Source organism: Anabrus simplex, chromosome 1 (genome assembly GCF_040414725.1).
Source record: "Anabrus simplex isolate iqAnaSimp1 chromosome 1, ASM4041472v1, whole genome shotgun sequence".
Taxonomy (NCBI): domain Eukaryota; kingdom Metazoa; phylum Arthropoda; class Insecta; order Orthoptera; family Tettigoniidae; genus Anabrus; species Anabrus simplex.
In genome coordinates this window covers 481,760,343-482,015,107 of record NC_090265.1, presented here as the reverse complement: position 1 = coordinate 482,015,107, position 254,765 = coordinate 481,760,343, and the positions used below count along the sequence as shown (strand labels likewise).

Sequence of the window (254,765 nt, the reverse complement as noted above, 5' to 3'; positions counted from 1 at the left end):
CAAAAAGCACGTGGCTTTGTTTCCAAACAAGCGCACATAGAATTTTTCAAATTGCCGCCACCACATTTCAAAGGTATCTAGCGAAAGAGTGCAGCACTGAGGTTTGTGACGCAAGATGGCGGATGACAGCTGTCAGAAAAAAGCACGAGAGTTTGTTTCCAAACAAGAGCACGTGGAATTTCCCGCCACCACGAAGAGGGCAGCACTGGCTCAAAGATGGCTGCTGTCACGTAGAATTGTCTGCCACCACAGGTATCTAGCTAAAGAGGGCAGCACGGTGCTCAAAGATGGCTGCTGTCAAAAAGGATTTTTCAAATTATCCGCCACCACATTTCAAAGGTAAGTAGCTAAAGAGGGCAGCACTGTGTTCTATAGATGAAAGATGGCGGATGACAGCTGTCAAAAAAGCACGTGGATTTGTTTATCTCGTGCTAGTGAGGTTAAGTTGGTAGCACTAAGGTTTAGGTCCGCCAAGATGGCAGCACTGCGGATGACAGGTGGCGAATTTACAGCTACTGCGATAAAGAGGGCAGCACGGTGCTCTGTAGTTTAAAGATGGCGGATGACAGCTGTCAAGAAAGCACGTGGATTTGTTTACAAATTCGACAGCTGTCAAAAAAGCACGTGGATTTGTTTATCTCGCGCTAGTGAGGTTAAGTTGGTAGCACTAAGGTTTAGGCCCGCCAAGATGGCAGCACTGCCGATGACAGGTGACGAATTTGCAGCTACTCCGATAAAGAGGGCAGCACGGTGCTCTGTAGTTTAAAGATGGCGGATGACAGCTGTCAAAAAGGCACGTGGCTGTCAAAAAGCACGTGCCTTTGTTTATCTCGCGCTAGTTAGGTTAAGTTGGTACCACTGAGGTTTAAGCCCGTCAAGATGGCAGTACTGAGGTTAGCGATGCGTTGTTGTCTGTCAAAAAGCACGTGGCTGTCAAAAAACACGTGGCTTTGTTTATCTCGCGCTAGTTATGTTAAGTTGGTACCACTGAGGTTTAGGTCCGTCAAGATGGCAGTACTGAGGTTAGCGATGCGTTGTTGTCTGTCAAAAAGCACGTGGCTGTCAAAAAACACGTGGCTTTGTTTACTTCGCGCTAGTTAGGTTAAGTTGGTACCACTGAGGTTTAGGCCCGTCGAGATGGCAGCAGTGAGGTTAGCGATGCGTTGTTGTCGATGACAGCTGTCAAAAAGCACGTGGCTTTGTTTACAAATTCAAATCTCCCGCCAAAATTCAAATTTCCCGCCAAAAATTCAAATTTCCAGCCAGAATTCAAATTTCCCGCGGGAGGAGGCCGCAGAACACGCTTATTATACTACTAATGGCAAGGAGTGGGAAGGAAGCGTCCGTAGCCCTAATTAAGGTACAGTCCCAGCATTTTCTGGTGTAAAAATGGGAAACCAAGGAAAACCATCTTCAGGACTGCCGACAGTGGGGTTCGAACCCACTATCTCCCGAATACTGGATACCGGCAGCACTTACGCGACTGCAGCTATCGAGCTCGGTCAATTATTCCTTGGAAGAAGCCAATATGGAAACAGCTTTATGGGAGAAATGGTACAGCAACCCATTGATGATACAATTGAGAACTTCGTCCGCATGAGTACCCAAGATTTGAAGAACTCGTTTCACTGATCAGTCAAAAATTTGAAAAACAAGACACAACATTCAGAGAAGCTGTAACAGTGAGGGAAAGGTTGGCTGTCACACTGCGTTTCTTAGCAACTGGTGATTCGTACACAAGTTTGCAGTATTTATTTAAAATGTCGAAGTGCACAATATAAAAAATCGTCCCAGAAGTTTGTGATTGAAACACTTCAGGATTATGTGAAGGTAAGGATAATAATTAATCGCATTTAAAACAGTTAATTTAATTTCGTGTGGCTATTTCTAGCCGAGTGCAGCCCTTGTGAGGCAGACTCTCCGATGAGGGTGGGCGGCATCTGCCATGTGTAGGTAACTGCGTGTTATTGTGGTGGAGGATACTGTTATATGTGGTGTGTGAGTTACAGGGATTTTGGGGACACCCAGCCCCCGGGCCATTGGAATTAACCAACGAAGGTTAAAATCCCCGACCCGGCCGGGAATCGAACCCGAGACCCTCTGAACCTCAGGCCAGTACGCTGACCATTCAGCCAACGAGTCGGACGTATAAAACAGTAAATCGATTCGATATTACATATGTATTTTTTAAAAAGTCAAATGAACACATAGGATGTTAATAATTAAAAATTACACAATATTAATTCAATTTAGAAATACATTTCGTATCCAAACCGCACCCATTTAAAAAATAGCGTTTGATATGTTAATTGTTGTGGACCAGTACAAAAAATGGGTGAAAATGTAAAATAAAGATAAAATAATGGAAGAAAAAATAAATCACAAACCAAGTAAAATTAGTCACAAGCACAATAGCCCATCTAAATATGACGAATCCAAATGTTCAGGGCTTGTGCCTTCTGAATGTGGCGTTGTCTGCCCACTAGTGGAAGTTCTTCACATTGACCCAAGAATGCTCCAAAATAGGTACCGGTAGGTTCAAAAAAGTAATGAAATGACACAATTTTGCATTATAAACCACCACTTCTTAGTGCAAGCCTTCGCTTCCTCTACACTACTCTTCTCTATTATCCTAGTATTCACTACCTGATCCAGTGCTCTTATTTTCCTTCGATCTTTCACTTCGATATGATCCCAGTAGCGCTTTCATTTTCGCTCTCACTGTAGAGATAGGAAAGTTTAGTTGAGAACTAATTTCCTTCCACGCATTTTCTCTTTTATTGCGATTGAAATAGTTTTTGTTTTTCGGTTTCCACATAAAATCTCTATTTGTGTAGAGCTCGATGAGCTACAAGCACTGTTCTTGATTCATCCCTCGCGCAACTACGGGGCCCACGTTTACACTGAGAGAAATTCGATGAGCGAAACCCTTTGATGCGCGGACAGAAACAGACTGACCTCCGGCTCGCAGCGAGGGCCCTCACTCCGCATTACTCAGGGGTGAGGGAGCGTTTACAACTGCATGGACTGCACAGTCACACTGAAACCTGCATCCAGTTACGCTATCAGACTGCTATGTTCCCGTACTGCGGGGATTTCCCTCCTACATTACGTTGAAAACTAGTGACGTTTACAGGCGGACCAATGAACTATGTTGCGAGGCCCGCAGGAGAAGGAAGGACAGAGAGAGAAGGCGAGGGATGTGGAATGCATGTCTCCATTGTTTCCATGTATCGGTAGATTGTAATATTAAAAAATTTAGTAGTTGTTATATAAATACACCTATCCGATGGTAGTCAATAAAAATGTAAAGCTACATTCATAAACGTGACGAGAAGAGGGGAACCCAAAGCACGTGAAGGGATCGTACGTTAATAGGTGCTAGAAGAGAACTGTAGTGTCTGAGACAGGCTGGCTAACAGTGAAAAAGAACTGAAGATAAAATCAACACACTAGCGTAACCAAGCATGCTATTGCAATGAAATAAATGTCACCCCCACAGCCCCTCAAAATTCGTCAAAAAATAATGTTCCCCCTAACATTTCCCCTGTCTCTTCTATCCCCCAACTTTCCCTCTGGGACGATTAAATGCCCCTAAATTCAGGGGTAAAACCGCTAAGTTGGCAACACTGAATACAAGACCAACTACAATATCTCAGACCAAGACCAAATACAGTAGAGACAATACGCGACACTCAGCGAGATATCGAGGGACAGTCTCTAGCGGATTGACCTGAGAACTACTGATTCTGTCATAAGAGCACGTGTATTTGTGTGTGAAGTTTTTGGTGTTATTTATGCGTTTCCAGTGAGTTGACATAATTAAATAGTAACGTGTGTCATTCCTTGATATCTCCTCTCAACATGAGGGGAAAGGTATGTGCTGTGTTTGGCTGCAGTAACTATGAAGTAGAGAAGAATGCGCGGTCTTTCTTCCGTTTCCCTCGTGACAAGAAAATGTAAGTAATATTGTGTTTGCATATATATTCTTCCAGTGACAAAGATAATTTTATAGTACTTCATAATCTTATGACCTGTTCGACACATACAGTATTTTAACTGGTCTAAAATATAATACGCCTATTTTATTTTATAGTGCAGCAGTTAACCTTCAATACCGATGTGTTGTTGTAGGTGTGATCTATGGGATTTGAAATGTCACAGAAGTGATTTGGATAAGGTGTACAAGAAACAAGGGACGTTACGCTTATATAAGAATTATAAGATCTGTTCAGATCATTTCCAGGCCAGCGACTTTAAAAATCCTCGACTATACAGCCAAGGGTATGTTACATTTTTACTCTAATTGTACGTAAATATTTCTCAAAGCATCACTATCGACAACATTTTTATACTTTTCTTTCTTTTATCCCTCTTCTCAGATTAAAGCCGGGATTTTATTATTTTCATTCTATTAGTAGGCTTCATGTTAAGAGGAAAATTGTCCGGCTTTTAAATGTTAATTCATTGCATCATGTGTGTAAGGAATATGCCGATGTTTTATTGACAAGTGTCTTAATCTGATGATACAATGTTTTTTTAATGAGAAAAAAGACAAATCTAACCGTAAAAGTTCAGGCAGGAATGCTAAAGCAAAAAAAGTAATGCATAAATGAAAGATCAAGCAATTTCACAGCAGTCCATTTCACATATTGTTTATGTCTAATTTCAGTCTTTAAATAACAACCTTTTAAATAATTCTTCATTCGTTTATCCAGAATTGCTTTAGCAACTTAGAAGTTAATATCTCAATAATAATTTCTTTCTAGACGTAATTTATTTATCCATTTTCGTATATGCATTTCCATTGACATTTGAATTTAGCGCGACTTTTCAGGTCAAGTCACTAGGAGCCCCACCGTCGAATTGTCTCCCATTTTAACAAGGCTAAATCCGTAAGTGTCACATATTGTCTACTGTATTTGCCAAGACCAACTACAATATCTCAGACCCAGAGCCATCTACAGTAACTGTAGTCGGCTATGCTCAGACCTTAACCGACTTATCGAAACTATCCATAATGGTGGCAGCTGGAGTGCTAGCATGCGTTTGTTTTGATTTGTGTAAGCCGTGTTGTTACCAAATATTTACGGAAATTTGAATATTATTAATCGTACATTATATTTATTTATGGTCTTAAGAAGGTTATAGATCCTCTTTGAGTGCCGTAAGAAGCTGTTTGTTCTCAAAGAGCTTATTTATCCCAACAATATCGGTGATGATTAGGTTAATGTTGATTCTCGGGTTCTTCTCTGAAAGTTTTTCTTCTTTTTTAGTTACCTATGCAATATGTTTATAGTTTAATATGTTGTGTGCCTGGATGTAAGTAAGAGCTTCAATGTTCCCGTTTCCAAAAGACCTAGTATTAAGGCAAAATTGGGTTAAGAGCATTCGTAAGGAAAACTTCGAACCGAATCATAGGATTAATAATGTTGTGTGCATTAATCATTGTATCATTTTTGAAATCAAATGTATTGTTAGGGAAGACAATATTACCCATACGTGGTGATCTAATTCGAGTGCCGCGCAAACTTCCGAAGTTTAAACTAATGATGCCTATCCTAGCATTTGCCTTATCTGTCAACGTACCTTACTACAAAGAACGTTAAATCAGTCCCAGAAATCGTGACTAAAACTTATGATTTAGAGACTAAATTAATCTTAAACGGTGGTGCAAGAATGATGTAATTAATTTTCAACGTTTTACAATCAATTTGCGTTAACTAAATCTAACCCCATTTCCCGTGGAGTGAACATGAGAATTATGTATTTTTATATAAAATACAATTATGCCATCAATTCTGGTGAGTTTTAAGCTGACGAGTGCTTTAGATGGTCAAGTGTATCATACAAATATCGCTTGTACCTACTCAACAATACAGGTGGATTTTGGAGGGTTGAAATTTTGTTGGAGAAATTTGTTTGCGTGTTTTACATAATGGGCTGTGGTTAATGGTGGTGTTACATAGTATCTCATGTAAGGTTAATAATGTTCTTTGTTGACATCTATATATCGTAGATTCATATGTGAAGTACCTTTATACTCGGTGTCTGTTTCAACCTGACGTTGATACAATAATTCTCCCTTCGTTATTTTCCCCTCTGAAATTTCATTTAGACTTACAATACGCGATAACGCTACTTTTGGTGTTTAATTATTCATATTTTGAGTTAGTGAATTGCATTTCATGACGTTCAAATTGTGATAATTTCTTTAGGTGACTCAGAATAAACATACATAACCTTTCCCTCAACCTCTCATATCGCACAACAATGTCCGCCATGTTATTTCAGGATTACGGTCTGATGTAATTGTACTATACGCGAACTTTTTCTTGAGCCCTGAGCTCGCTAGTGCTGAATCGGTAGACCTCGGTTATCTTCGACAACCATATTGACAACCTTTGAAACACAAACTATGAATCGCTTATTCATCGCTGTGCGACATCTGGCGTACACTTTACGAACTAGTACTGTTGTTGTTTACATAGCAAAGCCAAACTATATAATTCATGCTAGTAAGATTTAGTCCTCGCCAATACTTGGTTCAAACACCACAAACGACGGCTGTATACGTGGACGAGACCTGGAGACACTGGAAGGTATCAAATAGACTTCATTATGATTAGGCAGAGATTCAGAAACCAGGTGTTGGATTGCAAAACTTTCCCAGGAGCAGACGTGGACTCTGACCACAACTTGTTGGTCATGAAATGCCATCTGAAGTTGAAGAAATTGAAGAAAGGAAAGAATGCAAAAAGATGGGATCTAGACAAGTTGAAAGAAAAGAGTGTGATAGATTGTTTCAAGGAACATGTTGCACAAGGACTAAATGAAAAGGCCGAAGGAAACACAGTAGAGGAAGTGTGGAGAGTCATGAAAAATGAAGTCAGTAGGGCTGCTGAAGAAATGTTAGGAAGGAAGAAAAGATCAACTAAGAATCAGTGGATAACTCAGGAGATACTAGACCTGATTGATGAACGACGAAAATACAAGAATGCTAGAAATGAAGAGGGCAGAAAAGAATACAGGCGATTAAAGAATGAAGTGGATAGAAAGTGCAAGGTAGCTAAGGAAGAATGACTGAAGGAGAAGTGCAAGGATGTCGAAGGCTGTATGGTCCTGGGAAAGGTAGATGCTGCATACAGGAAAATCAAGGAAAACTTTGGAGAAAGGAAATCTAGGTGTATGAATATTAAGAGCTCAGATGGAAAGCCACTTTTAGGGAAAGAAGACAAAGCAGAAAGATGGCAGGAGCATATCCAACAGTTGTATCAAGGTAACGATGTAGATAATTTCGTTCTGGAACATGAAGGGGCTGTTGATGCTGATGAAATGGGAGACCCAATTTTGAGGTCAGAGTTTGACAGAGCTGTGAGTGACCTAAATAGGAACAAGGCACCTGGAATTGATGATATTCCCTCTGAATTACTGACTGCCTTAGGAGAAGCCAGCAGGGTAAGGTTATTTCATTTAGTGTGCAAGATGTATGAGACAGGAGAAGTCCCATCCGATTTTCGGCAGAATGTTGTTATACCTATTCCCAAGAAAGCCGGTGCTGACAGGTGTGAAAACTACCGCACTATTAGTTTAGTATCTCATGCCTGCAAAATTTTAACACGTATTATTTACAGAAGAATGGAAAAACAAGTTGAAGCTGAGTTGGGGGAAGATCAATTTGGCTTCAGAAGAAATGTAGGAACACGTGAAGCAATCCTGACTTTGCGTCTGATCTTAGAGGATCGAATCAAGAAGGACAAGCCCACGTACATGGCATTCGTAGATCTAGAAAAGGCATTCGATAATGTTGATTGGACCAGGCTATTTATGATTCTGAAGATGATAGGGATCAGATACCGGGAACGAAGAATTATCTACAGTCTGTATAAAAATCAGTCTGCAGTGATAAGAATCGAGGGCTTTGAAAAAGAAGCAGCAATCCAGAAAGGAGTGAGGCAAGGCTGCAGTTTGTCCCCTCTCCTTTTCAATGTTTACATAGAACAGGCAGTAAAGGAAATCAAAGAGAAATTTGGAAATGGAATCACAGTCCAAGGAGAGGAAATCAAAACCTTGAGATTTGCGGATGATATTGTTATTTTATCTGAGACTGCAGAAGATCTCGAGAAGTTGCTGAATGGTATGGATGAAGTCTTAGGTAAGGAGTACAAGATGAAAATAAATAAGTCCAAAACAAAAGTAATGGAGTGCAGTCGAACGAAGGCAGGTGATGTAGGAAATATTAGATTAGGAAACGAAGTCTTAAAGGAAGTAGATGAATATTGTTACTTGGGTAGTAAAATAACCAACGATGGCAGAAGTAAGGAGGACATAAAATGCAGACTAGCACAAGCAAGGAAGAGCTTTCTTAAGAAAAGAAATTTGCTCACTTCAAACATTGATATCGGAATTAGAAAGATGTTTTTGAAGACTTTTGTGTGGAGCGTGGCATTGTATGGAAGTGAAACATGGACAATAACTAGCTCAGAAAGAAAGAGAATAGAAGCTTTTGAAATGTGGTGTTACAGAAGAATGCTGAAGGTGAGATGGATAGATCGAATCACGAATGAAGAGATACTGAATCGAATTGGTGAGAGGAGATCGATTTGGCTAAATTTGACGAGAAGAAGAGATAGAATGATAGGACACATCTTAAGACACCGAGGACTAGTTCAGTTGGTTTTTGAAGGAAGTGTAGGTGGCAAGAACGGTAGGGGTAGACCAAGGTATGAATATGACAAACAGATTAGAGCAGATGTAGGATGCAATAGTTACGTAGAAATGAAAAGGTTAGCACAGGATAGGGTGGCATGGAGAGCTGCATCAAACCAGTCTATGGACTGATGACTCCAACAACAGTAAGATTCACATCGATAAAAGTTATATCATGTTAAATAATGTATGTGTGACACAGTTGTTGACGTAAGATAATACACGTTTAGAAAATTCATATCGATCGATCATATTATCGATTCAATTCAGATTTCATTTCCATCCAGTTGGCAGTATAACCGGAACCGGCAATGCTCCCTCCTTACTCCTCACCCCGTAAAAATCGGGCTCAAGAAAAGGTTCGCGTATAATAGTTGGTCTTGGTCAATACAATCAAATACAGTAGAGATAGGACGAATAGAAATTAATAGTGTGACGACTTCCTCTGAATCACATGTTAACAGACACGGTGTACATGTTCTCCGCCACCTGCAACGTTGCTGTCGACTTTTTGTCGACTTAATGTGGAAGTGTGTAAACAGTTTGTGGTCTTTTCCGGTAGTTTTATACGTTCTCCAGTTTTATACGTGCAAAATATCTGGTGTTAACATTTCGTGAACTGAAAAGTGGAAAAGATTAAGCATTTGAGAAGTAGGACGTATATTTTGGCATGTGCTTCAACTTAATAACGCATGCGAATATGCCTACAACTTGCTATATCCAGGATTGCAAGTCGGGTTACGATAAACATTGGAATGAAAAACGGCATTTTTTCACCCCCCAAAGATCCCACTTTATTCTCAAAGTGGTCGAAGCCTATCCCACTTCAAGATCTGCTTTTAAGTGATAGTGCCCTTAACATCATTTTTCAGTCAGATTAGAGCCATGGCAAAAGCTGTTGTGAAAGTCAGTGCCAAAATTGTAAGTACAGCTCAGGAAAAAAATTACAGCTAGCTTACCTCTGATCAGGCACTATTGTCAAGTTGGGAAGATGAACAAATAGTTCATTTCACCAGTTCGAAAATGAATGTTATTCATCACTTCTGTGGGTATTTTGTTAAACATACAAGCAAAGTGAGCGATTTTACAGCATGTATTGGTTCTCTGCAAAAGAATACAGAGGAGTCCGGCTCCATGGCTAAATTGTCGTGCTGACCTTTGGTCACAGGGGTCCCGGGATCGATTCCCGGGAGGGTCGGGAATTTTAACCATATTCGGTTAACTTCGCTGGCACGGAGGCTGGGTGTATGTGTCGTCTTCATCATCATTTCATCCTCATCTCGACGCACAGGTCGCATCTGGCGAGCCAACTTGTCCTCGGACACTCCCGTCGCTAAAAGCCATACCGGTACGCCATTTTATTCAATGCAGAGGAGATGCAGATATTTTGATTTGACGAGGAATTATATTTTGTGTTTTCTCGTGTAGAGGAAGTTGTGAGAAATTTTAGTGTACTAGAAGCATTATGGAGGGAAATATTTCAAGACTGCCGGGATAGTTTACCTCCAATTACTTTTTCTGATGGACTTAGGTGCTGTACTGAACATGCTCAGGACTTGGCACCAAAATTAATTTTCCATTACATACGATACCGATTTTTTTCCGAGTAAAAGAAGTAAGAAATGAAATGCAGGCTCGTAGACCGCAAAACATACACGGAAAATGTCAAATGTGTCCAGTTAACTGACTGACGGGGTGAAGTGCTGGTAAGATTAATTAAGCTGAGCATGTTAACATATAATTTAAGTAGTTATATAGGAATTAAATGTGTATGACATACCGGTACGTAACAATCATGTGGGTGCCTGCAGAGTTATATGTTTATATTACGTAACATGTACACTAACAGTTGAACATAGGTTTTTAAGGTTATAATTGATAATTGCAACTGAGTTTGATTTTGGAGTGAATTAATGAAAGATCACTTAGCTCTATAGACACATGCACGTTTGAGATATTCGTTAACATACTGACGAACCAATTTCAGAAGTAATGTCATTAAATTATTACTAAATGCTAAATATTTCCTATGTAGTTTTCATATATTACTTTCAAACAACGAACACTATATCTTAATTTGAACGAAAACACAGTCGCCCATAAACGCAGTCATCGGTCAGTAAACAGAATGCACAGTCCTGAAACATCACAATAAATAACACGCGGTTTTAAATCATTTATTTAAACGATAAATTCCGAATTAAGTCACATCAAAACTCATTTAGAATCACATGTTCGGAGACAGCTGATCTCCTTCTACCTACACCAGCGCCACGTATTGTAGGAACATATCAACCAGCATAAGTCGTCACACTATGCATTTCTATTCGTCCTGGTAGAGACAATACGCGACACTCAGCGAGATATTGAGGGACATCTATTAGAACTCTCTCTAGTGGATTGACCTGAGAACTACTGATTCTGTCATAAGAGCACGTGTATTTGTGTGTGAAGTTTTTGGTGTTATTTATGCGTTTTCCAGTGAGTTGACATAATTAAATAGTAACGTGTGTCATTCCTTGATATCTCCTCTCAACACGAGGGGAAAGGTATGTGATGTGCTGTGTTTGGCTGCAGTAACTATGAAGTAGAGAAGAATGCGCGGTCTTTCTTCCGTTTCCCTCGTGACAAGAAAATGTAAGTAATATTGTGTTTGCATATATATTCTTCCAGTGACAAAGAGATTTTTATAGTACTTCATAATCTTATGACTGTTCGACACATATTTTAACTGGTTTAAAATATAATACGCATATTTTATTTTATAGTGCAGCAGTTAACCTTCAATACCGATGTGCTGTTGTAGGTGTGATCTGTGGGTTTGATTTAATTCAGGAAAATACATGTGCATATGAGTGTGGCAGGTTGTGTTCAAAGTCACCCCATTTGGAATGCCGTAATGCGTTGTCAAGCACTGAAGAAAATAAGGGTGATTTAAGAAATGTACCGTACATATTTTATTGAAACAATATGATGATACAAATTTGCTTTACCCTAATGTAATGTCATTATGGCAAATATTGCTTATAGGGAAAGTTTGACTGTTTTTGAGGGTAAATTTATAGATTTTCTTTCTGTTAGTAGGCTTTAAGTTAAAAGGAAAATGATCCAGCTCTTAAATGTAAATTCATTGAATCATATGTGTAAGGAATGTGCCGATATTTTTGTTGACACGTGTTTTGATATTATGATACAATGCTTTAAAATGAAAAAAAGAAAAAACTAGCCGTGAACGTTCAGGCAGGAATTCTAAAGCTAAAAAAATAATGCATAAATGTAAGATCAGGCCCTTTCACAGCAGTCCATTTCACATCTTGATTATGTGTCTAATTTTAGTCTTTAAATAATAACCTGTTAAATAATTCTTCATTCATTTATCCAGAATCGCTTTAGCAACTTTGAAGTTAATATCTTAGTAACACTTTCTTTGTAGACGTAATTTATTTATCCATTTCCGTATATACATTTCCATTGATATTTGAATTTACAGTCTAACCTAGTCAGCGTTCGGTGGCAGGCGTATTGTGTGGCGGTGTCAAGAGAGCCGGCGTGGAATGTGAATGGTGGGCAGTAAAGTAATTCGAGAAGGAAGAGGAAGATGATTGGCGTGGATCAATATCGTGTGGCTATTGGAAGATGGCAGATGAAATGGAAAAAGGAGATAGCTAGAAATAAAAGAAGTATAATGGAAACAAGAATGATGGACGAGATGATTTTGGCGGCAATGGTGATTATGATACTGCTAGCTATAGGATGAGCAGAGGTAAACCCCGGCCCGACTTCTAGTGGCAACATGAACTGGGAAGACGTGAAGGTCATTAGAAAAGTGGTAAAAGAAGTGGTGGAAGAAGTATGCCCGTTTGAGCAGAAGAATATGATGAAAGAGCAAATGAAAGAACTTGAGCATATAAGGCGGTGGATACAGGTAAAAACAGACGAGACAATGAGTAGAGTAGAAACCACCCAAGTCAAAAGTAAGGGAGATGGAAGGAGAGGTGGTGAAGTTGCGAGCGGAAATTGAAGACTGTAACCGAGTCTTTAAATAATAACCTGTTAAATAATTCTTCATTCATTTATCCAGAATTGCTTTAGCAACTTTGAAGTTAATATCTTAGTAACACTTTCTTTGTAGACGTAATTTATTTATTCATTTCCGTATATACATTTCCATTGATTTTTGAATTTAGCGCGAATTTTCAGGTCAAGCCACTAGGAGCGCCACAACGACATCAAAAAAAATAGACTGCTAATCTGCTGGCCATCTTTGAATCAACTTGAACCACTGGCGGCCATGACACATGAAGGCAAAACATATGCTTATTTCCTTTGAATCTCCCACAGAGAGGATCTGTAGAAGTTGTGTGATGGAGTACGGTCTTTAAGAAGGCATACAAGGGTAAAATAAAAATAAATAAATAAATAAATAAATAAATAAATAAATAAATAAATAAATAAATAAGTAAATAAATAAATAATTGTAGGCTATGAAGTCAGGCGAGGATTGACCGAGAGAGGTCGGATAGAAATATTAAAGCGGTGTTAAATGCCGTGTGCCCTCCGGAGAGGCCTGGTGCAGGTCTTTTGATTTGACTCCCGTAAGCGACCTGCGCGTCGTGATGAGGATGAAATTATTGTGAAGACGGCACATACACCCAGTCCCCGTGCCAGGGGAATAACCAATTATGGTTAAAATTTCCGACCCTGCCTGGAATCGAACCCGGGACCCCTAAGACCAAACACCAGCACGCTAACCACATTAAAGCGGTGAAGCTGGTAGAATAGTACCGTATGTGGGAGGAATGCTACACTCAGCCAGGGTACTGGTGGTCTCAAGTTTAGAATCTGGGGTTACCCAGCTTAGTGGCCCCTTACGACAGGCTGAGGAAGGCGTAGAGATGTTCTACGCCGCAATCAACGGGTGTATGTACTGGTTGTTGCACAACATTTCTCAAAAGGTAGCCATAAGTAGTAAAATGCATAAAACCTAACAAACTAGACCAAGAAGCAAAATTCAAAAATTATACACTAAAGGTATGTCGTTAAAAGCAGTGGTATCTTTCTCTACGCGTGCGAATACCTCAATGAACTGCTGTACGTGTAACATGTCTTCGTGGAGTAAATGGCTTTATTGTAAGTGTATGATCTTCCTGCATACGTAATTCTTGTTTTAAGGTACCCAAGCAGATGCCTACCATCTTCACTGCGCTTATTTCATTATAGCATTAATGCAACATTAAGAGTGTTTGAAAATGTGTTTATTTTTAAATAAAATTATAATTTGCAATAGCATATAATCTCATCAACTCACTGAATAGGGCTAACTATCAAGACCAAGAAGTGGCAGCCGCCATGACAGTTACAAGCAACAGTTAATTCGCTGTGCTTCAACCAGGGGCGCTGTAACGAGTATGTTTAGCAGTCTATATCTTTCATGTCTTTGGAGCGCCACTTGCGACTTCTCTCCCATCTCAACAAGGCTAAATCCGGAAGTATCGATCCTGCCAACCCACGCTCCCAAGTTGCGAGCCCCCGGGGTCCCATTCAGTCGCCTCTTACGACAGGCAGGGGATATCATGGATTATTCTTCGTCTACGTCCCCCACCCACAGTGTTCACAACCTCCGAACTCGAGTACATACAATAATTTGGTCGACAGTAAATTATATGTTTTATCATCACACTTTATCCAGGCTTTGGACTGGCATAATGACTGCATTAAGATCATGCTGGCGTGTTTAAAATCAGCTGTAACTAAGCTTCGTCAATTATTTTTGGCCGCTTTGTGTAAACATCGTTATAATTTTGTTCCTTTCTACATATCTATTTACATTAGGAATACGTGAAGCAGCAAGAAGATTACGCTAGTTTTTCTATATAAGAAATTGCCTTTAAGGACCTGATGTCGTTGGTTTCTTTATATTTCTGAAGGGTTCTTTCAATCCTGTCATCTTTCTTCATATATATCGTCTTCCTCCTCTTAACTTCAACATAGAGCTCCAGTTTCAGGTACATGCAATTCGTTACTTCTGCTTCCTTTCCAACCAAAGAGTTGACCTTGTGAAGCCATCTCTCAATAGCATTTGTTGCTCGATGTCGCTTTTTGTAACAGCTCCACATAGTGACTAGTATCTCGCTGTTTTCAATCCATAGGTCCACAGAATAGTTAAAGAAGCCAGTAGGTTTCCCTGTAGAAGGAGCCTGAGAATGTATCACCAGCCATCCCTCATTGACTTCATCTGGCTTCAAAAATGCCAGAGCAGCGCACATTCGGATGTGGAAACGTATATCTTCGTTCTCCTTGTAGCCGCTCCTCAGGCCAAATTCCTGCACGTTTCTCCACATACATTGTTTCATGTGAAAAGAACAGCCACTTAACTCTGCTGACGGAAATACTTCTCATGGGGCTGATATCGTAGCTGCCTCGGAGTCAATAGTGATTTTCTTAGGATTCCATTGGGGAACCGCTTCCAAGATAAGATGAAAGAAACGAATATAATTTTCTTTCTTTTTGTTAGTCAGGAACGCAAAGACGACTGGATAAACGTTGCTGTCATCACTCCGGCCTCCAAGGTCTGCACGAATGGTGTATATCTGGGCGAACTGTTTGCTGAAACTCTTGAACGTGTAACTTTTTGATGATAATAATAAATAAAGTCATGAATAAAAATATATAAATAAAATTACTCAAAACTTAATAAAATTAATAAGCATAATTAACCGAAATGTCCGTAGTATGGGCGCCAGAGTTCACCAGAATGGATCCCTCGAATTTAGATAAGAGCATGATAAGCTGTATATCCCAGGGCGTGTACATAATGCTGCGTACTGGTACATCTGCTGTAGGCCTTACATAACCTCCTGAAAACGACTAATTAGGTAGGAACTGCACCTAGGTTCATCAATGACACTGATTCTAAAATAGCTAACTATATTCTTAACAAATTCCGTGCATGAGCACCTCATCAACATACAACATTATACATATAATACACACATAAAATATTGCTGGAAGACTCCATATTTAGAACAACAACAATAATAATGAAAACCGTGGGAAAACGAAAGCGAGAACTAAGCTACCATTTGTAGATAGTCCGATGAACAATGTGCATGTATTGTCCCCGTTGAAATTGGCGATATTACGAATATTTTAACAAGTGGAAAGTGAAAATTTTATTGTCTGCTTGTAACTGCAGCATATCATTTGGGGAGTTGTGGCGAGCTGAGAACGAGTTTTTTTCGTCGTTCAGAGGGGTGACACACCGGCAAGACTGTGCCAAGGTCAGAGCAAACCACGTGACTGCCTTCGCACGCGCGCAACCCAGCTTGTTTCTGGAATAGTCTGAGCCAATTAAATGAGACCATCAGCCAATTACCGTTCTCGCTGAAGATCACACCTCCCTGGCTAATTAGATAAAAGGCCTTGTTTCGAGTAAATCGCTCTCTTAATGCTCTTAATGTTCTTGAAGCTCTTACTCTGAATATCCTTCGTCGTGTTGTGCTGCACCACATTCTCAGACCACGTGGAGAAGTAATTTCAGTTCAAGTCGACGCCGTTCTGCTAGAATTTAGAGAAACCTTTAGTGAATTCTATGGAATAAAGACGCCTAGGAGCCAAGTTAAGTGTGACAGTGTAGACAAGCTATTTATATTCGGCGTGTGCTTGTGCAAAATACTTAATTTTGTCATCTCAGTTACAGCTTGTGACCGGCATTCTACGGAAGTCGTCTTAGAATTGAACATCTCAAGATGGATAATTCCGCAACCACCGACAACATCATTTCATCGAGGGACACCTGTTGCAGAGCCTCCATGGAGCCGTAAAATGTGAGGCGTATCTGGTAATTGGAAGGAGACTGACCGGAGGAGTATGCTGGAATAACTGACTGTCCACGGGAATCGAACCCCATCAAAAACTTGAGTACCTTTTTAATTTAATTTATCTGTCTTACCTTTTGTACAACTAGAGGTCTTTCTTCTTAAGTCGTAGATCTATTAGTTTGTTGTAGTTAGAAATATTTCATTTTTCCACTTCTTAAGGTGTCGTGGTAGACTAGGTACGTGTGAATGAAATTTTGGAATCTATTAGAGTAGACATGTAGGTTGTCTTTGAATGATTTCCCATGCTTAAGGAGCTTGATATTTAATAATCACTGACCACACGATAAATCTACTTTCCTTGTAATGTTGAAAGTTACTGGATGGAAATTTGCGTGTACATTTTGAGTGAATAGGGTCGAACCTAGTGTCTTTCAAGATCACTTGTTGCATTTATGATGAAGTCATCTAATTTTACGATATTCTATGAGGATCAGTAGATGTAATAATCACTTAAATAATAATAATATTAACTAAAGATCGGGTAAAACAGAAGTAAACGCTCGTGAGCCATAAAACTACTGTAGAGTCCTTATATGTGAGATTGAATGTGCTCTGTTCATGAAGGGTCTGGAATATGACCAATCCTGAGGGATACTTGTTGTATAATTGTGCAGTTGATGATTTAATGATGATATTTGACTTATTCTTGTGTATTGGGAGCGCAAGATGGATTATAATTATTGGAGCACGTGTTGCGAGTGTATTTCACAGGTAGGAAATAAAAGTAATACAAGTAAGGCTCACGCTTGCGGTAATTTCAACCTGTAGCCCAAATGATGGTAGTGCTTATGGATTTTACTAGAATCTTCCATTATAATTTCATGAGTTAGATGAACTTACATTGATATGTGAAATGTGTTTCTACCAAGTGATACCCATGACTTCGATCACTAGCCACTATAAATGAAGGATAATTTCAGTACACGGATTATTTCTGCTAGACATTACGCGTCCCGACCACCAATAAAAATAATGAATAAACTTGCCAAAACAGGATTCGATGTAAATAATGTACATAAAACGTGTTTCCCTAGTGTGAATGTGTGTGTGTATGTAAATATGTATATTTCTCTTGTGCCATGTTGGTTTCATTTAATTTTGATCTGGTCACGCACTCGCTGTGACGCAGATTACACTCATCGTTGTGTGTTGCCTTAAGAAATAATTTTCATGCCCTTAAGGGAAAGTTTGATTAAGTTAAGTCGAGGAAGACTAGGAAGAATTTATTTTCTTAATTAGCGAGATTTAAAAGGAAAGATCATCTCGTTACTTTATGAAGGCACTCGATTTGTAAATAAAATTTATTTAACTAGCTCACACGTTGGTAATGTAAATTTCTAAAATTTGAAATATTTTAAGATTAATTTGAATAGAAATGAAATACAAAGATCAGAGGTAGAAATTTGTTAGCCGCATGATTAATTGGAGTTATGGTGAAAATAAGTCATTAATAATTAATTCAAAATAATTATTCTGAAATGCTAATGACGATCATTAGGTAAATAATGCAGTGGAAAATTAATAAGAACACGATCGTGTGACAATGAAACATGGGCTAATTAAAGGATGAGAAATTAATAATAATAATAATAATCAGAATAGTAATTAATTAATTTTGAGAATTTTGAAATCAATTTTCATTTTCTACTGAAGCTCATGTTGGTGTCATTGACTATTATAAAATACTATAAATGACAAATTCAGTTGAGTACATCTTAAAACCACGTGTTGAGACTACTTTGAATTGGTAAAGCTTTGAACACATTTATTGTAAAACCCTCGTTCGCAAGACAGCTGTTAATCAATTTTTTTAAGTTCTATGTTAATTCATTTAATTCTTTCAGTCAAATATTTTGATTTGAAAAGGCAAGAGGCCTAATTTTGTTTGGTTTCATTACAGCACAGTAAGGCTGGAGATTAAGAACACGTGTCACTCTAAATCGAGGAAGAAATGCAATATTATGAAAGTTCTATTTTTGTAAATACATCAGCAAGAGTATTTCATTTGTTTGTTTGCTTATGTGAATAAATGTCAGAGTGTTGTTTTAACATTTCTTTTTATCCTGCTTGGTCATCAATCCCTAACAACCCTTAAATGCCTCTAGAAAGTGATAGCCAACGATCGAACGGTCCACCTTGGGATCTCTCGCTCGATGGCTGGGCTTAGCTCGGGAAAAATGGGGGCAGTATGAAGATAAATACCCTTCACTGTCTCTATATCAATTCGACTTACCGATTCTCATAATCGGCAGTTATCACATCACACAGATACTGTACCTTGTACTACTGTGTTCACATATTTTAACACTTGTTGTAAAGATATATACACACACGTCTGTCGATCCTCAACATAAATTATGGCAAGCCTGAGATAGCTTTCACCAACATATAATGCTAGGCCGCCACAAGTGCTACAATACTTAATGCGCAAGCACTCTCCACAATCAGCCACTTTCCACGAACATAACAGGACGTTTGAAGTCCAGTCCATTGCAGCCGTGTCACTCCAGTGCCGTGTATCAGCACCACTTCCTTCTCGGACAGTGCGTCAGTTGTCGTTCTCTTATACAGTGTCACTGGTTGTAGTTACCTTCCTTCTCGTTCCTTTACAATCACCTCGGTTGCCGCCGTATGATCCACCTTTATAGACATCAACATCCCCCTCCTCCCAGATGATACGTCTGGATTGGTGCTTGCCCACCAATCATGGGTGATCTCTAGTCAAGACCAAGCCCTGAACTACTTCTTCCTCCCAAGACAATAACAAACTCTGGGGTATATTCCATGAGTCACCAAACTTTCCTAATACAACAACAAGCTCATCTCATCAGGCTGGGATATATACATGACTCATGAATTTTCCAACACAAGTACATCACAACAAACACTGGGGTAGCTATATGACGCAACTAAATTACCAGAGTTATTAAAGCAATGTTTCCCACTCGTGCAAAACAAATTACTCATACCTACATATGTGGATATCTTCCAGCTTACCAATATAAATGGCAATATACAAATGAAATACTGTTAATAATAATAATAATAATAATAATAATAATAATAAATCGAATACTGACAATAACATCTCTAACTTCTACATATAATTCGGGGGTGTGATATATGTACTATCACAAACGTGTCATCCATAAAAATTGTGCTCAATGCCTAAGATTTTCTCTACCTTTATCGGCAGTAAATATTATAATTCTTTCTCCCATGGCGTCATCAGCTAAAAGAAACAGGCTGCCATTATTCATCTTTAACGATTAAGAATTATCTGATGGCTTGTTTTTGGCTCTACTTGAAGTCCGCGTGCATGATTTCGTTGCCGACGCATTGTTTCTTGAGCTGGTATATCAGTGACAAAGTCGTAGCCCCTGTTATGCAGACCACCCAACGCCTGCACGTAAATCTGTGATAGTGGAGTCGCTTCTTCTCTTGCTCCCTTCTTTGCCTCTTGAACCTGCTTTTCCACTGTGAAGGCCGCTTCTTCAGGTTGTCCACACTGATGAACGACGGTGTGAATTATCTCTTCGCCTCTTGTCTTCGGCCACCCTTTACACTTGGTCTTCTCCTTCAGACACACCCACGTGACAACAGCAGGTTGACTTTCACTATACGTTCTGTACATATGACCTTTGTAAAGTGCAAAACGATTTCCCTTAGTAGTAACTGTCAACTCCATTACAGCACAACAGTTCTCACACCAGGAAGTTTCGGTATAGAATGGAGTTTGTGGCTGAAGTCCTCTGCTGCAGTACCGAAAATGTCCAGCGACAACTGGGGAATTCCTGTGAGTGGGCACAAGTTTATCTCAGTGACCGCAAATGTCCGGCGACCGCAAATGTCCGTGACCGCAATTGTCCAGCAACCAACACTCACTCCATCTTTGTAGCAAATAGAAAACCTGTTCACTCCCATATCTTCAAAATATGATACTGCCATCTATAGAACAAATATTGTTCTAGGCCGGCGGACGTAGGCCTATAACTTATACATTACTCTCTATGGTCTCTATCATATTTTTACTGTTTTAATTGTAACTAGCTGATGTACCCGTGCTTCGCTACGGGATTCTCAGAAAGACCGACTTTGTGGTTTTCCTATCTGAAGTCAACATAGGTCATTGCAAAAACGTCAGTAGGAAAGTAGCGATTAAATACACACAGCTCCCGTCATTTCTCACTTCACCTACCCACCTTCCTTCTCCCTCACGTCTCCTCGACCCGCTCCCATCTCTTGGCCAGAGAGAAGGCGTAACCCTCTAGCTGGTCCGCCCCACCCTGAAGATGGGGAATGAAAACTTTGGAAATAAAAAAAGTAGCGATTAAAAGCAACGTTATCGTATAAAATACTCGATCAAATGAAAAACCGCACATTTTCTCACTTTTAACGAACAGTACTACGTTGCCGATCTAACAGTCCATAGTTCCAGAGCTGGAATGACCAGGCCGCAGACAGCCGTGAACACTCCTCTGCTATTATTCTATTAAATATGCACACTGCTCATTCCAATCAGTGCCTCAGATTAGGGACTGAATAGATCGATTGCTATGATGAACCAGTGTGTTACGTACCAGTAGTATCAGAAAATTTATGAACCAGAAGAATGGCGGGCTAAAGAAGAAAGTTATCTAAGTCCCCAGCTACTTTCCGCCAATATTCAGGCAGGCTGTTACACTCTGTACGACAGGGCGAGTTGGCCGTATTCCGTGGTTTCCTACTTTCATACCAGGCAAATGATGGGGCTGTGCCTTAATTAACGCCAAGGCCACTTGCTTCCCACTCCTAGGCATTTCCTCTCTCATCGTCGCCATAAGACCTATCTGTGTCGGTGCGACGTAAGGCAAATTTAAAAAAATACTCAGTACGCAGCCGTAATCCTGTCTATCGGAGATGAGTGGCAACAGAAGGCACAAAGCACATCACAACAAACAGACAGACAGACATTACGGAAAATTAAAAAGTGCATATCCTTGTTACTGTGGACACGACTGATTTTTTAAATTCTGAGCAATGTACAGACATAACTCATAAGAAAGACACAGAACAAATATATTTGTTCTGTGTCTTTCTTACTCTAGACATCACATAAACCGTGCTTTCTATATTGTAGGCCTTCACATTTAGTTTTCTTTCGATTCTGTGATATTAGGTCGTCTTATAAAATCATTTATAGCGTAGACTGCAGTTCCTTATTCTCCGACTTTACATACCGATTTTCATTAAATTATGTTTACCCATTTTCTCATGCCTCGGCGCTGATACGGACTTAGCAACAAAAATTCAAATTCGTGCATATCTCTGTGATCATAGCTGTAAGGTAATAATATATAAGACTTAAATGATCGGAAATTTAATACTATATAACTTTAGTTATGTAGTATTTGTCGATGCGACCATTAAAAACATAAATATTTGAGAATTAAATGTTAGGGTTTCCTGTAAACTACTATTTTACTCAGCGTGAATACAATTTTTTATGGCCTAGATTATAGCGACTTATTCCCTGACTTTTCATACCGATTTTCATTAAGATATGACCACTAATAACGTACATATTTGATAATTAAATTTTAGGCCTTCACCTAAACTATCATTTCACTCAGCGTGAATAAAATTATTTATGGTCTAGATTGTAGCGACTTATTCCCCGACTTTGCACAGCGATTTTCAATAAATTCTCTTCGGCCGTTTTCTCGTGATGCGTGTGCAAACGACAGACAGACAGACAGACAGACAGACAGACAGACAGACAGACAGACAGACAGACAGACAGACAGACAGACAGACAGACAGACAGACAGACAGACAGACAGACAGACAGACAGACAGACAGACAGACAGACAGAAATTACAGAAAATTAAAAAGTACATTTCCTGGTTACTGTGGACACGACTAATGCAGAAATACCATCCTTTTTAAATTCTGAGCAATGTACAGACTAAACACTTATTTTCTGTATATATACCTAGCAGGGGCGTATTCTCCTTGAATGCAAGGCATTCATTGCATGCGTTATGATAACACAAAGAACTGTCTGATGTACGATTTTAGGTTGTTTCAAGTCAAATATTAACGATTTCATCTCTCAGAAGTTCAAAAGGTCCGCGCACCTGTACTGGTTCCGTTGCTTGACTACATGTGGTGCTGGTGTAATCTCGCCGTCTACTCCACTCTAGGAAGAAAGAGACAGCGAGTGGAGGAGTTAAAGATGTGAGGCATTCAATCTTAAAATTGCATTCGGTGGCAGACGTAGTTCTGAAACCCTCCGAACGATGTCGCTGCAATTGAAACTTGGTCAGAATTTCTCACCCCATACCCGTGCTACCCTCTGCCATCTGTTAACAACTTGGAGAAAGTCGGCATCTTTACAGCGAACGGGACCCACAGATTACCCCCCAGCGAGAATCCAACGTGACGAAACTGACCAATGCCACTGGGGTGACTTACCTCCAGTGCTTGAGTTGTGGCTAACTAGTGAGTTAATTCATTGTGTTTTCGGTGTTTTATTATATTTTGCGCACATGTGGTATTAACGATGGATGAGTCTAAAACGGATATAATTGTAAATCAGTTTGAAAAGCCATTAGCTGGCCGTTCGTTTGATGAAAAGTTTCAAATAGTTAAAGCCGGGAGACCTCTACCTTCCCTCGGAAATTTCTTCTTCTTCTTCTTCTTCTTCTTCTTCTTCTTCTTCTTAATCTGCTCGGACTCAGCGAGGGATCCCTCCTCTACTGCCTCAAGGGCAGTGTACTTGAGCTTCAGACTCTGGGTCGGGGGATACAACTGGGGAGGATGACCAGTACCTCGCCCAGGCTGCCTCACCTGCTATGCTGAACATGGGCCTTGCGGGGGATGGGAAGATTGGAAGGGATATACAAGGAAGAGGGAAGGAAGCGGCCGTGGCTTGAAGTTAGGTACCATCCCGGCATTTGCCTGGAGGAGAAGTGGGAAACCACGGAAAACCACTTCGAGGATGGCTGAGGTGGGAATCGAACCCACCTCTACTCAGTTGACCTCCCGAGGCTGAGTGGACCCCGTTCCAGCCCTCGTACCACTTTTCAAATTTCGTGGCAGAGCCGGGAATCGAACCCGGGCCTCCGGGGGTGGCAGCTAATCACACTAACCACTACACCACAGAGGCGGACCCTCGTAAATTTAAAAACAGAAAACAAGAATTGTGTACGCACGTTCGATCCAGAAACTTACAGTAAAACTGTTTGACTCGAGTTCACCTACATGCAATTAGGGTGAGTAGAATTGAAATTTACTTAATACATTGTGTTAACTGCATGGTTACTAGTTGCATGCCTCAGTGGAGATTCCAGGATACGCCAATGATACCTAGATTTGTTCTCTGTCTTTCTTACTCTTGACATCACATAATCCGTGCAGGTCCGGAAAAAAGGCATCGGGGTCCGGATCCTGCCGTAATTTTTTAAAGTCATTTGCTAGTTTACTAGGGAACTATTTTACAAGGAAGTTTCAATGTTCATCAACTTTGCTGCTAAAAACGGTGAGATATCACCGAACTGAAATTATTACCCTTGCAGTTTTTTTTTTTTTTTTTTTTTTTTTTTTACTGTTTACCCTCCACAGGGTTGGTTTTCCCCTCGGACTCAGCGGCGGATCCCAACTCTACCGCCTCAAGGGCAGTGTCCTGAAGTGCGAGACTTTAGGGTAGGAGATAAAACTGGGGAGGAGGACAAGTATCTCGCCCAGTAGGCCTTACCTGCTATGCTGAACAGGAGCTTTGTGGGGGGATGGGAAGATTGGAAGGGATAGACAAGGAAGAGGGAAGGAAACGACCGTAGCCTTAAGTTAGATACCATCCCGGCATTTGCCTGGAGGAGAAGTGGGAAACCACGGAAAACTACTTCGAGGATGGCTGGGGTGGGAAGCGAATCCACCTCTACTCAGTTGACCTCCCGAGGCTGAGTGGACGCAGTTCCAGCCTTCGTACCACCTTTCAAATTTTGTGACAGAGCCAGGTTCCGGGACCCCGGAGGTGACAGTTTATCACGCTAACCACTACACCACAGAGGCGGACACGAGTAGATAACAAATGGTAAAATGTAAACCATTGGGTTAAAAAATACTTTATGATTCTTGTTTCTGTATAATGGAGTAGTTCCGCTCCACGCTGAACGCATTCAGACTTCCTAGCCTGAAAATAATGAATGACAGCACATACGAGGTTATTTGATTCCTAATTTTACAAGCAGCGAGACTGGTTTGCTGATTTGTAGTGTTCTTAGAACTTGGCCTTAGGAGACTGGCAAGTGTGAGTCACCGAGTAGTGTTGTCACTAGCCAGTCGCGCGCAGCTCTTCCTCGAGTCAGTGTACTTCAGCCCGAAAGGAAGTGCTTCTGTCTCAGTTGTCCGCAAGATGTGGTGTGCAGTAGTGGTACTGGTTGGCGCCGTCGTCTCGGTTGTTGCTCAAAGTCCCTACTATGAAGTACCAGAAGCTCTCATCCAGCCGCTGAAACCTAAGGGACTCAGGATATCCATACCAGGTATGGCCTGATTCATAGGTCCCTAGGCGGTCGAGTTTCATATAATGCATGCCACTGTTATTACTCCTGATGGGTGAGTGGATAGTTGTTATTCTGTAATGCTAGGTTTGATTCGCTTTTTCTCAAGGACATATTGACATATATGTGTTATTTTACGCAATTTTCATCATGAAACCCGTGTGCTTTCTGGTGTTGAAATGGCTTTGTATGCTGTGCTATTGATATGTTTGTATTATAGTTCATAATTTAATTTCTTGAAGTGCATTACACGTTTCTATAGAAGAAAGGGCGATAAACGCGATGTTTGGCCCTTTAAGTCCGGGGTGAAATAGCTTCTCAAGTGTTCTCACGTAGGTTGGGTGAACAATGAACCACCTCTCAGATCCAGGTAAAAATCCTCGATCTGGCCGTGAATCGAACCCGGGACGTTCGGGTAAAAGTGAGACTCGCTATCCCTACACCGCGGAGCTGGCTGATAAACAATAGTCATCTTAATCTGCAATGTGGTCTCTGAACAAACACAACTGGTGACGGGCACATTGCTCAGATCATTAGTACCGTTACTGAGTCTCGTTACGGATGTTTGGCCAGTGCTGTTGAGGATGATGGAAATGATTCAAACTAAGACAGGAAGCTATAACATGCTATAGGACTGTTGTTAGTTCCGAGGTCGAAGGAAGGTAATTCAACTTCGACAGTATCTTCTGGTAGGATTTTAATCCGTTTAAAGGAAAAGCATATTGTGTTGAGGTTTCCAAGATGGGAAGGGGTGCTGAAGCTGAATAGCCCTTCTCAAATTGCTCACTGGTATTAAACCAAAAAGAGTACTGCGAAAAGGCAGTGTGAGTGACACAACCTAATCTTCCAGACTGCTTTATGCCAATACAGAGCGAAAAGCTGAAGGGTTATAGCGTGCTGCAACGTACTTCTGGATTAGGAAATGAGTAGTTGTGTTGGCACTGGTTGAGTTCGTTTGTCTCGTAGAATGGAACCGGTTTAAGGTAGAATGTACGGTAGTTAATTTATGATGATGATTCCCATGCTGTACCGTACTGTTAACGGTACGACATCTAATCGACCACATCTCACCAGATACTAGAATATAACTTAAAGAGTAGTTATGATGGCTCAATTCTAAAATATTTCTACTTTCTGTAATTTCATCAATCCCCGCCTAAAATTCAAAACCTGTCAAACTAGCAGTGGTCACTCGATCCTAAAATATTTCTATCAGGAATTTCATCAGTCCCCGCCATTAATTCATTTCGTGTGGCCATTACTAGCCAGGTGCAACCGTTGAAAGGTAGATCCTTCAGCGAGTGTGGGTGCCATCTGCTGAATATGTTATTGTGGTAGATAATAGTGTTTCTGTTCTCAGAGCTCTGGGTTCGATTCCAGGCTGGGTCAAGGGATTTTAATCGTAAACGGTTAATTCCGTTGGCTAGGTGTTTGTGCTGCCCCCAACATTCTTGTAACTTATACAACTCCGAGCTGACCATGGGCCCAACTCAACATCCGCCATTTCCACCCTCTTCTTTCACTCCATAATTTACGAAGTTCGTGAGAACGTAATGGTGGTGGTGAATAGCGATTTAAGAGAGAAATGAACGAATTGTCAGCCTCTTGAGCGGAACTGGCAATATGCGGGATAAGATACTTCCTGTGGTGTGGTGGCGATCCGGGGAACACCCAGACTATATATACTAGAACCACAGACATATAGTATACACATGTTCACAAAAAGTGGCTACTGTATTGGAGTGTAACGGTCAGCTAGAAATGTTGCTAAATGCTGTCAGCTTTGGAATGAGTACCTACTAATAAGTAAATCAAAGCGAGTTGGCTGCGTGGCTCGAACCCACCATCTTCCGAATGTAAGCTGACAGCTATGTAGTCCAAACCGCAGAGCCACTTGCTCGATAATATTTAAGAATAAATATTACACAAAACAGGGAGGACGCACTAATGCTCTGAGGAACTATCTCGACAATGTTAATTCTCTGCAAGGACAGGGCCAAAACCTGCCACCTAGTGGTAGATTGTGGGTTCGAGCCTCACCATCGGCAGCCCTGGGGGTGACATGTCCGTGGTTGCGTTGTTATGTGGGAAGGGCAGACAACTGACACGTTATCTGAAGACAGTGATATACAGGGAATTCCAGCGCACGACATAGTAATCAGTTTCTAGGAACTATCAGCCCCTTCCCTTCCAGATTGAAATGAAACGTATCCACGAACATTTTTTTAAAATCAATGTAAGATATTTATGACAATATTGAAGGTTGCAAAGAAAACTGTTGTTTAAGACATCACCGAGAAAAGCTAGGCAAATAGTAAAGGCCTCGAGAGAGGCGGGACACTAGAGTACAAAAATGTTCGAATTCACTAGCATATTATATATAGACCTACCAAATTCTAAAATTCGCGTGACGTAGGACACACAATTCGCTGCTGACATTTATAGAAGTAGGCGAAAGAAGGTCTCTTGCTGGACATTCCCAGTTTGAAAGTCACAAGGTACTTCCTGAACCAGTTCAAACGCCACTATAAAATAACATCGCACATGATTATAAATTATAAGGTTCGTTACTAGGCCGGATGTTGCTCTTAAACTCGCCGTAAGAACCAAAGCCTTGTAGTTCGTACGCGAAGTTACGGCCTACACTTGCTAATCCGATCGATGCCGAGATGTAGTTTTGAAACGGACTTAAGTAGATTTGAGTATGAACTCTCGTCAAAGACGACACTGTCAACGACGAGAAAAAGATGACTGATGCTGCTGTTCAAAGTGTTGCATCTACTACCCACTCTTTCATAATAATAATAATAATAATAATAATAATAATAATAATAATCCGACACCTTGGCTGAATGGTAAGCATACTGCCCTTCGATTCAGAGTATCCCGGGTTTGATTCCCGGCCGGGTCGGAGATTTCAATCTCTTCAAATTCTTCTGGCTCTGGTACTAGGTGTTTTTTGGTCTGTCCCAATACTCTCCTCTTCATATTCAGACAACACAACACCATCCAACCAACCACCACAGAAACACCCGATAGTGATTACACCCCTCTATACAGGGTTGGCGTTATGAAGGGCATCCGGCCGTAAAACAGGGCCAAATTCACTCGTGCGACGCAGTTCTCAACCGCGACCCCATAGGTGTGGAAACAGCGATAAAATAATAATACCGAGCTCGGTAGCTGCAGTCGTTTAAGTGCGGCCAGTATCCAGTATTCGGGAGATAGTAGGTTCTGACCCCACTGTCGGCAGCCCTGAAAAATGGTTTTCCGTGTTTTCCCATTTTCACACCAGGCAAATGCTGGGGCTGTACCTTAATTAAGGCCACGGCCGCTTCCTTCCCATTCCTAGCCCTTTCCTGTTCCATCGTCGCCATAAGACCTATCTGTGTCGGTGCGACGTAAAGCAAAAAAAAAAAAAAAAAAAAAAAAAATTTTAAAAATTCTTCACGGCAATACCAAGTTACTACACCATTCATGTGCATATATCCACGTCAAGAAGCCTCGCTACTATCAGGAAGCGGTTGGCGAATTTGGTAAACGTATTTCCGACACACTGCAACGTTACCAAACTCCAAATTTAGAATATGACTGCACCACCAATGGTGAGATGTCAACAGCGCTTGTACTGTCCTGGATGTGTAAAATACTGGAAACGGAACTAAAGGGATCACTGTTTCTGTTGCTGGATTCGTTGTCAGACTGACAATAGTTTGTCGATCAAAGCGTTCGAATACAAGGATGCAAATCTGCACACAAAACTCATTTCACGTAAAACTACATTCCTGTGAGCCTTTCGCCGACTGTTTCTTTCCAGTACAAAGTACAATATTTGCTTGATGCATGGAAGAGCACATACGTCCTGATGAGAATGATGTCAACCTGCATGACAGTATCTTCATGTTCAAGTTTCATTCTTTTATATGTCCGACTCGTCTGAATGGTCAGCTTACTGGCCTTGGGTTCAGAGGGTCCCGGGTTCGATTTCCGGCCGGGTCGGGAATTTTAACCTGCATTGGTTAATTCCATTGGTCCGGGGCCTGGGTGTCTGTCCTGTCCCCAACATCCCTGCAACTCACACATAACACTATCCTCCACCACAATAACACGGAGTTACCTACACATGGCAGATGCCGCCCACCCTCATAGGAGGATCTGCCTTACAAGGGCTGCACTCGGCTAGAAATAGCCACACGAAATTATTATTCTTTTATATACAATCAGCTGAGTGCATCACAGTACCAGTCTGTACATTGCTATGTGAGGAAGTCTTTGGATACGAGTGAGGACACTCCATTTCAGTTCCGTAATGTGCTGGACGTTAGTTTTGGTGTTCTTGATACAGTACAGCATTGCTGACTGTGATTCCAACGCTCGTAGTGTGAGATGCAGCTTTGTTTGCTGCACTGCGTTCTCACACCAGATTACCACGTTGTCGAATGAAATGTGAACTGCAGGCCTCTATGGCATTCGAAAATTCAAGATGATGTATGTAATCTCAATATTTACATGTCTCATTTTTCACAGGTGCAGTGTGTTTGGTGTGTTAGGTCCACAATTTTATTTAATTTTATAAGTTCCCTAATTATAGGGTTGCCCCATGGACAAAGTATTGGCCTACTTCATTTTCCAACATCCAGCTTATCACTGCTTAAGAGGTTATAAACATTACTGTCTAGTAAATCATATTAGTACGGAATATGAAAATATCTTACATATTAAATAGAAAAAAGGAACCAAGAAGCAAATAGTACGCAACAAACGATACTATTTACTGTATAAATAATTTCTCAAAATTAATAATGAACCGTGGATGGCCGCTACCGCTGCGTTTGTCAACAGCTATTTCTATGCCTAATGAAGTTCAAACTGGTATAAGAATTTAGGAATTTGTCCGGGCTCCTACCAATAACCCTATTTTGCAGTCCGTACTTTCCTTTATAATATGGGACTGTATGTTCATAAATGCTCTTCTTCTCTTAAGTTCACTTCTTCCGTTGACCAGAATGGGATTGAAGTCGGACCCTTTAATGTGTACATCAAGTTCACCGCAGATCGTACAGGACACAAAATTAACGTTTTTTCCCATCACCGTCACTACAGGCTTTAATACCGACCAAATACGACTTTTAAGGTTAGGATCCGGTTCAGAAGCCAAGTTTCTTGATTTTTTCCTTCACGTTTCCTTGCCATGCTTTTTTAAATTTTGGAAACACAGTCCACATTCATTTCCGATAACGATGAAAGGGGGAAGTCAAACAGAAAACGACAGCAAACCTGATCGTCTTCACTCGACTGTAATGTAACTCACTGTGCCGACACGCAGTACAACAGTCAGCCCATAGCGCTACCACAGCGTTGGCCTTGGCTCATCGCGTACGAACAACTTAGCGCTGCCCAGACCGGCCCGTGAGATCAAGTTACGGGCTTCGTATTTCCGAGCCTTTCAAAGCCCATTGCCGTCTATTGCTGAAGCAGCTCATGGGCTGGGCCGCTGTGCAGGACTCTGCTCCGAAGCTCATGATCGTCATTTTTCACTCTCCTTTGATTAGATTAGTTGACATATTGACTAGTTATGGATTCTTAAGGTAATTCTTCAAGAATATGATCTTTTACTAAATTATACAGAGCAGGAGATAGTGGAAAACCTTTCAATACACTACATTTAAATTGTATGAGATCAGTGTTCTGGTTTTGTGTTTCGATTTGCGTACTATTTTTATCTTCTTGTAAATTCATAATGAGATTCATCAATTTATTGAGAAGACCTGTTGAATCGAGAGTCCTCCATAGATAGAGGTGCTAATATCTAAAAATACTACTCAGGCGTCGTGTTTGTTCACTTAAGCGAAACGCAAAGCCACCACTAATATTGACATGTTTAGATGTGTACCTGGCGATTTGTTGAATCCCCTGCTTTTCTGATTTCAACTAGTACACTGAAGAAACCATTGGTCTAGCACTATTTCAATTACTCGTCGAATTATGCTACAGATGGTTATAGGACGGCAGTTAGTTGGGCAATCAGCGTCTCCTTCTTTGTGAATAAGGACTTTCCTGGCTCTTTTCAGAGCGAACGTTACAAAGCCAGTTTGCAGCATTCTAGTACCAAACCGAACCCCATGGCGCAACAGCCCCCGAAGGGCTATGGCGTACCAGGCGACCGCTGCTCAGCCCGAAGGCCTGCAGATTGAGGTGTCGTGTGGTCAGCTTGGCCGTTATTCTCGGCTTTCTACACCGGGGCAGCTATCTGTCAGATAGTTCCTCTATTGTGGTGCTTTTCCTGAGTGGGCCTCGAAACAGCCCTCAGATACAGGTTAAAATCCCTGATATGGCCGGGAATCGAACCCGAGGTGTTGGTGGTGATTGTTTTAAGAGGAAGTACAACTAGGCAACCATCTTCTATGTAACACTAATCAGAGCGAAAACAATGGAAGGAATCGGCCTCGAGTGCTCTAATACAGTCGGGGTCGGAAAAGAACAGGAGTTGACCAAGGGATGTAGGATAGGATAGATGAAGGTGAGGAGTCTGGCACAAGTGGAAACAATGCCAGGACTCAGATAAAGACCCCGTGGTCGCCAACCCACGCTCCATAGTTGAGAGTCCCTGGAGCCCCTTTTAGTCGCTTCTTACGACAGATGATATTCTACCGCCCCCACCCACAGGGGGAATCGAACTCAAGGCCTCTGGGTAAAAGGTAGGTACCCTACCCCCACACCACGGGGCCGGTTATTCTAATTTCAATCAACAAAATAATTTCATAGACAGTTCCGTTATTAATCGTCCGTACAGTGCTGTGATCGGAACCGCGGGCCGTGTGCACCGAAATTCCCTTTATTGCAGCATTTACCTCTTCTTTAGAAATAATGTCATTACACATTTCGTCGACCGCCCTACTTTTAAAGCGTTGCTTCAGAGGTTTCGGGCAAAGTCTACTTGAGAAAGATCTTTCAAGAATATTTTCAACCACACGCTCGCACATATTTCTAAATCGATATCCACGCCAGTGACGACACCATCATAACTTAATCTATAGCAGATTTTAAACAAAGTACTTACAGTTTAATCTGGTGACGCTTCGTGATAGTACAGTCATGGTTTTCATAAAAATTCCACTGGGACGATTTGTTTTTTACTTAAAAAGCCTAATCTAAACTAATCAGCAAAATGTAACTGGTATTTTACCGTCGCTGACGTTTTATAGTTTCACTCGCATACAATGTGTACGTGCATCAACCCAAACGAGGAAAATACTCGTCACGACGTATAACACACGTTATATTAATGAAGAATGGCACAGAGCTCACAAAATCTTCATGTATAATCCAAGAAGAACACTACAAAACTTCACTATATACACCATCACTGACAACCAAATACAATGATTTTTTTTTTTACTTCGCGCTTAAGTCTGTGTTCATACTGGGCAACCTAAATACTTTTTTTTTTGCGGCTATCGGAACACATATTCTACACGTGCCATCAATGAATTGCTCTAAAAAACTGTATACATGCCGGAACCCAAGATTAAAATATATTCTTCTATATTACAATTGATTTCACATACTGGCTCTATTTTTATTAGCAAGACGATGTGCAAGTGGCTATACTGTTAAGATGTTGATATTTTTCTTGCAGTCTCTAGTGTGTGGCGCTGAAGACTTCTAGTGTCAAATATTAAAACTAACATTACCTTTCCTAAGCTAGCTGGCCTGTCGCCGTAAATTGCTGTCGGGGAGTGCTCACAGCTCCGCCTCGCTGTCAGGACAAGGAAGTTCCAAGTGCATGCTTCACTCAAGCGACTTAAATTTCGCTGGGGTAGCTCTCTTTTGCGCCGGCAAGGAAACCCAGCTTCGCTGGAGAAGCTGAACTGCGATAGTGCGAGAGGATTGTCGAGACAGCTGTACTTGGCCTGTCTTAGATGTTCGCAATTTTTTAAACATTATAGAAAGCGCTGGACTCAGGATATTTTATTCATAAGTTCAAGTAACAGACATGAAAGTAGCAAGAATGACTGCAGATACAAACAGGTGGGAACAATGGCAGGATGGTACTAGGAATGAGGAGGTAGAGGCTAATTTAGGAATGAATTCGATGGATGAAGCTGTACGCATAAACCAGCTTCGGTGGTGGGCTCATGTGAGGCGAATGGAGGAGGATAGGTTACCTAGGAGAATAATGGACTCTGTTATGAGGGTAAGAGACCAAGACGACAATGGTTAGTCTCGGTTTGTAATGATTTAAAGATAAGAGGTATAGAACTAAATGAGGCCACAACGCTAGTTGCAAATCGAGGATTGTGGCGACGTTTAGTAAATTCACATAGGCTTGCGGACTGAACGCTGAAAGGCATAAGTCTATAATGAAGTATGTGTGTATGTATGTATGTATAGAAAGCGTTCTAAGGAATAATCAGAAAATGCTGATACAAAGTTCTTTACCCCAGAAGCGCTGGGGTGGATGGGGTTCAGTGCACCCCACTGCATTTTTTAAATGTTTGTAATTGCTGTATTTGCCTGCTGGCTCGAGCGGTAACTTTCTCCCGCCAGGCAAGGGCAGGTGTGTGGCCGGTACACCTAGCATGTCGCGGCCACGGGAGTTGGACCAATACCATGGGAATGTTTGTAGTTGACGCTTCATGCCATGCGGTAAAATTCATCCTGTACGGTAGTTAGTTATACAAAGTGCTGACTTGGAGAATGGATCTGACTGATACCTAGGCGCTGGTTGGCGAAGGGAACCCAGGAAATAGAGAATAAAAATCGCAATTCTGCGAAACAAATCGTGGAAACAGATCCGTACGAGTATCATCCGTATGTTTTTTAAGCTAATGACCGAACTTGATAGCTGCAGTCGTTTAAGTGCGGCCAGTGTCTAGTATTCGGGAGATGGTAGGTTCGAATCCCGCTGTCGGCAGCCCTGAAGATGGTTTTCCGTGGTTTCCCATTTTCACACCAGGCAAATGCTGGGGCTGTACCTTAATTAAGGCCACGGACGCTTCCTTCCCATTCCTAGGCCTTTCCTGTCCCATCGTCGCCATAAGACCTATCTGTGTCGGTGCGACGTAAAGCATAAAAAAAAAAGAAGCTAATGACAATCTGAAGAAAGCTAGATCTTATTTTTATTTGGTTCCTTGTTCATTCAATTTACAAAAAAATGCACTGATCCTGTTTGTGAACTAATGCAAACCATACAATACATAATGATAGTTTTAAACTGATTTCTGCCACGGCACACTACCAGCACCCAAGAAATACTGTGAGAAATTGTCCTTTATTGAAGAACTCGACATATCGAACTCTGTGTAGCTTAGCCCTGGTCTGAAACCTTCATACCCGGCCACTGCCAGGGTCTTCATAATCGAAACCATTTCTGACTCTAACGGTGTAGTCCAGAACACAACAGGCGTTTACAAGTAAACAGCAAGATTTGTTTCCACGTTTAAAGGCTGAAGGAAAACTCGCCATTGTTGTTGTTGTTGTTGTTGTTGTTGTTGTTTAAAATCCCTAGAGTACACTCAACCTATTTCGAGCCTGGATCAAACGATGATTGAATAGTCTGTATTCAGGGCTATTCACCGAAGATGTCCACCTCGAACAACTCGTGAACCGTTAAAGATATTGACATTCTGATTTCACTTTCAGTAATGTTACCAAGGGGCTCTAAAGTGCCCATAAATACACTGTTATAAACACGTTTCGTATTGTACGTTAACGTGTAACGGAAAAATGAACGTGCGACGCCTGCTAAAGGACAACATTATTATAGTTGGGGACAAAACATGACGGCCTCAGTTCCTAGAAGCGAGCTGGAAACCAGTAGTCCATCACACCCTGCACCCTGCTGAGTTAACGAGTTCTAAGTGATCCTTGTTTGTTTTGGAGAGGCTGCCAAACCACTTTCTTCCTCACTCTCTGTAGTATTTACCCTTTCTTCGTGTAGAGTGCAGGAGTCGATTTGGCAACTCTGGCTGCAGTAGAGGTAGTAAATCCTATAAGTCGCTAATAGACACCGAGCTGCCGCTGGAAAGTAGTGGTGTGAGGCGAGGTCGTCATGATTTGTCCCCAATTATATCCTGACATGACATTAAACCACATAGGGTCGAATCAACTAGCTGCGCGGTACGGTCCGCTGTAGCTGTTAGCTGCTTTTGGAGATGGTAGGTTCGAACCCCACCATCGGTATCCCTGAAGTTGGTTTGACATTTACACTCCAGACAAACACGGGGTTGTACTTTGATTAAGGGCATGGTCGCTGATTTCCCAGTCCTAGCGCTTTCCTATCCCATCGTCGCTGAAAACCCACCTGAGTTAGTGCGAACACTAGAGAAAAGAAAACCATACATGTTTGGTGTCAGTAAGGACATCTGGACGTAAAACTGGGCCAAATCCACATGCGTCACACGGGTCGCAACGGCATCCCCTCCAAGTTGTGGGAAAACTAGGAGAGAAAGAAGGAGAAACATTAACCTTTTGCACTCCTATGTCGAGTGCGGTTCGACATTGAAATATTAAACTTGCGCTCCGCTGTCGAGCTCCACTCGACATGACATTATCTCGTACTTTCAGTGCTCGTATGACGACTGTTCCGTATTCTGGTATTGTAGAGCTATCTAACGGTCTCTGAGAGAACACGTTTTCCTATTTACAATAGTTCGCGGGAACTGTGGTAACTTTTTAAGCTCTGTTATTTTCAGATGTTTATGGAAGTTCACAGATATTGTTGTTTGAATGTAAACATGGCTTCTGCTTCGTTTTCACTCACGGAATTGAATATTTGGATTTATTAGTGAATAATGTAAGTGAAAGTGAATAAAGTGATAGTGATAATGAAACCGGAGGTGGTGATGTTCCTCCATACCCATGGCGCGAGTGGAAAGCTGGCGATCCTGATTTACCTGCATTCTCATTCAATGAAACAATTTGTGAATACAAAGCATCAGGAAGGAACAATCTCTCAACACCTTACGGATTTTTCAACTTATTTTTAGTGACGAGTTATTCAAGCAAATTGCCGACGAGACTAACAGATATGCAAAAGGTGGTAGAAATGAAACAGTTTACTACTGCAAAAATGTTCGAGAAAACCCGATCTCCACCCAGAAAACTGTTTTGAAAAGTACCACACACTACGAGTATCATCCGTATGTTTTAAGAAGCTAATGACAATCTGAAGAAAGCTAGATCTTATTTTTTATTTGGTTCCTTGTTCATTCAATTTACAAAAAAATGCACTGATCCTGTTTGTGAACTAACATACCGAACTCTCCGTAGCTTGGCCCTGGTCTGAAACCTTCATACCCGGCCACTGCCAGGGTCTTCATAATCGAAACCATTTCTGACTCTAACGGTGTTGTCCAGAACACAATAGGCGTTTACAAGTAAACAGCAAGATTTGTTTCCACGTTTAAAGGCTGAAGAAAAACTCGCCATTGTTGTTGTTGTTGTTTAAAATCCCTAGAGTACACTCAACCTATTTCGAGCCTGGAACAAACGATGATTGAATAGTCTGTAATATCTTCAGTTTCTGAGATATATGTATCCTCATTAAAGGCATTCAACCCATTTTTCACCCCTTTTCATCCCTCCTATTGGGATTTTCCGAAAACAAAAAATGCGTGTTTATTTTTAATGAAGATACTAAATACCAATTTTTACATCTGTAAACTTTCAAAATTTTGAGATATAGATACACTCATTTTAAAAATTCACCCCCCTTTTCACCCTCCCATTATACTTGCGACCACGTGCGATAACAGGTATAACTTGAAAGAAATGTTCTCTCACCCATGGGTAACTAATGCAGATATCGAGTTCGAATTATTATTATTTTACGATTATTATTATTATTATTATTATTATTATTATTATTATTATTATTATTATTATTATTATTTGTATGCCTATGAAGTGATGTGCATCCATTTAGTAATAGTAGTATTATTACATCATATGTGCATACGATATGATCGCGCTATTTGCGATGGTATGTCTTGAAACATGTGCTATAGATAAATATTCATATGAGTTCAGTAATGTAAATACATGTAAATTAATATTATAATTTATTCTTGCCTGTATATATAAATTGTAATCCATAATTGTGAAACACACTGTAACTTCCACAATAGTAATAGACGAGAACGATTGAGAATGTTCTATACATTATAACTTATGTTTTAGACACTCTAGAATCTTCAAAATATTTTTTCTTGTAACGCATCTTTCTGAAAGCCTGGCCAGTATATATATATATATAAGGAGACGATATTGACGAAAAGTTAGTTATTGGAAGTTAGTTACAGGTTGGAGAGTGATTGGTTGAGTGACATGCGATGGATGCAGTCGCCATATTGAAATTACAGTCAGTTGCTTTATAATGGCGGTTTGTGACGTGAGTGTTTTCTTTTTACAACAGTGATTAAGATTATGGGTTTGTTTAATTTGTAAATACATGTAAATAAAAATAATTGTACCAACTGACAGCATCTCGTGTGAGTCTTTGTGGATATATCATCATTAACCTTTTGAACTCTATTACCCTTAGCGTATGCTTCTTGCTCCACTCCTAATTAATTTCTGCACTATGAACAGCTGTAGGATGTGAACAATGCAAAAGAATCTAACACAAAATATAAGCATGTTACATGAATATATTTACAATTAGGCACACAAAATACGTTAATCCTTGTTGGTGTTTGGGATCTCCTTTAAAAATAAAGAAATACGTATTTTTTTGTTTTTGGAAAATCCAATTAATGGGGGTAATAGGGGGTGAATTTTTAAAATGTCTGTATCTATATCTCAAAACTTTAAAAGTCTGCACATGTAAAAATTGATATTTAGAATCCCCTTTTAATTAAAGGAACACGTATTTTTTTGTGTTCTGTAAATCCCAATAGGAGGGGTGTAAAAGGGTGAATAATGGGTTGAATGCCTTTAATGAGGATACGTATATCTCAGAAACTGAAGATAATTACAGAACTGAAAATTTGTATATGGGATCTTTTTTAAAAGTAAAGAAACACGTGTTTTTTTGTTTTTGGAAAATCCAATTAATGGCGGTTAAACAGGAGTGACAATTTGGGGTGAATTTTTTGAAAGATTATATCTACGGAATACCTGAGAAACTTAAAATGTTACAGACGTAAAAAGTGGTATTTGGAATCTCCTGTAAATGTAAAGAAACATAGGTGATTTGTTTTTGGAAACTCCACTTAAGGGGAACTAAAAAGGGGGTGAAATTTTAAAATGAGAATTTGTACTGTATATCTAAAAAAACTTAACATGTTACAGAAGTGAAAAATGGTATTTTTATCTCTATTAAAAATCAAGAAACGTGTATTTTTAGTTTTCCGAAATACCACTTGGGTGGAAGGGGTGGGGGTGGGGTAAAAGTGTCTGAAAATGGTGTTGAATTATTTTAATTAGGCTACTGATATCTCAAGAATGAAGATGTTACAGACGTGAAATTTAGTATTTGGACTCTGCTTTAAAAGTAAAGAAACACGTATTCTCGGAAAATCCAATGAAGTGGGGGTGGAGGGGGAGGTGAAAGAATTGAAAAATTAATTGGCTTAATTGTATGAGAATACTTTCATCTAATAAAAACTAAAGTTGTTACAGACGTGAAAATTGGTATTTGTATCTCCTTTAAAAACAAAGAAAAACGCATTTTGGGGGAGAAATCATCTTGGGGGGCGGGAGTAAAATGGAGTTGAATTCCTTTCATGAGGACACAGAAATCAAAAACTGAAGAAGTTAGAGTCGTGATAATTGGTATTTAGAAGATCCTTTATTATTAAAGAAACACTTTTTTGCCGGAAAATTCACTTGGGGGGGGGGGGAGTGTGAAAAGGAGTGAAATAAAGTGAATTATTTTTATGGGGATACTTATATCCCAAAGCTGAAGGTAATAGACGTGAACATTGGTGTTTGGAATCTCCGTTAAACATAAAGAAACATGCCTTCTTTTAATTTTTTGTGGTGGTGGGGTGGGGGGATAAATAAACTTGACGGCGGTGGGGTGTAAAAGGTGAGTCCAGTCGATTTTACTGTTCATAATGTACTTATAAGGAGCCTCCGTTGCTCAGGTGGCAGCGCGCCGGCCTCTCACAGCTCGGTTCCGTGGTTCAAATCCCGGTCACTCCACGTGACATTCGTGCTGGACAAAACGGAGGCGAGACAGATTTTCTCCGGATACTCCGGTTTTTCCTGTCATCATTCATTCCAGCACACTGTCCAATATCATTTCATTTCATTTGTCATTCATTATCCATTGCCCCAGAGGAGTGCGACAGGCTTCGGCAGCCGGCACAATTCCAATTGTCGCCGCTAGATGGGGGGCTTTATTCATTCCATTCCTGACCCTGTCGAATGACTGGAAACAGGCTGTAGATTTTCGATGTACTTATTCTGATCATAAACCGATCATTTTTAATCTTTCCTGGGTTCGTTTTCAAAAGCCATCTTTTTCTTCGGAGAACGTTCTTAGATTACAGTAGATTCTCCTGGCATATAAATAAAAATTTAAACACCTTTGAAATAAACGATAGGAATGAGATTGACCATCCAATTGTTCACCTCTATAATAAGGTCAATAATACATGGAAGTATGTCATTCGTATCGCCAGAAATCCCGCACACTTGCCTACGCGCGACAATGGTGCTGGTCACAATGTCAACAATGACAATGGCAGCAGATGTAATTTACCGCCAAGTAGCGGTCTTGCATCTTGCTATGGGGTCCAGAACATCTATAATAATAATAATAATAATAATAATAATAATAATAATAATAATAATAATAATAATAATGTTCTGGACCGTCGCCAAATGTGCGGACCGCGCTGGAAACGGGTCCTGGACGGGTAATGACTAAGAATGCAGTCCGGCCGCGGGTTCAGTACCGCCAAGGCACCCAAGACGAAACCACGCCGGATCTCCTCAAGGATTTGATCCATATTAAAAATGCTTATAGGAAAAGATGGCAAAGATTTAGGGACCCAACTGACCGGGTGGAATACCTGGACCTAGCACGGGAAGTACGAAATCGATTCCTGGAAAGAAAGATTGAAAAATGGGAGGAAACTTGCCGTAATCTATTAGAAAACAAGTCAGATCGCAAAATTTGGCGGATTCTCTCAGAAAACCAGTCAGATCGCGAATTTCGGCTGATTATATATAAAACAATAAGCATTCAATTATAAATTCCAATATAATACCGTAGCGAAGCACGGGTATCTTGCTAGTTCTCACATAAAAGATAACTAAGTATTAGTTATAACTTGGAATTGCTTGCTACATTTCCACTACTGACCGTTATTTCCCGATATTTTTGCGACTATCTGCATGTAGCGCGAATCTAGCTGGGAAATGAAGCACGTTTGAATATGTATTTTCTTGAGAAGTACTCCGATTTTTAAAATAATCACGGCGCTGAATTCTCAATGTTTGTAAGTTTAAGGCTACGTGTAGAAAAGAGCATAGTTTTGTTTAAAATAAAGTGAGTACAATTATCGTAGAAGATCTTACACCTTGGATAAATACTTCAGGTCTGATTAACCCCTTGGTAACACTGCTAAGAGTGAAAGCAGAATGTTCATATCTTCAACAGTTCATGAGTTATGAGTTGGACATCATAGCTGAATAAAGCCCCATTCACAATGCAAACGCAACGTAACGTAAACTTAAAATTAACGTTAACTTAGCAGTTAGCGGACATCTTATCTAATAGAACCATTCACAACGCGCCGACGTAAACTTAACTGCGAGTCCGTAAAATTAAGGGATTGCAAACTCCAAGCTCTTGCGGTTAATTTTATGTTAACTTTAAGAACCAGCCAATCAGAGCAGAGGTAAACATTGTGTGTTGTGCACGATATAATGACTTCTTTCGAAGAAACACTTGTACCGGTACTTCTCTTTCAAAATAATCTTTGTGTGTATGTATGATAGAAGGATAAAGAATTAGAAATACGCTGTACCGAAAAATAATAGGTGGAAATAAATATCTTGTAGCAATGAAATCTGACGGTAAATGGGGGGAGACAAGCTCGCAGCGCTGGCGAACAGGCGAGACAATCCCTGTCATAAATAAAACAGTGTCCCTGTATATTTCTTAACATTATGACGGACTACTAGTTTACGAAAACGATAGCATCCAAACAAATAGATCCAAATATCTCATCGGGGGATGATAGATAGGGTCATAGATGTCGGTAAAGGAACCTTACATTTCTTTTTCTTAGAAAAGGGGAAGCGAATCGTAAGAAAGGCAAACAGTTCAGGTTTCATCCGCATGTCCAAAACGAACTGATGAGGGTCATTTCTTACAGTAGATTACCGAAATCGCCCTGAGATAACCTTCTTTCATTCAAGGGATGAACCCATTTTCTGCACCGTTGTTTAGATCGCCTTTTCAGGTACCGTAGGCCTACACAGCTCCCAGGAGCAAAGCAATAGATGTTTCAAGTAATATGAATTCCGTTACCACGTTGTTTGATTCCATCGAGGTACTGAAATATAAAACTGCAAGATAGCCCAAAACTCGACTTCCGTGCTAAATAACATGGCAGTGCTTTGATTGGTTGCTGTGTACTCTACGTTAATGTTACGTTCCTCCATTGTGAATACCACAAATTTTCCGTTAATTGTACGTTTACGTTACGTCGTTAAGTTTACGCTTACGTTTGCATTGTGAATGAGGCTTAACTCTGTATATTGATGTTCCATCGTCTGTTGTGATTTAGATGTTTCTTGGAATGAGATCTTAGCACAGATAACGCTGCTTCTGCAAATCATATGGCGATACCGGTACTCGCTTTACTGTCATCAGCAGCGTTGCCAACTTATATTTTCAAAATCCGCTAAAATTCCGCCAAGAAATCCGATCTCAAATAATGAGCAATAAAAATGAATAATAATAATAATAATAATAATAGTAATTTAAAAAAGTAAATGTCTGCATTCACCTGATCTGTGAGTTTCACTGGGATTAACCCCTGCCTGCGAGCCGGCGAGCTAAAACTTGTAGACGTTTTACTGCCAGGTGAAAACTAGGAATCACCTAGCTCAAGGGCCTCACACAGAAAAGGCCACTGCATAAAACGGTCTTCCTTCATAGCATAAATATAAATGCTATTCTCTCACAGTTTTATTATCTGTCGTCATTCGTCAAGTAAGAGATAAGTACCCACTCCCCATGCATTCCAAATTTGTTACCATGATCTCATAACATCAGATCCCAATAACATGTTTCCCTCATGTGACTGTTAGCTCCTGACAAGAAATGCGGAATAGCTCGGAGACAGGCTGGAGTACAAATTTGAAAAAAAAAAAAAACGTAAAATGTATAAAACAAATTCCGCTATAATAAATCTCAAATTCCGCTGTCCGCTAAATGATATATTTCCCCGCTGACAGTCTTCTAATTCCGCCAAATTTAGCGGAAAATCCGCTAAGTTGGCAACACTGGTCATCAGAACTATAGAATGGGCATTTCCAATGTTATACGCTACATGCCTGACTTTGAGCGTGTGACATGTGGTATGAGACAAGTAACTATAAAAGGAGCCTGAGGCACCTCCACAATGGCACACCATCAAAAAGTAGAAGGCTAAAGTTTCCGTGATTTTAATTGACCCTGTTGAGCGTACAATTCGACATTGCTGAAAGCACCGCCGTACGGCTATATAGGGCCAACTGCGAGATGTAGAGAGAGAACGCGCATCCGTTGTTTTATTGCAAGCTTACCTCGTGTTCCGTGGCTTGTCAACTAACTGCAGGAGGTGATCCACAAAATATCGAACGAGGTCGGAACATTTCGGAAGACCTCGGGTATTTACTAATGAAATTCTATGTAATAACTCTCATTGTGAGAGATTTCGACACTATCATTGGCGAAGAAAAAATTAAGAATTTTGGGAAACATTTGATGACGCTAACTTCACAGGCTGGAAATGTATTTAATACTGCTCAGAGAGAAATTAGCATGCCTGAAGGCAGAGTGGAGTTACGTGTCAAGGACATACGGTCGAAATACGTGGGAAGCATCGTACACGGAATTAATTAATTAATTACGCCCGTGAAAGAAGCAGGATAAGTCAGCGAACACCAGCATTGTGATTGGAAAAATAGGCGGAATCTCTGGAGTGAGTCTCAAAGAAATCGGTCCAGCGGTCATCAAATGGAGCGATTGTTAATGATAGATAATGCAGTGTACATCGTCTCTAGAGAATGCATAAATACCACGACAAGACAGTCAGCATTCAGTGGTCCGAGAGGACGAACCTACGTCAATATTGATATCGAGCAGAAAACTTCCAAAAGAAAGTGTGGGACATAGTGGGAAATCTCAAAAGCCATTTGTGTTGAGAGACGAAAATTTTACAAAGTAGTAAGGACCTGTTATTTAATTTCGATTTCACGCTTTATCGTAGGCAAGAGACGCAGGTAATATTTCCAGATTCGAGTTCATTTCTGTAGCGAATTTTACTTCATGTGTTAGAATTTCAACGAGAATCAGATTTAAATATCCGGACATTGTGGTAAAGTTTCGATTTTGTCCAGCAGTATGAGTGATGTGTAGATACCATAACGTTGGCTCAACGATAGATTTGAGATTCCGCGTGTATTATAATTATATTTAGAGATGAGTAGACACTGTAACGTTGACTCAATAACAGGATTAGGACGCCGTCTGTACATGGCCAAGTCATAGGTTAGGTATGTTTGCGAATCGACTTGAACGATGTTAGTATCTGCAGTAGTGGATACAGATACACAAGATATTAGCAGGTACTATTTAGGCCATGTTTAGGCATAATCTTTATTAGCTGGAAGGTGCTCCCATAATAGCGTTGCATCAGTAGCTGCATAAATGTAAGGGTTGTCCCACGTAGAAACCTGGCTAATGGAGACTGATCCCTACTACATAGCCGCGCGCGTTCAATTTCGATGAACTGTTTGTTTCTCTTCACTACAAGATTTATTGTTCGAATATTTGGTCTGTTAGGATTTTTGTAGGATTTACACTACGAATGCGGTTTTGATTCGTCAGCTGTTATTATACACTGACTGACAGAGCAAATGCAACACCAAGAAGGAGTGGTTCGAAAGGGATGAAAGTTGGGGAAAAAACAGAGACGGCACGGACGAATAATTGATGTTTATTTCAAACCGATATGCAGGTTACACAATGCGCACGGCATCGACTCCGTAGGATGTATTACCACCGCGAGCGGCGATGCACGCAGAAACACGTCGAGGTACAGAGTCAATACGAGTGCGGATGGTGTCCTGAGGGATGGTTCTCCATTCTCTGTCAACCATTTGCCACAGTTGGTCGTCCGTACGAGGCTGGGGCAGAGTTTGCAAACGGCGTCCAATGAGATCCCACACGTGTTCGATTGGTGAGAGATCCGGAGAGTACGCTGGCCACGGAAGCATCTGTACACCTCGTAGAGCCTGTTGGGAGATGCGAGCAGTGTGTGGGCGGGCATTATCCTGCTGAAACAGAGCATTGGGCAGCCCCTGAAGGTACGGGAGTGCCACCGGCCGCAGCACATGCTGCACGTAGCGGTGGGCATTTAACGTGCCTTGAATACGCACTAGAGGTGACGTGGAATCATACGCAATAGCGCCCCAAACCATGATGCCGCATTGTCTAGCGGTAGGGCGCTCCACAGTTACTGCCGGATTTGACCTTTCTCCACGCCGACGCCACACTCGTCTGCGGCGACTATCACTGACAGAACACAAGCGTGACTCATCGGAGAACACGACGTTCCGCCATTCCCTCATCCAAGTCGCTCTAGCCCGGCACCATGCCAGGCGTGCACGTCTATGCTGTGGAGTCAATGGTAGTCTTCTGGGCGGACGCCGGGAGTGCAGGCCTCCTTCAACCAATCGACGGGAAATTGTTCTGGTCGATATTGGAACAGCCAGGGTGTCTTGCACATGCTGAAGAATGGCGGTTGACGTGGCGTGCGGGGCTGCCACCGCTTGGCGGCGGATGCGCCGATCCTCGCGTGCTGACGTCACTCGGGCTGCGCCTGGACCCCTCGCACGTGCCACATGTCCCTGCGCCAACCATCTTCGCCACAGGCGCTGCACCGTGGATACATCCCTATGGGTATCGGCTGCGATTTGACGAAGCGACCAACCTGCCCTTCTCAGCCCGATCACCATACCCCTCGTAAAGTCGTCTGTCTGCTGGAAATGCCTCCGTTGACGGCGGCCTGGCATTCTTAGCTATACACGTGTCCTGTGGCACACGACAACACGTTCTACAATGACTGTCGGCTGAGAAATCACGGTACGAAGTGGGCCATTCGCCAACACCGTGTCCCATTTATCGTTCGCTACGTGCGCAGCACAGCGGCGCATTTCACATCATGAGCATACCTCAGTGACGTCAGTCTACCCTGCAATTGGCATAAAGTTCTGACCACTCCTTCTTGGTGTTGCATTTGCTCTGTCAGTCAGTGTATTTTATTTTCATTTTTTACGTTATTCGCATTATTTAGGTGAGACGTTGATCTACCGATCACTTGTAGCTTGATTTAATGGGACAAGTGTGGGTAGACAAAATTGTAATTGTAGTCGTAGTTACATAGAACTGGAAAGACTTCATGGTATTTGTTTTATATTACGGACTTGTATTTTAACGAATTTAACGACGTAACTGTTTCATAACCTGAAAGTTGGTTTAGTAAGAAAATTTTTCGAGTGATTTATCACTTTTATTTAACTTCAGTGTTCGGCGTTTCTTCTAAACGCATAATGTTTCCATGCATTTTGCAGTTTTGTTTTTTCAGAACAATGTACCGTAAGATCCTCCCGGATCAAGTGTTATTGGTTCATTCTGAACATCTGTTTGAGGTGATGCATGTTTCAGCATCGGGATTCATCTAAAGTCTAACTTAAGGGTGTCACGAGATGACAATACAGGGTGCAATTTTATTTTTGGCTGTGATAATTGCTATTAACTTGCAATAAACACCATGGTTTTAAGTAATATTTCACAACCTATCCAAAGCAACTGATAGTCAATTTTGTTCGATTAAGGATCCATTCGGGGGATGTTCCAATATCCGAGAGGTTAGTCGACTGACCTTAATTAAATGTAAATATGGAATTCTATTTGTTGAAGGTCAGATTTTCCACGGATCGTGTGTGTTAACTCTGTTATCGTTTGGATCAGTGTTGCCCGATTTTCAGGTTTTCTATTCTTTTTCTAGTTTGGCTATCCGCAAATCTTACGTTGCGTTTTCATTCTTTGGAAGACAATAATATAAGCAATTTCAAGATACTTTTACCACTCACGTTATGCATTGTGACTGCGTTAAAACATGTTGTGACAAATTTAACTGATTTTTCTTGCCTATTAAGTAAATGTAATTATCGTGATTTACATTGAGTAAATATTTTAGTAAGCACACTTTTGCTCCTCATTTGAAGTAGTTATGCTCTCCTTTGAACCCTATCGATTGGTCAATGAAGCGACAGAAAAAAAACAGAAGCGACCCCAGGATCCAAGAATCGACATTGTTCTACCGAAGTAGCCGAGGCAGACGACCAACGATGGAACGGTAAGTTCAAGGATTCACTGTCATGTACGAACCAATCAGGGACGAAGAGGTGAAATGGGGCTTAAAAAGTCAGCTGCCGGTGGCTGAAGAAAGACGCCCAGACCATCAGCCATATCCCTTTCAAATGACCTGTCAGCTCTTATGGAGGCAAAAGATACGTCTTGGTGTCACCAGTGAGGAAGCTGACTGACTGAAGAATCTTGGTTTTCAGCTGTGAGGCTGCTGCATCACAGCCCACTGAATTCTCTCCTTTTCCTTCATTAAACATTTTGTAATTCTTTTTTCTTTCAATTTGACTTTATTTATATGCACTGTACCTATGGTAGTAAGGAAGAACCCAATATGTCAAACAAATATAATTTTCGGTATTAATGCCAGTATGGTAGATTTCGCGACAAAGAGCACGTAGGCCTATAAATATTCCGATATGTTCAGTACATGCAGACATGGACAAAAGTATTCATACCCCTACCCATCCAATACAAAATGCTTTATTGCTGGACCAGTACGGAGTACAGGTCAAAATTACAAACCCAAACGTATACCTTGTACAGCAGTGTACATTAAAAATTACAAAATAAACTGGAACTAAATAACAGTACATAACAAAGCAACAAATGCGTACTCCATGACACTACTTATCTGGACATAAGTATTCATACTTTACGTGTAAAAATGGGGTTGGAACGAGTAAACAGAAACCTGTGTTGTTCCGCGGCATCAGTTGTGTCGTAGATGCAGACAGAGACGGAGTGATCAGCTGGTCAGAGACGGTACTAGTCCAATGGCGAAGAAAACTAGGCAAACGTCTGCTGAAGAGAGACGATTATTCTACGCCTTCACCACCAAGGAAAATCGTATTCCGAGATCGGAAACATAATTAGAAGAAGTAAACCAACTGTGCAAAGCACCATACAAAGATTAAAAGGACAGGATGTTCTTATAAGCAAGAAAAGAAGTGGACGTCCGAAGAAACTGACCACATGAGAAGAAAGATTCATAGTAACCGCAATTAAAAAACAACCACGCATTACATCTTCCACAATAGCATCGCAGCTGGCAGAATATTTCCATCATGCAGTGTCACACAAAACAGTAAGGAGGGTCCTTCAACGTGCTGGGTATCAATCTAGGGCCCCAAGAAAGAAACCGCACATAACGAAAGTGAATCGACGGAAGAGACTACAATTTGTAAAAGAATATGTGGCGAAAGATAATGCTTTTTGGTCGACAGTGATGTTTACAGATGAGAGTAAATTTAATATTTTCCGAAGTGATGGAGGCATTTTAGTGTGGAGACGGCCTAACACAGAGCTCAATGAACAGAACCTCGTTACCACAGTGAAGCACGGTGGGGGTGGTGTTATGGTATGCGGCTCTATGGCTGCTTCAGGTGTCGGGGAGTTGGTATTTACCGAGGGGCTATAGACAGATTTCAATATTTGAACATCCTGAAAGAAAACGTTCGCAAAAGCGCCGAAAAGCTTGGGATTGCTAATGAGTTTTACTTCCAACACGTCAATGACCCCAAACATACGGCGGAAGTAGTTCGTTTGTGGGTACTCTGCAACACGCCGCACACATTAAAAACACCTCCCCAATCGCCGGATACCAACCCCATCGAACATCTATGGAGAGAATTGGAGTCCAGACTAAGAAAACACCCCATTACAAAGTAAAGCACACTTGAAACAGTTACTACAAGAATGGGGGAACATTTCATCTGAACTAACACCAAAACTGGTATTCTCAATGCCCAGCAGGTTCAAAGAAATAATTACCGGGCGAGTTGGCCGTGCGCCTAGAGGCGCGCGGCTGTGAGCTTGCATCCGGGAGATCGTGGGTTCGATCCCACTGTCGGCAGCTCTGAAGATGGTTTGCCGTGGTTTCCCATTTTCACACCAGGCAAATGCTGGGGCTGTACCTTAATTAAGGCCACGGCCGCTTCCTTCCAACTCCTAGGCCTTTCCTATCCCATCGTCGCCATAAGACCTATCTGTGTCGGTGCGACGTAAAGCCCGTAGCAAAAAAGAAGAAAATAAATAATATACAGGAAAGGCAAACAAACGCGCTACTGGTCGAGTTGGTAATATGTTTCTTCATTGACTTGTGAACTCTGTTGATGTTTGGGACATAACTGCATGTATTCAATCATTGAACTACATAATTAATTGATAAGATGTATATATTTAATCACTGATAGGTCATTTTTAAACTAATATGTATATATATATAGGGTTTTAATCATCCATTTCACATCATTTCATTTCTTTGTATCGCGACTATAACGTATTCTGAACGAACCACATATTGGGTAAAGTATTTCAACATCATTCATATTAATAGCTTGCAGTAAATTTTCCAATAGCCGTTGTGAGGTGACCAGAGTCAGCAGGCTAATTTCAGCCCATTTCCAGGAAAAGTACGTCATCAAGGCTACGAGAGACCTTACCCTCTCCACCTTCTGAAGAGACAGTTGAAACATTATGAACGCCGACTTTTCGAAGTTCGCTACCTGACGCTTTGATTTCGCGGGAAAGTTCAGCCTATACGAATGGACGTAATGAAGCAACGTGATTGATTCACAGCAATACATAGGAGAAGGGATGAGACCTCGAATCTTACTGGACCATGTGATATGGCTGATGGAGGGAGACTTTTGAAACTGTATACTTCGAAGACAAGAGCTGGAGAGGACATTCTTACTCTTACTCGTATTCAGATTCACACTGGTACTCGTACTCTTGGAAGACACTCTTACAACGATTCTACGCCTGCACATCGGAGAAGATTTTAACTTAGTTCACTTGGCATCTGAGTAGTATATTACTCCAAAGTTACTCTCATTGGGGCCTGTCATCTCAATGACGAGAGGTAGTCAACGGGAGACCGGTTTTGACTAATATAGCGGAGGAGAGCTTTTATTATGAATTTAGTTACGCTACTGTTCCGTAATACGGAAGAATACAAGTGTATTCTCTCCATGAACATAACCCATGGTGGTTTTGCATTTAAAATTAAGACGCATTACGACTTTATGTAAGGAGTACAGTAGAAAGTGTTAAAGATAGGAAAAGCAAAAGTAGGACTGGAATCCAACAACAGATGACGCAGCCGGTACGAGAGATCCATCATCAATCATTAGCTTCCAGATAAGAGTCTACAAATGGTGAGCTAATGGCATAAATTACTGCAAGTCTACGCGTTACAATTCATGTTCTTAGAGTTCATTTCATTTAATTTTTCTTTTGCTTCCGTAAGTTCAGATTTCGTTAATACGCCGCTACGTCACGTTTTTCATATTAATAAATAGCTGTTTTAATTTGTATTCTCTGAAATTATTATGAATGATCCTTAAATTCCAAGTTAGTGTACTTAATGATTTGTGTTCCGTCACCTCACCCCTGAGAGTTTTTTGAGTCTCATTACGTATTATTATTATTATTATTATTATTATTATTATTATTATTATTATTATTAATTATCAACTTTCGTTTTCAAGCCATAAGCTTGAAGGCTGGCGCCCATGGGATATTGTTTATGGAGAAACAATGAGATATAATTTATTTATATTAATATTAAAGTGACCCGCCACGTTATAATTTTGTCACACAAGTGTGGCCGAGTGGGTACGTCACAACTCTTCTGGGATACGGTATGTGTATGTCCAGACAAGTAGTGTCATGGAGTACGATTTTGTTGCTTTGGTATGTGCTGTTATTTACTTCCAGTTTATTTTGTGCTTTTTAATGTATACTGCTGTACAAGGTATACGTTTGGGTTTGTAATTTTGACCTGTACTCCGAATTGGTCCAGCAATAAAGCATGTTGTTTCGGATGGGTTGGGGTGTGAATACTTTTGTCCATGTCTGTAGATATTGAGGTGACGGAGTGATTTGTTCCCTAAATTGCTGAATAAAGAATAAAACGTGTTCATTCTTTTTTACTACATTCACAAATGTATGCCACATTTGTTTTTAGAGATAATTGAAATACAACATGAATTTCAGTGAGATCGGCAACTTTTGAAAGCACCCCCTGAAAAATCAAGTTCTTTGACATCGGGTTCTGACTTAGTACCACAGATGTGTCATACGCTGAATAAGTAAAACCTGTTATAAAAATTCACATTTTGGTTTTTATTTGAATAGAGTAGCCTTTCTTCTTCCTGGCCTTCTCGCAGTTACGTGGGATCGGCAGTTTGTGTGGAATTACCCCAGTTTTATGGACGAATGCCTTTCCTGACGCCAACCTTATGTAGGATGTGTTATTCTGTTGTGGTTTGTAGTGCGATATTTTGTATATAAATGAAGATATGTATCAATATGAATATAAACACCCAGAAGATTCAATCAGACAAAGTTGAAATAACCAACGCGACCAGGAATCGAACCCGTGTTCCTCTGAATGGAAGGTCACTACGCCGACATTCATCCGAGGAGCCGGGCTAATAGATTACGCTTTCGTGAATCCAAATATATATACAGATATAATATGTGTATGTTCTTGCAGAAAAGTGAATTTGTATGGCTGTTGACACCAATGCCACTCCCTCCTCCCCCCCACTCCCTCGGTCACTTGTCCTGTGCCATATTCAAGGCCACCGTCGAGTCCTTCCTAGCGCTGTTAACGGAGCGGAGGCTCTGGGCGCTTTCAACGGTGCCTCCGGAGAACCTCCGATTGAATGACAAGCGCGTAATTTAACTTGATACGGGAAAATCGAACGCGCATTTTTACAGGAAATTTATAACTTAACGCTATTATTGCGCGAAACTATGCCCCTCCGTTAAGTAAATGCCGTACTTGAATTATCTGGCGGTATTACAGGTACCAAGCTGATAGCTGCGGAACCCAAACCGCGCGGCCTTCTGCTGGGTGAGCGTACGTCTGGTGGAACCGATTCCATAAACTGTTTGGCTCCTGTCCTCATCGTTATTGGACAGAATTATATTCTCTTGCGCTGGTCCCGACTGTCGGCAGTCCTGAGAATGGTTTTCATTAGTTTTCCATTCTCCTGCACTAAGACGAATGCCGTATCAGCTCCTGGTATAGGCAACGGTCGCCAACCCCCACATCTTCACTGAACATCTCCTTCACTGGATAAAATCTCCCTGGCCTGAGAGACTGTTACCGTTAAGGAGGCCCGCCATCTCCATCAGGGACGGAGTGAAAACTTGAGTTGTGGTGGTGGTGGTTAGTAGTAGTAGTTCAGGAGCGTAGTCAAGTGAGGGTTACTGGGGTTTAGAACCCCCCCCCCCCAATGTAATGTTTACAAAATAAACAGAAACTGACAATAAACTAAACAACCATTCGGAGACATAATTGTGGAACCAACAAATCTCTTGAATCTATTTTCTAAGAAGCCTCGAAAGGTGGAATTTAGATTGTAAACTGAACATATCTTACCATTTGCTGTAAAACTGTTGACATTTATCATATTGTTCTTGTTCTGTATTTTAATGTAAGGTTCTGCAGTGTATCGGTACTGCAATCTGAATATCAACATAATTCACTCGTACCAGTGTCCTTGCGTGCGCGCACCACACACGCACAAGCACCTTATTGTGTTCTCTCATTTTGTAGCTACTGTATAACCCTCCCCCATCGGCCGATCCTGGCTACGCTATTCTCTTTCATTGAACAACAACAACAACAACTACTACTACTACTACTACTACTACTACTACTACTACTACTACTACTACTAAACGTTTTCATTCCTTCCCTGAAGGGGAAGGCGGGCCTCTTAGACGGTGACGCCGTCTCTCAGGCCGGGAGATTTGTTACGGTGAAGATGATGTGCGGAGAAGGTGAGGGGGTTGGCGGCCGTGGCCTATACTACGAACTGTCCCGGCATTCGCCTTAGTGCAGGAGAATGGAAAATCACGGAAAACCATTCTCAGGATAGCCGACGGTTGGGGCCAGTCGTGAGGTCTAGCCCTGTCTCGTCTCCCGAATGCAGAGGCGTAGAGCCAAGGTAGAGCCGTGGCCACTTAAAGGATGAAACCCAAGGGCCGAAACCCACTCTGCATCTACAGATCCTTCGTTGAATCTTACGTTCAACCCATACTCTCTTGCGAACAGCTGAAAGTTTCTGGTGTTCTTAACACGTTCAATGCGGATCATGCGCTGGGCGCGTGACGCTACCTTATAAGCAGGTGCGGAGCACGCGCCTAGCGCTTCATGGGACAGTTGCCAATCACAGGTTTCCCGCACGGCCGCATGGTAAGAAAGGCTCTAATTGTCATCCCGCACATCGTGTAAGTCCAGTCTACAAGCAGATTCACCCGTAGCCATATTTGCGCATGCATATTCTGTTTCCCGCGTATTTCCTCTCCACAGTTATCGTCATACGTCATCATTCATTTATGGGATCTTTGAGCAGCAAGACCACTTCAATGCGAGGCAAGACACTGCATTTTCTGTTTATTGTTACTTCAAGAGAATTACGAGTGATTCCGCTTTTCAAATAAATACGGTAAATTCCATTACTGAAATATGTTCAGTATAAGAACTGAACTTGTAATTGTCATTTATTCTTGCATCATATATGTGTATAACACGAACGAAACTTCTAATTGTCCTTTATTCCTGCATCATATTTGTAACTAACTTGAATAACGTGCAGTAATCATTTTTGACAGCGTCGTGATGCATATTTTATCACTTTTTTTTTTTTTTTTTTTTTTTTTTTTTTTTTTTTTTTTTTTTTTTTTTGTAGATGGCCGACAATGTGATTCCTTCAACGTTACGAGACCCAGCCATTTAGCCAAAGTGTTTCATTTCTGTTTGTCAAATTCTGTAATAGAGAAGTGTAAATATGATTATATTTATGTGTGTAACATATTTTATGCATTTGTTTGCTATCCGCGGTAAATTATGCACAGTAATCTACCAACGCGCGTGGCGTATGATCCGTCTGGTGACCAGTATTACTTCTCGATTTCAACTCCCGTGCGGGTTACGCACCAGGCGCGTGAGTGGGATAAATCCACGAGTTCGATAGAACTCGTCCTACCAACGTACAAAACTTCGGTAGTTACAACTTTTAAAGAGTTCCGTACAAATATTTTGTTAAGGTTGGCGGGTATGTCACGCTCTGCTAGTACGCAGTGAACGTGTTAACGGAGCGGAGGTGCACTTTCACTCGGAGTTTCCGATTCAATTGTGCCATGTTTTACAGCGCAGTACTTAGACTTGGCACTCCTCCTTCAGCTCGTATCTAATCATCCTATATTTCTGGTTACGTCTTTTGCGTTTTTGACATATATCCAGAAATTAGAAGCGAATTCAAATGTGAATTGAACCTATTGTATTATGGCATCAACGTAGTGGGAATATTTCAATAATAATAATAATAAAAATTGAATGTAATGCATATTATTGTTAACTTTTCACCTATTAAATGAAACGTTTTAAATCCATAACTGCAGAAGAGAGTTATATATTATACTTCGAAAAGGAAGAGAGAAATAGTATAATAATGAAAATCCACAGCCTGTTTCCAGTCATTAGACCGGGTCAGGAATGGAATGAATGAAGCACCCATCTAGTGGCGAGAATAGGAATTGTGCCGGCTGCCGAAGCCTGTCGCACTCCTTTCGGGCAGTGATAAATGGCTGACAGATGAAATGAAATGATGTTGGAGTGTGTTGCTGGAATGAAAGATGACAGGGAAAATCGGAATTCACGCAGAAAAACCTGTCCCGCCTCCGTTTATCCAGCACAAATCTGACATGGTGTGGCATACCCACTCACATATATATATAAAATAACATGTCCTGACGGACTGACTGATTCATCATCGCCGAGCCAAAACTACTGGACATAATGAAATGAAATTTTGAGGATACATTTATAGTACAATGTAGGTGCTCGCTAAGGGAGGATTTTTTTGGATATTCCATCGCTAAGGGGGTGAAAAGGGAGGTGAAATTTTAAAATGAGTGTGTCTATATCTCAAAACTTTACGGATGTAAGAATTGGTTTTTAGAGTCTCCTTTAAAAATGAAGAAACACGTATTTTTTTGTTTTCGAAAAATCCCAATAGGAAGGGTAAAAAAAGGGTGAAAAAGGGGTTCAATGCCTTTAATGAGGATACTTATATCTCAGAAACTGAAGATATTACAGACCTGAAAATTGGTATTTGGGATCTCATTTAAAAATAAACACATTTTTTGTTTTTGGAAAATCCAATTAATGAGGGAGGGGGGGGGGTGAAAAGGGGGCGAATTTTAAAAATGAGTGTATCTATATCTCAGAACTTTTAAAGTTTACAGATGTAAAAATTGGTATTTAGGATCCCTTTTGAAAATACACATATATTTTTGTTTTTGGAAAATCCCAATAGGAGGGGTAAAAAGGCTGAAAAAGTAGTTGAATGCCTTAAATTAGGATACTTATATCTCAGAAACAGAAAATATTACAGACCTGAAAATTAGTATTTAAAAACTTATAAAATAAAGAGACACGTATTTTTTGTTTTTGGAAAATCCAATTAATGGGGGTTAAACAAGAGTGACAAATTGGGGTGAATTTTTAGAAAGACTGTATCTACAGTATATCCCAGAAACGTAAAATTTTACAGGCGTAAAAACTGGTATTTGGAATCTCCTGTAAAAGTAAAGAAACATAGGTGATTTGTTTTTGGAAACTCCAATTAAAGGGAACTAAAAAGGGGGTGAAATTTTAAAATGAGCATTTATACAGTATATCTCAAAAACTTAACATGTTACCGAATTAAAAATAGTATTTTTATCTCTATTAAAATAAATAAACATGTATTTTTGGTTTTCTGAAAAACCACTTGGGTGGAGGGGTAAGAGTGACTGAAAATTGGGTTGAATTATTTTAATTAAGATACTGATATCTCAAAAGCTGAAGATGTTACAGACGTGAAATTTGGTATTTGGAATCTCCTTTAAAAATAAGGAAATACGTATTTTTTGTTTTCGGAAATCCACCTAAGGGGGGGGGGGAATTAGTTGAATTATTTGTATGATGATACTATTATCTCAAAAACGAAAGATTTTACAGACGTGAAAATTAGTATTTGGAATCTGCTTTAAAATTAAAGAAACACGTATTCTTCGAAAATCCAATTTAATGGTGGGGGGCGGGGGTGAAAGAATTGAAAAATTAATTGAATTAATTGTATGAGGATACTTACACCGAATAAAAAGTAAAATTGTTACAGACGTAAAAATTGGTCTCCTTTGAAAACAAAGAAAATATGCGTTTTTGGGGAGAAATCATCTTGGGGGGCGGGGGTGAAAAGGTGTTGAATTCATTTTATGAGGACGCATTTCTCAAAAACTGAAGGTGTTAGTCATGATAATTGGTATTTAGAAGATACTATACCATTAAAGAAACGAGCATTTTTTGTCGGAAAATACACTTGGGGGTATTGGTGAATTCTTTTTATGTGGATACTTATATCTCAGAACTGAAGGTGACAGACGTTAATATTGTTATTTGGAATCTCCTTTAAACATAAAGAAACACGCCTTTTTTTTTAGGGGGCTGTGATAAATCAACTTAACGGCGGTGGGGTGAAAAAAAGAGTTGGGACCAATTGATTTTACTGTTCATAATGTACTTATTCTGATCATAAACTGATCATTTTAAATCTTTCCTGGGTTCTTTTTCAAGAGCCATCTTTTCCTTTGGAGAACATAAAGTTAGATTACAGCAGATTCTCCTGGCATATAAATAAAAATTTTAACACATCTGAAATAAACTATAGGAATGACATTGACCGTGCAAATGTTCACCTCTATAATAAGGCCAATAATGCACGCATGTATATCATTCGTGTCGCCAGAAATCTCGTGCACTTGCCTACGCGCGACGATGATACTGGTCACATTGTCAGCAATGACAATGCAGCAAATGCAATTTATCGCCAAATAGCGGTCTTGTATCTTGCTTTGGGGTCCATAATAATAATAATAATAATAATAATAATAATAATAATAATAATAATAATATAATGCGCGCAGAAAAACTACGTAAAGCATACCTAATCATCTGGAACTTCTACAATAAGAAATCAATATCCACAAAAGCCAAACTCCGACACTACCACACTGTTGTCCTCCCTGAGGCACTCTACGCAACTGAGACATCAGCACTTACCATTAACATCAAGGACATTGAGAAAATTGAACGACAGGTACTGAGGAAGATATTCGGGCCCAAGTTTCAAGAGGGTAAATGGATTCGAAAAAGCTCGGAAGAACTCTACGCATTAACTGAGCGATTCACTTCAGTCGCACGCAAACGGCGTATGAAATTTTATGGACATTTAGCACGAATGGATGACTCACGACTGACTAAGAAAATATTTCTTATTATCAATGGAAACCGACAAACCAAAGTTTGCTGGCTAGTGGATGCACAAAAGGACCTCGCAGAAGTCGACGTTGATCCAATGGCAACCACAAGGAATACATACAGACAAAAGATCAACAGCCGTAAATTTGCACCCAAGAATCCATCTGAGAAAAGCTTGAAACTCAAAAACTCATGGACACGTTAAAGACGGCAGGCCCATAGTGAAAGGATGAGGAAGTTTTGGGAAGATGATAAGAACAATAAGACGAAGAATACCAGTGCTATTTAATGGTTCCACATGCTCCTTAAGGGGCTAAAGGAATGTATATATATATAAAATATATTAAATAATAATAATGTTCTGGACCGTCGTCAAAATGTGCGGGCCGCGCTGGAAACGGGTCCTGGCCGGGTAATGACAACGAATGCAGTCCAGCCGCGGATTCAGTACCGCCGAGGCACCCAAGATGACACCACGCCGGATCTCCTAAAGGATTTGATCCATATTAAAAATGCGTATAGGAAAAGATGGCAAAGATTTAGGGGCCCAACTGACCGAGTGGAATACCTGGACTTAGCCCGAGAAGTACGAAATCGATTGCTGAAAAGAAAGATTGAAAAATGGGAGGAATTTTGCCATAATCTCTCAGAAAACGAGTCAGGTCGTTTACGGATTCTCTCAGAAGACGAGTCAGATCACGAATTTCGGTGGATTATATATAAAACGTTAAGCATTCAGTTATAAATTTCAGTATAATACCGTAGCGAAGCATTGGTATCTTGCTAGTACAATATAAAGCTGAATTAATTAAAATGAAAGAATGAAAATAATATTCATTAAATAAAATACTCATTCGTCGAACTATGTACTCACACTTTAGTCTTACGTGATTACTTACACATACAATATTTGATGGGCACCAGCTACAACTCAATGCAGCAATAAGAGAATGAGAGTCTTGAATATCTCTAGGGTGTGGAGTAATAAGCTTACTTAGACAACATACCATATAGGTTCTCGGAAAAGGATATTGGCTTTCGGTTTCCTCATTAAATTTGAAGTTATCTAATTCTACCATTGGAATAAAACGATAAATTAATTTGATAGAACAAAATATATTCTTTAAATTATTTCGATAAAAATAGTAAGACTGGCTGCGATGAAACAGATGAGAATATAAAATTACGACATTACAACCGATAGAAACTAAGCATTAATTTGAATTCCTCTTGACCGGACATTTAAAAATTGTACAAGAAATTTATCCCTCACTGTTCACTTGACTGTACCTTCAACACTGAGTGTAATTACGACGTATTCCTTTGAGTTGGTATCTGCTGTAGGTATCTCAAGCCTAATTTGGTGATGTATCCTTTTTGTTTCACTGACGAGATATATCGTGGCTTGAAATTAGATTCACGCTCCGAACATTTAATCCATATAGTGACTGGCAACTAAGTATCCATGTGACTGCTGCTTCTCCATCCAGATGACTAACTACTATCATCTTAGTACAACACTCCTTGGCAAGTGTCTCCATACATATGACTTCATGGCAAGTCTCTCCTTCTATATGACTTCATGGCAAGTCTCTCCGTCCATATCACTGAACAACCAACTGTGGCCTCACTCTTCCAATGACTCCAACTAACAGACCGACTGAGGCCTCTCCATCCATTTGACTGACGCTATAAGACACTGGTCCAGGTATATATACACTTAGCTGACACAGCTACGCAATCTATAACTATAATATTACTATAATATTACTCCCAGCCGGCTCTAAATGTTACATACTATGGTGAAATTGCCTGGGGCACTTTAGGAACTTCCCAAAAAATGAGCTCATCGCTAAATGCACACAATGACAGAGCGATGACACGGCAGTTACGCTAGCAGTATTGCACAATGTCACAAGTTATTTCACACAATACCTCCACATCTGATATCATACAGCAACTCTCACTGTACATGTTTTGAATGTTAATCTACACACACACACACACACACACACACACACACACACATCTATATATATAAAATAAGAGTTTTGTCTGTACATTGCTCAGAATTTGAAAAGAATGGTATTTCTGTATCGGTCATGTCCACAGTAACAAGAAAATGCATTTTTTACTTTTCCGTAACTTCTGTCTGTCTGTCTGTCTGTCTGTCTGTCTGTCTGTCTGTCTGTCTGTCTGTCTGTCTGTCTGTCTGTATGTATGTCTGTATGTATGTATGTATGTATGTATGTATGTATGTATGTATGTACACGCATCACGAGAAAACGGCTGAAGAGAATTTAATGAAAATCGGAATGTAAAGTCGGGTGATGAACCGCTACAATCTAGGCTATAAATTATTTTAATCACGCTGAGTGAAATGGTAGTTTAGGGGAAGGCCTGAAATTTTATTCTCAAATATTTGTTATTAGTGGTCGTGTCTTAATGAAACTCGCTAGACAATGATGGGAAATAATTCGCTACAATATAGGCTATACACGCTGAGAAAAATGGTAGTTTAGGGGAAGGCCTACAATTTAATTGTCAAATATTTATTTTATTAGTGGTCATATCTTCACGAAAATTGGTATGCAAAGTCGGGGAATAAGTCGCTATAATCTAGGCTATCAATAATGTTCTTCGCACTGAGTGAAATGGTAGTTTAGGGGAAGGCCTGAAATTTAATCTATATATATGAACTAAGAGTTTTGTCTGTACATTGCTCAGAATTTGAAAAGGATGGTATTTTTGAATCGGTCATGTCCATAGTAACAAGAAAATGCATTTTTTACTTTGCCATAATTCCTGTCTGCCTCTCTGTCTGTATGTATGTACATGCATCACGAGAAAACGGCTGAAGAGAATTTAATGAAAATCGGAATGTAAAGTCGAGTGATGAACCGCTACAATTTAGGCTATAAATTATTTTAATCACGCTGAGTGAAATGGTAGTTTAAGGGAAGGCCTGAAATTTAATTCTCAAATATTTATGTTATTAGTGGTCGTGTCTTAATGAAAATCGCTAGACAAAGATAGGAAATAATTCGCTACAATATAGGCTATACACGCCGAGAAAAATGGTAGTTTAGGGGAAGGCCTAAAATTTAATTGTCAAATATTTATTTTATTAGTGGTCGTATCTTCACGAAAATTGGTATGCTAAGTCGGGGAATAGGTCGCTATAATCTAGGCTATCAATAATGTTATTCGCACTGAGTGAAACGGTAGTTTAGGGGAAGGCCTGAAATGTAATTCTCAAGTAAGTTATTTGTTATTAGTGGTCGTATCGATAAATACTACATAACTAACATAACTTTAGTTATGTCGTAAGTTAGTAGTAGTTATGTAAGAAGTTATTAAATTTCCGATCACTTATGTCTTATACATTGTTACCGTACCGCATATAATCAGATATATTCATGAATTTGGATTTTTGTTACTAAGTCCATATCAGCGCCGAGTCACGAGAAAATGGGTAAACATAATTTAGTGAAAATCGGTATGTAAAGTCTGAGAATAAGGAACTACAGTCTACGATATAAATAATTTTGTAGGACACCCTAATATCGCAGAGTCGAAAGAAAACTAATGTGAAGGCCTGCAATATAGAAAGCTCATAAACTTTATCAACAATAACATTACATTGACCATTATTTGTTGTGATGTGCTTTTTGTCTTCTGTTTCCTCTCATCCCCGATAGATAGGATTACTGCAGCGTACCGAGGTTTTTTTAATTCTTTTGACGTCGCACCGACACAGGTAGGTCTTATGGCGACGATGGGATAGGAAATGAACAATGGTGTGAAGGAAGCGGCCTTGGCTTTAAGGTACAGCCTGGTGTGACTGGTGTGAAAATGGGAAACCACGGAAAACCATCTTCAGGGTTGCCGGCAGTGGGTTTCGATTCCTCTATCTCCCGGATGCAAGCTCACAGCTGCGCGCCCCTAACCACACGGGCAACTCGCCTGGTCGTACCGACTGTAACAGCCTGCCTGTATATTGGCGGGAAATAGCTGGGGAGTAAGATAACATTCTTCTTTAGCATGCCATTCCTCTGGTTCATACATTTCCTGATATATCTGGTACGTAACACACTGGTTCATCATAGTATTCGAGCTCTTCAATCCCTACATTGAGGCACTGATTGGAATGAGTAGTGTGCATACTTAACGGAATAATGACAGAGGAGTGTTCACGGCAGTCTGCGACCTGGTTATTCCATCTCTGGGACTTTGGACGCTTAGATCGGCACCGTAGTACTGTTCGTTGAAAGTGATAAAGTGTGCGGTTTTTCATTTGATCGAGTATTTTATATAATAACATTGCTTTCAATCGCTACATTGCTACTGACGTTTTTGTAATGACCTATGTTGAATTCAGTTAGTAAACCACCAAGTCAGTCTTTCTGAGAATCGCGTAGCGAAGCACGGGTACATCAGCTAGTATATATATAACGAATTAATTACAATCACGCAAACGATAATCATTACAGAATTGAATTGAATAATAATAATAATAATAATAATACAGATATCATCTTGTAAGGGGATTTGAACCGTTACAATGGAGAGACCGGGATTTGAACCACGGAACCCAGTGGTCAGAGGCCGGCACGCTGCCTCCTGCTGGTTTCACGTCCTTATCGTATAGCGCGGTAAGGAAAGTACGCATTAATGTGACGCAGATGGAGCGAAATAGCTATTTAAAGTAGGAGGACATTTCCTTTCCTCAGTAATGGGAAGTGTTGCTACAGGGAAAACAGCCGCTTGTGAAATACTTGGCAATTTGTGGTTCCTGTATCATCCGATAACACTCTGGAAGTGGCAGACTGCGTGAGTCTGGAAATAAGACTGCGGTTGCCGGGAGAAAACTTTAAATCATTTGCACCTACTAATTGCCTTGACCTAGAAGAGAATACTGTTCATAATGACCAAGAAGGGAAATTACTATCTGAAATAATCAAAGTCTATAATTATAATGAAGAAAACTGCATAAAATTCAAACGTTAGGGAGTATACCATACTTCATAAGGTGTGTGAGATGCGAAGAGAAAGAGAATAGAAGCGAACTTCTGCAACAGTGTCTAAACGTTTCTAACACTCCATTTCAAAAAAATATTTTGTCCTGTAGGAACTATAATTACGATTTCGTGTGGAGCTAGTCTTCCGCCTGTTGCTATCTCTTGATGTATGCTCGTTAATAACTTAATTCAATGTTGGCCAAACTGACGGAAACGAAAAGAATAACTTGTATCTTATATATTTTGACGAGGAACAAAGAGGTTGTGGAATCTATTGCCGGTGTCCAGAGCTGCTTTGTGCTGTGGTCTCAGGCCCCCACAAAGAAATTTACAATTTTGAATTCCACCATTGGTCATAATAAAATTAGCGTAGCATGATTGCTCTAGTTCTGCCTCCCTCGAATGCTCAAGGCCACAGCCGCTTCTTCTTTGTTGGAACATTTTTGCACGTCGCACAACACATAGGCGACTATATGACTGGGAACGGAAGGAAAGGAAGTGGCCTTGGCCTGACACACCTACTGTGAAAGCTGGAAACGGAGGAAGACCACACAGTCTCTCCTTTATGAATGCCGGTCTGAGTGGTTCAGACTGTAGAACACTGATTTTCTCAGCCCAAGTTGACAGGTTCACTCCCAGCTCAGTTCGGTGGGTTTTGAAAATACTCAAGTACGTCAGCCTCGTGTCGACACATTTACCACGGGTAAAAGAACACCTGCGGGACAAAATGTAGACACCTCGGCGTCTCAGAAACCGTAAAAGTAGTTAGTGGAACGTACAACCAGTATTATTATTATTATTATTGTCCGACTCGTTGGCTGAACGGTCAGCATACTGGCCTCCGGTTCAGAGGGTCCCGGGTTCGATTCCCGGCCGGGTCGGGGATTTTAACCTTAATTGGTTAATTCCAATGGCACGGGGGCTGGGTGTATGTGTTGTCTTCATCATCATTTCATCCTCATCACGACGCGCAGGTCGTCTACGGGAGTCAACTCGAAAGACCTGCATCTGGCGAGCCGAACATGTCTTCGGACACTCCCGGCACTAAAAGCCATACGCCATTTCATTTTTCATTATTATTATTATTATTATTATTATTATTATTATTATTATTATTATTATTATTATTATTATTATTAAAGCTTGCTTAAAGGCATAACAGTCTATAATGATAATGTTATTATTATTATTATTATTATTAGGAATATCGACTAGGTGGCTTGTGAGAGATCACGTCGCAACGCTATTGATTTGCACGGGGGGAAAGAAGTGTTCTATAATGTGTTTGATAAGAAGACTCTTTCCCGCTCTTCTTTACAAACTGTTCACCCGTGATAGATGAGGGGAAGGGAACAGAAACCCGTAGTTCCAAAACTTGGTAAATGTGAATATGGCTCGCACGCTGTTAGGTTGTGCATGTATTCGAACGGATTAGGAAAACCCAGGACCTAATGGAGGTAGGGCAGGCATTTGTTATAATTCCCGTAGCTGCAAAAGTGTATAAAAGAACACTCACTTGCGATCTCTACCCTTAAACTGTCTCAAACTTTAGGCAAGAAGTGTTTCTCTAAAAGAGCCTCATGACATCATGTAATTAAGGACATACATAAAGGAACATTGATAACACAGTGGTACTCTTTAAACCGGGCCAGTTGGCCGTGCGGTTAGGAGCGCGCAGCTGTGAGCTCGCTTCCGGGAGATAGTGGGTTCGAACCCCACTGTCGGTTTTCCGTGGTTTCCCATTTTCACACCAGTAAATGCCTGGACTGTACCTTAATTAAGGCCACGGCCGCTTCCTTCCCATTCCTAGGCCTTTCCTGTCCCATCGTCGCCATAAGACCTATCTGTGTCTGTGCGACGTAGAGCAACGAGCAAAAAAGGTACTATTTAACACACAGTTTATTTATTTATCTTATACAAATCGACACAATCTTCATAAATAAAGTTGTAGGAGATCCGCTGTCTGTAATTTCGTTAATTTTGTTAATTTTTCAGATACTTATCCGTGTTAGGTCAACTCAAGACCGTATCACTGGTTTTTAGCTTTCGTGTTTGTTTGTTTGTTTGTTCGTTTGTTTGTTCCACCATCACGGCGAAACGGCTGGATAGATCTCGACCAAACTTCATATTCAGAGTATACTCATACAAGAGCAGGTTATGATATGCATGTGATTTAAAAATCACGGAACAGACGAGGAGTTTATAGGGAGATCAAATGATGGTGGTGGTGGTGATTATTATAGTTTTAAGAGGAAGTGCAACTAGGCAACCGTCTTCTATATAACACTAATCGGAGAGAAAAATGGAAGGGATCCGACACTTCGAAAAATGAAGGTATCGGCCAAAGAAAGACAAGGGCCACGAAGGGCGTGAAAACGAAAGACTCCCTAGGCCTCGAATGCTCTAACACCGTTGGGGTCGGAAAATAACAAGAATTGATCAAGGGAGGTCGGATAGGATAGATGAAAATAAGGAGCCTGGCACGAGTTACTTGATATTTTCTCATACAATATTGATTACCCGTGACTTCTGTAGACTATGTATGAAACGTCCCTTCATTTTGAATAATTTTTATCTTTATAATTTTTGCCTTGCCTCCTTCTCTGCATTGAGTGACAGACATCCACGCAGACCGACAATGAACCTATCGGTTACTATGGCAACATATCTGGCTGTTTGCCAGCAGGGAAGTAACATAATGCCATTTTCGTAATACTTCTTCTAAACTCGCGTTGTTCGTTGGGTAGAAGGCGAAAGAGACGTTAAGCTGCCATTCTGCTGTATATTTGCGGAATACCGTTGGAGGTTACAATCGTCTTCGATTAGCACTAAAGGTGGCTGTTAATATTTCAACAGTGTCGCGGAGTGTAGCCCATTATTTCACACCATAAGGTGGTTTGTGACACTTGCTATGATGTTTACTGTATTTCTCTTCTACTTCAGTAGTCTGCTTTAATTTCTTGCCTTTGCCTTGCCTCCTTAGGCTTATCTAAGACTCCCTGCGACAAAATTCTCCTCTGTTACCGCTTTCTTAAATCCGTAACTCATATAGTCACCATCTAGTGAGATATTTCATCTTTCCAATACATCCACTTGGTATTTACACATTTTTCTATCGGCTGTCCTCAGTTATTATTCTATCTTCAATTAATGTCAGCTTTCTTAACCGTATTATTTTCTTCCTTAATTTCTCCGTATGTATGAGAGTGCTAATTCCGAAATCTGGACACTTTCCTTAGAGGAAAAATTCCAAGATGTTCAAATATGTAACATTTTGGCCCAGAAAAATATCGAAATTTGGAGGCAATTTTAATGACGGTACAATATTTGTTTCGAGGTAATTGCTGGCTAAACGGTAAGTCGTATCACAAAACAGATAGCACAATCGCCGCTCAATTTGGAGAGGTCTACAACTTTGATCCTATGACTTTTTGTCGTATCTCGATACGTTATACAGAGCTGCATTTCTCAACTATAATGAAATCTCCCTAACTCGATTGTGACTGGCATTAGGAAATGTGGCCTGCCATTATGATGAAAACTCTCCAACGAGCACGTTACATCTGTAACAACGTATGGGGCTTCCCCGTGTCATTTCTTGGATAACGTTGAGACGTGCAATTTAATTAAATCTTACTCAGTGCGTGTACAATAATTTACGTAGAAATCCATACAAAACATAGAATACCGCAGCGAAGCACGGGTACATTTGCTAGTAACTAAATAATTTGTTTTACAAAGTAATCCTAGGGTTCCTACCAGTACCAAGAAAAGTTAACGATTGCCATGCAATCCATTTAAATTATTCCTTACTGAGGCAAGGGAATATAAATTATAAATAGCCACTATGTTAACTTTACATGCTTTCCTAATTTATGCGATGTTCTCAAATTGACAAAAACATCGTAATTGCTCCCATAAAGCCGAAAAGTAAACCACTAACCTTGATATCTTAGATTCATTTTACTATATGCTTTACGTCGCACCGACACAGGCAGATATTATGGCGACGATGGGACAGGAAAAGGCTAGGAGTGGGAAGGATGCGGCCGTGGCCTTAATTAAGGTGCAGCCCCAGCATTTTCCTGGTGTGAAAACGGGAAACCACGGAAAACCAGCTTCAGGGCTGGCTACAGTGGGGTTCGAACCCACTATCTCCTGGATGCAAGCTCACAGCTGCGTGCTCCTAACCGTAGGCTAAGTCGCCCGGTGTCTTTGATTTTGTGGTACACTCGTTAAGAGTATATTTTCTATAGTAAGGTGCTTCCCAGCCTTGTCGATACTATCGTAGCAATAGCAATATTAGCGAACAGCTACGAGTGAAGCTAGCGAGAAGGAAATACGAGGTTGTTTTGAGTGTGACCTTGCTGATCAGAACTACTGTCATTACCTGTGCACGTGATCGTTTTGAGGAAATTATCGCATCTGTACGGTGGTCTACGAAAAGCGAGTGCCGGTATTTCATCGTTCAGTTTTAACACGAATAACGACTGTATTGAGCGTTAGAAACAATATCACGCCATAAAAATGATGGCGTAATTTGAATTGCCGGAATTTGATCTGGAATCATCTCTCACAGTTACCACCCAACCTCACCTATAAACTTAGTCTTTGTGACGAAGTCCGTAGTATGGATTAAAGCTAGCATTTATTGTTGAGGAAGTAGTGGTTCTGCAGGCCATGTTGAACCTTGGCCTTTTTAGTCACCTGTCTCCATACATCTCGATATCTTTAATTTATTTCTTAGTCATTTTTAAATAATGTTCTTTCTAATTTTTGGAGGTCGTTTTCCACATCGCCAGTCCTCTTTCCCCTGGGTCTACCCCTTCTCCTTCTTCCGTCAAGATTTCCGATAAATATTCTCTTGACAGTCTGAGTATCAAGCATTCTCTGTACATTATTCCCTGCTTAACTTCCCCACAATGTTTGGCTGCCGAAACGGTTTTTGCATTTCGTATTTGTCCTCATCCTCCAGCCATCTTCATCCGTCACTGCGCCAAATATCTTTTTTAATATCTTCCTCTCCCATCTTAAAAGCTAATCTTCATATCTCGCAGTCATTCCAGCACTCTGAACCATACGTAACTGTAGGTCTCGGTATAATTGTGTATATTTTAATTTGATATTCCTGCTGACATATCAAGATTTAAACATGTTTTGCATGGCATAATACGATCGGTTTCCACTTACTATTCTTTCCTATTTTCTACTGATGTTCTGTTATGTGCAGTTATTTTAAAACTGTTTTTTTTCTTCTTTCTATTCAAACTTCCAGAGTTTTTCTCTTATGACTAGTTATTTTCCATCTTCATATATTTAGTTTTTTGACATTTACTTCTACTCCTAAATCCTTATTTTTTAATTCGATATAAGTCTCTTCAAAGGTTTTGTTTTTCCTTGCAACAACTACTGCATCGTCAAGCATATGCTACCATTTGGACTTGTTGCTATTGTTGTATGTCCGGCGCTCCCTTCTCGCTCCGCCAGCCAGCTACACGCGCGCCAAGTGTCATTCTTCTAGCCTCGACGCGCAGCCCTCAGTGCGCGTGCCTGAACCATCGTGTGTATACTATAAAGAGGAACTCCCAGCCTGTCCAGATGCCCACTTGCCCCGGTGTCCAGCTCCAGAATACACCCTACGTCGAGCACGGAGGCTACTCCTCTTGAAAATGTGCTTCGGCCAGGTGGACTGAATTTCTGGCAGTACGAGGTCTCACCTCTGGTCACCGCTCCTCTTCCGCTGCCCATATCCAATCATACTATTACATACCGTTATATTTCCCTAATTAATGCAAGCTCCCTTGGTTTCGCCAAGTAAGAATTCTTCCAACATTGAACTTGCTTTTATGAACTCAGCAAGAAAGGACTTTCCAAAACTTATGTCAGTACTTCTGATAGTTTTCGACTATCGACTTTTCATATATCAAGGACTATCTTTTCGAGATAGTAGTGGATGTAAATACTGTAAACTTGTATATAGTGTACAGAAGATAGACTCTTTCTCAAGATTCCTAATTCATTTTGCTTCAAGTTAAATTTCATTTTATTTGTATAAATAGTGTATTTTGCATTTGAAGCGAATAATAAAGTTGTGTTTTGTAAATCTCAACCTTGGTTACAACAGCTATATCTGTGTACGGGGCCGACGACCTTAGATGTTAGGCCCCTTTAAACAACAAGCATCATCATCATTATCGAATCTGTGTACTCTTTTCCTCGGTCTGACCGCACACTCTTCGGTGTTTACCATAAAAATTTCAACTTTTCTATATATTTTTAAGTAAGTACTGCGGTGTTGGCGGGGGGCGGGGGGGGGGAGGAGGAGGTAAAAGTCTTCATTTCTTACCCAACCTGGACAGTAAGTATTGTTCCCTCTTGGTTGATGGGCAGTTGGCAAATTACTTTTTCCAGTGCTGAGTTCAATAACAATGTAGAGAACACATATCCTTGTCTCAGCCATTTCTTCACTAATGTCTTATACCTCTTGTTCTATCCTAACTTTACATACTGTGATTTTCATGCTTATTTCTGTCCAATGTCCGTGGCGTTCCAAATTATTCCATAATCTCGTATAGGTCTTTTCAGTTCTCTATTCACTATATTTTAATAACTCTGATTCAATACCATCTTCACCTGGTACTTTATTATTCCTTAATGTTTTGATTGCGTTCCAAACTACTTTTTCCTCATCATATGCCCGTTCAAAATCAATATACAGATGATGATGTTTGTCGTATTCATGAAACTTCTCCAATACTTGTTGCAGCGTAGACATCTGGTCTAATGACGAACGGATTTTTTTGAATCCTGCTTGGTAATTCCCTAATATTCTGTCCATCCACAACTCCAGCCACAAGGCTGAAATCTTTCCAAGCATATTTTTGTCTTCTTTCTTGTGTATGGGCCAAATTATTCCTTCAATCCTTGGCATTTTCTTCTTTGTTCATACGTCAGTTATTGAATCACAGAAGGTCTTTTCAGTTCTCTATTCACCATATTTTAATAACTCTGATTCAATACCATCTTCACCTGGTACTTGATTATTCCTTAATGTTTTAATTGCGTCCCAAACTACTTTCTCCTCATCTCATTCTTTTCTACACTCACACACATCCAATTTTTTCCATTTCTGTCACCCTTGTTTTTATCTATTAAGTAACCCATAAAAGTACTCCTGCCATCTTTCCAACATTTTGTTTTTGTCTCCAATCAGATGTCCTTCCTTATTCTTCAGCAATACAGCTCTTGGTTGAAATTCCCTCTTAAGATCTCTTGTTATTTCATATATTTTTCTCACTTCATTTCTGACCTTCAGTTATTCAATCCAGGTCTTCTGTTCGCCTAAAAGTCTTCCCTATGGTTTGTGCGACGTTAAGCCACTAGCGAATAAATATTCATTCTTGTTAGAAGGATTTTTGCAACGCTGAATCTGTCTACTCTTTTCCTCGGTCTGACCGTACAATCGTTGGTTGTCTACCATAATGCATCTTGAACTTTTTTATACATTTTTTAGTGTGAGACGATGTATCGCTTTTGTGCTCTAAATTAAACATTTCTTTATAAGGAGTGTAATCATCAATCATGGTTAAAATACACCTCTTTCTGCTTGGCGTAGACGTCACCATTGGTCCACACAAATCAGTTTTTGACATATAGCAGACGAATAAGTTTGAGTGGCGTCTTTAAAAGTAGGAAAGATCACAATATGAAGATAAAGTTGGAGTTCAAGAGGACAAATTGGGGCAAATATTCATTTATAGGAAGGGGAGTTAGGGATTGGAATAACTTACCAAGGGAGATGTTCAGTAAATTTCCAATTTCTTTGAAATCATTTAAGAAAAGGCTAGGAAAACAACAGATAGGGAATCTGCCACCTGAGCTACTGCCCTAAATGCAGATCAGTATTGTTTCTTTGATTGATTGATTGATTGATTGATATGTCTTATGGGTGGGGGTCATCTGAAAATTTGCATGACGGAGTTAGTGTGACGGAAGTGTAACCCTGGCAACTGTCTGGAATGTGATGTAAGGTATGGATGGATGGCTAGACAGTGTTACCAAGCAACCGTGCAGGCTATGTCATATGGCTGGTGGCCATTTGAAATTAGCAGCCGTTGATGGATGGCCATGACCGACACACATATTTATGATCATTTGATTTTCGCAAAGGGAGTGGTTTCTTTTAAAAAATCAAATCCAGAGGTGATTTTGTTCTGCTTTTTGATTCATCATTACTTTTATGCAGATATCAAAGGTCTCTCCTTATCCCGCAATCTATAATTTTTATTGTAGTTGCAAGGTCATTATTTTGCAACAACTGAACTGCTTCACAGTCACGATGTCCGAATATTTATGCTACGTATATTGAACATTTTCGGTATCTTGAGATACCACAAAGCTTGTTCCAGGAGACGAAGTTGATAAAATTTCGAAAATTCACCTGCAATGACTAGAACATTATTATTCTGCATTATTTCAGAACATTTGCCTTCAAATTTAACCAGTAAATTATTTTCTGTTAACCTTTTAACTGAAAGTAAACTGTTCTACAATGTACTGTAGGTAGGCTACAAACAAAACATAAACGACTTTTATTTTTCTCATAACATATGTCAACTTATCTGTACCAATTCCTTGTGCTTTGCATACCTGACAGTGGCTAAATGAATGTCTACCTTTATCGACGTGTCTAACTGGTTAAAAAAAATCCTTATTCGTCATATGTCTGGTGGCTCCAGAATCGCCCTGATTGACGTGTTCTTCTTTCCTTTTCAAAGATACTCCCTGCATTATTTTTTATCCTGTCCGGTATGTTTACAAAAGAAACATGTTATGTCTTTGGACGAACTGACGATATCTGGTACCTCCTAAGGGCAGATTGCATTGTTTGATCTATTTGGTCTGAAGACCTACTACGCTTATAGTCGTCAGTGAACTGTTATATATTCCAGCATCAGGTCATCGTTATACGTGCTTTCGGGTTATGGGAAGAGTGTGTATTATGAGTTTAAAGGCATCGATACATCCAAATGATCCATTAACCGCTCACCGAAAGACGTTACCATAATTTATTAACGAAATCAAGCATTTGATCTATATGCTCTTCCATATCACAATATTCTGTTAACCTCAAATTACAAAACCTTCTCAAATATCTTACTTGGGAGTATAGCCTTTTTATTAAGAGCTTACCACATGTCTCGAGCAGTTGTTTTCTCATGGATGTGTGAATTGTTTGTCCTCAACCAGTAATCTAATGATCGCGCTCACTTCTCCATCTTCTTTCTTCCATTCTTCATTTCGATTATCTTCTGAAGACAGTTCGTTAGTAACAACATCCCATACACCTTCTTTCAGCATCAGAAGCTCAACGTTATATCTTCAGACCTCATAATTTTCGTTGGTTAACTTCGTAACTGAGATGTGCATTTCGTCCGACTATGTAACCTCACTTTATTCCATTTTTCAAGGTTCCTGGCCCATAACCTTTTAACTTCGGTATTTAAGAGAGCGGCAGTTGAAGGAGAAATATACACATGATAAATGACTTCAGTCAGACAATTCCATAAAGCCTAACTATATTTTGAAAATACAGCTTGCATAAACGTGACATTCAAACAATGCAAACTGGATAAGGGTCTGGACAGAGATGTTTCGCTTGCCGGACGTCGAACTCGTTGATGTTCGGCGCATTCTACGATTTATGTTGTACGAGTTGGGAGGGGAAAGTGCTAGGAGTGGGAAGGAAGCGACCATAGTCTTGATTAAGATACAGCTCCAGCATTTGCATAGTGTGATAATGGTAAACCACGGAAAACCGTCTGCAGGGCTGTCGACAGGGGGGTTCGAACCCACTATCTCCCGAATGCAAGCTGATAGCTACGTGACCCAAGCCGCGCGGTCACTTCCTCGGTGCGAGTATTTTTTTTTTGCTAGTTTGCTTTACGTCGCACCGACATAGATAGGTCTTATGGCGACGATGGGACAGGAAAGGGCTAGGAGTGGGAATGAAGCGGCCGTGGCCTTAATTAAGGCACAGCCCCAGCATTTGCCTGGTGTGAAAATGGGAAACCACAGAAAACCATCTTCAGGACTGCCGACAGTGGGGTTCAAACCTACTATCTCCCGAATACTGGATACAGGGCACACTTAAGCGAATGCAGCTATCGAGCTCGGTGCGAGTATTTCTAGAGGATAATGATGACACCCCAGTGAGTGGTTCATTTTTAAAGAGAATTAGACATTTGTCTTTAGTTTAGAATTCAGCAGCTTTGGCATCCTACAGATTGTATCTCTTAATATATAAATCTTAACTGAAATGTATCGGGAATTCACGTTGTACATAAATTGTGAAGTTATGAAATTATTGTAGAAACAATGTTTAAATTGAAGTGTTGACTCACAAAGGCAAAGCCTTTTACAAACTAGTTCAAGCTGAAGATGGAAGAAAGTTATTACGTTTGGCGAGTTATTTCGTAGATCTAAAGGCTTTTCCCGTTACCCTTAGGATGTAACCGTTATATTGCATTGAGAAAACTCTGCTCCTAGGATTTCTTCAGATGATATTTAGCTGGTCTCTTAACTACTAAAAATTATGAGTTAATTTGAGTTAAGCATCACTGACTGCCAAAATCTGCAGTACGAGGTGGGAAAGTCGTCGTTACGCGTGCAGTCTAGACTTTGTTGCTTAATGTGACAGTTTTTTCAGAGTAACACATGCACATTCAGATCTGCTTGCTTAAAATTTTAGTTACCTTACATTCTTAACACAGATCTTCTCATTTGAGGAATACCTCCATTAATTTACACATCCTCACGCCGGCCTTTAATTGGAGAATATAAACTATCGGTACTCACCTAACGTTCTAGCATATTTCATATGGATTCACGGAGATGCGGTTCTGTTGTATTTGTTTTCTTTCCTATGAATTAGGGCCATCTGCTAAACGTCTCCAGATCACAACCGTGTCTTCACATATCGTTGGCTGCATATAACAAGACTGTAGGTCCAGAAATTTAAATTTAAATTAGATTTTAGTTCTGTGGTTTGATCTCTTGTTCATAATATCATCCCAAATTGGCAGAGTACAGTTGTGTGGACACATCTGCTGAGCTTAGTAGGTGGCGTGAGATGAAAATCCCAGCGGGGGGTAGCTGAGGCATACGATTGTTGTTATTATTATTATTATTATTATTATTATTATTATTATTATTATTATTATTATTATTATTATTATTATTATTTGAAGCCCTGTTAAGGGGAGGCCAAAGGGAATGTTAATTATTTATTGGCCGTTGAACATAGCAGGCTTTCACCCAGATATATGTTCACCATATCCATAAAAATCCAAATATACTATTCCTCTTACCACCTCCTACTAAATATGATTACTAATTTACATCTAACCCAATACACATAGAACTGATAAAACAGAGAAATGTTTCGCGCCTTATCGGAGACCTTGGCAGAACGGCAACACTGAATATAAAAAAATAATATATAATGCCTTTCGGCGATAAAAAGACAAAAACACATTGACATAAATAAAACACATCGGCACTCTCGGGGGGTACATGACCTCCCCCCATCCTTAGTGTCAGCAACACTTGTCTATTCACTTTCTCCTCACACTCAGACATCTTGGCAAGCAGGCACTGTCCTTGAACCCTGTACAATATGGTTGGACCTGTCTGCTTGCTCTTAGACATCTTCTATACAGTAGTTCCATTTCGCTGCACACACATAACTTCTATAGTCTGCTGAGTTATACAATAACTACTTCCAATTCGAAGTCTCTTAAACCCTGACTCATTATTTAAGAGTAGCATTTAAATCACACTCACCAAGTCGTCTTTTAACATTGTTTTTTTTTAAGATATTTGACCAATTCCTTCTTGTATTTTGCCCACACGTAATTTTTAGCAGCACATAAGTATTTATTTACGTTACCGGTCCTGGTCCATTCATTCACTACCCATTTAGTAATTTTCCGTTCATCCCCCTGCTTAAGTAGGGCTTGTTCCTCTGGATTCAATAATTTATTTCTCACTTTTTCTAAAGCAACACATTCTTTCACGAAGTGCGGGTCATTGGACACTTTCTCGCATAATAAACACCGTGACTTATCTGCCCTTCTGGTCCATCCCTTATTCCTATACATCCCCATTAACCACCATAACGTACCTATTCTTGGTTTGTACAGAATCAGAGGTAAACTACGGTACATACAATATCTTAGCATTGAAGTGTAAGGCAAAGTGGGGAGAAAATAGGCAAATCATTTGTATGGGCTCGAGGGGTGAAGCATGCACTTAATTGCATTTAATAAATTTCCCAACGCAATAAAAGCTAGAAAAACCGACGCAACAAATAAATACTGTAGATGACTGTACAAAATCACAGTATTTATGTTAAAAAAGAAATCACACACGTAGGCTTATCGCATAATTCTCACTCAACACAAGACAATTACGCACTGACTTAAAGCCTAAAACACACACGCAAAAAATAAATACTGTATATAACTTCACTGCAGAAGTGAGCTGCCGGCGGTTCACAGAGTGAGGGACTACACGAGGCTTGTACCAGAGCAACACAGAAGGAAAATGAAGGAAGACAACGAAGCGCTGGCTATTCCCGCCATTGTGCTTCCTCCCTATAATTGTATTTATGAAAAAAAAAATGTTATGCAGTTATTTTAATAACTTACGGACAAAAATGACTCATCCTTTTTATCTATCTTTCATAATACATTGCAAAGTACTGTATAATATCACTTAATCGCGAGTAATTAGGGTTGTGTGAGAGGGGGAGGGTGCTCACTCCTTGTAGGTCCGTAAGAGCAATATTATTTTCCTAACGTGGAATGGGTCATTGGACACTTTCTCGCATAATAAACACCGTGACTTATCTGCCCTTCTGGTCCATCCCTTATTCCTATACATCACAGTATTTATGTTAAAATAATCGCAGTATTCTACAGTATTCTACTAACCGTGTCAAATGGTTTCTCAAAGTCTATTGCAGCTAAGTACACTTTACCCCCTTTCCTATCCAGATATTTTTCTATCATCATCTTGACGGTTGTTATGCTATCTGTTGTTCTGCGTCGTCTCCTGAACCCCCCTTGATAGATTGACAATATCGACTGTCTCTCAGCCCAATCACTTAGCCTGTTTGCCAGTACTCCTTGTAAACCTTACTCAGCGAGTACAGCAGTGTTATTCCTCTATAATTCTTTGGTAGATTTTTGTAGCCTTTCTTTTTGTAAATAGAACATATTACACCAACTTCCCATTCTTTTTCGTAGTTCCCACCTTCGAAAATCCTGTTGAAAAGTTTAACTATACCTTCTACTGTCTGATCGTGTTTACCTATTTCCTTCCAAAGAAACGTTACTTATGCCATTACATCCTCTCGCTGATTTACTCTTAAGATTGCTCAGCACCTTCATCACTTCACCCTCGAGATCTCTTTATCCAATGGGCCGATGACCTTCGATGTTAGGCCCCTTAAAACAACAAGCATCTTTATCCAGTTCCTGAATGTGAACCGCTAGATTTCTCCCTCCTGTCATTTCCATTTCTACCTTTTCCATTTGTCTTAACCTCCTAACAGCTCCCGAAAATTATCAAACCATTGATCGTCCGCTATATTCGGTTTGCCAACCCTTTTCCCTCCCTTGTTAATTTGATTAATTCTGTCCCATACTCTATCCACTTGTATCATTTTGCACTCCTTGTTTATTAGCTCTGTTTGCTCTTTCATTCATATTCTCTTTCTCTCTGCAATTTTTAATTTGTATTTTCTTAGGTTACAGAACGCTATTCTTTCTTGGCACCCTCCCTTCTTCCTAAACTCTTTTAGCGTCACCATCACTAATTTTCTTTTTTCATTACATTCATTGTTGTACCAGCCCTCTTCATTCTTCTTAGACCTGCTAGGGACTCTATTAGCCTTTGCCACCCTTTTAATCGGGTATTCGATTAACTCAAGTGCTCTGTCAGTATTACCTTCTCTCAAGGCCTCTTCCCATCCACACCTAATTACATCCAGCTCCTTCTCTAAAACGGCATTTAGCTCCTGTATTGTCTTTTCCGTCCACCTGCATTTAGTGTAACTAGTGCACTTCCCCATGCATTCCTTTACCTCCTTCCCCTCTATTTTCCCCTCACTTCTTTCTAACATTACCCATACTGGTGCATGATGGGACTGAGCCCAGTCTCCAACCTGCATCTTTTTTATATACTCTAGCACGTCCTCTGTACACAATATTAAATCAATCACACTCCCCCCCCCTGTTCCGTAATGAAAGTTAGCTAGCCCCCCTATCTCCTTCCCACCATCCATTCAAAATATAAAATTGGCCTGTGGCACGTAGCTCCAACAGTTTTGATCCATACCCATTCCTTTCTTTATCTGAACTTCACCTTCTTACCCTCGTCATCATCGCGTCTTATTTACTGTAAATAAGGTACAATTCTCCTATTCTGGCATTCCAATCCCCGAATAACAACAATCCATCTTCATCAAATTTCCCTCTTATGGTATTCGCTTCTATAACTAATTCCTCATAGAAATTTTCGTTCGCGTAGGCAGAGTTCTGTGGGTGGCAATAAGCAAAGTCCAAACATATCTTCCTTTCCCTCCCTTTTTCCTTCTCCCCCACTAAATCTGGCCCAAATTACTTCTTCCATCTGGTTGTCAATCACTTCTACTAGCTCACTAATCTCTGCTTTTATCAACAACGCTATTCCTCCCGGAACTCTCCGTTTTCCGCTCTTTTTCTCCTAGATTTATACTTTACCTTATACCCTTTCCATTTTATCTCTTTCCCAAATTCAAGCCCGGTCTCTAGTAGCGCCACAATGTCAAAGCTTTCTATCGTTTTAATAACTGCCTCGTTACCTAATTGATTTAGTAGCCCTTCAATGTTTATAAACCCTATCTTCCAGTCTAGCTATGACTTCCCCTCCCGTCCCTCCCGGTTATCTCCCTAATTTTTTCTTCTTGTTATTATGGCCCTTTCCTCTTCTATTCCCATTCCATCTTCCTTTTGCCCTTTGGAGCGCAGCCTGTCATCCTTTCCTTCCGCAAGTCTACTTTTCTTACCCCATAAGTCTTTTAGGCTTAAACTTCTCCCTCTATTCAGGGCATCTCGACCTTTTGATTCCTCGCGTGCTCCTTGTTCTTTATTAGACACTTGCATACTTACATTTAAACTTCCCGGATCTTGTGAGTCAACTATCGGCACTTGCTGACTGCCCGTTTCGGCTTCCGCACTGCTTATGGACTGCTCGGTACACTGACCCCTGACGTGCGTTCCTTACTTGCTTTGTTGTCCCGCTCTGCTTCCTCTTCTGTCCTCCTGTCTGCTAGCCGGTTTTCTTCTCGTTTTAGGTTTTCGTCAATCATCTGCAACTTCTCCACCGCCCATCGCCTTACCCACTTTCCGTTTGAAAATATCAACTGCTGTCCCCTGATATGTGCTCTGAGCCCTTGACTTCTTGCTCTAAATAGATGGGCTCTCAAAGTATTTAAGCATGTCTCGTCTCACCTATAATTTCTGGCCTTGAAGATTGTTCGCATTTCTTACGATAATTTCCGCCATGATAGTTGACATCAATTTCACTCTAATAGGCCTGCTCCCCCCTCACTTTTCCAACCCTTTCCACATCGTCGATATCCACTTCACTAAAGTTGGTCTTCATCTTAGTCTGAATTACATCGACCACCTTGTATATGAGTTCAACTTTAGCTTCTTTACCTCTTCCTTCACTCCGTATACAAAAATACATTTCTTTACGCGTTCCTGTCCACTGTTCGCCTCTACTTTCTTCAATTTCGTTACTTCTTCCAGGTGTTTGACTTTTTCCTTCAGTTTCCTGATTTCTTCTTCATTATTTCCCGTCTTTACAGCTACCTCTTCAGTTTTGTCCTATATCCATCTCTCCAGCTCATCGAATTTACTTGACTGGTTCTGGAACATATGCTTTATTTGTTCTGTTGTCTTCACTGACTATTCCTTTAATAACCTCCATGTCGTCCCAACTCATATTGCCGTTAGCATTCGGGCCGGGATTAATTTCCACGCCCCCAATAACTAACAGCGTCGTAACCACCACAGCCACCAGCACCATCTCTCCTATCTTCCATAAGTCACTCTTAGTCACCCTTCTCAGTTTTTCCCATTTTAATTCTCCGTAACCACTTTCCTATCGCTGCTCGGTACTGCTCCACACCAACCATTGTTCTGCACACTCCACTCTGTACAACCGCTTCCTTCGGTAGTTTGAGTTAGACTGTGGCCAAAGGGAATAAAGGAATGGATAACGCAGGCGATGGAAGTATTTTCTGTTGTTGACGGTTAAGGGAGGACGTAGGTAGGGAAAAAAAATAATCATGACCGAAAATAAATAGCTTCCACACTTTTAAATGTATTTAGCTGAAATTTTGTATGTACATTTCCAGAACTATGTCTGATATTGTGGTGAATATTTATGACAAAATGTTGAAAATTTTAAAATTTTAAATACAATGTTTTCACATATTTAGAATGTTACGGTGCACTTTCTTAAGAAAGACTGGGCATTTTTTTCTGATATTTTCATCACACGTTTAGTTAGTCTCAACATAAAAATCCTGTGGAACTGAATTTTTGTATTTCCTAAATTATTTAAATTTAAAAATATATACCGTATTTAATTTTGAAAACATCTGGTTTAAAATAGTCTTGTCAATAACTTAATTTATATATTAAGTCATTAATTGAAAATCTGTTGCACAGAATTGTGCACATCGTCATTCTCAATGAAACTGCCAAATTTTATGGTCCTACATGCAGTAGGTTTTGAGAAATTGCACTTTTAATGTGAAAAAATGTACGTTTAGAGTTTCATCTATTAGCACATGCACAAGTGCCATCATGAATTGCTGCACTGAGTATTTCGATGTATATTGGTTTGAAACCACTACTGTAAGTTTTCTTGTTGTTAATTCCTGGTAAAGTACCCTCACTGATTTTCTCTTTGCGGATGTACTGTTATTAAAAATTAGCGAGACAAATCTTTCACTGTATTTACACGTACAAAACTGAGTATCTTCATTCGTAACATACTATCAGCAATTCTTCCTATATTTACATTAAAAATGACTATAGAATTCAATTACAACTGAAAAATACATATATTATGCAAAATAAATAATATAATCATCTTCATTGTAATCTGGCCATATTAGGAAATTTCAACATACGCAAATCACACAATTATTTAATTTTATTGACGCATTTAAAATTGCAATGCAGCAATGAAACTTTGGAATTATCTTGAAAGTACGTATTTGTTTAAGGCAAGGGAAGAAAATAAGTTGTTTTGTGAAAATTTCACCTACAGCTAACCTTAATTACACAGACACATAACATTTGACCTAGTATGAAGATTCAATTAATTTAAAGATATAATACACATTTAAAATGAGTCCGACTCACTGGTTGAATGGTCAGCGTTGAGGCCTTCGTTTCAGAGGGTCCCGGGTTCGATTCCCGGATGAGTTGGGGATTTTAATCGCATCTGATTAATTCTGGCCCGGGGACTGGGTGTTTGTGTTCGTCCCAACACTCTTCATATTCAGACAACACACTACATTACCAACCACCACAGAAAAACGCAATAGTAATAACATCCCTGCATATATGGTTGACGTCAGGAAGGGCTTCCGGCCGTAAATCAGGGCCAAATCCATATGTGCGACCCAGTTCGCACCCGCGACCCCACAGCTTTGGGAAAAGTGGCGGAAGAAGAAGAAGAAGAAGAAGAAGAAGAATACAATTTAAAAATGAGAGAATAATATTAATACACCGCTTACTGATGGTCTAATTCACCACAGTCTTCACACGGAGTGAGGGCATATAACGATGTTGGTGATTCGTTCCCCGGATGGAGACTCCTTGGTGCTATTCAAAAGGAGTGCCAGCTCCGGGTTCCACCCATCCCTTTCAACTATCATTTATCATGCCATTCATTTCATCTCATTAACGCCTCTGATAAGGTTGACGTCAGGAACAGCATCCGGTCGTAAAAACTCGCTATGAAGATTCATCTCGCTTCATACCCGACCCCGTGGAGACATGGGACAAGGGTTGGACATACACTTACTGATAATAATTATAATTTCGTGTGGCTATTTCTAGCCGAGTGCAGCCCTTGTAAGGAAGACCCTCCGATGAGGGTGGGCGGCATTTGCCATGTGTAGGTAACTGCGTGTCATTGTGGTGGAGAAGAGTGTTATGTGTGGTGTGTGAGTTGCAGGGATGTTGGGGACAGCACAAACACCCAGCCCCCGGGCCATTGGAATTAACTAATGAAGGTTAAAATCCCCGACCCGGCCGGGAATCGAACCCGGGACCCACCAGTACGCTGACCATTCAGCCAACGTGTCGGACATACACTTACTGATGATCTAATATTTTAACCCCTTGCATCTCAAAAGTAACATACTGCTACATACAACCTCGTAACATTTAGCCAGCGATGTGGTTGAGGATCAAACTGTTGGAATGTGGGTCCCGTATAAGTAACACATTTGTAGCTAAAGAAGCAAAACATAAATCTTTTTTTTTAAAATTTTTCTTCCACAATCTGCTTTACGCCGCGCCGTCTTATGACGACGATGGGATAGGAGAGAGCTAGGAGTAAACGACCGTGGCCTTAAGGTACAGTCTTAATTTGCCTGGTAGGAAATAGGAAACCACGGAAAACCATCTTCAGGGCTACCGACAGTGGGATTCGAACTCACTATTTCCCAAATACTTTTCTAGCCGCAAGTTATGAACCACCGGGTGAGTTGACTGTGCGGTTAGGAGCGCGCAGCTGTGAGCTCGCATCTGGGAGATAGTGGGTTCGAACCCCACTGTCAGCAGCCCTGAAGGTGGTTTTCCGTGGTTTCTCATTTTCACACCAGGTAAATGCTGGGGCTGTACCTTCATTAAGGCCACGGCCGCTTCCTTCCCATTCCTAGGCCTTTCCTGTCCCATCGTCGCCATAAGACCTATCTGTGTCGGTGCGACGTAAAGCAAAAAAGGTATGAACTGTCTATTTATTAGTTTTCGCCTGTATAGCTTGAATCAGTAGCGGCGACTGGGAATTAGAAGTGGGGGGAGGGGGCGGGGTGGATGTACAGACAACAAGAAGTACCCGGGTTTGTGGGATATAGCGGGTGGAGTATGGGTACATCAAGACTGAAATCAGAAAAAGCTACAAAATGGTAAGTTCATGGCTCTCTGAGCGAATTTCGACAGAGGTAAAGGTTAACAGTCTATCAGCTTACGTGCGGTAATAATAGTTTTTTTTTTATTCAACCCAATACAGTAAAACTTTCACCAAAGGAACATTGTTACACACATATTGCAATTAAATAGAAGTACGACGTGGATATACAATTAAGTCATTTATAGCCGCGACGAACGACATTTTGTGGAGATAAAATTCAGGAAACTCAATCGTCAAAAGCTACCAGTGTTTCGCCCAGAGTGCGGCATGGGCTCATCAGTTGGATACCGCACCTTTTCCAAGACACTGGCTGGCTAGCACGCCGGTAGCGACACCACTGCAAGCCATATATGTGATAAGCACAATGCAGTGCCGACGTGGATATTTCCGCTAGTAATTTTGCTAATAATAAAATAAAGGAAAGAAGCAGCTGATAAGACAACAGCTCTTGTAAACATTGCTTTTTAAAAATCATTACTATAATTCCTAGTTTCAGCCGGCTAAAATGGAATAAAAACACAGTTTTGGAGCGACTCTCCCCCCCCCCCTCCTTAATCGCCGCAACTCGCTTGAATGACATGAGAAGCGTGTTTAAGGGTAGACAGGCATAAAGTATCACGTCATTATTGAACAAGGTTAACTAGACTCTTCGCTGGATACCACCTGTGTCAAGAGAGACCTAATGTTTATACAGTAGATGATACGCGGCGTCACCGTGATGTTACACTTGTTCTGCAGTCGTAAGACTGAGCGGGTTACATATTTCACCCATTCTATGAGGAAATCTAATTGCATCTGTCTTATATCGTTATAGTACCTTGAGGTTATGCGTGCATAGATTTGGGACTAACTTGAATTAATTACTGCCCCTCTGGACCAGTATCGGTAGACCATTTGAACAAACTCACTTGATTCTTAAATAACCAGTTTAGTCAAAATCAATATTATCGCCCAAAAGATACAGTTGAAGTTGTCCAGGATGGAATTGTAAGGACTGTGACAAGATCCAATCGTTGACAAGGTTCCGTTTAGAAATGATAAACGAAATTTCGATAAATACGTAAACAAATGCCCCAAAATGATATACTTTACGTATCTAAAATACTTCACTTTTCAAGTCAGAGAAGAGGACAATTTGTACACACTACTTTATGCTACCATGCAACTTGATTTCACTAAAAAATTCATTATTAATTGCTATATAGTTTCACGTTTTCCACTATAAGTAAACATTGTCACCGGAATGTCACCAAATTGCAATTAATTTAATAATAATAATAATAATAATAATAATAATAATAATAATAATAATAATAATAATAATAATAATAATAATAATAAACCACTTTTCCCTTCGCGAAAATCAAATGATCATAAATACAGTATGTCTCTCAGTCGTGGCCATCCATCTACGCTGCTAATTTCAGATGACCACTAAGGCGTAAGACAGAGCCTGCACAGTTGCTACGGTTCATTCCACGTTAAGAAAACGTTATGACAACAGGGTTGCCATATCGAACGGCTCTGCGCACACAATCACGGAAAAAAGGCGGCACATAAATCTGTGAAATTCAATCTTTAACTTCAAGGTAAAAAGCGGAATAAACTAAGCTGAAAATTATTATGAACTAAAGGGGACGGGGAGTTTACAGGGGCTATTTTTGGTTTGTACAGAATCAGAGGTAAACTACGGCACATTGTCCGGCTCCATGGCTAAATGGTTAGCGTGCTGGCCTTTGGTCACAGGGGTCCCGGGTCCGATTCCCATCAGGGTCGGGAATTTTAACCATAATTGGTTAATTTCGCTGGCACGGGGGCTGGGTGTATGTGTCGTCTTTATCATCATTTCATCCTCATCACGGCGCGCAGGTCGCCTATGGGTGTCAAATCAAAAGACCTGCTTCTCGCGAGCCGAACTTGTTCTCGGACACTCCCGGCACTAAAATCCATACGCCATTTTATTTTTACGGCACATAAAAGAAGTGTAAGGCAAATCGGCGGAGAAAATAGACGAAGAGTGAAGGATGCATTTAATTGCATTTAATAAATTTTCCCAGACGGGCTGAGTAGTGGCTCAGACTGTTGAGGCGCTGGCCTTCTCACTTCAACTTGGCAGGTTCGATCCGGTGGTATTTGAAACAGCGGCGGCTGGTGCATAAAATCAGTCGTGTGCTGTAACCCATCCCCCCTCCAAAAAAAAAAAAAAAAAATATTGAGAAACATACCGGTATGCGGTTTTCAAGAGCTCTTCACTGAGTTTTCCACACTGAACAAACACGCAAACAACCCCAACACATATAACACATTCCTCATTAAAAAAACTATAAAACTATATAATTAAACACACAATAACACCTGCAATGGCAAAATATTCATGAACTCAAACGCGTAGTGTGAGCGCGCAAAAACAGAACTTCCCAGTGTTACCAAAATCATTGAAATAAAACCGGCAACGTCGCAATGCAAAATTACATGTTATGTTTTTATAATGACATTTATAAACTAGACATTTCATTAAAGAAAATCATAATACCCTGTCCTTATTTTGACAACATAAAAAGTACAATTTTTCATCGATTTACACTTAAGAAAATGGAAATTGCATTGGTCGTTTGTGTTGATTTTCAAGATATGGAACGATGCCATGTAGGTATGTAAACGATCAAAGTTTCAGACCCACTGGATTGTTGCTATAGGTCTCCCCACGTGATTGGTCGCGGAGGAATCAACTCCAGTATACAGACTCTGGTGTAGCGTAGTTGACTTGCAGTCTGTGCAGTGAAGTGTTCCCCGTCAAACATGCCTCGACGACAGAGAAGAGCACGCTATCAACAACTGTCGCCATTTGAGAGGGCTCGGATAATTGGGCTGTGTGAGGCTGGATTATCGCTAAGGACTGTCGCTGCACGTGTTGGCCGACAGGCATCTACGGTACAACGTGTATGGCAGCAGTGGTCAAATGAAGGTACCCACAGTCGTAGACCTGGCACAGGCCCAGCGCGACGGACAACTGTGAGAGAGGATCGCCGCATCATTCGGATGGCCCGGATGGAACCCCGTGCAACAGCAGCGCAAATTCGAGCAGCCGTGGCACCGCACGTAATACAACAAACAGTTGGTAATCGCCTGCGTGTAGCTGGCTTACGAGCCCGTGTCCCTGCAGAAGGTGTTCCATTGACCCCACAACAGCGACATGTAAGGCTGGCCTGGTGTCGAGAAAGATCGACGTGGGTCGACGAATGGCGTAGGGTCGTCTTTAGTGATGAATCGCGCTTCTGTCTTGCCCGCAGTGATCGCCGGAATCGTGTGCGCCGACGTACCGGGGAGAGGAGCCACCCATATCTTATTGTCGAGAGGCATACATGGCCAACACCAAGCATTATGGCCTTGGGAGCTATTGGCTTTAACGTGAAATCACAATTAGTGCTTGTTGAGGGCACTATGACTGCTCGACAGTACGTCGATAGGGTACTCAATCCAGTGGTTGTTCCTATGATGGCGAACATAGCTAATGGGATGTTTCAGCAGGACAATGTCCTGGTTCACACTGCACGCATCTCCAGAGAAGCTCTCCATGACATCACAACCTTAGAATGGCCCGGCTGATCCCCGGACCTCAGTCCTATTGAGAATGTGTGGGACATGATGGGTAGACAACTGGCCAACCGTCCTCAGCCACCCACAACTCTGGAAAAATTGACCCGTGCAGTGCAGCAAGCATAGGCCACAATTCCTCAGAAAGCGATCCAAGGCCTTATTGACTCCATGCCTCGACGAATTCATCAATGTACTGCAGCTCGTGGTGGGCACATCCTCTATTGATTGTTGTCCAAACTTGCGGTCAGAGGGACCTGAAAGTGTAATCATCGAATCACAACCGAACACTCGTCCTGCATGTTCAATTGCAACAATGTAGCACCACTCCTTCTGGGTGTTGCAATTCCCATTTTCTTCAGTGTACAAAGGTGGCTATGGAATAGGCAAGTTGGGAGTATTCTATCGTTTTTGGTATTAAATGACCTGGCGGGAACAGGTCTACAGTATTTTGTTTTCCCGTTTGCTTTGAGCGATCCCCTCTTAAATACTACCGCTGAGGCAAGAGGGTGCCACCTGCCACTTTCTCATTTCGGTCGTAATGCTGCCTCTCTGTGGTCAAAGGAAGAATCGCTGTGAAGTGATGTCTTGTCGATCTTGGCTGTTGTTTCCACAGTCTGTCGGAAAAGTTGGGCACGCATGCGCAAAAGGCAGAGTTCTTGCTTTCTGGCAAAAAGCTTAGAAATTCTCGCTGAGCTGTGATCGCACAGCCCGGCACTGCCATCCGGCGTGGAGCACACAAGTTACCTGGTTGTGAGGGGAGTTGAATAATTTCCTATTCTGTGACTGACGTCTTTTTCAGTGCACTGTATTTGATTGCAGATAATATTTTTAAAGTAATTTATTTTTCAAACAGGCAATGTGCTGCAGCACTTCAGCACATAGGGTACGGCCGCCCCTGATTTGAAGGTGCTCAAATACTTCAGCCTCGTGTCGGTAGATTTACTGGCACGTAAAAGAACTCATGCGGGACTAAATTCTGGCACCTCGGCGTCTGCATATTAATGGGACATTAAGCAGTTATTATTATTATTAATTACATTTCCCCAGGCAACGCGGGGTACTACTGTGTTGTCGTATCACTTAACAAAGGACAATAGTAAACATTAAATGCGGTTTTAAACAAAACAGCAGTAACTAAAATGCGCTTAAGAAAGAACAGCTAAATAACAAAACCAAGTACAAGCAAAACACATGGCAAATTTTTGTATAAGTACAAGTTTTGCCATGACTTATCGCTGCACACCACACCAATAAAATCTTCCGTAACAACTTCTGTACAGTATGAAAATAATATAACACACACAAATACCATGCAATATACAACCAAAGTAAAATACCTGCCATTGGTACTCACCGAACGTTATTACCTTGCCGCTACAGGCTGAAGTCCTCTATCATTCTGAATCGGACGAAGATTCACTTCCGACAGCAATGATGAAGGCTCCATTTCGTCCTGGATCAAATCAGATTTCCACATGTCCGCTTCAGTATCTTTCACGTGTTCACGTAGTTCGCCCAGTTTTCAGTAGACACCTGTAGGAAACCTTTACCGATGATTCTTTACACCTCTCTTATTTTGAAAGTGGTGTTATTCATAGCAACATAGTGCTTCACTTGCGCCCAAACAAGTTCAATAGGGTTCACCTCACAATGGTATAGTGGTAAACGAAGAACCGTGACACCACTTTCTCTTGCCATTTCATCGATTTTGTGGCGATCGTATTTCCATCGCACACTGTTTACGAGGGCCATCAAGTCTGTTTTCATCATGTTCTCATCATACACTACAACACGTTCTCGTAGCCATGACCGCAGGTTCTCTTTCTTCCATGACCTCGAAGGCAGAGCTTCTTTCTTGCGGCTGTAATAGGAGGCATTGTCAAGAACAATGACAGAGTTTGATGGCAGGTTCGGTAGCAGACGTTCTTTAAAATACTCCTCATAACAACCACCGTCCATTTCGTTGTGAGCATCTGCGGTAGGCTATTCTTCTTACACCGAAACACGTACTTCGCCCCTGGCACGAACTCATTCTCGTTACCGGCATGAACTAACGCGAACCGTGGACCACAACCTGTAGGTGACTTAAGACCGCAAGAGAGTCCTAACAGAAAAGCATCCCGTGGAGTTGAAATGGTCTTATCTTTCCATTCTTTCCCAACAGTGCACAGTGGGCCAGGAATCATATCTAGCTGGACAGAAGTCGTTTTTATCTGGAATGCTTTATATTTGACATTTTATTGTTAGACATGTACTGGTACTGTTATATATATACTTGATATATAATATATATTATTTAGATATATGTTCCTTTGATTAGAAAATAGTATCAGTTTTATAGTGACACAATATGTCTATCTTTACTCACTGCTCCTAGAAATCATCCTCGTCATCATCAGCACTCTCATTGTCATCCTCATCCTCTTCGTCCGCATTACGCAAGGTTTGAGTTCTGCCAAAAACTGTCGGTGCCCGTAGCAAATGCCGCACTTCAAATGGCAAAGGCTCGTTCTTTTTATGCAAGAAAGGAAAAGCACTTGTTATTACTGGGTCAGAACTTGACAGAAGCCTGTTATACACATCTTGAATTTTGTATTCTCGAGACAATTTTCTTGCGTGACCCTCCCTGTATCGCCTAATGTGCTTATGTCTTGCCTCCTGTTCTTGTTCACTTAGCATACCTATTGACAGGATGGCCGATTAAATATTTCCTCCAGGTATAAGGATATTGTGGTAGATGGAAGGAAATACCTCGGATATAACTTAAGATACAGACGTGTTATGTCTGCAGCAAAGTTATCAGATTTATCAACATCAACAAGATGTCCAGTTGATATGGCATACATAATCAGAGCAAATCTATTGACTATTTCTTCACTGATTCCGGTAATTCTAGCTGATTTAACTGGATTACGAAAGGACCTTCGAGCAATATTCCCGTCAATGGAATTTCCTATTCCTCCACATTTAGGCTGATCAACAATTAGACCCATTTCAGAGTGAAATCGTGCTGCTATCTGCTGTTTACAAATCCAAATCACACTCTATGTTAATGATTGAGGTTCATTTTGTAGCTGGAGGTTTCACACACGCTTTAAAAAAAGAAAAGTACGAACATTCTTATAAACTTGGAATTTATAATGGAAACAGTGATATATTGTTAAAAAGGTGGGAAATTTTGAACATTTTATTTTAAAATATTAAAATTATTAAAAGTCTGACTTTATTGAAGTTGCTTCTGGTTGCCAGGAAGCATGCCAATACTGGGATATGTACAATCGAATGAATATTAACCTTTTTCCTTTGTTAAGCTGGGCCTCCCCGCTTAACCCTACGAATCTAAAAACTTTGGTGTTCTTACCTTTTACTCATTCATAATTAATAACATAACCAGAGAAAAATTTTGGATATTCAAAATATTTTGGAAATTATGGGATGTTACATATATGTAACACTGGGCATTGAAGGAAGAAGTACATTTTACAATGGACATACCATTTTAGGGTGAGATCTCCTTTCTGGAAACGATTACGAGGTAAAGTTGGATATATTAACTGATTCCACATTTTTAAAAATATTTCTTAAACAATATATTGTATTTACAGATGAGTTGCATGCTGGAAATTTAGTTACAAATAAAAATTTTCTTTTAAATTTACACATGGACCCTCCTGAAACAGTTTCTGTCTTTGTTGAAGCAGATGTATACCTCGCATTTTTCATACAACACATATGAATTGAGCTTAATACATATTTTACAACGTCCTCACACGTCTTTCCAAACAGGCCAGTGTTCATATTTATCCTTTTGGCTACAGTACATAATTCTTATTGCCTAGTGTTACACATGTGTAACGTATACTTCTGCAGCAACTTCTCCGGTATTTCGTATAGATATCCGTTCAAACTATCGCGAAGGTAATAATATACTACATTTTAAAAAAAACACGATAGGCCTGTAAACTTCCATTTAAAAAGAAGTTAAAGAATTACACGGTAATAGTTAACAGTCGTATTGTTATTGATTATTGTCGCTCCTCATATTCAAATATTGCATTGTTGGCTACAGTCGTGAACAAAGGGTGTAGTGTAGTCAAGTAAATAAAAATCAGCTGATCTTGTATTCCATTCATTTGTACTTCTGAGTAGGTAGTTAAAGTATCCGTAATCAATATTTCGCTCCCTCGATCTTTCAGTATTTATGAGCGGTTAGCAAATAATAATAAAGTTCATATATCCCAGAAATTGCAGTTCAAGTCCCTGGAGGAGGAGGAGGAGGAGGAGGAGGAGGAGGAGGAGGAGGAGGAGGAGGAGTAGTTTTGATAGAAATATTTGAGAAATTACTGTAGACAACTTCGTATTTTTCAGTAGGCCTAATTAAAGACACTTTCATTCTCCGTCCCGTGGAGTAGGGAAAAATAATAGTAATCCACCAGCTGTAATAATCACATACCGGTAACCACATTTCAGTAGAATTGTAGTGAAGATAAGGTATAATATATTAGATAGTATCTTGCCAGTTATATTCGTGTTTTTCTTCGTGTGCGGCAATCCTTTCGATACTTAAGCATTTAACCAAACGCAGTGTAGTGTAGATACATTGTAGTATAGATACAGTACATTTAGATAGTGCCGTATCTTGCCTGCTATATTCGTGTGTTATTTTTCGTGTGTATCTATTAGACCGTAATACTAATAATAATTTGTCTAAGCATTTAGCTTCGTTGGTAATCTTTGAGTACAGTAGTTCTTGCAAATTTCATTTCTGTTGTGCTTAGTTTAGTGACATACGGTACGGTACCGGTATCGTAATTAGGATACGTCTGAAAGTAGTTTAAAATTACTGTAGTGTACTGTACAGTAGTATACGAGTAATATCCCATTAGAATTTAGTGTGATTATTTTATTATTGTAAAATATTTGTATAGTACTGGTGTAGTAGAGGTATCCGTAGAAACTCTTACTAAAATACTGTTGTAATTAGAATAGGCTTAATTGCAGTTTGGAATTGTGTAGTTCTTGTGTAGGCTATTATCTTCGATATTCAGTAATTAACAGCAGTTTTTATCCTGTCAGGGGTTGTAGGATAAAAAAATAGAGCACAACTAAGTAGTATTGTTGTGTAGTCGTATATTAATTACCTTATTGTTGTGTACTACCCCAGACAATATATCCCTCCGTTCATTTATTTTTTGCAAATAAGTTATTTTACTTCTTCATTTCATTTTCCCCCCCGTAAAGAATGGCTAAGGAGCGCGAGTGTACTTACTGTGGATGTGGCGAGGCATTGAGGGGTATGAGGGAAGAGTTGGAAAGTTTGAGGGAGATAATTAGGATTCTCACAGAAGACAGGAAGGAAGATAGGACTCTCTCAAACAATGTACAGGTTACAGTAGGTGTACAAGAGGGAAGGGAAGGAAAGGGAGGAGTTATAGAAGACAGGTGGTCTAATGTTCTAAGGGGAAGGAGATTGCAGGCTAAGGGCTCTATTCAGGATCAGAATTCAGGACAGGTGTCTGTACGAAATCGGTACGAGTCACTCCAGGTAGAACAACAGAGGGTAGATGAGGGACAGGGAACTGTTGCTGAGATGTGTGGAAGTAGGAGGAAGGGAAAAGGTAGGAAAGGAAAATGTAGAGTAGAGGATAGGAAAAGGCAGGTGGAACAGGGTCATGGGAAGGAGAAAAGGGAGGAGGAAGTAGCTTCTGCAGATATCAGGAAAGATAGGGCTGACCAGGAGGGGAGGGGATCAAATGAGGTGGGTAGGGTTGAGGCTCTGGTCATGGGGGATTCCATCGTTAGACACGTGGGGAAAGTGTGTGGAGGAAGGGGTACCAGGGTAGAGTGTTATCCAGGAATTAGGTTGAGGCAGATGTTGAGGAAAGTAGAAGAGAGGGAGGAGGGGAAGGAGAAGGTGGTAGTGTTTCACGTTGGTACCAACAATGTAAGGCAAGCTGATATAAGTACCAACATAGTTGGAGATGTGTGGGATCTGGTAAATGCAGCACGGGTGAAGTTTAAGAAAGCGGAGATTGTCATTAGTGGAATACTGTGTAGAAGGGATACTGACTGGAGGGTGATTAGGGATTTAAATGAGACTATGGAGTGGGTATGTGGGAAACTGGAAGTGAAATTTCTAGATCCTAATGGGTGGGTAGGAGATAGGGATCTGCGCTCAGATGGCCTTCATTTAAACCGCAATGGTACGTATAAGTTAGGAAATTTGTTTGGAAGGGTAATAGGGAGGTACATTCAGGGAAACGGGATGGCCTAGGGAGCGGTGATAAGGGAACAGGGAACTGGAAATCAAGTAGGGATGACATAAAATTGTTAGTGTTAAACTGTAGAAGTATTGTAAGGAAAGGAATGGAATTAAGTAATTTAATAGATACGGTATATATTTACCAGATATTGTAATAGGAGTTGAATCATGGCTGAGAAATGATATAATGGATGCAGAAATTTTCTCACGGCACTGGAGTGTGTATCGTAGAGATAGGATAGGAAGGGTGGGAGGGGGAGTGTTCATTCTGGTGAAAGAAGAATTTGTAAGCTACGGAAAAGTTAAAGATGAAACACATGAAATTCTAGGTGTAAGGCTCATTTCTAAAGATAATAGGCAACTTGATATATTTGGAGTGTACAGATCGGGAAAGGGTAGCACTGACGCGGATTCGGAATTATTTGATAGGATAGTCAGCTATGTGGGAAACGACATGGAAAGAAATGTGATTGTAGCGGGAGACCTGAATTTGCCAGATGTCAGTTGGGAAGGAAATGCGAACGACAGGAAGCATGACCAACAAATGGCAAATAAGTTAATATGGGAAGGACAGCTGATTCAGAAAGTGATGGAACCAACCAGAGGGAAAAATATCCTGGATGTGGTGCTGATAAAACCAGATGAGCTCTATAGGAAAACTGAAGTAATAGATGGTATTAGTGATCATGAAGCTGTTTTTGTGGTAGTTAAAAATAAATGTGATAGAAAGGAAGGTCTTAAAAGTAGGACTGTTAGGCAGTACCATATGGCTGATAAAGCAGGCATGAGGCAGTTTTTAAAAAGTAGCTATGATCGGTGGAAAACGGTAAATAAAAATGTAAACAGACTCTGGGATTGGTTTAAAGAAATTGTTGAGGAATGCGAAAACAGGTTTGTACCATTAAGGGTGGTAAGGAATGGTAAAGACCCACCTTATTATAATAGAGAAATAAAGAGACTAAGAAGGAGGTGCAGACTGGAAAGAAATAGAGTTAGAAATGGCTGTGGAAGTAAGGAGAAATTGAAGGAACTTACTAGAAAATTGAATCTAGCAAAGAAGGCAGCTAAGGATAACATGATGGCAGCATAATTGGCAGTCATACGAATTTTAGTGAAAAATGGAAGGGTATGTATAGGTATTTTAAGGCAGAAACAGGTTCCAAGAAGGACATTCCAGGAATAATTAATGAACAAGGGGAGTGTGTATGTGATGATCTTCAAAAGGCAGAAGTATTCAGTCAGCAGTATGTAAAGATTGTTGGTTACAAGGATAATGTCGAGATAGACGAGGAGACTAAGGCCAAAGAAGTAATAAAATTTACGTATGATAACAATGACATTTACAATAAGATACAAAAGTTGAAAACTAGAAAAGCGGCTGGAATTGATCAGATTTCTGGGGATATACTTAAGACAATGGGTTGGGATATAGTACCATATCTGAAGTACTTATTTGATTATTGTTTGGTCGGAGGAGCTATACCAGATGAATGGAGAGTTGCTATAGTAGCCCCTGTGTATAAAGGAAAGGGTGATAGACATAAAGCTGAAAATTACAGGCCAGTAAGTTTGACATGCATTGTATGTAAGCTTTGGGAAGGCATTCTTTCTGATTATATTAGACATGTTTGTGAAATTAATAACTGGTTCGACAGAAAGCAATTCGGTTTTAGGAAGGGTTATTCCACTGAAGCTCAACTTGTAGGATTCCAGCAAGATATAACAGATATCTTGGATTCTGGAGGTCAAATGGACTGTATCGCGAATGACCTGTCTAAAGCATTTGATAGGGTGGATCATGGGAGACTACTGGCAAAAATGAGTGCAATTGGACTAGACAAAAGAGTGACTGAATGGGTTGCTATATTTCTAGAAAATAGATCTCAGAGAATTAGAGTAGGCAAAGCTTTATCTGACCCTGTAATAATTAAGAGGGGAATTCCTCAAGGCTGTATTATTGGACCTTTATGTTTTCTTATATGTATAAATGATATGAGTAAAGGAGTGGAATCGGAGGTAAGGCTTTTTTGCGGATGATGTTATTCTCTATAGAGTGATAAATAAGTTATAAGATTGTGAGCAACTGCAACGTGACCTCAAAAATGTTGTGAGATGGACAGCAGGCAATGGTATGTTGATAAACGGGGTTAAAAGTCAGGTTGTGAGTTTCACAAATAGGAAAAGTCCTCTCACTTTTAATTACTGCGTTGATGGGGTGAAAGTTCCTTTTGGGGATCATTGTAAGTGTCTAGGTGTTAATATAAGGAAAGATCTTCATTGGGGTAATCACATAAATGAGATTTTAAATAAAGGGTACAGATCTCTGCACATGGTTATGAGGGTGTTTAGGGGTTGTAGTAAGGATGTAAAGGTGAGTGCATATAAGTGCATATAAGACCCCAACTAGAATATGGTTCCAGTGTATGGGACCCTCACCAGGATTACCTGATTCAAGAACTGGAAAAAATCCAAAGAAAATCAGCTCGATTTATTCTGGGTGATTTCCGACAAAAGAGTAGCGTTAAAAAAATGTTGCAATGTTTGGGTTGGGAAGAATTGAGGGAAAGAAGAAGAGCTGCTCGACTAAGTGGTATGTTCCGAGCTGTCAGCGGAGAGATGGCGTGGAATGACATTAGTAGACTAATAAGTTTGAATGGCGTTTATAAAAGTAGGAAAGATCACAATATGAAGATAAAGTTGGAATTCAAGAGGACAAACTGGGGCAAATATTATTTATAGGAAGGGGAGTTAGGGATTGGAATAACTTACCAAGGGAGACGTTCAATAAATTTCCAATTTCTTTGAAATCATTTAGGAAAAGGCTAGGAAAGCAACAGATAGGGAATCTGCCACCTGGGCGACTGCCCTAAATGCAGATCAGTATTGATTGATTGATTGATTGATTGAACAAGGCTGTTGGCTAATTTTATTGATTTCATAAGAAAATGTAAGTCCTACATCAACTACTAAGCCTTATAGAACCAGGATTCAAAGTATAATTAACCATACAACTACATTTTTTGAGAAAAATATTAATTGTACCTTACATTTGAAGCCATGCTTTGTTCCCGGGTAAACAACTGAAATGCAATGCTATACTACAAACTGCAGAGTCGTTCAGTTTGAAGGATGGCCACCAGAGAGTGTTCCAAACACTGTTACAGTTGTGTAACCGTTGCCTACGCTATAATACAAGGCCTTGAAATGCAGTCGTGGAAACGGGTTGCTTCCTAGTTCACCATTCAGCCGCTAGGGTCGCGGTCTTGCCCCCTTGTGTTCGCATGGCCGTATATGTCAATAAGTAAAGTATATCCTAAATAAAAAGAACTGAATATTTTTGCGAGTATTGACAGTGCTTTATTTATAGAGCGGTGCTGCATTGGCTTGGATATTGCATTGAAGTTTCAAAACTAACTTTCTGATGGGCTTCTTCTTATGAAGTTTCAAAACTTTCTCTCTACTACTTGAGTGGCTCAAAGCATTGTTGTTTAACAGAGGTCTCAGAAATGTTCATAGTAGAAAAAGAGGTGGTTTGTCGCCTTTACACTTTCCACACTTAATTTCACTGTTGAACATGTCTTTCGAAAAAATAAACGTAGCCTAATTCTCTTCGGGACAAGTACTGCGTAGCGGGAGTGACAAATTCCGTCGTTCACTGCAGAAGTGCCACAGACGATTTTCGGTATCTGAGGGCTCCTCGATCTTGAAAACGAATAAGACACAATGTTGGACTTTGAGTAGCTGGAGAACAGGTATGTTCTAAACAGCCTTTACAGCCTGTTTTTTCTTTTGCCACACGAACCATAATGTCATTGTATTCCGCTTGGCGTCTTAGGTAGCTGAAGAAGAGCTCGATGTCATAGCTCGTTAGGTTCCTCATCAATGCATAATGCAAATGTATACTTATGAGGTATTTTACGCAGGCCACAGTGGACTGGGTAGTCAAGATCTATGCCTGATACATTTCTCTCATGTTTTTTTTTTTTTTTTTTTTTTTTACTTTCTCTGAATGCATTTTAAGTTTGTTAATATGTGACAGGAAATCATTAATTAACCAACTGAGGAGTTCATCTTCAGTACTAAAAGATGCTTTTTTTTTTTTTTTTTTGCTAGTGACTTTACTATCTGCGCACTTTTTAGTGATAGATTTACACCCTAGTGCTGAAGTGGTCGACTTCGGTTATCTTCGAGATTCGTATAGGCAACCTTTGAAACACAAACTAAGAATCGCCTATCATCGCTGTGCGACATCTGGCGTACACTTTAAGTGCTCGTACTGTTGTTGTTTACACAGCAAAGCCAAACTATAGAATTCATGCTAGGAACACGTTTCGCAACGGGAAATGTTATATAGTATTATATATTGTGTGTGTGACAGAGTTGTTTGCTTAAAATAATAAAGGTTTATAAAATTCATATCGATCGATCATATTATCGATTCAATTCAGATTTCATTTCCATTCAGTTGGCAGTATTAACGGAACCCTTCTTACTTCTCCAACGAGTACAAACATCTATCACTAAAAAGTGCGCATACTATACATCGCACCGACACAGACAGGTATTATGGCGACGATGGGATAGGAAAGGCCTAGGAGTTGGAAGGAAGCGGCCGTAGCCTTAATTAAGGTACAGCCCCAGCATTTGCCTGGTGTCAAAATGGGAAACCACGGAAAACCATCTTCAGGGCTGCCGACAGTGGGATTCGAACCCACTATCTTCCGGATGCAAGCTCACAGCCGCGCGCCCCTCACCGCACGACCAACTCGCCCGTTTAAAAGATGCTCGTTTGTTCTCGTTCCTGAATATGTCTCATGTGAGGTGTTGCAGACGTTATGCGCATTGAACCATTTACTAAAATGCTCCATAAAACAAATGGCTTATTTTAAACGGTATTTTATGCTCTCGGGGCAAAACCACCTCCATACTTTACAAGCCAGAGATTGTTTCAGGGGAAAATACAATATTTTTATCTCTTGCTACATTCATTTTCGTGAAATTTGTTGGGCAAATTATTTTCCTTTTTTTTTTTTTTTGCTAGGGGCTTTACGTCGCACCGACCCAGATAGGTCTTATGGCGACGATGGGATAGGAAAGGAGTTGGAAGGAAGCGGCCGTGGCCTTAATTAAGGTACAGCCCCAGCATTTGCCTGGTGTGAAAATGGGAAACCACGGAAAACCATTTTCAGGGCTGCCGAGAGTGGAATTCGAACCTACTATCTCCTCGTTGGTTTTCTAATTTAAGATTTCTGAGTTTGAAGATGCCTCTCAAATGATTACCGGTCACGGTAGCATAGTTTAAAAAATGTCCAGTGACAAATTTTGTGATCGCCCGATTCTTATGACGTAACTCGGATCAAAACTTGGAAACAGAGGCCTACTTCGATCAGCTTGAAGTCGTATCTCATGCGTAATACTTCCTCTGTATAATGTTTCGAACATTGAACATTCACTGGAAACTTGTGAAATGAAATTCCACTACATTTAATTTCTCGTGAATAAACCATGACTGGAACTGTGAATGCTTAACATCAGACAAATATACATTCACAACCAACTCAGTTAATGAACACGTTTAGGCTGATGACACACGGAGCGGTTTTCGCCGAGTCGGCAGCCGAGTCGGCCGCCGCGTCGGCGCATGTTTCTATTGTGTCAGATGGGATGAAACAGACACAGCGGTGCTCGCCGACAGGCGGCAGATTTGCCGACTCGGCCTGTCGTGTAGCTGGCGGTGCAGCGAGCGTTTTGAAGACTTTGTGCGCGCTCTAGCGCCATAGATGTATTACATTCAGCTGAATCACGGCTGACTTGATGCTTCGCTCTAGTCGGGCGAGGCTGAATTTACGCGGCGATTGCATCATTGGTAGGTATCCTTGTATTAGATATCATGAAGTATCTTTGAAATTCAATAATATACACGTAAAAGGACATATAGAGTAAGTAGTCTTTTGGAATAAGAATAAGAACAATCCTTTATTTTTCGGTAATTTTAGCTAGCTTCCTCACCTAACGTCACGCTCACTAACGTGTTTTGTCCACTGCCTGCTCGATACGCACCCGATGACTGCTTATAAGCAGTCATTTTAGATGCAGTTCGAGCAGGCAGTGGTTTCGTCACAGTCGGCAAAAACCGCTCTGTGTATCAATCACAGGCGGCGGCCGACGCGGCTGCTGACTCGGCAAAAACCGCTCCGTGTGTCATCAGCCTAAAGGCGCGAGCCTGGTAGACAGGGGGCAAGATAGCGATCCTAGCGGCCCGGCATTGACCTTCAGTGTAACCACTTCCATAGCGTTTTACGGGCTCTATTTCCAGGCCTTGTATTATAACGTAGGCAACGTGTGTAACAATGGGTATTAGAGGAAAGAAACGATGTATAGGAGAGGCAGAGCTATTACAGCTCAGTGTTACATATCTGTAACACAGGGCACTAGAGGGTTAACTTATAAATTAAGTAGTTATGTAGGAATTAAGTGTGTATGACATACCGGTACGTAACAATCATGTGGGTGCCTGCAGAGTTTGTATTTTTTGTATTACGTAGCATGTACACTAACAGTTGAACGTGTGTTTTTAAGGTTATAATTGATAAATGCAACTGAGTTTGATTTCGTGGTGAATTATTGAAAGATCACTTAGTTCTATAGACACATACACTATTGAGATTTTCGTTAAGATAATGACGAAACAATTTCAGAAGTAATGTCATAAAATCATTACAAAATGTAAAACATTTCCTACGAATTTTTCACATATTACTTTCAAAACAAGGAACGCTGTATCTTAAGTTGAACGAAACACAGATCACACATAAACACAGTCATCGGTCGGTAAACAGAATACACAGTCCTGAAACATCACAATAATGAACACTCAGATTTAAATCATTTATTTAAACGACAAATTCCGAATGAAGTCGCATCAGATCTCATTTAGAATCAGAAAAGTTTTTGTTGAAGGAGTGAATTTTAATGTAATTACTGACTTTGTCCAGACTATGGTTTATGGTAAAGTCTACAATTCTTTGAGTGCAGTGCCAGCACAAAAATGTTATGTATGTGGAGTTACACCTAAAACCATGAACGATATTCGGTTAAGATCAAAAAGAGATAATGTCAATCATTTTGCATTTGGCCTTTCACCCCTGCATGCATACATTAGATTTTTTGAATACATTCTCCATATTGCCTATCGTCTTGATGTAAAAGCATGGCAGATTAGAAAATCCGAAGGCAAAGTCAAAGTTGCTATGAGGAAATGCACATTTCAGTTACGAAGTTAAGCAACGAAAATTATGAGGTCTGAAAATATAACTTTGAGCTTCTGATGCTGAAAGAAGGTGTATGGGATGTTGTTACTAACGAACTGTCTTCAGAATATAATCGTTTACATACCTACATGGCATCGTTCCATATCTTGAAAATCACAAACTATCAATCCCTTCATGGCGTTGCAATTTCCATTTTCTTAAGTGTAATATGCAAGGTTTAAAAATGTTCCACGGGATAGGTACATGTGACTTAATTGACACTGAGTTCAAAGTCTTTTCAAGGATATAGTGTGTTTTAGTTGTGCGGCTTAATATCACATTTCCAAAAGTTGGTGAAGCTAAATCATGGCTACGTCTATCATAGCATGTTCTGAAATGTTCTCCAGGCAACCAGTGTGTCACCTGTACTACTTTAAAGATAAAAAACAGAACAATTACTACTTTCCTCTCATGCTCCACCTACTCTAACCCTGTCACCCGCTTTGTTGGGCTAACCGTAACTTGATCATTTGTCATTTAGAAAAAGAAATGCAGAAAAAGTGAATTATTTCTTAATTGTTTCAGATGAACCTGGTGTGGAGTTATTTGCAATCCATGTGAATGTCAACAAGCCAATGGGGAATCGTGAAGCAGGCCAGATTAACCAAGAGATCCGAAAAGCCAAAAATGGTCGATGGGTAGTTGAAGATCCTAGGGTCAGACTGAAACGTGGAGATAAACTCAATTACTGGTTGTATGTGCAAGCAGATGGTCTTGGATACCCTAAAGATGATCTCACTTACACAGTTACTGGTATGTTCTTATTTTTCAGTACTTTTAGAAGCGTTCTACCCTAGCTTCGCATGGGAGCAAGTTTGAATGTATGGTGATTTCTTCCCTTTGTGTGTACATAGTTCAGTGCAAATTTTCTCCAATGCTCTTCTGGCCGCTTACCTGTTTGCTCACTCCCAACTCCTCGCGCCATATTTAAACCATTCGTGCACTTTTACTGAAGCAAAGATAATTATTTATCTTAATAAGATTGTTGAGGTAAAAAAGTAATATGAGAATTACATTATTTACCTCAAAATATAGTTTATAGTTTTAAGGCTGACATTTTACAGAGAGATATAACATAAAACGGCTTATTGAGGTATATATATATTTTCAAATAGATACCGATACTGTGATGGTATATATTTATCGAAAGCCTGTACTATGTTTATTACAATTCATTAGATTTATGATGTTAACGTGTATACTAATTTAGTGTTGATTCTGAAGGTTTCCGTATTGGATCTTGTATATAATTTATTTTGTACAGTACTGGGAAGTACAGAACTATTTATTTATAGAGCTGTGATAACATTGCAAATTTTGTGTAACGTCTACGTCAACAACTCTGCCAGAGGGATGACGTCAGTATGGTAGTTATGGACAACAGTGTTCGAAGGATAGGTGATAGGGGGAGCGCTTGTCACCTAGTCCCGTCGACTGCCGCTGAGGCGCTTCAAACTGTGGGCCTATGAATGTAAGCAATGCTATGGCATAGATCTTCAATAAAGTACTGCTATCACTCAAGTTTGATTATACTTTTCGCTGTTTGTTTGTTTGTTTGTTTGTTACATAGAGTGACAGTGGCTGCTTTATATTATAATGGGCAGTTTGCCTTATGCTAATCAGCATATAATATGGAAAGTTTCCGCTTTTCTTTGGTTTTAACTCCACAGTAGAGTTTCTCTGTAAAATGGTCTCATGCGTAAGGATGTTCACTAGTGCATTATTCTGGGGATTATTTCTTTGTCTTTAATGCATAGATATATAGAAGCTGGGATACAGTTACTTGACACACTTGTCGACTTGCGCTGTGTATGTTTCGCTTCTAGAAAGTTTCAGTTACAGATAAAAATCTGGTACACGCATTCGCATCTATCGGCTTTCCTCTTGTTTTAAAATGTAATAAACTCGCGTTACAAATTGCATTGTTGTCAGGGTGACAGAGGGTCTCTGTACACACAGAGCGCTCTACACATTTTGAAGAGCCTTTCGTGACAAAACTTCTTACACAAAAAATATACATTCTGCTCCTTCAGGTATACAATAATCATCTTTAACTATTTCATAACAGTTCCATAAATGCTGACTGTATTGTTTATTGTTTAAATTATTTATTGGTGACGAGACTTTATGAGCTCGAGTAACGCATGTAAAGTCGTCGAAAGTAATGTAAGTTTATTTTCCGTATTCGGTTTACATCACATTTCAGACAGTCATTACGGCGACGGTGGGATAGGATAGGATTAGGACTGGATAGGAAACAACCGTAGCCTTGATTGGGGTACAGTCCCAGCATTTTCCTGGTGTGAAAGTAAGGAAACAACCTTAAGGGCTATCAACAGTGGGGCTCTAACCCACTATCTCCTGAATATAAGCTAACAGTTACACGCCATGAACCACGTAGTCAATTCACTCGGTAATGTAAAGAATTATCTTCATTCTGCAGTGTGTCACAATTCCCGAATTTTGGTGGCTTTAAGAGAATGTACACAGAAAGCAATTTACACAACCGTAAGAATGTGAGGAATGTTGAATGGACATTCGGGAAATTAAGTGATGTTATAATTCTGAAAAGCTTTTCTGAAGAATCCTGGTTCAATTTTTCAGATACCGAGCTCGATAGCTGCAGTCGCTTAAGTGCGGCCAGTATCTGGTATTCGGGAGATAGTGGGTTCGAACCCCACTGTCGGCAGCCTTGAAGATGGTTTTCCATGGTTTCCCATTTTCACACCAGGCGAATGCTGTGGATGTACCTTCATTAAGGCCATAGCCGCTTCCTTCCTACGCCTTGCCCCTTCCTGTCCCATCGCCGCCATGAGACCTATCTGTTTTGGTGCGACGTAAAACAACTTTAGAAAGAAACCAAATTGCAGGTAAGTTTAACCCATATTTTCAAAACCGCACCATTCTAGCAAACATTTTAAAATATTTAAAGTTGATTTTAAGGATTTCTACTTTGTTACTACTTAAACTGTTCTCTTTTTTGTTTCAAAACTAATGCAGTCAATTTAATCCTCCTTCAATTGCTTCAAAATCTGTGCACCTGAGTTAAATTTTCTGTTTAGAGTGTCGAAGAAATTGTTTATTTTCAAAGTAAATAAAGCGGTTGTCTCAGTATTCTCTAACAAATAGGCCTCTCGTCTTGAATAAGATGTAGATCTACTGGCAGCTGAATAACAAAATGATTGTAATATGTATATATAGTAATTTCCCGTTTTTCGCCTGGAATTTTAGGATTCACTTGTGCTTATGTGAATTTAGGACATATTCTTTGAAGAGTTGCACGTAAGTACTATGTTAGCAAACTACTTCATATGTTTCCTTCAGTAATTAACTGGTTATTTTTATACGGTTTCGTATTCACTCGAAGCGATAGTGTGTATCAGAAAACACGATTATATTTTTATTATTATCTGATAGACTTGCGAAGGAATTGCCCTATTTAAACATTCCCTCTTCCCTGTTATGCCAAGTTCTTTGAAGATCCTCCGATTTGTTGATGCACCACCAGCAACAGTTCCATTAACACATGCTCCAGATATATTCTTCTTCTTCTTCTTAATATTATTATTGACGTGTCCCATATCACTGTATGATCAGTTCGATGAAATAGAATACAACACAATACAGTTATTATAAATGTGTTAATAATAGTACACTGACACCAGGCAACATGTCAGCCAACCACACTATGTACTGGGAGAAGGAATCACGCTGCACAGGCCCACAGAACGCACTGACCATCTAGTGGATACCACTAAACTACTATAAGTGACATCGGGGCAAGCTTTCAAATAGCTCGGGCAGACCGCATTATCATCTATCCTTCTAACGCCGTGATACCGAAAACAACAAAAAACTAGTTGTGGTTTCTGGAGGGTAACCACGACAAATATCTCTCTCGTGATTGGAGAGCCTCAGCCCAAGCAGCGTAAGGCATGACGAGTTGGAGACATTGGCAGTGATGTGCAGATGCGGGGAAACTGGCAGCGAGCTGCTACACGGGCATCGGGCACATTGCTTTGGCACAGGGGTGTGATGTCACAGTTCGCAGTGTTTTCGTGCACTGTTGCATTCGTGGTTAGTCTCACCCTCAGTTAACATAATGGAGCTTACTGCAGGAGGTTCAAAGCGTAGACTTCCGAATTCATTGTCGTTTCGACATGAATGGAAAATACTGCACTTATTTATGGACGCTCAAGGATTCGCAAAATGTTTGTCATAAAACCTTGAACCAATTGAAGAAATTCAATCTAAAACGATATTATATCGTTCATCATGGTAAGGATTAAGGATCGATATAAGGTAAATATCGTCTAGCACTAATAAAGCGACTAAACGACGAAATGAACAAGAAAGAGGTAGGTATTATATTCATACATTTCAGAGTTTGCAATTAATTTATGCCAGATCATATTAGGGTATTAAATATGGTTAAAAACTGAATACGCACTAACTACCACGATATCACTCTTACGTCGGCTCCATGGCTAAATGGTTAGCGTGCTGGCCTTTGGTCACAGGGTTCCCGGGTTCAGTTCCCGGCAGGGTCGGGAATTTTAACCATAATAGGTTAATTATCTGGCACGGGGACTGGGTGTATGTGTCGTCTTCATCATCATTTCATCCTCATCAAGACGCGCAGATCGCCTACGGGTGTCAGATCAAAAGACCTACATCTGGCAAGCCGAACTTGACCTCAGACACTCCCGGCATTAAAAGCCATACGCCATTTCATTTCATTTCAGCACATTGCTAGATGGTTCGTAAATATGACTAGCAAATGTAGGGGAATTGGTAAAAGATTTCACGATTCCTTAATGAATTTATTCGAAGTTGCATACCTGTATTCAAACGTTTACTGATACTGTTAAACTGATATTCTTCTAAGAAAGCACGTGGCAGTAACGTGAAGTACGATAAAGCTGAACAAAGTGGAGACAATATGGGGTAGATCAGAGAGTTTATTGAACGAGACAGTTCCTGGTCCGAAGTTGTGCATAATTCTCCCTATTTCTCGGTTACATCGTTGTTCATCTGAAACCAGAAGTAGCACTGTAGCTGAAAACTCATTTAAACCAATCGTTGACGATAATCTCCCTTATTATCTGTTCTATCGAAAAGAGTATAATTACTATTTAGTTAAACCATTTAACTGAACTTCAAATGAAACGAGAGCCTGTAAAACAGTCCATTAATTATAACTCCCTTCTTATCCTCCTATCGAAAAGTGCACACGAGAAAAAATTTTTTAGAAATTTATTTCCATTTTCCATTAAGGTTGGTGATGTATATTTTGTGGGAGGGTAAATATCACTATTCCGATTTTCTATAAACCCCCAAATCAATCCAGGATTTAGAAATAATAATGCTATTTGCTTTACGTCCCACTAGGATTTAGAAATAATATTGACCCTATTACCTATCCAAGGACAGATACCGGTATAAAGTTTGCTAGAACTATATAGAGTAGTTTCCCAGTTATAAGAACTAAACAAACGGACCAACAGACAAATTGACGAAAAAGCTAAAAAGAAGTCCGCCCGAAGTTAGACTGACACAGGGTCCGTTAATGATATCTCCCTTATTAATCCTCGTATTGAAATGATGCACATGAGAAAAAAGGTTCAGAAATTGATTTCCATTAAGGCAGGTAGATTTCCATTAAGTCCACACGACACCTCGTAATATGCAGGCCTTCGGGCTGAGCAGCAGTTTCTTGGTAGATCAAGGCCCTTCAGGGCTGTAATACCATGGTGTTAGTTTTAAACAAAATTTCCATTAAGTTTGATTGTGTATATTTTATGGGAGTGCAAAATCACGGTAACAATTTCATATAAATGTCCCAGTCAATTCAGGGATTTAGAAACAATATTGGCCCTACGAAGCTGGCTAGAATAGGAGTGTCAATCGAAATTGTTAATGCCATAAAATAATTCTATTCAGAGGTTAAATGTGGTATTAAATTGAAAGGAAACTTAACATTGGGATAGATATTAACATATTAGTCTAAAGCAGGGGGAATAATTGTAATGTACATTGTCCATACTTTTTACTAACAATATTTTATAAAACAAAGCCAAGGAAATGAGAACATAAGGCCATGTCTTAACAATAAAAAAAAATCCTGCCCTAGTCTTCGCAGACGACATCCTTCGGTCACCTTTTGACATCAGTTGGTATGCAATCAGGCATGACAGAAACATTAAGAAGACGAACGTTATGGTATGAAAAACGGGAAATAAACTCAAGAGAAAAAAGTGGTGGTTAGAATATGTAGAGTTAGAGGTAGTCAAGAAGATAGAATATTTAGGAATAATACTAACATCCAATGGTAAGAGGAAATAACAAATAAAGCGAGAAAAATGAAAGGACTGGCAGCTTTATCTAGCACGAGATGCTGGTGGAGGAAGATGCCTAATATTGAATGTAAGCTGCAGAAAAATATTATAAATTCACTTGTAAAACCCAGAGCATTGTACAGAGCAGAATTATGGGGCATTGAAGAAGGCAGTAAGGAACTAGAGGTAATAGATAGTGAGTTCTGCAAAATAATAATGTGGCTACCAGAATGCACAGCTAACAGTTCTATCAGAATTCTATGAGAAGCTGATATATCTAAAAAGTAACTAAATATTGGTTAAGGTTAAAAAGGGGAAATTTAGCTTACCAACATCACTCATCTACACGATGAGCATTGGGTACGGTAACCAAGGTGAAAATGAGGCTAGATAGAACAGTAATGGCAGACTCCTGGGATAGAGATTCAGAACGAAGAAAAGATATTGGGTAATAAAGTAACTATTACAGCAAAAGATATTGAGAAACAGATGATCCCGTCAGAATGTATAACCAAGAGAACGTAACAGGAATTCTGTGCCATTAGTAAAAATCTGTTCATAAAGAAAGAAGGACTTACAAATACAGAAATAAGAGATATAGTGTGGTGGCTAATGGGTATCTACAAGAATAAGTGTCTAAAGAGAAATTAAGAAAATTGCCTTTTTTATGTGGAGAATAAATGGAGGAGGCAGACTTGTTGAGAGTATGTACGGAAACTGAATCACGTTCAAATATCTGTGTAGTGATTGTAAAGGAAAAATAGAAAGAGAGAAATAATTTTATACAGTTATACAATTGTTAACAAAGAACGTATCACACCGGGTAGGACAGCACAATTCTTCATTGTATTAAAAAGTATGTGGCAAAAGAGAATAAAATAACATATTTTATTGCAGCCAATGGCCAAAAGATAGAGAATAAAAGAAAGGAAGCACAAAGCCAACTTTTAGTATTCCGTCATTATTGTTTTCGGTAAGCTAACTATGTTAATTACACGTGAACTTGCTTAGATTACAATAGATTATAAAATAATCCAGCGTATGTATTGTTGATTTTCCTGGTATAATTATCATACGGAGATTTTGAGAAAAGTTTATTACACACAATGTATTAATAACTGAATGTACTAGCATCACAAATTCAAATTTTTTAGAGAATAGGAACAACGGAGATCGAACGATAGCTGCTACATTCTGACCTATCGCCTTTTTTTGTACGCTGAAACTATCGTAGATATTTTTAGTTATTCTGGAAATTAACCAGTTTGAAGACATTCATTTATGATCTTTGCTACAGGAATAGAGACAGACCTAATGAGTGACTTTAAAAGTTATTGGTAAAGCCACAGTCACCATTGCTCTATGAAGATTTCATATTATTAACAATTCTTCCACTTGTTTATAGTTAACTGTTCTCCATTTAAAACGTAAGTTACATGCGGTCACTTTGAATTTTAAGCTTGCCTTCAATAGCCATACTACTTGATTGTTTAATTTTAGAACGGATGTCTACAACTGAAAGGATGAAGCAATTATTAAACAAATTAGGGTCATTTATAGCCACAGGTTTTGCGTTATAGAGGATGTGACCGCCTTAATTACTATCAAAGTTGCTTTACACGAATAATAAGCATTTTGCATAAATGTAATATTGCAGACAACTTAGCGTCTCTAATGGATGCTAAAAGAATTGTCAAAGGTAAACAGTCGTCAAATTCATAAACAAAGCTTGGTGAAACTGGCCAAGTGCCACTTTATAAGCGTTCCGCATGCAAACATATGCCCATTGTTTGGAATTTATGTAGTGTAAACTTCATGCTCAGCAGCATACCATTTTACCTGATGTTTAGTTTCCTGATGATCAGATTTCTTAGTCCATATAAGGAGAAAATAATAGTTAAATGCTTCAATAACGACACTTGAAAACGCATTATAACATTCTAGAGCTGAATATTATAATTTAGCACAGTTTTTGAAAACAAATTTATTAAATAACTCAAGTACAGTACACCCTCCAGCCTGATTGGATCGAAATGAATGGCGTATGGCTTTTAGTGCCGGGAGTGTCCGAGGACAAGAAGTTCGGCTCGCCAGATGCAGGTCTTTTGATTTGACTCCCGTTGGCGACCTGCGCGTCGTGATGAGGATGAAATGATGATGAAGACGACACATACACCCAGCCCCCGTGCCAGGGAAATTAACCAATTATGGTTAAAAGTCGCGACCCTCCCTGGAATCGAACCCGGGATCCCTGTAACCAAAGGCCAGCACGCCAACCATTTAGCCATGGAGCCGGACGACAAAAGTGTGTCGTCTAACAAAGACCATTATGGTGAATAAATTCCACTTCTCTCTTATCCAACAGCATATCAAAATTATAATCGCTTGGAAATGCTTTTAGTTTTATAATTCTTAAGCACAGATATTTAGATGAAAAATACTTAAACTTATAGTTCTTTCACTCTGATTAACTGTGTTTCCCATACTTATACCGGATTTCTCGCAGTTAATTTTGTTTATATTATTATTATTATTATTATTATTATTATTATTAGTAGTAGTAGTAGTAGTAGTAGTAGTAGTAGTATCCTTATCACGACCGTCGCCATTAGTCATTTTTGTTACCACTTATTGAACCCATAATTCTACGGAGAGAAAAAATTCTTTTTTTCTCAATATTTATTTGATATCAAGAAACTACTTTTATGTTTGAGGGCAGCCATGTTGCGCTCCTAAGAACCCCGATGTCGCGTGGAAAGGATCTCACGGCAAGCTCGTGAAATACCGGGACACTTCGGTGGAACTCGAGTGCCCGACAATTCTTTAAATTCATGGAATTCTATACAACGAGGGATTTTGGCAACACAGTAAATAAAGAAATAAATAAGTAAAATTATTCGTAAACCCTACGTGAAGACAGAGCCCCCAGGGAAAAACATAAATGTAGTTAAGCCTAAGTACATGTTAGCGTCAGATCAGTGAACCAGCTACACGTGCCAAGGTCAGGGGATGAAGAAAACGCGCGAAACGCACGGGCAGAAATAATTTATTTCCCCTGTTGTGAGTGCGGTAAAATTATAAGATTAACATCTAAAATAAGTGCAAGCCTGTCCGGAATTCTGGGACAAGTCTCATCAAAATCGGTTTATAGGACGCAAAATTGGCAGATTACACAATCAAGCTTAATAGTGGGGATAGCGTCCCTTCTGAGATTATAAAAGAAACCCCCCACCGTATATTTTTCAGTGTCGATCTGGAACTTGAAGCCGCGGGAGCTTGTGCCCGTCGTCATTGGAAATTCGCGCCAGATTGATCGACAAATAATTAAATACATGTCCGTGGCTAAGGTCCGCATACTCGGTTAAGAAGAGAAAGTGATTGGAAAAGTTCTGAACGTTTGCCGACGAACTAGGAAAGTGTAGGCTGGTCGAAATATACACAGCAGGTTTTATTTATATCATCTCATGTACGCTTGAAAGTGAAGAGGGTTTGGGGAAGCTATTCAGAGTAGTTCTGCTCCCTTTATCTGTTGAACACCTGTTTATTGGAGTAACGGAGAGAGACAACTCTGGGAACGAGTCAGACAGTCATAGCCGACTGCAGAACGAGGGAAGTCGTGGTGCAAATTACAGAGAAAGTGCCTGATTTATGTGGTAATTTAATATCGTGTGGGAGAAGGGTAGTGTTTGTAAGAGTGAGATTTTGGAAATGAAAATGTTATCTGTGAAAATATACGGCTAAGCACGAGGTCTGCTGGTGACGATGTGACCAGAATGCTGGGAATGGTACCATGTGCAGGTCTGTCTATATTTATATTATGTTGTAGTTAGTTTAAATTGTTCTGTCCCAACAAATTTTCAAGATGATTGTCGGGTTGATATTCGTAATTATCAGGCGAAAGGTGTTGTAATTTTGGGTCAGCGTGTGAAAATTTCAGTGTGTAAATTTCATGTCAAGAACGGTAAAATGCGACGTTTAAATTTTGGCGTTAAATGTTCGATGAGATATTGTCCAAAGCGTGGATTTTTGGAAAGTTATAAGTGTAAATTAGTCGTGGCGAATATCTTAATCTCAAATGTCAGTTGAATACAGAAATGTTTGTCGATAATAATAATAATAATAATAATAATAATAATAATAATAATAATAATGTCTACCGCGGGATAAAGAAATTTTTCTATGTCAAAATTGCATTTAACCAGTATATTTATTTGTTTACAAGGATCGCAGGCATATTTAGATAATTTCGGTGAAATTTGATAGAGTTACCGTTATTAATGGGAAGGAAATTTTGAGACATTGTGTATATCAATGATACGAAAAGTCGCTGTGTGCTCTTGGATTCTCGAGGTCTGAAAGTCGTAATAATAGTAAAGTCAGAGGTGTGTTTAATAATGGTTGTCGTTTTCACCAGGGGATGGAATTATGAAAAAGGGTCGTGGAAATATAAGAAAAAAGGGGATTGAGAGCGACGAATTTATATGTATGTGGAGATGAGAGAGATGGATGAAATGAAGCCTGGATTTTAAGTGATACCGCTGGAATAAAGCGAGGAGAATGAGTTTGAGACAGGCTATATTTTTGAAGAGGAAGTATTTAGGAAACAGGCTGTGTTGAGGCAGGCTGTATTGTTTTCCGCAATCAATCCGAATTTGAGACGACTACTGTGTGAAGCACCGTAAATTTATAGAAAGATCCCAAGTGAAAACGACTGTAGTAAAATGTTTAAATCTTGGTAGTAAACGTCCAGTGATTTTGTTACGTAAAGCCTGTATGAATATTAAAATGATGCGACCTCAAGGATAAAAGAGCACTTTGGACACACGGTTGGTGTTGTATTGAATTTGTTCACTGGATATGTCATTGATATAAAAGTAGTTGGAATTGATGATAGGCGATTTGTGAGTTTCGAATGCGGTAGTGATGATTATTATTTTGTAGGCATCCACTAAATGGTAGACGTGTGTTGGGAATTTTATTTGCTTCCCTAAAACTTCAGTGCACAGGCTGAGATTGCGTTCGAGGTGGAGATTTGTTCGTCACGTATATTTATTTTTGAGTTCACGTATTGTAATGAGGTAGAGACTGTATTTTTCGACTTGCATTCATTTGATAGTAAGAGACGTTGGTTCCGTCGTGCGTTGTTTTGTCTGACCAGATTTAGTATTAAATGTCGGAGTTGTTTGAAATTGCTAGTTCGCCTGATATGTTAAGGGATGCGTGGTACGACCCACTGTGACGCCCGACGATAGATTTAGGACGTCACATGTTATCCTTGGTGTCACTGATGATGAGACGTCCTAGTTCACGCCCGACGGTAGAATTTGGAAGGTATCATGTACATAGTGATTAGTGTTAGGATGTACAGATTTCAAGTGAGCCCGACGATAGGTCTGGGATGGCAGCTGTACACACTCAAGTCTCAGATTAGATGTTTCTTTTGTTTTTTTTGTTGAAGTGGCCTGGACGAAGGTAGCATCTGCAGTATGATATGATTTAGGAAGAGGTTCAATGCGTAGCTCTCCATTGAGATAACGGGACCGCTATCGACGTGTGAGGGTTGTCCAAATGTTGGATATCGGCCCGATATGGATTAAATATTTTACTGTAATTCTCCGCGCGTGTTAAGCTGTAATGACTTCGAGATGTTAATTTATTTTTACGGACTTAATTGTTTTATCGTTTTGACGTCCGTTTCGTTGGATAGTGTGCATATTGACACTCAGTGTATTAGTGTGAGACTTGAGTTGCGAATGCGGTTTCGATTCGTCAGCCAGTGACAATATTTTATTTTCAATCTTGTCGTACTTTCATTTTTATTCATAGTTGAAGTAAGTAAGTAATCATTTTATAAGTAGTGTGTTGGGACAGACAGTAAATAGATAGATCTGTACGGGTAGCATTGTTTTTCAAGGGAAAGAATTCCTTAAAGTTGTAGTAAATTTTAACGTGGACTGGTAATTTTATTAAGCATAACAAACCCATTTCTAACCTGAAAATCGGTTCGATAATAATACTTTTCAAGTGACTTTCCACTTTTTAATTAACTTCAGTGTTTGGCATTTCTTCTAAATGCATGATTAGTAATTGTTTCCTGCATTTCGCAGTTTTGTTCCTTTAGAACGACATAACGTAAGATCCTCAAGGATCCTGTTGTTGTTGGTTCCTTCCGAACAGCTGTTTTGGGTGATGCACATTTAGCATCGGGATTTCCTTATCACTTAAGGGTGTCATGAATGACAAATACATGGTGGAATTTTATTTCAATTGTGAATGATGCTGTTAATTCGTAGTGAACACCATGCTTTCACATAATATTTCGCAACCTATCCAAAGCAACTGATAGTCAGTTTGGTTCGATTAAGGGTCCATTCGGCGGGTGTTCCGTATCCGTGAAGGGTATTCGACTGGTGGATAACCTTAATTGAGAGAAAATCAGGCGTTCTATTTGTTGAAAGTCCGATTTTCCACGGATCGTGTGGATTAACTCTCAGTTCTCGTTTGGAATAATAGGTGCCCGGTTTTCAGGTCTTCCCCTTTTCAGTTTTTCAGTTTCGCTGTCCACTAACATATTAACTTCTCCGAAGCAACTCTTCGATAGTGTAAGAAACAAATTGACGTTATGTAATGTGACTGTGTTTGGAACATTCAAAAATCAATAATTTATATTTTTTATTTTGCAAGAATGCATATTAAACTAATAATGTTATCGTGCTATTTTCAATTTAATAAAAGTTAGTAAGCACATTTTGCTCCTCATTTCAAGTAGTTAGGCTCTCTTCTGAACCCCATCGTTTGGTTAAGATCGTGACCGAATTTATTCCCGCAACGACCCATGATTTAAGAGTTCTAGATTGTGCTACTGTAGCAGCCCTGGCCGACCAACGATGGAATGGTAAGTTCAAGGGTTCATTATTTTTGTTATTATTATTATTATCACCATTATGGTCAACATTATTACACTGAGGAATATCTGCTGGTACAGACATGGAAATAAGCATTAGGTCTTTTGTCTTGTCGGAGAACGAGGTGACAATATTTACGTTTCACAGACAACTTTGTTCCGCGTCTTCAGAATAAAATCTCGTCTGTTCACAAGCAAGACGTCTCTAATAATGGAGTTTTAAATTTAAGAATGCTTTGCCGTTGATCTATAATAAGTGGAACTTTAGTTCATCACTAGATGCTCACTATGCGCTAGTCTTCTGAGCTCCAATAAGATGTTTCTTTTTCAATCGTATGCGCTTGCGAAGTAAAATCTAGACTAAGTGCTATGGTGGTGGGCTATGTACTTTTATAACCTGTATACACATGTTACTGTATTATTTTTACTGCTCGTGTCTTTAATCTCGTTATAGTACCGGTAGGCCCTTTCTTCCGCCTCCTCTCTCTCCGCCTGACTCAAACGCATTTTTCTCGTTTCTTTCTGTACACACTCTTCTTTCCATCTTCAGCTCTGATTTTCTATCCTGTTAGTTTTTCGTTGCACAAACGATGGAACAAGAAACATCCTCATTGGAGTTCGGACGGCTAAAGCACAGTGAGCCATCTAGTGACGAACGAAAGCATCACTTACTATAGAGCAACGGTAAGTCATTTTCAAATTCAGAACATTATTACAGAAGTCTTGCTCGTGAAGAGACGAGATATTCTTCTGAAGACATGGAGCGAAGTTCTCAGCGAAATGTAAATAATTCCACCTTGTTTCCTGGCACAGCAAAAGCCCGAAAGCTTATTATGTCTACAATTACGTACGGTAACAGCATCAATCTAAATATCTATTGGTGCACTTACCCTGGGAGTTCTTTCGGAATTTGGGAGGGGGCGGGTGTGTGTGTGTTTTTCTTCACTTTTCCACCGCTCTGCTTCCTTAAGGCGGGATTCCACTTGGGCAACGTTTGGGCAACGTGAATCATGCGACAGTGACGCATGCTGCGCTACAATTTCTTTGCGACAAGATAGTGAGCAATTGGAAACACTGTGAATTTAATTAAGAATTAACTCAATGCTCCGTAATTGTGGAGTGTAACTTTGTACGATATAAAACAATAGAATTAAGATGGATACGTTGAAATGAATCTCAGAAAAAATATTACTACAATGTCCAGAAAGTGAAGAAGTAAATGAAAAAAAGAATTAAGCTTTCCATAGAAAGCACACACACAAACAAGAAAAAATGAAGATGTAAGCTAGTGGTGCTTCTATGCTAAAAAAAAGTGTTATTCGGGTTAATATACTTACCTTTCTTCCAGACATCGGTGTTCAAAAGGAAAAAACTTCAGCGTCAGTTGATAATGAGTTGATTTACGGTAAGTTTTCCTTCAATGAATAAGTTAACTGCATAAGAACTTTTTAACTAAGCTCACCGGACAAAAAATTAGTCACCCTAGTGCGCACGCACAGATGGATCGTCAAGCCTGCACAGATGGCGCAGCGAATGATTCCCGTGAGTCTCGTGCTGAACCGCATTCGTACTCCCTTTACGTGAGCATAAAGTAGTGCACCGACTACTTCTCCTCTTCAGACTACTCCACGTATTGGAGTCAATTTTATGCATCGTGCAATAAATGTGATGCTATGTATCGGCAGCTACATCTATCCCCATTAATCCGTCAATAATAAATTTTCTTTGCGCCTTCATAATTTTCGATTAGGGTAATAATGTCCTTTCCACGTTTCATTGTAGGCGTCAAATTATTCTCTTATTTGCTACACGATACCTCTCAGGGGTAACTAATATGCATCAAAAATATATATTTTTAACGTGAGATCAACTGGGAACTCGCATATCCTCTTATAGTTTACCAGCAAATCCATTTTTCCTTAAATATAAATAAAAATCATTACTTAAATTCATCCAACCAATAATCCTGCAAGAATTCAATTTAAACTAATCTGCTATAATAATGAAATAAATTGCAATAATCATAATTTAAATTCTTAAATTCTTGTTTTATTCATGATCATGAACTGTCTTGGGATGATTTATTCAATTATTAAAATATCTAAATACATTCGTCGTATCCTCGTTCAAAGAATTAATCAATAAAGTACTTGACTGAAATCAAATCATTATCTCGTTAAAGAAATGCGGTTCTTAATACATAAATGTAAAGAAAATTTTTACGAAGTATCATATATCGTAATTATCAATCTCATTAAGTAACAATCTTGCCGAATATTAATGAAATCAAAGTGACAAGAAAATTTAAAAAATATGAATACAATCAAAAGTATGAATAAAATCAAAAGTGTGAATGAAGTCAAAAGTGCTTATTTATCCTCTCATCAACTCATTAATCTTCTCTTATATCCTTGCTTGATGTCAATTATAACGCTAGCAGAAAAAGCAAAGTTCCAAATGTCATAGCTTCAAATGGCTATTCTTATAATATTCCGATAGATAAAAGATATCAACTAGTTTCACCTGTTACTGGATAAATATATCCGTATTATTTCCTAAAAATCATGTAGGAATCGTCTAATAAATTCTAATCATTATCCTAACAGGTCTTACATCTATCAAGATTCACAATCGCATTTAAATTCAATCACGAAATCACGGAATTTTAGAGAATATCGTTGGTGATAATTATTTACTTTTCAATGGCAGAAACTTAAATTATAAAGATGCTTTCTCCTATCAAAACGTAGCTTCGACATAAATCAAATAGGACTTAGTACAACATGTGAAATTCTCCTAGAAGATATCAGGTTTACACCTTAATATTTGTTATTTGGAAATTTATTTTGATGTCTGTATATAGTTATCAGCCTACGGATTCTGTAACGTATTTTACCATATGAATATCCTATCAACCCAAAACATCCTATGCCACTACTAAAATCATGCCGCAATCATGACAATTATAACCTAGCCTATAGTTAGTATTATGTCGCGTAATTACTACCAATAAATCATAAATACATATATCTCATCATATTCCAATCGTAAACATTATAACTCCACATTAGTCATATCAACAAATATATCCTTCAGAATATTCATACTTATAATCTCATCATTACGTCGTATGTACTCTTAATTACACATATAAATATCAATTATTTCTCCTTTAGCGGAGTATCGTTTCAATATTCCATTATCATATGACAATGATGCATTAATTGGTTTAAATTCCATTCAAATACAAATAATCACTCTTTTCCTGTAAAAGAAATACATGTATGAATGTATCAGGGTCGTATTTACTTACATGCGGTAACGATCTGGCGACAACCAGGTCTTAATATCCTATGAAACCATCTATTTCCACTTCGCATTGCAGCCGGATTAAATTACATTATGTATAGCACTTTTCCTTGGCAATAGTCGAAGTATAGTTTTCAAATCTCTCCACAATTGACTATAAGCATCCCTACATATGAATGTTGATTTACGTAATCGAAGACTACCTACATCCATGGTTTTAAAACAATTATAATAATTTCTTTGCGAGGACACTGCACATTGAAATCACTTCTCGAAGATATAAATGTTGACCTTTTAAAATCAAATTACTAATATCAACGCACTACTTCTTAAAGTTAAATATATATGGTTACTTTCAATAGATAAAACGGTTACGTGAACGCTGGTGATCCACGAAATATCACTGTAATATTTGTCACAAATTGAAGAGAGTACTTGTTTTTACTCAAATAAAGTCTCAAATCCCAGGTAGATTAAGAAATAATACGAAATATTTTATTTTAGAGAATACATACTTTACTGCCTTACAACTATTTCTGCTACGTCGCAGCGCTTCCGTAAGTGTTTTGTTTGTCCAACACTGTCGTCTGTGATGTCTTTGCTCACTGAAGTTCTTTGGTGTCGTTTTATTGATTTTTCTCATTCGATGTAATTTGATGGGCTGTCACTTTAAGAGCACTATAACTGATTCATTAAACGATTTATTGGTCCAGGGATCATGCTATTTTCCTTTTAATATATATATGTATTGGTCCAGGGATCATGCTATTTTGGGTTCAACAAAATACCCGCACTCCCATTCATCGGTGCCAGCCAACGAGCTAGAAAGAGAGCTAGAGCTCGTTGGTGCCAGCCCTGGACCTTAAGAAAAAAACAAACGACGGCGCGAGCAGCGGAATGCAAGACATATGGACAAAGATAACAAAGATCACAGACATAGCACTCCCATTCATCGGTGTCAGCCCTGGACCTCAAGAGAGAAATAAAAAACGGCGCAAGCAGCGGAATGCAACATAATGGACTCCTGTTTACAGCTCGTATGTACGTACTCATATTTCTTGCTAGTAACGACGGTATTTCTTAATCTACCTGGGATTTGAGACTTTATTTCAGTAAATCAATGATTACCTTCCATTTGTGACAAATATTACAGTGATATTTCGTGGATCACCAGCGTTCACGTAACCGATAAAACTACATGGAACTTAGCTTATATCTGCTCGCGCTACTGGACTGGGCTGGATTCCAACTCGATCTTCTTTGGTCCCCTGGCTCGAGGTGATGGCTGCGTCATATTTGGGCAGTGATTACCAGTTTCGGGCTTGCAGAAACAGCTGGTCGGTGTCCATAAGTTGTCAACCCCATCTTCGGCTTAGTTGCTCATCTCGATGCCGTCGTATACATATTTAACATCGTCATTAGTTCCACAATTCAGTTACACAACGAATTCTCCTGTGTCTAATTTCTATTTTCAAGCAGATTATTCCATCAAAATTCAATAAAAATCTCCAGTTATAAGACATGTAAAGTACTTTAGATTTCTAGTTTGACGTAAATGTATTTTGAGTTGGCGATATTTTATTTTCCTCTAAGTAACTCGAGTTAATTTTCAATCCGAGCTTTGGTCTCCGATAACTTAACTCTTCTTCTCCTTTTAGTTTTTACCCTCGATAACCTTAATATTTGAGAATTGGTGTAATATCTTTATAATATTACTCGTTCTTCTAATTATTCATCAAATCTTCTTTCGTAAAACAGCTTCCTCCTTCTTTACGTGTTGAATCTCGCGTGAAAACTTCGTTCTGATGCTCAACGTAAAATGTGATTGTTCACTTTGCCATTTTAACAATTTAAAATATTCTGAATTTTTCTTAATCACGGTCGCGTGGATTCTATAGGTCTGAATGTCTTACTTCCTGACCATGGTTTACTTGATTTGTTAAGTCTGTATTCTTTCCGACACATTCACGGCCTCTTTAATTCTATATGTCTGTATTTTTATTATAACAATCATGGCCTATTTAATTCTGTATGTCTGTACTATATATTCAAGGTCTTCATGCAAAAACATTGGCTGACTCTAATTTTGGAGCCATCCTTGTAAAAATGGTATGACTTAGCACAGTTCCTTTTCTTGCCATCAGTACCTTTCCTGGGTCGGTGGGTCTTTGGTTTGGAAACATTAACATTTCCAGGAATGAAGTCCATCTTTCGTTCATAGATTGATAACTCCCAATACAAATTGCAAATGGTTTCTTGTTATTGTTGGCTGAAATGAATTGTACATTTAAACCAGTGGCGTATCCTGGATTCCCCACGGAGGCATGCAACTAGTAACCATGCAGTAGCACAATGTAATTAGTAAATTCCAATTGTAATCATCCTAATTACACTTAGGTGAAGTCGATCCTGCAATTCTTTTTTCAGAATTCCTTGTTGAAGTCACTGTAGAATTCCTCACGTGTTTTCAACTCAACAAGATTATCCTTGTCTATAGACATCATTCCTAATGCAGAGGGATGACTCTTAGTTTAAGAATTGTGGATGAAGGATTTTATTCGCTTTAGGGCAGAGAAAGAGCGTTCTACAGATGATATAGCGGGAATAGTTGTAACCAATGTGCACAATTTATAAAGCTCAGGAAGACCACTATAGATATCAGTAGTCAATAGGAACTTCCGGATTTAAGCCGCAGTCATATCTTTGAAGTGTTCAGAAGTGAACACTGCCCTCAATTCGGATTTAAGTCGTACTGTATCAAAATATTTCCCATAGAATTCCATCAGTTTACTGAATTGATCTTTAGGAAACTCGCCAGAAGAAAATGAAAATTTCTTCCAATCATTGTGTGGTGCCCCAAACATCGTGTGAAATATTTCAGGTTAGAACTATGGCCTGTAACGTTCAGTTATCTAAGGTTCAATATTGTGCGAAATTCTATCAAGGAATTATCGTTATAACTGATATACCTGCCGCGTGTCAGTACTCCTTCGACACCATTCTCAGCAATATTTTCAGACGCAACGGTGATATAGCCTGGTAATTGGATATATTAACAAATAGATTTTTTTTATTTGGAGTGATTTAAGGAATATGAAAACTGCCCATTTTATTTGATGAAATTGTATCCTGCGTTATAAATGTTTTATTCCAGCTTATATGCCCAAACTTTACTGTTAGATTAGCCTATAAATTGTGTTCAGTCGAATGTAATATTTTTCTCCACATTAACGAAAAGTTGAAATATTAATATGTGTGTTATTTTCTTATTTGTTTATGCAAGAAAGCCAATAATACTGTAAATTGAATATTCCTATTTGCTGAGTTTAAGTGCATGTTGGGTATTTTCCTGAACTTGGGCAGCTGCTAGATTTAGTGTTGCCAACTATCATGAAGTCACTAATTGGGATAAAATGTCAATACATGAAATTTTTGGAACTAGGTCTACATGGGATAATGTTGAAGGATTAAGTGGATGAATAACTACAACATACCTAATTAAAATGAGAAGAATATGCAGCTGAGGTTCCTGTTTACGCAAGGCCTTTTCATGGAATTCATAATTATGTATAACAGGTCTTCCTAACACTTTCAAGAGCGTTTATGGCATCTGTTATGCATCTCTATTTTCACCAAGTTCAGCTGACTAAAAGGACCTTCTACCTTTGAATTTATTAATAGCAACAGCATCTAAATCCAAACATCCTCCACACAGCTTTGGGCTGGCTATCGTCGTTAAGGCCAGTCTTGGAAAATGGAGCAGCTGTATTGGATTCGTCCCGAAGAGAGCTCATCTCGCCAGGGGGTAATCCGTGCTTCGCACTCGACGTTACCTTGGGCATTCCGCCTTTCTTCAAAGCTGTTAGCAGTTGGCCGAGGGTAGCAGGTGAATGGTGACAAAGATTGAAGTGCAGTGACGTCATGCGGAGGGTTTCAGAACTACGTCTGCCACCGAATGCAATTTTAAGATTGAATGCGTTACGTCCGTAACTTCTACATTTGCTCTCTCTTTCTTTCTACGGTAGAGTAGATGGCGAGACTACAGCAGCGTCACACGTAGTCAAGCAACGGAACTAATGCAAGTTGAGCGGAACTTTTAAACTTCTGAGAGATGAAATTAATAACACTTGACTTAAAACAGCCTAAAATCGTACTTCAGACAGTTCTTCGCGCTATCGTAACGCATGCAATGAATGCCTTGCATGCAAGGCAAATACGCCCCTGATTTAAACCTTCACTGAAGGCAATGTACAGGTTGAGGACATTTAGCTTTCTGTAGTTTTCCTTCCTTGTTTAAGTACAGTAAACACTCATCTCTCTTCTTCTTGTTGACTCTGTAGTTCAATTTTTCTTGATTCTGTTTCGTCCACCTCGTCCTTTTCCTTCCACCCTTTCCACATTATTCCCGGGTTTAATTATAAACAATGAAAGCTGAACTCCTGCATACTACCGACCTTAAAAAAGTCGTCCCACCATAATAATCAAAACAATTCCAGCATTATTAGCTATTGATGGAATAATATAAAGTTTTCTAACTGTTTAAGTCTTACATATAATATATGTTAAACCATAAAATAGAAAAAAATCTCATTCCAGGTGACTTAGTGAGTTCTTCTTTATAAAGCCTTTTAAGTATCAGACTTAAGACTAGCTACAAAAACTCACTATGTCATTGGGAATGACTTAGTGAGTTCTTCTTCTCACATTAAAAGTTGCTATTCACTTGGTGAGATTCATAAAAATGGGATTCACTGGTTTCCATGCAACGCAATTACTTAATGAGTTATTCCAGTCTGTGGAATTGACCTCCAGTTTGACAAAAATGTCATTAAGTCAAAACAGCCAAATTTTGACTTAGTGAGTTTCTCCACCAAGCCCACGATATAATCTTTGTCATTATATTACGCTGCATGGCAAACATTGGTGTCGTAACATCTCGTTTCAATATAATCAGGGCAATGAGACATTGATCTTTCAAGCGGACAGTGTACGTCAACATGGGTAGATGTAAGGATGTTTGGCAGTGTCCATGGCCCTATGGTGCGTGAAGTTGCTGGATTTTTTGGTGTTTCGCAGCACAGTGTTCATGTCAACAAGTAGTGGTGTACTAGACGTGGCCACGAAACACGACGTCAGAATTGTGGTCGGACAAATATCCTAACTGAGAGGGACCGGAGACGCGTTTCATGGCTTGTGAATCAAAATCTCTTCCAAACCCAACAGGAATTGCTGCAGTCAGTAAATGACGGACCATCCCAACCTGTTAGCGAGAGAACATTTCGAGAGGAACCGCATGCAATGAACGTTTGGTGGCCATTGCTCAGACAGTGAAGGATAAGAACAACGAAATGATTGATTCTGAAAGCGAGGTTATGGAATACCAAAGAGAAGACGTATCAGAGGGAGAAGACAGTTTGATTCCGAGACAAATAGCGCCATCTGATGGCCACAACCAAGATCGTGCAAGTAACTCCAACTGGCAGCTACTCCCATCTAGCGGCCGCACCCAAGCAGGAGAAGGTAGCTCGACCTCGGAACAAATAGCTTTATCTCCTGGCCACAACCAAGAACCTACAAACAGCAACAACAACCAACTTCACCCATTTGACGGCGAAATGCAAAGCTCGCATTTATTTGAACGGACAACCCTGCTCATTCAGCAAAACAAAGCCGTGAGCAATGAAACTAAGAATCTAGCGGATTTAAAAGAAACCGTAAGATATATGATGGACTTCATAACGAATAAAATAAATATAATTACTGAAGAAAAAATTACGCAGACCCTGAATAGGAATGCAGTGCTTACTCAGAAAGATAATGGAGAACTCCATAACAAAACAGACGGAAGGGATAACGATCATAACTATAGGGGGGAAACAGAATAGACAACAGACTGTAATAAAATAAAAGAAACAAACCATCAGAGGGACAAGGGTTCAAGAAGATGATCTACAAGCTGCTGACAAAATGGCATAGCTTTAGCTAGGCAATCTGAAAGGAAACGCGACAGAAGAGAAGGTTAAGAAGTACCTAGAGAAAATGGAATTAAAGATAATACCCATTGCGAACAACTTCACACGCGAAGTGAAAACAAGGCCTTCAAAATAGGTTTCCCTTTCAAATTCCTTGAAGATACTGTACGACCGGAATTCTGGCCAAATAGAACAATCCTAAGATTTCGTTTTCGGAGAGCAAACCGTGCTGAAGGAGAACTACAATAAATATACACATATGCTCCTATGGAACATTGAAGTCATAAAAGACGCTCTGCCTCTCTTTCCAATAGAGACATTAAGCAACTACAACGCCACTATACTGACAGAAACATTCTTAACACAGGATTTCAACATTCAAGGATATTACGGAATTCATTCATTCGCCCGTCAGACCAAAGGAAGACCAGCCGGAGGGGTCTCCATCTTTCTCAAACCGAACTTAGGGAAAATAAAACAAATAATAAAAGAAGAAAACACAACTATCGTAAAGACCAACCTACTATCAATCATTGGCATGTATGTTCAACCACATATGTCAATAGTGGACACAATCGAAAGAATAACAGAGGCCTTGTCACAAACGCAAACAGATGATAGAGTAATCTTTGCAGGCGACCTAAATGCAAGAATAGACAAACCAACCGTCAGAACAGAATTGATTAAAGAGGCACTGGAAAAAGCCGGCTATGTCCTTGTTAATTGTCCCTACATGAAAACGTACATAGTCTCGAATGGAACCAGTGCCATAGATGCATTCTTTTACCGAGGTACAGTCATTAAAAAATTCAGTCAAAAAGCATTATGGACTTCAGCCATAGCCCCGAATAGGAAACATATACCAATCTCGACAGTCTTTGAAATCACTCACAAAGATCAATTGCCAATACAACCAAGGAAAAAATATCCAGGAAATTAGATCCAGAGAAACTAAGACTAATTAGTGATGAAATAGATAAAGCAAGGCTATTAGTTCAACGACATGAACTAACTGAAGCAGTGGAAATGTGTACAAGAACCCTTCAATCATGCCAAACTCACACAAAAGTAAGGAGATCACAACCATGGTTCAACAAAGACTGTTACAATGAACGGAAAAAGACCCTGGTGGCATTACATCGAGTGAAGAACACATGGAACCCGAGTCACTTGGCCCAATACGCCGAACAAAGAAGGAAATATAAATCACTAATCAAGAAAACAAGAACGGAGTACATTGAGGAAGACGCCAGGAGACGTGCTGCAAACGCCCAAAATGACCCATTCCTTGTGCTTAGGAAACCAAAAACTTCAGCAACAAATAACATCTCAATGGAGTCATTGGAAAACCATTTCAAAAGCATTCTCAACCTCCAACACCGATCAACATCTTTTGAATTAAGTCCAGTAATAATGACGCGAAATCACATCCCCATAACGAGGCAGGAAATATATAATACAATAACAGCAGCAAAAAAATGGAAAGGCCACCGGCCCAGACAGCATCTGCACAGAACATCTGAAAGACTTTCTACCTGCCATGCTAGACTACTGGGTAGAACTATTGAACACATGCATGCACTCTGGGGAAATGCCAGAGCAATGAGATTGTCAACAATCAAAATGACGTTTAAGAAAGGAGAAACTGACAATCCTGATTCATATCGAGGTATAGCACTCGAAACTACATCATTCAAAATCTTAATGAAAATCTTAACAGTGAGGCTTGCAGAAGAAATAGACTCCCAGATACCAGAAAATCAATTCGTCTTCCGAAAGGGAAGAAGCACACTACATGCCGTAAAATACCTAATAGAACAAGTCCAAGATACATTGAGGCATCCAGGAAAGAAATATTTTGTAGTCTTCGTAGACTATCGTAATGCTTTTGACCTGGTTGGTAGAGAAACACTCGTCCGGAAACTCAATTACCTAATAGGGGCTACACATCCGATAACAATCATAATCTCGAATATCCTCAAATATAACTATGTCCAAATATCAGACAACATAACCCTATCCAAAAACGTAACCCAAACAAACTGAGTCCTACAAGGTGACCCAATCAGCCCAATTTTATTCAACATCATGACAGCAGACATCACAGAAATAATCACAGATACCTCAGCATTGCTTATACTTTACGCAGATGATATGGCGATAGGCTCAGAAAACATAGAAGAGCTCCAAGAGTTCTTCAACAGGCTCACATCAGGGGCAAAAAGAAACGGTTTGCAAATAAACCACGACAAAACTAAACAAATGATCGTTGGGAAAGGAGGCAAACATGCACCTAAAAATACAATAACCATGCACAACAAACCTCTAGAAGTAGTGCCGAAATTAAAGTATCTTGGAGTCACCCTCCAAGCTACTCTAACATCCTACAATATCCACGTCAAAGAAAGAGCAGCCGCAGCAATAAGACATCTACAACATTCAACAACATCAATAAATATCATTAGGTACAGCAATGCTACTGTTCAGGACAGCCATATAACCAATAGCAACCTATGGGATTAGGATCACCTGGGAAAACCTCACACTCAGCGACCTGATGACAATAGAAAATGTCAAGGCCCCATATCTCAAGAGAATTTTAGGCATTGGGAAGTCAGCTCCTTCAAGGTTTACATATGTTCTAACCAAAGAGGACTACTTCATTGACGATAACAAAACACAGTTTTGTCTACCAAACACCAAGTCCTACGAGAATGCAAACCAAACTTTAAACGAGAAACGAAATGCTATTTGGTCCGACTTCTACTCCACGGACGCCATAATGACGGAAGAGTGGAAGCAAGCAAATTACGAGCTACGGCACATAATCACACGTTAGGCCACTCACGGATTTCACCACAGATTCTGCCAAACCAAAAACTTCCACCAGCCGAACGAAGACTGTATATGTAACCTGTGCAACGATCATTGTGAAAGATGCCATGCACAAAACTGCAAAATGAGGACAACCTCAATAATAAGAATGGCATTAGCATAATTGACCATCTGTACAAAAATTGTTTTTGCACATTAAGCGCTTTTCATTTAATAATAATAATAATAATAATAATAATAATAATAATAATAATAATAATAAGGCTGCGCTTCTTCAACAGGCTAGAAATCATCGAACGTGGACAGTAGCTGAATGGCGGAACGTAATGTGGTCTGACGAATCACATTTTTGCCCTTTTACCAATGACGCACGTCATCGATTACACCGAAGGCCAAATGAAGCATTTAAATCTTGAATGTGTGCAAGATCAGGTGGTGGCTATGTGCTGTTTTGGGGGTGTTCTTCGTATCATGGATTGTACCCGCTCACTGAGGTGACCACTAACATGAACCAGCATGTTTATTTAAACATTCTGGAAGATCAGGTGTTGTCTTTCAGTTAACATCTGCATGATGAGTGTGCTATTGATAGGCCTATCGCGAATTTTCAAGATATCAACAGCAAAGTTAATCGGGCTGGACGCATATGTAACTGTCTTTATGAACACTGCTTGACCCTTTTACATCTTTATTGGCCTTCAAAATGACCTCACTTGAACCTCATTGAAAATCCGTGGGACATGTTGGAACAGCAGGTAAAACTCCGATAGAATCCTCGACATTCAGTTGTTTTTTTCTGTGGGAAGCCAGAATTTCTTGCTTATAAAAGATTCAATCCCTGTTTCCCCAGATTGGGTGAAGCGCCTTCTTGTAAAAATAACAAGCGTGAACAGCAGTACAAATTTTGCCAACTCCGGCATCCTCATAATATTGGAACTGTATCGTAAAAATGTTCATGAAAATGATGAATACGTATTTTAATACCTTAACGCTGTGCATATCGTTATTAAGGAGTTCCCTTGGTTTGCCACTTTTAATTACCTTTAGTTTTTCTTCATAACAGAATGAACTAAAGTATTATTTCTATAGCTCTGTCGCATGTAGCTACTTCTTCCATTACGAACACTGCCCATGCTACTGTCAGTAATAAGACTAGACCTACTGTCCAGCTGTGGTTCCAAGGTCCAGGATTTCACAAGGCTGCACTTGCATTATCATCAACTCAAACCCTCAGATGGAGTACACATTATGATGTTCACTCACTTTCGATAATCATCAACAATTTAACAAGTACGATTTTTATCCATTTAATGCTAGCATATAGATGTAATACAGGAATCACTACAAACACAACTTATTCTTTTCAAATGGCAAAATACAAAATATTGTTCGCCGCCACATACATTTCAGCAGGTCAATTTTTTAAGCTGATTGCTTCGTTTCCTGCTGTGTTACTGAGGATGTCCAATTCCTTGCAACAAGCCACGATTCTTTACACACCAGTCCGATGCTTAGTATTCAGCACAGAACACACAAGTCACTTATTTCCAGGATGCAGTCGTTTTAACATTGATTTGCAATGATCTGAATTTTCATATTGCGAACATTTCCACGTTTCCTCTGAATCCAAAGATTGATTGGTATTTGAAGCAAATAAAAAATATATTTTCACTGCTAACATACGGTGCCCTGCACCACTGCTTGATACGTCATTATTATTTAAATTTGTTAGAATTCTTAGCTGAGCATCATAAAACATTTATCCCCTCTTGTTGGGGATAATCTCTAAACAATGGAACAGCATGATGGCTTATATTTAAAGAAAATGTAGGTGTCGTACGATATAAACTTCATGATGATCCGTACTGACAAAAATTTACTTTAATAAGGAGTTAAAATGAAGTTCCACCTATTCAATAACATTTAATATGATCTCAAATTACTTATACAATGGGACCGGTTTCGACCCAATTATGGGTCATCTTCAGTCATAGCCTGAAGCTGACAATATATAGTACAAATATAATGATATAACGTTAAAATAACATTAGAATATTATGTATATATTACAAATTACCGTATTATAAATTATTTCGCAAAACTGGCAAAATATATCTTTTTATAATACTATAATTAGTGAATTTAAAGTCCACTAGTCGAATTTTATCATGCGACATCTAAAATGAACATACCTAATAAGTAGCCCCTATGCATATGTTACAATTAAAATATTAAAATTGGACCTGAGCTGCTACACTGGTGTTGAAAGTTAAAGTAACCGTCTTGTTGCTTAGTTGGTAAAGGTCTGCCTTGACGAGTATTGACAACCAACGCATAAATCCGAAGGTTACTGTATGAGAGAGTATTGAACAAGTTTTGGAAGTAGCCAACAAGGGTGCTTCACTCAACATTATAGAAAATTGTTTCATTCACCTGGATCAATATGCAAACTCGAACTTTAAATTAACGAAATATATCGGAAAAATCTAACATCCTATATTATAAAATCATTCCGAATTATAATGAATACAGTTCGGACAAAAATCGAAATCCCCACTCCAAATCCAGTCTCTCGTCGCTCTCTAGGTGGCCTCCCATTCCACCTCATCCATCCACGCCGCCGTAAACCGTAGCTACCCCCTCCCCTCATCACCCCTCTAACAAACAAACCCTTTCGGCCCTTCCGATACACGTCCCTCACCGCTTGATCACTTGATCACTTGTTTGCTCGTGGGTATGTGTGCATAATTTGACATCGTCTCATATAACTTTGATTAACTACTTGTTCCTTTTTATCACGAAGGTTTATTTCGGTTTTCTTTTTTCAGACCTATTTTTTCAGCATGAACCTTACTGACAAATAGAACGCCAATTACAATTTTTGCTAAAGTATTATTGGTTTTGCAAGGTTCCTTCTATCAAATAATTCAATTGTACCATCTCAAGTCTACTCATTTTTTGTATAGTTATTTAAAACATTTATGTTGTATTTGACACAACTTTCACCGATACATGTTACTCAGCAAGGCAGACTTTTACCAGTTAAAAAGGTACTCATCGACACTAGTGTTGACATTTCAGCAAAGTTATTCTATTTTCTTGAAACTGATGTCATGGATTCTAAGGGTATAAACTAGTGGATTTTTGGCATAAAATACTCCAAAATGAATTTCTGTTTTTTTCAAAGAAATTTTGAAAAAATAACAAGCATTTTTGGGACGTAATATCTCTGCTCCTATTCAACATAAAAGGCTCACTTTTGCTTCAGACTGCTTTGCAATACGTTGAGCGTTGTATAGCAGAATTGTTTTCGTAGCTTCCAAAGGGCCAAATTTATTAATGTTTCTCTATAAATTCAATTATTCTCGTACAGAAAAATAATTTAATTGCAGGGGTCCGGACCCTTAATTTCAATGTAATTGTATCATTCTGCTATACAACATAGCTGCATTATTTAGCTACAATTTAGTTTTAAAATGAAGTTAATATCTCTATTCTAAGTGTAGATTTCATTTACCAAAGTAATGACAAATACTGAAAAAAAAAAATGGAACGTCACTTAAAGTTGAGATACACATTTAGAGTAAAGTAGCTTACTTCTATGGTCCTAAGAGCCTCCTGATGCATAGGTGGTGCCTTCTTCTTGGGATTTTAAATCAATCTTGTGCTTCCTCCTCGCCCGTAAGTATCTCCGACGTTGCTTTACTCCGGAGTACACTGCTTCAGAGCCACAGTAAGGTGCTCCTTATCTGTGGCACTTACGACGGACACTGTATACTTGCCTGGATTGATGCCAGCCTTCTTGAGGATGTCCAGTTCTGAAGTACAGCCGTTGTTAAAGTGGCAAATACTGTCCATTACTCCAAGTTGTAAGGTTTTTCTTCCTATGTACACATCCTTAGGGCAACGTTGCCAAATCATGCCGTTGAACGATTAATTGGGATTCTGTGTTTTCCCATGTAAGCATTTTGCCAGCATGTCAGAAGCAGTAAGTTTCTTATATACAGGCTTTATAATGCGTACAATTTCTAATGGCAAACCATGCTTATGTTTATAGGAATCACGCTTACCATTAGCCACTGCCCTCTGAAATGAACATCAGCTTTCTGGACCTTCTGGGCACTTGCCATGAAGATTGAGACTATCACTGGCACTTAGATGAAACAGTGTTGCCCAAATTGCCTTTGACATAGCCTGTATGCCGCTGGTGTTCGACCTCAGTGCAATGCCAAAATAATTTTGCAGTTTATCAATCATTACACCCGTGAGCTTTCCCTTGCCACCAAGCTTCTCCTCAGAAGCTAGTTTTCGAAGTACAGTGCCGAGTCTTTTCTGATAGTGTCCTACACACTCCAGCTTCATTATCCCTTTACCATTATATGGATTCACATCATGGACACTTTTAAAACTTTTAGAATCCTCCTCACCAAGTACTTCAGATATTCCAAATTTCTATTTGCCTTGGAACGAAAGAAGATTCTAGCAGCACCCGCGCTTTCCATACTAGAAGAACCCTCGTAGTTAGCATCACATTTACGTTTGTGTCCCACTTCTCAAGCCTGGAAAGCAGGAGAATGTGTATCCCATTTCATGCGTTTCTTGCAGCCAGCAGAATTTGTTGTTAATAGTTCAGTAATAATTACCTTACCAGTGTCTATTGATATAGCTGTCACCACACCTAAAGACGATGGTAACCCACGACGATGACATGATCCATCAATTGACACCCCACATTTCCCAACAGTGATTGCTCTAACTTTCTGTGCAGCTGACTGCGTACTTTCTTCAGCTACTTCGGTAAGGATGTCACTAAAAAAATTGACATGTCTCTGAAATGAATTTGTGGTCGGTGGTGGGGGTATATTCATTAAATAAGATAATTTTTTGGCATCTGTGTGACCACAATCGATAACACGCATGCTGTACACCAATCTCCTGTTTACATCAGGAACTTGTCCTTTTTCTTTAAAGGAACAAATGTCTCGTGTTTGATAGCCACACATCTTACATGATAAGAATATAGAAATGGCCCAGCCCAATCTCTTATTATCTACTTCGTTTATAACTAAACTACCACATGTCAAACATTAAGGACAAGCTACAAATGAAATCATAGTCTGTAGACATTCTAAATCAAACAGAACGTTCCCAGAACAAAAATTAACATCACTAAATACGTCAGTATTTACAATGTCTGAACTCTAAACCTAACCTATGTGAATCACTTTTTGGCACACGATTATTCACATTATCAGTAGGCTAACACTGTTATTTTGAAATTTCGTAGTAGGTGTCTTAGCGTGTTGATTCCCTTGAAACACGCGTGATTTCCTTCTCTTTTGTGTACGAGACTTGGAGCCCATCTTTTAAAATATAACATGAAGACCACATGTACAAAACAACTATCACTCACATGACCACATGGCAAGGAAAAAAGACGTTCTTCCTTTAGTTAAAGAATACAACATGGTGCTTCCATCTGCTGCCTGCTAGGAAAACTAACTTCTGAGTATGAGAGATAATAAAGCGTTCAAATCGTTATAATACTATAATATTATAGCGTAGGCAACGGTTCAAATACATACATACCACGCTTTAAATGAAATGATATTGAAATATCAAGCCAGAAACGTCCAGTTGTCAAAGTGACACCGGCTGAAACACGTGCGCACCGATCATTTAAATGCACCGGTATTTAAATAAGCTAAATAACAAGAAAACATGTATAAATTATACATTTCTGGAAACTAGATAAAACATACTTTCGTATGGGCCAATAAATTTTTTTCCAAAATATTCTTGAAAATGGCTGTATAGAGGGTCGATGAGTACCTATCCAGTACCATACGCAAACATTAAGAATGTGAGAAAATTACTAAAAACGTTTAAAATGTTCTATTAAATTCCATAAAATGACATAATAATAACGCGAAAAGCGAGAAAATGACCTAAAAATAAAATACCTACTTCGAAAAATAACGAAAAAATGAAAACAATTCTGTAATATGGGGCCATGAACAGGATTTGTATATACGTGGTGAACCATTTAAAAGATGACGTCATCAGAATCCGGGCCCTGGTACTGTTAATGATATCATTTCGTGTGGCTATTTCTAGCCAAGTGCAGCCCTTGTAAGGCAGACCCTCCGATGAGGGAGGGCGGCGTCTGCCATGTGTAGGTAACTGCGTGCTATTGTGGTGGAGGATAGTGTTATGCATGGTGTGTGAGTTGCAGGGATGTTTGGGACAGCACAAACCCCAGCCCCCGAGCCATTGGAATTAACCAATGAAGGTTAAAATCCCCGACCTGGCCGGGAATCGAACCAGGGACCCTCTGAACCGAAGGCCAGTACGCATCAGCCAACGAGTCGGATACTGTTAATGATTAAGAGGGGAGGGAGGTTCCACATGGCAGTATTTTGGACTTCTATGTTTTCATATACATATTATGGGTAAGGAACTAGAAATGCAGATAAGGCTCTTTGTGGAATACAGTATGTTATAGTGTATAGAATAGTAAATGAATTGCAGAATTGTAAGCAACTTCATGGGTACCTAGACAATGTTGTGAGATGGAGACAGTCAGTGGCGTGCAGTGAACACATTCATTACCCCAGCTGCAAAAATGTACAAAGAAAAGCAATCGCAGCCCCACCAGTCTCTCTAACGCCAAAATTACTATTTTATAAACTCACTCGATAACTAAGTGGAAATGTAACAACAAACAGATCAAATAAAGAAAGAAAGAAAGAAAGAAAGTTTAGGTACCCCGGTACAGTATTAAAGAACTTACTTATTATGCCTCACTTGAATAAAAATATTTTCAACCACATACTGTACTTTAAAGTTAAAAATTTCACAATTGTTTCGTACTGAATAGAGAAATGTACTATATTAAATAGAAGGAAGGATCCACCTTTTCAATACCAATACTCTGCAAGTTATTAAGTTGAACCAAATAGAAGTTACAACCTGTTCATTTGGGACCAATTCCAACACATTTGAAGTGTCATCATCAGCCAATTAGCAAGGCAGAGCAATAATTAAATCATAAAGTTCTAAAAACACACAACATAATGATGACAGTCAAAAAGAGTATGTAGAATAATTTACACTATTTCGTGTCAAAGCAATTCCAGTTGATGTTCATAACACAAAGATCACAGTCAAAAGAGTAAAAAGAACACTATTTTGTGCCAAAACAATTCCAGTTGAAGTTCATAAGCAGATCTTGTATAATCTTGTTGTGCTGCATTCACATAAGAAGTGTATGAAGACTTGTATTAAAGGTCAATAACGAGATTAAAGGACTTATTCTAAGATGAAAACTTGAAGGATACGGTAACTCGTTATGAAATTGAACTTGTGAAGTGCAGATGATAGTTTTTAATGCAGCATCTACTCTTAATAACCTCAATAAAATTGATCCGCATATTAAATTCACTCTTGAAACAGAATCAAACAAATCAATTAATTTTCTAGATACCTTCCTCATTATCATATATGATTTATAGAAAACCCACACATGCAGCTAATACCACTATGCTTTCCGCTATCAAAAGATAACTTAAATAAAGAACTAAATATCATCACTCCATCGCCAAATTTAATGGTTATAATAGGTATTTTATTGAACGAATTATTAACAAATTTAAACACCATCCTAATACAACACTCTTAAAAGATAATCCTAAGCCAGCTGCTTATTCCACATTCACATTTAATATAAATGCCTACAGTATTGCTATTGTCTTCAGAAAACACAACACTATGATTCCTTTTCAAACTAATAATACTTACGGTACTTACTTACCCGGCGCTACAGCCCTGTGTGAGCCTTGGCCTCTTCTACGATAGTCCGCCATCTACTTCAATCCTGAGTGGCTGGTCTCCATGGGCAGATGTTCGTTGCCCTGAGGTCGGCTTCAACTTCATCGCTCCATCTATTACGGGGCCTTCTTTGTCACCATCTTTTATCTATTCTGGGTTTAACTACTTTTCTTGGCATTCAATCTTCCTCCATTCTTTTCATATGGCCAAGCTATCACAGTCTCTGTGCCTTAATAAATCTAACTATATCCTCCTGGTCTAATGTGTTCTGTATTTCAGCATTTGTCCTTATCCTCCAACCATTCTGGTCTTGAATTGGGACATATATTCGTCTAATAATCTTTCTTTCAAATATTCTTAATTTATTTGCATCGTCAACTAAAAGGTTCCAGACTTCTGAACCATATGTCACTACAGGTCTAATAAGGGTCTTATATATTTTGAATTTTGTAGGTATAGACAATAGAAGAGATTTAATGTAAGATTTGCATAATAGGCCCTGTTATCAGCTATTATTCTATTATTGTTTGTCAACATGGTTCCCAAATACTCAAAACTTCATACATTCTCAAAACTATGCCCATTTATTGTCAGATTATTTCAACTTCTGCCCTCTATAACAGTCACATGCATATACTTGGATTTAATGTCATTCACCTCCAATCCCATCCGTTTTCCTGTTTCCTCCATTCAAGAAACATTTCCTTCAAATATCTATCATTCCTGGCCATTAACACTACATCATCTGCATACGCACAAATTTGTTTAGATTTATGTACAATATTTCCGGTGTCCATAATTTTTTCAAGGACTTGGTTAATTGCCAGATTAAACAAGGTAGCTGAGAGTGCATCACCTTGTCTGACTCCTGTATTAAGAGCAAATTCATTTCCAATTCTTCCATCCACCATCACCTTTGCCCTTACTTCTCCTAAAGTGATTCTGAACATCCTAATCAGTTTCTGTGGTATGCCTATTGTCTCCATATATTCATACAGCTTATCCTTGTATATACTGTCAAATGCTTGTCTAGAATCTACAAACAACATATGTAGATCTATATTATGCTCATTTTTCCATCGTTTGATGTACCACGAATATTTGATCTACTGTGCTCCTATTTTGCCTGAAGCCACATTATGATTCATCCAATCTCTCTTCAGCATATGGAGTCAGATATTGTAAGAGGATATTTGAAAATTCTTTATAGATTATATTCAGTAAATGTAATTTTCCGTATTTATTTTCCTTCTTATATATCGAGAAAATTATTCATGTATTCCACTCATCAGGTATCCATTCTTCCTCCCAAATCTTAATAATCAGTTCATGTATCTCTTGTACCATTTGTTTGCTACAATTTTTAATCAGTTCATTTGTTATTCCATCTTCTCCTGCTGTTTTATGGTTATTTAATTTTTCAATAGCATTTTCTACATCTTTCAATGTGGGGGCATTTATCCATTGTTCTGGCCCACTCTGCTCCACATGCCTTTCACTTTCTTCCACCTCTTCTCTTTCCTTGTTAAGGAGCTCTCGGAAGTATTCAGTCCATCTTTCACTTATTTCCTCTTAATTCTATAACAGCTTACCTTCTTTATTCTTACAGCCATTCCATCCTGGCTTATACCCTTTCCTGAAATAATTTCATTATAGAATTCCTTTGTCCTCCTCTATAACCTTTGAGTCTCTATACTCTCTAGTTTCTTCTTAATCATCTCTCTTTTCTTCTTCTTACAGATGTTATTAGCTTCACATCTGCATTTCTCATAATTTTCCCTATTTGACCTTGTATCTCTCTAACATTTTTGCTCTTGCTACATTCTTCCTTCCAATCGCTTCCTCACACTCCGTATCAAACCAAATATTTCTTATTTTTAGCTACACCCAGTGTTTCTTGTGCCACATTTTGTATGCTTCTTTGAACTTTTGCTCACCTTTCCTCTATTCCAGATACTTGTCCAATCACCTGTAAAGTATTATTCATTTTTGAATGGAATTCTTGTTTTCCTTCTGGTTGTTGTAGTTTTTCCAAATTCCATTTCCTTCTTTCCGTAGGTTGTCTCCTATGTCCTGTTGCCAATTTTTGTCTCACTATTGGTTTTACTAAATAATGATCAGAATCACAGTTTGGCCCTCTGCATGTCCTTACGTCAATAATGGATGCCGCATGCCTCGTAGTCACTGGTGCATAATCTGTTTTATTTACCACTGTGCTTCCTGGCATCTTCCACGTTCCTTTTTGTATTTTCTTATGATCAAAACAGGTGCTTTTAATTATAAGACCACTTGTAGTTGCAAACTGTCCCAAGTGAAAACCATTCTCATTTTATTCTTCATGTAGTGTATATTTCCCTACTATTGGCCTCATGCACTCTTCCTTTGCCACTTTGGCATTAAAATCTCCTAAATAATAATCATGTCATATCTTGGTCCCTCTTCAATAGTTTGTACTAACTCATCATACAATTGTTCCTTCCTTTCCTCATCTGCATCTTCAATTGGTGCATATGCTGATGTAACAGTTATGTTCCTAAACTTCTCCTTAATCCGAAGGTTACATATCCTATCTGAGATAGGTTCAAATCCTATTACACTCTTCAGTTTCCCATGTACTACAAATCCCGTACAGAACTGTCCTGTTCTTTCTTCCGGCCCACTGTAATAGAGGTTATAATCTTTCTTTTCAATACATCCTTGCCCTTTCCATCTTATTTCCTGGATCGCTACTAAGTCGTATCCAAATCTTTTTGTTTCATTTACTATTTCTTGCATTTTCCCTGGTTTCAACATTGTTCTTACATTCCATGTTGCCATGTTTATATCCGCTTTCCTTACTCGTGTCCTTTTCCTAAGCTTTTGTCGTCTTTGATTTACGCCTGGTTTTCTCGTAGAAGTCATCTGAAAATGCTTTATTTACAAGGTGAGGCCATTAACCCCACGCTCAACCCTATCCACTAGCTGGGGATATTGATTTTGGAGCATCCTGCTCCTAGACGGGTTGTCTTCACCACGGAGGAGTCCCATCTACCCCCGTCTTACGTCCTCAACTAATTAACCCCAGTGAGGATGCGTTGCCTCATCCGCCTTTTCCACCATTCCGAAGGTCTCCTTCTCTGCTGGATCCGCCATTAAGGTCTTCGCCCGTAACCCTGGGCATGAGTTCCACGTTATACCCCGTGGGACTGGGTCCCCACCTGAACTTGGCCATCCTTTTACACCGGCCTACTGGAGTAGAGAATGCCCACCCCACCACAACATGGACATGCCAGGCAGGAGTTACTCAAGTGGAGAATAGGGAAGGTGGTCCTATCTCCCTTGAGTCGGGTTAATGGTTGTATATGCTACCACAACCAAAGGCTCAAACTAATAATAGAAACCTTGAATTATTACATAACTCTAAATCCTTAAATAAAACCAGTGTCTTTTTTAAGTCAGGCATATACCATTTTAAATGCAACAACTGTAACTCTTCTTTCACAGGTCAAACTATAGCAAGAGACTATCCTCATTTTTTCCGTATTGAAAGTCTGTTAAAAGGAGAACAATAAAACTTTGATTTCCACCTATTCAATACATTAAAATACAAAGGTCCAACTAGTCGTAACTTCAAAATTAGATACTTTGAACACATTAATGCAATAAAGTAGAACAGATTTTTGGCCGTGGGGCAACATATACATGACACAAAACTTATTTTCACTACAATAGACCAGGATATCAAAATTCTCAGCACTTTAAATAAAGGCCCTCTCCTAGACATCACTGAAAACTGTTTTATACACCTTGACCAGTTTTTCAATCCAAATCTTAACCTGAATGATATTTCTGAGAAGCCTAACACCATTTTTGATTTTCTCATCTCCATTATAACTAATCTCAAGTCAACAAGTAAGCGATCAATCTTTCACAATTTACACAATACCCTCTCATGCTACTTGCCCCTTCCACAATGCCCGCATGATTCTCCTTAGATTCTCCCCACTCTTTTTTCCTTTCCCTCCCACCCTCTAATAAGCGTTCATTATTCCCCACCCTTTTCTCTATTTATCGTCTCCCATACATTTATCAATCACGACGGTAAGCTGTTTGAGTTGAGCCTCACATTGTAATTCTTTAAAATTTTCTTCCTATTTTTAAATATTTTTATTTGGTCTTATTCTTTTTTCAATGATTCAAATTTCTTTTTAAGATTTATATACACACTATGTATTGTTGAAATTAGGTCTACACTGTATTCCTCTTAGACTTCAATTACATCGCTTTCCACTCTTCGGCCCAAAAAACAAATGCCTACAAGATCTTGCCTAGCAACAACTATACATAACTGCGTATCACAAATTCAATTTCATAATGAGTTATCCTTCAAGTTTTCATCTTACAACAAGTCTTTAACTCATTATTGACCTTTAATACAATGTCTTCATATGTTCTTCATATGTGAATGCAGCACAACAAGATTATACAAGACTGCTTATGAACTTCAACTGGAATTGTTTGGCACGAAATAGTGTTGTTCTTTTTATTATTTTGACTGTGATTATTGTGTTATGAACATCAACTGGAATTGCTTCGACACGAAATAGTGTTAATTATTCTACATACTCTTTTTGACTGTCATCATTATGTTATGTGTTTTTAGAACTTAATGATTTAATTTTTGCTCTGCTTTGCTAATTGGCTGATGATGACACTACAAATGTGTTGAAACCAGTCCCAAATGAACAGGCTGTAACTTCTATTTGGTTCAACTTAATAAGAGTATTGAAAAGGTGGATCCTTCCTTCTATTTAATATTGTATACATACTGTACTCTCACATATTTCCAAATTGGTATTCACGGCAGTGACTGTACCATTATAACTGATTTCATAAAATGGCTATGGTATTTCTATTAGCAGGATTATCTGTAAGTGGCTATACTGTTTTGTATCTGTTTTCCTTGCGGCCTCTTGTGTGTGGCATTGAACACTTTAAGTGTTAGCTATTATTACTATAAACATGTACCCAAGCTAGCTGCTCTGCTGCCGTAAGATGTTGTGTATCTCGAGCGAGGCCAACAGACATCACCCCGCCAACCCAAGAGGAGGCAGCTTGAAACTCGTGCATCAACCAAGCGACTTGAATTTCGCTGAGGTAGGTCTCTTTCACGCCAGTAAAGAAACCCAGCTCGCTGGAGAGATCTGAACTGCGGTTAAGCAAACAGGTTATTGAGACACCTGTACTTGCCTTGACTTAGTTGTTTGCAGTTTTTTTTAGCTTGATAAAGAAACATTCTAAGGAATAATAAGAACATGTAAACACAAAATTCTTTATGCCAGCAGCGTTGGGGTAGCTGGGGTTTAGTGCACGCCACTGAAGGCAGTGCTATGATAAATGGGATGAAAAGTGAGGTTGTAAGTTTCACCAAGAAGAAAAGTCCTCTCAGTTTTAATTACTGTATTGATGGGGTGATAGTACCCCATAGGGATCACTGTTAAGTACATATGTATTAATAAAAGGAATGATCTTCATTCGGGTGATCACATTAACAGGGTTGTAAATAAAGGTTACAGATCTCTTCACATGGTTATGAGGGTATTTATGGGTTGTAGTAAGGATGTAAATGAGAAGGCGTGTAAGTCTCTGGTAAGACCCCAGTTAGAATATGGTTCCAGTGTACAGGACAAACACCAGGACTACTTGATACAAGAACTGGAGAGGATCCAAAGGAAAAAAAGCATGATTTGTTCTTGGAGATTTCCGACAAAAGAGTACCAAAGTGTTCTGAAAATGTTGCTAACTTAGGGCTGGAAAGGCTTACCGTTGACTTACTATTACCTCTTACTATGGAGACACAAAGAAGATGAACTGTTCGACTAAGTGGTATGTTACACTTAACAAATTTCATGCATGTATTTTTACTTCTAAAGAGAGGTGTATTGATTAGGTGGACTAGTGAACTAAATTAATGTTTTTAATTAAATGGTATATTCCAAGCTGTCAGTGGAGAGATGATGTAGAATGACAGTAGTAGAAAAATAAGCTAGAGTGGAACTTTTAAAAGTAGGAAGGATCATAATATGAAGATAAAGTTGTAACTCAAGTGGACAAATTGATGCAAATATTAATTTATAGGACAAGGAGTAAGGAATGGGATAATATATCAGGAGAAATGTTTGATAAATTTCCAAGATCTTTATAAACATCTGAGAAAAGGCTTAGTAAACAATTGACAGAGAATCTGCTATCTGGGCAACAGTCTTAATGCAGATCATTGATGCATGATGACAACCCATTCTTGGCCTGCCCTTTCACTAGACCTAAATGGAGAGACACAGTCAATTGTTGGCTCCAGTCCTGTGGAGAATGTACAAGACATTCAGCAGCATGTGGTAAATTACAATTCCTGTTAACTCTGCAGTTTTTGAGTGGTTTAGACAGGCAGTGATGTGACATCTTGCAGCCTGTATTGAAGCCTACATAGTCAATTTCAAACACCACCTGTAGACATTTCTCCACATTCAGCAAGGCAGCACAAATTTTGAGCAATAACATTATGAACTTGTGCCTCATCCTAATACCCACTGCATTTGTTTGTTGTTATTCGCGGGGGGAGTATGTAGATTTTAGTGTTGATTGATTTAGTGTATGCAATCCTTCTTCATTTTCTTTCTTCTTCTTTTCTTCATGGGGCCTCTAAATATTACTTCCTAATTAGCATCGACCTCTAAGATCTTTTGCTACCATGTTTTTCCTTCATTCCCACTTAGATATGCCTGGTCCCTTCACAAAGCTGCAGGTTATTCTTATTGAGTCGTCTTGGATTTTTTTCTCTCTCTTCACCTGGTAGTCCTAGAGTGGAGAGTCTGATTCTACCCAGCGCCTTACATTCGAAAAGTATATGTTCAGCTGATTCCTCTGTTTCATTGCATTTGTCTCTTGTTACTCCAATTCTATGTAGGTGTTTTTCCAGATGGCAGTGTCCTGTCAACAGTCCTACTACCCATCTTATATTTTCTCTGCTGAGTTTCAACATTTCTTTAGTACTGTATGCTTCTTGTTTAGTCCTTTTATCAGTTCCTTTGCAAGCCTGCATCCTGGACTAATTTTCCAGTTTTCCATTTGTTTCTTTTGTACCAATTTTCCTATGTAGTGCCAGGCTTGTCCATAGGAAATCCTGCATACTGCCTGATAAGGGAACAGGTAAGAAAACTCCCACATGTATGCAATCCTTATTTCTATCCCTGAAAATGTGACCTTGAAGGCTCACAAATGGAAGATGACATTTTAAAGATTAGTGTCTGTTATAGGTACTCACGCAGGTAGTTATAACAAAGTATGTCCCAGAATGGGAATTTGTGCAAAAGTGTTTCGTATGTGTGTTCATTTTCATGTGTTTGTAAATTATGCTTACCGATTTCTACTTTGTTGTTCGTATGGTTTTGAATTTGCATACTTGTCTGTACAGATTTGTTTAATTTAAAAATCTTTGGTGCTTTTTTTTTTTGTGTGTGTGTGTGTGTCATTGGCTCTAGTGATATGTTATCAGCCAACATGCATGAGTGAATATCCTCAATATTTGATGAATTCTCTATCCACTGGTTGGTTTTGTGATGATACCATGGAGATAGTGACAATGGTTGCAAAGGCGATAATAGACAGTATCTACTGCATACCCCTGTTTTGTCTCTGTCTCTGCATGCATCTCCTTCCACTGTCCATTCTGTTCTCACTACTGATCACGTGCTTGCTGTTGTGACAACTAAGGTCGCATGCACAGTTAACCAGTGTGCTTTTTCTTGGATCCGCCTTGTCAATACTTTGCATATATTAGTCTATACTAACACGAGTACAGTGGAGTCTCGCAAATCCGAGGCTCTGTTAAATCTGAGCATTAACTTGAATTTTTCTTTTCGCAAATTTAAAATGAGTTTTCTACAGCATTACATTCCTTGCTTATTCCTGGCATGTCATCTTACTCTTTCTTCCCTCTACTGAGATCACATATGTGTTTGTATTTGAGCCTGAAACTAAAACGTTCTTGAGAAAGAAGGGTCTGCCAATTAAAGCAGATTTTTTTGCTGGACAATGCAGGGTCACATCCAGATGAATAGGAACTAGTATGTGATAGGGTTCCTGCTTTAATTTTGCCTCCTAACTAATAAATTTGATACAACCTATTGATCAGGGCATTTTGGAATGTCTACTAAACAGAAGTATTGGCACTGCGCTTGCTACATTCACCCCTCAAAGCAACAGGATGTGACAAAAACATTACAAACTGCCTCAAACAGATAACCATGAGGAACGTAGTGTATTGGTTAGCAGAATCACGGAACAAAGTGAAGCCAGAGATATTCACAAAATCATGGAAGAAGATTTTAGGAAGTGCTGTGTCTGTTGACAGTAACACCGATGACACCAATGATGATGACCTACCAAAGTTGTCAAACCTAATCTCAGAGATTCCTGGATGTAAAGACGCTAGTGAAATCAACGTTACAGAACAATATGAACTTCAAGACACATCAATTATTGAAATGATGAATGAACCAACAGAAGATAGTGAGGAAGAAGTATTAGTAGAGACTAATAGTGAGGTCCTAACTGTGTTGGAGGCAGCACTACGCTATGTAGAACAACCAGAGGCAACTCCCACAGACACCCTGCTGTGCAAGTGATGGCGTGACATTGCTGCACAGAAATGATGCAGCATTCAGAAACAGAAGTCCATTAAGGACTTGTTTCAAGAAATAACTTTAATCCATGCCGTACATAACATTGTAAGAAATGTCAGTACATGACCTTAGCTTCAATTGTGACCTTTTTTTCTTATTACATTTTTCACGATTTGCCTTTTGTTCTTTTAGTCTGAGTTATTCCAAATCCAAGGTACCTTTTCCCCCAATTATCTTGGATTATAAAGACTCTACTGTACATGTTTTGGGAACATAAATTCTTTTCTTCAGTTCATAATTTAAATTCACTTAGCATTTCTGAACCTATTGGAATAATATCATTCCTATCTACTTGAAATTATCTAAAAACATAACCTTGGATTCCTAAACATAATTAAACTCCATACTGTGTTTATAATCATTCAATTAAAATTACAAATCTAAAAATCACATATGAATCAGTGCACTGTTAGTCATTATTTGTGTGTGTACAGTATATTGCTCATTTAATACAAGAATGTCACAACTCTAAAAACAATTAAAAGTCCATGCAAGAACCAATAAAAATCGTATACATAACTCAAAACAGGCAGTTTTGTAGTTATGATGTTGTATAAAATGGGTGATATGATGTATTAAAACTGCATTCGCCTTCAGCTTAAAACTACCACATCACTTGTCTTGATGCACTTCATAGTCCTTGTCCTTGAAATATGAAGTATGATTGACAAAGCATGTCCAATTTCTGTTAGGGAAATGAATTACAGGCTTTCTCCAACCTATGGATTGCATGATGTAATAATTTGAACTTATCTGTCAGGAGCATTTCCAGTCAGGTTATCAGTCACCATTCTACAAGTTATTTCAGTACACATACTGCTCATCACCTGAATGGTTGTCGATCAATAATTGTATGAGGAGACATTTCTTTTCATTGTATATTTCTTCTCTTCTGTTTTCTTCTAAATTATACATGGTCTTTTAAAGAATATTGTTATTTTCACTATTCTTGATGAGTCATTACTTTTTTATATTTAAAGCTGTACATATGAAGCAAAGATGTCCCATATTGAGGGCTATGAAGTCTTCATCAAAATATCTATGTATGTTCACAGAGTTCTATGATCCAGCAGCACCCATTGAACAGCATGAGCCTCAGGTGACGGAAAGGGTTCAGTCATGTTTACCAACTGTGACTACTGTAAATGGAGGACCTTCATGTGAAGGCAAACTGGTGTTTGAAGATCTTTTTGATAACTTCAATTCTACCACGTGGCAACGAGTAGTTCAGTTTGGTACCCAGCCGGTAAAAGTTCTATGTGTTTAAAAATAATTAATCTAAATAGAGCAGCATCTTTGCTGATATTTTCAATGTACTGTTCTTACACTACCCAGATTATTTTAAAGAAATAGCAAATAATGTGACTGAAAGACATAGAACATAATCGTGTAACCCGTATTGAAAGGCCTTGAAAGCTCATCAGCACCATAATACTTCAGTGCATGGAATATTTGAAATTCATTTCCATGATTTAAAGAAAGTAACATCAAATTACTTTACTTTAACAAGGGTAAAAGCAACTTTTGGAGAAACATAGCTCCAGAAGAAGTATTAAATGTTCACTTGGATTAGCAGACATTTTGTCCATTAATATTTTTCCCCTTTTAATTGCCCACACATGTTTTAAACAATAATTTTTGGCCCACAAACATTTTGCCAACAGATATTTTACCCCCTTTCTTTTCATTGTCCTCAAAATTCTTTACCAGCATATATTTCTGAAAACAGATTGTTTAGCCCTCTTATGATATTGGTAAGTTCATGTTGTTTCTAGGTTCCACATAAGTGCATTGCATTGAATATCATAGTAACATCTTACTTCTAGCAACTGAATTTTCATAAGCTAAATCTTTTGTTACCATTTGCAGTCAAAATTTTTAAGTTGTAGCAAAGAAAGGAAAGAGAAAAGGTAAGGACATTTTAGAACATGCAGATACAGATACCACTACCGTGTGTGTGTGTGTGTGTGTGTGCGTGCGTGCGTGCGTGCGTGTGTGTGTGTGTTTTTTGGTATTCAGCCCGAAGGCTGGTTTGATCCTCTGCAGTTCCAGCAACAGCTGTCATAGATAGCCTAAGTGTCGCTGAAGAGGCATACTAGGGAAATGAGGAGTGATGTAGTTTTCCGTTGCTTTCCTCACTGAGCCAGAAGTTGCTATTACATATCAGCCTGCCAAGCCCACTGAAATGCATGCACCAACCAACCCTATGAGCAATATTTTCACACCATTCATAACAAGGGACTGGCTGCATAAGGAATGGTATTACTAGCTAAGGACGAGACTGAGACAGGTCAATGAAAGTAACAAATTTATTGTAGCCCATTTCAGAAGACATAGTGCACTGTAAACCCTACATCCTACCAGCAAAGGGATGAGAATATTCTCAGTGTATTCACCATGTGAAAGTGCAGATGATGAAGTTGACAAGTTTTATGAAGCATTGTGAAAGACATCGTAGTCAGAGTTCAACAGCAAGGATAGGATAATGGTAATGGGCAATTTCAATGTGAGAATTTGAAATAGAACTGAAGGATGCAAAAGGGTAATTGGTAAATGTGGGGAAGAAATGGAAGCTGATAGGAACAGGAAGCATTTGCTGGACTTCACTGCTAGTATGGGTTTAGCAGTTATGAATACATGGGGCCAATAAAAAATTAAAAAAAATTTAAAAACTCTAAGATATTGGCTGTCGTACATTACAAATTTGAATACAGAAGTAGTAATAAATGTCCTAGAAGTAACAGTACACATGCACAAAGGAGACAACTGTGAAGTAGCTGTTCAAGAAGTGCTCTGGAACGTTACGAGGAAAGCAGAGGAATACTGAAAAGCACCACCTGCATCAGTTCACTGAGAAGAAATAGTCCAGTTTTGGAAGAGGTGATTCAGAGAGATAATTCACCTGATAACCTGCCCCTATTAGGAAATCAAAATTATCAGCCTCCTAATCAGTTTATATGAACAATATTTAATTACTTTTATCTGTTGTTGAGAGGCAAGCAGGGTTTGAGTTATGACTAAAAATAGGAATTTTCGACTATCAGGTGGACTTCTCTTTCTGACTTATAGGAAAAAGAAAATCTTATGCCTGGTACTTCAGGTCAGGGAGTACAAATGGTGTCTAATAATCGCCAATGAAATTTTCAGCATAGAGTCCACTATAGTCTGATGATATCCAGGATTTGTTCATTCTTAAGAAATCCAGTGTCTCCTTAGGAATTGTCCTTTTAGCGCCAATCATACGCCCAATGACTTCCCATTTTCTAATCCCATATTTCTCTCCGAGATCCTCAGTGCATGGTTCATATATGGTATTCTTATTCTTCTTCTCACAAACAATTTTGTTTACAGTCTGCTTTGCATTGCACAGACACGGATAGGTCTTATGGCGATGATGGGATAGGCTAGGAGTGGGAAGGAAGTGACTGTGGCCTTAATTAAGGTACAGCTGTAGCATTTGCTGGTGTGAAAATGGGAAACCATGAAAAACCATCTTCAGGCTACCGACAGTGAGGTTCAAACCCACTTTCTCCTGAATGCAAGCTGATAGATACATGACCCAAATTGCAGATCCATTTACTTGGTCACAAACTAATTGAGGCTGCTGTTAATTTTCCTCAAATCTCATAATGGGATCAATCACCATACTCGTACCTTTGCCCTGTCAGTGACAAAAATCATCAGCTAGTCTTGTTGATCCATTTGTGGAAAGACATCCAACTTTTTCATAGATCTTAGTGTTGCTCTTTACAGAGGCTTCCAGTAATCACTGTGCAAACTATATTGTGCAGATTGATTCTCATCAGTTCTCCCTTACTACAGAACCATAATACCATGAAATAAGGTTTTAAATATATCTCATCTTCTGCAGCAGGATGTATTAAGATCCCTTCCATAGAAAGATTGAACTAGGAAGACATGACAGTTCATTTTAATCCATTATGTACATTGTCTGAGACATACCGCTCTTATTGCTTCCTTTTTTTTCTTTTCTTTTTTTTTTCCATTGGGATGGTAATGTACTTCATGGAGTACTTTTTGGATGAGCTTGGGAAGAGGGTTTTTAAGATGTTCAGCTTGCTCCTTGCTAAGCAGTAAGCATTGAAGACAATGGGTGATTTCAGTACAAAGCTCTCTAGTGGCTTTGATGTATGGGCTTTTCGCACACATTGGTATCTTGCAAATATTTACAGAAGGTCGTTCGGGATCTCTGCGGCAGATGTTTGAAGGGTAATTAGCTTATGAAATCCATGTATCCACCAACAATTAACTCAGTTGGAAAGCCAGCATTTCTAACTGTAGCCCGACAATGTAATTTCCATTGCAGCAGACATTTTTGCAGAGCTAGCATGGCTATCTTAACCCACTCCCCCTGACAGACTTTCCAAAGGCCATTGGTAGTAGGTGGACGTCTATTCCTAAGGCCCTTTTTAGGTATCCAAATGCACAGAATCCATGGGTGACCCATCGGGTGCCTTTACTGGAATGTCAGTAAAAGGAATTGAATGGATTCCAGTTTCAATCTCCATTCTAAGAACAGATGAGTCAAATGAGAGGTGTGGATGGAAACTTTATCTTGATGTACACATACCTGATTTTTTTCCCTCCCATACAGTGCTGAGATATCTGTGTTGTAAATGGGTGTTAAAACCTCTTGCTGATAGTATGTACAGTTCACCTTCACGTTATTAGCAACACAGTGAATGGTTAACTTGCCATTGTAACAGATCATGAAACCCCTTGGATAACTTGGAAAATCAAGCATGGTTTGTTACAGTTGGTCTAAATGTCACCACATTTTTCCATCTATCCCCTGCCAAATACCCCTCATACAGCTTTCTTGCGTTAGTGCGATGTTCTGAAATATGACAAGGCAACAACTTGTGAACTCGGCGCTTATGCCGCTTATCTAATTGCAGGTCCTTGTTGATTATGGTGTTAACTGTTGAAACAGACATCCCCAACTTACGTGCAGTTGTCATTTGTGGGGCAGGATTACCACCTGAGACAAGGACCTTCACTTTCCTTACCACTTCTGGGGCACAGCTGGTGGCTGATCAATCAATCAATCAATCAATCAATCAATCAATCAATCAATCAATCAATCAATCAATCAATCAATCAATCAATCAATCAATCAATCAATCAATCAATCAATCAATCAATCAATCAATCAATCAATCAATCAATCAATCAATCAATCAATCAATCAATCAATCAATCAATCAATCAATCAATCAATCAATCAATCAATCAATCAATCAATCAATCAATCAATCAATCAATCAATCAATCAATCAATCAATCAATCAATCAATCAATCAATCAATCAATCAATCAATCAATCAATCAATCAATCAATCAATCAATCAATCAATCAATCAATCAATCAGCTGTTTTTGTCATAGTTAAAACTAAATGTGATAGGAAGGAAGGTCGTAAGAGTAGGACTAGTAGGCAGTACTATATGGCTGATAAGACAGACATGAGGGAGTTTAAAAAAAGTAATTATGATCAGCAGAAAACTAAAAAAAATGTAAACAGACTGTGGGATGGGTTTAAAGCAATTGTTAAGAAATGGGAAAACAGGTATGTATCCTTTGAAGGTGATAAGGAATGGTAAAGACCCGCTATATTATGACAGAGAAGTAAAGGGACTAAGATGGAGGTGCAGGTTGAAAAGAAATAGAGTTAGAAAGGTTGTGGAAATAAGAAGAAATTGAAGGAACTGAACCCATTCGGTGGGTGATGTGGCAAGATCTACGGCTACAAGTCTCTTGCTCGGCGGGGAACGCGGAAATATCCGCCATTTCAAATTATGTATTTTTCCTCAGTTGCCTGCCTGCAGAGGTTTATTTCTTTTTCAGCAGCATATTCTGGAAGACTCTGCCCTCTGATCTGAATTTTTTCAACTATGTTCTTCCAATACCAGTGTGTCATCCACAAGTTGCATCATAAAGAACGCAACTTATGTCCGGGCAAGAGCGACCTAAAGCCTAATAGCTTTGCGCTGAAGCTTTAGCTCATCGCCTAATCGTCCCTTGAATGCAATAATATTACTGTAGGAGGGATTTCTAGAGATTATAATAATCAAGACTTCTCTGATGACATTTTAGAACTGCGACCTGATTTATTATCCCCAGTCTTGTGATCTTCACGACTGAAGTGTGTGTTTACCGCGAGTTACACAACATTTATTATCGCACGCATGCAGAGACTAGGGTTCTATTTGATTCCTTTTCTTAATTTTTTTTCTCGCTAAAATGTCTAAAAGGAATTACCGGCCCCCACCGTTAGAGGAAGATAATTTACTGGCCATGATAAACGAAATGTTGAAATTTAGTAGGGAGAATAAGTAATCATAGTGAAGTAAGTTCTGCTGAAGGGGAATTCGTAAGTGACAGGAACTTACCTGGAATAAGTACTGCAGGCTTGAATGTACAGGGTTCAGGCCCAGCTGATACAAATGTTCAGTAGTCGCGAAAAAGACAATATGTGTTCGATTCCAGTTCAAGTAGCGATCATGACAGTGACACTGATGACAATAATATTGATTACAATCCAACCAGTGCTAGTTCTTCATCAACTTATACTGAAAATGGACAAAGAAGGTACCGCATTGATCCAAAATTCCATTGTGATGTAAAGGGAGAGTTTTTAGGAAAAACAAAACCGAGCAAAATATTTTTATTATTGTTTTATGACGAGATATGCCAGAACACACCTGAACAGACAAGATGCCCAGCAAGAAATCGCACATAAAACTCAGTTTAATGAGGTGAAACGAAGGAGTCGAAATCAAGACCGGGTCCAAAAAAATAAGGATGAAATAAAGCTTCTTATGCCCATACTGTTGCCGCAAGGGATTGTACAGAAACCTAAATTAGGACACTATATTTCTAGCAATAAATTGTCCACTATGCCTATTTTCTATGCGCTGATAACACAGAAGAAATTTTTTCTCACCGGGCTGAGTGTCCCAGACGGTTGAGATGCTGGCCGGCCTTCTGACCCCAACTTCGCAGGTTCGATTCTGGCTCAGACTGGTGGTATTTGAAGGTGCTCAAATATGTCAGCCTCTTGTCAGTATATTTACTGGCAGAAAAAGAACTCCTGCAGGAATAAATTTCAGCACCTCAGCATTTCTGAAAGCTGTAAAAGTAGTTCGTGGGGCATAAAGCCAATAACATCATTATTATTATTATTATTATTATTATTATTATTATTATTATTATTATTATTATTATTTTCCTCCACAGCATTTTACATATCTCTGACAATGAGGTGAATAATGGACAAATTCCTCCCAAAATGTACAAGATAAATCCGGTATTTCATCATGTGTTGGCAAAATTTTCCGAAGCTTATACCCCTGATGGTAAAGTGTCATTTGATGTGAATCATCCATACATACCAAGAAAACAATCGTATTTCAGAATAGAATCATACCAATTATGCAAAGCCAAGACAGTTTATATAACATGATCCATTTAGGTGTGTATCATAATGAACAGCTGTAAAAGGCATAACACGGTGCAGACTGTAAATACTGTAAATATTACCTGTAGTGCAGAGTAATATAGTCTGTGTGTGTCACTTATGAATTGTAGATATATAAACTTGATCCCTCAAAAGCGCTAACCAACATAACAGAAATTTTGTGTATTATAATTTATTCCATTGTAAATCTTTTATGTACTTGTAAACTTTGTAAAGCTACAATTTACGTGTACAGAAACATTTATTTCCAGGCAGAGATTGTTAGTAAACTGCCTAAAATATTCAGGTAAAAGTTACTCTAATTGTACTACACCCTTTGTTCATGAATGTAGCCAACAATGCAATATTGAAATACGAAGAGCGACAATAATCATAAACAATACAATGATTATTAACTGTCTTGCCAGTGAAATACTGTATATTCTGTTGAAATCCTTTCTTTAAACAAAATTTACAACAGTATCGCATTATTTAAAGAAATTATTACCTCAGTGATAGGTGGAACAGTTGAACTGCTGTTTGAAATACCCTGTCAATTGCCTGCACTAACATAACTGCTGCCAAGTTACGACTCTCTTTAATATCCCCTCTTTGTAAGTATTTTAACAAACCTACTGATATTTTAATAATACTATTGAAAAAGAAAGAGATATTTATTCTTTCACGCAGTCCTAAATTACAGCTTGTAATCTAGCGAACGCCTACGGAACTACTCAGTATGAAAATGGTAAATAAATACCACTAATCACAGTTACTACTACTACTATCTACTTACTACAAACAGGGTAGATCATAGGAGATTACTGGCAAAAATGAGTGCAGCTGGACTCGACAAAAGGGTGACTGAATGGGTGGCAATATATCCAGATAATAGAACTCAGAGAATTAGAGTAGGTGAAGTATTATCTTATCCTGTAACCATTATGAGGGGAATTCCTCAAGGCAGTATTATTGGACCTTTGTTTTCTTATTTTTATATGAGTAAAGAACTGGTATCAGAGGTAAGACCTTTTGTGGATGATGTTATACTGTATAGAGAAATAAATAAGTTACAAGATTGTGAGCAACTGTAGAAAGAAGTCAACAGTGTTGTGAGATGGACAGCATGCAATGAATGGTATGATCATAAACTGGGTTAAAAGTCAGGTTGTGAGTTTTACTAATATGAGAAGTCCTTTCTGGTTTAATTAATTAATAGAAGTAGATGATGGCATTACCAAATCTATTATTTTCGAACAAACAACCGGGGTATTACAGGGAGACCTGTTAAGTCCATTATTATTCATCATTGCGACAGCAGACATAGTAGATTTGGTAAACCAGGAAAGCGTCAAACTATTAATGTACGCCGACGATATGGTCTTAATATCAACGTCAGAGAAGGAACTCCAGGAATCATTCAACCAAATAATGGGCTGGATAAAGAAAAATGAGCTCAAACTGAATGTAGAAAAAACAGTGTCCATGACGTTTAGAAGAGGGGGACCTCATGGAATCTTCTATTGTGAAGACCAAGAACTTAAGTCCGTAAAGCATTTTAAATACTTGGGCGTAATTTTTCAAACCCAAGGTAATGTTTTCACCCTCCATCTCATAGACCGTCTAAATGCATCTATGAAAGCAATATCTGACATTAAGCACCTGAGAAACTTGTCTTTAGAAACGGCCATAAAACTCTTTCATCTAAAAATCAGCCCTATAGCAACATATGGCTTGGAAAACATTTGGGAACATTTGAGTATGAAACAGTTAGATAAAATCGAGAAGTTGAAGGCAATCTACTTGAAACGGGCTCTGTGCCTCTCCAAATATTCTCCTTCCCGGCTCGTGTATGAGCTATCCAGAGAGGGATTTTATGTGGAAGAGTTAAGGTTACAGTTGTTACTTCCAGCAACAACACCCTATATACATCTGCTTCGAGACCTACGATCGAAGAAGGCTGACATCTGGGAAGATTTCTACTCTACCGATGCCATGCTAAATCGCGAGTGGGTTCAAGGTGGATATGAACTGCGACACCTGCTGACAAGGTTCTCCGTTCATGGGTTCCATTATAAACTGTGTAATATTAAGCGTTATCATGAACCAGGTTTGAACTATGTATGTTTAAGATGTGGTGCACACTGTACTAGGTACCATGTTTTAAATTGTAAACAGCGATCAGAATCACTGGTGAAATTTTGCAACGAAGACTAATGTTCTATGTAGTAATTCTTTGCACATTGTGCGCGTTAAATAAATTATAATTACTGTGTTGATGGGCTGAAAGTTCCTTATGGGGATCACTGTAAGTACTGAGCCCTTATTGAAGTGCTCATTTAATTAATCAGTTATTTATTCTAATGTACAGAGAATATTTCATTTTTATCAAGTACTAGTAACTGGCCGGGAACATCTACATTTAGCAGCCCATGTCGGAATTTCTGCAGGGAGCTTGGAGCTCATCAGCTAAGTTTAGAAGGAGGAATTTTGACATGATATACATAAAGCAGAACAAGGAAACAATAGAATTCCAATGGCCAGACCAATGGACAACATTTCGGAGACCCGGCGAGAGGCTACAGGAGCTGGAAATATACGTTTGAAGTAAGCATCGGGCACACGATATGTTGAACCAATGAAATGATAGGGCCACTGTCAATTTGGCTAGGCATTGGTCTATGTTAAGTAATGGCCCCAATCGAGGATACAACGGCATCTTAGAGGACGAATTGATAAAAGCTAGGGCGCGTGGGCTAGCGACCCTATTATTCAGCGAGATTCATGCAGGTAACATCGTGAGAATTTGTTTTCATTTACGTGAGTGATCGTGTGGGGACTTGTAATTTTGTTAGAAGACGCTCAGTCTGCATTTAATCTATTCAAGTTTTCAAATACTGGGAGAATGGCATTTAACTTTCGATTTCCAGAGAGAGTGAACAGTTTTATTTAATCGCCTGTGTAAATAGTTTCCCGCGGGCATAAACTTGACAATTTCCAGTCTGGCATATACATGGGAAATATCTGACCTAGTTACGGTGAGATAAGAGGAGTTGTTCCGCTAGACTGAATGAGAACTGGTTTCACAGTCATTGGAAATTACCCTGGCTGTAGTACTCCAGTAAATGGCAGGTTAATCTTGACCTAGTTCCTACATTGTGAATGAGGGGATGTATTAGACGACATCCAGAAGCAGAGACAGAAAATACAACATCATATTTCTACGCCAGGATGGAGACCAAAGGACTGATCCAAGTATTTTCTGAAGGCATCATCATCATCGATATGGCTGGCTAAAACACGATGGGGGCCAGCTGTTCCTAAGGCGGGTGGCTAAATGCGTCAGTGAGATGAGTACAAAATTTTCAATGTGAATTCTGTATGTGTGCATGTGGTTTAATGCAAAAAGGGGATAGGTTAGTTTTGATATTTAATATCAGTACATTTAGCTTTGGTTTAGAAGAACTGTGTCCTATTTTAAGTAAATGTTAGGAAGCTTGTTAATGTAAATATAATTGTAATGCAAACGTGGACCGTGGACTGCATAAGATCGCAGCTTACTTTCTTACCGAGCTCGATAGCTGCAGTCGCTTAAGTGCGGCCAGTATCCAGTATTCGGGAGATAGTAGGTTCGAACCCCACTGTCGGCAGCCCTGAAAATGGTTTTCCGTGGTTTCCCATTTTCACACCAGGCAAATGCTGGGGCTGTACCTTAATTAAGGCCACGGCCGCTTCCTTCCCACTCCTAGCCCTTTCCTGTCCCATCGTCGCCGTAAGACCTATCTGTGTCGGTGCAACGTAAAACAACTAGCAAAAAAAAAAAAAAAAGAAAATCTTGCATTTTATTCAGATTTATTGGCTGAATGGTTAACATCCTTTTAAGAGTCTGTTTCTTATTTTAGCCTCATTTATTTTGATTTGTTTTGCTGTGATGTTTGAGATGCAATGTAATCTCGGGGCTTAAAGATAAATATAAATAAGGATTCAAATTAAGGTCAGAAAGGACTAGATTAAAGTATTAATGGGAGCTCAAAGTGTACGGAAACATGCCTTTATGTTTTCTGGGATTTGTTGCATGATGTGTGAATGGGAATGTGTGAGGCGGTGGAGTTTGGATCCACAAATTTTGATAGCGTCATCTTCACAACTATTTTGAATATCAAGATGAGCGTAAATTAGTGTTTGATTCACGAGTTCCTCGAACGCAGTTTCGCATTTCAAGTTCCGAATAGTTAAAATAAATTTTTCTGTAAGATTTTATTATTATTATTATTATCAATGCAAGTTTCTTGAGTTGTAAGATTGAGATATTTCTGATGTTCAGACATGTTTGATTGTCTATGTGGCAATTTCCTAGTTTCAGATTATGATATTATTACAGAGTTGGCCACTTTATCATTCAAGATTAGCTTTACGAGCACGAGTGCTTTGATTTGTGACCAGCGCGGTCTTGTTTCTTTTCATGCGAGCGAATGTTAGACTACGTCTTTTTATATTTGTATCAGTTTTTATGCAACTTTAGGACAAGTGATATGGCTTAGTGTGATTTTGTGAGAGGACGCGATCCTCATTTGGAAAGGCCTGCAGTTTCTTGTTTGTGTAACTTGCCTCAGGTAGATTATTGAGCAACATGTCTTAAGGGTTGGACCTTGTGTGTTTTTGATATTTGCTGCCTTATTTTGGGAGACTGAATCTCCGCTGTGTGTTGGCGAGGGTGAGATGTGTGTCTACCGAGGAGAGTTTTATTTTAACGGCCTATACTTCGTGATGATTTATTGGTTTTTGTCCATGTCACTACGTGTTGCAGTAGACAAGATTTTTACATCGCGATGTTTCGTTTGGATTTTCTTTTATGATATTACCGCACTGAGGAATATTTTTGTGTCATGTAATCTATTTCAGGAACCAACGTTGAATTATGCATTGAAAGTTGAAGCCTACTCTGTTATTTTTATGAATTTGTCATGTAATTTATTTCAAGAATCCATGTTGATGAGAGTTGCGTGAAAGCTGCATGCTTTCTTGGTGAACCCTGGAAAATATGACATGTTTTTGTTTCTTTGAATGTGTATATTTGCCTTTTATGTGATTTTATTGTGTGTGGTTCCAACCCACCGTGTTCTGTTGTGCTCATGAGGTCGCTCATGATTGAGGTGTGTATATTTTGGTAGGAGGTTTTACCACTCAGCATGTTATATATTGTACAGTTAGATTCATTTCTGTCTCCCCTTTGCACATTAAATCATGCCTTTCTTAAGGTTAGGGACCCCTGCTGCAATGTCAAGTGTGCAGGAAAGGGGAACGTACTCATCTACAGTTCAAAGTGTTAACAAAAAGTAAAGCCAGGTGTGTGGTGCGAGCATGCAAGCCAATGTGTTAAAATTAATGAAACTTTCAGATTTGATATGATTTGATATGTTAAGTATGTGTGTCAGCATACATTGTATATTTGTAATATAGTTTTGATTCTCAAGATGGACTTTATCAAGCTGAAAGAAAAATTCTGAGTCATGTAAAAATTTTGATCATTTGATACTTTTGCTATTTTTTTCTTCATATTTTTCTTATTTATTTTAATAAACAGTTTTTCCTCCAAAATTTATGTCATGCCTCGCCTTGCTTTATTTATAGCTTTTAATTGACCTCACCGTGTCCATATTTGATATATGATCCCCATCAAAATCCAGGGTGTATATATTTTCAGGGCATTATTTTTATCATAGTCCGAACTGAGCACCACTGGGATCAGCTGACTAGTCTGGGGCAAATTACCTTGATGGTAGAAAGAGGGACAGTTCCTAGATGTTAATATAAGGAAAGATCTTCATTGGAGTAATCACATGCTGTAAAAGGGATTGTAAATAAGGGGTACAGATCTCTGCACATGGTTATGATGGTATTTAGGGGTTGTAGTAAGGATGAAAAGGAGATTTCATATAAGTCTCTGGTAAGACCGCAACTAGAGTTTGGTTCCAGTGTATGGGACCCTCACCAGGATTACTTGATACGAGAACTGGAAAAAATCCAAAGAAAAGCAGCTCTGTTTGTTCAGGGTGATTTCTGACAAAAGAGTAGCGTTACAAAAATATTGCGCCGGGCTGAGTGGCTCAGATGGTTAAGGCACTGGCCTTCTGACCCAACTTGGCAGGTTTGATCCTGGCTCAGTCCGGTGGTATTTGAAGGTGCTCAAATACATCAGCCTTGTGTTAGTAGATTTACTGGCACGTAAGAGAACTCCTGCGGGACTAAATTCCGGCACCTCGGCGTCTCCAAAAACCGTAAGAGAGTAGTTAGTGGGACGTAAAGCAAATAACATTATTGCAAAAATGTTGCAAAGTTTGGGGTGGGAAGACTTGGGAGAAAGGAGATGAGTTGCTCAACTGAATGGTGTGTTCTGAGCTGTCAGTGGGGAGATGGGGTGGAATGACATTAGTGGACATATAAGTTTCAGTGGTGTATTTTAAATGTAGGAAAGATCACAGTATAAAGATAAAGTTTGAATTCATGAGGAAAAATTGGGGCAAATATTTGTTCATAGGAAAAGGAGTTAAGGACTGGAGTAATTTACCAACGGATATGTTCAATACATTTCCAAATTCTTGTAATGAAGAAAAGACTAAAAAAACAGATAGGGAATCTGTCACCTGGACAATTGCCCTAAATGCAGATCAATGGCGATTGATTGACCAGGTGAATTCTGTGCATCATTAAGGCCTTCATTGTGATGGCGATTAATGTAAATATGTTTGTCTCTCATGGTAAAATTCTTGTGAGATAATTTAAGTTCTTCGAGTGTTTGATAATTTCCCATTGAGCCTGAGTGTTCCGTTTCCCATTTTCAGATGTTAGCTTGTCAGTCAAGGTTGGTGTATAAGAATGTAACAAACTTGCAAGGTGATGATATCACAAGGGTCAGACTGCTTGCCAGAAAAGAACACAATTCTCTGAAATATTAATCTATATATATAAAACTAGCAAGATACCCGTGCTTCGCTACGGTATTATACTGAAATTTATCATTGAATGCTTATTTAGATATATAATCCGCCGAAATTCGCGATCTGACTCGTTCTCTGCGAGAATCCACCAAAATTCCCGATCTATTATTTTACGGCACGTTTCCTCCCATTTTAAAATCTTTCTTTCCAGCAATCGATTTCGTACTTCCCGGGTTAGGCTCAGGTATTCCTCCATGTCAGTTGGGTCCGTAAATCTTTGCCATCTTTTCCTATAATATTTTTAATACGGATATAATCCTTCAGGAGGTCCGGCGTGCTGTCATACTGGGTGCCTTGGCGGCACTGAACCCGCGACCGGACTGCATTCTTAGTCATTACCCGTCCAGGAGCCGTTTCCATCGCGGTCCGCAATTTGACGACGGTCCGGATTATTATTATTATTATTATTATTATTATTATTACTATTATGTGTTGCTGGAATGGCTGATGACAGGGAAAACCGGAGTATCCGGAGAAAAACCTGTCCCGCCTCCGTTTTGTCCAGCACGAATGCCACATGGAGTGACCGGGATTTGAACCACGGAACCCAGCTGTGAGAGGCCGGCGCGCTGCCGCCTGAGCAACGGAGGATCCTTATAAGTACATTAATAACAGTAAAATCAATTGGTCTCACCTCCTTCTACACCCAACCGCCGATAAGTTTATTTACAGCCACCACCCCCCCCCCCCCCTGAAAAAGAATTAAAAGGATGCTTGTTTCTTTATGTTTAAGGGAGATTCCAAACACCAATGTTCACGTCTATTACCTTCAGTTTTGAGATATAAGTATCCACATAAAAATAATTTACTTTTTTTCATTTCATTTCACAATAATCTCTCCTCCCCCTAAATGAATTTTCCCGCAAAAAAGTACTTGTTTCTTTAATAGCAAAGGATCTTCTAAATACAAATTATCACGACTCTAACTTCTTCAGTTTTTGATTTATGTGTCCTCATGAAAGGAATTCAACTCCTTTACACTCCCGCCCTCCAAGATGGTTTCCCCACCAAAACGCCTTTTTCTTTGTTTTTAAAGGAGAACCAAATACGAATTTTCACGTCTGTAACAACTTTAGTATTAGATATATGTATTCTCATACAATTAAGTCAACTAATGTTTCAATTCTTCCCCCCCCCCCCTTCATTGGATTTTCCGAGAATACGTGTTTCTTTACTTTTAAAGCAGATTGCAAATATCAAATTTCACGTCTGTAACATCTTCATTTTTGAGATATCAGTAGCCTAATTAAAAGAATTCATCACCATTTTCAGTCACTTTTACCCCCCCCCCCCCCCGCCCTCCACCCAAGTGGTATTTCCGAAAACTAAAAATACACTTTTCTTTATGTTTAATAGAGATAAAAAATGCCATTTTTCACTTCTGTAACATGTTAAGTTTTTTAGATATCCGTAAAAATTCTCATTTTAAAATTTCACCCCTTTTGGGTTCCCCTTAAGTAGAGTTTCCAAAAACAAATAACCTATATTTCTTTACATTTACAGGAGATTTACACCCACTTTTTACGTCTGTAACATTTTACGATTCCAAGATATTCTGTAGATATAGTCTTTCAAAAAATTCACCCCAATTTGTCACTCCTGTTTAACCGCCATTAATTGGCTTTTCCAAAAACTAAAAAATACGTGTTTCTTTATTTTTAAAGGAAATCCCATATGCGAATTATCAGTTCTGTAATATCTTTCGTTTCTGAGATATGTGTATCCTCATTAAAGGCATTCAACCCATTTTTCACCCTTTTACACCCCTCCTATTAGGACTTACTGGAAACAAAAAATACGTGTTCCTATATTTTTAGAGGAGATTCTAACCACCAATTGTTACATCTGTAAATTTTAAAGTTTTAAGATGTAGACACACTCATTTTAAAAAATTCACCCCCGTTTTCACCCCCCAATATTTAGATTTTCCAAAAACGAAAAAATACCTGTTTCTTTACTTTTAAAGTAGATCCAAAATACCAATTTTCAGGTCTGTAATATCTTCAGGTTCTGAAATATAAGTATCCTCATGAAAGGCATTCAACCCATTATTCACCCTTTTACACCCTTCCTATTGGGATTTTCCGAAAACAAAAGAATACGTGTTTCTTTATTTTTAAAGGAGATTCTAAATACCAATTTTTACATCTATAAACTTTAAAAGTTTTGAGATATAGATACACTCATTTTAAAAAAAATCACCCCCTTTTCAACCCCCCCCCCATTAATTGTATTTTCCACAAACAAAAAATACGTGTTTATTTATTTTTAAAGGAGATCCCAAACACCAATTTTCAGGTCTGTAATATCTTCAGGTTCTGAAATATAAGTATACTTATGAAATGTATTCGACCCCTTTTTCAACCTTTTCCACCCTTCCTATTAGGATTTTCCGAAAACAAAATATACGTGTTTCTTTATCTTTAATGGAGATTCTAAATACCAATTTTTACACCTATAACCTTTAAAAGTTTTGAGATATAGATACACTCATTTTAAAATATTACCCCTTTTTTACCCCCCTTAATTGGGTTTTGCAGAAACAAAAAAATACGTGTTTCTTTATTTTTAAAGGAGATCCCAAACACCAATTTTCAGGTCTATAATATCTTCAGTTTCTGAGATATAAGTAGCCTCATTAAAGGCATTCAACCCCTTTTTCACCCCTTTTCACACCTCCTATTGCGATTTTCCGAAAACAAAAAAATACGTGTTTCTTTATTTTTAATGAAGATTCTAAATACCAATTTTTACATCTGCAAACTTTAAAAGTTTGGAGATATAGATTCACTAATTTTAAAAATTCACCCCCTTTTCACCCTCCCATTAATTCGATTTTCCAAAAACAAAAAAATACGTGTTTCTTTATTTTTAAAAGAGATCAAAAGTACCAATATTCAGGTCTGTAATATCTTCAGTTTCTTAGATATAACTACCGGTATCCTGATTAAAGGCATTGAACACATTTTCCCCCATTTTCACCCTTTTTCACCCCTCCTATTGGGATTTTCTGAAAACAAAAAAATACGTGTTTCCTTATTTTCAAAGAAGATTCTAAATACCAATTTTTACATTTGTAAACTTTTAAAGTTTTGAGATATAGGTGCACTCATTTTAAAACTTCACCCCCCCTTTTCACCCCCTTAGCAAACGAATATCCAAAAATCCTCTCTTAGCGAGCACCTACATCTTAATATGAATGTATCCCCAAAATTTCATTTCATTATGTCCAGTAGTTTTGGCTCGGCGATGATGAATCAGTCAGTCAGTCAGGACAAGCTATTTTATATTTATATAGATAAGAGTTTTGTCTGTACATTGCTCAGAATTTGAAAAGAATGGTATTTCTGTATGGAATCATGTCCACAGTAACAAGAAAATGCAGTTTTTACTTTTCCATAATTTCTGTCTGTCTGTCTGTTTCTGTCTGTCTGTTTCTGTCTGTCTGTCTGTCTGTACACGCATCACGAGAAAATGGCTGAAGAGAATTTAATAAAAATAGGTATGTAGAGTCTGGGGGTGAACCGCTACAATCTAGGCTATAAACTATTTTATTCACGCTGAGTGAAATGGTAGTTTAGGGGAAGGCCTAAAATTCAATTCTCAAATATTTATATTATTAGTGGTCATATCGATAAATACTACATAAGTAAAGTTATATAGAATTAAATTTCTGATCATTTACGTCTTATGCATTTTTACCATACTGGCTAAGATATAACAGATATTCATGAATTTGGATTTTTGTTGCTAAGTCCATATCAACGCCAAGCCCCGACAAAATGGGTAAACAGAATTTAATGAAAATCGGTATATAGAGTCGGGGAATAAGAAACTACAGTTTAAGCTATAGGCAATGTTATTCACCCTGGGTGAAATGGTAGTTTAGGGGAAGGCACCTAAAATTTAACTTTTAAATACCTATGTTCTTGGTCCTATGGAAAAGTACTACATAACAAAAGTTATAAAGAATATAATTTCCGATCATTTATGTTTTATTCAGTTTTACCGTACTGACTATGATAAGAGTGGTATTTCAGAACCGGAAGATAATTGATAATGTGAAGGCCTACAATATCGAAAGCGCGTAACATAGATCAACAATAACATTACACCGACCGTTGTTTGTTGTAATGTTCTTTGTCTCTTATGCTGCCGCTCAACTCCGATAGATGGGATTACTGCTGTGTACCGAGTATAACAGCCTAACTGAATATTGGCGGGAAATAGCTGAGGAGTTAGATAACTTTCTTCTTTAGCATGCCAATCCTCTGGTTCATACATTTTCTGATACTGCTGGTACGTAACACACTGGTTCATCATAGTATGCCAGCTATTTGATACCTACTCTGATGTGCTGTTTTGAATGAGCAGTGTGCGCACTTAAGTCAGAGGCTCAGTTAGTAGTAGTAGTAGGAGAAGTAGTATGAACTGGTCTGGAATTACAATTTAGCCCTATTCCATATTATGTATGTTGTATGTTGGGTATTCAGCCCGAAGGCTGGTTTGATCCTCTGCAGCTCCGCCAACAGCTGTCATAAATAGCCTAGGCGTTACTGAAGAGGCGTACTAGGGAAATGAGGAGTGAGGTAGTTTCCCGTTGCTTTCCTCCAAATTATAGTACCACAATTCACTAAATAACTCAAAATTCAACCCTGAAAAGAGCCGTTTCTTAGGAAAAGCTTCACTTTCATTAAATCTACATTAATTTTATTCCAAATTAGCAGCAAAGATGTGGTTTCTTCTCTGGCTTGGAGGAAAAATTGCCTCCACGTCAGACAGTTCTTTCCCCCACCAGTGTAGTGAATTGAGATTTTCCAACTCATCGGGTACTCCCAGGAAACAGATAAGTAAACGGGCATAGTTTTTGCCCTGGGACTATCCACTATTTGAAACCCCCCTCCCCCCGCCGAATAAAGGACGTAGATTGTTCACGGATCACGGATGTCTGCGTTTTGGTCATTCCAGCTCTGTAGCTTTGGACTGTTAGTTCGGCAGCATAGTACTGTTCGTTAAAAGCGAGTAAATGTGTGGTTTTTCATTTGATTGAGTATTTCATATGAAGGCATTGTTTTTAATCGTGTCATTCTTACTGACGTCATTGTAATGACCCATGCTCATTTCAGTTGGGAAAACCACTGAGTGTCTTTCTGAGAATCTATACAGGCAGGTGGAGAGTGAGTGTCTGCCATTATAATGAAAACTCCCCAACCTGATTTGACTGACGGTAGGCAAGCTGGCCTACCATTACAATGAAAATTCCCTAACCCAGTCCTCATATGAGAAAAGATGTTGGTGACTTGCCCGTCGTGCTTCTAGGGCAACTTTAAGAGCTATGCAACTTAATACAATCTTGCTCACAACGTTTACACTACCTAATGTAGAATTCTGTATAAAATTTAGAATTCCGTAGCGAAGCACGGGTATATCAGCTAGTAGGTACTAAGACAAGGGGTCTTGCAATTGCACACACTTTGGCAGATATGGAAATAAGACCTTACAATACCACACTCAATAACAATAGGTTTCTGTTACAATCCAAGCAGATTTGTAATATGGACAGAATGTTGCAACATCTGGAATCGGTGTCATCCATGTTCTATCAGTTGTATACAATATATGGACTGGAGTATGATTACATATTCCTGCTTGCCTATGTGTTTAGCTTACTAGCAGTGTTAAGTACTTTAAAGACTGGGACTGATGAATGAAATTTGCAGCTTCAACCCACCACATTTCTTATCCACTTTGAAATGGCATCAATCAATGTGTGTTTCCTGGAACACATGTCCAGAGCTGCCATTTTACACAAGCTGTTTGGAGGTATGCCATAACTCGAGTTGGGAATTTTGAGTCCTGCACCATCATTCATTTTTGCTATAAAAATGCCCAAATTAGCTTGTCTTGTATACAAAATATAAAATGAAAACTCCTGTGTTTTACTTTTTTAGGTGCACTTTTTTTGCACCTTTTCTTCATGTCAGCACCTTTTCACACTTGTTTAATACTTGTTCGGCTCCTTTGCCACATTTTATTGCTAAGGATATTAAACAAGAAAAACCAAGTGTTTCATCTAAAGCTTGGTTCTATTTGGTTCCTTGATTCACCGCTAGGATTGTAGGCTCCCTATACTGCATGAATCATGAGCTTAAATATGAATCTGGTGATTGTTGAACAATTAGCTTGCCACCCTTTGTCAGCTGTTTATCTGCCGGCCTTGTCAGTGTTACGTAGGTGGCGGTTCGGAATACGCTTTGACTGTTTGTTGCGTCTGCCATGGTCCTATGTTGCCAGTATTAGTATCAGTATCAGATATGCTGAAACAGAAAATGAACACCGAGAAAATATGTGATAATGCTAAACATTTTACTGCAGATGGTCTTCAGAGCAGTGGGTCTGTTCTTAGGTGCTATGTTTGTGACATACCAATAACAATTGATTAAAAAAACACCCAACATAATCATGTTATGCATCATATATCTAGCGCAAAACATGTGAAAAATAAGGAACTACAATGTAGTGTGACAACTATTCATTGGCAAGGCAATGGCTTCTTCAAATTCAAGAACTTTTTATTTTACTGAAACAGCAGACATTTGTGGTGTGTGGTATTCCTCTTTCCAAGCTTAACAACCCTATTATGAAAACGTCTGTTCCAGATGAGAGCACATTATGAAAATCATATCTTCAACCTCTGCATGAAGAAAAATGACAACAGATCAGGCATGTAATAGATAAAAATACAGTATATTTTCTACTTGATGAAACCAGTGACAAGCAAACCAGATATATTCTGTATTTTATCCTAGTCTCCTAAATGGAACAAGTGAAACCCATACCATACCATTGAAAATGTACTTCCTGAAGAATTAAACTAACAATGCCAGTGTGATGCAAAATATTAATGATGCATGTGTTGTATTGTGGTGTGACGGAATAAAATACGATCAAGTGAGGCTAGTACTTACAGATCAAACATTTCATGAGTTATCAGCATTTGCCAACATGAAACTTTAATGTAAAGCACATGACCTGCATTTTATTGAGTTACTGAAACACTACAAGATGAATATTAATATGCAAATACAGTTTTGTCCTGTATTAAGAGGTGACTAAAATTGCTCCTGCTAGGAAACAAACATATGTTGAAAATGCAGGACATCCTCTTCCAACTCCCCAATTCTTACTATTTGAAACCATTTTAAGGTTATATAAAAAAATCTTAAATGAGCTGTTGTGATAGATGTGAAGGAAGCGCTGAAGGGTATTGTAAAGCAGATACTAGAATAGAGCTTATGTTAAGGATGTTGCAATAAACAGGCATTTAATATTGACTGCAAACAAAATATGCACCACTTGTGTCTTGACATTTAACATTTCTTTTCTATGTATAAGTATTTACTTAGTGACCGGAGATGACAACTCACTGAAAATAACATTGAAATGTTAAATGTTATCTGTTTTGACAGTTTTCTGGATGTGTGATTTTAATAACATTGTGTTCTGGAATTTGTTTCAGTTAGATTTTAATACTTGATAACAAGATTGAATTTTGTGTCCGTACATTGTCATTGGTTTTGGTATGTTTATATGAATGCACTTTTTTTTTGAACCTTTTAAACCAAAATTTTGCACCTAAAATTCCTAGCTCTAGTCATTATGCAACATTGTCTTAAGGTTCCATATAGAGAAAAGGCATACAAAATTCTATACAGATGTTACTTGCAATTCTGCTTGTGCCCATTGAAGATGTTGAGAACATTTTTGACATGATGATAGACACCAGTCATGAAAAAATATTTTTAAATTGGCATCTTACATAAAAGTGACGTACATCGGGGGAAACTCACAAGAGGATGCTAGTGAGTTGTACCTACTCAGTATGCACCAGAAGTGTGGAATATTTACAACATCATAGTGAATGGATCATAGCACACCAATAATGTTGCAGAAGATGCTAGTAAGTAATCATGCCTCTCTGTGGAAGTTTATAGATCATATGAAAAAGGGGAAGTGGGAAAATGAAGTAGCCATAACACAATTGTTAAGTAACCCCTAAATAAGAAATACATTAATAACCAGAAAAAAAATAGACAACACTGTTGCAAATTGAGACTTACAAGCAGAAACAAGATATAGTGTTGTATTTCATAGCAATCAGCTGCACAAATGAATGAATGAATGAATAAATGAATAATAAATAAATAAATAAATAAATAAATAAATAAATAAATAAATAAATAAATAAATAAATAAATAAATAAATAAATGTCTGCAATCTAAATGTCTGCAGCCTATATTGACATGGGCAGAATGTCTTTGGTTGAAAGTTCTTGGATAGCATGCCCTGAAACCATACACTTGACATGTGCCTATTTCTAAATACCATTAGATGATCGGTGATTGGTTGGAAGTTTTCTATTTTAATTGAAATGTTGTCACCAGTCAATATGGAACACATTCACTCAGTGCTTGGTGGATGGTATGGGCATGTTCCAAAACCTTACTTTAAGCTTGATAGCATCATTTTTTGTGAAGATCTAGATTCAAAATTCTATACCAGTAATTGGGTTGACTTTTCTGAATATTATATGGCAAATATCTACCTAAACATAAGAGTTTTTACTGCTCTTCAATCAGAATTTTTAAAAATTTGTATTTTTGTGTTGGTCATGTTGAGAATAAGATGGAATGCAAATTATACCTAGATGGAAATGCAAATTATAATGTCTGTTATATATGCACATACAATGTATGTATTCAATGCACATCATGACAAAACAATTGAACAGAATTTAATGACAATCAGTGTTTAAGGTCAGATTATATTAGATATGTTTGCAAAATTAATAACTGGTTTGATAGAAGGCAGTTTGGGTTTAGGAAAGGTTATTCCACTGAAGCCCAACTTGTAGGATTCCAGCAAGATATAGCAGATATCCTGGATTCAGGAGGTCAATTGGACTGTATTGCGATTGACCTGTCTAAGGCATTTGATACTGTAGATCATGGGAGACTACTGGCAAAAATGAGTGCAACAGGACTTGACAAAAGAGTGACTGAATGGGTTGCTCTGTTTCTAGAAAATAGAACTCAGAGAATTAGAGTAGGTGATGCTTTATCTGTCCCTGTAAAAATTAAGAGGGGAATTCCTCAAGGACCAAGCTCGATAGCTGCAGTCGCTTAAGTGCGGCCAGTATCTAGTAATCGGGAGATAGTGGGTTCGAGCCCCACTGTCGGCAGCCCTGAATATGGTTTTCCGTGGTTTCCCATTTTCACACCAGGCAAATGCCGGGGCTGTACCTTAATTAAGGCCACGGCCGCTTCCTTCCACTTCCTAGGCCTTTCCTATCCCATCATCGCCATAAGACATATCTGTGTCGGTGCGACGTAAAGCAAGTAGCAAAAAAAAAAAATTCCTCAAGGTAGTATTACTGGACCTTTATGTTTTCTTATATATATATATATATATATATATATATCAATGGTATGTGTAAAGAAGTTGAATAAGAGATAAGGTTTTTTGCAGAGGATGTTATTCTGTACAGAGTAATAAATAAGTTACAAGATTGTGAGCAACTGCAAAATGACCTCGATAATGTTGTGAGATGCACAGTAAGCAATGGTATGATGATAAACGGGGATAAAAGTCAGGTTGTGAGTTTCACAAATAGGAAAAGTCCTCTCAATTTTAATTACTGCATTGATGCGGTGAACGTTCCCTTTGGGGATCATTGTAAATACCTAGGTATTAAAATAAGGAAAGTTCATTGGGGGTAATCACATAAATGGAATTGTGAATAAAGGGTACAGATCTCTGCACATGGTTATGAGAGTATTTAGGGGTTGTAGTAAGGATGTAAAAGAGAGAGCATATTTATCTCTGGTGAGACCCCAACTAGAGTATGGTTCCAGTGTATGGGACCCTTACCAGGATTACTTGATTCAGGAACTGAAAAAAATCAAAAAAAAAAAAAGAAAAAAAAAGCAGGTTGATTTGTTCTGGACGATTTCCGACAAAATAGTAGCGTTACAAAAATGTTGCAAAGTTTGGGCGGGGAAGACTTGGGGGAAAAGAGACGAGCTGCTCGACTAAGTGGTATGTTCTGAGCTGTCAGTGGAGAGATGGCGTGGGAGGACATCAATAGACGAATAAGTTTGGATGGTGTCTTTAAAAGTAGGAAAGATCACAATATGAAGATAAAGTTGGAATACAAGAGAACAAATTGGGGCAAATATTCGTTTATAGGAAAGGGAATTAGGGATTGGAATAACTTACCAAGGGAGATGTTCAATAAATTTCCAATTTCTTTGCAATCATTTCAGAAAAGGCTTGGAAAACAACAGATAGGGAATCTGCCACCTGGGCGACTGCCCTAAATGCAGATCACGATTGACTGGCTGGCTGACACACACACACACACACACACACACACACACACACACACACACACACACACACACACACACACACACACACACACACTCTCTCTCTCTCTCTCTCTCTCTCACACACTCACACTCACACTCACACTCACACTCTCTCTCTCTCTCTCTCTCTCTCTCACTCTCTCTCTCTCTCTCTCTTCAATCTAGACCATACATTATTTTGTTGATGCCAGGTGAATTTGTGGTTTAGGGGAAGGTCTAAAAATTTTTTTCAAATATCCCCATTAATTCATTGTGTGATGAATAATGAAAATATTTACAATTTTATATTTCTTACTTATTTCCTGTATCCTACCATTTTTAAATGTCAACCTTACCAAAGAATCATTACAGGAGGAATAGAAAATTCTGTTCTTCCATGCCTTACACATTTTTTATTGAAGTAGGTTATTAGTCCCTCTGTCTCAAAGCGAGTCATGAGTGGACTTCTGCACCCTGCACAATCTAGGGAAATTACCTGACTAATAAGTGGAGCAGCCTATCTGAGTACTGGCAATGAAGTGCAGGGGAATTAGAAAACATTCTCTTTTATCGTGCTATTTGTTTGGATTACAGATATCCTGATAACTACTAGTACTTGACAAACTAGTTCATCATAGTGTTTGAACTATTTGATTCATGTGATTGAGGCACTGATAGGAATAGGGAGAATGGAAACAGTGGAAAATAGCAGAGCAATCTTCACCAGTTGACGCTATTGACAGGAGACTTCCATTAGACGCTACCCATTGTAGCAGGCGGTACAAGAGCAGATGAACTGTAAGCTTCACTGAGGAAATACCACTTGTGACCATAGGCTGAGAGGATTTTCTGTACAGGCATGTGCAACTTGGCAATCAGGGAGAAGAGGATTTCAGTGTAACAATACTGAAGAATGAAAATGGAACATTACAGAGCTCCGGTGATAATACCAGCATCATTGGCTCACATAATTCAATCTTGGAATGCCTTAATTAATTGAGTCTTTCCCAAGGAATTCACAATATCCATGGTGCTTGAAATATGTGACTTTGTGCATGAGTTATGTTTGGCTCTGAAATACAAACAGCACTTCTCCTTTCAGCACATGAAATTAACAGGCTCACTGATAATACTTTTGAGGAACCTAAATCCACCAAAACTGTACAAAGTACTCTGCTGAGAGGAGATGATGTTACACAAGAATATCATTGACAGGTTCTGGGAAAGGTGAAACTGTATTTATACTATCTATTGCCCTATTTCCTTGTCGGTCTCCCTTCCAATTTAAGGGACTTCAGTTGCCCATAAGTGTCTGCTTTGTCATGCCCAAAATGTAAGTCACAAGACCAAACACTTGTTACCTCTGGAACAGGACTGAAAAAATCAGGATGTTTGCAGGACCAATGTACAGATGAACAATAAAAAATCATCGCATCTCTGGAAACTTGAAATATAAGAAAGCCCACTTAGGCTATGTTCGGCAACGTACAGTCAGCTGGATGCATTTTGCAATAGGCCCATAATTCTCACTCATTGTGTCAGTCATTTTCACTCTCCACTCTCCCTCCTCCTCCTTATGACGTGTGCTTGCAAACAGCACTATGAAATAATAAGCACATGCCATACTCCTACCTAGTGCAGTAGGTGAACTGTAGGCTACAAATTTCATGCCTGCCATAACAGCTATGTTTTGAATCCTGGTGTGAACATTTTTTCCTTTTGCTTGTTCCGGAATGAATACACCGTGATGACATCAGGCAACAAACGCACCTACATTAGACAAGGTAACTTTCATGCTAAATGCTTCACTCCATCCTGACATGACACATTATTCACATGCATCATGAGAGCAAGCATTGGCTCTCATCCAATGCAGCAATTTTGGCATTCGTGAGGCAGTGATTTGGTGTGGTGTTTCGCCTAGGGCTGCTTAGAGATGGATACAGCAATGGGGGCTCTCAGGGGACATTGGACATCTACTGGACACTGGTTTAAAACAGGTTTCTACTAAGGAAGAAGACAACAGGTTAGCTGAAACTTCACAGGAGAACCCATTCTTAAACTCGGTGGAGCTCATGCAAGAGACCAATTTGTTTTTGGATGTCTATACACACAGTCTGTAAATGATTACAAGAAGGCAGACTCCATTGCAGAAAATCTACCACCAAAGCATTCCAGAAAAAGCAAAAGGAGAAAAAGAGTTCACACCGCGATTGATGGTGGTGGTCGATTGGTGAACCTTTGCCGAGGTAGAGTTAAATCGTAATTGGGATCATGTGATCTTCTCTGATGAGAGTTCCTGCTCTTCGGCAGAGGTTGGGTTTTTTCATGTTTATGGCAACAGTGAACCTGATACAACAAAAGATATAAAGCAGTGTCTTCACGTAGTGGCTGCATATCTGTGTCATGTTGAGGGTGGATATCGTCTGATGGATATCATCAGGTTGATGACCATCTCACATTAAGCCAATATTTGGACATTCTGTAGAATATTATGGTTCAGAGTGTGAGAGAGCGCAACAAGTAAACTCCCCACTCCCCAATAGTGGTCACATTCAGGGCTGGTTTTCTGAATTGCTCAATTGAGTCTTTTGAGCTCTAGATTTTATTCCCATTTGGGCAAGGTGGAAATCTATATATATAAAATATGAGTTTTGTCTGTACATTGCTCAGAATTTAAAAAGGATGGTATTTCTGTATCAGTCGTGTCCATAGTAGCAAGGAAATGCACTTTTTAATTTTGCATAATTTCTGTCTGTCTGTCTGTCTGTCTTAATGAAAATCGGTATTTAAAGTCGGAAAATAAGTCACTACAATCTAGCCCATAAATTATCTTATTCATGCTGAAAGAAATGGTAGCTATGGGGAAAGCCTAAACTTAAATTAATAAGTCGTTACAATCCAGGCCATGAATAATTTTATTCACGCTGAGTGGAATGGTGGTTTAGGGGAAGGCCTAAAATTTAATTCTCTAATATTTGTGTTATTAGTAGTCCTATCGACAAATATTACATTACTAAAGTTATATAGTATTTTTAAATTCCCGATCATTTATGTCTTATACATCTTTACCGTACTGGCTATGATGACAGATATATTCATGAATTTGGATTTTTGTTGCCAAGTCCATATCAGTGCCAAGTCACGAGAAAATGGGTAGACAGAATTTAATAAAAATCGTTATGTAAAATTGGGGAATAACGAACTACAGTCTACGCTATAAATAATTTTATAAGATGCCCTAATATCACAGAGTCGAAAGAAAACTAAATGTGAAGGTCTACAGTACAGAAAGGTCATAATTTTGATCAACAATAACATTACATTGACCATTGTTTGTTGTGATGTGCTTTGTGTCATCTGTTGCCAGTCATGTCCGATAGATGGGATTACTGCTGTATACCGAGTATTTTTTATTTGTTTTACATTGCACTGACACAGATAGGTATTATGGTGAAGATGGGATAGGAAAGGGCTAGGAGTGGAAAAGAAGCACCCCTGGTGTTAATTATGGTACAGTTCAAGCATTTGCTTGGTGTGAAAATGGGAGACCATGGAAAACCATCTTCAGGGCTGTTGACAGTGGTTTTCGAACCCACTACCTCCCAAATGCAAACTTACATCTGCGCGCCACTAACCACACGGTCAACTCACCCGGTCGTACTGAGTATAACAGACTGCCTGAATATTGGCGGGAAGTAGATCGGTTTCATTGTACTGTTCATTAAAAGTGAGAAAATGTGTGGTTTTTCATCTGAGCGAGTATTTTATGTGATAACATTGCTTTTAATCCCTACATTCTTACCGACGTTTTTGTAATGCCCTAAGTTAACAAAGGCAGTCTTTCTTAGAATCCCGTAGCAAAGCACGAGTACATCAGCTAGTAGCATATAAAGGGTTAGATAACTTTCTTCTTAAGCATGCCATTCCTCTGGTTCATAAAATTTCTGATACTACTGGTACTGTAACAGCCTGCCTGTATATTGGCAGGAAGTAGCTGGGGTGTAAGATAACTTTCTTCTTTAGCATGCCATTCCTCTGGTTCATACATTTTCTGATATATCTGGTACGTAACACACTGGTTCATCATAGCATTCGAGCTATCCAATCTCTACCCTGAGGCACTGATAGGAATGAGCAGTGTGTATATTTAACGAAACAATGGCAGAGGAGTGTTCACGGCTGTCTGCGGCCTGGTCATTCCAGCACTGGAACTTTGGACTGTTAGATCGGTTTCGTTGTACTGTTCATTAAAAGTGAGAAAATGTGTGGTTTTTCATCTGAGCGAGTATTTTATGTGATAACATTGCTTTTAATCCCTACATTCTTACTGACGTTTTTGTAATGCCCTAAGTTAACAAAGGCAGTCTTTCTTAGAATCCCGTAGCAAAGCACGAGTACATCAGCTAGTAGCATATAAAGAAACACTGACCTCGCCCTTCCCCTGCATTTGCATCATGCTTTGTGGGGCATTAAGTTGGATGCAGGCAAGGAGATCACCTTAGACGATGAATACTTTAGGAAGCTTGTTGAGACAATGCCATGTCTGCTCCGACAAGTTGTTCAAGCCAGTGGACACTGGATGAGGTATCAAGTCATGTCTAAAATAGTCCTTCCCAGAAAAGCACAATGCCAGATTTTGCAATGAATAGACATACACACGTATTTGGTTAACACAATACTCTAAAACTTAAAGGAAAAGAAAAGAGTAATGTGTAGAGTAGGACACCTACACACTCATTGCAACCATTCAGATTGGTAATGCAAAGACTGTTAGTACAGTGCAGTTATGCAGTAGATTAATGGAGTCCAGTAAAAAAAAAATGTTGATACTAGAATTTGAAACCCAGATCTCCTGGTTGATAACCCTGATGTGTCAATCATTTTACATATTTATTTAATAAATCATTATGGCAGTTTCTCATCCATTTCATTGTAATCTTTTATGTTATTCTGACATGCTGACAGTTGCACTGTGTAGCCTACTGACAGTCATATTTCATCAGGAACCGAGCTCGATAGCTGCAGTCGCTTAAGTGCAGCCAGTATCCAGTAATCGGGAGATAGTGGGTTCGAGCCCCACTGTCGGCAGCCCTGTAGATGATTTTCTGTGGTTTCCCATTTTCACACCAGGCAAATGCCGGGGCTGTACCTTAATTAAGGCCACGGCCGCTTCCTTCCACTTCCTAGACCTTTCCTATCCCATCGTCGCCATAAGACATATGTGTTGGTGCGATGTTAAGCAAAATAGCAAAAAAAAAATTTCATCAGGGGTGTTTCATTTAACAAGTAACTTGCATCACTTTTTGTTGTAGCTGTACTGCCACATTTGAGGATGTTGATACCCAATACAGGACTTTAACATTTTTCATGCATCAATTTGAGTCAGGTCCTCTAATTGTCTTTTTATATATACACCACATGGTGTGGCTCAAAATGTTGTTTATAGAAGGCTCTCCAATAGAAAGATATCCTTTACACTAACAGGGCGAATACCTTGAAGTTACTGGGTAGCACCCAGAATGTATTACACCCCCACGACCGGGCGAGTTGGCCGTGCGCGTAGAGGCGTGCGGCTGTGAGCTTGCATCCGGGAGATAGTAGGTTCGAATCCCACTATCAGCATCCCTGAAGATGGTTTTCCGTGGTTTCCCATTTTCACACCAGGCAAATGCTGGGGCTGTACCTTAATTAAGGCCACGGCCGATTCCTTCAAACTCCTAGGCCTTTCCTATCCCATCGTCGCCATAAGACCTATCTGTGTCGGTGCGACGTAAAGCCCCTAGCAAAAAAACACCCCCACGATACTTCTCTCACTTTTAGGGTAATAGAATTCTATCCCTCTACAAAGAGACTGCCATATTAATACCTTCACTCTAGCCATGATTCAGATTGCTGTTCTCCATATATGTCTCCTTGTCTTCTGCCACCTGTTTAAACTTTTCTTTTTATCGCTTCCTTTTCCATCGTTAAACCAGCTTTTTCTATTCCTATTCTTCCCACATCAAGACTGAAGATCTGTCCAGAGTGGTGTTCACAGTGAATGTATATAACCACCTCATTGATGGAAGCAAGGAAGCAGGAACCAGCCTCTTGAGGACTGAAGAAGAGTGTATCTTGAGATGAGCAGCAGCTCAATGTTGGTGCAGATGTGAAGTTTGTCCTTATTCTTTCATATTTTAATGTTTGTTCTTGTTTACATTTTCTGTTGATCACATTGACCTGTAGTTATGTTTATTCTCTGTATGTGTCCTGGTTTTCATGTTCCATATATAAATAATCAGCTAATATTTGCATCTTTAGAATTGTTCTTAATATTCTTGCAGTTAAGGAATGTAACAGTTCCATCAAGCTTTCCATTGTTCTTCTTCCAGCTATAGTATATGTGTCTGTCTGAAAATGAAGAAAAGGGAAAATTCTGAATAATTTTCTCTGTATATAACAGTTAACATAACCTTGATACACCCCTTTTATCCTGTTTAGTACAATGACTGCCTTATAAATTGTTATATCTCGAAGGTCAAACAGGCAGTGTTTACCATGTTTCTCTGTTCTTTTCTTTATAGGACTTTGAATTTGTGGTTTACACAGATGATCAGAAGAACAGTTATGTTGCAGATGGAAAATTGCACATCAGGCCCACATTACTGGCAGATGATGGCAAAAATATAGAAAGTGATTTTTACACTCTAAATGGGTAAGGATAGCCTTGTATTGATAACATTTTTGAATTAATGTGTGTCACTAAAATTTCAGCTAGAACCACTGTGGTTAGATGCAGAAATTGAACACACATTAATCAAGACACATGTAGTATCTTTCGAATAAAATATTGTCTATAATCTTCTTAAGCCTTTTCTTAAATGACTGCAAAGAAATTGGAAATTTATCGAACATCTCCCTTGGTAAGTTATTCCAATCTCTAACTCCCCTTCCTATATATGAATATTTGGCCCAATTTGTCCTCTTGAATTCCAACTTTATCTTCATATTGGGATCTTTCCTACTTTTAAAGACACCACTCAAACATATTTGTCTACTGATGTCATTCCACGCCATCTCTCTATTGGCACCTCGGAACATACCACTTATTACAAGTTATACATCTCATCGTACTAGACAATAACTTCTTCACTTTCAGTAAGAAAATATATCATTAAAAAGGGTTTTATCAATGGGAGATCCAGCATCAGGCATATTAGCAAGACATCTATCTTGACCACTTAGAATACACAAAAATCAAAACAAAAATACAAGGTCTATGGTTGCACTATGTCGATGACACGTTTATTATCATAGACCAATGGTTCAACAACAGTAAAAATATTTTGTAATACCTCAACTCATTAGATCAAAATATAGAATTTTCTGCAGAAGATGAAATCAATGAGTCCATAAATATTTTAATCATCGCAATCGCACGTAAAGACGATAGATTCAAATATCACATTTATAGGAAGCCAACCTTTTCACCAAGCACCATCAAGAACAACTCATTACATCCCAACACGCAAAAACTGGCAGCTCACTACAGTTTAATACATTGAGTTTCTAAATTCCCGTTGCACCTAAAGACCTCAACAAGGAATTACAATATATAAGGAGCGAAGTGAAGTTCAATGGGGTTAATATGGAAATGGTCAACCAAATAATAAGAAAAATTAGAAATAGACAAATTTCAAAATTAAATCGGGAAAACAAACAAAAAAATCCAAATTTGCCGCATTTACATACAATAATCCCAATATATATCAAGTTTCGAGTCCATTCAAGAAACATAACTTCAAAATTTCATTTAAAACACAAAACACAAACCAAAGCATGTTCCTAAATCACAATAACATCAACTCCAACAAAGACCAATACTCAGGATCCGGGATTTACAAACTCACCTGTACCCTATGTTTTGCCTCATACATACAAACATCGTAAATTCTCGGCCATGAGTGTACATATGAAAGAAAATGGACGTGCCTACACGACCATAGAACAAGATTTAACCATACTAAAGAGTATGAAAAAAAGGCAAATTAGTGAATGAATATGAAAACGTATACATTTTTATAGACCAATTTTTTAACAGAAACCATGATTTAAATGACATTATAGATTAAAAATCCTTTATACGATCAAATCTCACAATTATTAAAAGTATTAAAAAGAAAAGAAAACATGTTTCAAAACATTAATAAATTTCTCCTCCGAGAACAGCCAATACCTTATCTGCCCACTCCTCCCCAGCCCATACCCCTCCGCGTAATACACACAGATACAACACGAGGCGCACTGAATTAGCCATCGCCAGTCGGACAGAAGGTGTCACTAGAGCAAGCCAGCCACAAGAGAGGTGAGGGAGTTAGTAAGAGCCAACTTAACATCCCCATTTTATACTTCAGTTAACACAAACTTCACAACTAAGACACATTATATCATTACAGACTCTCAGTTCACCAAAATCAACCATTACATGAAGCAACAAGACTACAACAAATTGTTGCGACGATGTTGAGAAGTCCCCTCTTCAAACCCATATAAAGACATAATTGTACATAATTTAGAGCACTACAAGGCAATATTCAGACAACCGATCATATAATATTTTACGAAAACGCTAAAAATATTTAAGTCCCAAAGTGACACTCAAGTTCGTGAAGATTCTAGTGAGAGCATGCAAATCGGATATTAAAGACTAAATAACCCAAACCATCCATGAGAACATGCACATTGGATATTAAAGACTGAATAATCCAAACCAACCAATGTCATTCTGAAGTTTTTAAAGCACAAAAATTAGGTTTTTATCAAATGTATAATAATTGTGGACTCACCTTTTTTTTTTAGACAGAATAATTGTATGCAATCTAAATGTTTTTATATACAGCACATTTCACTAGTCAAAATAATTCACATCAGCCAGATGTTCTACAGACCATATAATACACATAAAAATATCTTTTAGTTAAAACAATTAATGTCAGCTTAACAATTTTAAGTATTTTATTAGTAAGCAAAAACCCCAGGATCCTGGCTATTTTGATCTTAGGTAGTCGGAAGGGCGGCTGAAGATGCCTAAAATTATAGGCGAAATGCGTCCAGCTTAAGACATAAGAATGTAAACTTTTTTATATAAATCAATAAAAAAAATTGTATTGAAATGTGGACTCTCAAGAAAGTTCATTTTAGAAAAGACATACCATTTAGTCGAGCAGCTAATCTTCTTTCTCCCAAGTCTTCCCAGCCCAAACTTTGCAACATTTTTGTAATGCTACTCTTTTGTCGGAAATCACCCAGAACAAATCAAGTTGCTTTTCTTTGGATTTTTTCCAGTTCTTGAATTGAGTAATACTGGTGAGGGTCCCATATACTGCAACCATACTCTATTTGGGCTCTTACCAGAGACTGTATACCCTCTCCCTTACATCCTTGCTACAACCCCTAAATACCCTCATAACCATGTGCAGATATATCTGTAGTGATTATTTGGACTTGGAAGACTGTGGGGAATTTTATATGTTCACGTATTAATTTTGTATGATCATGTGTTTATTTTTTGGTTTAAAAAAAATGTTTCTGTGTGGGGGTGTTTGGAATTGTTTGGTTATGACACTGCTTCAAGATTGTTTGGTTGTTGTGAAAATTTGTCTTAAAAACGTTTAAAGGTAAGATGAAATATTTGTGGGACATACTTTGGCACACGTGCCAGATCGGGTAGGATACTTCCAGGAGTTTCTGGTTGCATCATTTTGCATCAGTTAGGAAATTTCTCGATGCTACATGAGGTAGTTTGTCCGGGCCCTCATTGGCTATAATAAAACTATTTGTGATTGGCGAACGAAGGAAAATGAGGGACGCTCATTGGTTGTTTCACGATTTCACCATTTCCGGCAGAGGAGCTCTTGATGTAGATGTTGATTCCCATAGGGAATGTCCAATAATGGACCATTATATTGGTATTAGAGGAGCTCTTGGCGAGAGCCAAGCTCTTCCAAGCCATCTTGTAATTCTGACCGGCGACGGGAGAGGTTGCCTTCTCCAGGTGACGGGTCTCCTTGGCCCCTCCAACAGGTGGGCACTTCGCTTTTTCATCTATCGGGTAGTAATCTTCAAAGGTAGTGTTCTGTGTAATTTCTTTTTGCCGGAGCTTACCCGTTTTTCCTTCAGTAGCCAAATTTTTCTTAAAATGGCTTAGCCTTTCCGGCAAGTCGCATCATATTTGTTAAGAGACAGTTAGTTCCCTTTTCTTTTGTTTTCTTAAATTGTGCTAAATGTAAAATGTTCAACTCCTTTCGGTAGTAAATGTAAATTGTAATTTTCCCCTTGGGACTGTCTCATAGGTCTGCTTCATCTTAGCGTATTCACATTTGAAGATGGGCACCTTTTCTCAGAAGTATTTTTGAGGAGGCTGCATTCTAAATGAGCTCTGCACTAAGATAATAATTTTAAAGTTTGTGCTTTCCTTTTTTACGTGTATATTCCTTCTGACAGTATAATGTTACTTAAATTTTATTCTTTCTGACAGTATAATGTGACTTAAATATTGCGCCATGAAACTTGAACATTCTCTGAGATGTTCCTTCCTAAAGTTACTGGATGACTGACTGGATGTTCTGACTGAATTTGAACTTTCTGGGCAATTTTTCATAATTACTGTTAGAATTATTTCCTGTTTTAAAAACGTAATTTTGTTTGATCACATTTGCGTGATATTTCCATCTAAATTATTAAGTAAACTGTATATTGAAATTGAATCACCACTGATTTCACTTCTTCGGCACTGCCAATACCTTTCACTGCCTAATTATGGTTTTAGCTGTTTTCCACTATTCCTTCCTTAGCCGTCATGCTGCTTAACCTGACCGTTACTATTTGTTGTTTTCTTGTGAAAACGTGTGTGTGTGTGTTTTAATTTCTTGATTGTGTCTAAACATTTTAAGTCTGGCTTTATTATTATTATTATTATTATTATTATTATTATTATTATTATTTCGTTCATTTGTGTTTGTATGTAACAAAGTAGAGGTAACAATATCTACCTTTTATTTGCAATCAAATTTATGTGATTACCCCAATGAAGATCTTTCTTTATATTAACACCTAGGTACTTACAATGATTTCCCAAAAGGAACTTTCACCCCATCAGTGCAATAAATAAAACTTTGGGTGGGGGGGGAGCGGGAGGAGGACGGGCGGACGACTTTTCCTATTTGTGAAACTCAAAACCTGACTTTTTACCCCGTTTATCATCATATCATTGCGTACTGTCCATCTCACAACATTATCGAGGTCATTTTGCAGTTGCTCACAATCTTGTCAATTATTGATTACTCTGTACAGAATAACATCATCTGCAAAAAGCCTTATCTCTGATTCCAGTTCTTTACACATATCATTGATATATATTGGAAAACATAAATGTCCAATAATACTGCCTTGAGGAATTCCCCTCTTAATTATTACAGGGTCAGATAAAGCTTCGCCTACTCTAATTTTCTGAGTTCTAGTTTTTAGAATCATAGCCACCCATTCAGTCACTCTTTTTTCTAGTCCAATTGCACTCATTTTTGCCAGTAGTCTCCCATGATCTATCCAGTCAATTCCCTTAGAAAGGTCAATCGCAGTACAGTCCATTTGACCTGCTGAATCCAGGATATCTGCTATATCTTGCTGGAATACTACAAGTTGAGCTTCAGTGGAATAACCTTTCTTAAACCCAAACTGCCTTCTGTTGAACCAGTTCTTAATTTCACAAACATGTCTAATATAATCAGAAACAATGCTATCCCAAAGCTTACATGCAACGCATGTCAAACTGACTGGCCTCTAATTTTCAGGTTTATGTCTATCACCCTTCCCCTTATACACAGGGCTAGTATAGAAACTCTCCATTCATGCAAACAATAATCAAATAAGTACTTCAGATATGGTACTATATCCCAACCCATTGTCCTTGGTATATCCCCTGAAACCTTATCAATTCCGTCTGCTTTTTCAAGTTTTCGACTTTTGTATCTTACTGTAAATGTCATTGTTATCATAGGTAAATTTTAATACTTCTTTAGTATAAGTCACCTCCTGACTTCTTTGCTAGATTTTTTTTTTTTTTTTTTGTGCTTTACGTCGCACCGACACAGATAGGTCTTATGGCGACGATGGGATAGGAAAGGCCTAGGAAGTGGAAGGAAGCGGCCGTGGCCTTAATTAAGGTACAGCCCCGGCATTTGCCTGGTGTGAAAATGGAAAACCACGGAAAACCATCTTCAGGGCTGCCGACAGTGGGGCTCGAACCCTTTGCTAGATTCAATTTCCTAGTAAGTTCCTTCTATTTCTCCTTACTTCTACAGCCATTTCTACCTCTAAAAGGTTTGTAATAAAAATTACCACATGAACAAGTGTGAATAATAAAATTAACACACAACTTATAAAGTCTTTTGAATGCTTACTGAAAGGCACAAATTTGAACACAAAAGCGTTTGTCTTCTCGAATCCATAGTTATATGAGGTTACATTTGTGAGTAAGTTATGTCACTGCTTTGGTTTAAGCAAACATATAATAACATTCAAAAGATTGATGAAAATACATTGATAAAATACATGGTTGTAAGGAGAAGGGGACGCCTTAAAGCAGGGATATGCATTCTTTTAAGATAAGTACATCATTATCATCATTTCCCCTCATCCAGCTCCTGCCGGATCAGGGTATTTATGGCACTTCTCCATCTTCATCTTCCACGATTTTGTCTCAGTCTAAATTTAGTCTTCTTATGCCGCTCTTCACTGATTCAATCCACCTTGTTCTAAGTCTTCTTCTTGCTCTCTTGCCCTCGCACTTTGCCTCCAGCATCTGTCTTGGAATTCTATTCTCCTCCATCCTATTTACACCTTAATTAATTCATTTTAACTCTCTCATTTAGCTTTCCTATATCAACTTCCTAATATCTTCATTTCTCACTCTGTCTTTCCTATCATACTTCTTAGTAATTTCATCTTACTGGCTTGCGTTCTACCCTCTTGCCTGCTAGTCAAAGCCCAAGTCTCAGGTGCATAAATCGGTATGGGTACATAGTCCATTATCTCTTTACTTTTCCTTGACACTTCTTTGCTCCAAACAAGTTTTCTAACACTTTGGTAGAATGCATTACTCTACTGTACCCTCCTGCTAATCTCCATGTCCTCCCTAGCATTTTGCATTAATTCACTTTCTAGGTATTTAAAGCTGTCCACAATTTCCAGACTCTGACTTGCAATTTTCATAGTGCCCTTTCCTTGCCTTTCCCTTCTCGACATCACCATAGTCTTGCTTTTCTCTGTATTGATTTTCATGCCATATTTCTCAACTTTTTTGTTCAGTACATCTAGTTGTTGTTGCACTTCTTTGCTGTTCTTTCTGCAGATCACAACATTATCTGCAAATAGCAGTATCTTCATCTCTTTATCCCCATAGGCTTCCTTTGTTTCCTTTACAATTTCGTCCATGACCATAATAAACAAAAGAGATGACAGCACTCTCCCCTGTCTTAGCCCAGTCTTATTCCTAAACCATTCTATCTTTCCAACTAGGGTCAGTACTCTGCTAACACAGTTGTTGTACATTGCTTGCACCATTTCTAACATTCCTCTTCAGAGTCTCTTTTTAATAAGTAACAGTAATTTATATGAAGCCTTTTTAAACAGGTGCACATCTACACAAAGGGATGATTGCTCAAAGACAGGACAAGGATGGAATATCCTTCCTCCTGTGAAATCTGCTCAATTAAGGACGAGACAGTCCTTCAGCTTCCGCTATGGGCGTGTTGAAGTGCAAGCAAAATTGCCTAGTGGAGACTGGATATTTCCAGGTCAGTTCTCTCTTTGATTCATGCTACTTTGTTTATTCTAGAAATCATGTTTAAGTTATTATTTAATAATTTATTGATGCCATACTAATTAAACCAATAAACATTATTATTTTACGAGTCATCTGTTGATTTTTAAAAACATGCTGGCTTTATTTAGTGATGCCTGTTCTCCCATACTAGGATAGTTTACTGTCCTGATGCTCTTATGTATTATCAATCCTTGAAGAAAAAAAGATAAAACCAACCAATCATGTGAACACTCATCTCATCTCTCCAGTCAGTCAGCCAGCCAGTCAGTCAGTCAGTTTAATTTTGATCTTTGATCAATCTTTGATCAAATCAGTATTTAATTTCTGAGGAGCATTCCGATAGCTGGGATAATTTTTCCACGTAATTCTTGTATGTGTTCCCTCCAAGAAAGCAGTTCAGTGATCAACTCTAAAAACTTTGTGCTTCTAATTCTGGGTCTAGGATAAACAAATGAGATGAGTCTAACTTTAAGTACTCTTTTATGTGCCAGTTTAGAGAAATATCATATAATTTCTTGTGTTAAGATTTATAGTCAATCCACTGTTGCTGATCCAGTTAGGAGAAGATCAGTGCGTGACTGCATGTAAGTTTCCTGTCAGTGAAAGCAAGTAAATGATATAAAATGTCCAATAAGTATACAAATTCAAATTAGTTACATAATATACACTGACTGACAGTGACAATGCAACACCAAGCAGGAGTGGTTCGAAAGGGATGAAAGTTGGGGAAAAAACAGACGGCACGGATGAATAATTGATGTTTATTTCAAACCGATATGCAGGTTACACAATGCGCACGGCATCGACTCAGTAGGATGTAGGACCACCGCGAGCGGCGATGCACGCAGAAACACGTCGAGGTACAGAGTCAATAAGAGTGCGGATGGTGTCCTGAGGGATGGTTCTCCATTCTCTGTCAACCATTTGCCACAGTTGGTCGTCCGTACGAGGCTGGGGCAGAGTTTGCAAACGGCGTCCAATGAGATCCCACACGTGTTCGATTGGTGAGAGATCCGGAGAGTACACTGGCCACGGAAGCATCTGTACACCTCGTAGAGCCTGTTGGGAGATGCGAGCAGTGTGTGGGCGGGCATTATCCTGCTGAAACAGAGCATTGGGCAGCCCCTGAAGGTACGGGAGTGCCACCGGCCGCAGCACATGCTGCACGTAGCGGTGGGCATTTAACGTGCCTTGAATACGCACTAGAGGTGACGTGGAATCATACGCAATAGCGCCCCAAACCATGATGCCGCGTTGTCTAGCGGTAGGGCGCTCCACAGTTACTGCCGGATTTGACCTTTCTCCACGCCGACGCCACACTCTTCTGCGGTGACTATCACTGACAGAACAGAAGCGTGACTCATCGGAGAACACGACGTTCTGCCATTCCCTCATCCAAGTCGCTCTAGCCCGGCACCATGCCAGGCGTGCACGTCTATGCTGTGGAGTCAATGGTAGTCTTCTGAGCGGACGCCGGGAGTGCAGGCCTCCTTCAACCAATCGACGGGAAATTGTTCTGGTCGATATTGGAACAGCCAGGGTGTCTTGCACATGCTGAAGAATGGCGGTTGACGTGGCATGCGGGGCTGCCACCGCTTGGCGGCGGATGCGCCGATCCTCGCGTGCTGACGTCACTCGGGCTGCGCCTGGACCCCTCGCACGTGCCACATGTCCCTGCGCCAACCATCTTCGCCACAGGCGCTGCACCGTGGACACATCCCTATGGGTATCGGCTGCGATTTGACGAAGCGACCAACCTGCCCTTCTCAGCCCGATCACCATACCCCTCGTAAAGTCGTCTGTCTGCTGGAAATGCATCCGTTGACGGCGGCCTGGCATTCTTAGCTATACACGTGTCCTGTGGCACACGACAACACGTTCTACAATGACTGTCGGCTGAGAAATCACGGTACGAAGTGGGCCATTCGCCAACGCTGTGTCCCATTTATCGTTCACTACGTGCGCAGCACAGCGGCGCATTTCACATCATGAGCATACCTCAGTGACGTCAGTCTACCCTGCAATTGGCATAAAGTTCTGACCACTCCTTCTTGGTGTTGCATTTGCTCTGTCAGTCAGTGTAAAATATATCAGCAGTCTGTAACAATCTGGATGTTACACCAGTGTTGTGGTGGAAAAGATCAAGGAGTATTTTGAAGTGTTCCTTTCATCAAACCATAACATAGGCTGTAACTAATCAATGATTATTTTTTTTCCAAAATATTGAGAAAACAGTTTGTTTTTTTTTTGTAGGAAATGAGAGATACTGTGAATAAGAGGACTGTTTCAAAACATGCTGTAGATTTATTCTATCCATGAAATATCACCATCAAGTCCTTTTAGCTCGTGCAACCCTTGACAATACATCATCAGTTGGTCTTTTTCAGGCTGGTGATATACCGTATTTATCCACGTAAGTTTTACACATTTTGACCAAATATTTTGTTCTAAAATCAAGCTGCGTAAATTATGCAGACTTTTTTTTCAAAGGGATGACGTTACACTAAAATTTCAAATAAAATCAATGAAATCACCAAGATAGCTGTGAAAATACAATTTTGTATGAATACTGAACATTTATTTACAGATTAGACAAACATGAATAAAATAATTTTTATCAAAATATCATGTGCTGTTTGTACGTATTTACAGTAGGCTGTCCGTTTTCCATCACTGCAATATTGTACTGTATACAAAGAAAATATCAACAAGCAAGTTCTCAAATTTATATCACTTTAGTTTACTCTCAGGTCTACAGCTTTGTAACACTTGCTTCAAGTAGGTGGCCAGGTGAAAAAATTAGCGTGTTTTGCTTTGCACTGTTGTATGCTGCAACGGAACGGCCTACATATCTGTAAAGATAAAGTAGGTGGTACATGTATTAACGTTAACGTTATGAACATTGCAACAAAATGCAAGTCACATGCTGGTAATAAAAAGAGCACTGATCAAACTTACCATTCCACTTCGACATTTTATCGTTGCTCTCAGTCGATGAGTTGTCACAGTCGTCATCTTCAAGACCGTCCAGCGAGTTGGATATTCCTGTTTTCCTGAAGCTCTTCGTAACCATTTCACATGGAATTAAATTCCAGCTTCTTATTGTCCACTGGCACATTAATTCTAAAGAAAGATGCCGAATCTTGCCACCTGGAGTGAATGTGTGCTTGCCCGTTGTCGGCCATTCCGTATAAAAACGCTGGATATGGTCCTTAAAAGGTTTGTTAATTGATACATCTAGAGGTTGTAGAATAGATGTCAGTCCACCTAGAATTACTACCATGTCTGTTCTGCCTTCAAGGAGGGAGTCCTTGACTTCTTGCCTGAGATGTCCTCTGAAGCTGTAAACTACTAACATGGATGTAGGCAAAGTAGAGCACCAGGGCGGCTTTTCCAGACAGTTTTTATCCAGTTTTTCAATAGATCGCTGTCCACCCAGCACTTTTCTTGCACGCGTACATGTATCCCATGCAGAAAATGACATTTTGACATTGTTTTTCTCTTTCACTTAGCACATTAACAGACACTTTACTGTGTGCTACCTACTCATGGAAACTTGCAATGCTGTTCCTTTACACATTACAACACAGAACCAAATTACAGCATGTATCTGTGTTAGCTATCCACAAGCCTTTTGCAAGCTTTCTGTACTCTATAAACAGAATTACTTATCACAAAGGTATTACTCCAGGCATGGAGATAGGAATGCAGTTTCGCTCAAGGTCTGACTAGACTACGGCTGGCGGTGATATCAGAGGGTAACTTCATTGCTTTCAGTGCTCAAGCTAAGATATGGAGTAGCCTATGGTTTGAGACAGCAAAAATTATGCGAGCAGAATCTTCTTCTCAATTCTCAATCCCAAGATTGGTTGGCAGCAATTCGTCCTCTCCACTCTTCTCTGTAATCCGCTAATCTCTTCCATTTCCACATATGATCCTGTTCCTACGTCATCTCTGATCTGTCTTGAATATTGCAGTCTAGGTCTTCCTCTTTTACCTTGAAACATTCCTTCCGTGACATTAACTATGAAACCATTGTGCCTTCAGAGATGGCCAATGAATCGGTCTCTTCTCTTTCTTATTGTTGCTAAAAAGGATCATTTTTCACCTATTCGTCGAAGAACTTCTTCATTGGTGAGTTTTGCTGTCCATGAGATCTTTTCCATCCTCCTCCAGCACCACATCTCAAATGCTTCCAGACGTTTCTTATCACATGCACTAATAGTCCACGTTTCTGAACCATACAAGGCCACACTCCAGACAAAGCACTTAATAAATCTCTTCTTGGTCTCCACATTTAAATTCCTTGATGTAAGTAGTATCCTTTTCTTGTAAAAAGCAATCTTTGCTTGGGAAATTCTGCTCTTTATGCCGACTGAACTTTTGCCATCTGGAGTGATTTTACCTTCCTAAGTAGGTAAAGACATTTACTTGCCTTAGTGGTATATCACTAATTCTGATGTCGACTGCAATATGCTGGCAGTTGCATACCATAATTTTTGGTCTTTTTTGTATTAATTTTCATGTTAGACTTATCTCTCAATATCTTATTCATTCTTATTAATGTACTTTGTAGTTTCTCTTCATTCTCCTCTATGACAGCTATGTCATCAGCAAATCTTATCATTTTGATTTCTACTCCATTTATCTTTATCCCTTCCATATCCTCTTTACATTCCTCAATGCCTTTCTCAATATACAGGTTGAATAGCACGACAAATTACATCCCTGTCATACTCCTATATTTATATAAGCTTCCCATACTTCACCATTTATGTTTATGATGCCGCTTTGGTTGTTGTAGAGTTCATATACCATTCATCTATTTCTAAAATCTAGACCAACACTAGTCATAATCTTCATTAATATATTTCAGTTCACATTATCAAAAGCTTTTTCTAAATCCACAAATGCAACAAACAAAGGTTTTATTATGTCTAGCATTTTGTCTATAACCTGTCGTAACATTAGAATAGCTTCTCGTGTGCCTCTATTTCGTCTAAATCCAAACTGATCTTCAGCCAAATGTGGTTCAATTTTATTGTTTATTTGGTTATATATTATTCTTGTCAATATTTTTGACATGTGCGACAATAAACTCAAGGTGCGATGTTCTTCACATTTTAGAGTTCCAGGTTCCTTTGGTATAGGGATTATGAGAGACTTTTTAAAATCTTCTGGAATTTCTCCAGTTTCATATATTTCTGTGATCAGTTTAAAATATAGCCGTGTGTTTCATCATCCAGTCTCTGTATCATTTCTCCAGTTATTTCATCGCATCCTGGCACTTTATTAGGTTTTAATTCTTTCACAGCCTTTCGATATTCTGCAGAATAAAAATCCTAATAATTAATTATAAAAATTTGGGGTGCAAAAATTATGCAAGAGCAAAAATGATGCAGGTAAATATGGTATTGTTAATTGGTCCTTTAAGGGTAAATTTTGTAATATAATTTAGATATGTAATATAATAACATAATTTCAAAGTGTTGCCAGTATTGGAAAGTCTTCCACTGAAACAAAAGTGATCATAGATAGTTTCAATGATAAAATAGGCCTATTCAATTGATGTACTGTAGGCCTATACTGGAGAATTACCCACACCCTCATCCCACCTGTTGGGTGGAGTTGTTGAATACATCCACAGTATTTTCTGCTTGTTGTAAGAGGCAAATACAATTTTTCAATGCCCCAGAGGTTCTGAATTTGGGAGCATGGGTTTGTAGCCATAAGGCCCCTAGCTGAATATGGCATTGCTTCCACTTGCTTGTGCCTGCCTCCTTTCTTTCATCTTTCCTATCTAACCTCCCTTGGTCAGCTCTTGTTCTCTTTCAGCCCAAATTAAATTAGTTTTGTGAAATCTTAGGAATCGCCTCCTTTTCTCACCTTTCATGACCCTCCCCTTTTCTTCTTTTTATCGATACTTTCATTCTTTGAAGAGTCTGGGATCTTCAATTTTTTCATCTGGTTAATATTCAGAGGGGATGGCTTTCATGTTGTATAGCTTGTGTGGTTGTGCTTCCTCTTAAAACAATAATCACTACCACTATCAGAATATTTTTTCTATCTCATTTGATTTTAAAACACTTTACTTATTACTTTGTTATTGTAATGGCTATGCTTTTTGAAATGCACAGCTTTGGCCACTTTGGATTTGTTAACTTAGGGGAAGAACATAGTAGAAGCATGTAGAGAAATCCTCGATAAAAATGTCACTGTTATAAGGTGCAGTTGATTTACAGAGCTAGATAGGGATGTATAAATAACTACATTCCCGGTTCATGATTATAAAACAATACACAACCTTTACTGATGTTCTTCTTCTTCTTCTTTTTTAAATGGTTGTTTGTTTTATATTGTACATAACATCAAAAAATACCAATTGTCATATTTTCAACAACTGTATTGTTATACTGATGAATATTGATGAGACTTTACGCCTGTAAATTCAAACCTTTCTGGAAATTGATCAACTAATTCCTTCACCTTACAGAATCATTAAGATCTAGTGATGGATTTTCCCAGGGTCAGTATTATGGGTTTAGGGTATACTTCATAATATTTTTTGATGGGCTAAAATTCACAACTGAGGTCTGCAGAATCTGTATCAATAATTAATGTATGTAAATATTAAGATTTTGACATGTCTGTGTTTTATGTTTGTTCTTGTTTCTTCTTTGTTATTTTATCTGCCCACATATTGTTTATCATTAGTATGTGAACCTGTAGTCCTATCCTCTTGTTTGTTCTGTTTGCATTACATTTTTTATTTGTGTATGATACTGAATAAATTCTTCATTAATGTGTACAGAAATCTGGCTGGAACCCAAGAACAACAAATATGGTACCAATCTTTTTGAGTCTGGTTTAATTCAAATGGCACTAGTGAGGGCTAACAGGAACCTTATGAAAGACAAGAAAGATTTGGGAGCTAGGCATTTGGAGGTGGCCTGTGTAATCTCATCTGGCAAGACAGTCCATTCTGAAACTTTCAGCATGGACAGCAATGCCTTCTGGAGTGATAATTTTCACATCTACAGTGTTACTTGGACACCAGGTAAGTATGTGATAGTAATCTCGTGACATAATGTCATAGGTAGTTTCTGGTCTGGGAACTGTGTTCTTTGTGAAGGTTATCTGCTATTTATATACCATAATCATAGTGACAACTGGTTGTTTGAAAATATGATAGTACACAATTGATATTGAAGGATGTTTTGAACATATTTTAAATTTAGAAACTTTGTACCTGAAAACTTTTACAGAACTAACAGAAATATGATTTAATAAGTAAAGTGACTAACTACAAGTACCTATTAACATCATTGAAATAGTTGAGACATGTTTTGCCCCTTTTGTGGGGCATCATCAGTCATATCAATACCTCAAAGTTCTACCAGACGTCTGGTTAGAAAATTGTAAAACATGTTGCATAAGTGAATACATAAAAATAATTTACAATATCCTATCATTAACAAAATATCAAATTGATTAAAAATATGTTGCACTTGCTTGTGAATTTTCACATAAACAAGGTTGTCATGTGTAGTAAATGACAATAGTGATAGTCTAAAATCTTATGCGATGCTAAAGTTTGAAGACAGTTTAAAATTTATATACAAATATTGGGAATGAATACAGAATACATACAATTACAAATACTATACACGTATTTTACTTGTGAAATTATGTGGAAAAGCATTGCACTTGTATTCACAAGGCATCTTATTTGAATTCCTTCAATTTTAACCCTTATAATTGGTAGTCCACATTTTAATTTTACTTTACAAAATGAGTGGTCCTTTAATAATTCTTCTGGTTGCATTTTACAGGCTTCTATCTGTGCTATTGTCCAACCACGTTGTCTATTTACATGTCATACACTCCCTGCAGGAGAGGCTTGGGCCTGCCAGTGACCCCTGAGTATGTGGAATACAAACAAAGGCATTTAAATTGTATAGACGTATTTCTGAGCACTTCACTACACACTGCCTGGATCAACTAGATTAACATCACAATATTCTTCTGGACACACTATTTGTTTAGACATGAAAACTCCTATAAGAACACAGAATAAACACACAGAGACTCTTGCTTGCCGCTATATTGTTGGCTTTACACACACAACCTGTTTGTCACACATCTGTCTCTGTTATATGTGGTGTCCTCTCATCTTCATGGTTGGCTATAAATTATTTGCTAGGGTAAGTGTGAGAACATCATGGGACTATCATACTACCTAACATTAAGTCTTTAATCTACTCCAGAATGTGTTATTTTATATTGAATTTTATTGTTTTGTTTGTTATACTGTGTTGTGTTGTGCTGTACCGGTATACGTTTAAAACCTAGTCGGTCGGTCGGTCTGCACATCTCGTTCTAACTGCTGATACATTGTCCGGCTGGTTTATCTTGTTCTGGCCTACAGAAGTGGTGTTGCCATTTACTACTTGCTGTTTCTCCTTTCTACCACATTACACAATTTTTATTGTGCTTCCTTCATGTCTTCTAGCTCGTTCCGGCATCATATGTTATCGACTGCAACCATACTCACCCCATTGTGTATTGAATGTATGAGGAGTACAGTTAAAAATACAAAAGTAATAAGATGATGGTCATTTTCATCTCCTTATGAAATGAAATGACGCTAACAATGAAAAACTGAGTAGGGATACTTTTGTGATTATATGAATATTTTTTCTACTAAACTAAAATTTATTTAAAATTTACAGTACAAGACCTACGTAAGAATTTTGTAAACAATTTCATCCTCCTCTTCCTCCTTTCCCCTTATCCAGCTCCTGCTGGGTCAGGACTTCACCTTCCTCTCTCCTTCCACCATTTTGTCCCAGACCAGGTTTCTTTTTCTTACACTCCTTTTTATTGAATTGATCCACCTTGTTCTAGGTCTCACTCTTGCTCTCTTACCCTCGAACTTAGTCTCCATCTGTTTTGGTATTCTTTTCTCCTCCATCCTCTTTACATGTCCAAACTATCTTAGTTTACTCCTATCAGTTATCTTATTTATATTTTCAATTTGGACCTCCTTTCTCACATTTCTCAAGCTGTCTTTCCTATCATACTTAGATATTTCATTCACTGGCATGAATTCTACTCTCCTTCTTACTTGTCATTGTTTAGGTCTCACCTTTATGAGTGCATAATACATTTTGTACATTATTGCTTCCTTATCCCAGACAAGGTTTCTTACACTCTGGTAGAATGCATTGCCCTGTTGCACCCTCTTGCTAATCTCTATGTTCAACCATGTATTCTGCATCAATTCACTCCCTAGGTACTTGAAAATGTCAACAGTTTCAAGGCTTTGACCACCATTTTTCACAATGACGATCCTTTGTCTTTCTCTTCTTGATATCGCCATGGTTTTGCTTTTCTCTGCGCTGATTTTCTTACCATACTTTTCAATTTCCTCATTCACTGCATCAAGTTGTTCTTGACCGAGCTCGATAGCTGCAGTCGCTTAAGTGCGGCCAGTATCCAGTATTCGGGAGATAGTAGGTTCGAACCCCACTGTTGGCGGCCCTGAAGATGGTTTTCTGTGGTTTCCCATTTTCACCATTTTCACATCAGGCAAATGCTGGGGCTGTACCTTAATTAAGGCCACGGCCGCTTCCTTCCCACTCCTAGACTTTCCCTGTCCCATCATCGCCATAAGACCTATCTGTGTTGGTGCGACGTAAAGTAACTAGCAAAAAAAAAAAAGTTGTTCTTGTACTTTGTTGTTCATTCCCCAGACCACAATAGTAGTAACTTGCCAAGCTCGATAGCTGCAGTCACTTAAGTGCGGCCAGTATCCAGTATTCTGGAGATAGCAGGTTCAAACCCCACTGTCGGCTGCCCTGAGGATGATTTTTCATGGTTTCCCGTTTTCAAACCAGGCAAATACTGGGTCAGTACCTTAAGGCCACGGCTGCTTCCTTCCCACTCCTAGCCCTTTCCTATCCAAGCATCAGTGCAACGAAAATCAACTTGTAACAAAAAGAAAAATAATAGTAATATCTCCCATTTCCCATAGCCTTCCTTTGTCTCCTTTACAATTTCATCAATAACCATTAGAAATAAGAGGTAACAGAACCCTCCCCTGTCTTAGTCCAGTTTCATTTCCAAATCATTCAGTCTTTCCAACTGGAGACTCTACGCTGCTGAAAAGGTCATTGAACAATGCTTGCACCATTTCCACAATTTGTGTATCCAGTCTCCTTCTGACTATAGTTTCTCAAGACTATAGTTTCTCAAACCTTCTCCCTGGGAACACTATGCTGTTGTTAGATATATGAATGTTATGACCAGATCCTTTCCATATTCCCAATTCTTTTCCATTAATTGCCTCTTGCTGCAGATAGGGTCCACTGTAGATCTTCAATTTCTAAAGCCATACCGTTCTTCTTGTGCTACTTTCCTTCTATCTTTCTTCTCATTCTCCTCTCTAATAACCTTTCCATTATTTTTGCCACTTATGATAAGAGTGTGATTCCTCTATAGTTATCACACACTTTTTTTGTCCCTGTTCTTGTATTATTATTCCCTTTCCCAGTCTTCTGGCATACATTTCTATTTTCATAGGGCACCTTAACAATCTGTACACCCATTGTAGTCTAACAGGTCCAGCAGCCCTCATTATTTCCACACTAATTTCATCCATCCATGGTGCCTTCCCCATTCTGCACAATTTCTCACATTCAGCAGTTTATCAAAATACTCCTTCCATCTTCTCTTTATTTCTTCTGGTTTTGTTATAAACTCTTCATCTTCCCCTTTCATCAGCTTTGTACAAACTCTTTCTTTCCTATCTATATATATCAAATAACTTTTCCTGACTGACTGACCAACCGACCGACCGACCATCGCTGAGCCAAAACTAGTGGACATAAAGGAATGAAATTTTGAGAATACAGTCATATTACAATGTAGGTGCTTGCTGAGGGCAGATTTTTGGATGTTCCGTCGCTGAGGGGGTGAAAAGGAGGGTTAATTTCTAAAATGAGTGTATCGATATATCGAAAACTGAACAGTTTAATGACATGAAATTTGGTATTTGGAATCTCCTTTAAAAAGAAAGAAACATGTTTTTGTTTTCAGAAAATCCCGTTAAGGGGGTGAAAAGTGGGGGAAAATTGGTTGAACACCTTTTATGAGGAGACTTATATCTCAAAAACTGAAGATGTTACACACATGAAAATTGGTACTTGGAATCTCCTTTGCAAATAAAGAAAAACATATTTTTTTGTTTATGGAAAATACAATTAATGGGGTGAAATTTTAGAAAATTTTAAAATTAGTGTATCCATATCTCAAAACTTTAAAACTTTACAGATGTAAAAATTGGCAATTAGAATCTCCTTTAAAAATAAAGAAACACATATTTTTTGTTGCTAAGGGAGTCAAAAGGGGGGTGAAATTTTTAAACGAGACTATCTGTATCTCAAAAACTTAAAAGTTTACAGACGTAAAACTTGGTATTTGGAATCTCCTTTAAAAATAAGGAAACATATGTTTCTTTGTTTTTGCAAAATCCCATTAAGGGGGATGAAAAAGGGGGGAAAATTGGTTGAATACCTTTTATGAGGATACTTATATCTCAAAAACTGAAGATGTTACAGACATGAAAATTGGCATTTGGAATCTCCTTTAAAAATAAAGAAACATGTATTTTTTGTTTTTGAAAAATCCAATGAATAGGGGGTGAACGGGTGTGACAAACGGGGTGGAATAAATATATATATATATATATATATATATATCTAGGCCTACAACATATCTCAGACACTTAACATGTTACAGACTTGAAAACTGGTACTTGGAACCTCCTGTAAAAGTAAAGAGACATAGATACTTTTTTTTTTTGGAAAATCCACTTACGGGGAACAAAAAAGGGGGTGAATTTTTAAAATGAGCATATCTACAGTATATTTCAAAAACTTAACATGTTACAGAAGTGAAAATTGGTACTTTTAATCTCTTTCAAAAATAAGAAACACGTATTTTTCGTTTTTAGGAAAAATCACTTGGGGAAGGGGGGAGGGGCGGGTAGAAAGGACTGAAAAGTGTGTTGAATTCTTTGTATTAGGATACTGATATCTCAAAAACTGAAGACGTTACAGACGTAAAAATTGGTGATTGGAATCTCATAAAGAAATGCAAATTTTTTTTGTTTTCGGAAAATCCACTTAGGCGGGGGTGAAAAAATTGAAAAATTTGTTCAATTATTTGTACGAGTCTACTTATATCTCAAAAACTATAGATGTTGCAGACATGAAAATTGGTGTTTGGAATCCTCTTTAAAAGTAAAGTAACATATATTCCTTTGATTTTGGAAAATCCAATTAAGGGGAGTGAAAGAATTGAAAAATGTATTGAATTATTTGTATGAGGGTACTTATATCTTCTGAAAACCAAAGTTGATATAGATGTGAAAATTGGTATTTGGAATCTCCTTTAAAATAAAGAAACAGACATTTTAAGGGGAAAATAAACATGGGAGTGGAGGGGGTGAAAAGGAATTGAATTCCTTTTATGAGGACACATATCTCGAAAACTGAAGATGTTACAGTCGTGATAATTGGTATTTAGAAGCTCCTTTATAAATATACACGTACTTTTGTTTTTGGAAAATTTACTTAAGGAGGGAGGGTGAAAGGAAGTGAAAAAATTTAATTCTTTTTGTGTGGATACTTATATCTCAAAAACTGATGGTCACAGACGTGAAAATTGGTGTTTGGAATCTCCTTTAAAAATAAAGAAACACAAATTTTGTGAGGGAATCAACTTAATGGGGGTGGGGTGAAAAAGGAGTTTAATTCTTTTTGTGAGGATACTTATATCTCAAAAAATTATGTTAGAGACGTGAAAATTGGTATCTGGAATCTTCTATAAAAATAAAGAAACAAGTCTTCTTTTGTTTTTTGGAAATCCACTTATGGGGTAAAGAATTGAAATATTCGTTGAATTACTGTATTTGTATGAGGATCTCTAAGAGATAAAGATGTTACAAATGTGAAACTTGGTTTGGAATCTCCTTAAAAAATAAACACTTATTTTTTGTTTGCGGAAAATCGACTTGGGGGGAGGGGTGAAAATAAGTAAAGGAGGAGCTGAATTCTGTATAAGAGGATACTTATATCTCAGGAACTGAAGATGTTACAGACGTGAAAGTAGGTATTTTGAATCTCCTTTAAAAATAAAGGAACACATGTTTTTTGTTTTTGGAAAGTCCACTTAAAGGGAGAGGGGGTGGGAAAAATGGAAAAAGAAGTTGAATTCATTTTGTGAGGATTGTTATATCTCAAAAACTGAAGATGTTACAGACATGAAATTTGGTACCAGTACTGTATTTTGAATCTCCTTTAAAAATAAAGAAACACATACCTTTTGTTTTCAGAAAATTCACTTAAGGGGTTGAAAAGAATTGAAAAAGTGGGTGAATTTGAAAACAAGTACCGGTATATCTACAGTATATGTTAAAAACCTAACATGTTACAGACATGAAACTTGGTATTTGGAAAGTTCTTAAAAAATACAGGAACATGTACCTTTTGTTTTCAGAAAAGGCACTTGACAGGGGTGAAAAGAAGTGGAAAAAAAGAAGTGAATAATTTTTTGTGAGGATGCTTATATCTCACAAACTGCTGATGTTACAGATGCTAAAATTAGTATTTGAAATCTCCCTTAAAAGTAAAGGAACATGTATTTCTTTTTGTTTTCAGAAAATGGGAAGGACTGATAAAAGGGTTAAACATTTTTAATGGGGATTCTTATAGCCTATCTCAAAAACTGAAAATTTCACGACGTGGAGATAGATATTTGGAATCTACTTTAAAAATAAACATTCTTTTTTTCGATTTGAGAAAAGCCTGTTTCTCATATGTACAGCTCTATGTTGCATGGTCATCTTAGCCACAAAACACAATAACACAAACGTGGTTTACAAAGAGTTTCCGGGCTAAATGAAACTCAATTTGTCGGGGAATGTTTATACATTAGGAATTTTCAGATAATGTCTTAGTACAGTACTGAGGAAAAATTACTTTTATTATTTTATGAAATCCACGTGAACGAAGCCGTGGGTAACTGCTAGTTACTTCATATAATTCCATACAGCATTCTTTTACTGCCAGCTCCATCCGTTTCCATCTTTTATATAAATTCTTCCCAGCTTTTCATCTCTTACCAATTTCTTAAATTTCCTTTTATTATCAAGATGCTTCCTTTTGCTTTCTTCTTTTTTTATCTCTGTTCCATTCTTGCCATTATTTTTTCTCTTCTTTCACTGCTTGTAATAATAATGTTACTGAGTACTTCTTGATGGATATTTTTATAAATTCAAAAACTGATATCTTGATTTTATTTGTAAGAAAGCATTCAAGAGTTCTCCATCATTTGTTATTCTATCAAAAGAAATGTTTACAATAACATTATTCATTATGTTGAAATGAGGCGATAGTGTATTGTTCCTCGAGAAATTATTACCATAACAATGTAGTTTCCTCTCCTTACAGATGATATTACTTTCACTGTGGATGGACGGGATATAGGAAGAGTAACACCTCCTGCTGGTGGTTTTAGCAAATTATCACAATTTTCTCGGTTCCAAAATATACCCTGGTCACAAGGCAGCAAAATGGCACCATTCGATGAAGAGGTGAGCATGATGTGGCTTCATTTCATCTGCTTGAGCTTTGTTATCTCATGTTCTTAAAGTTATGTGTGTGCTGACATTTGAGTTACCAAAAAAGTTGGAGGAGTTGGGAAACTGGAGGATATTTCAACCAACCCTACTTATCTGTAGAGTCCCCCTATCTGTCATATGAGGACTTGCCCTCTAGAGGTGACCAGTATCCTTGAGGGAGAAAATCTTCACAGTGTAAAAGGGAATGCAATGAAATTGAGACAAAGTCTCTCATAGTGCATTGGCACTGCCGGTGGCTCCAAGTAGCCTACGTGGTGAACAAGAGTTCATTTGGAGAGGAATAAAAGTGGCAATGAAATCACGATCAAGTCAGTGGAGCTGATAGGAAATAAGTTACAGTACAATTAAATAGCAAGAATAAAGAAAATTTTACCTGAAATGGTAAAATACAAAGGTTGGGACATAAGTTAAGGCAACTATTTTTTCCCACATGAATACGGGATCTACCAGACAAATGGAAATTACAGATTGGGGTGCGGAATATAGAATTAGAAAGTCAGGAAATGGTCTGCCAGCCGTATTTATCTAACAAGCACACTACTTTAATCGTTCAACTCCACTCATTTAAGAATGACACCTTTAAGAGTAAATTAAGTTACTCATACTTACTAATTTCATACAATATTTTATATGCAGAACAATAGTTTATTTAACCATTTAATATTCAGTTTCCATATAAAGCTTCAACTAGCCCCACAATGTAGGGGTAGCGTGCCTGCCCCTTACCCAGAGGTGCTGGGTTCGATTCCCAGCCAGGACAGGGATCTTTACCTAGATATGAGAGCTGGTATGAGGTCCACTCAGCCTTCGTGATTAGAATTGAGGAGCTATCTGATGGTGAGATAGTGAGCCCCAGTGTAGAAAGCCAAGAATAACAACCGAGAGGATTTGTCATGCTGACCACATGACACCTCATAATCTGCAGGCCTTCGGGCTGAACCCCGTGTGGGTGGGGGTGGTAGAATAACTGAAAGCAGATTTTCTACAACAGTATTATGAGTTAAGAGATATTGATTGGAACCCATTGTATACGTATCAGAACGTGCATCAGGCTGTGGATTTCTTTTACTTGTCATTATATAGATGCTTCGATAATTGCATACCTAAGGGTCATGTCATTAAAAAGTCAAAATTTGCAGTCTGGTCTAATCATGATATCATTCAGATAATAAAAAAAGAAAAGGAAGTGTGCCAAAAAGAGGAAATTTTCCAGGTAATGTGATGATTCTAACAGCTCAGATTTGAATTGAAAGTAAAAAATAAATTCTGCATATCAAGGTTCCTTTAAAATGTGATATAACACATTTCTGGAGGCACATTAAAAATTAGCAACTCATGAGATCAGGAGGAACTATGTTTAAGTATAATGGTGAGAGTTACGAGGGCAGTAATGTTGTTCATGGTTTTGCTCCATATTTTTCATCAGTTTACGTCAGATCAGATTTTAATTACACATTGGATAATTTAGCTTTGGATGACGTTCTCCTAATTCCCTCTGTTAAGATATTATATGTCAGTGAGGTATCTGTTGAAGAGGTGAAAAAGGTTATTAATGGTAAACTAAAGCCTAAAAGATTGAATGGTCCTGATAGCATACCACCGTATATAATTAGGGCTTGTGCCGATTTATTGGCTAATCAATTAGTTTCATTTTCATCCTTTCTATTCACACTTCATCCTTTCCTGAGAAATAGAAAGTAGTAAAAGTTACATCCATTTTTAAGACAGGGAGTTTTGAATTGATATCTAATTATCGTCCAGTGTCCATTATCAACAGCATAGCTAAGGTATACAAACATATATTGCAAAAAAAGTTTTATAACCATGTAAAGATTGCATTATCTAAATTTCAACATGGATTTGTACCCAACAAATCAATTATAACCAATATTTTGGGCTATACTCAAAATTTGTATGATACCATTAATACAAACGGAAGGATTGATGTTGTTTATATGGATTTTGAAAAAGCATTTGATAAAGTCGACCATAGAATGTGACACAAGTGTAATACAGTGATATAACTTGAAAACAATATTCCTTTAAGTAACTTCTAATAATAGTCATCCCAGTGTCATTGTATTATGCACTTTTACACAGAAATTTAATCCAAAGTGAGGCAATAGAAAATTGAATTTAACTTAAAAAATTATATTTCAGTTCTATATAACCATTGGCCTTGGTGTGGGTGGTTTTCGAGTGTTTCCTGATGATTCTGTTTCTAACAACCGTGCTAAACCATGGAAGGATAGCACCACTAAGGTGAGAAAGACTTTATTTGCCACAAATGTTGCTTTAATTGAGAAGTTAAATAAAAGTTTATGTAAGTTAAGGAAACGGCAGCAAAGTCATTATTGATGAGGTTGTCGTTAACCTGTCCAGTATTTTATAAAACCTGACTACCAGCATTCCATTCAAATAGTTATACAGTTAGAGTACTGTACCAAATTTCCTCTCTCCAGTTACTTCTAAATTTTAATTTGTTTTCAACCACCTTAACCCTTAATCATATTAGATTTTTCATTGTATTTATATTCAAAGGACACCATAGTACGATATTTGGAAATATCTTCCAGTACTGCATAATCTCTTTGCAAACCATAATTATACTGTGATCCTCATTTTTAATGTTTTTCAAATGCCTGTATCATAAAAGAACATAAATAAAAGCAATGGCCCCATTGTCACCTTGTGGCAACCTTTTCTCCTCCTTAACTTCTTCTGACACAGGACCATGCACCCTCATCCTTCACTTTCTTCCCTTCAAGAATGTACTTACTTATCCTGTCAGCTTTGTGTCCAAACTTCCTGCATTTCACTTAACAGGATTTGATGATTTATATGATCAAAAGTATTAGACAAATCTATCACAGTATAATACATCCTTCCAGTTCAAAACCTTCAATATATCCTGTTGTGACAATACTGGACAAAGATCAAAGCCCAACGGTTTAACAAGTGTGGTCCCAGGTAGGTCCATTTGAAAGAAGAAAGAAAGATAGCTGTTGAATACAAGCTACTGTAATTAGTCTTCGTATAAATGTCCATACCTGAATTCATATTGCCTCTTGTCCAGTTAGTATTCTCTTTCCAATCTGGTATATTTTCATCCAATCAGGACTCAATCCCAGTTACTATACATGCATTATACATTTTATATAAGCTACCTACCTGGTAATAGGAAAAATTGTTCATGAACTGAATATAGTAGATTGCCGTGTAAATTCATACGATTGTCTCTTTTCCAAAGATATTTCTCACTCAATTCTGTGACTGGGACATTTCTTCATTGCTATCATGATTGAGCATGTGTTTTGTCTGAAGATCTATTTCATCTCAAAAAATGGTTTAATGTAACTTTGGCCATTTCTATTTCAGGCTGAAAAATAAATCCTGTTGTCTTCTATTTCTGTATAAGACAAGCCAGCAACTTAAGCTGGTACTTTGAAATATTTACTTTATTCAAAGGTATTTTTAGTATTCTGTATAACAAATATACAGAAGTAATTCTAAGTCCTGTAAATACCACTCACATGATCTGCCAGAACATACACTGTGCAATACCATCTGCTAGTAAGCACACTACACTCTTACTAGGACACCTTCTTGTAATTAAATTCATTGCAAGTATAACACAAAAAGATTTCCTGATCAACTGTCTCTTCCTTTTATGTTACCACTTGTGGATGCCAGGAACCTCAGTTTTAGCTCCCCTATATGACTTTTAAACAATCTACACTGACTGACAGAGCAAATGCAACACCAAGAAGGAGTGGTCAGAACTTTATGCCAATTGCAGGGTAGACTGACGTCACTGAGGTATGCTCATGATGTGAAATGCGCCGCTGTGCTGCGCACGTAGCGAACGATAAATGGGACACGGCGTTGGCGAATGGCCCACTTCGTACCGTGATTTCTCAGCCGACAGTCATGGTAGAATGTGTTGTCGTGTGCCACAGGACACGTGTATAGCTAAGAATGCCAGGCCGCCATCAACGGAGGCATTTCCAGCAGACAGACGACTTTACGAGGGGTATGGTGATCGGGCTGAGAAGGGCAGGTTGGTCGCTTCGTCAAATCGCAGCCGATACCCATAGGGATGTGTCCACGGTGCAGCACCTGTGGCGAAGATGGTTGGCGCAGGGACATGTGGCACGTGCGAGGGGTCAAGGCGCAGCCCGAGTGACGTCAGCACGCGAGGATCGGCGCATCCGCCGCCAAGCGGTGGCAGCCCCGCATGCCACGTTAACCGCCATTCTTCAGCATGTGCAAGACACCCTAGCTGTTCCAATATAGACCAGAACAATTTCCCGTCGATTGGTTGAAGGAGGCCTGCACTCCCGGCGTCCGCTCAGAAGACTACCATTGACTCCACAGCATAGACGTGCACGCCTGGCATGGTGCCGGGCTAGAGCGACTTGGATGAGGGAATGGCAGAACGTCGTGTTCTCCGATGAGTCACGCTTCTGTTCTGTCAGTGATAGTCACCGCAGACGAGTGTGGCGTCGGCGTGGAGAAAGGTCAAATCCGGCAGTAACTGTGGAGCGCCCTACCGCTAGACAACGCGGCATCATGGTTTGGGGCGCTATTGCGTATGATTCCACGTCACCTCTAGTGCGTATTCAAGGCGCGTTAAATGCCCACCGCTATGTGCAGCATGTGCTGCGGCCGGTGGCACTCCCGTACCTTCAGGGGCTGCCCAATGCTCTGTTTCAGCAGGATAATGCCCGCCCACACACTGCTCGCATCTCCCAACAGGCTCTACGAGGTGTACAGATGCTTCCGTGGCCAGCGTACTCTCCGGATCTCTCACCAATCGAACACGTGTGGGATCTCATTGGACGCCGTTTGCAAACTCTGCCCCAGCCTCGTACGGACGACCAACTGTGGCAAATGGTTGACAGAGAATGGAGAACCATCCCTCAGGACACCATCCGCACTCTTATTGACTCTGTACCTCGACATGTTTCTGCGTGCATCGCCGCTCGCGGTGGTCCTACATCCTACTGAGTCGATGCCGTGCGCATTGTGTAACCTGCATATCGGTTTGAAATAAACATCAATTATTCATCCGTGCCGTCTCTGTTTTTTCCCCAACTTTCATCCCTTTCGAACCACTCCTCCTTGGTGTTGCATTGTCTCTGTCAGTCAGTGTATAAGCAAGTTAATCATCATCCTAAGAATATACATTTATCATTGAGACTGATAGGTTGCACTGCTATCCCACCTGTTAAATTCAGCCACAAATGGAATTAAAGGTGTTCAAATAACTTGTGAAGTAACAACATTGCTTGCTGTATCTTGTGTTCTTGAAGAAAGAAGTAAACTCTTTAGAAAATATCTCTCTTTGGTTCAGCTCTCATGTTTATTACTATGTACATTTAAAGAAAGTCCTCAAAATATGTGTATCTCCATAAATGAAGTAACAACTATACATGCAATACTTTGTTTCAGGCATTAGTGAATTTTTGGCAGAATAAAGACAACTGGTACCCATCATGGTCAGGAGATGGATCAACTCTCCAAGTTCAGCATGTTAAAGTGTGGGCTCTATAGAAGACTAGTTGCTTATAAGAATATTAATTTCACAGCTCATAGTCCAATTTATAAAAGGGAAGTGATAAAAATACAGTTCTCAGTACCCTGTGTATCGACCAGTGACAAAACAAACTGATAGTACATGATAGCTGTTTCTGTGAAGTACTGTAGGTAGATAAAAAATAATATTTAATTTTATTCTCATGAATTAAATTTAAATACAATATTGAGTCGTCCATGTATTAAAGCTGGTTAAGCGCTCTATACATACATCCAAGACTAGATGGTTGAATTTTGGCACTTTGGAGTCAATTCAGTTAAAAGAGCATTATATGCATGTATATTATGAAAGCTCAATTTGGATGTTGTGAGCCCTTAAGACCTAAACACTAAATGGAAATATAATTATGATACTTGCCTCATGCTTGGGCAACAACAGTGTAATTATGGATTGTACTACTGAATTCATTAGCCCCATACTTGGAGGCCAAAAAATTTTACTGTATGTTTCATACTAATGAAACAAATAACTGAATAAAATAAAGTGATTAACCAAACTGTCCATAATTTGGGTGCCAGGGTTCACCAAATGGATCCCTTGAATTTAAAGAGAGCATGATAATTTTCTCTTCTTTCCCTGGGTGAATATGTGCGCTGCAATATTCGTACAGTACATCCATTATGGAGCTTGCCTAACCCTCTGAAAATTATTAAACAGATAGGACACCACCTAAGATCTCAAATAACTTCTCTACTGACTATAAAATAGCTATATTCTGACATGACCATGATCAGTGCATGAGCACCTCATCAATACCCGGAAATAGACAATAAAAACTCAAAACATTAACAACTGCTGGAAGACTCGCCCTATGAACATAAAGTGTCCTAAAAAGCAGTGGAAAACAACAGTGAGGACTGAACTACCATTTATAGTGAGCCCAATATAATTCCTTTCACCGTTTTTATGTATCAGTATATATTCCAGACTCTCACCACTGATATATGCTATAACACTTTGATACTATACATCTTTATACACTGATTCTAACACTTGGTTTAATGATACTTTTGCTTGAACAAACACACACCGTTGATCTATGCCTTGAAACTGGTAGATTATTAAGCACTTTTATTACTTGACCACATAGTTGTGGCTATCCATATGCTACAGGTTGTCTACCTAAGTTTACTTAAGCTTACCAGGCAAAATCTAAGGCCCATATATTGATGGGCCTAAAAATAAAGATTGCAAAATTGGGCAAGGACATTCACTTTTTGAAACAATGTTTATCATACAGTTTAACTCCGAATTTCCTTAAAACCAACCTGAAAAAAACAACGTAAATCCCCTCAATACTCTAAAACCCAAATCAAAGTAAACAAAATTTGGCTTAAGAATGAAATAAGATTCCTATACAAGAAAAATTTTTTCTTGAACAACAAACTATATGAGACGCACCTTGAGACAGCATGCCTACTTTCTAAAACTCAATGGGATATTTCACACAAAAGTTGCAGACAAACTATTTAACATACTAGCTCAAAAACAATCAATACAAAAGAAGAAGCTTAATAATCTCAAAAGCAACACAAGGTTTAAAAGACCAATCACAGAAACTTCTAACAAACTCAGTAACCAAGATTCTTTAACAGAACAATAGTTAACAATAGTTAATTTGACAAAAACAAAACTATCAGACAAGGAGATTGAGATCCTTGTAAAAGGTCCGAAACACAATTGGCCAAACTTAAACAAAGTTAACATCGCTACCACACTAGTCATAGAATCAAAAACAGCCATAAACAAAATGCCTTCAGACTTACAAGACGAGGTCAGATTGGACGTCAAAAGGAAACTAAACAAAATGCAGAATCTTAAAAACAAAACAACACCTACTAATAGCAACATATACAAAGAAACTTTCGCTGAACGAGAACATATCACCAAGTTCAAGAAGAAAATTAAAGATCATGACCTTATTATTACAAAAGATGACAAGGGCAATACGACCGTCGCCATGGATAAAACCGATTATATTGAAAAAATAAAAAGTTTTTTCAATGATGGCTCCTTCTCCATAGTTAAACAAGATCTAACCCAGAAAATTCAACGTCTCTTAAAACAAACTCAAAAAACACATCATTTCTTTTTACAGAACAAGAAAAAACACGATTACTAAATATGAATCCCGGTCTACCTACCGCCAAAACTTACCCAAACTCCATGAGACCGACGTCCCCACATGCCCCATCATTAATTATAGACCTAGCCCATTATACAAATTGGCCCAATTCATTCAGAAATTCCTTAGTAAAAATTATAAATTCCAGTCGAATAAATCCGTAATAAACACTTGAATTAATAAAAGAAAATGGACAAATTCAAAATACAGCCTTATCACACCATTCATTCATTTGATATCAACAATATGTATCCCAGCATTAACACTAAAAAAACTCTTTCTCATTATCCGTAACAACCTAAATGCACATAGTGGGCTAAGTAAACTTGAGATCCAAGATTTCATTCAGGTCCTAAAATTAGTGATTAACAACAACTATTTTACATTTGATAAATGCATATATCAACAAGATGGACTGGCTATGGGGTCACCAGCCTTGGGGATTTTGGTGGAGATATATATAGATTCCCTAGAACACACGGCAATTAATAACAATAAAATCTTCTCAAACATATTATTTTGGTCCAGATATGTCGACGACACCCTGGTTATTCTAGATGATAGAACAGTAAATGCAGCTACCACCCTTAACAATTTTAACAACATAGATCCTCATATAAAATTCACATTGGAGTCTGAATCCAATAATTCAATAAATTTTTTAGACCTCACAATTAAGAGACTACCTTTCTCATTAGAATATAATATCTAAAGAAAACCAACATAAACAGCAACAACCATCAGAAGAGACTCTACACACCCATACATACATAAATGCGCCACTTACTACAGTATGGTAGACCGAGCACTAAAAATACCATTATTCAAAGAAAATCTAAAGAAAGAATTGAACACCACATGTTCCATTGCTAAATATAATGGATATAATTCCTCTTTCATAGAACGTATTTTCAACAAATGCAAACATAGACAAAAGTCAACATTATGTAAAGAAAAACCAAACCCCGCCCTGTATGTACCTTCACCTTCAACGAAAATATACACAGTGTAACCAACATCTTTAAGAAACATAATATCAAAATTTCATACAGAACCAACAATAAAAATATGGAAATAGTGCACAATTCCAGATCAATAAACAAATCCAACATTTTTACAAAGTCAGGCGTCTATTGTATCAAATGCAATAATTGTTTTTCCTCATACATCAGACAGACCGGGAGAAGTTTTAAAGTTAGATACCTTGAACATGTCATTGCCAAGTATGATAGGTTTTTGGCAATAAGCCAACACATCCATGACTAAAAAAACAATTTTAGTACCATAGAACAAGATCTAGAAATTCTTAAGAACATAAACAAAGGCCCCTTGCTCGACATTACAAAAAACTGTTTTATTCATTTAGACAAATTTTTCAATTCCAATCTAAACCTCAACAAAATATCAGAAAAACCTAACATTCTTTTCAACTTCTTAATCAGTCTTTAGAGGCATTAAATCCACGAATAAGAAATCGATCTTTTACGCTCTGCACAACACTCTCCTACACTGCACACTACCACCACTCTATACCCCTGACCCACCTTAAATCTCGCCTTCCCACCACTTCCCCTCCCTTCCACCTCCTCCACCCCCTCTCCCGCCCCACCCACCTCCCTTTAACCACACACCCAACTCACTCACGTCCATCCACGCTCAGTCCACACGTCCTCTCACAACACACAAGTATGCTAAACAAGGCGAGTCCCATATTCTGTCATATGCGGCCACGAATTTGCTTCACTCCAATTTCAAGCAATCCGCTTTACTAATTTAGTTTTTCTTCCTTTTTAGGCTTCACTATCTATATTGACCTGAGACAACTTTAATTTAAATTCAACCTCATTCAACCACCCAACTTAAGGTGTACCAGCTAAAAACAAATATCAGGTGGCCTTGCCAACTATACATTATACTGGACTTTGACTTATATCTTCACTGACATTAATAGAAGTGTGGACATTAATTTTATTTCATCATCATATGCATCAAGATTTTTACTCTCACTCACTAACTTTTATTATACAGCACCAATGTACCATACTAGACTATAAAGCCTGGAATGCGTTACATCACACCAGAATATTTTATCCATTGTTTATTTAGTCCTAAATGTAAAATTGTAACCATTTGTACTTTTCATTGCATGTGTATTGTACACAGTAATATGTTATGTATCCTGCCCATCTTATAACGTCAAGCTGAAGATGAAAACATCTTATATGACACACTTTGTATTGAATAGGTTGAACTTTTCCTGAATTCCAATTGTGAGGATACTTATATGTCAATAACTGAAGATGTTAGCGGCATGAACATTTGTATTTGGAATCTTCTTTCAAAGTAAAGAAAAACACGTGTTCTTTTGTCTTCGGAAAATCCACTTATGGGAGTTGAAAGAATTAAAAAGTTAGCTGAATTCTTTGTATGAGGATACTTATATCTAAAAAACTAAAGATGTGAAAGTTTGTATTTGGAATCTCTTGGAAAAATAAAGAAACATGCACATTTGGGGAGGGGGGAATCAACTTAACGGGTAGGAAGGTGGGGGGGGGGTTGAAAAAGGAGTTGAATTAATTTTTATGAGGATACTTATATCTCAAAAATTGAAGGTGTTACAGACAAACAGACATGAAAACTGGTATTTGGAATCTCCTTTAAAAATAATGAAACACACATTTTTTTGTTTATGGAAAATCCAGTTAAGGGGCTGAAAAGAATTGGGAAAGCGGTTGAATTTTTAAAATGAGTACTGGTATATCTACATTATATACCAAAAAACTTGACACGTTAGAGACAAGAAATGTGGTATTTGGAAAGTCCTTTAAAAATACAGGAACATGTGCCTTTTTGTTTTTGGAGAAGTCACTTAACAGGGGGGGGGGGGGGGGGTGAAAAGAGTGAAAAATAGTTGAATTATATTTTATGAGGATACTTATATCTTAAAAACTGAAGATGTTACAGACGTGAAAATTGTTATTTGGAATCTCCCTTAAAAATAAAGAAATATTTTTGTTTGTGGAAAATACAATTAGATGGGGGTGAGGGAAGGACTGATCAAGGGGTTGAACTCTTTTTATGGGGATACTTATGTATATCTCAAAAACTGAAGATATTACAGATGTGGGAATAGGTATTTGGAATCTCCTTTAAAACTAAAGAAACATGTATTTATTTTTTCGACTTGAGAAGAATGTTTCTCACATGTATAGTTCAATGTCACATGGTCATCTTAGCCCCAAAAGGTAATATAACAAACATGGTTTACAAAGAATTTCTGGGGTAAATGAAACTCAGTTTTTGGGTAAATTTTTCTACTTTAGGAATTTTCAGATACTGTCTTAGTGCAATGTCAAGGAATGATTACTTTGATCAAATTACGAAATCCACGCGAGCAAAGCCGCGGGTAATTGCTAGTATAAAATAAAATTTTTCTATTCTAAGAAATTAATCTACCTTATGTTATCATGCATAAATACTTTGAATTAAAACATAGAACACTGTTATTGTGTTAACTACGTACTAAAGAGTTTCTTTAACATGCTCCTCTGTCATAGTATTTGTTCTTATTAACATGGACTCTCTTAAAGCTTTGACACAGTTTCAAAGGATTTAAAGATAAGAGGTATAGAACTAAATGAGGCCACAGCATTAGTTGCAAATAGAGGATTATGGCGACGTTTAGTAAATTCACGAGGCTTGCAAACTGATCGCTGAAAGTCATCACGGTCTATAATGATGTATGTATGTATGTATGTATGTATGTATGTATGTATGTATGTATGTATGTATGTATGTATGTATGTATGTAATATTTTAAGCCATCTCTTTTCAGTCTCGACTCTGTTAGAACACAATAACAATAGTAGTACTAAGTAAAAGACAGCGTGTCATTGACTTGGACAAGGTGAGGGGTGCGACATAGTGCAAAGTCAACAGACTGCAGCCATTTGGACCCACGTCAATGACAGAGTAACAGTTTTTCAAACATCTTGCAGTATATGCTGGAGTAGAAACAGGGGACATGTCTGTTGCATTCCTTGTATTACAATTCTCTTTGTAAACTATGTAAGGGTTCTAATGAGCATCTAATGGGCTGTCTATTATACCAGTACAGTAATTTTCATCAAACCTGGGACCCCTGTAACCAAAGGCCAGCACGCTAACCATTTAGCCATGGAGCCGAATGTACTCTGTACCTGAATACTATACGAACGTTACTGAAATAAAATTCCAGCGGGAGAAGCGGAAGAAATATTCTCACCATGCAACTTCCTCTTCTTCGGCATGGCACGTTTCTTTTCCAGTAGGTGTAAGTGTGAGCCATCACTTCTATTACGCAGCAAAAGAATATTTTTCTGCCTTCGCACCCTGTCTCCCTTCCACTAGGTGTGAGCAGGTCTTAAGGAGGAACAGGAATACTTCTCACTAGAGAGTCTTCAGGCCAGCAGCCAAAATCTTGAGAATTTCATAATGCCTCTCGAATATATGAGGATGGTGCTCTGCTTTCTGCACGCTTATGTGGATTGCAACATGTCATCAACGTTTCTTTCTCAAGCACAGGACTTCACTATTTTAAAGGTTCCTACTGTATTTACTCACATAGCGGTTGCACTTTTTATGTCAATTTTAAGATCCCAAAATAGGCAATGTGGCTGTTATGCAGAAAATTTTCAGACAACATTCTTTTTAAAGACATGGGGAGATACTGTAGCCATTTAAACTATTATTAGAGAGATATTTATACATTAGCCAGGATATGACACACTATTGCCAGTACGGCTCTTGAGTAACACAACATTATAACATGGGTTGAGACTGATACACCTGCTGTCAAATCATGCATCGTAAATATTGTGCGAAAACATAGTTAAAATGAGTTATGATTTCAATTCAACTTCACCGAAGGCTGTAATGAAATTTACTATTGTCACATATGACGACATCAGACTGGTAGCAGATGGTGGATGCTGTCACTTTTTATATCATGTGCTGTGGAAATATTAATTGCAATTTTATATCATCCAGCCCATTGTTTTCAGTCTAATTACTTGAAACATGTTACCATGTTCCACTTTGAGTTTGTCAGAAGCAAGAACACTAGATTTAAAATATGATACAAGGACACTATCTAGTTCATGAGTATCTGTCAATGCATGCTGGATAACTAAATTAAGCAGATATGCTACACAAGGTAGATGAGACAGTCCTAGAATGCTGACAGCAGATTTTATATTGGCTCCACCATCAGTGTCCACTGCCACCAACTTAAACACTATATTCCACTGTTCTAAATATATCTCTAAGAACAGTTGCTAAGTAACTACCAGTATGGTTGGCTGTGAGCTGCACTGTAGACAAATCATAACATTTCAGCTTATTTCATTATTAATAAAATGAGCGGTTGCTGTCATGTGTGAAGTGTTACTTGAAGACGTCCAGATATCAGTTGCTGCAGACGCATAACTTGATGTATTAAGTTCATCTTGAACAGACTGGTGGATGTTTTGATAGAGGTCTGGAAGTAATGAACGACTAAACACTCTACAACTTGGAAGTGTTCCAGTTCCTTAATAAATTTCTTAAAACCTTTTTTATCGACTACAGATAATGGTTGCAAATCTGTTGCAATCATTTCAGACCATGCCATATTAATTCTACTTAGTTTTTCTTCAGACAGTTCTCTTGACTGAACACTTCCAGCGAGTGTTAATTGAAGAGCAGGAACTCTTCTATCTATGCCTGTTAATCCTGTTGATGAAGATTTAATTACTGGTGCACAGGGAACAGAACATGTTCTGTCCTTGTACTGTAATTTCGTGTGACTATTTCTAGCCGAGTGCAGTCCTTGTAAGGCAGACTCTTCGATGAGGCTGGGCGGCATCTGCCATGTGTAGGTAACTGTGTGTTATTGTGGTATAGGATAGTGTTATGTTGGGGACAGCACAAATGCCCAGCCCTCGGGCCACTGGAAATAACCAATGAAGGTTAAAATACTTGGCCAGGAATCGAACTCGGGACCCTCTGAACTGAAGGCCAGTACGCTCACCATTCAGCCATTGAGTCGGGCTGTCCTTGTACTTTGACTAGGAGTTGCACTGAGTTGATCATCTGGTTCTCTTGCCCCTTCTCGTTCACTTCTGAATACACTTACATGTTTGCACTTCAGATGGTCTCTCAAGTTTGAAGTATTGTTTTTGTACTTAAATTCACTTTTACACAGTAAACATAATGCTGTGTCCAGAGCTCTTTTCTCAAAATGGTCCCACACTAAAGATCTATTTTTTTTGTTCATGTAGTATTTTTATTTTAGCACTTAGAATATGTAAAGAATGAAGAAAAACTATAAAACCGAGAAAAGTGCACCGTTATTAATAATCAATATTTGCAAAGACCTATTCACTGAAACGGGGCAAGACATTCATTTGCATATTTTTTCCCCTCTAACTCTGAATAAGGGGTATAATTAGTATGTGCACATTGTTTTGAGTAGCAATATATTTCAATAGGTTAATGTGCACTGTTATGATTAAGAATGCATTTCAATTGGTTCTTAAATCCTGCCGTTTCCTCACAGAAATCATGTGTTTGGGTTTGAGAGAGAGAGAGAGAGAGAGAATTCTTCCGATTTCATTCGAACTGAATTGGCTGTCAATTGGTAGAAGTCGTAAATTAATTTGCTTTTTGAGTGACGGGGTGTGGGAGGGAACAGCTGCATTTGCTTTGAAAAGTGAATGAAACATTTAAATACCATTTAAAACATTCTAATATTTTGATAGTATAAAACTATTGAATATTTCGATAGTCCACATTCGATTGTGCCCATCACTAATTCACAGTACACCTGTAGCCTACACGAGTATTGAGGGTAAATAAAACAATGAATAATTAATGTTACTCTTCAGACATTCTCTACCAATGACAAGCTTGAAGAGGATTGTATCTGCAGATGTAGCTGTTGAATCCTTACACATTTGATTGAATTTTTGTACAATATACCATCTCCAAATATTTTGTGACCTCTCACATACTCCAACGTTAGCTGAGGCAGCACCAAAACGGAACAGTGTTTTAAAAATACTAGTCTGAATGAGGAACTGTCCTGCTATCATGACAATGTCACATTGCACAAGTTTGACTTAGGGTGAAAGGAACGACACATTAAAGTCGACAGGGAATGTGCAAGTGACTACTAGTGCTAAAGGTGGCAAAACAGTGAGGGAGAGAGCAGGCCATGCTGGTTTAACTAATGCACGACTGTGGTGTTGATTCATGGCAGGATTTGTTATTTGTCTGTATAACAGTAGATTGTAACAAGTAATTTACATATAGAGGCAATATTAAACGTCCTCGTCATGCTAAATGACACTGTTATGTTGTGAACTGCTATGATTCAGAACGTTATAGCGATCCTAGTGTAAAGTTTTTCACCTTCAATATGAAAAAGAAAGAAGACAAACTAATAGTGGCAGTAAACCAAATGAAATAAGTATCATGGAATAATACCAAAAGTACCTTAATTAAGGCCATGGTCAATTCCTTCCCAATTCTAGTCCTTTCCTATCCCATCGTCGGCAATAAAAGCCACCTGTCAGTGTGTCATAAAGCAAATTGAAAGAAAAACTTCTATTATTTAACACGTATAATATTTGAAATAGCATGCTTTTTTGTGGTCTTATTTGATACACTTTTAAGCATTAAATCAATCATAAATGTAAATATCCCTCGATATCTCCTTGCTCACTATTTGCATTAGCAACTCGCAGTGCTAGACTGCATGGTAACTCAGGGAAGTCCGCTAGAGCGCTCTGAACCTCATGACTTGCATGTTCCCCATTCAGTGCACTTGATGTTGTTTATGGAAAACTAACCTATCTGGATGGTCATCTAGAGACACACATTGCTAATTATTTACCTTAGCCTGAACATGTGCGAACGCTACCACTCTGTAACACTCCCCATTAAGAATAGACAAATTTGACCATTTTCTGGTCGCTGTCCATTAGTCAGTATAAGTTGTATAATCCCTTGTGGATAATAATTTGTGAAGTTTAAGTCTGATAAGATTTATGATATCATAATTCAATGCTATTGAAATTCATCTTTCTGATGATATGAAGCACAGTTATATTTCAAAAAATTTGGTAATTTTCAACATTTCGTACCCTGTGTAATTTCTGCCCTAATTGTTCCAAGATTACTGCACAATGGTACTGTTATGTCTGTTGTCTGGCATAAGATTTTTGTTCAGTTATACACACGTAATGGGTTGAAATTTACATTCAGAAGTTGATGTGATGCAAATTCAGAAATTCTCAGATTTCCAACCCCTGCATAACTTTGTCCCTATGGGTTGCAGGACAACTGTTGGGGTACCATCATCTCAGGCTCAGAGATAACTTTCTAATGGTACCCAATGGGAGATATTGGAATTTATATTTAGATGGTCAAATTACCAAATTTTTATAAGAATTTTATACTTTAAATTTTTGGTTCCTCCCTTGCCACATTATTCTTTTGGGATTTTTACCATTTTGTTATTTGAGTGTAAGGAGTCAAATGCTCTATTATTAGATATCTTGATTGCCTTCATATGTCTTTTGGTTTCACAGTTATTAATTGCAACCCAAATCACACTCAATGAAAAGCAGATCATTTTTGTGTAATGGAGTAGAATGGGTTCAGATGATGGTTTCGACATACCACAATTTGTACACATATGTCTTTTGGATGGAAAACTTGTTTGTCCTGTCTTTTGTTCTGGAACACTACCCTTTCCTTATCAGAACTTACACACTTACATACTTCAGAATAATGCTCTGGATTTTCATATTTTATGTGCTGAGGAGATAAAAATATTCCATCGTAACATTTTCTGTTTGTTGAAGAGAATAGGATCCAACAGATATAAGTAGAAAAATGGTGAAAATTGACAAGATGGCATTTCAGTACCGTGTCAGTTTTACATATATTAAAGGAGATACAGTTCCTGAAGATCGAGCTAAAGAGTTTGAATTTATCACACAAGAAGTAGAACACAGTAAAACAGTATTCTCTTCCCAGGTTGAGTTCATCCAAGATTAGGGAAGAAACTGTTGTATCATATGGTACTCACTGTATGGAACAAAGAAAATCTAAAAGAAATTTACTAGGACTTGAAGTAAGAGCTGTCATAAAAAAAAATAGAAAAAAGCAAACAATACCTCCTATTGGACCCAATTGTTGTCACAGTTTATTTCTATGGTTATACAATGCTACTCTAGTGGAATACGTAATTAAAGTATGTTGACAGGTTTTTGCCACATTTCTGGGTGTATTTTTCATATGTTTTTCCAGTAAAGCACGGTTTACCATTTTTTCTAAATTCTGGTGAAAATTGGCGAGATGGCATTTCGGTACCGTGTCAGTGTTACATATATTAAAGGAGATACGGTTCTTGGGGATCGATCTAAAGAGTATGAATTTATCACACAAGAAGTAGACGACTTTTCAACTGAAATGCCTAAACCTGATGAAAATTTATTTAAGCTAGAATATCTTAAAACTCTTCTGGCCAATTCCAATTCTGATACAAGTGAAGGTGAAGAATTTCATGAAAACATTATAAATCTTCCTACTGAAATAATAGAACACATCTTCAAGTTTTTGTCTTTCCACCAAGTGGCTCATTTAAGACAGGTCTGTATAAGATTCAGAGATCTTGGAAATGATTTACTCAACTTGCATTTCTTGAAAATGGTCAGTATTATTGAAGAAGTACTTACCAAAACTATACAGGAAGTTGCAGTGCCAGACATAGAACAAAATGTGCAGTATAAGGAGAAAGGAATGGATTTACAACCAGGAAATCAGACTGCTTGGAAAGAACTAGTACTTAGAAAACATCTGTTTCTAGTAAAAAGTAAATGGATTTTAAGGAGACTCCAATATTATGTATTTTTTCTGCATGCCACAGTGTATCGTTACATAAAATCTAATTCACCATTCATCAATAAGATATCTTTCTATGGGGGAAAGATTCTGGACAAGATCTATGCAGTATTAAATATAGTAAAAGAAAAGAACATGGATTATGACATAACAATGGCTTTAGAGGACATAGATCTTTTAATAGAGACTTGGGTTGATTATTTTCACAATAATATAGAATACAGGCTTGTCAACCAGACCAGAAAGGTGTTTTTACCAATTAATTATTACTGGCCAAATGCTCTCTATGGGATTAAAATAATAGATATCTTAGAATGTTGCATGGATTGTAAGAAGACCATAAAAGTACTGCTGGATTATGACGGATGGTTTTACTTTCATGGAACATATACCATTAGTGATTCTTTTTTCACTTGTCTTTCTAGCAGTCCTTACATTATGCATAAAGATGCTGTTACTCTTTCAATTCAAGAGCAAAGAAGTCTTTATGAAGTATTTCAACGTTTGGGAAATCATAAGAATGAGTACTCTTCCACAGAAGAGAGACTTTCTCATGAGTCATCTTTGAAATCAGATGGTAATAGTGATAGATTTTCTGCAATATATATGGGTCTTCATCACTGTCAAGAAGCATCCTATTTTTATGGTCATTTCAGTAAACAAGGGTATGTTAATACTTTTGGAGACAAGGAAGAAAGTAAGCAAGCCACTGTAACAGTAACAACAGAATTACGTTGTAGAGGTGAATTTGCACCAGTTCCTTTTCTTGTAGATAGACTCAAGTCAAGATGTCCTAATTCTGACCCTCGAGTTCAGAGTGAGTTCAAGAAGATAAGTTATGCCATGGAAAATTCTCCTGATATTTTCCTTAGGGTTAAAATATCTTGTCCTTTTGCTGGTGATATTACACACAGACTTCCAACAGAATATAGCTGTGTAATATTGCAGCACATATTCAGTAAAGAAAGTGTTAATGAAAATGAAAATAAACCAAAATAAAATAAAATGGATTTTTTAATACTCATTACTACCTGTTTTAATATCACATTAATGCACAGGTCAGTTTTTGGTAGTGCTAACAGTTATGACTTTATTTAAAGTACAGCCTCAGAATTTGTCTGGTTTGAAAGTGGGAAACTGTAAAAACACCAGGGCTGCTAAAGGCAGAGTTGGAACTAGGGATGGGAAGTGCGAAATGTATCTCAAGAATTTCCTGTGAAAATCCAGAGTAATAATCAGTTGAAAATAGATGGAGTACAGGTGGTGTAACTTTGCAGATCCTGAACAAGTTAAGGAGCAAACTGCTAATTATGACAGAGAAATTTGAGTATCTAGGATCCATTGCCACTACTGATGCCACTTCAAATGCTGATGTTAAACATCACATTCATGTCAGTTGGAGGAAATGGCATGTGCTTAAGTGGAGTCATATATAACAAGACAGATGCCAGTCAAATTGAAAGGGAAGGCATGTAAATCTATCATCTGTCTTGCTCTTCCGTATGGCCCTGAACGTTGGTCCAGGAAAAAGAAGCATAATCAACAACTGTGTACAACAGTGTGCAAATGCTGCAGTGATCTGTTGGCATCTGTTTGAAGGATCAACTCCAAAACGAACATCATTGAGAAGCTTCAAGAGAAGTAGTTTTGCTGGTATGTTCATATAATGAGACGAGATGAATTTCACTTTGTACCTCATTTCTTGGACATGGAGGAACCGAGCAGAGAGAGGCTAAGGGTGACTTGAAAAAGATCTATTGAAACTGCCTTACAGAAAGTAGTACTGAAAGATCTGGTGGTAAAAAGAAAAGCATACAGTCTCAGGATAGATGTGACAATCCCAAGTAACTTTGGGAGTGCCAAATTGAAAGGCACTGGTACAGGAAGAAGAAGAAGAAGAAGAAGAAGAAGAAGAAGAAGAGGAGGAGGAAGAAGAAGAAGAAGAAGAATACTCAGGCTTGGATGTCCGTCTTGAGAGTTCTGTCTTCGTCTGCATTGTTCAGACCACAGCATGAAGGCTTAGCGATGATATTGCTTATGTCGGGTAGTTGTTCACTGTAGTCTTCTATTTCCTGAATAAGTGTAAATGAATGATCAGGACACTATTTCTCATTATAGTATTATTAGTGCCTGTCATCTATAAAGAACATGCATCCTGCTGGTTTATTTAGTTAATACCTGCAAGAAGTAACTATAAGCTAAGTAGACATGATACAGGCTTTTGGGCTTATGCAGTTTCAGGAAAATAAGGTGAAATTATTTATGTTTCACTGAGAACTTTGCTCTGCGTCATCAGAAGAAAATCTCGACTGTTCACAAGAAAGGCTTCTCAAGGAATGAGGTTTGAATTTCAAGGGTACTGGTTACAGCAATTTGCAGATTCATAGAGCCCTGCATCCCAGAGAAATGATCAAGCAAAGCTCACAGAAGGAAGAAATGAAGGGAACTGCCTACCTGCCTTACATTCACAACACCACCGAATTGCTAAGGTCCTCCGCAAACACAATATAAAAACCGTGTTTGGCACTGTCATTAAAATTGTCTGGATAAAACCAAGGACAAATTGTCCCCACTTTTACATCCTGGTGTATACCAAATTCCCTGTACTTGGGGCAAGGTATACATTGGCCAAATGTGCCAGTTCATTGGTACTTGTATCAAGGAACATGAACAAAATATTTGTCTCAACCAGTCAGACAAATCAGCAATAGCTGAGCATGCTCTATCGTCGGGTCATGATGTTGTGTTCCAAGATGCTCAAACTCTTACCCACACTAGACACTACAGGTCCAGGATTACAGTATATGGGAAACTGTAGAAATATGTAGAAATCCAAATAATTTCAACAGGGACACTGGCTATCAATTAAGTAATACATAGTTGCCAGCCATTAAGGATTTATGCAAGTAGTTCCCTTCCCTGTCCCTTCATTATTGCTGTTTCGTTTCGGTGTTTTCCAAATACATATGTTCTTCATCGCCAGTTGTTTCATTCCAGGCTTGTATCTATGTCATACTTTCATATGTGTGTACTCCTCTTATGCGTCTCTCTCTCAGACTGATTCTGATGGTTCAGTCAGCTTCCGCTTTGAATGCTAGCACTGTACTGCGTCCGTTGAGCCATCTGGTCATGAATTAACGTACCACTTCATCTTCTATTATAACATCTAATTCAAACCTCATTCCTTGAGAAGCCTTTGGATCAGGGGATACAACTCACTCATCAGCCGCACAAGATCATACGGCTATGAAGCTGCCTCAGTAGTACCAACTTAGTATCATAATAGAAATTCCGATGATGTGCTGTTACCTGGTGTTTTTTTTTAATGAATTACAAACACTGCAAAATGTGTTCCAGCACTCTGCTAATGTTTGTAGTACATTGAAGCGGATATATAAGCACTAGGTCTCAACGCCTTATGGCATATGTCACTCGTCCTCCACAGAACATTACAATTGATGAACGTCACTTGTCTTCAATGTGTTAATTTTCTAATTAAAATTTTATGATATTAACATTTGTAACTTGAAATTAAAAATCACATCTCAATTCTCTTTAAATATACATGGCATGTAAAGAAAATTCACGTTTATCATTCCATCTATTTAATGGGTCGGCATATGAAGCCCCTCTACTAATTTCTAACCCTATATCTCTCCTCATATTAAATGGTAATCCGATCTCCACTTGTCCCCTGGATGTCGGACCTCACCATGTCTCTATACCTCATTCTGAGCCTTCCTCTTGGTCTCCTGTCTTCACGTTGTAAGTCAAACTTTTTCCTTCATAATCTGTTTGCATTTATCCTTCACATGTGCCAATATCACCTGAGCCTAGATATGACCATCATGTCCTGTAATCTACCAACTTGAGCTATGTTTCTTGTTGTGATGCCCCCTCATCTGTCAGAAGTCAGCATGCTATACAGCGAGTCTTCGGGAACATGACGTATTTCCCAATCAGCACGCTGACGAGACTGTGACGTCAGCCTGCCTGCGGTATATATAGGTGATCATGCGGAAGAGGCAGGCAGACTGTTAGCTACTGTCCAATGTCTAGCATAGACCGTAAGTCGGGCATGGAGGTCACACCTCTTGAAAATGTGCACTGAACTAGTGGGCTAATGTTAGCTGGGAGGTTTCACCTCAAGATAAGCTCTCTACTCATCCTATATTCTTTGCATGGCTCTATCACTTGATACATTTTCTTTACAGAAATAAGTCATATTAAGACATATAGCCTTCTGCTAGAACTCTTCTCATGATCAACTTAGGCAGTCAATTATACGGATATTGATCTGTATTGTGTTCTGGCAACGAGAAACTTATTGATCATACTAGGTTGGATTTTTATATAAGTATCATTTTTCCAAGGCATCCTCAAGCTTATTCAGATTACAGATTTAATGTACATTTAGCAAAAAAACTGATTTCAACGAGTTTCAATGTACCTGTGAGGGGGACACTCAACAGTAACTAATGTATAAGGGTTTAGGTCAATGCACTTTGATTTTCGAAAAACATGAGATCAAATGTCGTGATGCAGGATCCGCTTTGGACGAAGTGGAGGTGATAGAACACTAAAAAGCGAACACATTTTACTGAAACAGGTCAGGCCCACAACCTAATAATTTCCGAAAAATGGATTAATCCCAGATTCCAATGCAACGTACATATACTTGGAGAGTTCAGCCACAGTCAACTAGAGTGGTCACCGTGCTTGTCTGCAAATCTTGAAGACTTGAGTTCGAGTCTCATTGCAGCTATATTTTTTGTGCAAAATAAATTAATATTTGAGGGTACATGAAGGTAAAAAATGAAAGTCCACAGCCTGTTTCCAGTCATTCGACCGGATCAGGAATGGAATGAATGAAGCCCCCATCTAGCGGTGAGGATAGGAATTGTACTGGCTGCTGAAGCCTGTCACACTCCTCTGGGGCAATAATTAATGACTAACAGATGAAATGCAATGATATTGACGAGTGTTGCTGGAATGAAAGATGACAGGAAAAACCGGAGTACCCGGAGAAAAACCTGTCCTGCCTCCACTTTGTCCAGCACAAATCTTGCATGGAATGACTGGGATTTGATCCACAGAACCCAGCGGTGAGAGACCGGCGCGTTGCCGCCAGAGCCATGGAGGCTCAATACGTGAAGGTAAAAATGCAAACAAAAATATTAGGCGAATTGCAGTACACTTTATTTTCTACCTGCAATTAATACAGGCCTAAACATTCTCACAGTTACTGCTGGATCTCTCTCTCTCTGTTAATTTGAGATAGAAAATAAAATTCACTACAGTTTATCTAATATTTTTAGCTTTCTTTCTTTCTTTCTTTCTTTCTTTCTTTCTTTCTTTCTTTCTTTCTTAATCCATTTACCCTTCAGGGTGGGTTTTTACATCGGACTTGGCAAGAGATCGCACCTCTACCGCCTCAAGGGCAGTGTCCTGGAGTGTGAGACTTTGGGCCAGGGGATACAACTGGGGAGAGAGACCAGTACCTCACCCAGGTGGCCTCTCCTGCTATTCTAAACAGGTGCCTTGTGAGGGGATAGGAAGATCAGAAGGGATAGACAAGGAAGAGGCAAGGAAGCTGCTGTGGCCTTAAGTTAGGTACCATCCCAGCAAATGTGTGGAGGAGAAGTGGGAAACCATAGAAAACCACTTCTAGGATGGCTGAGGTGGGAATCACACACCGCTCTACTCAGTAGATCTCCCGAGGCTGAATGGACCACATTCCAGCCCTCATACCGTTTTGCAAATTTAGTGGCAAACCTGGGCTTCCAGCTAATCAAACTAACCATTACACCACAGAGGCAGACGTAATATTTTTATTCACATTTTTATCTTTATGTCCTCTCAAATAACTTATTTTTACAAAAAGTAGATCTGCGACAAGACTCAAACACATCATCAAGGTTTGCAGAGAAATATGGAGACCAATTGGTCTCCGCTCCAGTGGTGTTACTCTCCAAGTATATATGCATTGCACTGAAAACAGAGATTCATCAATTTTTCAGAAATTATTAGGTTGCAGATCTGACATGTTTAAGTAAAACGTGTTCGCCTTTTAGTGTTTTATCACCTCCACTTGGTCAGAAGCGGATCCTGCATCATTACATTTATCCTCAAATTTTTTGAAACCTAAAGGGTATTGACGTAAAACCTCATACACGAGTTACTGTCGAGAGTGCCCCAATAGCTACATTGAAGCCTATTAGAATCGGTTGGATGCAGGGTCTGGCCTCTCCTTGTTGATCACATTTTTATTTGGAAGTTATCTGTCATTTCTAACGGTGTCCTGGCAGGACTGTTAATATTATCATAGATATGCTTCGTACATTCTCATGGATATTCTTTTTGATGTCAAGAAAGACTATCCACATTTCATTACTATGCATATAATACAAGTCGTGGCAAATGTCTTTTTCCTCTAATCTGCATCATGTTTCCATACAATGGTTATATGTAATGAAAAGCATGACATTTATAGTACATGAACACAATGGAAGATGGCAATGCATTCCTGGTACCATGTAGTGATGGATAGCTCGTGAATGAGTCATTCAAAATGAATGCTTCACTTCTATGAAGTGTGAACTACCAGGTGAATTGGCCATGCGGTTAGGGGCGCGCAGCTGTGAGCTCGCATCCGGGAGATGGTGGATTCGAATCCCACTGTCGGCAACCCTGAAGATGGTTTGCTGTGGTTTTCTATTTTCACACCAGGCAAATGCTGGGGCTGTACCTTAATTAAGGCCATGGCCGCTTCCTTCCCACTCCTAGCCCTTTCCTAACCTATCATCGCCATAAGACCTGTCTGTGTCAGTGCAACGTAAAGCCACTAGCAAAAAGAAGGAAAAAAAAGAAAAAGTGTGAACTAACCACTCAATTTCAATGAACTGGTAGTTCAAACACTTCAGTTCTCACACTTCATAACATTCAAAACTCATTTGATTTGTCTGCCACTTGCTCTCTTCCCCCTCTATATGATTATGGACACCCAATGACTTACCCGCTTACAGCATCTAGACTTCTAGGTGATGGTTGGTTGGGACAAGGAAAAGATAAACAGAGAAGCCTGTCTCACATAAAGAAGGAAATACGTGTAAGAACACAGTTGATAGGTAGGATGGGCCTGGGAGTGAAAGGGTAATGAATGACATGGATAGTGAGAGGGGGAAGAGAGCAAGTGGCAGACAAATCAAATGAAGAACCATTACACAGGACATAGTCTGGGACATGAGAGGACATTTTCAATGCTGTGAAACATAAGATTGCTGGGCTGAACGGCTCAGATGGTTGAGGCATTAGATTCTGGCCTTCTGACCCCGATTTGGCAGGTTCAATCCTGGCTCAGTCCGGTGGCTTTTGAAGGTGCTCAGATATGTCAGCCTCATGTCAGGACTCCTGCATGAATTCATTAAGTCATTAGAATTTCCTTTCAGTAACAACTATTTATTTTTCAATAGTATCATTTACCTCCAACAGGAACTAACTATGGGTTCCCTGGCATTGGGTATAATGGCTGAAATTTATCTAGACCATCTAGAATATAATGTAACAAAAAAATAGACATCATTTTTCTGGATAAGAGTTTTAGACAATATCTTTGCCATCGTAGATGAGAGCAAACTCACTGGTCAATTAATTCTAGATCAACTTAATACTTTAAATCCCATCATAAAATACACAATGGAAACAGAATCTAATAGATCCTTAAATAATCTTCATTTAACAATAACGAGAAACGATGACCATCTTTCATATAATATTGAGAAGAAATCCATTTAAACTATCAATATGATACAGAAGGATTCAGTGCACCCCAATTCACAAAAAGGATCAGCATTCTATAGTATACTATACAGGGCATTCAATGTGCCTCTATCCAAATTAGACTTAAATGACTAATTAAATCAAATATGTTCAATTAGCTAAAAACAACTGTTACAAGAAAGATTTCATAAATAAAAGAATTAATAAAATTAAACATAAACCAGAATCTTACTTAAGTAAAGAAACCAAACAAAATATTTTTTCAATTTTCGCATTTAACCCCTTAACTGGGTACTAAATTCTCCACATGTGTAACCTGCTGTGGGTACTTCTCCCCACTTTGTGATATTTAAATATTTCCTTCATAAATGTGTACACAATTAGTTTAATCTAATACGATAGTAATTATTATTCTTCAATAATGTGATACATTATGTACATTATTTACATTGTTATGAATCCAAATGTGTTACTAACATTATTTACATTGTTCTGAATCAGGATGATTATAGGTTTTGTAGATTGTTATCTGTGTGATATAGGCAGAAACAAGGTGTTACACACAGATAAAGAAGATACCTCATCATCACTCTCCGCTTCTAAAACTGTCAAAATACCCGCACAATCAAGCTGATCTACTTTACGTTTGGAAGCCATGCTTTGCGACATAAATGGCTGCGCAGGAACTTCATGCAAGGCGCCAAAACAAATGCATTTCACAAAGTTGTGACAGCTCTAAAAAACAATACACAGCATGATCTCGTGGAAAACATATCAACTAATGCGATAGATTCCATGGACATGCCGTATGCCTTCACCGTAAAGATACATACACGATAAATTTTACGATCGACTAATGCCGTCATACCCACTGTAGAAGCCCAGCGCGAAAACGTCTAAAGACGTCATACCCACTTAAGGGGAAGATTTCAGCCGTTTCTTTATGTAATTTTGTAATCTGTGAAGTCTTCAGACTCTAATTTTATTCCCTAGTGGGAAATATGTAATGTAAGGGAATGCGAGTGGTGATCCTCTTTCATATCCAATTCAACATTTCAGTTGGGTGGCTAAAGATTTCAACCTCTAAATTTTGAAAAAAATGTTTGTCCCAGTTTTAAATGTTCCTCCTTTAGTCATCCTTTTTAGTATGGAATTAGCCCCTGTGTCATTGGGCCTTAAGCCCACTTAGGTTTCCAGAAATTTCTATAAAGGGTGCTGGTATTTCGTCTCCTTGCCTTTTGTTAATGGTCAGTTATGTACAACCTTTCTTTTTTACTCTTAAGGCCATGTAGTATGGGTAAATGGTTAATTATGGCTCTGTTTATTCTGTATTATTCATAAGGTAACTGTTTCTTCATTTTAGTTCCCTTTGGAAACAGTGACTAATATTATTGTTGAGCTATGGATAAGCCCACCATGGAGCAACCGTATATGAACACTTTGAAGTGGGGTCACCCGATGGGTTGCCTAGTGTAAATTTAGTGTGTCAAAAGAACCTGATCACCTCTCGGAGTCAATATTCTTGTATTTTTGGAGCTCAGACTCCTGTGAAGTGTACCTGCTCAGAGCAAACATTGCTCTTTGAAAATATTGTATCTGTTAGCAGCAGTTGTGCTCTTTTCTATGTAATTTAATGACTAGATATTTATCTCAAGTTTTTTGTACCTGATTTAGGACTTCTAAGGCCAAGATATTGTTAGAGCTGATGAGCTTGTTATTAACCTTGCAATTGTTCCATGATATTCTATTAGATGTTCCATCTCCCAATTTTAAGAAAGGAAAGAAATAAAATTTCCAAATTTGTTATGCCAAAAGTTGCTCTAAGTAATCCCTTGTCCAGCCATTCAAACCAGGCACTTCATATCCCTCTTTGTACCACAGAAACTCCATAACAATAATAATACCCACCAGATTACCAACATGTTCACAAAACAGCAAGTTAAAATAGCTTACCAAACTTCTAATGTTTGCTTTCACAATTCCAAATCTATCAACAGATTAAGTAAGTTTAATGTTGCGGGTGTCTGCAGATTGAAGTGCAAAGATTGTGCAGCGAGTTATATGGGACAGACAGGAAGGAATTTTTGTACCCGTTACTTGGAATATACTAATGCCATGAGACAACAGATATTCAGCTATGGGGCAACGTATGGTAGAGGCCGAACATAGGTTTAATAATATTGAATCTTCAAATACAGGGAATATAGTGTAATACTTTCCAATTCTCTTCACAGGCTGTGGGAATCACCAAACAGGTGCCACATGATTTCTGTCAAGCGTGGCGAGGTATGAAGTGTTGATCGCTGAGGCAGCAGGGTGATAAGTTCTGTCACTCAGTTTGCTAGTAATGATTGGATTTTTAAGGTGTGTTGTAAGATTATTATTGTGATGGTTATGTACACTACCGCACAGGGAATATTTTTGATTGAGTGTTATTTGCACAAGAAGAAGAAACCAGTTAAAACCTGCATTTGAAAATTGCGTAGACAGTTTCCCAGTTCTACAATACCATCAAAAAGTTACATGTATCAGCTTGATCACAAATGGTGTAGTACTGGTTCCATAACTAATAAGAAAAGCGGTGAAGGAGAACAGCTCTCACACGAGAGATTAGAAGATACACAGGCAAGACTGCAAGTCAGTTCACATAAGTTGCTTCGGAAAGTACCTCAGGAAACGGGTGTTTCACATTCATACGAACGCAATGCAACAAAATTATTACATTTACGATCTTACCAGACTCATTCAGCCTACAGATTTCATTGCAAGAATAAGAGTATGCAATTGGCTAATAAATAGTGTCCACGATGGTATCATGAATCCGAACTTTCTTTTTATGAATGACAAAGCATGGTTTCATTTGAGTGGATATGTCAATTCACAGAACAGTAGGATCTGGGATACAGAGAAGTCACACATTTTACAGCAGAGACCTCTACATGATGTGAAAGTGGGTGTATGGTGCGCTATTACTGCCCAACGAATTATCGGTCTGAATATTTTTTCAGGACACAATTATTTCCAACCGTTATATTCACAACATTCTTGAACCACTTCTTGCTGAACTGACTGAAGAAGAAAAGAAAAGATACAGCTATTTCCAGCAACGTGGTGTGACGGCTCATACGGTGCGTAGCTCTTTGCAACAGTTACAGGAAGTGGCCCTCTCCTTTGCCTGATTCAAGCACCTGTGACTTTTATCTATGGGGGAAATTTCAAACAAAAAGTTGACAGGAATAATCCTCGAAAAAAGTTGACAGGAATAATCCTCGAACTGCAGAAGAATTAAAAATCAAAATTAGAAACACTGTACGATCCATCAGTGTTCATGAACTGCAAAATGTGTTTCATAATCTCATTACAAGATGTGAAGCTTACATCCCAGCTCAGGGAGATCACTTTCAGCATCTTTTGTAAACAGTGGCAAGTTCAGTTTAATTTACTAATTGATTTGTTTTATTTATTTATTTATTTATTTATTTATTTATTTATTTATCCTGAGCATGTATATAGCTGGTGAGTTCAGTTCCGTTTAGTTTATATAGGCAAAATCATGCCACCTCTTTGAGATGACTACATCTGCCAGCCATTGCGGGTATTACGCTCGCTGTCACCACTTCTCTGCACTCCCATGCCTTGGTACTCCGCAATGAAGTCTTAAAATATTCTCTCTGTATAAAAAATTATGCAAAACGGCAACTTGCTGAATATCACAGAATATTGTTTCATCAACATATATCAGTGCGTACCCGTATCTGTCATCCAAAGCTCAGTTCGACTTGATACCCAGCTAGATTACAGCTGTTATTGTTGCCAGAGTTTGCAGCTCTGGGTATTAATTTGTGTTTAATCTGTACCTGCAAATTACCTGTAAAGTGAATCATGTCTTCTGCCCATCACTCTGTAAGTGTAAAAAATGTATGATTCTGCTCTCTGCTTACCTTCCTGGTGTTGCAGTTTTAATGACCAGCGGTGTGTTACTGGTATTGTAATATACACTAGTACACAAAAGTTAAGCATAAATTACGAGGAAGCAGGGCAACAGGAAATAGACTGCAAATTGCACGATATGTGTACCTAACAACCTTACATGTTTGCTCTGTATAGGAAAGGAGTGTTCCCTGGTTTGACTAGCAGCGTAACCGCAAGGTAAACACAGCCAGTGCCTGCGCCCCATTTCCCTCAGTCATATTTGACTTGTTATAGTGTGCGGAGTGTAGCCTCCTGGTGAACGTGACAACATAATGGCACGACGACTCCATTTGGACCCCGTTTTGTAGGGTAGAATACTCGGCCGCCTGGAAGCAGGCCAGACACAGACCGAAGTCGCCGTATCCTTGAATGTGCCACAAAGTGTCATTTCCAGGCTTTGGAGACGATTTTGAGACACAGGAGATGTTAGTCGTAGGCCAGTACCAGGTCAACCAAAGGTAACCATCCCACAGCAGGACCGATATCTGGCCTTAACCACCCAACAGAATCAGAGTGCACCTGCAAGACAATTGTCGGTGGAGCTTGCAGCCATCTTAGGGGTTGCCGTTTCCCGGGAAACTGTGCACCGGAGGCTCAGAACAGCAGGGATGTTTGCCTAATGTCCAGCGGTATGCGTCCCGCTCACTCCAGCACAGAGACGGGCCTGTTTACTGTGGAGCCGTCAACATAGAAACTGGACCATGAACGAATTGAGGCATGTGCTCTTCACAGATGAATCCTGCTTCAGTTTGCAGAACAATTCCCGTTGTACATTAATCTGGAGAGAACCGGGTAGCTGATACAATCACAGGAACATCGTGGAACAGGACCAGTATGGTGGTGGTGGCGTCATGGTGTGGAGCGGCATCATGTTGAATGGCTGTAAGGACCTGCACATCTTCATGGGAGATCCGAGGAACACTGTTATCGCTCAGAGATACAGGGATGAGGAACTGAGACCATATGTTTGACTCTTCAGAGGTGTGGTTGGTCCAGACTTCCTCTTAACGGACGATAATGCCCGACCGCACCGCGCTGTTCTGGTGGATGAATTTCTGGCTGGGGAAGACATTCATCGCATGGACTGGCCATCAAGGTCTGTGGATCTGAATCCTATAGAACATGCCTGAGATGCATTGGGGAGGCAAATTGCATCCCGTCAGCCTCCACCAAGGACCTTCCAAGACCTTCGCATTGCCCTTTTGGAAGAATGGGCTCGACTGCCACAAGAGCTCTTGGACCATTTGATAGAGAGCATGCCACGTCGCTGCAAAGCATGTGTGGCCATTAGGGGTAACAATACACCCTATTAACAGCATATTTTGTTGTGGAAGACATTGCCAAGTTTTTGTTAGTTGTTGTTATTATAGGTGTACCTTAGCTATCAGAACCTTTCTGACACTGTTGTGTGACATATGGTGTGTGATTCAGCTTCCATTTGTTCAACAATCCGTCTGACATTCCTATCAGGCGGTATGGCCTCGTTTGGTGATTATGCTTAACTTTTGAACACTAGTTAGTATATTGCTTACTTTATTGTCATATGATCCTTATGTAATATCATAGGCAGTATTTCTTTCCTTTAATATTTTTGAATTTTCAGAATATGTTATTTTGTATTCGCTGAAATTTTATTTTCCATAAAAAATGGCCAAGATACACTGGTGTAGGAACTGTGGGTGTGATTGGGCGTTAAGGAATATGAGGGAGGAATTGGACAGTTTGAAGGAGATAATTAGGATTCCCACAGACATCGGGAGGAAAGATAGGTCTTCCTCGAACAATGTGCAGGATACGGTAGGAGTCCAAGAGGGATGGGAAGGAAAGGGGGAAGTTTTAGAAGACAAGTGGGCTAATGTTTTAAGGGGAAAGAAATTCATAACAAAGGAAATAATTCAGCCAAGGTATCTATAAGAAATTGGTATGAGTCACTGCAGGTAAAATAGCAGAGGGAGGATGGGAAACAAGGAACTGTTGCAGAGGAGGAAAGAAGTAAAAGGAAAAGAAAAGGTAGGAAAGGGAAATGTAGAGTACAGGATAACTGAGGTGGAACAGGGTCATAGAAAAGGGAGGTGGAAGCAGTTTCTAAAGACATCAGAAAAGGTAGGGGAGACCAGGAGGGGAGGGGATAAAATGAGGTGGTGGGGTTTAGGCTCTGGTCATGGAGGACTCCATTGTTAGGCATGTAAGGAAAGTGTATAGAAGAAAGGAAACTGGGGTAGAGTGTTATCCGGGAATTAGGTTAAGACAGATGTTGAGGAAAGCAGAAGAGAAGGAGGAAGATAAGGAGAAGGTGGTAATTTTTAATGTTACTACCAGCAATGGAAGGCAAGCAGGTGCAGATACTAAAATAGTTGAGGATGTGTGGGATCTAGATAATGCAACACAGGAGAAATTTAAGAAGGCAGAGATTGTTATCAGTTCAGTACTGACTGGAAGCTGATTGGGGATTTAAATGAGACTATGCAGTGGCATATGGGAAACTGGAAGTGAGATTTATAGATCGTAATGAGTGGGTATGAAATAAGGATCTACACTCAGATGGCTTTCACTTAATCCACAGTGCTACATATTAGTTAGGTGGTTTGTTTAGAAGAGTTATAGAGAGGTACATTCAGGGAAGAATGCAGGGATCTGGAAGTCAAGTAAGGATGACATAAACATGTTAGTGATGAACTGTAGAAGTATTGTAAGGAAAGGAATAGAATTAAGTAATTTAATGGATACATACAGTATTTACCAGATATTGTAATAGGAGTTGAATCAACAGTAGGAGGGGGGTATTCATTCTGATGAAAAATTTGTAAACTACGAAAAAAGTAAGGATGAGAAATGTGAAGTTACTGGTATAGGTTTTTAAGGCTCATCTTTAAGATAATAGGCAACTTGATGATTTTGGGATGTACATGCTTGGGAAGGGTGGTGCTGATGTTGATGCAGAATTATTTGACAAAATAAACAGCTTTGTGGAAAATGCCACGGAAAGGAGCTAACTGTAGCAGGTGATCTCAATTTACCAGATGTTGATTGGGAAGGTAATGCTAATGAGTGAATGCATGACCAACAAATGGCAAATAAGTTAATATGGGAAGGATAGTTGAATATGAAAGTGATGGAACCAACTAGTGGGAATCATTATGATAATGAACAAGGGGGGGTGTGTATATTTGAGTATTTACAGAAAGGATAAGTATTCAGTCAGCGTTATGTAAAAATTGTTGGTTACAGGCATAATGTCCTAGTAGAGAAGATGACTAATACTAATAAAGTATTGAAATTTAATTGTGATAACAAACATTTACAATAAGTTACAAAAGTTGAAAACTAGAAATGTAGCTGGAATTGATAAGAGGCAATGTGTTGGGATTTAGTACCATGTCTGAAGTATTTATTTGATTACTGTTTGCATTGGCCTTTGCTGGCAAGATGTAGTGTTTACAGTGTACTATGTCTTCTGGTATGGGCTAGAATAAAATTGTTACTTTCATTGACCTGTCTCAGTCTTATACTTGGCTTTGACAATATGAAAGTGGCTGAGGTTTGAGTGACGCTAGTAATGCCATTCCTTATGCAGCCATTCCCTGCTATGAATGGTGTCAAAAGTTCGTTCATAGGGTCGGTTGGTGCACGCATTTCAGTGGGCTTGGCAGACTGATGTGCAAAAGCAACTTCTGGTTCAGTGAGGAAAGCAACGGGAAACTACCTCACTCCTCATTTCCTTAGTACGCCTCTTCAGTGACACCTAAGCCATCTATGACAGCTAATGGTGAACCTGTTGAGGATCCAACCAGCCTTCGGGCTAAATACTCAACATACACTGTTTGCATGAATGATCTGTACCAAATGAATAGGAGTTGCTATTTTAGCCCCAGTGTATAAAGAGAAAGGTGATAGACATAAAGCCAATAATTACAGACCAGTTAGGTCGGGACTCTGTGCAGTTCAGTCCATTACAGGGATGTTATTTTTGTGTAACCACTTCGCCACAGGCCGTGCATTATGAACAGATGCTTGATCGTGTTGGAAGATGCAATCACCATCCCCGAAGTGCCCTTCAACAGTGGGAAGCAAGAAGGTGCTTAAAACATCAATGTAGGCCTGTGCTGTGATAGTGCCATGCAAAACAACAAGGGGTGCAAGCCCCCTCCATGAAAAGCACGACCACACCATGACACCACCGCCTCCGAATTTTACTGTTGGCACTACACACGCTGGCAGATGATGTTCACCGGGCATTCGCCATACCCACACCCTGCCATTGGACTGCCATATTATGTACCGTGATTCATCACTCCATACAATGTTTTTCCACTGTTCAATCGTCCAATGTTTATGCTCCTCACACCAAGCAAGGCATCATTTGGCATTGACCTGCGTGATATCTGGCTTATGGGCAGCCACTCAAGCATGAAATCCAAGTTTTCTCACCTCCCGTCGAACTGTCACAGTACTTGGAGTTGATCCTAATGCAGTTTGGAATTCCTGTATGATGGTCTGGATAGATGCCTGCCTATTACACTTGACGACCCTCTTCAGCTGTTGGCGATCTCTGTTAGTCAACAGACAAGGTCGGCCTGTACGCTTTCGTGCTGTATGTGTCCCTTCATGTTTCTACTTCACTATCACATCAGAAACAGTGGACCTAGGGATGTTTAGGAGCGTGGAAATCTCGCGTACAGACTGGACACAAGTGACACCCAATCACCTAACCACATTCGAAGTGTGTGAGTTCTGCGGAGCGCCCCTTTCTGCTCTTTCATGATGTTGAATGACTACTGAGGTCACTGCTATGGAATACCTGGCAGTAGGTGGCAGCACAATGCACCTAAGATGAAAAACGAATGTTTTTGGTGTTGTCCGGATACTTTTGAACTCATAGTGTTTATATGAATGAGTAAAGAACTTGAATCAGAGATAAGGCTTTCTGCAGGTGATATTATACTGTGTAGAGTAATAAATGTTACAAGATTGTGAGCAACTGCAAATGGATAGCAGGCAATGGTATGATTATAAATGAGGTGAAAAGTCAGTTTGTGAGTTTCACAAAGAGTCCTCTCAGTTTTAATTATTGCATTGACAGGGTGAAAGTTCCTAATGGGGATCACTGTAAGTGTCTAGATCTTGATATAAGGAAAGATCTCCATTGGGGTAGTCACATAAACAAGATTATAAATAAAGGTTACAGATCTCTTCACATTATTATGAGGATATTTAGGGGTTGTAGTAAGGATGTAAACAAGAGGGCATATAAGTCTCCGGTAAGACCACAATTAGAGGATCATTCTAGTGTATGGGACCCTCTCCAAATTGCTTGATGTGAGAACTGGAAAAAAATCCAAAGAAAGCAGCTTGATTTGTTCTAGATAGTTTATGACTAAAGCATGACACTGCGAAAAGAACTGGGAGAAATAAGATGAGCTGCTCGCCTAAGCAGTTTGTTCCAAGCTGTTAGTGGATAGGTGGTATGTAATGACATTAATAGACAAACGTTTGAGTGGTGTTTTTAAAAGTAGGAAAAATCACAATATGAAGATAAAGTTGAAATTCAAGAGGACAAATTGGGGCAAAGTTTCATTTATAGGAAGACAGGATTGGAATAATTTACCAAAGGAAATACTTGATGAATTTCCAAAGGCTTTGAATTTAAAAAGGCTAGGTAAACAAACAGATAGGGAGTCTGCCATCTGGGTGATTTCCCTAAATGCAGATCAGTGGTGATTGACTTTATACATAGGTTGGTTTTTAAGTTTAGGCAACCATACTCCAACACAGCTGTGCAATGGTACTGGGCTCTGTTATTCTTAACAAAGTTTGCTGACCTGCGTCCCCTTCCTCCGAGCACATGACCTAACCCTTCCCCCTCCACATTTGTTTACAGTGGCCACGTGAAGATGAGCAGTTGTGAGATAGTGCTCGCGATAGGCAGTTGCCATGTTTTGCAAGCATGAACAAAGAAGCTGGTTAAAAATCCAGTGTGCTAGAGGTCACCGGACAAAACAGTGTCATCAAGGAGGCAAACGTATGTTGGATGTCTTGATCTTATCACCCTCCATTAAGTGACAAACATGTACAGACTGTGTCTGCATTAGTGGAGATGCATCGGATGTAATTTTACCATTCCTCCACGGAAGACCGTTAGTACGGCGTACTAATGTTCATTTTTGCAAAACAGTCTGCGAGCAGCTCTGAGAAGAAAATGGCAACACTTCATGGATAACCCACCCATTGTTCTGCATGACAGTGCTATGGCACACACAGCAGGAGTTGTGTCTGAATTGTTAAATTGCTGGGGGTGCTTATCACCCCCCATACTTCCCAGATTTAAGTTCCTGTGTCTTCGATCCAATCCCTAAGATGAAGGTGCCACTATGCAGGAAGTACTTCCGTACAAATGAAGACATTTTTCGGGCCATTGATCGCTCTCTTCGCACCATTGAGAGGCTAGGCAGTGCCAACGGGATCCAATGGGTTTCGCATCGCTGGGAACACATACGCAACTCTGGTGACTATCGAAGGCCTATGGAACTTAGAACCATGTAGGTATGCTGTGTATCAATAAATGAAGTAGTAATCAAAACTTAAAAACCAACCATTGTATTTGGTCTTTGCTAGTTGGGGAACTACGAGGTATATGCATAAGTCTTTTCCGGTTTCACTAAGAGATGCCACCAGTGAACAGTATGCAGTGTATGAATTTGGCACATATGTCAGTTTGTTTGTCTGATATTAACCTTCCAACACACACGCAAGTTGAGTCTGCCAAACACTAGCATTTGAGTTGTATTGTTCAGTAGTCATGTCGGCGTTTGTGCCTGAAAAAGAAAACAGCAGCACGCATTACTTTTCTTATTTAATCAAAAGAAAAAGGCTGTGGAAAGTTATCATTTGCTGGAAGAAACATATGGTGAACATGCTCCATCGATTAGAACATGTGAGATAATTTAAATGTGGTGATTTCAATGTGAAAGACAGTGTGCAATCTGGTAGCAGTGTTGCATATTATGAACTCTTGAAGCCCAGCAAAACCGTTAATGCACAACACTCTCATGATTAATTTAAATCATGGATCGATCGAAAGATGACTGGAATGGGCCAGAAGACATGGCAAAGTGACTTTGTTACACGACAATGCGCCGTCTCACACAGCAAAACTAGTGAAAGACACCTTGAAATCACGTGGATGGGATATCCTTCTGCACCCGCCGTACTCTACCGACCTGGCATTATCTGACTATCACCTCTTAGCATCAATCGGGCACGTGCTCGCAGAACAGCACTTCAGCAGTTTCGAGGAAGTTGGAAAATGGGTCGACGAATGGTTTGTCGCAAAAGACAAGCAGTTTTTTCTGGCATGGTATTCATAATTTACCCGATAATAATAATGCTATTTGCTTTACGTCCCACTAACTACTTTTTAAGGTCTTCGGAGACGCCGGGGTGCCGGAATTTAGTCCCGCAGGAGTTCTTTTACGTGCCAGTAAATCTACCAACACGGGGCTGACGTATTTGAGCACCTTCAAATACCGCCGGACTGAGCCAGGATCGAACCTGCCAAGTTGGGGTTAGAAGGCCAGCGCCTTAACCGTCTGAGCCACTCAGCCCGGCTAATTTACCCGAAAGATGGGCAAAGTGTGTAGAAGCCGATGGCCAATATTTTGAATAAACAAAAAATGAACTTCCCTTGAAAATTACGTGTTTTCTTTACCACAAAAACTGGCAAAAACTTATGCATACACCTGATATAAGGGTTGGAACATAAGTCATGGCAACTATTTTTTTTTTTTGCAAGAATGTGGGAGCTATCACACAAATGGATATACAGACGGGAGTGGGGAGCATAAGATGCTGTGGAATGTATGAATAATGCTGAGTAGTTTTACCAGGTGTATGATATTAAGCAAGGAAACTGTCAGCCATGGAATCCATGTGCTACATAGAGTAGTTTACCTTCATGGTAGTCCCCTAAATGACCACAACAGATCGCCAATGATGCAGGAGATGTCAGACTCCAGTTGCCTTACCATGTGTTGCAATATCATATTTAATGAGAATAATGTTTACGGCTTTACATTCCAATAACTACTTTTTTGGTTTTCGGGGACACTGAGGTGCCGGAATTTTGTCCCGCAGGATAGGAATTGATCTGAGCTTCGAAATCTCACCCGTGGAGCTCTTTGTGTAGCTGTAGACGGTAGGGGTGATATTTATGTGCATCCAGTATTCGTCACTCGGGTGGGTGGCTGAGTTTCAACTGTTGTGCAATTGCCCATGTACTGGTGAGTGGCTTATTGCGAGCTGTGTCGTCCAGGACTGCTTCCGCATTCTCATCAGATGTTAGTTTTCTCTCAGATAGGTGGTACTCTTTGAATCATGCCTGTTGTCTGTACAGGTCTTTCAACACCGCTGAAAGTGTTTGCAGTCAGATGTCGCCTGTCTGAACACCTTTACTGGTATGGACATAGTGCCTGGCATGCATTTTTCCTTGCTTTCCCATAGCTGTCTGCCAGTGTGGTATGTAGTGGTTAGTGTGATTAGTTGCTACCCATGGAGTCCCGGGTTTGATTCCCGGCTCTGACACTAAATTTGAAAAGTGGTACAAGAGCTGGAATGGATTCCACTCAGGTTTTTTTTGCCATTTGCTTTACGTTGCACCAACACAAATAGGTCTTATGGCAATGATGTGACAGGAAAGGCCTAGGAATGGAAAGGAACCGGCTGTGGCCTTAATTAAGGTACAGCCCCAGCATTTGCCTGGTGTGAAAATGGGAAATCATCTTCAGGCCTGCCGACAGTGGGGTTCGAACCCATCTCCCGGATGCGAAATCGCAGCTGCGCGCTCCTAACTGCACGGCCAGCTCACCTGGTCCACTCAGCCTCAGGAAGTCAACTGAATAGAGGGGGATTCGATTCCCTCCTCACCCATTCTTGAAGTGGTTTCCTGTGGTTTCTCGCTTCTCCTGCAAGCAAATGCCAAGATAGTACCTAACTGAAGGCCACGATCGCTTCCTTTTCCAGTCCTTGACCATTCCTTTCAATCTTCCGATCCCCCACAAGATCTCTTTGCAGCGTAGCCGGTGGGGCAGCCTGGGCAAGGTATTGGTCCTCCTCCCCAGTTTCATCTCCCTACTAAACGTCTCTCTCTCCAATACACTGACCTTGAGGCAGTAGAGGTGGGATCCCTCACTGAGTCTGGGGCAAAAAACTAACGCTGCAAGACAAATGGATTAAATAAAAAAATACCCATAGGTAAAGAGCAAGTCTGTGTATTCATCTGTGGAAAACATGACTAATTGAAGTGACTCATTCAAGCCATATAGCAGTGCAGCGCACATTATCAATAACAGCGGCGTTCTACTGTTTGCACATGGCACACCCTGACTTGTGCCCAAATATTAAAACATCGTATCAATGCAAAAATAATCGAAAGAGTAGGACTTGAACCATCAATGAATGATACATTCTGCAAATCACTAGGGAAGCATGTAACTCCATGCACTTCAGAGAAACGGTATATGTGTGCTTGTATTAAGAACAGATTAGAGTACATAACACAGTCAGTTCACTATTTCAAGTACCAATATAAATGGTCCGTTTTTGGACATTATAAATTTTCCAGCTAACTCATTCCTGGTTGTCAGTGTTTCGCCCCCGTGTGCTAGGCTGGGCTCATCAGTTGGTACCTAGCACACCTACCAAGACACTGGCTAGTGCATACAGTAGAGGCCACTGCGTAGGCCAATTGTAGCCACCGGCAGTGCCAATGCATTATGAGAGACTTTGTCTCATTTCAAAATTTGATGCCTGCTTGGCCATCAGATGATATAGATGTTGATTCCCATAGGGAATCTGAGATATCCAATAACGGACCATTTATATTGGTATTATAAATTAACTAATTCAGAATGAATATTTCAGATTCCCTATGGGAATCAACATCTATATCAGTTCACTATTTCAAACGTTCTTCACGTTACTGTACCAGTAACCTTGTTTTAAGCATTAATTTTATGCTTTGCTACACCCGGTCACTAGGCATGACATATTAACATAGTAACATGGTAGACTGACGGAGATAAATGATTTAAATGATGTAATGTTTTTCGAACGGACTGTTGGTGTGGTCCTAATCACTTGCATGCTGAGTATAGTATTAGTATTATTTATTTACCAGAATTTCTGTACAGAAATATGGAAGTTGTAGAGAATGTTCCCTTACAGGGCATTTGTATCAGAGAGGATGCCAGAATACGTGGAAATACCAACCTTATGACGTTTTTTACATGTTTGTTGGGCTACATAAAACAACATTAGTAGGTGTAAGAGAATCACCTGGTATATGTATATGTATTTCCAACCCTTGTATGATGTGAGATGAATCTTTGTAGTGAGATTTTTTTTAAAGACTGGATGCCCCTCCTGATGTCAAAAAATATATATGTAAATATATTTTATATAAAAAATGCATTTTTTGGCAAAAATTGTATGACTATTTTTAATACCATAAACCGGGGTTGCTTTGTGACTGCATGGGTTACTTTGTAACAGGTGCACGCCAAATATTTATTTCATATTTCACAGGATAAGTAAGCATCGACCGTCTGACAACGAACAGATTATGTTTTCACTCCCCAGTAATGCTGCTACCTGTGTGTACAATGACAAATTCTTAAGTGCTGGATTGTTGGCAACAGGGACCTTTTGGTGTATTGTACTGAACCCGACTGAGTAAGTAGTTTTGTGAATAACGGGAAACTTTCTTCAGCAACAGAAAACGTTAATGACGTACACACATCAAAGTTAGTGGAAACTTTCATTTCATGTTTCCTGATAAACATGCACAATTCTCATGTCACTGAATTTTCTTTCAGTTATTTCTATTAAAATAAAATAAAGAGGGGAAGTTTAAGGGGTAACTTTGTGACAATATGGCTCTCACCAAGTAACCCAAGTGTTCTAAAATTCCCATTTTTTGCAATCTGGAGTCAGAAAACAATGTTCCACTATACCGAAACAAGAATGTCGATCTCTTGTTAAGATAAAATCTAGTTGAAAATGGTCCGAATAATTTACATTCTTGATTCAGATTGATGACGATGCTTGCTGTTTAAAGCGCCCTAACATCTGAGGTCATCATCGGCCCCTAATAGTACAAGATGGATGACATGATATGATCATTCAAATTTTAAAGTGAGTAGAATTTAAAACAAATGACGATGAACAACGGTTGTGAATTTAAAATAATCAGTGGATCTAATTTGCAATGCCTTATTTTCGGTAAAATGATAGATTATGGTAGAATAAGACATTGCCTTAAAAGCAATAGTATATCATGCAAATTACTATTTACAAAAACAAATTAAAATACACTTAAGAAAATGGAAATTGCAACACAATGAAGGCATTGGTCGTTTGTGTTGATTTTCAAGATATGGAATGATGCCATGTAGGTATGTAAACGATCAAAGTTTCAGACCCATTGGATTGTTGCTACACGTGATTGGTCACGGAGGAATCAACTCCAGTATACGGACTCTGGTGTAGCGTAGTTGACTTGCAGGACTGTCGCTGCACGTGTTGGCCGACAGGCATCTACGGTACAACGTGTATGGCAGCAGTGGTCAAATGAAGGTACCCACACTCATAGACCTGGACAGGCCCAGCGTGACAGACAACTGTGAGAGAGGATCGCCGCATCGTTTAGATGGCCCGGATTGAACCCCATGCAACAACAGTGCAAATTCGAGCAGCTGTGGCACCCCACGTTACACAACAAACAGTTGGTAATCGCCTGCGTGCAGCTGGCTTATGAGCCCATGTCCCTGCAGAAGGTGTTCCATTGACCCCACAACAGCGACGTGTAAGGCTGGCCTGGTGTCGAGAAAGGTCGACGTGGGTCAACGAATGGCATAGGATCGTCTTTAGTTATGAATCGCGCTTCTGTCTTGCCCACAGTGATCGCCAGAATCGTGTGCGCCGATGTACTGGGGAGAGGGGCCGTCCAGATCTTATTGTCCAGAGGCACACAGGGCCAACACCAAGCATTATGGTCTGGGGAGCTATTGGCTTTAATGTGAAATCGCAATTCATGCTTGTTGAGGGCACTATGACTGCTCGACAGTACATTGATAGGGGACTCAATCCAGTGGTTGTCCCTATCATGGCGAACATTGCTATTGGGATGTTTAAGCAGGACAATGCCCAGGTTCACACTGCACGCATCTCCAGAGAAGCTCTCCACGGCATCACAACCTTAGAATGGCGCGCTAGATCCCCGGACCTCAGTCCTATTGAGCATGTGTGGGACATGATGGGTCGACAACTGGCCAACCGTCCTCAGCCACCCACAACTCTGGAACAACAGACCCGTGCAGTGCACCAAGCATGGGCCACAATTCCTCAAGAAGCAATCCAGGGCCTTATTGACTCCATGCCTCGACGGATTCATCAATGTATTGCAGCTCGTGGTGGGCACATCCTATATTGATTGCTGTCCAAACTTGCAGTCAGAGGGACATAAAAGTGTAATCATTGAATCACAACCAAATACTCGCCCTGCATGTTCAATTGCAGCAATGTAGCACCACTCCTTCTGGGTGTTGCAATTTCCATTTTCTTAACTGTATACAAACACAAATTAAAACAGAGTTTAATACTACTTAGTAAACAATAATAAAAGGACTAATACAAAACACTACTTTTATATGCAATAAAACAAACCACTATCCCTCATAAAGCGGATGACGAGTTCTGCTGACTGCTCATCAGTAGCAAGGCTGGGCGGGTTCTAAACCACCTCGTCAACATTTTTGTGCTGAGTCAGCACCCGAGGTCAGTGACCCCTAGTAGTGTACCTATGGGCATTCATATCCGTGGTCATTGATCCCTTGTATAGTAGTAGTGCAATGCCGATTCGCGGATTTTGCATAAGAGAGTGAGCCTAACCTCACATACGCCATCTTGGAGGGGCTTAACCTCTCTTTTAAGGCTAGTTGCCCTTCCCGACGTGGATTTTGCATAAGAGAGCAAGCCTAACCTCACAGTCGCCATCCTGGAGCGTCTAACCCCACTTATACGGCCAGTTGTCCTTCCTGGCACAGATTTTGCATAAGAGAGCAAGCCTAACCTCACTTTTACGGGCAGATGCCATTCCCGACGGCAACAGTCGCCATATTGGAGGGGACTAACCTCACTTTAACGGCTAGATGCCCTTACCGACGCCATCTTGAGTAAATAGTAGGGCAATGTGGATTCGCGTAAGAGAGCAAGCCTAATCTCATAGAGGGGCCTAAACTCACTTTTACGGCTAGGTGCCCTTCCCGACGCCATCTTGTGTAGTAGGGTCATGGGGATTCTCGCGACGCCATCTTGAGTAGTTGGGCAATACATTTAACATATAAGCAATAGACGCTTCTGAATGTGAGTAGGCCCAATATTTTTTTTAAAGTTAATATTGTAGTTAGTTAGGATCTAGAAATCTCAGTCCCAGTTTCCCACATATCCACACCAAAGTCTCATTTCAATTCCCAATAACCTTCCGGTCAATATCCCTCCTACACATGTCTAACGGTTGAATCCCCCATGACCAGAGCATCAATCCTACCCACCTCATTTGATCCCCTCCCCTCCTGGTCAGTCCTATCTTTCCTGACAGCTGCAGAAGCTACGTCGTCCTCCCTTTTCTCCATCTCATGACCCCGTTCCACCTGTCTTTTCCTATCCACTACTCCACATTTCCCTTTCCTGCCTCTTCCCTTTGTCCTACTTCCAAACTTCTCGGCAACAGTTTCCTGTTCCTCATCTTCCCTCGGTTGTTCTACCTGCAGTGACTCGTACCGATTTCTCACAGACACCTGTCCTGAATTCTGATACTGAATAGAGCTCTTAGCCTGCAATCTCCTTCCCCTTAAAACATTAGACCACCTGTCTTCTACAATCACCCCTTTCCTTCCCATCCCCCTTTTACACCTACTGTATCCAGTACATTATTTGAGGGATGCCTACTTTCCTTCCTGTCCTCTGAGAGAATCGTAATTATCTCCCTCAAACTCTCCAACTCCTCCCTCATTCTCCTTAATGCCTCGCCACACCCACAGTTCCTTCACTTGCACTACTTAGTCATTCTTTACGGAATAATGAGAAGAAAAGGAAAAATAAAATAACTTATTCTGTGCAAAATAAAAGTGCAAGGAAAGAAATGTTGCATATATAAATGAAAGGAAAGAAATATAGGATAGTTCATAAATATCACACAACAACAATGTAATTAATATAAGCTACTACTACACTACAATACCACTTAGTTGTACGAATTTTTTACACAACACCCTAACAGTATGAAAATTGCTGTTAATTACTGAAAACTGAAAGTAATACACAAGAATTAGGTCTACATAATTCTAAACTGCAGTTAAGTCTACCCTAATTACTGCAAAAGAATTCTAGTAAGAGAGTTAACACAGATACCACAGACACTATACCTATGTAGATGCTACATATACTATACTACACAAAATATTTCACAGTAATAGAATAAATACATTAATTTATAATACGGATCCTACTATAATACACTATAATAATTGTAAACTACGTTCAGACGTATCCTAATTACGACAGCACAAACAGAAATGGAAATTACAATTAAAGTTTGAAATTCACAAGACTACTCAAAATAATATAATATCAATATAATTTCTAATAAGTTACTACAATCCACTACAATAGTTTTTAAACTACGTTCAGACGTATCCTAATTACATTAGGTTATTACTAAGCGCAAATAGAAATGAAAATTGCAATTAGGCCTAAAGTTTGAAATTCGCAAGAACTCCCGCACTCAAAGATTACCAACAAAGTTAAACGCGTAGACAGAAGATTCTTATTACTACTAATTTATCCTACTATGCTCTAATAGGAATGAAACCTTGCGTTTGGTTAAATGCTAAAGTATCGAAAGTGTTACCGTACACAATGAAAAGCACGAATATAACAGGCAAGTTACTATCTAATATACCGTATCTTCACTATAATTCTCAACTGAAATGTGGTTATGTGATTATTACAGCAGGTGGATTACTATTATTTTCCCTACTCCACGGGAAGGAGAATAAAAGTTTCCTTAATTACTGAAAAATACGAGGTTGTCTACAACAATTTCTCAAGAATATTTTTGTCAATACTACTATTACTACTAGTTCAGGGATTTCAATTGCAATTATTGGAATATAGGAACTTTATTATTATTAGCTAACCGGTCATACACTGACTGACAGAGCAAATGCAACACCAAGAAGGAGTGGTTCGAAAGGGATGAAAGTTGGGGAAAAAACAGAGATGGCACGGACGAATAATTGATGTTTATTTCAAACCGATATGCAGGTTACACAATGCGCGCGGCATCGACTCAGTAGGATGTAGGACCACCGCAAGCGGCGATGCACGCAGAAACACGTCGAGGTACAGAGTCAATAAGAGTGCGGATGGTGTCCTGAGGGATGGTTCTCCATTCTCTGTCAACCATTTGCCACAGTTGGTCGTCCGTACGAGGCTGGGGCAGAGTTTGCAAACGGCGTCCAATGAGATCCCACACGTGTTCGATTGGTGAGAGATCCGGAGAGTACGCTGGCCACGGAAGCATCTGTACACCTCGTAGAGCCTGTTGGGAGATGCGAGCAGTGTGTGGGCGGGCATTATCCTGCTGAAACAGAGCATTGGGCAGCCCCTGAAGGTACGGGAGTACCACCGGCCGCAACACATGCTGCACGTAGCGGTGGGCATTTAACGTGCCTTGAATACGCACTAGAGGTGACGTGGAATCATACGCAATAGCGCCCCAAACCATGATGCCGCGTTGTCTAGCGGTAGGGCGCTCCACGGTTACTGCCGGATTTGACCTTTCTCGACGCCGACGCCACACTCGTCTGCGGTGACTATCACTGACAGAACATAAGCGTGACTCATCGGAGAACACGACGTTCCGCCATTCCCTCATCCAAGTCGCTCTAGCCCGGCACCATGCCAGGCGTGCACGTCTATGCTGTGGAGTCAATGGTAGTCTTCTGAGCGGACGCCGGGAGTGCAGGCCTCCTTCAACCAATCGACGGGAAATTGTTCTGGTCGATATTGGAACAGCCAGGGTGTCTTGCACATGCTGAAGAATGGCGGTTGACGTGGCGTACGGGGCTGCCACCGCTTGGCGGCGGATGCGCCAATCCTCGCGTGCTGACGTCACTCGGGCTGCGCCTGGACCCCTCGCACGTGCCACATGTCCCTGCGCCAACCATCTTCGCCCCAGGCGCTGCACCGTGGACACATCCCTATGGGTATCGGCTGCGATTTGACGAAGCGACCAACCTGCCCTTCTCAGCCCGATCACCATACCCCTCGTAAAGTCGTCTGTCTGCTGGAAATGCCTCCCTTGACGGCGGCCTGGCATTCTTAGCTATACACGTGTCCTGTGGCTCACGACAACACGTTCTACAATGACTGTCGGCTGAGAAATCATGGTACGAAGTGGGCCATTCGCCAACGCCGTGTCCCATTTATCGTTCGCTACGTGCGCAGCACAGCGGCGCATTTCACATCATGAGCATACCTCAGTGACGTCAGTCTACCCTGCAATTGGCATAAAGTTCTGACCACTCCTTCTTGGTGTTGCATTTGCTCTGTCAGTCAGTGTAAATACCCTACTGAAAGATCGAGGGAGCGAAATATAAATGACGGATACTTTACTGTAACTACCTGGTCAGAACTACAAATGATCGGAATACAAGGTCACCTAATTTTTATTTATATTTACTTGACTACACTACACCCTTTGTTCATGACTGTAGCCAACAATGCAATATTTTAATATGAAGAGCGACAATAATCAATAACAATACAACGACTGTTAACTATTTCGTCAGTGAAATACTGTATATTCTGTTGAAATTCTTTCTTTAAACAAAATTTACAACAGTGTCGCGTAATTTAAAGAAATCATTACCTTCGTGATAGGTGGGACAGTTGAACTGCTATTTGCTATACCCTGTCAATTACCTCCACTAATATAACCACTGCCGAAGTTACGACTCTTTATAATATCCCATCCTTGTAAGTATTTTATCAACAAACCTACTGATATTTGAAAAGAATTATATATTCCTTATTTTATGCAGGCTCAAATTACAGCTTGTAATCTACCAAAAGCCTACGAAACTACCCAGTGTAAAAAATGTAAATAAATACCACTAACCCCAATTACTACAAACAAACACTAAACACCAATATTTGTGGAACTAAATGTATCATACACACACAAAATTTACTATATTTCTACAATTATTAACTACTGTATCACTAAGATAATACAGAACTCTTGTATCAGCCAACCACTCGCTAGCGCACCCAACAATGAGGTCTCTAAAATAATATAGAAAGCACGGAGAGAGTGCACAAAGATAAGATTTTTGCAAATTAAAAAAAGAACACAAGCTTAAAATTGCTGAGAGGAAGAAAATTATGGCTGAGAGAACAAGCAGAGGCAATAAATATAGAGTGTAGGATGAAGCAACCTGAAGGGGTGTGGGACAGAGTAAATAAAATTAATAAGGGGGAAGAGGGTTGACAAACCGAATATTGACTATGATTCATGGGTGGAATACTTCCGAGAATTATTAGGAGGGAAGGATAGATGGAAAGATACAGGGGGAGGGAGAAGGTCGTACACAGTATATAGATATATGAGCTTGATAAAGAAATATCAGAAGAGGAGGTAATAGGGGTGAAAAACTTAAGTGTAGGCCAGCAGGAGGAAGCATTGGTATCAATAACTTATTTTGGAAAGAAATAGGGAAATATAGTCAGATGACAGAGGGCATAGTCAAATTATTCAAAAAGATTTTCGAGTGTGGTAGGTTTCCAAAAAGTGGCAAACTGGGATCACATGCCCAATTTACAAAAGGATAGGTGACAGGGGTCTCCCGAGTAACTATAGAGGAATAACTTTATTGGACTCCTCGAGTAAGATTTATACAGGTATATTAGCGAACAGACTGAGAGATTGGGCGGAAGAGCAGTCGACACTGTCAATTTTTCAGGGTGGTTTTAGAAATGGTAAAAGGACGACAGATAATATAGTGACAGTCAAGATGATCCTGGAGAAAATCTGAAGAAGGAAGTAAAAGAATTAGGAAGGATGGGGGTTTCAGGAAAGATGATCCGAGCGATTGAGGCTATATACGACAAAATATATTGTTGTATTAAACTGGAAGAAAATTTAGTAAGCGATTGGATTGAATGTAAGATGTGATTAAAACAGGGCGTAAACTATCGCCGATTTAACTTTTAGTATTTATAAATAACATTCTGCAAGGCCACGGATAGAATAACTTGGCATATCCGGTTGTAAACTCTTTAGTGATCCCAGGATTGATGTATGCTGATTATTATTATTATTATTATTATTATTATTATTATTATTATTATTATTATTATTATTATTATTATTATTATTTATCGTGTCAGAATTACAAAGTAAACGAGACAAATTAAACAGAAGAAATTTAAAAAACCGGTTGACCAAGAATTGGCCACGACAAGCGCATTTGGAGTTGCCCTCATTAGGTCTTCAATGGCACAAGTGGCTGGAGAAGAAGGACACAGTAGAAGATGATCGTTAGTCTGTTTAGTACCACACTTGCAGTAAGCTGTCTCCACAGGAAGGCCCCATTTCTGTAGGTTGGTCTTGCATCTCGTGGTACTGGAGCGTAATCGATTGAGAGCCTCCAATGTTGTCCACTTTTCAGAATGTCCAGAGGAAAGTTCTTCCTTTGGAACCATCCATTCTCTCAAATGTTGACATTTTCCCCGCCAGATTGAGATTCTTGCTTGCCGTGGTGTTCTTTTAAGAGCTTCAGTGGTTGTCAAGAAGTCCTTTCTTGATTTCAGCCTAGGGTGTGCTGGTTGTCAGGCATACAGTACAAAGGGTGGGCTTCCATAGTCATACCTAGCAGCAATCTCACGTTGGATTTTAGGTGGTGCTATACCAGCGAGACAGTTTATCTATAGGAGTAGGTCTTAAACAACCTGTGATAGTACGGCAAGCAACATCTATGTTTTTGACATTGCTGGACTTGTGCCACACGCAGCATACATATTCAGCAGTGGAGTAGCACAGTGCTAGCGTGCTTGTTCTCACAGTGCAAGGGTTAGCTCCCCAGGTGGTACCTCTCAGTTTCCGCACTATGTTGTTTCTGGCAGATACTTTTTGTTTCACATTTAGGCAGTGTTTCTTATGCGTAGGCGTACGGTCCAGAGTCACCCCCAGATATTTTGAAGTCGAACAGTATTGAAGAGAGATTCCTTCCCAGGTGATCTGTAGGGTTTTAGCTGCTTCTTTGTTATTGAGATTAAATACACAGCTCTGAGTTTTGGCAAGAGGTGTTTTTCACTGTAGTATTTGGTAAATTCTTCCAGAGCTTTAGATAAAGTCTGTTCTACTTCAAACCAGTCGGCCTGAGCAGTGACTGCACAGTCATCAGCATAGACAAAACTCTGGGTACCTTCAGGTAGAGGCTGATCGTTAGCATAGGTGTTGAATAACAGTGGTGCATGCACACTGCCTTGCGGTAACCCATTCTTCTGTATTCTCCATCTGCTTCCTTTTCCCTGAAATTCCACAAAGAATTCTCGGTTTTGGAGAATATTTTTAATGGTGCACATTAGATGGAGTTCTAGGGTGATGTCATACAATTTGGTAGAAGAAGCCGATGGTTGACTGTGTCATAAGCTGCAGAAAGATCAATGGAAACAGCGGCTGTAATGAGTCGATTATCAAAGGCATCCTCAATGTGCTGTGTCAAGTTTAATACCTGTGATGTGCAACTTTTTCCTTCTCGCAATCCAGCTTGCTGTGGTATAAGAGATGATTCCAACTTTCCTATCAGTCTCTGAAGAATAAGGCTCTCCAGGATCTTGTACAGTTGACAGAGCAAGGAAATAGGCCTATAGCTTTTGGGATCCAGCCGATCTTTGCCTGGTTTATGGATAGCAATGTCTCTAGCCTTCCACCAGGTTTTGGGAATCTTGCATTCTTGGACACAGATATTAGTTAATTCCAGCAGCCATCGCCTGGTAAGAGGACCAAAATTCTTGATCTGCTCTACTTGAATGTCGTCTAGTCCAGCTGCTTTTCCCAATTTGCACTTCCTCAGTGCTGATTCCAGTTCAGCATCAGTAAATGGTTTTGCTGCTGACTTATTGGTTTCGTATCTCGCTTTCTAGATTGGGTTGATTTTCCATTTACTAGCAACTAATGGGCAATTTGATCTGCCTTTATATTAGCATATGGACTGGCTTGGGGATTGTCATTATTGAGACTATAGTCTTCAGGCCTTCTGACTGCTCTTGCACATGTCACAATCTGTCATTAATGTTATCCACTCATCCCTTTTAGCCATTAATACTGAGGAAAGGCCGCTTTGTGCAAGGATAGATGTTTCTTCGCTAAAAGGACCAAGTTCATATTTCTTGTAATATTCTTCTAGCAAAGTGGCCGTTTCAGGTTTAATGCTTTTGATAAAATTCGTTCTGCAACCTCTTGGAATTGATGCCCTTGAAGAAAATTGGACAATGTCAACAAATTTGTCGTACTCTTCAGGAACAGGACTGATGCTCAGAATTTTCTCACCCAGTATGCTGGTAAATCTTGCCCAGTCAGCCTTCTTAAAGTTGTATCTTGGCCTAAAACGGACTTCTTGAGGTCTTATTGGTGGCAAAATTTGGCACATGATGGGCCTATGTTGTGTGTTTGGAACTAGTAGACATACGGTTTTGGTGCATGTATGCATAATGCTTTCACTAACAAAAATGGGGTCTGGATTATAGCCTCGTCCCCATCTCCCGCTGTTAAAAGAAGGAGAGAGTTTGCGATCATGGAAGAGGGCGAGTTGAAAATTTTCTGCCTATGAAAGAACTGTCTCACCATTCTTGTCCTCATGTGCGTAACCCCAAACATGACTGTGACTGTTGAAATCACCTATAACAATGGAGGCTTAACTTTTATCAAAATTCTGGGCTGGAATGAAGGTGCATTCTGCTGCAGATGTGTTTTGTAAATTGAGGTGATTACACAGTTACTTAGCTCAACGGTGATGATTTCAATATTGTTTTCACCTGACTGGAAGCACTTCTGACTTCTAAGTTCGGCTTTACAAAAAATGGCACTTCCATATAGAGCGTGTGGTCTTTCAGCAATCAGTTTTATTCCAGGAACAAATGGATGTTTCTGCTTCATATCTCTGTGTGTTTCTTGAACACATAGAACATCACACTAGGAAGAGCCCTAGTCCGTTGCCCAGGAGACACCCGGATGTATAACAATATCACATGCAAATACACCATACTGGGAGGCTTCTCTCGTGTCCTCCATTTTTGCTAATGATGTGATATTAATGACCCTAACGGGGTGGGATTTACAGAGAAGTTTAAATGCATTTTCCGAATATCCAAGTAAGTGGTGCCTGAATATTAACTGAAATAAGTCGAAGGTGTTCGTAGTTCGAAAGAACAGGTCGAGAAAGAAGGAGAGGAAATGGGTGAACCAGGGGGAGATGATTGAAGAGGTAGAAAAATTGGAATACCTAGGAGTGCTTATAAACAAAACAAAAAACGGGCGGATTTTAGGATCATATTAAGAGAGCGAAATGAAAGGGAGTGGCGCTCTCTCAGTTGTTAAGATTTTAGAGACCAAGTACCAGGGTATAAATTATAGTATCCAGAGGATGTTGTTCAAGACATTAGTATTGAGCAGAGTACTTTATGGACCTGAGCTATGGGGTCTATAGGAAGGAAGAAAGCCTTATTAGCCATTTAGAGTCTCGAACATAAGAAAATAAGAAATGCCGGAACAAACTCATAATGGAAACGTGATTATAAGTCTTATGATCATTAAATCACAAGAACAATAGTTTTATGTGGAACCCGAACCAAAGAGACGTGATTGTCCGTTTCGGAAATCTCACTTGCTCCTGCTTTCGGGAGAAGTTGGGTTCGAGCCTCACCGTCGGCACCACTAAAATTGTTTCCAATTTTCAAACCATGTACCACGGTCACTACCTTCCCAGTACTGGCCCTCATCTTTCCCACCATCTACAAAAACTGCAATTGTTACTGAGACATTAAACACGTAGCAAAAATAATTTTACATTTATTGTAATCCGTGGTCGCTTAGGTAAGAAGTTAGCGCGTTAGGATTAAGCTGTCACTTCCCAGAAACAAGAAATATCACAGGGCCATCGCAAGGGAAGAACGAACGGGGAGATGTTATTAGCTAGGGGGCGTCGTAAGCAGCCCATCTTTCGGTAGCCTATTATGTTATGAGAGGGGCAGTGTTTCGAAAATCTACTTTACTTTCTCTCTTCCCTCCTCCTCAAAGTCAAGTTGTCGCTGCTGCTGTTAGCGGTAGAGGGTAATTCTTGCCATTTATGCTGAACCTATTGTCAGATCTTTTTTTTTTTTTTTTTTTGCTAGGGGCTTTACGTCGCAGATAGGTCTTATGGCGACGATGGGGTAGGAAAGGCCTAGGAGTTGGAAGGAAGCGGCCGTCGCCTTAATTAAGGTACAGTCCCAGCATTTTCCTGGTGTGAACATGGGAAACCACGGAAAACCATCTTCAGGGCTGCCGACAGTGGGATTCGAACCCACTATCTCCCGGATGCGAGCTCACAGCCACGCGCCTCTATGCGCACGGCCAACTCACCCGGTTTCAGATCATTTTGTAACGCCACAATGTGACCCTGTTGTTATATAAATTATACGTAAATTCACAATGGTTGCTTGTATATCATCATACCACACTAGACACTGATGCTCTTTTTAACTTTTTAATTTCTCTACATTTAAAATTTTGTCGTTTTCCATCTGACCATTTGGGGGAATGGAAATTTCTTCCACCCCCCCCCCCCACCTGTGGGTCCGCGCCTGCTTCCCAGTCTTGTCATACTCCAACATTACTATAAAAAATATAAAAAAAACGTGACTTGTTAGTGGTACATTAAGCAGATAGGAAAAGAACACCATTGCTTTCTGAATGTTTTAGAAATACTCACCAAAATGACGGTTGTATGACTGCCATTTTGTTAGATTTGTGCCATCTTTCACTTACAAATAGCCACTTTAATTGTATCAAGTTAGCGGACCCTGCACCGTCATGGGAAGAAGGAACAGTTTCAGGTGAAGCTCAGTGAACCTCAATAGTGATGGGACATTCGATTCATTTTACTGAATCGATTCATTTGATTCCGTTCACGTTACTGAATCGATACAGTGATCCGATTCACGGCTCATTGGTCACCGCTCCTACTGCATCTGTGTAGTATGTGCTGGTAAGACAGCAGCAACAGCATTCAGTGCTCGCAGGTGCCATCTGGTCTTCATACTATGAACTCCTTTCTTAGAAAAAATGCTAGTTACTCTAAATTATCGAAGGTTTTCGGCGACGCGGTGTGGGAAAGGTTAGGATAGGAAGGTAGCAGCCATGGCCTGAATTAAGGTACAGTCCCAGCATTTCCTGGTGTGAAAATGGGGGAACTACGGAAAAACCATCTTAACGGCTGCCGACAGTGGGATTCGAACCCAGCATTCCCCGAATGCAAGCGCATAGCCACGCGATATTAACCGCACGACAACTCGCTCAGTCATTTTTTTTTTTTAAAGTATTTTTCTATCAGGTGAGGATTTTTTTAATCGTCATATTTTGTATAGGCTACCCGAGATGTACAGTAGCCCGCTGGTTTTCTGATTCAACATACTGTTATTGCGTCTGTCCACATATGATTGAAGTCTTGTGCAACGATGTGACATATGAACTGAGAGAATACTGAGCCGTTCTTCCCAATATAAAACAGGTATTTTTGAGTGCTCATGAGCATGACTCATAGTCATAGGGCAGGCTAGAGTCGAGTTTAATTGTCAAATGTCAACTAAGTTATAATACTAAGATTCATTAAACTAATAAATATTATAACCTAATAGCCTACCTACTTACTAGCTACTTCAGAAAAAATGAAATGAAATGGCGTATGGCTTTTAGTGCTGGGAGTGTCCGAAGACAAGTTCAGCTCGCCAGATGCAGGTCTTTTGATTTGACTCCCGTAGGCGACCTGTGTGTCGTGATGAGGATGAAATGATGATGAAGACGACACATACACCCAGCCCCCGTGTCAGCGAAATTAACCAATTATGGTTAAAATTCCCGACCATGCCGGGAATCGAACCCGGGACCCCGGTGGCCAAAGGCCAGCACGCTAACCATTTAGCCATGGAGCCGGACGCTACTTCAGAATTATGTTGTGACTACCTTTTTAACACTGCAAATAAATCCATCTATTATTTAAACCTCCCTGTAAGAAGAGGACAGTGAATGCAAATGGGTATTATTTTCAAATGAGCTGAGCTCGAGAGTCCATTATAGCATACGATTCTTTCAGTGTAGCATGGCTCACTGTATGTCTCGCTGCAGTGAGCCGATAAGGAGCCGTGTCTATCTTGTGTCTCACTCAGCCGTGGTCGTTCACGATTCTTTCAGTGTAGCATGGCTCACTGTATGTCTCGCTGCAGCGGAAGCTCGGCTCTCCGCGTGTCCAGTGAGCCGATAAGGAGCCGTGTGTATCATGTGTCTCACTGAGCCGCGCTCGTTCACGATTCTTTCGATGTGCCATGATTCTCTGTCTCGCTGCAGCGGAAGCTCGGCTCCCTGTCAATGTCCAGTGAGTGCGCTACTCAGCACTGTCCGCTGGGAGTAAGCTGAATCGTGTGCCGTGAGCTCGCCGTTCCTGTGAATCGATTCACTCGGACACTTGAATGAATCGATACACTGCTTCGAATCATGCATTCAGTAGCCAAATCTAAACCTCAAGAGTTGGCGGATTGGACCCCGGCTCAGCAATTGAAAGTGCTCAGATACGCCAGCCATGTGTGGATAGACATACCGGCATGTTAAAAGAATTTCTGCGGGTTAAAACTCCGGCACTTCGGCGTATCTGAACACCTTAAATTTAGTTAGTGGGATGTAAAACCAATAACATTATGCTCTTATAAGCAAGAAAATTTACCGAAGTATTTACTAGAATCGAATCTGCAACCAGACTGGTACTCACTCACACAAACAAGTACGCTTATAATGCTGTAATGCAGTACGTTCTCATTAAGATTTAAATGTTATGGCAGAATGATTTAAGATGATCGTTCATCTTCATATTTAAATAACAAGACATTAGAGAGTAAGCATAGCCTTGACATTTACCAGTGTCCTGAGGGCACACCAGTAGCGTTAAAAACACTTCTCTTCCCACTGCATCTGGCTACAAACTTTGTTCGCTGGGAAATAACTAAATGTTACAGTGGAACCTTCCTCCACAGTCGTTCGAGATTATTGACGGAGCAGGGACCTCTGGACTTTATTTACGAATACGTTACGTTACAAACTGAAGTTCATTAACTGAGCAACATTCACTATAGTCTACGTGAAATCATGTACAATTGGTTCCTAGAAAGCAAATATGACAGACCTAAGTCAGACATTTCAGAGTTCCCGACTTGAATACTAACTTAAGAAAATCACCTAAACCTACGAAACAAAGAGTATCTTAATGGAGGCTATTAAATACATTTTCCTTGATGGTATCACGATTGAATCATTGAATCGTATATTTGTCGTTAAATTTCTTCTTCTTCCTCCTCCTCTTCTTCTTTAGCTGTTTAACTTCCAGGGTCGGTTTTTCCCTCGGACTCAGCGAAGGATCCCACCTCTACCGCCTCATGAGCATTGGCCTGGACCTTCAGACTCTGGGTCGGGGATACAACTGGGGAGGATAACCAGTACCTCGCCCAGGCGGCCTTACCTGCTATGCTGAACAGGGTCCTTGCGGGGGATGGGAAGATTGGAAGGGATAGACAAGGAAGAGGGAAGGAAGCGGCCGTGGCCTTATGTTAGAGACCATCCCGGCATTTGCCTGGAGGAGAAGTGGGAAACCATGGAAAACCACTTCCAGGATGGCTGACCTCCCGAGGCTGAGTGGACCCCATTCCAGCTCTCGTCCACTTTTCAAATTGGGAATCGAACCCGGGCCTCCGGGAGTGGCAGCTAATCACACTAACCACTACACCTCAGAGGCGGTTGTCGTTAAACAACAAGTGCAATAGCATTTGTCATAATAAATAAAATGTCCGACTCGTTGGCTGAATGATCAGCGTACTGGCTTTCGTTTCAGAGGGTCCCTGGTTCGATTTCCGGTCGGGTCGGGGATTTTAACCTTCATTGGTTATTTCCAATGGCTCGGGAGCTGGATGTTTGTGCTGTCCCCAACATCCCTGCAACTCACACACCACACATATCACTATCCTCCACCACAATAACACGCACTTACCTACACATGGCAGATGCCGCCCACCCTCATTGGAGGGTCTGCATTACAAGCGCTGCACTCGGCTAGAAATAGCCGCACGAAATTAATTTATGTGAATAAAATCGCAACGACCGTCTATACATTGATTATTTTGTTGAAATTTTCGTTCAGTTATTTGTTTCAGGTATAATAATGACCATCTGCATATCGTTTAACTTTGGCGTCTGTTTGTTTGTTTGAGTTCTTATAACTAGAAAACCATTGGATATATTTCTACCAAACTTCATATTCAGAATCAACCTGTCCTTGGGTAGGTTATAGGGCCAAAATTGTTTCGAAATCCCAGAAATGACTGGGGGTTTATACGAAACCGAAACCGTGATTTTGCACTCTCACAAAATATTCACAACCAAACTTAATGGAAATCAATTTCTAAAACATTGTTCTCATGTGCGTCATTTCGATACGAGGTTCAATAAGGGAGATATCATTAACGGACCGTCTTTCAGTCTAAGTTCGAGGGGACTTAGCCTAAAAGCGGGTGCGTGTAAAGCATATTTCTTATAACTGCAAAATTGCTGAAAATATTTTTACCAAACTTCATATTTAGCATCATCTTTTTAATCAAGAGTTGGAGGATTGGATGCCGGCTCAGTAATTGGAAGTGCTCAGATACGCCAGCCATGTGTGGACAGATATACCGGCACGTTAAAACAATTTCTGCGGGACCAAACTCCGGCACTTCGGCGTCTCCGAACACCGTAAATTTAGTTAGTAGGTTGTAAAACCAATAACATTATGTTCTTATAAGCAAGAAACATAGCATTTCATATTCCTGGAGTGGACTGGGGGTTTATAGGAAACCGAAACAGTGATTTTACTCTCCCACAAAGTAAACTAGGCCAACGGGGATGGGAATTGACCAACCTTAATTGAAATCCACTTCTAAAACTTTTTTCTCATTTGTACTTTTTCGACAGGATGATTAATAAGGGAGATATCAGTAATTGGTTGTTTTACAGGCTCAGTCAACTGGACATAGCCAAAAGGGTGTTGTACGTGGAGCAGATTCCTTATCTATATAGATAAATTCGTAACGACCACAGTTGGCGCAGTTTGTTTAGCCTACAGTTATCTGTTTAAAATGTAATAATGACCATCTGCACATTTTGTAACTTTGATGTCTGTCGATTTGTCTGTTTGTCCGCTTGTTGAGTTCTTATAACTGGGAAACTACTGGATATATTTTTACGAAACTTTATATTATTTTATAATCCACCTGTCCTTGGGTAGATTTTAGGGCCAATATTATTGTGCAGCCATCGTGGCTCTGGTGGCAGCGCGCCAGCATCTCACCGCTGGGTTCTGTGGTTCAAATCCCGGTCACTCCCTGAGAGATTTGTGTTGGACAAAGCGGAGGTGGGACAGGTTTTTCTCCGAGTACTCCGGTTTACCCCGTCGTCTTTCATTTCAGCAACACTCTCCAATATCATTTCATTTTATCTGTCAGTCATTAATGTTTGCTCCAAAGGAGTGCGACAGGCTTTACAGCCGGCACAATTCCTATCTTCGCCGCTAGATGGGGCTTCCTTCATTCATTCCATTCCTGGCCCGGTCAAACGACTGGAAACAGGCTGTAGATTTTCATTTTCATTATTTCTAAATCTTGAATTGGTTTGGGGGTTTATAGGAAGTAGAAACGGTGATTTTACCTCCCACAATATATACATCACCAACCTTAAACTACCAGCCTTAATGGAATCCAATTTCTAAAAACATTTTTCTCATGTGCGCCTTTTCGATAGGAGGATAACGAGGGAGATATCATTAACAGACTGTTTTACAGGTTGTCATGTCAATTCAAGGTGGCTTAAAGAGTGTAATTAAAGAGCCATTTTACTCTTTTCGATAGAACAGATAACACAGTAAGAGAGGTTATCGTCAAGGATTGGTTTCATGAGACTTCAGCCACAGTGCCATTTCTGGTTTCAGATAAACAATATGTAATCGAGAAGTAGGGAGAATTACGTACAACTTTGGACCAGTAACTGCATCGTTCAATAAACTCTGTGATCGTCCACATTCTGTCTCCACTTTCATTAGCTTTATCGCACATAACGTTACTGCTTTCGTAGAAAAATGTCAGTTTAACATGCCATATTAAACTTTTAAATACAGGCATGTAACTTCGCATAAATTCATGAAGGAATCCTGAAATCGATTACCAATTCCCGTGCAAAGAACGGGTACATATGGTAGTGCATTTCCGTGTAGTTCGCCAGTCCCTTGCGATTTAATTGTAAGCATCCCACCGCTTTTACTAAAATATTCTGAAATACTTCGGCCCCTCTCCCTAAACTGGGGTAATATTAACGACATGCATGTTTACGGGCTAGAAGACAGCAGGAAACCTTAGCACCGCTATTAATTCATTATGGGTACCTCGAATGAACCCGTAAAAGGAACACAGATACGAAGAACACCTGCCTTACAACAGGGGATGCACACACACACATAGGCTACCAGCAGTAGGTATTGTATAGATTGGAAACCACGCGTTGCTACGTCAAACCTCGCAATAGCTCACTTGGCAGGGGCGCGGTGGGAGTTGAGATAGTGTACTGTGCTCGAAGGTTCGAATCCTACTCAACTATATGCTTTTTATTTCACGCCAATTGCCAGTGATGTGGTAAGTTTACTTACTTGATAGCTTCTACATACTGATCTGTTTATTTGGCCTTGTAATGGACTGTATGTACCGTGGCATAGGGTATTGAGCTGGATTTGACGAGGATGAGGAGGTGATGATCTGTGTGTAGGACACAGTTAACCAATTACCTACATTGTACATTTTCCAAGCTTCGTAGACCACAGGTAGGGCAAAATGTGTCCTGTTGGAACGATAGCAACATGCGATGGAAGGTAGGTATGTAGCTGCGCGAAATCCCCTCCTTCGAGGCAATTCACAACACAATACAACACGACACAAAGCTTATTCTCTGCCTCGTGATGTATTGCAGCGATGTTTTTTTTTTTTTTTTGCTAGGGGCTTTACGTCGCACCGACACAGATAGGTCTTATGGCGACGATGGGACTTGAAAGGCCTGGGAGTTGGAAGGAAGCGGCCGTGGCCTTAATTAAGGTACAGCCCCAGCATTTGCCTGGTATGAAAATGGGAAACCACGGGAAACCATCTTCAGGGCTGCCGATAGTGGGATTCGAACCTACTATATCCCGGATGCAAGCTCACAGCCGCGCGCCTCTACGCGCACGGCCAACTCGCCCGGTAGCGATGGGTTTGTGGATATGTTACTCATTTACGGAGAAACTAGACAGAATGCATACCAGGCACAATGCCTGTATCAAGAACGCTATCCGGATAGACGACAACCAACAGGCATGACAACACGGCGTGTGGAAAGACGTCTGCAGACTGCTACGTCCCTGGGAAGAACACGGCCTGTACCACCCTGTGAGTGGGGGACGCAGACGAACAATACACCTACGGTATTCCCTGCCTGTTGTAACAGGTGATTATAAGGGGCGACCAAGGGATGATGACACTAGAACCATGAGACCATTACGTGCGGAACACCATGGGTCGACGTTACTTGCGATTAGTACCACCTTGCGGGGAAAACCATGGGTCTGCGTTACATAGGAGCAGTACCATTATGCCAGAAACATGACGGGTCTGGGCGTTGCTCGTGATAAGTGTCATCGTGTGTATTCGACTGGTCGGTTCCAAAATTTCAGAATGGGTCTGCGTTGCCTATGAGCAGTAGCACTTTATGAGAAACACCATGGGTTACGTTGCTTGTGACTGGTGCCACTATGTGAGAAACACCACGGGTTTGGCTGGCGCCCGTGATTAGTACCACTGTGTGAGTACAACCATTGGTCTACGTAGCCTGAGGGTAGTGCCATTCTGTGAGTAACACCATGAGTTTGTGTTATCTGTGGGCGTTACCATAATGTGTGATACACCGTCAGTTTACATTGTCTATGATTAGTACCACTGTGTGAGTATATGTGGCCTGTTATTATTTCCACTAAGTGAGGAACACCATGAGAATACCGGCGCCCGTGATTTGTCCCAATATGTGAGAAGCCACCATGGGTCTGCGTTGCTTGTGAGTGGTACCCTCATGTGCGAAACGCCATGGGTTTGTATTACCTGTGAGTGGTGCCATTATGTGTGGCGTACCATAGACCTACATTACCTGTGATTATAGTACCACTATGCAAGAAACACTATGAGTCTACGTTACCTGTGATTAGTACCAATATAGGAGGAACGCCATGGTTCTGCTTTATCAGTGATTAGTATCATTATGAGGGGCCGGTGACCTGGACTTTGGACCCCTTTAGATAATAAGCATCATCCCAGTAATTAAGTCATTGTGCATTGGATCCACTGATTCTTTTTGTTTCACGATAATTTTTTTCATCATCATTCGTTTTAGATTCGAGTCAGTAGATACATTTTGAAGTTTTAATTTTCATTTCGTTCACCCCATACAATTAGGAGCCGATGACCTAGCTGTTAGGCCCCTTTAAACAACAAACACAATCTTCAACAACATCACGACGCGGCCTGTTTGAGGTTATCCCATGACATCTGCTCACAGCGAAGAGGTTGTGTTGGACGCTGTCCGGCATAACCCTCACACTAGCACACGGGCCACTGCACAGGAGACGAAGATCAGTCGGGCGTCTGTTATGTGGATATTGCATACCCAGCGGTTTCACCCGTACCATCTGCACTCAAGCCAGGAGCTCCATGGTCATGATTTCGAAGCATGGGTGGCTTTCTGTGAATGGACCCTACAGAATGTGGACACTCATCCTGCCTTTTTAGCGACCATCTTATGTACGGACGAAGTGCGGTTCCAAAACAATGGAACCGTTAATCGACATAATATGCATTACTGGAGTCTGGATAATCCCCATTGGGTACGACAGGCAGCTTTTCAGGTACAGTGAAATGTGTACTTACGGTGTGGAGTCGTGATCACTTCATCGGTCCTCATTTCTTTGAGAGACCTCTAAAGGGAGAACGCTATCTGCCATCGCTCTTGGAACATGTG

General features: G+C 39.2%; 1 protein-coding gene across 1 annotated transcript; it reads left to right on the top strand.

Annotated features, from left to right (window-relative positions):
- The first annotated feature begins 24,921 nt into the window (after positions 1-24,921).
- LOC136856981 (beta-1,3-glucan-binding protein 1) lies at positions 24,922-199,973 on the top strand. The gene is made up of 9 exons (XM_068225023.1): positions 24,922-25,112; positions 99,043-99,270; positions 141,481-141,671; positions 171,879-172,009; positions 178,984-179,147; positions 185,988-186,233; positions 193,693-193,835; positions 196,044-196,145; positions 199,338-199,973. Exons 1-9 carry the CDS (start codon positions 24,986-24,988, stop codon positions 199,437-199,439), a joined length of 1,434 nt encoding a protein of 477 aa, XP_068081124.1. The 5' UTR covers positions 24,922-24,985; the 3' UTR covers positions 199,440-199,973.
- Positions 199,974-254,765: the final 54,792 nt, after the last annotated feature.

What these genes read in the sequence shown, in the direction of transcription:
- LOC136856981 (XM_068225023.1), top strand. Translation starts at nt 24,986, where the DNA reads ATGTGGTGTGCAGTAGTGGTACTGGTTGGCGCCGTCGTCTCGGTTGTT. An exon ending in TTCAGTTTGGTACCCAGCCG is followed by an intron (nt 141,672 to 171,878) that starts GTAAAAGTTCTA and finishes TTTTCTTTATAG; the next exon opens with GACTTTGAATTTGTGGTTTA. An exon ending in CAGTGTTACTTGGACACCAG is followed by an intron (nt 186,234 to 193,692) that starts GTAAGTATGTGA and finishes CTCTCCTTACAG; the next exon opens with ATGATATTACTTTCACTGTG.